General features: G+C 38.9%; 2 protein-coding genes and 1 long non-coding RNA gene across 6 annotated transcripts; 2 read left to right on the top strand and 1 right to left on the bottom strand.

Moving 5' to 3' along the window:
• Nucleotides 1-8,088: 8,088 nt before the first annotated feature.
• KIAA1328 (KIAA1328 ortholog) lies at nucleotides 8,089-176,656 on the bottom strand. The gene is given in 13 exon segments (XM_032467269.1): nucleotides 8,089-15,100; nucleotides 43,777-43,885; nucleotides 54,411-54,522; nucleotides 54,524-54,593; nucleotides 79,388-79,495; nucleotides 81,393-81,844; nucleotides 81,846-82,067; nucleotides 103,521-103,648; nucleotides 151,426-151,541; nucleotides 162,662-162,756; nucleotides 169,903-170,045; nucleotides 170,754-170,789; nucleotides 176,543-176,656. Coding segments are annotated over 13 exon segments (1,860 nt in total). The 5' UTR covers nucleotides 176,601-176,656; the 3' UTR covers nucleotides 8,089-14,889.
• Nucleotides 28,217-39,474, top strand: LOC116659565. Its single transcript, XR_004314928.1, has 3 exons — nucleotides 28,217-28,228; nucleotides 29,158-29,164; nucleotides 38,384-39,474. It is a non-coding gene; the product is annotated as an uncharacterized LOC116659565 (long non-coding RNA).
• A 62-nt stretch (nucleotides 176,657-176,718) lies between the features above and the next one.
• TPGS2 (tubulin polyglutamylase complex subunit 2) lies at nucleotides 176,719-206,687 on the top strand. Of its 4 annotated transcripts, none has more exons than XM_006183411.3 (7): nucleotides 176,719-177,087; nucleotides 182,272-182,351; nucleotides 191,764-191,851; nucleotides 193,322-193,450; nucleotides 196,425-196,538; nucleotides 198,149-198,309; nucleotides 199,529-201,550. In XM_006183411.3, exons 1-7 carry the CDS (start codon nucleotides 177,006-177,008, stop codon nucleotides 199,757-199,759), a joined length of 885 nt encoding a protein of 294 aa, XP_006183473.2. In that variant the 5' UTR covers nucleotides 176,719-177,005; the 3' UTR covers nucleotides 199,760-201,550. The 4 variants fall into 4 exon arrangements, with proteins under 4 accessions (XP_006183473.2, XP_032323162.1, XP_032323161.1 ...); XM_032467271.1 differs by lacking the exon at nucleotides 199,529-201,550 and adding an exon at nucleotides 205,611-206,687 and having other exon boundaries at nucleotides 176,742-177,087; XM_032467270.1 differs by having other exon boundaries at nucleotides 176,742-177,087; nucleotides 199,532-201,550.
• The last annotated feature ends 655 nt before the right edge of the window (nucleotides 206,688-207,342 follow it).

The following is a 207,342-nucleotide window of genomic DNA, read 5'->3' as shown; positions in this document are numbered from 1 at the left end:
GATCTCAAAGGTGAGCGAGTACAGGTGACTGACGGTGACTCCCCCTGCCTGGTGGCACTTGCTGGTGGTTGGGACAGAGGGAGCACATGGAGGGAGACAGAAAAAACCCAAAGACCCATTACATTGTATTATTAACAAGGAGAGGAAATTAAATGGAAATAAATGTAATATTTATTAACACTTTCTGCAGCTACCTGAAGTTCAGGACCCTTCTGAGCTGGGTCAGCTGTTTTCCCCAGGACGCTGAACGCTGCAGAAAGCCTCAAGCACGTTGTTCAGAGCAAAGCAAACCGGTTCTCCATCACTCAAAGTCAAGGGGAAATTTTAACCATTTGTGAAGGCCCCATACTCCACTCATTGAGGCGTGAAGCTTCCTCTTGTCCCAGAGTCTCCACACGAATCATCTTTGCCGTGGCCCCTCTCTCCCGCCCTCCTCGTGCGGCCCAGCCCTGGGAGCCGTGGGCACTGTGGTGGCAGGAAGTCTGTGCACCCAGCTGCTGTCAGTCCGTCTCCCTTCCACGCCCCGCCCGGGGCCCCATGGGGTCCACAGAGAGGCTCAGAAGAAAGGCTGCTGTGAGGCATTTTCACTCCGCACAGGCAGCCCTGGGAAGAGGGGCCCTGGGCAGACCCCATGCACCTGCCCCACTGCACGCCAGTCCTGCTCAGGACCTCGGATCCCACCATGAGGGCTTTTTCTTTGGGTCAGACTTGGGCCTCAATTAGTTCTGCATTTTTTAAATGAAAATTACGTTGGGATGGGAGTGTCTTTGTCCCCTCACCTGCTTAACCAATATTAAGAGTGCGCCTACCGAGTGCCAGCATGGAGACACAGGCTGCGTGTGGGTGATGAAGACGTAGGCACGTCGCCACCGTCTGGGCACAAGACCCGGTGTGCTCCGGGGGTGCTCTCTGATCCCGGGAGTCATCCTGCAGGGTGCTGTCAGATGAACAATCAGAGGCTTGGGGAAGGTAAGTAGCTGGCCCCAAACCACACTGCAAGTAACTTGTGGATCCCAACTTCAAAATCAGCTGCCCCGACCCCTCCTATGAGGTGCCCTGACAAACAAAAGACAGCTGCAGCGGGGCGTGGTGGAGGTGCAGGGGGCCGGCGGAGCACTGCGGAGGGAGGGCCAGTAGCCCAGGCTGGGGAGGAGGAGACACTTGGGCCTGTTGTTGAAGGGTGAGCAGGGGTTAAACAGACCCCGAGGGAGGGGAGGCTGGAGGAACAAAGGACCCTGGACCTTTTGAAGACCTGCAAGATGATTCAGGTAGATGGGGGATGTGCCGGGGAGACAAAGGGCCTTGTTTAAAAAGAATCCATTACTGATCAGTGTCCTGGCTACTTCAACACCATCCCAGTTACCCTTTCCAACAACCCTGGACTCCTTTTCACAGACGGGCTTAAGTGATGCACTGAAAGTCACATGGTTTGGCAGAGCTGGGGCTTGAGCCCCGGCCCCCAATGGCCGGGTCCAGGCTTGCAATCACTTCCAAAGCACATGCGTAAAAAGTCTTCACTCGGAAGCCTCTTACTATTTCCATCCTCAGACAGAGACACACAGCCTAACCACAGGACAGGAGAGTGGAGACAGGACTGGCCTGGAAAGGTTCCTACCTCTGGGCTTCAGTTGCCTCCTTTGCAAAGTGAGGTTTCCTGGGTCTCATGGATTTGGCCCAGCTCCCTGCTAAGTGTCGGGAAGGAGAAGAGGGAGGGCCGAGGAGGAACGCTGTGAATGCCCTCAGCCTGCCTCTCCAGACGAGAGTCACCTGGAGGCGCGAACGCAGCGGTGTTTACTCACCACTTTATTCTGCTCTTGACGGAGCAGAAGACTCTTGCTGAGGGTAGGGTGACCTGAAGAGGCCTCTGGGCTCAAGGTATCCACTTTAATCAAGGACTACTTGGGAGCATTGTGTGCTTTCAGCACTGAACTCAATGTCCCGTAGCCAGCTGGTGCTCAATGTTTGCTGAATGAAGTAGAAGGCGTGCCAGGTGGGGGGAATGCCTCCCAAGATTCCCTAGTGAAGGACCTCAGGCCCACACACTCTTATCAAGGCCTCTCTGCCCCAACTCCGACAGAGATCAGAAGAAAGCCTGGGACTCCCTCCCAGTCCCCAGGGAGCCCCTGGGATGACAGGGGCCCTCCTGGGATAAGGGTCCTACTGGGGCAGTCCCAGAGGGTTTATGGACACAGATTCCCCTGTTATGCCAAGTTTCTGACCACTCCGATTCTCCTGCCCTTAGTCCAGGGTCCCTCTGCTCCAGGGGCTCCAGGTCAAACTGAGCACCTACTTTCTGACCTCCTGCTGCCCTCAGAGCGGGGACCACGTCACCGGGCCCTAGTTCACACTGTTCTGCGTGGCTCTGAGTATGTAGCTCCCTCCTGAGCCGAAGGCCCTGAGGACAAGAATTGTCTCCTTTGCCAGCCTGTCTCCTAGCACTGGCTGGTCAAAGAGCAGTGGGAACACAGAAGACTGAGGATTTACATGAAATGTTCCAAATCGTCCTCAATGGATGCTGAAACTCAAGGGTCAGAGGTAGATGAGAAACAGTATTTACATAGTTTCAAGTAACCCCTCTCCCAACACATACATAAGAATCTTATAAATTACACGGGGGAAGGTAGTAATTTTACAGTGGAGAAACTGGCAGACATGACCTTAACCTTGTGATCAAAGTTAAAATCACCTGGAAAGAAAGACCTAGCCATCACGGGCTTCCTGGAATGATACTGAGAAGGATACAGCGTCACTCATTCTCGCTGAAAACGCACAGCTGAATTTAGTCACAAGGAAACAAACAAACCCAAACTGGGGAACATCCTGCAACATCAGTGGTTTGTTCTCATCTAAAGAGACATGACAATGAAATGCAACATATGACAGTAGATTGGGTCCTGGGCTAGATTTTATTTTTCTTTTGTTAAAAAGGATATTTGAGGAAAGGAAACTTAAAAAGAAAAGTTAAAAAGGAAATTGGGCAAAATTTAAATATGGTCTGTAGACAAGGTAATAGCCCTCTGTTAATGTTCGTTTCCTGATTCCGGTGTGTGAGGAAGGGTGAATGATAAAGATAATGAGTTAAAATGTTAACACTATGTTAACACTTGGGGACTAACAAAGACAGGAATTCTTTGTATTATTTTCAAAACTTTTCTGTAAGTCTGACTTCAAAATAAAATGGGGAAAAAAATGTGGCCAGTTTGAGCATTAGCTGGGTCAGCCTGGGGAGAGCTGCCAGCCGTTTGGACTGGGCACTGCAGGGACCAGTCCCCCCTCCACACCCACTCTGGCCTCCTCCCCCCAGGAAACATCCTGGGAATCTGAAAGGAGAAACCCCTCAATGTGAACATGAGGAGTGGGTGTCATGGGCAGCATGATGGGGCCCCCGTGGTTCCTACCTACATACCATTGAGAAAATGCTACCCTATCCTGGTTCCTGTTCCACCCCCATCCCCAGGAGCAGCCTGACTGGCAAAACAAGGAAACAACATCATTGTCAGTTCTGAAGAGAGAAGGGACAGAATTGAAAATACTAGAGGTGGCGAGTGGAGATGGGTGGAGGGGAAGGGCAGTGAGCAGCCCACCGGCGCCCCCTGGAGGCAGGCAGACCACCACTCCAGAGTCCCCACTCTGGGACAGCTCTTGACTGTCTCCTCCAGACTGTCCTCAGGGCTGGGGTCTGGAGACTCAGGGCTGTTGAGGCGGAGGTAGCCAGGACTCTGCACAGGGCATGGGGTGATGAGGGCACAGTCCCAACTCTCAGGAAGGCAGCCCAGGCTGGTGGAAGAGATGGAGGTAAACAGCTTTCTGAAACTGGGGCAGGTGTGCAAGAATGGGGCTGGGAGCACTGCCTGAGGTGGTGATGGTAGGGAGCTGGCCGGCCTAGCCTGCCTGGCTGTCATGGAATCCCCAGTTTTCCATGCTTCAGAGGGGCCCGCTGCCCTTGGCAGCCTTCAGATAAATGATGAAAGCACCTGATGTGGATAAAGTGCTTCGAAGTTGTTTACCCAGCAGATGTCTGAGCATCCTTTCGCTGTACCCCGACGAAGACTGAGAGTCAGGTGTGCACGTGTGCACTGTCTACATGTTGCAGAAAGAGGCACGGAGCTTGCACTGGTGAAGGGAATTGTGCAATGTCACGCAGCTACAGTGGCAGAGCAAGAACTTGAACTTCAGCCTCTGACGGAGCACTAGGTAGACTGGAAACTGTTGCCGAGTACTGGCATCTAAGCAGGTCTCCTCCTGCTGGGCCCTGCTGCTCCTCCGGTTTAAACACCAGGCTTGGCATTCACGACTGTCCATGAGCTCACTCACTTGGGGTCCCTGTCTCCGTGTCTTTGACACACTGTCCTCTGCTTGGAGCACCCTTCCTTCCTTCTCTGCTTTTGCATAGCAACAATATCTTATCTTCTGGGAGATTCTGATTGAAGTCCCCCTCCCAGGGGCTGCTGCTCAGGCCTCTGGCTGCACCAACCTCTAGGCGCTAATTGCAGCTCGACAGTTTCTGTGTGTGGCTGGAGGCCGGGAACCATGCCAATGGACTTTGTCTAGTACACAGTGCACAGTCCAAAGATGCTTCAGAGTTTCCTGAAGACCAGTGGTTCCCAAATTTTTTGGAATACAGATTCCTTTGAGAATCTGATGAGAGCTATGAATCCTCTGGTCCCGGTGAGCACCCAGGTGAGGAGTAAGGTGAGAAACAGGTGCTGAGAGACTGTCCACAGTTCAGCTCTCTGCCCAGACTGATGCTTTTGGAAAGGATTTCACATTGTGGGGAGAGAGAGTTTTCATTTCTGATGGAGCTCCCCTCCAACACCTGCCCCTGGCCAGGCCAGGCCAGGCCAGAAGGCCACTGGAGTCCCTGGCCGCATTTCTCTGTTCAAAGGCTCAGCTAGAAGATTTCGGTTGCACGCGCTGCCCCTCCCGTCGGGTAAGAAGCAAGCAGAGAGGCTGGGAGAAGTTCTGCTTGGGGGTCACGCTCCCAAGTCCCTTCTCAGACTCACTGCTACTCAACTTTTCCTTTTTTTTCTCCAACACAGTAAATCTCCTATTATTCTCCAAGTTGATATAGTAAGCTGTGTCATTTTGAGAAGAAATACATAATGGTGTATTAGAGGAAGCATGGAGCTCCTCATTCATGTTGAGAAAAAATTTATTACAATGTAAGAAAGTCTGAATAGCATGAATTTATTATAATGATTTAATACTTCTGCACTTGAGTTAAAAATGCCCCTCCATAAATAACTGTCCCTGGAAAACAGAGCAAATTTACACAGTTTACCGAGCCTTGGTGTTATATAAATCCTACATGCCTAAATCACTGTCAGCCGCGAGGAGAAGCCCACACGCTGGGGCTGGAGTCCATCCTATCTCAACCGGACGCAGCAAGAGGCCGGAGAGCCAACTTCCCCTTCCTCCGGCGCCCTCAGCTCAGCAGCTGAAGTGTGGGGATGAGGAGGACATAGGGAGGGAAAAGCAGAGTTTACAACTGCTGGACAGTGGTCAGGCCGGGGGCCGCGGTCTGGGTGCTGGTGCTGCCAGCTGTGGGCTGCGGAGGAGGTGGTGGGGGACGCCCTGTCCAGACATCACACCCGGCCTGGTCTTCCAGCCAGTCTCCTCTCCTCCTTCTCACTGACTCAACCCTGCTCTTTGCTCCTGGACCTTCTGGTTCCTCCTCTTCCAAGCAGCCCCCTCTCATAGCTCCCCCTCTGGCTCCACGGGACAGCCTGCCTGCCCTGCTTTCAGGACATGTTGGCCTCATCATTCTGGGTTTCCTCTGGGCTGGTTTCCAGGGCGAGGTCAGCATTCCATGGCAGCAGTGACAGCGGAGCTGGGTCTGGAAAGATACACCCCAAAGGGAAGGGCCTGGAAAAGTCACCCAGGCGGGGAAGAGCAGTGGGTCTTTGGGAGCCGGCCAGAGGCTGTGAGTGGTGAGAAGAGCGGAGAACGGAGGGAGGGGAGGGGAGGGGAGGTGGGGTCAGAGCCTGGATGTCCGCCTCAGGGGTGTGCTCCTTGCCCTGTGAGCACTGCAGAGTTCTTTGGATTTTAAAAGGGAAGTTACAATCTCAGATTTGTTTTGGAAAGAAAATGCTAGTCAGTGTGGGGATGTCGTGGAGGCGTCCGAAGCCCCACTGTGCCCTAGTCCCCTCTCCCTCGTGGGAGAGCTGCCAGCAGCCTGATTAGTGCAAAGTGTGCTAGACTTTGGAAACACAGATTTATTTCGTTTCTTCCTTCTCTGCCTCCCGTCCTCCCCTGCACCTTATCTATTCATCTATCTGATAAAACTGAGAGCCTCCAATGTGCCAGGGACCATGCTAAGTTCTGGGGAGTGAGTGATAAGACTGACATCTTAGTCTGGCCATCCTGGGGCCTAGAGTCCAGAGGAGGAATCAGATACATGGGCAATCTAGCGCGGTGAGTACTGTCATTAAGGATGTACAAAGGCCTAGAAGAGATCAGAAGAAAGTCAGGAAACACATTTCAGCGCCTTCAGGAACTAAGGGACGTTCACAGTGGTTGGAGCAGGGAAGTCAAGGGAAAGAAAGAGTGGGAAAAGGGGCTGGAGGTCTACGGACCGCAGTGGGTCAAATAACGAAGAGCCTTGTGCATGACGCTCAGAAGTCCAGCTCTCTTGTAAGGGCAATAGGAAACTAACACGCTAAGCAGGGTGTGACATGACGAGGACCCCGGGAGCTTCCTGGATAACAGTGGTATCAGGTCGCCCTTGCTGAGTGCTGCCTTGTTCTCTGCTGAGCACTCTCCATGCACTGGGTCATTTAACAATAACCCCTTGAGACAAGGTCTTTGGGGATCTCCATTTAAAGATGAGAGTGAGGCAGACGTGAAGTCACGTATTCAAGGACGAATCCAGGCCACCCAGCAGGAAGACCAATGAAGAGAGCGTTGTACCAGTGAGGCAATAGCGAAGAGAGGGAGAAGTGGGCAGGCTGAGAAGCTGGGGGACTTGGTACGACTTGGAGATTGGAGGAAGGAGAGCAGAAGTGAAAAATGACCCTCCCACCCCCCAATTTCCAAGTTTGAATTCGATTCCTTACTAGCCGATGACCTTGGTTAAGTCTTGTTAAGCCTCATTTTCATCATTGGAGCCAAAGACATCACCCTCAAATTTTAGGTGTTCACAGATCTGCACCTAGCCTCAGTCCATAAAGGATTTGAGGTCACTTATGAGAAAACCCCACATAATGAAATGACTTTTTTAAAGTATGAAATTCATAAGGATTGAATAAGACACACAGGGATCAGCCTCGGGTCTGGCGCACAGTAAGTCCTTCGGGAGTTTTTGGTGTTTTCCTGGTACCCACTGGCACATGCCTGATGTTCTGTATTTATCCCTCCCTTCCCGGTACAGCGTCTGGTTTCCATCCTTCCTTCCTGGCTCACCTGTCACTCCCGCATCATCACCCTGCAATGACGTTATTTTTGTCCCCCGTCTCAGTTGCTTCCTGTCCGTAGCTTTGTTCTCTCCTTTGCTTGTTAAGAGCAGTCCCCAGTTTTTACACCTCCAAATGGCTCTTTTGATGACAGCCCCATGCATCCCACAGTGGGGAACAATCTTCTTACTGAAATGCATGTAGAGAGTTATCTGCCCATTTTAAAACACAGATGAATGTGCTGGGCATGTAGCTGTGCCAACGAATCAGAGATGACCCCCCACAAGAGCCGAGGCTGTCACAGCTTGACGCAGTCATTCCAGTTCAACATAAAGAAGTGACACGACAGTTGGCCTGTGTGGCTTTTCTCCACAGACGTGCAAGCTTTCCATTAGTCTTTCTGAAATAATGAAAATTGCTTCTGGATTATTGGTAACACCAGTGGGGACCAGCTGGGAATTGAGGGGCTTTAGTCAAGAGGGGGACACTGACTTGGAAGAGTGCCCTGCAGCTAGCCCCAGCTTTCTCTCCCATCCACCATCCTGGTCTCTCCTTCCTTCCACAGGCACATTTCTAAGATGAGCGGTCTTGGACTCACCTTCCCCTTCCACCCAAGCCCTGTTTAGAGTCAGAGTTTTTGCTTTTGACTTTCCAGCACCCCTTGGCCAGCCAGCAACCAACCCCCACGGACACTTCATTTTTTGTAATAGCTTTATGAGATCTAATTCTCATACTGTACAATGTACCAATCTAAGGGGTCCAGTTCAGTGGTTTTTAGTATATTCGCAGTTATGCAACCATCACCGCAATCAACTTTCAGAACATTTTCATCACCCCAAAGAGAAACCCCACACTCTTTTAGCAGTCACTCTCCATTACCCCTGTTCCCCCTTGCCCTCGGCAACCACTCATAGACCTTCTGTCCCTGCAGATTTGCCTGTCTGGACATTTCATATAAATGAAATCACACTCTGTGGTTTTTGTGACTGGCTTCTTTCACTTAGCAGAATGCCTTCAAGGATCATTAATGCTGGAGAATGTACTTCACTCCTTTTTGCTGCCAAATAATATTCCATTGTGTCTGTATACCGCATTTATTTTGTCCATTAATCAGCTGATAGACATTTGGGTGGTTTCTCCTTTTGGTTATGATGAATAAGGCTGCTATGACTGTCTATGCAAAAAGTTTTGTGTGGACATGTTTTTATTTCTCTTGGGTTTATACCTAGGAGTGAAATTGCTGGTCATAAGGTAATTTTATGTTTAGCTTTTTGAGGTACTGCCAGACTGTTCTCCAAGGCAGGTGTACCATTCTACATCGTCACCAGCAGGGTACGAGGGTTCACGGACACTTCTTACTTTCCTTTCAGATCCCTCCCTTCGCTCCTGCCCTTGCCACTGCTGGGGTTCAGCACCTTATCCACTCCCCTGCCTAGTGTTTCCACGATTTCTGACTTCTTTCCCCAGCCCTTGCTCATCACTCCCTCTTGGATGCCCTGTTATTTATCTTTTCACCACGTGGCAATCTGCCTTCCTTTGGTGCCCATTCTCAGCTGAGCAAGGTGCATCTAAGTGCTACCTTTGAGGTCTCTCTTTCCCACTCAGTCCCGAGCATGTGATGTGGATCCTAGGGTGTCTGATCTGCAGCCCCCAACTCTCCTCTCGTGGGGGTCATCACAAGGTCCAGACTTGGGGGCAGGAATTAGGACGCCTGTTGGTAGCAGTGTATCGAATCCACACCCTTCTGTCCAGTCCTGTGGGTGGTGGGTGACAATCTCCCAACATCTCCCCTGGCCGGTGGCATTAACTTCATAACAATGGGTGTCTCTGCCTAAAGTGCCACCTGCCTGGGCGAGAGGAAGACTCGTACGGTAGGAAGAACGCAGCTGTGGTCTCCCAGGCCACTGACGGGCTGCACCACTCAGTGGCTGAAGCACAGCACCCAATCTCTCCAAGATGGGTTTCCCTACCTGTAACATGGGGTTACCACCACCTACGTTCTAGGGTTGCTGTGTGGATTAAATAAGGCATCTACAGACCTTGCTTAACACTTAATAGGCACTCAGGAGATGTCAGTTTCCTTCTAAGAGAGCCTGACACTCCTACATGGTAAATATTTCTAAGCAAGTAATTCCAAAATAGTTTATGGCTTTTTGTCACTGAAGGATGAAATTCCATTGCCTGACATTGAACATCCTTTACAATTTGGGCCCAGCATATTTTTCTCTGCTTATGTCCATGCCTTCTTTTCCAGTATCTCACCTGTTAGCCGTGACCTCACCATTCTTTCAAAACACATCTTGAGTATTTTTTTTTTTGCCAATGAATGCTCAACGTCTCATCCCCAAGTCTCTCCCCACTCTCCATCTATCTTAGATCCTCTTCCAAAGCCTGGGTCAAATCTGTCCTTCTTTTTCTCCTCCTCCTCCCACAAATCCTAAGGTAACTCAGCCCAGCAATTTGCTATCTGAAACCATAGGGTTTACAGCTTCCTACCAGTCACCAGGAAATGTACTGTCATGGCTCTTGTTTTATTATTGTTAACAACTTTAACGTATGAAGCTTCGTCTTCTATCTAGTCTGCGAGTTCACTGAGAAATAAATGATAGGAATGAAGGTGACCATGAGCGGAACACGTTGTGTCAGATTACTCCTCCTATGCCCTTCACGTACATTATCTCATTGAATTTCGCCCTTATGGCCATCCTAAGAGGGATGCATTACCATCCCCATTTTACAGATTAAGAAACTTAGGTTCGGTGTGGTTAATATATTGCCTAAGATTATTCCGCCAGGAAGCAGTGTAACTGAGATTGGTGCAAGGTCTCCTCAGTTCTGTGGCTTGTTAGCACTTCTGACTAACATCTACCACAATGCTGGGCCCAGGGGAGGCACTCAACTGGCCAGGAGCACTGATGAAGACAAGCCTCAGGTTTTGGCAGATCGTGGACAAGCAGCTGGTTGCCCTGCTGGCAGCATATGATACAGGTCATTCCTACTGATTTTACTAGTACACCTACCACCCCCTCCACCCAAGCGAAGGTGGGGCTCACCCCATTTTGGCCACGGTCTTTTTGGAAGAAGTCTTAACTAGGGCTATAACAGTCTTTATTATTTAGAGAAGACAGTGACATCCATCATGCTACCTGGAGAGAGTTCTCTGCTTCCAGGGAGGTTTCTGTAGACAGTCTTCCCATGGCCTCTGCACCTCTGTTCCAGACGGTGCACTCACTCTTTGAGGGTTATGGACCTAAAAACCCCCTGTAAATGGACGTGCTACGGTTTTGCTCACCTTGGCCCAAGTGGTCTGTGAGAGCTCACTTCTAAGAGATGGTGGTGGAATGTTCAGTCCTAGTTGAGATTCTTAAAAATGTTCATCTTTGAACACCAGGGCAAGGAAGGTGACGATGTACTGCAGTGGGGAGGGTACCAGCTTGGGAGCAAGACCTGGCCTGGACGGGATGGGAGCGCTCACTGATCTCTGAACTTCCTTTATCTGTAAAGTGAAAGTGATGGACCACATGGCTCTGCGGGCCGATCCAGCAACAGTGTGCCCTGGAAGGTGGCGGGGAGGAGGAGTGGAGGCAGAAAAGGCCCCGAGCATTTCCTAGGTGTGTGTGGGAGGCGGACAGGGAGGCGGAAGAGCTCTGAAGCCTGAGAGAGGAGAAGGGTCCACTCCTGAAGGGAACAATGGAACCGGAGGGGCTCAGGAACAACCCACCTCGAACGGCAACTCTGAGAAACTGGGTAACGTTACTGATTTACGAATCTGGCACTCTAGCTGCCAGGTCATTCTTCCTCTGAGGACCGGGGTGTCACTCTCACCCTACTCATCTCTAGCTCTGTTCCTAGATTCAAGGGTAATCTCATCGAGGCAAACCTTGACTTAGTTCATTTTCAGCTTGGGAGCCAGCTGAGTGATGATTTTGCTCTTGCCACCTCTGCCTCTAGGGGGCAGCAGCTGCAAAACCGCCTTGTTCAGGGGTGGGTGCCAGGCTGGCTGGGGGAGCAGTGGGCAGGATAGGGTCTCTGGCTGTTTTGGTTGCATCCACAGGTGTGATCTCAGAACTGGACATTTCAGGCCCTCAAGGCCTCACCAACATCCTCCCAGCACCTAAAGCCAACTAGGCAGGACTGTTTTTCCCGTGTCAAAGTGCCGAGATATTTCTTTGCTGAGCAGCTTTGGGAACAGGCAGGTAGGAGGGACTCAGGAATGCGCAGAGACTGAAACTTCCATTCTGGTAACTGCACAGCCTAGAGGAGGCTTGGTGTTCATGGGACGGGAGTGAGCTGGAGTCAGCCCGGAAAACCTACAGGATGTGGCAAACTGTTTCCTTTCTTTCAATGGACCACAAGCTCCTGTTGTTTTAACAAGTACTCGGAGAAATAACATTTTGATAACCCCAGGATCTGCTGGTGCTTTCAAGCTATGCTCCACTGATCTGATGAGGGATGTTCACGGAACAGTTCAACAGCAAGAGCACATGGGGAAGATAGCCATAAAGGTAACTCATTACCATACAGCCTCACATGGATACAAACATCTGCCCACATTAAAAATAACACACTGACGAGGGGATAAAGCGTGAGCTGGGGGAATCTGCCATAGCCTCGACCTCCCCCGTGATGCAGACTTCCTGCAGCTCTGCCCCTTTAAGCCTGCCCCCATCCCCAGAGTCTCTGACCAGCAAATCTCTTGTATGAACAATGGTGCCGGAAGCAGTGCCAAGTGAAGGGGGTGGCTCTGGAGCAGGAGAGAGCCCCTCCTTCCCCATGACATTTGGGGTGCCCGAGGTAAGTCCCAACCATGGAGGTCAGGTCTGGATAAACACGAGAATGCCTCCTAGAAGGATGACTGTCAGTGAAACTCTTCCTTGATTAACTTTTTTAAAATCAAGCACTGAGGGCCCTACTTAAAGAGCAGCAATGGGCACTTTGTCCTTTCCCATTTGGCAAACATTCGTTGGCTTTCCTTGCACAGAATGGTGGGAAGCCGGGCGGGCAAGGTGGTACGCTGTTGGCAGCACCCCCAGTATGTGCCCAGTCTCGCTTTGGGGAAATGGCTGGAGACGGGGTGCGCGCATCCCTGCCAGTCACGGATAGGAGTGCCTAACGGGAAGGAAAGGAAGATTCCTATGTGTGCCAGACCCTCTCCCTGGTAGGTTAGTCCGCAATTAGGTTAAGCCTCCAGGCTCTACAAGAGCCTTGAGGCTCTACAACTTCTCAAAGTGAGACACAAATTAAAATGTTAACATATCCTGTTCAATTCACAATGAAGACATTACACTAGACACAAACTCACATCCTATAGCTCTGACCCCCAGGAAATGCCTACAGGATAGAGAAAGGTGACTCACAGGGGGAACTTGGCACATGAAAAAGAGGTTGACTGATGCTCTGCTGAAAATTCATCTTTGCTCTTCCAAATTGCTCACTCAGGAGAGGCCAAGAGGCACTTAAACTCCATCCTGTGGGACTCCCCCTCCCCCAAAGCCTCTAGTTTAGATCCTGTTGATTCTTCTAAAGGCAAACAAGCTTCTTGAAGAAATTACAACCCCTTTCTGGGTCCTTCTGGCCTCCTCTTACTCCAGAGAGCAGTAAGGATGCTGGTGTCCAGAATGGGAGTATGTCTGTTATGGATGACCCAAGGAAGCTGGGTGTATTTAAGGAGGTCACGACACATGGGCCAAGGAAAGGATGGTTCTGGAAAACTAACTTTGGCTCAGGAAATAGTCAAGGGGTCTCAGTTTGTTTCCACCCATTTTTTTCCAGACCAAAGAAAGCTCTATTTTCCAAAGGCTTCTGAAATGGGATGAAACTGATTCAGTGACTCCTATAGGGGTGAACTTTAAAAGGAAATTGTAATCTGCAATGATTTTGAACTTTTCAACTGAACGATGGCAACTAGTTCGTCCTGATCTTACATTCAGCTCAGATTAAGAATAAGGCATCGGGAAGCTATATTCTCTCCTCCAAAGAACAAAGAAGACCCAAGAGAAGGAAGGTTGGGTGGAGGTGACAGGGCTTCAGCCTGAAGAGACAATGAGATTTGGATCTATCCAGACGAGGAAGCTGCTCAGAAGTGTTTGTAGGCTGAAACAATCTAGTTTTGATAAAGACTTCAGGGAAGCAGCCTGATGAAGTGCAGCCCACCCTGCGATGGTCTGACCTTGGCTACCAATAATGACTGACAGCCCTGGTCTCAGTTCGAGCCAGGGGTTGGTGAAAGGGAGAGAGAAAAAAAAGCAGCTCTCTGCATCAAATAAAGTCATGAAAGTAATACACATCTCCCCCTTGCTTCTAATGACTGGGAAGTTTAAACTCACTGGCTCTCCTGGGCTCGTCACACTGCCCATCGGCTTGAGAGGCCACTAGAGCCCACTGAAGCTGAAGGACCCATCTCAAGAGCTTTGCGGAATAGCAGAGCAGAGAGAAAACGAGATTTCAAGGGTACTTCTTCCACAAGCCTTCGCCGCGAGGCCCAGTGGGAGAGCGGGGGAGACCCAGCTTGGGGTGGTGGAACATAATCTGGGAAGTGGAGATGGTTCTCTGGGGCCACGGGATGGTGGCTTTGAGCAGAGCACAGGCAAGGCCTGGCCAACCCACAGAGTGGGAGGGGAGGCCAGCTGATGCCACCTGCCCTCTAGTGGCATCTCCCACACGAGTTCAGCCGGGTAATAAGCAGACACTGGGTCAGGGAAAAGTACTGAGAGATTGCTCTTATTTACCCTGGGAAATGGCAGGGCGGCAGGAAAAGCATTTCAGGCTTGTCCCTCCATAGGGCAGCACTCTCTTGTGTAATTTTAAGGCTGGTTTCCAAGGGTTGAGTGGGTCCCTCCAAATGGATGGGTCCCCTCCCTCTCTCCTTCTAGATCATTGAGCCCTTTGCATTACGGGGTGTGCCAGGCTGATGACTACTGAGACTGACTCACAAGTGGTCCTCAGCGTTGCCTGGGAAGGAAGGGCACTGACTCCAACTTCAGAATTAAAAGAGTACACTCAGAATGAGGTAGGTGGTAGGGAAACCGGGTGAGAGGTAAAAGGGGCTGTCTCTGAGACGGCCTGTGTGACACGGGGCTATGCTTAGATCAGAGGGCTCTTTCAGTGGAATGGCTTCCCTTGTGTAGAAAACAGAGCCAATCCTTTCCAGCAAAATACTGAGAAGGAAACAGTTCTGAGGTGAGGCTGAGTATGCCATGGCCCCTGCCAGGCAGAAAGCGTCCTATGGTCATTTTCTCCATTCTGCTTGGCATAGAAAAGATACTGCCCTCCACACCATCCCCCTTAATGTGCTGTTACCTACTGACTGGTCTGATAAGAAACACCCTGGGTTGTTAGAATGGTTTCTATATTCGATACTAAACAGGGTGGTAGTGAGACAGGCCCCTGTGAAAGGAGAGACACGATTACATTGCAGTCAAATAATTTAAAATCCTAGATCAGTATATAAAAACACCCACTCATTTCTGACGGACATTCTGCAGCGTGCACTTCAGTGTCAAATGAAAAAGATATCTTCCAGAATTTGGTTCTCCTCCAGGTCTTCAGGGGTCCTGCCTGCCCTGGGCTTGTTCCAGGTCGATTTCAGAGGACTGCGCCGGCAAGTGCTGTGATTCCAGGACCCCGCTTCTCTGGAGGGATGGGACCGAGGTTTGAGAGCAGTCTTTGGACTCAGAGATTGAACCAAATCCAACAGCGATGTTTCATACCTGTAACACATGCAACGCAGACAGAAAGTGGTCAGACCAGTAGAACCTTAGAATCCAAAAAGCCCACAGAGATGGGCTGCCCTGGGCAAGAATCAGATCCCAGATCACATCACATAAGAGGGTCATCCTTCTAGGGGAACTTCAGGGACGGCAGACACCAGAGGGGCCCTGCTGTCTGTCTGTCTGTCTGTCTGTAAGCTCTTCTCTTCTGCTGACTATTAACATTCTTTTCTAACCTGTGAGGAGAGACTGTGGAGTGGGCAACATAATCATGATAGCAGTAATAAAATGAGTAGTAACATTTATTGCAGGCTTCCTAAGTGTCAGGCTGTTCTCAATGCTTTACAGGTCTTTCTCCCTCATTGGACCCTCCACTCAACCCCACGGGGTAGGTAACCCCTCCGATGCCCGTGATACACGTGAGGAAGCCAAGGCTCGGGGAGGTAACCCGTCTAACGCGAAGTTGTCACACGGCGGAGTGAGGATTTGAACCCAGGCCATTTGCTTCCAGGGCTCCTACACAGGGCACTAAAACTGCCTCTCAAGTCTTCGCAGTGAGACAGACTTGATTTAAATCTCTCATCGTTTGCAAGCTGTGTGATCTTGGGAAAGTTACTCAGTCTCTCAGTTCAGTTTGTCATGTGTAAGGGACCAACAGAACTCCTGTCAGGATTAAAGCAATGGTTTGGTATAAATTAACATGTGATAAGTACTCAAAAACTCCTACTTTCTCTAGAATCTTGGGAAAAAGAACCCTCATCTGAATGTGACGAGTTCCCTCTAAAGAAGGACTGCCTCAATGTCCAGCATTTTTATCAAAGTGTAAGCTTGGAGTAGTTTAGAGGCCGAGAAACTAACTATGGTCAATGACACCCTCATCCAGGCCCCACTGTTCATATTTCCAGGGCGAAAGCCAAAGACATAAATACGTCTGCCTCCACATTCATTCATCCAGGGGGTCAAGTAACTTCTACTGACATGACGTGAAGCCTCAAGCAGGGCACGCGTGGGCTGCGTAGTTGCACAGGGTCCTGCGTTTGGTTTGATGCTCTATTGTTGCTGTCTTGAAATTCCTAGTGATCGTACCCTTGACCTTGCGCGTTAGAAATCAAGTCTGGGACAAAGGCGCAGGAGGAGATAACGCTGGTCATGGATGTGTGGGCTCAGGCCCTCAGGCACGGTGGGCAATGGGCAGTGTGGATGCCAAACAGCTGGCTGGCCTGCCTAGAGTGTACACACACGCCACAAGCAGTCTGGGGTGGTGCAGGGCCCCACATTCGTGATGGTGATGGTGGCAGAAGCAGCAGTGGTGGTGGCGGCAGTTGTGGGAGGCTGGCTTACTTATCTTCCCAGAGCTCAGCCCCAATGCAAAAATATTAGCTCTCTGGCCTGAGCACTGGGATAAGAACGCTAGTGTTTAGGCAATAAACATCAGTACATTATTCCAAAAGAAAAGCATACACATGGACATTGCAATAAAGCTATCAAAGAGATGCTAGAATTCTTCAAAGAGTTTAAATCTCTGCTTTTAAAAACTGCAGCATTGCAAAGCAAATATGCACAGGCTGAGAAGTAGAAATTAAATAAAAAGATTGTTAGCACAGGGAAATATATTCAGTATCTTGTAGTAGCTCACGGTGAAAAAGAACATGAAAATGAGTATATGTATGTTCATGTATGTATGTACGACTGAAGAATTGGACACAACACCAGAAATGGACACAACATTGTAAACTGACTATACCTCAATTAAAAAAAATAAAAATAAGAGAATAAATAAAAAGACTGTTGCATTTGATGGAAAAGAACACTGTTTTCATATGCAACTTCAAATGAATCAATGAGGAATACAATTTTAAAGTTAATTTTTCTTTGTAATTGAAGATATAGTAATAGAAAGCATAACAGGCATTTTGAAATATCTGCAAATCATTAAGTGACTTTTGGTTTCCTGCATGACCTCTACAAGTTACAGGACACGCCAGAGAAAGCACTGAAATGGCTTTGTACAAATTTAAGTTTATATACATACATAAGACTAATGTGTATGAAGAGTTAAATCATTTTAGTAAAGTTGTTCCATAAGAATCATCGCTCTAGATATACTAAAATTTATATTTTGAAATAATTTATCAGAAATCTATCCAAATGTTTCACAGCCTGTAAAATATTCTTAACAGTTCCAGTGTCAGTTGCAACAGCAGAAAGTTCTTTCTCAAAATTAAAAATTACCAAAATTTATGTGTGATCTTTCGTTTGCCAAGAGCAACTAATCTTTTAATTATATCACTTAAAATAAAGTTGCTAAAAGAATAAACTTTGATGATATAATAAATGAATTTGAAGAAACGTGAACCAAAAAAATCTTATGATCAACCAAGTTACCACATTAATAAAGCATTATTATTTATTGTATTATATAAAATTATGACATAAAATATATTTTTGCTATCTATAGGGTTATGATATTATTCATGTTATCACCCATTGTCTTATAAATTTCTTCTTCTTAAAGGAAAGTGTTTTGTAATTTTAGTACCTTGAACTGCATTTATTTCATCCTATCTTTTGAATAACGGATTTTCATTTTGCACTGGTCTTGTAAGTTGTGTAGCTGACCTGGCCCTTACGTCCCAGGTAAGACCAGATTACCATCTCAGGCATGGAAATGTCATGTTTTTAGTATGGCATAAAAACCTGTAAATTGAAATCCTTTTTAGCAGTTTACAGTTTTTACTCTCATAGCACCAAGCCAATATTCCAATACAGTTGTCTCTGTCATTCAAAACAATGGTTTCTGTGTTCAACCGAAACATCTTTGTTTAAAGGGTAAGCCAGCGCACCAGGTAACTGCTTTCCGAGAAAGTTCGTTTATAAGTAAGACAGAAGGAATAGGCTTTGTTTGAACTTTTCTGGGAGCACGTGGCAAACCTTGCAGTAATGCTCATCTCTCCATGTAGACCATTAAATTAAAAAAAAATCAGAAACAATGGAAAGCCTATATTTTTCTATACAATTTCAAAATTTTGCTCTATACAACATGGGGAGAGGTATTGTAAATGAAGACATTAAACCAGCCTTCCTCTCTACTAAAAAGCAGAACCAGAATAACTGGGGGTCAGGCAGTGTATCAGAAATCAGTCTTTCAGTGATGCAAGTTGAAATCCAGAGTAACAATAAGACTTTGTGCTTAAAGACTGATTTGATAATTATTAGATAATTTGAAATAATGTTGTGGGCTTCAGACTTCTTTATAGTACTTTTATTCACATACAGTATAGTAAAAATATCTTTATAATACGGAAAGAGTGACTCACAGCACCACAGAAAGTTAAATGTACTATATTAGTCAGGATAAGTTAGGCTATGCAGCAGTAACAAATTCACCTCCAAATTCCAATGGCTTACTCTAATGAACTTATCTACAAAACAGAAATAGACTCACAGACATAGTAAACAATCTTATGGTTACTGGGGGCGGGGGAAGGAGGTGGGAAGGGATAGACTGCAAGTTTGAAGTTTGCAATATTAACTAGTATATACAAAATAGATAAACAACAAGTTTCTTCTGTATAGCACAGGGAACTATAGTCAATGTCTTGTAGTAACCTATAAAGAAAAAGAATATGAAAACAAATTTATGTATATACATGAATGACTGAAACATTATGCTGTACACGAGAAATTGACACATTGTAAAGTGACTATACTTCAATTAAAAAATTTTTCCAATGGCTTAACACAACTCAAAGATATCTTGTGCTTATGCCATGTGCTCAAAGTAGGTCTTGGCAGATTGCAGCGCTACTGTCTTATGACAGCATCTCCCAGAGCCTGTGAGCTTCTCTGTTGTCTTGGCAGGGAAGACAGACTGAAGAACTGTACAAAGGTTTTCCACAGCATGGATGCAACATAACACTTCTCCTTACATCTGACTGGCCAGAACCAGTCATGCTCCAGAAGGGAGGAGAACTGGATCCTGGCGAACACCAGTAATGGCCACACCCACTGAGGAATGGGTCTTAGACAGAATTTTGGATAATTCTCTTATTTTACCAATGAAGAAGCTGAGGCCCAGAGAGCTAGAAGTGAACTGCTGGGAGTCACACAACAACTGAGTGGCAGAGCAAAGTGGTTTTTAGCCCAGGCCCCTTGACTTCCTAGACTAGTATATCTTTGATCTTTCCATCAAGATAAATAAGATGTGTAACTAGCATAAAAGTAAAAGAAGAAAATGGTTGCTGTTTCCAACTAGATTTTATTTTAAAAATATAGTATGATTAGTTGTAACTCAGTGTGAACACACCCATACTCCTATTCAACTGGTCTAACTTTTCACCAACAATTTAATCTACCCTAAAGTACAAATGCTTATCTCCATGGTTCTCCTGTTACCATAAAAAACTCCACTTCTCTTGAAGTCACCTTCAATCATGGATTACACTGTGGCAGAAGAATCAGAAAGTGTGGTAGCCAGGGACTCAGATATCAGTGGTACCTCATAGCTAATTTTGTTCAGTAAATGTTTTAACAGTTCTTTTGCTATAAGGAAAGATCAAATAATTTGGCAGATGAAAAGCAACAAAATAGCAAAGATTATTTTAAAAACCAAAGCTTGAGAAATCACCCAATTTTACAGAAGAATTATATATGCAATCAAGCAAAATAAAAAATGAATTCCCATGGCATTTTGTACTAAATACCAGCAAAGAGCAGTGTGTTTATCAAATTGTGCTCTGTGAGCAGTGGGCCTTAGTCAGCTGGGGTGACATGTGACAGAAGGCTATAAAGTTGATTAACTTGGCCTGACCCTGATGGGGATATTTGGTATTCAAATAATTTAAAGGACTATACAACTTATTTAAATTCATAAAATACCATCCCTTGAAAAACTAAGACTATATTTTAGCTAGAGGCATAAACTATGTTGGCCTTTCTTGTCTCTGCACTGCACAGAGCCAGTACTCCTGAGTTACCTAAGCACACAGGTTGACTTTAACAGCTTCATTATGGAGCAGTGATAAGCAGAAGGCTTATTTGGTCTCTTCTGCCAGTCCCATCCAGGACTCAATTTGAACTTGGCTGTACTAGCATTAATTCTGTCCTCCCAGAGCTCTCTTCCCAGTTTTGTCTGCCTCTGAGCTAGTAAGAAACTTAAGACATCCATGGGGAGGATGTAGCCTCTGAAGACTTGACTTGGCTCAATGCCATCAACTCAAGAAAGGGACAGTCTGACACGCTGTCTGAGAATATTGGCACAAGGCTGGGAAATGAATCGATTTCATGGTCCATTCCATCAGCTGCACTGGATGAAGACCTAAACATGATGCAGGAGCTTTCCCCTCCCACTCTTGTTTCCATCCTTGGTGATTTCAGTAGACCTCTTCTGATTAACTTCATCTTCTCTTACCTTTTAAATGATGGAATGACCCAGGGCTTAATTCTTGACCCTGAAGTCTTAGATGATTCCATTCATTCTCACAACTTTTAATAACATCATTTATCAATGACTCCTAAATGTATAGCTCCAATGTCAACCTTGCTGTAGAGTTCCAGACTCTTACACCCAACTGTTGTCTGATATGTCCACTGGATGTGTGATAGACACTTCAAACTACCCAAAACAGAACTCTTACTTATTTTTTCCCCCCAAATTCCACTCCTCTCCATCAACCCAACTGCTCAGACCTAACCCCTGCTGTTACGCTCGATTCCTACCTCTGGGACAGTGCATGGGTTGAATCCCTTGCTATTCTCTCAGGTCTTATTTTTTTGGTTTTGTCTTTCAATAGTTATGAGAGTAGGGTCATTACTTTGTTTACGCTAATATCTCCAGTGCCAAGAATGGTATCTGACGCAAGGTAAGGTGCTAAATATTTGTTGAAGAAAATGACTGGTCCCATGGCTTAAGTTTTAGCTCCTTCCTCCACAGGCGGCTTTTTTGATCTTTGGATCTTTTAAAAAATTACAATATATTTCAAACATTATGAAAGCATTACTCATCCATACTTCTTGTTCTCCGCTTATGAAAAAGGACAGTATACACATGGACTATGCAAATTAATTTTTCAATTAATATATTGGGAATACTTTCCTCAATTTTTTACAACATTATTTTTAATGATTTATAACATTGATTAATGATTTATAACATTATTTTTTAATGATTTCAGATTACTTTGTCTCCTGGATGCACTCTAATTTATTTAACCAATCCCCTATTGAAGAGCACTTAGGTTAGGTCCAAGGTCTTCTGAGACTAAATCAGCTATGTCTCTCATTACATTTTTTTCAATCAGTCAATGCGCAAAGGGTATTCTCTACTCCAATCCGTCATAAATTAGCAAAGTATTACTATCCCTATTATGTTATATAGTATTACTTTCTTTTCCCCCCGACTCTTTCCATGTCCCCATTGCTTCTGGAGCTTTTGCTTTATGATATATTCAGCTGTATTTTTTGTACTCTTCTTAGAGTACTTCTTACATCTCCTGTTTTAACCTGGCTCTTTCTTGAGGTCAGTGCTTCCCCTACATCCTTCTCAGGGAGAACTGTTTATACTCAACATACCTTTCGCATGTCAGGGTCAAGGTGTAGTAACTGGGATCATCATTGCTTCCATTTTTTGCTTTTTATTATTATTCTCCCAGTCTCTCATTAAACTCTTATTGCTCTGAAGATCTTGTCATCTGCTCTACCATCCTCAACCTCTCTTATCTAAATCATCTATTTACCCATTCACTCTGAATCACTGATGATGTTAACCCTTGATTCAGTCTTCTCCTTCAATTCAGCTGTTACCATCATCCCTGCTCATGTCAACATTACAGGAGTGAACGCCAGCCAACACTCTGACTTAGTTCTTTGATCTCTCAGGTCAAGACTTTCTCAGCAAGCCTTTCTCTTTATATCCTGGAACTTGTGACCAATTAAAATAATATCTCTTCTGAATTCAGTAATTCAAATATCCCACTACTTCCTCATGCCCACATCTTACCCTAAGGCTTGTTTTTTCAACTATTCCCACTATCTCTGCCTATTGGTCTCAACAGATCATTAATTCAAACAATCATTGTTCTAAGAACTGGGAATAACGTGGTGAGCAAGACAGCTAAAATCTCTGTCCAGGTGGGTCCATTAATGGCATACTTTCTTCCTAACCCTTTTATCTCTTATTAAATTTAAATTTCATGGTCCAGCATTCCAAACACTCTTTTAACAATACTCTTAAAAACACATCCTCTGTCTTTTTGTCCCCTCCTCTAAATCTGGCAAAATCACAATACTGCAGAAATCCAAATGTCTGCCTTTTCTGTGAATTATAGTTGGGACACTTACTGTAAATAGGACAAAATCAAAGAAACAAGCAAACAAACAAAGAGGAGGTCTAATATAGATTCCTAGTCACTAAACTTAAGTGGGAGCTAAACATCTTCCGACAGAGCTACTGGATTTCTCTAATCAGCTCTCCTGTTGTCCTCATTTTCCTTTCTCACAAATTATCCTAAACAGATAGCCTTGCTTCCCACTTCAGAGAAAGGAGGTCATTAAAGAGAAATTGTCTTCACTTTGTGAAGTCTACAAGTCTTTCAGCACCCATCATTTCCTCCTTTCATGTTGAAGGAAGTGGTCCTTCTCTTAGACTAGGGTGATCACTCCATTTGTGCTTCGTAGGAACCTTTCAGTATTGACTGTCCACTCTAGAACTTTCAATCTTTTCCTGTTTGCTAGATAACTAAGAGCCCTTAAGAAGTTCTTTCCTTTCCTTAATCAAACCATTTCTCTCTCTCTCTTTTTTTTTTTCCAATCTGGCTTTCATCTCCTACCACTTGACTAAAATTGAAATCACCACATTCACTAATGCCCCTCATGATGCTAAATCCAATGGACATTTTGTAGTCCCTGTTTTACGTAACGGCTCTGCAGCATTCAATGTAGCAGACTACTTCTTCATAAACTCTAAACTATTTTATTGAAGTAAAACATACATACAGAAAGGTACACCTATTTAAAGCATTTTATTTATCAATTCATCACATGATAGACATGGGGTTGTTTCTATCTTTTGGCTACTGTGAACAGTGCTGCTGTGAACACTCATGTACACGTTTTTAGCAGAGACATATGTTTTCATTTTCTTCGGGTAGATACCTAGGGGTGGGATTATAAACTCAATGTCTAACCTTTCAAGGAACTGCCAGACTGTTTTCCAAAGTGGGTGTACCACTTCATGTCAGTATTTGGAGACTATTAAGCTTCTTCAGAGAAGACTCTTCCAGTATTCTGTTTGGGAGGGAGACGTGGTCTACTTCTAGGACAGGGAAGGAGGCTGACCTTTCCATTTGTAGATTTGACTTCATCCCATTTTCAGTGCTACTCAACTCATCTCATCTTCCAAAGTATCTGATATTCCTGAGTCTTCTCTTCTCTACTGAATCTCTCCAGAGAATTCAATACCCGTCTTTTGCCAGGGACTAATATTCTACATATGGTACTGTGGCAGCAGAACTGGGTTTTTTGATTCTTGCTTCAAATGTCCCTCTCATACTATTTTCAGTTCTACCCCATATCACCACTCTTCATGGTTCACATTGCGTCTAATTCCCAAACCTTTACAAAGTTCTGTGGTATCAATCTCTTTTCGTTTGAATACCTTTCTCAGTGCTTCCAATGTGGTAGCTTTCTCTATCTTGTTTAATATTACTAATCCTCCATTCATTTTCCATTTTCCAAAAATGTATATAAATCTCTGGTATATTGATGAATCTTCTCCCATTTATTTTCATGGATTTATACCTTTAAAAACATTCATTTACTCTCATTTTACTGGTGTCTCAGGAAATAGAAGAGATAAATGTAAGTGCTCAATTAATCATCCTAGCTAGGAAATATATTTGCAGAAAGGTTCTATAAATTTCTAAGTTTATTATTAGGAATTTCTGAATTTTTTCACTGCTATTATAAATGCATCACCACCCCCTGCTATATCTTTTAAATAGCTAATGCTGGTGTCAAGATTTACACAGTAATTGAGTTTTTTACATTATCAAACTCTCTTAATTCCTTAAATTATTTTTTCAATTGATTTTTATCGGGTTTTATGGGTGGACAGTTACATTGAATACAGATAATGATAAAGTTTATGTGTTTTCCCATATTTGCATTATTTTTTCTTATATTATTGTACTGGCTAGAACTTCAAGGGCAATGCTAAAACTACAAGTTTTATAGGTACCTTTGTATAATTCTGATCTAATAGGAATTATTCTACCTTTTTTTTTTTTTACTATTTAGCATTTTTCATCTAGATATTCTTTATTATGATAAGAAGTATTTTCTCTTTCGGCTTACTAAAGTCAGGAATGAAAAATTAATTTTATCAAGTAACTTTTCAATATATACTAAGATGATAATATAATGTTTCTTTTTTGATATATTGTTAAGAAATATTCTATTTTTGACTTTCAAAATAGTAACCGCATTTAAATTCCTGGAATATATTCTACTTGGTTATATAGTATTATTCTTTACATTTATTCTTGAATTAGATTTTTATGATTATTTTAGGGTTTAAAAATCTGTATTTATAGGGGGAACATAATCTATATTTATTTAAATTTGCTTATAGTCCTTCTTACGGTTCTTTACATCCCTATATATGATTCTTACTGCAGTGGCGGAAAAGAAATGGTACCAATTCAAGAAAGAATGAATTTATAAAGGGGGCAGAAGGATAACCAATTACCACACTGGGCTAGGAGTCCTAAAACAGGTCTTCTCAAGAATCCTAGAATAGTTCCTCTCAAAAGTTCTCTACTTTTTAATTGCTAAAGCAAACTTAGGCTGGCATTTAGGTTTCTGAAAAATAGAAGATACAGCATATTTTATAAGTGCTTCACAATCATTTGTCAAACATCAGCAAAAAGGTTAGTAAGAAAAAGGAGTGGTCTCAAACCTGTGTATGAGACTGTCGACTTCACAGGAGAACTATTCACAGAGATGCAGAGAAAGTCAGATATACGAAGGCACAGGATGACCTTTCTAACTCTTGTTCTCCATTCAACAGAGGTGTTGTCACAAAAAGAGTCTGCAACTCTAACTTAACATATTTCTTCCTGAAGTGCTTATAAGCCAAAGAGTGAATACTATGCAAAGTCACTTGCACCTTGGAGGGAGGCTAAAGAATTTACCAGAAAGATAATGGGCATATGGGAGATCCTTCAATCAAAAATAATTTTAATATAACATATTACAAGGCACAAATAACAATAAAATCTCCTGGTCATGTTATTTTATTTATATTTTCCTATAATAATGAAAGCTATGGTTATTCATCATTTTATTCATCAGCAGCTACTTTGAGGAAGATATTTTAGTTTATTATGTGTTATTGAATCATTAGTGTCAATGGCAACGTTTATTTGTCCTCGTGATCTTAACCATCATCAGTTCCATGAACTTTTGATACAAGGGGTGAATATCCTGACCTGCCACACAACAGTTCAGTAGCTCCTCTCTTTTCAGTGCTGAATGATATTCCATTGTCTGCATGTATTATTCACATCATTATTTACCCATCCACATTCTGAAGGGCATCTCGGTTGCTTCTAAGTTTTCGCTATTATGAATAAAGCTGCTATAAACATCTATGTACAGGTTTTTGTGTGGATATCAGTTTTCAGCCTTTTTGGGTAAATGTCAAGGAGCATGATTACTGGATCATAGGGCAAGAATATATCTAGTCTTGTAAGAAACTGCCAAATTGTGTTCCAAATTGTGGCTGTGCTATTTTGCATTTCCACCAGCAATGAATGAGAGTTCCTGCTGCTCCACATCCGCACCAGCATTTACTGTTGTCACTGTTTCAGACTTAGGCCATTTCAGTGGTATCTCATGGTCGTTTTAATCTGCATTTCCCTGATAACTAAACATGTGGGCATCTTTTCATATGCTTATTTTCCATCGGTATATCTTCTTCACAAAGTTATCTGTTAAGATCTTTGGTCCATTTTATGATCTGATCATTAGCTTTCTTACTGTTGTGCTGTAAAGATTCTTTGTATATTTTGGACAATAGTTCTTGATCAGATGTGCGTTTTGCAAATATTTTCTCCCGGTCTGTGGCTTGCCTTCTCATTCTCTTGACATTGTCTTTTGCAGAGCAGAAGTTTTTAATTTTAGTGAAGTCCATCTTATCAATTCTCTCTTTCATGGATGGTACCTTTGGTGTGGTATTTAAGGAGAAATCATTATACCCAAGGCCATCTAGGTTTTCTCCTGTTATCTTCTAGGAGTTTTATAGTTTTGCATTTTACATTTGGAGTTCTTTTATGTGGAAGGTGGAAGGTCTGTGTTCAGACCCATCTTTTTGCACATGGATGTCTAGTTGTTTCAGGCTATCTTTGAGCATTTGTTGAAAGGTTATCTTTGCTCCACTGTATCGCCTTTGCTCCTTTATCAAGACTGGTTCATTATACTTATGTGGGCTCTCTATTCTGTCTATTCTTTCGGTAAAAGACTGTCCCTATGCAAGCAATGTACTTGATCTCAGAGATTTTGATACAGAAAGAAAATTTGGGCAAATCTGATAATTTATGCAATTATAAAAATGAAATTATTTAAGGAGAATTTCTTTTCTGTCACTGTAGTAAGAGCTACACACAGGTTAAAAAAATATACCACCCCTGCTCCCCTGTCTGTACTTTTAAGTATTGGGGAACTTGACATCTTAATTATTTTCTGGCATCTTAATCATTTTGTGAAATCATGAGGTTAGATAATGGCCATTTAATATAAAATATTCTTTTTCCTATGGAATTATAGCTTCCTAGTAATTATGAATTAAAGCCTAGTTTAATATGGCTGGAAGCCAGAATGACAAGTGAAATTTATGGACCCCAACCTTGGTTATCTTGAGAGAAAAGCACTGTTAGCTTGGAGTCAAAGAATGTTACCTGCGAGGCTCCAGTAGGAAAAGCAGTAAATTGACTTCTGGGGAACATAACACAGAAACCAAAACAGAGGGGAAAGGCTTGCTTGTAAAGTCTGCTAGGCCAAAGAGATGCCAGGTACCCTGTTTATTAGCGTACACTTAAGTTCAAGGCACATATGGACATGTATCCATTCCGTTTTATGCTACACATTATTGAAAACATTCTATGACATTAATAATTCATCAGTGCATTGTTTGAAATTTAAGATTACAAAATTAAATGGTAGTGTTTTGTTTTATGACTGTTTGTACTTTCAAAAAGAAAGACAATATGGTAGATGGACTTTATATGAACCTATTAGTGAGAACAGCCCAACAGAAAGGAAACACCCCCGCCCCTACACATACAGTTTCTCTGTGTGTGCCGCAGGCTGTTGCCTTTAGTTTAAGTAAAACCAGGTGCTCAGGGCTGCATTAGTGGGGACAGCATGAGCCAGACAGGAAGGTGTTCTGCTTGCTCTCAGTGTCAGAGCTGAAGCCGGGAGACCTGAACTGACTGTACGCAAGCTGAAACAGAAATTCTTTGGAAGAGACCTCAGATACTTGCAATTTAACATAGTAGATTATACCCTTCTACCCTGTGGTCACAGAGAAGGTGATACAGGTTGGCAGAGGGCAAAATCATGAAACAACAGAAACTGGGGATATACAGTTAAAGAGCTCACCCACTTTGCTGATGAATCCAGCAACCCCCTATGGGTTTTTCAGGATTATGGATTCACTGTTTCCCTAATTCTGGATTCAGCTGCATACAGAGGCATGTGTTGGTTAATATATGACCCCCCAACTGGTTATAGTCTGTGACATCTTGGATGAAAATTAGAGATGGGGGAACATCCAGTCTTTTGGGGTCAAAAAGAGCAACAATACACAATGCCTGTCCTGAAAGAGGCAATTGCCCAACTCCCCTGTTAAATGCAAAATGGAAAGCTGCTGGGGAAGCAGCTGATATGCTGTGAACGCAAGTCATGGTGGACTGGCATTACGGTTACCAGGATGTCCTCCTAATGAACATGCCTGACCAGGCCACGGGGAGAGATGTGACTTCAGTGCACCTAACGTTCCTCCCATGTTGCCTGGTGATGAGGAGGGGGTAGGGGGTGGGTGTGGATAAGAAATAGCGCAAGAAACCATATGTGATTTACTGTCCCAGCTTCTTTCACTGGGCTTTACTGATGCCAGGAAAATTAGAAGGGTTCAGTAGAAAGCGAGGAAAGGAAGAGGAGTCAACAGGGGAAAAAACGAGAGTAGCCAAACAGGGTGAAAATATTTCCACTGTTGTAAACACATGGAATGGAAAAAGCAGAAATTGATGGGGAAGAAACCAGAGTTTTGACAGAACATTACCAACACTGGGGAACCCACGGCTCTGGCAGTAACAAGACCCAGACAGATCAACTACCTACCCCAGTTTGGAAAAATTTAGAAAATTGGATGACAAGGAAAAGCACAAGAAATTTGATATTAAAGTAACAAGAGGTGTCAGTAAGAAAGACCGAAACTGATGAAGACTGATGGGACGGCCAGGATCTCCTGGCTCACGCCAGCTGGCACTGGGCCAGCATGGAAACTGAACCTGACATCCCTTGTTTGGGTCAAAGTTAATGATAAATGGAAGGAAGGAGGTAAAGAATAAATAAACGGAGTATGCTAAGGTGAAGGTCCAATATTATTTTGATGTCTTAAGAGAGGCTCAGAGCAAGACAATAATATTCTTTCTTAGCTCAAACTCCAGGTGCCCAGAAGATAAAGCAATATGGCTTGCCAAAGCTGCCCCTGCCCCTGAAAACTGACAAAGCAGAATGGCAAGTGGCAAATAGGACTGGGATCCTCCAGTAAGCTCCTTGGTCTTGCGCTACTCCGGACCAGGAAGATTACATTTAATTGTTTTTTTTTTTCTCCTCGACAAAGAAATTCATTCTAATTGTGTGATTTAACTTTAATACATATTTTCCTCATCTGAAAGATAGATGAAGGGGTCGTGTTTAGAATATGCCATATGCTTTATAGCAGCGATTTATACTTCTGATTAAATTTGTGTGTGGATCCAACAAAGAATAAAAAGGAGAAAAGTTTTATGGGAAACACAATCACACTGCAGCACTCCTAACATAACTTAGGAGAGAAACACAGACATTCTCATTCCAACCATCAGCCTTGCTAAGAGGTCTATCTCGGCGATTTTATTACTGCTAAATCCCATGCACCTCTTTCTTATTTATTCATGGGATAGTTAACACCAAGAAGAGTTTTTAAACTCCCAGGTATTTCACAATTTAGAAAAACGTAGCCTAAAAAAAGAGAAACATATAAGAAGTGAAGGAAAAAAAGGATAGGAAGGAAATATACTAAACACTAAAATATTACCAATGGTGTATAAAGTGGGTGGAAGGATTGTAAGTAGTTTTAAATGTCACTTTAAAAAATATAAATTACCATCACAATTGTCCCAAGTAAGCGTGAGTGCTTACTTAAGTGATTGCTGCCACATCGCTGGTGTCAGTGCCTTTAAAAACTCATTAGCAAACAGATTCTTGAATGGATCTTCCCTCGCCCCTGTGGAACAGCTCTCTAAAAAGGGCTGCAGTCAGCATTATTGGGGAGTGAATGCCAGGTGCCCATGCTGTAGCAGACTGACCTCATTCAGCAGTTAAACCTGGCTGGGACCACAGGCTGAAGGTGGTGGCAAGAAAGTAAATTTGAAATAGCTCATTATAGCCTATGCACTATCTCATAATTTTTGTAAAGGCTAAATGATCCCTTAGAAGTTAATGTTAAATAATTTATGATAATTAGCTATAATTCTAATTCTGTGATATCTTTGAGCTTAAACCTCTGGTATGGAAAACTTCCATATGTGAGCTTTTAACTTCATTTAAAAAAAAAATTCACTTAAATCAAATATCCAATTTAAATGATAAGTTCCGATTTGTTTCCACCTTGTTTGCTATTACCTTTTTTCAGACTCTTCCTTACACTGACAGCTTTCTCTACTACAATGTTTCCTTTTCTTTTGCAAATAAACAGTTGTGTAAAGGAGAAATTTTAATTTCTTTGCCAGCAATGACTGGTTAAAAAAAGATCTTGGCCCCAGTCTGATTATTTCTGATACCCAAACACTTGGAGATACCTTGTGTTTCAATCAGTAAATTCATGATAATTTGCACTAATGAAAAAGTACCAGTAACCAATGTTAACAGAGGGTTTTTTTTTCTCTCTTTTATGCCTTGAGGCCACATTCAACCATATGGAAAGCCATATTAGCTGAAAAATAATTATTTTTTTCCCCTTGATAAAAGCTTCTTGCTAACAGATTTTTATCTGTCTCTGTTTGGAGATCTCAAATGGATCAACTTTACTTTTTTTCAATCTAAAATGAATGTGACACACGGATTTGCCCTTTATGCAACAACAGGAGCAGAGAGGGCACAAAAGACTGTGAAGTCTGCAGGGCGTGAAATTAAAATGTTCACACTGATACAAAAGGCTCCTCTGAAGTAACGGTACCATGCTACAGTCCTAGTGTGAACCCTTCCGGCTTGAATAAATCAGTGCCACGCGACCTACAGTCGTACCTCAGTAGAAACATTCTGCTGTTCACAAAAATATTTATATTCAAAGGGAGAAGATAAAAGAACTGGGGCAAGCTGTGGTGAAGCAGAAACTTACTGAAGGGGACAGATCTGGAAAAGCTACCGAGCTCCAGCAGCACCTGGACGAGGAGCAAAGGGAGACTGCAGTCCTGGCAGAGGGTGGCTCCCCTATGAACCTCACAGCAGTACCGCCGACTCCTCACTCTCCTACTGTCCTGGGCGTCCTGGTTCCCAGTGGTTCCCGAGCCAGCTCCAGTCTTGGTTCAGCCACTAATTAGCCTCGGACCAAGGAAGAAACGGCCTCTCATGTGTAACAGTGATCACTCTCCCCTTGCCGGCCAAAGGCTTACATTCCAACCAAGCTTTTATTATATATTATATATTATATATAATAAATTATGTATTATAATTATAATATTTTATAATTATACATTATATATTGTTTGTGCGTATATATTATACACACAAATACATATGTAATATATATTATATAATTAGTATATTATGTATAATATAATATAATTATATATTATATTATTATATATTATGTTATATATTATATAATAATAATAAATTATATATTATAAATAATAAATTATATATAATAATATTATATATATTGTATATTTATTATATATATATACAACCAAGCTTATATTATTATAAGCAGTTAGGGACGAGTACCAAGCAACAAGATGATGAACTTCCAATCTCAGTAATCGTCTTACTTCAGTATGCCCTCATATCAGAAAGAAAATCAATGAAAGACTTGGCAAGTAAACAGGTAATGCACTGGCCAATTACTCTTGAGTTTCAAGACCAACTTGGAATCTTTCTTTCATGGGTAATGTTAGGATTTGTACAGCAAGTGGCTCATTCATATTCTCTAAAAAGGTATAGAAGACATCTTCCAGAAGTCTTAAGGGAAATGAAAATAACAATATTCATGTATTTCCCCTTTACTATTTATAAAGAACTTTTATATGTACCTGTCTCTTAATTTTTGTGGTTAAACTCACAAAAATTTCCAGATGATACAAAATGTTGAAATGAATTTCTCTGTAAGAAATAAAGAAAAGCTAGGCTGAAAGAAAAAAATAAAAAAGGACTGTCATATCTCTTTTGGTGGGGAGCTTATCTCATTAATATCAAAAGCAAATCATTTATGGGGGGAAATACATAAAGTGTTAAATATATTCAAAGTGGTGTGTGTATATATATATATATTTGAATATATAAACAGTGTATAGAAGTGTCCAGCTGAGCTGAAAAACACATTAGTCAATGACCTTTAACTACTACATTATTCTCTATCTTCTTCATTATAAGAATTCTTGTTGATAAAGTCTTTGATTTACTCAGTGGCATTCTTGGCACTCTTCTGCACGATCCTGACCATTCTTTTCCTAAGGCAAAGCATGCCGCCTATACTAATACACAGTCACCTTTTTCAATATGACTAATGACCTCAATTTGGACTTCAAGGATACTAATTTTTTTCTCTTTTTCTCCTGGTGTCCTTCCTAAAGTAAGACACAATTTCGTTTAAGCACCAAAAATGAAAAAAGCCTTCAGTAAACACATGTTCACAGAGCATAATCTCAGGGAATGTGAAGTGTACCTGGCCCTGTCGACAGGGAAGGCCAGAGACACCCACGGAACTTCTCTTCGCTGTGCTGTGAATGACGTGGTGCCAAGTCTGCTTATCTACTTAGCATTTCTAAGCTACTGGATGGAATAAAAACCAAAGATTTTAAAAAGAAGTTTGAACCATGTTACTGTGAAATCAATTATTTAATTACTTTTGAAAATATTCATCTATTAATTATTTTATCTTCAAAATGTGTAAAGTACTCTGAAATCAAGAAATAGGCACCCATGTTTTCATTTTGATTTTCTCTCTAAACAAAGGGTAAGATTCAGACATAGGATGGACGGCTGGAAAACTTGGGTCCCATGTGGTCAGGGACTGTGGTAGGGTTTTGCCCTGCTAAGCTGTAAAGGCAGGATGAATCCAAGTCTTTGCACTTTAATTCTAAAGCCCTTTCCTATAAGCCCTGCTGCCTGTCTGCATTCAAGAGTTTTAACTTGAGAAAATCCAAACAAAAAACTAGCCACAGGCCAAAGCAGAGCTTTAGAAGAAGCTCTGTGAATGGCTGAGCACAAGAAAACAGAATGGGGTATATTCTATACGCACTAAGTGAACACAATCATGAGACATTACCTAAGCAATCAAATTCCAATGCAAAGAACATGCTGACACTGGTCACCAATGAGAATCTGCTGTCCTCCAGCCTGGAAACCTCCTGAAAACCTAGACATTTCCAATTCTTATAAAATGGGAAAATCTTCCAGTAGATGAAAATGCAAAAAGTTTTAGGAAGTAAATGAAGCACAACAAACGTATAAGCTGGTACAAACCATGATTCTTTTGCAGACGTGGAGAAGAACTGAAGTAAAATAGTTGTCTCCATGAATGTATGAACTGGTCAACTTAAAAGAAAACATTTGCGGGGGAGGGTATAGCTCAAGTGGTAGAGCCCACGCTTAGCATGCATGAGGTCCCGGGTTCAATCCCCAGTATCTCCTCCAAAAATAAATAAATAAATAAACAAACCTAATTACCTGCCCTGCCCCCAACAAAAAACATTTAAAAAGAAATAAGGAAACATTTGTTTTGTGATCATGCATTCATTTTCATTCATCCAACAAATATTTATTAAATGTCTATTATGAGCCAGGCTCTGCTCTAGCACAGGGAAATAGCAATAAATAGAAATCTTTGTCCTCATGAATTTACATTCTACGTGGCATAGGACAGGGAGATGACAAATAAAACACATCAATAAACTGTATAGTACATTGGAAGGTGATAAGTACTATGAGAAAGGATAAATCAGAGAAGGAGGAAAGAGGTAGAAAACATTAGGAGTGATTTCCTTAGGAGCCTTTCTCCTGTTTGCTGAGGGTTCCCTCATAGATAGAATGATGTGTCCATAAGCATTTTATGGAAAAGGATGCCGTCAATAATATGTCTTAGGGATCAGTTTCCAATTTAAACAGTTGAGATTGATAAGTGGAATTCTTCAAGGTCTTCTTAATCATTTCTTTTTTCACTGCAGGGTTATTATTGTATTCTGATAGTCCCTTGGGGAGAGGATGACAATGGCTAAAGAAAATTGCTAATGGAAAGGAAAGGCCCTGGGGCAGGTTGAGGGCAGAAAGGAGGAAGGGAGAATGCTGGTGTGCAGGAGTTAGGTAGTGAAAAGACAGGCAGCTCCAGAGCAGGGGCTTCCAAATGTGTGTCTTTAGACCAAGTACATCAGAGCCATCGGGGAAAAAGAAATACACATTGCTGGTGCCCATTCCTGGCAATTCTGATTCAATGAATCTGGGCGAGGCCTAGAGATAGGTACTTTGACAAAGATTCCTAAGTGATTCCAGTGTGCAGACAGATTTCAGAACTCTGCTCGGAAGGGAACTAAGCCCTTTCAGAATTTTTATAAAGGGCTAATTATGGGAAGAAATCCACTATCAGTAACTTTGAAAGCAGGGTCATTCAGTTCACTTCTAGGCTACACTTCAGAGCACTGCCCCTCAGCACATTTGGTAGATGCCCCCCAAAAGTCTTGTTGCCCAGACCACAGAGAAAGAAGCTAACACTGAGTGCACGCTGCGGCCAGCACCAAGTTAAGGCTTTGCACACCTAGTTACATTTAATCCTCTGAGCAAATCTGCAAGGTAGTTAGTGATATTCTTATTTTCACACGAGGAATCAGGCTCAGGGAGATAAAGGAACAGGCGTGTTCGCAAGCACGTCTGCGTGGTGAATATTAAAAAATACAGCCCTATTGCCTTTGATATGAACTGCACCCTATTCCTAATCTTTTGTCAGGGAACTCACATAGAGCTTGGGATCACGCTGGCAAGGTTCAAACGTGAGCTTTGTTCTCATTGCCTGTCTGGCCTTGGGAAGTTCCACAGCGATAGCTATGACTTAGCCATATGCCAGGACTGTGCTTAGTGCTTTATGTAAACTGTCTTGCTTAATCATCATAAGACTGCAAGGGAGATGTTATTATCCCCATTTAATAGATTAAATTAAGTGATTAGTTCAAAACCACAGAGGCTAGCATTCAAACCTAGGCCTATAAACCTCGGTGTTACAGTGATTACCCCTGGGCTCTTCGCTGTTCTCTAATTGCCTCTCTGAGCTTTCCTTTCTCATGACTGTTTTAAGGATTACATTAGGTAACATACATAAACGAATTTTTATACAAGTGTCTAGGACGGCGAGGGACACTCAACAAATGTTTCTTAACATTGAGGTTTAGGGAATTTGATGACCTTGGACCAAGTGAACAACTCTAAAACAGCAGTTCATGAGGGGAGAAACTGTGAAATGATCGCAGGAACTGGCAATGCTGCACAGATGTCACCAATCACAGCGTTTTTCAGAGTTCAGGGTCTCCTGGAGGAGATCCACCAAGGAAGCATAATCCTCACCTATTGCTGGCTCAACAAAGAGATAACATAATTATGTCATATGTTCCAAGGGTAACCTTCGTTTTTTTGCGACTACCTGGAACTGCAGAGTGCAAACTTTTGAAATGCGTTTACTTCCAATAAATGTGTGCCCTTTGTTTTCCTTTTAAATATTTTTTTTAAAATTCTGTAATACATTATTGTTGTAGAACATCTGGAAAATGTAGGAAAGTGCGAAAAACAGCTCTTATAATCCCTTCACCTAGAATTTAGAGAGATTCCCTGACGCCAAGGACTAGAAAGTGACCAGTAAAGCTGCTGTAATGTACACCTTTCCTGTGCGGTATGTTCCTCCTGTGTCAAGGATGTCTTGACAAGTTTCTCGAGCTGAATTCACTTCTTGGAATTATACTGTGTCTTCATCATTTCTACCTGTCCTATTTATTTCAGTTTTCTTAATTTGCACACTCTATAAGCAGTGTGCGCAAGATGAATGGATGATTTTATTAATGGCTTTTAACGGTGGGAATCACAGTAACAGCCCAACATCATGGCTTAACTAAAAGCAACATCTTTTCCTCCAACACATAAGAATTGCCATGCATTCAACTGTTCTTGTTAGCAAGGCACCTGCTGGCAGGGAATTTCACTTTATCAACCCAGTTTAAATAAAACCCCTTTTGAATGGCTGGGCTTTTCGTTCTCCTGATATGGAAGACAGTTATATTTGTAACTTCATTTTTTCTTTTACATCAACCCATTGTTTTCTGAAGCTTTCATATTATCCCTTTTTATTGTCGTCATTTTATGTACAATGTTTTATTAAGTTTTGTTTTTATTTTGTTGTTTACAATATACACAAAATGGAAAAGTTATAGTAAATGCTACTTTGATTGTGTGCAGTGCGTGAACTGTTACTTGGAGGGCAGATAAAGCCAAGATGATAGTTCTTGGCCTAGGAGCCCACGTTTTTGGAAGTCATTTTGAAAAATCTAAGAGGAAAACCTATCTAATACTTCGAAACTGAGTTTTAATAGTCATTAAAGGAGCTTTACAGTGATATGTAATGTGTATGAACACACATTATGAATGGATATAGCTGAACAAGCCCAACGAATAGTAGCCAGAGTTGACCTGTATGGTCATGACTCATGGGCTCTATTGTACAGTGGCAGTGAGGTCTGCTGCTCAAACCTACCACGTGAAGCCAAGCAGTACCTGTAAGGCTCTAGTTTGAGGTTTGGGATTTTAGTTTAGTACCTTTCTCTCCATCTTGGGAAAATAACACATTATTGTGTGCTAGGCACTTGCGGAAATTTGGTTAAGTACTAAAAATATTTGTGTGAATGTATAGGTGAGAAAAAGTCTGATTTTTTTTGAAGAAAGATTTTGTTACAGTTAGGATTCTGGGCACAAGCGCAAGAAAGCATTGTAATTTGGCTGCTGTGTGTAAGGGACACAGCACTTCCCTTCTCTGTAAGACTGCGTTTCTTCATATCAAGTTATACAAACAAATTCTAACTCTTGAAGTAAGTCTGTCCAATTCCTACTGTAAACCAGAATTTTATCAGCTTAGTGCTTACACCTCAGAACCAAATCCAAGTTCCACACAGTGTGGAAGAATGAAAAAAAAACACTGAAATTTGGGATCAGAAGCACCGCATTCAGGTCTTCTCTGCTTCCTTACTGTGTGACCTTGGACAGTCACTTGGTCTCCTTCAGTTCTCATTTCCTCATTGTAAAATACTCCTACTTACCTCTTGGGGCTTGAGTGTGATTTAAATGAGACAATGCATGTTAAATTGTTCTGACAGCTCTAAGGTGCCATGCCAAGGACTGTGAACAGGTAATTATAATTTTCAGCATTATATTTTTGTTACTAGTATAATAGAAATGTTTTTCTTGTGAAGGTTTTGAATCCCCTGGCAGCTGTCAATCCAGAATTTTGCTGCCAGAGATAAAACAGATCCTTGTTATAATCAGGAACAGCATATTTACACTGATTTTCCCTTCTTTGTAATCTGAGTGGTTCCTGGCAATGTACAGTGGGAAACTAAACAATGCTTAAACTGCCCAGGGGCCAAAGCCTTCGTTTATAACCCACAGGGAAAGAAGAGGGACAAATGCAGGAAGAGTTGTCCCCCTCCCTGGCACAGCAGAGGACCAAGCTACCACCAGCTGTCCAAGCACTTTTTAAAGGCTGTACCATCACATCTAGAGCTGGAAGCAACTGGATTTTCATGTCAAGCTACTTAAGGTGAAAATAAAGATTAAAAAAACACTCATTAAAAAAATAAAAACTGTAGATATTATACAACATGATGTTTTGATATATACATATGCATAATGAAATTACTACAGTCAAGCTAATTAACATATCCATCTCTCTGTATAATTATAATTATTTTTCTATGTGTGGTAACAGCACCTGAAATCTACTCTTTTAGCAAATTTCCACTATTTTAATACAGTATTGCTAACTATAGTCACCACGCTGTACATTAGATTTCTGGACTTAATCATCCCGCATAACTGCAACTTTGTGCCCTTTGACCAACATCCCATTTCCTCCACCTTCCCACTCCCAGTAACCACCACTCTACTCTCTGCTTCTATGACTTGGCCATTTTAGATTCCACATCTAAGTGAGATCATGCAGTATTTTTGTGTCTAGCTTATTTCACTTAACAGATCTTTTTTTAAGGCTGAATAATATTCCATAGTCCATTCATATATTGATAGAGACTCAGGTTGTTTCCACACCTTGGCTACTGTGAATAATGCTGGAATGACCATGAGGGTGCAGATATCTCTCTGAGGTACTTATTTTATTTCCTCCATATATATATCCAAAAGTGGAACTGCTGGATCATATGGTAGCTCTATTTTAGTTTTTGAGGAACCTCCATATGTTTTTCATAATAGTCGTACCAATTTACATTCCCACCAACAGTATATAAGAGTTCCCTTTTCTCCACATCTTTGCCAATATTTGTTATCTTTTTGATAACAGCCATCCCAACAGGTATAAGGTGATATCTCATTGTGGTTTTGATTTGCATTTACCTGATGATTAGTAAGGCTGACCATCTTTTCTTTTCTTTTCTTTTTTTAACTTTTTTTTATTGAGTGATAGTCATTTTACAATGTTGTGTCAAAGAGCATCTTTTCATTAAGCTGTTGGAATCTGTATGTATATCTTCTTTGAAAAAGTTCAGCATCTATTCAGGATTAAAAACTCTCAATAAAATACATATAGAAGGAAATTTCCTCAATATAATAAAGCCCACTTATGAAAAGGCCACAGCTAACATCATACTCAAGGGGGAAACACTGAAATCTTTCCCTCTAGGATTTGGTACAAAGCAAGGATGCTTGTTCTTGCCACTTCCATTCAACAAAGGGAGGGAGGGAGGAAGGAAGGAAGTAAACGGTGTCTAAATAGTTAAGCAGTAAATTTATCTCTTCAAGTGGCATGTAGGAAACCCTAAAGACTCCACACACACATGCACAAAAACCTGTTAGAAGTAAGGAATGAATTCAGTAAAGTTGCAGGATAGAAAATTGAGATACAAAAATCAGCTGTCTCTTTACACCAATAATGATCTATTAGAAGAGGAAATCAAGCAAAAAATATGATAGTGTCAAAAAGAATAAAATACTTAGGAATAAATTTAATCAATGAGGTGAAATATTTGTACATTGAAGACTATACAACATTGATGAAAAGAACTGAAGAGGACACAAGGAGACAGAAAGATACCCTGTGTTTATGGATTGGAATAATTAATATTGTTAAAACGTCTACAGCACCCAAAGTGATATACAGATTCAATATAATCTCTATCAAAATTTCAATAACATTTTTCACAGAAATAGAAAAAGCAATCTTAAAATTTACATGGAACCTAAAAGGCTCTGAATAGCTAAAGCAATCTTGAGAAAGAACAAAGTTGGAGGAATCACTTCTTGATTTCAAATTATATTATAAATCTATAGTAATCAAAACAGTATGGTACTGGCATAAAAAAACACACGGACTCATGGGACAGAACCAAGAACCCCAAAACAAATCCAAGCATAAACAGTCAACTAGTTTTCAACAAGGGCGCCAACAACATGCAACAGGGAAAGGAGAGCCTCTTCAATAAATGATGCTGGGAAAACTGGACCCTCATCTTACACTACATACAAAAATTAACTCAAGATGGATTTCAGACTGAAATGTAAGACCAGAGACTGTAAAACTCCTAGAAGAAAACACAGGAGAAAAGCTCCTGACATCAACCTTTGAAATAAGTTTTTGGCTGTGGCAGCAAAAGCTCAAGCAACAAGAGCAAAAATAAACAGGTGGGACTACATCAAACGACAGAGCTTCTGCACCGCAGAGGAAACAGCTGACAAAGTGAAACAGCAACCTATGGACTGGGATAAAATATCTGCAAACTATACATCTGATAAGTACGCATAAGGAACTCTTACAGCTCATAGCAAAAAGCAAATAGTCTGTTTAAAAGATGGGCAAAGGACCTGGATAGACATTTTCCCAAAGGAAAACAGTATCTTCAAAACAGAGAGAAGTTTAAGCTCTAGATTGCAGGGTACTTGGATCCTTCCTAGCCTGGGCTTGAGAGTGTGGTTGCAAGTCTCCAATATTCTGAGCCTGGGTTCCTTGATCCCAACCTCAGTGGGCAAGGAGTCTCCATGAGCCACGTTCAAGTCAGCTGTGAGCATGACTGTGCCCCGGTAATTGTGCTGTGGGAAGTTCAGCAAGGTGTAAACTTACAGCAAAAATTTCAGAACACATTAAGTATAAGGTTTGATAGCAAAAGGACCTTTTTTCTTTAAAAAAAAAGAAACAAAGCTATTATTTTTTTAAAGTCCCCAAATAACCTATTAAGTCCTTCAAAGTACTTACACAAATTTCCATCCCCCCTCAACAAAACACAAGTTCTACAAAATTATCCCCCATGACATAACTCAAAAAACAAAACAAAGTAAAACAAAAACCTTCAACTTGGTGTTGTGATGAAAACTAATTTTTCTGAAAAAAGCTAGAGAGGTGAACAGTACTTCTTAGAAATAGGCTAACTTCAGTTCACCAAATTCACTAATTAAGCATGATTTGTTGAGATCTGCCTCTCTCTCCTCACATCTCACAGGAGACACAAGAAAGAGGCCAAGAGAACTAGTCTTAACACTTATGAGTCAGGGAAAAACAGAGAAGGGGCCATAGTAACTTTTTACTTCAAGGACTGAGTCTGTTTATCAGTTTGTTATCATGTGATTGAGAGATAGAAACTCCACTAGTATTTAAAAAAGTGACAAGATTTCTGTTTCATTAAATAATCCAGAAGATATTGTCTTCATTTTAATATAAAATGTCTCAGATCTACATACCTGAATAGAAAAAGACAGCAACATATAAAAAATACACAGCATGTAATAGACTTTTTTCCCCAGTCAAATTTGAAATAAAAGATTTGAGGATCCAAAGCTACATTAATGCAAATATCTGCCTGTTGCAAGTATACTTTTTGATTAAATTGGCATACATCAAGTACAATTAGAAAGGTTATTTATAACGAAGAACTACATAATTCTGCATCTTAATGGGGATGACAATTACAGCTGATGGTTGCTAATTAACATCACTTCTTTTGCTTTGGGTCTCAGATATTTCTTGTACGATCTTTATGCTGGCAGTGGACACAACTAATTCTGGAAGGCACAAAAGGGTTAATTTTCAGCAACATTTGTGCTCATAACAGATTCACTGGGAACTTGCCCAGCTCTGGCTTCTCACTGGAGGCCAGAGAATCAAGTAGAATCAGTAAACTCTGACTCAGTGTCACGGCAGGAAAAGTATTCGTTCAACTTTCTTTCTGAGCGAAGGTGCACCTAACCATCAGCTGTTCAGAATGACAGTCCTCTCTCCAGGTGGAATGGTCTGTGGGTGTCACCAGTTCCGGTCAAGCAGAAATGCATGGCACTGTTTAGTTCAGTGGCGCCACCCACTTGCGTCAAGATGCCCACTGTGGTTACTTTCTTGGACAGCTCAGAGGTGTGTGATCAGAGTTGGAGGCCAGAAATAAATGGGATGCAAGAAGCATTGCAGCTCTCGGAACACTATAAAGCCCTCTTAGCTTGTGCTGTAAATTACAGATTTATTTTGTTAGCATGAGATAGATGAATATTTCTACATACAAAGGTGCCCTGCTAAAATCAGGATTAAGTGATATTAATGTCCTACGGTCAGTATTATTGAACCTGGAAAGCAATAAACTTTATGCATCAATAAATATTACATTTGCAACATAGTTAACATTCCTTTACTGTCTCTAACACTTATTACACAATGTAACTGCAAGTCTACGATACAGTATTCATATTTGGGGTGTCACCAAGTGATGGATTGCTGTAGGAGAGGCTGTCCTTTAAATAAATCAACAAATAAAAATGCAAATGTTAACATTTTCAGCCACAACTTTTCCCATCTTGAATGGGGAATGAAAATTTCACATGATATTGACAGGCAGCAGAGAGAACAATTAGCAACCTACATTGTGAATGAGAAAGATGACTTTGCCACACAGGGTTGTATCACCTGCACATGGACCCATATGGGACTCTTCTAGGTGTTAGCACTGTCCAGAGAACAAAGGAAAACCTGTCTCCCACTGGCATCTGTCCCATCCCCATCCTTTTCTGCAGGTCTAGAAAAGTTTTGGGGGTTAGGGGGACAAAGAAAGGGCTCTTACTCTTGTTCTCCTCGGGACCTTCAGGGTTTTGTTGGGATGAGGAGCAACAGGTTTTTCTCTTGCATTAAGAGTTTGCGTGTAAAAATTGTCTATAAAAAATGCCTTCCTTACACTTTGAAATAAAAATAATTCAAATAATCTTGATTCTGAAATCTGGAAAGCAACCACTGTGTTTTCCTGGTAACTGATTTTCATAGTACTGAATCTGTTTTTTTGGACTCTGCACTTTGTATAATAGACCTATAATATGCCACTATGCAGTTCTAAGGATAAAATCTGGTGTGCTACACATTGTTTTATTTACCCAAATGCTCATTATTTAAGAAGCTTCTGAGAATCTGTATTTAGCTGATCTGCAGTATTAAGAACTAACAGGTAAAGAAAGCTTTTTTTAAGCTCCATAAATAGGAGCCTTCCCAGCAATTTTTTAACCTGGGCTTGTAAAACTCAACGAAGTGGATATGGTCATTTTAGAAAATGTGTGCTAAGAATGTTCTACCAAACCCTTACTGAGGAAACATTTCAGTCTTCTTTTTCATGCTGCTCTCTAAACTGAAGTGCAACCATCAAAAACACATTACAGCAGTGTGAAAGGTCTCACTGAGGATCTCAGCGTCAAAGATCTTCAACTAGTAAAAGTCACTGAGTTTGAAAATCCAGATTGTCTTTCTTCTTTACTTACAACTCCTCCAAAGAAACTCCTCCAGGTGAGCTAGGATGAATCCTCTCTGAGCACAGGCATTAAGCCACAATGTTAAGTGGTCCAAAGAGGGAGCACCATCACAGCTTCAAGAACCACAACTCACTGTAGGTCTTTGGCAAAATGCCATTAATGGCAGCATTAAAAACAGAAGGAAGGAATCATGGGCTGAGAATGTGGTAAACTAGTTAAACTTTCTTTTGATTGTGGGTGGCTTCCAAAATAGGAAGATTGTCATTGTTAACTATTATAATACTTAAGATTAAGAGCTTTGGAGTCTGAAATGCTGGGTCTACCTCTTACCAGCTGTGTGACCTTAGGCAAGTCATCAATCTCTCTGAGCCTTAGTTTCCTGATTTTCAAAATGAGGATGACGGTATTACCAACTCATAAGGCTGTGATGAAGACTAAATCAGATAAGGCATACACAGGGCTGGGCACCTAGTGAATGCTTAATGGATGATAGCAATTATTATTACCCACTATGTTAGAGACAGTGCCCAAAAGTTCTTTAAAATTAAGTCTGAAAAAATCTATATTTATCTGGTAAGTTGCTAGGAATTTAAGTGCTCAAATAATCATATCCCCAAGGAAACATAAAACAAGCCCTTTTGGTGCTGATGTTCATATATTTAGCTTAAATATATAATACAGGAGTTGACTTAGGAGAAATTTTAATAACATATTTCTTTTCCTGACTTCAGAAAAGACTGATCAAAGTATTAACTCCTCAAATGTCCCTGGTATGAGTAAATGTTGACAGTTCTTTAATTGTAGTATAAAACCCACTGTAGTTTTTAGAATCCATTAATTCAGTTAGCTAAGCTTATAGTCCAAGTGTATCACCACCCATGATACATTGGGAAGGACATGATGCTAAGCAGACTCGTTGATGAGAGGTAGAATTAGCATTGCATTTCTATGAAAATCCTTGCCAATTACCATTATCAACTAAGGCAAGACATGTACAGAGGAAAGGGCTCCATGAGTTTAGCCTGGCCAAATCTGGACACTTCCAAATAAGAGCCTCTCTCTTGAGTAAGAGACATCAAGAATTGTCAAGATTTTTCACTTCTTATTAAATAACTCAAAAAAACCCCCGCTCTTATCTGGAGTGTTAAAGCAAAAAATCCTTGACAACTTACCGGGAGGTGCCATGTTGGGCGGATGATGTGGCTGGTGTTACAAGCTCCTTTTGGCTTCCTGTTGTCATAGGAGATGTGGATGCATCTCTCCTAACTCCTGCCATCGTCCCTGCATGAACAATAAAGGAAACAATTTGGGCTTTCAGTAAAAGGAAATGGAAAGGTCTATTCTGAGTATTATATTAGAGATTATAGGCATCCCCAAGCTTTAGAAGGAAGCCATTTCCCCACCTGAAATGAAACAATGGCAGATGGAAGACTCAGTGGGTTGTTTTGGTTTTGTAAACATCAGTGATCCACAACATCATGTTTTAAAAAAGTGCATTTGTGCAATAACAGACTAACTAGGGATTTTGTTCTTAAATTTGACTGCCTATCAAAGTCCCGCTGATCTGGGCTTACTTAGAAATGCCCAAGAAGGTAGAATGCTTTATTTCATTCCTTCTAACTATCATAAGAAAAGCTCTTTCCTTTCTCTGACAACATAGAAAATCCCAGCACTTTGTACTTTCAATCCCTCCAAATTAAACTGATCCTACCCCCAGAACTTTCAGGTAGATGTAAATCTTGAATGTTGCTTTTAAAGAACTCTACATTGGGCTAAAACAAGTGCCTCACTGGTTAGATGAGCCTCTATAGGGGTCATTTGGCCTCTGTTCCTTTCTAACAAGCAGTATTTAGTTGATAATTACTATTCTTTTCCAGAGTGCTGAATAATAAGATGACATGAAAAGAAGGATTTTTTGTTGTTCTTTTCTAATCATTACTGTTTCTAATAATAATTTTCTCCTCTTCCTCCTTGGTATTATTTTCCAAACAGCACAGAACATCCCTGCCTTTCTTGTAGACTCTCATTCACAGTTTTTTTCCTGGTTCCTAGGAAACTGTTGCCCAGGGTGTTGAAAGAAGTTATTTGGGAAGAGTCACTCATTCTTTGAGGAAAGGGTGAATGTTCAAATAACATGAAGACAGCTTTGGCATGTTGGGAATACCACATGGTGGAGTCTTACATCTGTAGAGATTAGCACCAGAACGATCACCAAAATCCTTGGAATTCAAAAGCCATACTCGACACTGACTGGTCTCTATTATGTAAGATGTAAAAGACCAGTTATATAAATGCATAGTTCAGACTTCTTATACACAACCCTGCAGGACCCTCAACCCAAACCAGCACATTTTCTTACTAGACACAAACTCCATCGGCTCACACAGTGCATTCAGGAGATGTTTACCGAGGACCTAATGATGCACAAGGGCTGGTGCCGGGATTAAGCTCAGGTTTAGCTTATGGAGACGGGGAGAGATCTGTGAGCGTAGGCATTGCGATGCTCTCTGAACAGCCTGGTAAAGCATCATACATAACGCAAGGCAGGATAAGGTCATAGGAACAGCTAACAGACACAGCGATGCTTCGTATGTGCCTGGTGCTGCTCTGAGTCTTTCCCATAGACTACATATTCTATTTATTTTTAAAAACAGCTTCATTGGGGTATAATTTGAATACCATAAAATTTGTTCCTCTTAAGTATACAGTTTGATAAATAGCAGTTAACTTTATACAGCTATGAAAGCGTGGCCACAGCCCAGTTTTTAACATTTTTGTCATGGCATTTACTTATTTATCTTTGCAGTCCAGTCTTAGAATATCTCATCACTCCAGAGAGTTCCCTCGTGCTCATCTGTAGTCAGTCCCTTCTCCCGGTCTCCTCTGCTCCTATTCCCCTCCAGCTTTCTCTATATAGTTTTGTCATTTCTAGAAATTAGTTGTATTTGTCCTCATAAAAGCCCTTTGTGATAGACACTATTTTTTAATATCTAATTTACAAATCAGGAAAATAAGCCATAGGGGACTCACACGACCTGCCCAAGGTCACAAAACTAGTAAGTGACCCACATTCACATCCAGCCAATCTGACCCCAGAGTTTTTCACCACTGATGTTATTACTGCTGTAAAAAATAATATGAAAGGTCTGAGGAATTAAGAAGTGGGAGAGATCACATCTGGCTATAGGATTCAGGAAGATCTGATGCAGGAGGTGGAATTTTGAAAAAGAATAAGGAGCATGGAATTAGTAAAAGTCTTAAATTATAAAAACCTCCAGGCTAAATATTTAATGTATTCAGGAAATGTTTACTGAGTATCTCATGTCCTTGTACCTTGCTAATCACTTTAAATCACTTTACCTGCCTTATCTCGTTAATCCTTACGGCAGTCCATAAATTATATTACTGTCCTCATTTTACAGATAAGCAAGTGGAAACTGAAAAGGTCGAGCAGCACGTCCAATATCACATGGGGCTGGCTGGAACAAGGCTGGGCTTTGAATGCAGTCAAGGTCTCTTTAACTCTGTGTTGCAAACTCTTAAACGTTGTGTGAGTTGGTCTCAAACATAAAACAAAGCAGTAACAACAATGAAAAAAAAAACCTAACTGGTCTTTGGAGAGATTCTTCTTACAGCAGAAGGCAGAAGGGAGTGGAACAGGCAGACGGAAGGTAGGCAAAGCAGGCCCTACCACTACAGCCGTCGGGGTGGGATCCTGGGTGGTGGAAGGGGAAAGTTAAGTAGGTAACAGGAGGCAAAACAACAGAGAGGGAATTGCGAGTGAGGCGAGAGGGAAGACGGTATGCCCGGTAGTGATTAAACAGAAATAAATCTCTCTTATGTCACTATCACGGAACACTTGAACATTAGTCTTACTTTTTTTTTTTCCTGTTTTGACATTTCTGTTAAAAACTTAGTAAAGACAATTGATAATTTGATGGGAAAAATTTTTTAAAGAAAATTTAGCAGAGGGTGCAAGGACTTCTATGTACTTCAGGAATGTGTGAATCCCTCATAATTGCAGGCACAATAATGTATGTACATATATATATGCTCATTCATTTTCCTGGGGCCATAGTTTTCATTAAATTCTAACAGGATTTGGGACCCCAAAAAGTTAAGAATGATTGCTCTAAGGCATAGGGCAAATTTATCCCTTTTTCTTAATTCTCTAAGTTCTATTCCTTATTAAGTTTACAGAAAGCTGTATATCAGTTTTTAATTATATTTGTTCCATCTATACAATTTGATTTAATATTAAGTATACCAACAATTACATACAGTTATGCATATTCATAAAATGACAGATGTCTATATTTTCACACACACACATACACAAAGACAATATACACGTTTTAAAAATAAAAGTACTTGTAAGAATATCATCCGTTAGGCTGATAACTTTCATATATAAATGCATATGCTTATGTATGTAAATAAATGTGAATATATTTATATAAATAAACACCCAGATATATTTTTGCATACACGGATGGAATTGAACATAATGGGTCATGTCCTATTTATATAGAGCTGGGTGTATTCTGCTCATCCATCAATCAATATCTCATGATAAGAGAACTTCTTAGAGTTCAGTGTTTGAGAAAACTCTGTTTCTGAGCCCTTTGTTTTATTGTGCATTTTAAAAATAGCTGAGCTATAACATTCAGTTTAGTTTAAAGAACAAATGATGAAGAAAATATCAATGTAACCCTCTTCTAGAGTAAGAAAGTCCTGGCAGTATCGCCACCTGGAAGCATCACTGATTCTCACCCCCAATTACAATCTCTTCTCGCCTCCAAGAGCCAGCCACTGTTCTCATAATTAGCCCCTTTCTGTTCTTCATAGTTTTACCATTTATGTATGCATCGTGAAAAAGTGATGTAGTTTTGCTGCTTTTGAACATTATACAAATAGAACTATACTATATATATATTCTTTTTGAGACTTCATGTGCTCAGTATTGTGTCTGCACGATTGATCTGTGTTGATGATTTATGTAGCTGCAGTTTGCCTCCTTTGCTACGTAGTAGTCCATTGCATGCGTTTATGACTTTTTATCCATTCTGCGATTGATGGACATTTGGAGTGCTTCTGATTTGGGGTTACTACAAAGAATGCTGCTGTGAGAGATGCTGCTGATTATCCACCGAAATGCACTCGTCCCTTCTTCCTGAGTCCACGGCTAGATTATATGCCCCAGTCTCCCTTGTCATTCTGTGTGGTCAGGGAGGAAACTAGTGGACACTATATATGCCATTTCAGGCCTGTCCTGTGAAGCCCTGTCATCTGCTAATACAGTTTAACTCCTTCCTGTGCAACTTGGATATGTTTTATTTCTTTTTCTTGCCTAATTTCTTTGTCTAGAACTTCCAGTAAAATGTTGAATAGAAGTGGCAAAGTGGGAATATTTGTCTTGCTCCTGATCTTGGAGGAAAAGTCGTCAGCCTTTCACAGCTGAACAGGATGCTGGCTGTGGGTTTGTCAAATCTGCCCTTCATCACGTTGAGGAAATTTCCTTCTACTGCTGCTTTATTACTGTTTTTGTCAAATGCTTTTTCTGTGTTAAGATGATCATATTTTTTTCTTTCTATTAATATAGTATATTGCACTGATGGATTTTTCCATGTTGAACCACTGTTGAATCCCGGGCTCAATCCTATTTGGTCATGATACCTAATCCCTCTAATGTGCTGCTGCTTTCGGCTTGCTGTTGTTTTGTTGAAGACATTTTAATCTACATTCACAAGGGATTTTGGTTTGTAGCTTTCTTTTCTTTGGCTCTGGTATCAGATACATGCTGGCCTTTTAAAATGAGTGGGAAAATGTTCCTTCCTCTTCTATTTTTGGGGAAGAATTTGAGAAAGATTTGCATTAACTCTTCTTTAATATTTGGTAGAATTCACCAGTGGAGCCATCTGGTCCTGGGCTTGCCTTTGCTGGGAGTTTTTTTGATTACTGATTTAATCTCTTTACTTGTTATAGGTCTATTCAGATGTTCTGTTTTTCTTGAGTCAGTCTGGTAGTTTGTGTGCTTTTAGGAATGTGTCTGTTTTATCTAGTTTTGTTGGCTTTTGGTTATCTACTATTTGTCTCAACTGCTACTCTTTTACCCCAATCGGTAGTGGTGTGTTCACTCGGCTTTCAACATTTTCAAGGGATGTCCTATGTGTACCTGCTTCTCTGTCCTGAAAAAGTTCACAGGTAGGAAAAACAGAGGCAGTCCCCTAGTATCAGCCCTTGGGAAATCCACAGACAGTTTGAAACAGACAAACAGGACTCCTTGAGAGTAAGGTCTGCTTCCTCTGGGACCAGGTACTCACTCACACCTGGAATCAGCTGCCACTCTCAAGACTGCCATGGCGCAGAAGGGAGCGGAACAACGATAAACCAAGATTCTATAATGTTCTCCCAACATGTTTCAGTGGCCTTTTTCCCGGTTAAGCATTTGCTTAGTTTCTATACATCATTCACTATCTTTCAGAGTTCTGATAATGCTGGCTCTGGCAGACTGTGCCAGGTTTTTCAGAGTTTCTGGGGAGGAACAAGCCCATGGAAGTCCCTACTCTGCCGTTTTTGCTGACATCTTTCTGACTCATTTATGACACTAGCATAACTCTGATACCAAAACCTGACAAGGTCATTACATAAAAAAGGACATTACGTACCAACATTGTCCCATCAGTGTAATTCATCAAGTTAACAGAATAAAGAAGAAAACACATGATCATCTCAATAGGTGAAGAAAAAAGATGTGATGAAATTCAACACTCATTATGATAAAGGTTCCCAGTAAATGAGGCGGGAACCTTCTTAACCAAATAAAGGGCATTTTACAAAAACCTACTAGCTAAAATCGTACTTAATGGTGAAAGACGGCTGCCTTCCCCATGACACTGCCACCAAGGTGTGGAAGTCCACGTTTACCATTTTGTTCTACATTGTAACAGAAGTCCTAGAGAATACAACAAAATAAGAAAAAGAAATAAAAGGCATAGAAAGATTGGAAAGAGAGTAGTTGTTATGGACTGAACTGTGCCTCTCCCCCTCCCCCAGCCCTGTAATTCATATGTCGAAGTCCTCACCCCCAGTACACCTCAGGATGTGACTGTATTTGCAGGCAGGGACTTTAAAGAGGTAATTAAGTTCAAAGAAGTCACAGAAGTGGCCCCTAATCCAATACGACTCTTTGTCCTTATAAGAAAAGGGAGACACACCAAGGATGCACGTTAGCAGCAAAAAGGCCACGTGAGGACACAGCGAGAAGGCAGCCATCTGCCGACCGAGGAGAGAGGCCTCGGGGGGAATGACTGGAAAGGAACATGAGGAAGTTTTCATGAATAATGGAAATGTGCTATTTCTTAATTATGTCGGCATACACAATTGTCAAGGTTTATCAAACTATGCTCTTAAGTCCTGTGCAATTTCACTGTATATAAATTAAATCCCAATTAGAATAAAAGAAAATGAACCCCCCTCCCCCACAGTTTTCTTGGCTCTCAAACAGTGCTGGTTTTAAGACCCCACTCTACTGACACCTCTTTGACATTAGCAGTCAATCACCATATGGACTCTGAAGGCATCCAGTGCATACATTTCTTAAATCATTAAACCATTACAGGCACTGAGGTCAAGACATCTAATTGATTAGATCCTTGTTGTGGGAAAATGGGGCAAGGACACAGAAAGAAAAATCAATACATCTACAGCTGACCCTTGGACAACATGGGGGTTAATCCGAGTATCACTTATAGATGGCCCTCTGTATAGGTGGTTCCTCCATACTCTTGGATTCAATCAGTGATGGCTTGTGTAGTACTGCAGAATTTACTACTGAAAAAAACCTGCATGTAAGTAGACTCAGGCAGCGCAAACCTGATTTGTTCAAGGATCAATGGTAATGCGTTAATTCATGTAACAAATACATTATGAGCACCTATCACATGTCAAGCCCTGTTCTCGGAGACGGGGACACAGCAGTGAACATATGGAGTGCTTATGTTCTGGTGGGAGAACATGCAAGATATAAAAAATAACTAATCGGTTATACAGTATTTTAAGATCCTTCTTTCTATCGCAGAGGATAGGAAATGTAGGGCCTCTGGTTTAAATGACTATTCGACACACACCGACTTCACTCTGAATGTTAGTCTCTTGCATTTGAATTTCCTTCTTGGGTGCGCTGGGCAGGACAAATTAACCTACACATTAGGGTTTACTCGTAGCTCTGTACTATGCTTGTCTTCTGTGTGCTGATGGAAAAGGTATCAACTTTTAATAACTCTTTTAGCTCAGACTACTAGGAACTAGAAGTAATATATTGTGGTACCTTTTCTAACGATTAAACATATAATCATAATGATGATGCTAATAATAAAAGAAACATAAATAAAAGGTCCTCAGAGGCAAGATGGAAATGGTTTCTGTACTTGGGACACTTCAACTTGCTCATGTCTTTGATCACATGGTTTACATTAGTCCACGCTGGGCTACAAAGAACACTCACATCATTGCAAGCGCAGGGCCACTTAGAGGAATAATTAGGCGCCTCAGAGATTGTTGCTCACTTCCACAATAATCATCTTCCAGTGTGTCTGGGAGTCTCCCTCGGAGTCTCAACCAGTGACAGCTGCTGTGTATTACACAACCTCAAAAAAACCCCAACGACAACATGAAGGGCATGGTCAATGCCATCAGGCCAATCCACATGACACCAGGTCCAGCCTCTCTCAGACTCTTTCAAAGTGTTAAGAGGAGTCAGAGACCAGTGACAGAGGGACGAACAGGAGGCAGCTCTCACACAGTATTGGCTTTGGAGTGGCTTTGCAGCCTGACTTCAGAATGAACAGGCAGTGCCGAGCCCCGAGGTCTAACGTTTCAGTTCTGGAACATGTGCGTTCAGTGGCCTCACAGACTGCTAGCCCATCAGCATAAAAGGGAAAAAAAATTCCCCAGCTTTGAGGGCTCTTATATAAGAGAATCGGTGATTGTTCAGGAAGGGGAGGTTCCAGGCAAGCTAGGAGAGAATAAAAACACTTGCTATGTAGGGAGGAGAAAACAGGACAGAAGATTGGGTGTTTCCAGATTTATGCCTTTGGCTTAACAGGTTCTTAACTCAAGTTTAGATTTTCCTAAGTAAGGTCTTTATGTTCCACAGAGCTCAAATAAAAGCAACTAAGGTAGCTCATTCCAAGTATCAATGATTGAAAAACAATGTATATTTTAAGCATAATTCTGATAATATTGTACTGATATTTTTGCAATCACAAGGTTATTTCTTGAGACAAGAATCAGGTCTTTTTCTTTTTTTTTTATGTTTAGTATTAATAAAGTTGACAGAACAGTGTGAGGAGGCTAGGTGAGGTAAAGGAGTAAGAGACTGATAATAAAGATTAATGGTCCTGCAGTACATGTCCTGTATAGTGCTTAATGATTAAAGGACAACAAAAGTAACAAAGGATATAAAACAGAAGAATAATATATTTAAAAATGCAGACACACTAAAGAGGGGAAAGCAATTAAGGAGATGCTAAATCAAGCGGTGTAACTTAGGCAATTAGTGTCAGGTCATTGGCCTTATGCTAAACAGGGTGTCCAATGCGGCTGCAGCACACTTTGGAAAGTCTGTCTCCCACAGCAAGTGCCAATGCAATCACCTTGCCCTGTACCGTAAGCTGTGCACGCTAGGTCTGTAATGGGCAGGATGGCTCCAAGGGGCAGCTTTAGTTCCCTCAATGATCAGGGAGCCTTTGCTAAAGGCTCCATATGAGAATAAAAGAAGAGAAAACTACAAGACAGCATTTCTTATGAATAGAAAAAAAAAGTTAATAATTCCTGTGAATACCTTGAAACAAAACTCTTAAAAAAGATGAAAAATTTTCTTTTTTTTTTCAGTACAACACTACAACACGCCTCCCCTCCCCCTGCCTTTCAAAAAAGAGTTGGGGAAGGGAAAAGAAAAAAAACTGATGAAAAAATAAAACCATGAGTGAAAACTTTGCAGAATTGTAACAGCTTTCTCTTGGTTAAACTGATTGGTACAGTAACATTATAAAACGACTATTAGGATTCATTGTGCACAACAGAAAGTGCTGAAAAGTCAGCAGACTATACAGCAAAAAGTAATGGGTTCTGAACCACTGTTAGTCAAAAATGATTTTGTTTCAAATTAGAAATTGATTTTCTTTTTCGGACACAAGCCCTTTCTAGACTCCTGGCTTCTGGAGCTGGGCAGGGGAGAGATTAACCTCCAGCAGGGCCGGGGCTGGCCTGGTGATTCCCTTTTCAATGGCAGCTTTCTAATGTTGCTGCAGGCTTAACCAATAACACAAGTTATTTGTCCCTTTGCTATTACACTATATTTTCCTCATTTTGCTATTTTATTTTAGTGCTGACACAGGACAACAATTTGTTGTCAAGTTAAGAGAAGACTATGTTGAGACTTGCAGTGTAATCACCACACCAACTTTCGTTGGTTCTCCAATCTCTAAAAATGCAATGACTAAGAATAGAGGGAGTCCAAAGTAAGAGTTTCCCGTCTCTGAAGGACTACTAATAGAAAAAGTAAAGAAGATTCCATCTCGGATACTAAGTCTCCTCCATTTCATTTTTGTTTTTTGGTAGGAAAGTCTCAAAAGGCAAAAGTTGCTCTAAGTGGTCCTAAAACAACAGAGGTCTGCAGAACTTTTGCACTATGTCAAGCAAAATGCACCTTAGCTTTTGTTTCAAATAGTGGATGGTCTCCCATCCGAAGCTTGGACTAATTACCATCTCTCAGTTATCTGGGAGAGGACTAAACGATTTCTAGAGTCATCACGATTAAAGCCAAAAAACAGGACAAAGCTGGCTGCTGCTGAGGAAAGGCAGAGAGCAGCACACCTGCAAGATCTTCTCACAAAGCACGGCCCAGTTCTCAAATACACAAACGTGAGGGTGGTAGAGCGATTATGAAAAGCTGGATGATTAACACGAGAGGTGGGCAGTGCTAGCTAGCCTGCTGGAAAAATAAGTGCATAAGAAGGAAATCAGGATTAACGGTTGTGAGCTGGAAAGAAAGATGCCTAGGAAAGAGGAGTCAGCAGAAGGGGGCTGGCCCCGAGATCTTTTGGGGCCCTTTGTTTTCTGTACACTGGTCTCCTCTGACCAGTGAAGCTCAGACTTGATTCATTCTGCTCTAGAGTCCATTGTTCAATGATTCCAGGAGAGAATAAGCCAAAAGCCACTCCAGAAACAACTGGGAAATGCAATTAAATTTGACGGCATTGAAATTCACTCATTTCACACAGTTATTTATAATTGATTTCTTTTAAAAGATCTACGATATATAAAATAGGAAGATTTACTGGCACTTAAAGACTGCTAAGCAATATAGGCTTAAGACTTAAGAGGTTTTTGATTTAGTCACAATGACTTCTCCTTCACCCTCGCCATCTTTCCAGTTAACTGAGGATTAATTGTAGGTGTTGCAGTTTACTTTCCTACACAAGATTCATGTTCAATTTCTTGTCCTCTTTACTCACTTGGAGCATTATTTTGCAAGTGTGACCATACTTACAGGCCATACAAATTCTTTTTGTTTGCTGCTTTGACACAAAAAGAGCACCACATTAGATAGATTCTCATGAGTGTTCTAAGAGAAGCGTTGATGCAATTCACTGATCTGGGAGGTGCGCTACTTGTGGCCTTGCAGGCACACGTCAGTTTGTAACATTTAACAGGAAATCGTCTGGAGCTCATGGCTGGAAGCCACCAGCAACCACCTGCCCCCAGCAGCTCCTCATTTTGCTATTACTGACACTAAGCTTACCTCTTTGGGGCTGAAATGCATCTTTCTTTTGACACGTCCACAGGGCATCATCTTCCACATGTGACTGAAACCCAACTGTCTTCTTCTCCCTTCTACTCTCTCCGCTGTTAGCTAGAGCCTTGGTACTTTTTGACGGATGATGATGTTCCTAGCATCCAGTCATCACATTTTGACTTCAATAAGCTGAAAAGAATAAGCATGAATGAGCTGCAGAGAGCACAAAAGGAGTTATAGATCACACAAAGGCATATAATTTAGTATGAGTTGAAATGTAATTCACGGTAGTAAAAAGTTTTTATTTCTTTTCCTTATTTTTTTTTTTACTGAGGTTTAATTTAAATAGTTTTCTGAAGGTCTATTTTGTGTCCTGCCACAACAATTTTGGAGAAGAAACGGTCTTTATCCTCACAAAACTTATATTTGGAGTTGGGGAAATGAGACTCAGACCCATGAAACTGCTCATAAAGCTACAGAGTATAACTAAGATCCAGAATACCTGGAGAAATAAAAAGTCTGCTAAAACAAGACTTGCATAACTAAAATGTTTCTAAGTCCTAAAAATGAGTGTTAGGGATTAAAATAAATTGTTATTGGAATTAAAATAAACTGTTAATTGAATATTAGGGATTAATAAAAATTGTTATTTGTGTTCTTTTTGATGATGGTCACTGTGACAGGTGTGAGACGGTGCCTCATTGCAATTCTGATTTGCATTTCTCTGATCTGAGTGATGTTGAGCAACTTATCATGTTCCTGTTGGCCATTTGCATTTCCTTTTTTGGAAAAACGTCTGTTCAGTTCTTCTGCCCATATTTTAAATGGGTTGGTGAGTTGGTTGGTTTTTGCTTTTTAATTGAAGTACAGTTGATTTCAAATATGGTAGTTGCTTGTGTACAGCGTGGATGGGCGTGGAGGGCATTACGGTCAGTGAAATAAGTCAGACAGAGAAAGATAAATAGGGTAAGATATCACTTACAGGTGGAATCTAAAAAAATACAACAAACTAGTGAATATAACAGAAAAGAAACAGACTCACAGATACAGAGAACGAACTAGTGGTTACCAGTGGGAGAGGGAAGGGGGAGGGGCAAGATGGAGGGGGAAGATTAAGATGTACAAACTATCAGGTATAAAATAAGCCACAAGGATGTATTGTACAACGTGGGGAATACAGACAATATTTTATGATAACTATTAATGGAGTATAACCTTGAAAAATTTGTGAATCACTATACTGTACACCTGTAACATTTAATATTGTACATCAATCATTCTTCAATTTAAAAAATATGATATCGTACAATAAATAAATAAAAATAATAACATTAAACCAGTAGAAAAAAGTTACCAAAGCAACTTTTAGATATATGGAGATAATATCAAAATTAATAATTATTTTATTTCCAAAACTACATAGAACTAGGTACTAAGCATTCACTTGTCCACATATTTTGTATCACTCATTCTCTGTATGGGGCACCATAAAGTCAGAACCTAATTGTCAGATGATCAGTGCTTCTTATCATTTCATATAGTCCAGATAAAATGTGTACAAAATTCATTGAGGGGCTATGACTATACAGGACTTCGTTCATTGATATGATGACATTGTTAGAAATAATTTGCTGCTATTCTTATTAGTATCTCTTGGAGTTGTTAAAGTGATGGTAAAATGATCAAAATAATGACAGACAGCAGAAGAGGTTAAACTCATGGCATTTAGGACTGCCACACCGTGTAAGTCATTCTTAAGTTACTGAGATTTTATTGAACTCTATCTCCGAATTTTAATATTATGAAACATGAAATGGGAAACTTTGCGTAGCCTTGATTTAGGATGGAGAAGGAAAAAAAAATTTCTAGTTCTTCAAGTTCAATAAAATTCTAATCATCCAAAACTTGAACTTCTCTATTTCGCCCAAATCTCATGTCGCGATAGTCTGTCTGAGCTTGAATGGTAAAATTTAAATGTCATTTAGGACCAACTGAATACCACTTGTATTTGCATTCCTTAAAAAGTGGAAAAACATTAACCTTTTGTTTTATTGAATTAAAATGCCATGGAAATGCTGATGCAGTCTTGGGAGACTGGAATACTTTCACAAAGAAGAATAGCTGTCATTTATTAAACACAAAGAACAATTACTTGATAGGATGCCTTCTGACAAAGAGCAGATTGGTATTCTCATCATAGAAAAGGCATTATAAAAAAAAAAATCTAGCCCAGACCTCTGAGATTTGAATAATTTAAAGCTGCATTTGGTGCAATTTGAATTTTTCTTTAGGGAGGCAAAGTTAAATACCTTTAATTTGTTCTAATTATTTCAAATTTGCAAGTTAATTATGGTTGATCATTAAATAACAAAAAGGACTATCGTCTCCGTAGAGTTTTACCTCCTACCCTCTGAATTACTTAAGCTAGATTTTAGTATGCATGAATTAACTTTCTAAATAATCACACAGTTTGACTAAATGGCTCAGTAAAATGAGCTCTGATCCTCAGAATAAGCATTAATGGACCTTAGAAACGCTACTGGGACTCATGTTACTTACAATGTAAGTATTTTTAATGGGGCCTTATTTACTAATCTTTATGTACTGCTCAAGCTAGAACACCATATAGATACATTATTCTGCTTTACTGGAGGAAAAGTCCCATCTCTGAGACAATAAAAACAAATGTCCATTTAACACCAACTAAATTCATTTTAAAATTATGCAGAGATGTGATGATGGATTTAACTTGTTTTAGCTGTTCATCTCAATGAATCAATCTAGCAAAAATGGTCTGCTTGGTCTATAAATGGAATATTGTGGATCCACTAAGTGTGCTAAGTGATTTAAGTAGCAAAAGGAGGTCCAATAATCTAGTATTTAAATTCCACCTGCTACTTCCTGCATTGTGAGTTTCTGGTTACCGTTTCTGCACTTACTTGGCTATCAATGAATACGAAGTCAGATGTCACATAACCCTACTGCTTAGAACTCATAAAAATAATTTTCCTAAATGTCCCAACTAAATCTTCACATTCTCTGGAGATGGACATGTCAATGAACGAAGTATTCTGAGACCAAGAGTTTAATCAATTTTCAAAAATGAGATATTCCGTATACTGTCATATTTTCATATTTTCCATTCCAAAATCATCAATACACATTTTATTTCCATATATCTAATAAATGTTATCTGAGGGCCTACTATGTGTCAGTTCTGTGCTTGTTTTTGGGAGCACACAAAGGAGTAAGTGACTACACCTTTGAATATTTGCAGTAAACAAGAAGAGAGCTAGCTCTACAATGAATACATAACGTGTCAGGTGTTATGAAGGCAGTATAAACAAAGCGCTAGCGGGAGCTGAAAGATGTAACCAGAAGCTTGCAAGAAGGGCGTGGGGAGTCATGAAGGGGATGAAGTAAGAAGTCAGTGAAAAGAATGACAATTTACTAGCATGTACTATGCAAAAGGCACCGGCATGGTCCCTTGCTCCAAAAGATGCGGCCATCATAGTAAAAAATTTATTTACGAAAGGATGCAAAATCCTTTAGGTATGCTGGGTAGAATAATGGTCTCTGGAAGACAATAGATCATTTATAAGCAGGGAACATCTAATTTAGATGTACATGGCATAGGAAAGAGAGGCGTCTGACCCTGAGGGGTAGTTAGGGCAATGTAATAGTGTAGTGCAGTAGTTTTGGTGTGAGACAGAACTGGGTACTCCATAGACACTTATAAGCTCTGATAGATGTGACTTCTTAAGCAAGTTACTTGAAGTTACTGAGCCTCATTTCCTCACTTATAAGATGAGGTTAATAACAGTATGTAACCTATAGGAGTGTTGTGAGAATTAAATGAATTAACATACATACAATACACACAAGAGTGCCTAGCACATAAACACTACCTACATGTTAGCTTCTGTTATCACCATTTCTATTACTATTAAATGAGGCAACATTTAAAAGACTTAGAGCAACATCTAGTACATAGTAGTTGCTCAGTAAGTTACTACAGACTAACTAAATAAATGGATGGTATAATTGCTGAGAATTACAGAGAAAGAGTAGGTAGGAGCAGGGGGAGAGATAAGTAGATTGGATCTGAAAACCCTAAATTTGAGGAATCAAGTCATTTGGGATAGAGAACATTACCACGCAGTCCCAAGGACAGGTTTGGACCTCAGGAGGGAAGAGCTGAGACATGAGATAAAGATTTTAGAGTTTATCAGCATAGAGACATGATCTAAAGTCATGGGAATGAATTCACCACGGAGAGAAATCTATCGAGAAGAGGGAGGAGGGAGGGGGATGGAATTGTCACTGTCTAAACAGCAGGCAGACGCAGAGGAAGCAGCAAAGTACCACGGGGGGAAGGCAAGCAGAAGTTAACAGGGAGAGCCTCCAGCAGGGAGATGTACAGAGAAAGAAAAGAAAACAGGGAAGGAGAGAGGTAGCAGAAAGAGTAGCTGTGCTAACTAGCTGTTGAGAAGTAAGATGAAGACTGAAAAGAAGTAAAAGGATTTGGGAATCAGAAGGATACTTGTGACCATGGAGAGCACGGTTTTAGTTGAATAATACAGTCGGAGGGGAGTAAATGGAAGATGAGGATGTGGAAGGTGATATGATGCAGATCAAGAGATTTGGAAAGAAGAAAAGAAAGACAGGGCAGTGGATCAATGGCAAGGCAAGGATGAGGGTTCTTTATTTTTAAGAAGGATCTTGGAGCATACAGAAAAAGAGCCCAAAGATGCGTGAGAAGTAACAGTGCCGTGAAACTCTTGAGAAAATAGGAAGGGAATATGAATGAGGCACTGATGCGGGAGACGCGGATTTGAAATATGCTACGGGACCACGAAGCAGTAATGCCTGATGGGTGCTTTAAAATACGAACTCTAGAGAGAGGTCAGTGCTTCACACAGAGATGTGACCCTTACCACACAATTAGAAGTCAGGGCAGACCTCATTTTTAGTGAAGGTGCCACACTTTGTACTTGAAGATGTCACTAGATCTTAATTTGTTCCCTCATCAAAGGGAATGTAGCTGGGATTTCATTAATTATAACATCTTTAATTCTTCCAAGAAGGAGGGAGAGCTAAGAAAGAATGGTGATGAAGCTGTGCTAAATAAAACACTGTTGTATGCATCACCAAAGCACTAATTCAGAGTTCTCTTGCTCTGATCCTAGAAATGCCTTCAGAATTTCTCTATGACTTTCAATAAAGGAAATTAGCCCTTTAAGCTAATTAATCATACGCAGAACACGCACTATTCAACTTTTTTTAAAGCATATAAAAGAAGACTGACAGCTGGGAAATGGAAGGTCAGTTCAATACAAACTGAGAAACACAGATATGAACAAGAACATGAAGACTGTCCACTACACAATCAGTTTCCTAAGGGCAGACAGCATGCCCTACTTACTCTTCTCTGCATCCCCAGAAATGCCTTCTTTGTGGGTGTGCACAGAGGAGAGGCCCAACATATACCTACTGAAGGAATGATTATAATTTGGAAGGCATTTGTGGAATAAAAACAACAGAACTCTGAGTTAGTTAGCTGCTACCTCTTCCTTGCATTAGGGACCGTTTAGTCATTCCTAGATCTAGAATCCATATTTTAATTTCATCAAAGCATGCACTTACGAAACTTAAAAAAATCTGGTATAAGGTGAGAAGAGCATTATGAGGACATGTTTATAGTATGCCAAAAAGCATCTTGCACGTGAACTGTGAATATAATACAAAATTTTAGAATGAAGACTAATCCAGTCCATGGCACCAAAGACCTATACATTTACTGGAAATGTCAAAAAACCTTATGGTAGTCAATTAAGGACTGCGGGTGAATATACTCCTAAAGAAAACAAAGGTCGAATGGTGATTCAACACACAGCCAGAGTGCTACCGAGGATACAGGGGGAGAACCAGCCCATGTTTCTGCTCTTTCTAAAGCAGTGGTTCTCAAAGCACAGTCTGAGAATGAAAAAAAAGTTATTTTCAAAAATACTAAGATGCTGTTTGTCTTTTTCAGTTTCATTCTCCCATGAGGGTACAGTGAGGGTACATGACATGTGACATCACGACATACTGAATGCAAAACCAGATGTGAGAAAACAGCCAAACATTAAAGAGACTTGCACAAATGTAAAGCAACGATCCTGTGTTCGCTCAATTTGTTTGTTTGTTTTGGAAAAGATAATTTTCATAAAAGTGTATTATGTACATAATATGCAATGGGTTTACTATTACTTTTAAGTGAATAAACATTCAATTTCTCTGCTTTTACTTCTAATCCAGTAATAGATATAACCCACATTAAATAAATATCATGTACATAAAAGCTCTTTGGGGAACTCCATAAAATTTACGAGTGTAAAGGAGTCCTGAGGTCAGAGTATTTGAGATCTGCTGTTCTGTGTAATATGATAAATGACGAGTCCATGGAAATAATTACCAACATCCTCAGGAAATGGAAGGTGGCATCAATATGGAAGATTCCAGAGAATCAATGGCAGGAAAAAATTTTCATGCAGAAGCTTTTAATTTAAAAAGTTAGTATATAGTACAATTGACTTTGTGGGGTAAGACATAGTTCCATGAGTCTTAACACATGCGTCAATTTTTTAAACCATCACCACAAGGCAGATACAAAATCATTGCATCAGCCTAAAAAACTCCCTCTGCTATTCCTACACCTTCTTCCTAACCCTAACCTAACTCTGGCAACCACTGATAAGCTCTCCATCTCCTATAGTTTTGTCTTCTCCAGGATGCCAGGTAAATAAAATCAAACAGGAATCAGTTTTATTTTTTCCTTTTTTTTTTTTTTGCAATTGGCTTCTTTCATTCATCACAAAGTCTCTGAGATTCATCTAAGCTGTTGTGTATATCAGTATTTCATTCCTTTTTATCTCTGAGTAGTATCCTTTTGTGTGGACTTGCCACAGTTTACTCATCCATTCACCCGCTGAAGGACCGTTGTGTGGTTTCCGGGTGTTGGCTACTGTAAATAAAGTTGCTACAAAGGTTCAAGTAACTAAAGGAAGCGCCTAAATTTCAGCCAGAGGGTAAAGCAGGGAGTCTTCTGACTCTTACAACGGATGATGGTATGTATAAAAAGGAGCCCCGTTCCGGCATTCTCAACAAAAGCTTCATGACAAACCTCAAAAATACTACCTATAGTTTCCGAGATCATGCTGTATCGTTTACATTAAAAGGAATGCTTATTCTCCGTTTGTCGAAGGCAAGTAAACTCACTTTCAAATAAACACCTTGAGAATTCCTCAGGAGTTCCAATTCCAATTTGCCCTTCCCTTCTGCCCATTTAAGAAAACTCACATTAACCTTGCCTGATCAACAATCATCACAAAAATCACCCATTTTCTGGCATTTACAGCATCACGTGTGTTTGGGGTCTCACTGCTGAGTACTATCAATTAGCAACAGGCCATCAACAGGCTTTCACGTCTCCTTGGATCAAACAGAACAAAGAGTTTCCCTCTAGTGCTTTGATTATTATATGGAGGGACAACCAAACTCATAATGTGAGACTTAGGATCAATAAACTTTCTATAAAAATCCTGGGCACATCAGCATGCTACACGATCTTTAATGTTTTCATACACTCAATATGACCATAAGTATATACACACCATTCTCCACCACAGGGGTCTTAGAACTGGCTCACAGCCGTTGATAGCAGGAAGCTTTGGGTAAATGAATAGCAATTTTGAAATCCTTTTTTTTTTTTCCGGCCAGTAGGTCCTATTCATAGAACCATCACCCACTGAAGTAAATGAGAATGTAATAAATAGAAAGCTGAGCAAAAAGAAAAAAATAGCATCTTAGAGGGATTTAAAGAAAACACTTAAAAGGGCCCATAATTAGAGCAGCCAGCTCTGAGCTATAAAATTGCAGTTTTATTATGGTTTCTATGGGCCATGCCCTGGCACCCATTTGACCCAGAACCCTCCAACAGTATGAAAAGCTGCAGAGTATAAGGATAAAATGAAAGCCTTTAATTACCCCAGTGCGACTGCTTTAAAGGAAATCAATCCTGTACCTTAATGCTAATAGTTACATATAATTTACACAAAGACAGTCCTTTGCATGTTTTTCTCATATAGCGTTTGTTGCTCTCGGCTTTACTGTATAGTTACCAAATGAACCATAGTTTTAAAATTCTGCTAACATTTAAAATCGGTCTGTGTTGACTTGCGTGGTTTTGCAAAATGGCTTCTGTGCCGCGTGTTTCATCAAAAACCTCACTGCTAGGTGTCACGCTGAATTGCTTGTTAGAGAGATGTGAGAGGTAGGAGCAGGGAGTTGCTAAGTATGAATATATAATAACCACTTGGCCATGAAAAACAAATCATGACAGCTTATTATGTCTATCAAGTTCATTCATTTAGAGATGCAAGCTCCTTTTACATTGCTCAAAGCCTCTGCAAGCACCAAATCAAGGCATGAGGAACCATGGTTCAAAGGGCTGACTTCAGGTGACTCTCCTCAGCCACCTTTGGCACAGACCTGCTCTGGAGAGCAAAGGCAATGTTGAGACGACTGAATCTCCAGTGGCCGTAAAAACCCCTAAGAATTATTTGCTGAGGACAATGACAATAGAGTTATAATAAAATGTTTACTGAACATTAGTTGCATTATAGCAGGACATGTAAGAATTATAAAGTAATTCACACAAGAAGTACAACTTGCCCATAGAAAGGATTTTGTCTAGTTGGTTCCCAAATTAGACATCAGAATTTCCTGGGTGCTTTCTCAAAATACAGATTCCTGGGCGCCATCCACGGAAATTGTGACTTAATAGGTTGAGGATTAAATGTCCTTGGTTTCTTCTATTATTTCTTCTGTAACGTGGATTTCAGTTTCCATAGCTCCACGAAAGGACCAAATAGCACCTATCTATAAGATTCCCTCTTAATACCGTTTCAGCTGCATCCCACACGTTTTTATGTGGTGTACTTTCACCTTCACTCAGTTCTATATTTTCAATTTCAACTGTAGAGTTAGCTTGCTCTATAAAATCATCTACATTTTCACCAGATACGCATTTTGTCATTTTCCCTGCAGCCCTACATGCATGGGTGTTAGCACTCTTTAATTTTTGCCAATATGAAGAATGAGAAGTGACAGTTGACTGCTTTTTGCTTGATGAGTAAGAAGCCAATCATGTACGAAGCTAGGGATAAACCATTCCAGGCAGAAAAAAACTGCAAGTACAAAGGGACAGGAGTGAAAATCAGCTTAGCTATTCCTTATTTGAGGAACTGAAAAGCCACGGCGGCTGGAGTGTCCTGAGCAGAGTGACAGCCACGCACAGTGAAGTCAGAGAGGTGGGCGAGGACCACATCACGGAGGGCCTTCACCACTGTAGGGCCTTGTAGAGTCTGGATTCATATTTCAAGTTTGATTGGAAGCCATTAGAGAGTTTTAAGCAGAGGATTGATGTGATTCTGACATACATTTTAAGACTGAAAGGCTGAAGGAGTTACAAGTAGAAACAGGAATATCAGTGAGCAGGCAACTGCCATAATCTGAGTGGAAATGGTGGCGGTGGAAATAGACTAGAGTAGAAAATGGGAATGGAGGAAAGATGGCAGGAAGTGAATCCTTTCGGAAGTAGGGTTAACAGGACTTACTAATGAACTAGACACGGAGGGCGAGGGAGGAGTTGAAATAAGTCCAAGTGGTTTATGCAGTTTTTGATTTGAGCAGCAGGGCACAAATCTATTCGAGATGGGTACGAAGAAAGGTGTAGGTCTGTGTTTTCCAAGCACCTTTTCTTCATCACCTTAGCGGTATTCTGTAGGAGAGAGTGGTAACCATGTATTCGATCTGATTTCTTAGATTATAAATCATCTTAGAATTAAGAATCATTTCCAGAATTAATGTCCAGTTCACTGGCATATAATATGCAGAATCTGTTGCTTTAAAAAATATTTTTGTATGAAGTGTACCCATTGTTAGCCTCCTGGCACCTCCATGGTTTTCCACAGAGGCCCATGTTCAGCGGCCTTATCTTTAGGAATTTTTACTGCCCTGAAATGTATATAAACTGAGCTGGAGAAGTTGAATTTATATATCCCTATCCAAGTATGTATGTATATATGTACATGTACACATATACATGTTTATGTGTGTGTGTGTATATATATATATATAAAATAAACTTCTCTATCTTTTGCTTCAGTTTTCATGTACCAACAGTTCTACTCTTTCTAGATCAAAGATCATTCATCCTGAGAAGAAAAATAATTGGATAATGTTTCATTCTCTCTGCCACGTGTTAACACATCATAGGCCCTAAATAATAAGCCTATCCTTGGTTTGCCCTTAATCCTTTGAACAAAATCAAATCAACTATTTCAGTCATCCATGACATGTTTTAAAACCCTAAACCTATTTTGGGCTTTAGTATATTTGACAGTATTCTTACTGATCTTTGAAATCCTTTTTAAACCTACCCTTAGACATATCTTTTTATTTTTACGCCCATAATCTAAAGAATCGTCTCTTCGTTCCTCAACTAATTTATGTTTGCATGGTCAGAATTACAATTTTGATAGTTTCCCAGCTCTTCTGACTCATCCTTTTGAATCTCAGATCAGAAGATCATGCTTCTTTTTTCTCTGCCTTTCTTAAGTTTTGGTTACACATCTAATTATGATCAATTTTTCATTTGTCAAAAGCAGGCTGAATATGTCAACTCTGCTGGTTGCCTGCATCTCCTTTCAGGATATGAAACGCTAACAATAGGTAGTCAAGACTTCTTAGAACAGAATAAGATTTCCAGTGATCCTTCCTCTTTGATTTTACCCAATTGCTCTGCAGTATAACTACAATAAGTCAGAGTGCTTTTTCTCTTAAATCTGACCACCATCCTATGAAGTTTTCTTAAGAAAGGTTGGGGAAACAGAGGCTTAGCAAGATTAGATAATTTACCCACGTTCACACAACTTTTAAGTGGCAGAGCTGAGACTGAATCCCAGGCCTCCCTGCAGAGCTTGAGCTGTTACATCACCACACTACATTGTCTTGTGACGGTCCACTCCCACACTGACATATGTCAGTACCCAGTGTCCGGAGATCTGCCTTTCAAAAGGCAGTAAAAACAAGTATTTCTAAAACCAGCTGGCCATGCAGCGCCACCAGACATTTTTCCTGTGTTTTCTGGGTCGGCTCTCTTTTTCTCTCAAGCTCTCCACTCTTAAACCTTCAATCTTACCCTCAGTTAGCCCTGTATCTTCCTCCCTTCCCCTACAGACTCAAGCAGATCATCTCACCTCCTACTTCACAGGGAAAACTGAGAATATCACATGGGAACACCTTCAGCTACCTGCTAACTAACCTACAAATTTAAAAATACTGTTCTATCCACATTCCCTCCTGTTAGAATGGGTAAAGTCTCCCTTCTCTTGACTAAAGGTAATTCTCTCACCTGTGATTCAGATTCCAGTTCCTGTACTGCTGAGATCGCATTCCACTGATAACCCTTCTCTCCTGGACTTTCAGACTCTTCATCTTTACCACCTCCTAACCACCTACACTGGAATGTCTCTGTTTCTTACCTGGCTTAACAAAACCCTCCTTTGTCTCTGCACATTCGCTTGCAGCCAAGCTCCTTGCCTCTTTTTCCCTTCATGGCTGAGTCCCTTTCATTACCACTTCCTCACCTTTCACTCAATCCAAAGCCCAAAATCTTCCAGCCGAACCATCTCTGGGGCTCAGTCCAGTGGCTTAACCACACTTGCTCTTTCAGTAGGATTCAAAGGTCATCAATCTCTTCTTGAAACACTTTCTTCCCTTGACTTTTACCACATCATTTTCTCTTGGATTTCCACCAGTCTCTCTCACTGCTAGTCTCAGTCTCTGTTGCAGGCTCCTCTTCCTTTACCTGTTCCTAAAACATTGCTATTTGGGGATGCTGTTTTAGCCTCATGTTATAACATACAAATGCATTCAAATTTTAAATGTTTAAAAAACAGTGTGGTAACCAAACACTGTCTGCAGGCTTGATTCAGCCCGGAGGCCACCAGTTTCTGTATATATATAATGGAATACTACTCAGCCATAAAAAAGAATGAAATTTGCCATTTGCAACAACTTGGATGGACTTTGAGGGTATTAGGCTAAACGAAGTAAGTCATACAGAGAAAGACAAATACTGTATGATATCATTTGTATGTGGAATTTAAAAATACAACAAACTAGTGAATATAACAAAAAAGGAACAGACTCACAGATATAGAGAACAAATTAGTGGTTACCAGTGGGGAGAGGGAGAGAGGCAAAATAGGGGTAAGGGATTAAGAGGTACAAACTACTATGTATAAAATAAGCTACATGGATATATTGTGCAACATAGGGAATGCAGCAAATATTTTATAATAACTGTAAATGGAGCATAACCTTTAAAAATTGTGAATCACTATATTGTATACCCGTAACTTATACAATATTGTATATCAACTATGATTCAATTAAAAAAGAATAAATTTTAAAAATCCCCATGGGAAAGCCAAGATGAGACATACCAGCTATCCACTTCATGTTAAAAAAAAAGGAATATAAACATATTGCTGCCTTCCAATTCTAAAACATACAATTTAACTTTTTTAAAAAGCACAATTTCTATTGTATAAGTATGGTAGAACAGAGTTTGTTTTTCCTCTTTTATATTGTCATATTTTCCTACTTGCCACCTACATGACAGTGCTTTTCCCCTCTTAAGAAAGCTAGAAATTTCTAAAATCTATGTGCTTGCTCAGAATCTCACACTTTCAGATTCCTTTTATAGTAGCTTTTTCTTTTTTTTTCGCTAGAAACTCATCAGACTTTCTAATGAGGCGCCTTTGTTGTTCCAGGATATCCCACATGGCATTTACTCATCATGTCTCCTTAGTTTCCTTTTGCCTGTGACAGGTGATCAGTCTTTCATGACTTTACCTGATCGGTTTTGAGTAGAAATGGTCAGGTATTTTGTACAATGTTCCTCAATTTGGATTTGTCTGTTTTTTTCCCCCCATGATGAGTATGATGTTGTTAAGAGTTTGGGAAGAAAACTTCAGAAGTGAAGTTCCCTCCTGATGACAACATATCAGGGGTTACATGATATCAACAAGACTATTCACTGGTGATATCAGCTTTGATAATTTGATTAAGGTAGTGTTCACCATATTTCTCCACTGTAAAGTATGGTTTTCCCCTTTTCTAAGATATACAGGTTGTATTGTGAAGGTATTTTGTAGATGTGATTAAAATCCATAACATCTTAGGTAATCTGGATGGGCCTGAATCAATATCTTGAGAAGTCTTCAAAGCAGGATCAAAGCTTCCCCGAAAAAGAAAGGAAAAAAAAAAAAAAAAATCCCCGCTGTGGACAGCAGTTCAGCCCTTACCTGAGATTTCCAGCCTGCCCTTCCTGACAGCCTGCCTTATGAACTTCAGATTTGTCTTAGCCAATTCCTTGTAAAACATCTCACAATATATATCTCCTACTGGTTCTGTTTCTCTGGTTGACCCTGACTAATACGATGCTTCACCACGCCACGTGATACAGCAGAGAGAGACTCTCTTTCCATCACATAGCCAAGGGCTCAGATTCAAGGTTAAAAGATTCAGGCTTGCACACACTATTTACCAAAGGAGAAGATGCCAAATAGCAGAAGCAACACAGAAATCAATCCTCTTCACCACAGGAGCAATGTGCAAAACAAATGAGTTGAGTTTAGTATAAAATTTTCTCTGTAGGATTATCAAAAATTAGCACTGTTTCATATGTAATAGCTGGTTCTTCTGAGACAGACATCCACCAACAGCAAGCCACCACCGAGTAATCAAGACCACAACCATATCCTCAGACCATTTATGATCAAAATGTATGCTCAGAAACACAGTCATTATTTTTTTTCCATCTTGCCTTCAAATAACACCCCAGTTACCCTATCTACCCAGGAAGTTCCTACACACACACTTCAACAAATGAAAGAATGCACTTGTGGTTTTAAACTTTTGTGTTTATATGTGCTTGTCCTGTGTGTATTCAATTGTCCTGTATTCAATTGTCCTGAATCCAAACATCAATTTTTAAATTATACCTAGGCAGTTAGAAAAGCCAATTGAAGCTATTGTTAATTAAAAATAAAAAACTTTAATGGCATCTAAAAACTTTATAACCTTTCAGGGAGAACTCTTGGGACTTCCGAAAACAAGAATAAATAAATTGACCTAATTATCACTAGTCTTAATCTTGCTGCCTCCACTATTTTACAAGCATATAAAAGTATTATACGCCAGTGTGATGTTTTTGGTAAAATGCTTTTGGCTTCCATCCATTTTGTTTTAGCTCTTAACTCCCTCTTCCCACTGCAAAATATCTTATATGCAAATACTCCGGTTGTATAAATGAAACACAGTAGTATGTTTATAGAACCCTTTCATAGAAAAATCTTAAGTACTTGTAGAAAGAAAGAAGGAATCAAGACCGGTACATTTTTATCAGTTAGGTCATAATAGCCAGAAACAGTCCTTTGGATTCTACCAATATTTGATATGATAATTAAATCTGCAGTTGGAGGCTTCAGATTAATCTCTCTTTACTAGGGCTTACGAAAAAAATGCTAAAAATTAAATGACACTTTTAAACCAGCTGACATCTCCAACACTACTGTTTTTCTTTATCTCCTGGGAAACAGTGTTCACTATACGAGATGCCACCTCTGTTTCATGTTGTGATAAGAACTCATGTTTCAGATTGGAACAGGATAGGCAGTGACTGTCTAAAAAGAAATCAAACTGGCCTAATTCCAAATAAATCTGGGAATGGGGTTATCAAAGTAAGTTGACTCCTGAGGCAATGAAACTTCCAATTCCCCATCCCACTAATATTGTTGGATGGGGGGGAGTTACTTTCATGAAGATCTGTGTAAGTACATTAGAGTAAAGGGTGAAAACCACCACCATTTTATTCATTTGTGTGCAGCAGATAAAGCATAAATGTTTATATGATTTATTACCCAACTCTTTGTATTTAACCAGTGGTAGCAGCAATGTTCTTCAGTTAACTTTCCCTAACTTCTATAAGGGTGCTCTGTATCCTCCACACTCATGCACATATACACGAGGCCCTGGCGAAGTGCTATGCAGCCAAATAATCCAACACCCTGAACATCTGTGAACTGCCATGCTAGAAAATCTTTGTGCCACAAATTTGTTACCTACTAAGATGACAGATGTGATGAAAAAATTATCCAGAGCCAAAGACATGTAGATACCGCGCATGAAGAAGCTAATTCTAAGGATGCGCTACACTATACACAAGGGGCGGAAGTCTGTCTCTTCCTATTTGAGTGCCATCAACCTGCCGAGTAACAAAGCACGTGTAGACAATAGTGTGGGAGAACTCTAAGTAGCCTTACGTTCCAGTCTATCAGCTATTGTTCTCAGTGGGGCAGAGAGGTAGAGAAAGGAGGTTCCCTGGTATGGAAGTTAAGAAGGAAGCTTTGCTCTTAAAGGCTATGTAAGGTCATGCCTTGGCAGGGACATGCCTTGGACAGAACAGGTACCAGACTGGGGATGTGCTTCCATCTCTCTTAATGCTTAAAATTAAGAAAATGGAAAATTTCATGTAATAAATTATATATTTACCACCAATTTATCTTTTTAAAATGGTTGGTTATGTACAGCTTTTAAAAATCAAATTATTACTCCAGGACATAGGTCTCATAAATAGGATTTGAACAGTATTTGCTCCTACTTGATTTATCATTGTATCTGTTAGGAATACAGAATGAGATGTCATCTTGGAGAATTAAGTTTTAAAAAGCAATTCCCAACTAGAGGAAGGAGTGTGTGGGCAGAAAAATCTTGAGGAGGAAGAGAGAAAGGCTGGTGCACTCTGAAAGTGAGCGAAGCTTTCTGTACCATTTCTTTTGCTCTTAGTTACATTCATTTTGAATACTGAAAAATTTTTAAAGTTTTAGTGACATAAATTTATATACACCATAAAATTCACCCATTTAAATTGACTCGTAGTAAGTTTAGTAACTGCACTAGTAAGTACAACCATCACTGCAATCTAATTTTGTAACAGTTCCAATATCCCCCCAGAAAAACCTCATGCTTATTTGCAGTTGCTCCCCATTCCCACCTCCTGCACTAGGCAATCACTGATTTATATTCTTTATCTATAGACTTGCCTTTTCTGGACATTCCATATAAATGGAAAGACATAATCCATGGTTTCGTGAAGACCTTCTTTCAGTTAGTGTATTTTCAAGGTTAATTCATGTTGGAGAATGTATTAGAACCTTGTTCCTTTTTACCTCCAAATATTCCATTGTATGGCTATATGACATTTGTTTATCTATTCACCAGTTGCTGGACACTTGACTTGTTTTTTAGTTTTTGGCTATTCTGAATCATGCAGCTGTGAGCAGTCACAGAGAAATCTTTATGTGGATGTATGTTACCTGGAGTGGAATTGTTGGGTCATTTGTTATTTTCAAGAGATGATTTTTACATTTATCAAAAAGATATAGGTTTTAAAAAGATTAAAATATAGGTCTAGAAGAAAGTACTGAAAAGGAAACAGATTTTTATATCACAGCTCAAAAAAATTGAGAGGATAGGAAGATCCCCATCTAATCTCTGAAAATTTTTCTATTATCAAAGCTACATAACATTCAACTGATAGCAAACATTTTTCTCGTTTTACTTTAGTGATATTTCCCACTGTGATGTCTCTGAGCCTACTTTACAACTTTCCTGATGATGTCTAGTGTGTCTCAGATAGACAGCAGTGATCCCCACCCCCGTTAGTCAGTCATGTTGTTAACTTTGAAAAGCAAAATTGGAGAAATGTTCTCTTTTTGCCTGAGCAATTCTTCAGGCCAAAAGGTTATCTATGAGTTACAAAGAACAAGGAATGAGAAGTTAGAAGGTAGGGGAAGATGACAGGAGAGTTGCTACGCCACTTCTCACTGATAACTAAAAACAATTATAAAATGATATGCCAAATTGACCCCAAAAGAGGCTCCAGCAATTTGCACTCCTCCCAGCAGTGTATTCAAGGACCTGTTTTGCCACAGCCTTGTTAACACTGGACATTATTAAACTTTTCACTTTTGCCAATTTATTGGTTTAAAATCAATTGAAATTGATTTTAAAATGTTATCTTTTCATTGTTTTTAATTTCCATTTTCCCAGGATTAGGTGTGAGAAGACTTTACGTCTGTATTGGCTGTTTGGGTTTACTCTTCTGAGTTGACTATTTGGGGCAGCTTACCTTATCGATCTGAGGGAATTTCTATATTGCATATATTATAGATGCAAGACTTCTCATTCATCATCTTTTGGTGACTTCCTACACCTTCCCTTTCCAAGTCTCTATTCCAAGTCTCTCCATCCTCCTACCAGATTCTGTCACTGTTCTCAGTGGATGATCTCCCTTCATACTTTACTGAGAAGATCGAGATTTTAAAAAATCCATTCCACAAATATTTCATGAGCCTCTACTATATGCTGAAGATACAATCTTCATGACACATAGAAGTTGTATCATATGTAACATGATCGATGCCCTCATGAAGCTTAAGGCTGGGAGTTGGTGTATGAAACGTCAGCGCACTGGAACAGGGAGCAGTGGGAGACACGTGATTTTTACACAGGAGGGTCAGGAAAGCATCCTCGCAGAAGATGATACGTAAGGCTCTCGTCAAAAGAAGTTAATACTAGGAAGAACGGGATTAAGAGTTAAAGGCAGTGTGTTCTAGAAACTGAAAGAAGATCAAGGCCAATGTAGCAGGAACACAGGATGCAAGGATGAAAGTGCAGAGTCAAGGCAGTAAAACAAAAAGGGCCCTACAGGCCGTGGTAAGACGTTCGAATTTTAAGTAAAATGGGGGTAGGGATCACTAGATGTTTAAGACAGAGAGTGGTACGAGATGAGGTAAGCAGAAGCCAGATCACACAGAACACTCTGAGACAGCCAAGGAGTTTAGATTTTGTTCTCCTTGCATTGAGGTCTTTAAAGAGTTTAAGACAAGAAAGTAGACTGCTATTTTTGAATGATTTTTTTTTCAGTTGCTGTGGAAAACGGATTGTAGGGGTTGGGGGTAAGGACAGAAATAAAGCAGACCACTTAGGAACCCTCTGCAGAAGTCTGGGTTTGGACTGGTGTCAGGAGTGCATCCATTCTGGAGGCAGAAGAGGAGCAAAAGAATGTACTTATGGATTGTTTGGGAGGGGAGAAGGAAGGAAGGGGAGAAATCAAGAACTTCTTTTTGACTTGAGTCGCTAGTATTAATTATTGAGATGGAGAAGACTGAGATGGGGTGAATGTGGAGTGGCGGGTGGTGGAAAAAGAAAACAAGATCTCTGTTTTAGCTTTGTGATCTGTGAGATGTCTGTTAGACAGTCCAGTGAAGTCTTGTGTGGACAAGACCTGTGGGTTTAATGACTGGAGGAAAGGTCAGGCCTGCAGAGATAAATCTCGGAATCATCAGCATACGGATGATATTTACAGTCAAGGGCCTAAATAAGGTCATGCAGGGAGAATGTGTAGAAAGAAGAAGAAGGTAATGGTCCAGGGGCAGGCAGAGAAAGAGAAGCCAGCACAAATAACTAAGAAATCAGCAAGTGATTTGAATTGATCCCCAACCTCTTCTAAGACTACGCTCCAATAATTACTCAACTTCTGCAATATCTTCCTTCGCCTGCCACTTCTCCAAGATTATAAAAATGTCTGTCACTTCTATCCTTAAAATTATACTCCCTCAACCATAGTTCTTTCCAAAGTACTATTTCTGCCTTGTATCCTTTATTTTCATGACACTGCACCACCTGCTTCTTTGTCAACTTTTCAGTCACTTTTTCTTCTTTCAAATTCCTGCATTTTCTAAGGTTCTGTTCACATTTCTCTAAACTTTTTCTCAGAAATTAATATCCAGTTTCACAGATGCAACACCATTGCAGATGAGTGCCAAATCTAAATCTCTAACTTCAATTTCTCTTAGGAAATTTAGATCCAAATTTCTACTAATACACTAGATGGCTTTTCCTGGAAATTCAACCTGTTTAATAATCATGACCTGTTAGAGATGGAAGAAACTCTTAGTAAAAATCCAGTTTAACTCTCATTTACAAGCAAAGAGATAGGGGCGCAGAGCATCTTTAAAGCCACATGGCTAATTACTGGAAAGGCTAAAACCTGAAATTCTTGGGTTCTTATTCCAGTGGTCATCGAAATCAAATTAATCATCTTCACCACAAAATCAGTTCTTTTTCCTTACTTTTTTATTATTCCAATCACAAAGGTCCAAAAATGTTTCACCTGGTATTTAAACCCTTTCATAATCTAACCTAATTTATTAGTTTAATCTTTGGTTTCATTTCCCCTGACTCTTCTGGTCAAACTAAAGCATACTTACTGCTGTGCCCCACACACATTGTGTGATTTCCTTCCTTTACTCAGACTGCCTCCATGCCTTCTCCCACCAGAAATACACACACACAAACACAAACACACACACACACACATACTCCATAGACTTTCAAAATTCTATCTTATATTTTAGGACTTATCTTAAATATTCCCTCTCCCAAAAACCTTTTTCCTAATTTCTCTGTATTTCTTTTATAGCTCTTCTAGTCTTTATAGATGAAAAATATCTGTATATTTGCCTTACCTTACTACTAGAGTACTTGAAGGTAGGGGTTTCTTATATTTCCTACAGTATTTAGCAAACCAGGTGTTTTTTTTTTAAAAATAATAGATGTTTAATATAACTTTTGTTGAATTGCTCATTATTATATGAAAATACAAAAACAGTCAGATTTTTAGAAGTCTGCAGAATTACTAAACTACATTAATTCATCATAAGGGTCATCTTTGCATAGCCAAAAAACAAACAAACAAACTACAAAGCAAACCAGAGAATCTATAAGCAATCAGAATTGCTTGTGGCTTTCTAAGTCATTACCATCTTTCATGTGGCAGCTCGCTGCCAATGGTTCGGCTCAGCTGTGTTCTATTTGCTCTTATTTGTCATTAAGGCCTCACGTACTATTTATTCTCATTCTATAGCATTTATGCAGAAAGGCAGCAATGTAAGCTCCCTTGACTATGATTTTTTCTCACAGATAATAGAAAATAAATTGCAATTAGATTTTGGTAATTGTATATAATTAACTCAAAATGAGCCGTTAATTATAAAAAAATATGTTTTTCACTTCCTCATTATCTCATTTATTTTAGTTCCAAATTCTTAATGCCTCACTTGAGTAAGTTTAATATTTTAAATACACAGAGTATTTTTAATACTAAGATAATTTAAATTTTCAAATAAAGAAAATTTAGCTTAAAATTAAATTTTATCTAGGGAGTTCTACTGGCAAAATCAAAGAGCTTGCAAGGTAGAAGGAAGGTCATTTTCCGTAACAATTCTTGATTATACTTTCTAAAGTCAGCAGACACTTTCATTTAAATAATTCTACAAAGGCTGCTCAAGGCTGCACGTGCTTCTCCCTTGACTCACCTCTGCCTCTTTCTGGGGTGAGAGGAGACAACATCATTTCCACAGCCAAATGAATCAAGGAGACAAAAAAACTCATTGCCTATACTTCTTTTAATCTCACATTCGATGAAATAATTTAAGGGCTGTTGAGTGAGAATTCTTGGCTCCCCAGTGACTGTCAGACTTTGGAAGCAACTGTCAGAGTTTCTTCAAACTCTTGAACTCTACCTTAACATTTTAAAAGATCTGTGATCTTATCAAAGTTATAGTGGGAAAGAGGTTTTTGGAAGCAATGCATAGTCTTACCTGATTTTTTGGTCGTAATTATTTGAGTGTAGGACATGCATGCCCAGATTCACCTAAACTTTAAAGCACATCCAGCTCTTAGACTGGAGCACTAGTTCTCAAAGCATTCAAGACACCTCTCTGAATAGCAGTGATGAAAACTTTCATAAATTTCAAGCCAGAGTATGAATTGCTACAACCTTTTGGAAAAGTAAGTTGGCATGGACCATTACAATTTATAATTGTAATTTAGATAAAATATCCTTATGTAAAAACAGCCTTTGACCTGGCAATTTCATTTCTGGAAATTTATCAAAAAAAAAAAAAAAAATAAAAGTACCAGAACACAAGAATGTAAGTACAGTCGTGTTTACTATAGCATTCTGTGTAGTGGTAAATAACTTGAAACAATTTGAATGTCTGACAATAAGAGTGCTGAGTAAGTTATGGTGTATGTAGGAACCATGGATTACTATCCATTTATAAGAAATAAGTTAGTATTTGTATTAGCTTTCTATTGCCACTATAACAAATCAAACTGCACCAAACTTCTTAATGGTAACACCAGAAACTGGAAGATAATGGAACATAACCTTCAATCTCTTTGGAGGAAAAGTAGTTACCAACCAAGAATTCTATCTGCAGCTAAACTATATATTAAATGTGAAGATGGATGTAAGACACTTTCCAGAGGTATGAAGTCTCAAAAAATTGCTGCCTCTGTACTCCATGTCAGTGAGCTACTGAAGGACATGGTTCAGGAAGATGCATAAAAACCAAAAACAGGACATGTGATCCAGCAAAAGAGGAAGATAGCAAAGAAAAGGAAAGAAAATTGCCAGGATGATGGGTAAGGAAAATTTCAGAATGAAACTCGTAGACAGCAAGCTTAGAGAATAACCAGTTCAGACTAGAGCAGAATTATAGAGGGCTCCAAAAAGGATATTTCTTAAAAAATGAAGAGATATGATAGAGTAACTGATGTGTCTGAACATATTTAGATAGTCATACTTGCTGGGTGTGTTTGAGAATGAAAAGACATGAAAAGGTAAGTTGCATAAGGCCAAAAACTTTGGTGTTTTGTATACTGCTATATTCCCCCAAAGTCTGGTAAGCCCCTAGCACATGGCAGGAAACTTTATAAATATCTGAAAGAATTAATGAATGAATGAGTACATGTAAAATTAAGTAAGGCATTTATAAATTCAAGAGAAGACAATTTGTTATATAAAAATTAAATTTAATAACTGTACAGTACATGGCTCAGCTGTGTAAAAAATATTTACATTTCTATTGTAAACAAATTGTGATATAACTATATTGAGAGAACGGAGGACACAAGAAAGGAGAAAGCATGTGTGTGGGTGTGTATGTTAGAGAGAGAGGGAAGAGGGAGAAGGAGAGGGGAGGAGAGAAAAGGGAGAAAAAAGAGACCACATGGATAGTCATCTGTGACAGCTGTATTATCTTTCATAGCAGAAAGTCAATACTTAATGCCTACTTAAGTGTGATATTTAGAAATACAGATATAAATACTACAAGGAACAGATTTAAAAACAACTCAAACAGCCAAAACTTTTCTCTCTAAAGAGTATAAACTGGGAGCAGGAAGGAGTTGTAGTGGATGCCACTATCTTTGCATAAGACTTGTGGAACTAATTGACTTTTTAAAACTATGAATATGGTTGATATCAATAGTAATAGAGTCAAATTATTGTAAATCACAGAAAGACACATACTGTATGACTGTATTTCTGGGAGGTATATAGAGTAATCAACGTTATAGAAACAAAGTATAATGGTGGTTGCCGGGGGCTGGGGGTGAGGGGTAGTTATTAATAGGCACAGAGATTCAGTTTTGAAAGATAAAAAAACAAATTCTGGAGATTGGTCACATAGTACTGTAAATAATATTATTGAAATGTACACATTAAAAATGGTCGAGATGGTAAATTTTATCACAATAAATTATGGCAAAATTGTGCTAAAATAAGAATCTTTGAGTTCTGCTCCTGATGATGGCTGAGTAGCTCCTAAAGAACCAAATCTCCTGCAGGTAATAATCATAAACTCTGGGAGGAAAAAAATAACTCAAACGCACTGAAGAGTGATCAAAAGCAAGCAGAAACTGTAAGAGGATCAGCATTTGAAAGAAGACAGTGGCACTGGGAGAACTGGCTTTTTTTTTTTTTTTTTTTTAAATGGCTTTTAGCTGAAGGCAGGATTAAATAATCAGAGGACAGAGTCTAGGCTCACTAGAGCATCTGAAAAGTGAAAAGTCTTGAAGAGGAGAGAGAAAGAGTGAAAGCCTCAAATTCTGTGTAACAGCTCTGTGAGTTCTGGCTGACCCCTGAACTATACACATGAACAGGACAGACGCAAGCATCACAATTAAAGCGAAAATAATTCAACAGTGATTATCACTGCCCACTTACTCCAGGGAGATAGAACTTGGAATCTGAGTTCAGTTAAATTAACTGCCCACGAGCACACAAAAAATTACCATTGTTCAGAGAAATACAGGCCTAACGTGAAGACATTGTGGGTTCAGTTCCAGACCCCCACAATAAGGGGAATATTGCAAAAAAGGGAGTCACACAAATGTTTTGGTTTCCCAGTGCACATAAAAGTTATGTTTACGCTAGACTGTAGTCTATTAAGTGTGTAGTAGTGTTATGTCTAAAAGAATAAATACCTTAATTAAAAATATTTTATCACTAAAAAATGCTAACCATTATCTGCGCTTTCATCAACTCATAATATTTTTGTAAGAGTAAAATCAAAGATCACTGTCCACCTAACAAATGTGAAAGTGATGATGATGATGACGATGATGATGATACCAATAATGTTAGAAATGCTGCAAGAATTAGCAAAATGTGACAGAAACACAAAATGAGCAAATGTTTTTGGAAAAATGGTGCCAATAGACTTGCTTAATACATGGTTGCCACAAACCTTCAATATGTAAAAGACACAATTATACGTGAAGTATGATAAAGTGAAGCATAATAAAAAGGTATGCCTGTATAACTGAGTTATTCACAATGACCAGGAAATAATCCAAAATTACTAGACATACAAAGAAACAGGAGAACATGACCAATAATGAAAAGAAAACTTAATCAATAGAGATAAACCTCAAGTTAAACCAGGTGTCAGAATTAGCAGACAAGGATTTTAAAGAAAAGTAAACAGAAAATTTCAGCAGAGAAACAGATACTATAACAAAGATCCAAATGGAAAATCTAAAACCAAAAAATCCAATATCTGAAATTAAAAAAAAAAATCACTGTATGAGCTTATTAACAACAGATTGGAAATAGCAGAAAAGTTGATGACTTTGAGGACAGATCAACAGAAGTCATCCAATATAAAGAATGGAGAAAAAAGATTTTAAAGGATTAGCAGAGTGAGGGACCTAAGGGACAATAGCTAAAGATCTAATATATATGTAAACAAAGTTCCAAAAGAAGAATGAAGAGAATAGGGGAAAACATATATTTGAAAAAGTACTGGCCAAAAATCCTTTACATTTCATGAAAACAGAATTCTCAAACATTGGTTTTAGGGGGGTGTAAACTGATTTGACTTTTATGGAAAGCAACTTGGCAATTTGAATTAAAGATCTTAAAAAGATTCATATGCATTTTAAGCTAGTAATTACCCTAACAGGAATCCATACCTAGGAAATAAGTAGAGATAAAGTAAAAAATGTATTTAAAGAAATGTTTCTCAAAGAATAATTTGTAATAGTAAAACTGTATATTATCCCGTAACAGACAAATATTGAGTAATACTTGTCAAACAATAAATATTTGTTGAATGAATGAATATCAAGTTTTCATAACATAATGACATCATAAATTATAACACACTGAAAAAAGCAAAAATAAAATTCTGTATAAGCATAATTCCTATTGCAATATAGAATACATTATTATAAGAGAGAAAGGGGGAAGAGGCTCAAAGAATTGTCTCTGAATAGTAGGATTATGAATGATTTTTATCTATTTCTTTACACTTTTCTATATTTTTAAGAATTTTATAATGTGAATATATTTACTTATATGATCAGAAAACTGGATTCATCAATATGAAGCTATAAATATATACCAAGCATATCCTTAATGCCTGTGTCATACATATTTTGCTCAAGTTTACCTTGGTCCAGTGTCACTCTCATTCATATCCAGATTGAGCTCTTGGGGTTTACTAATCTCTTTATGAGCAACCGGTTCTCTTGAATTAAAAACAGCTTGAGTTCTTAACCTGCAAAAAGAAATTTAGACATAGAAATAGAACAAGTAATCCTAGAATTTATATTGTACCACAAAAGATCCCAGATAGCTAAATCTTGAGAAGGAAGAACAAAGTTGGAAGCATTACACTCTTTGATTTCAAACTATATTACAAAATTATAGTAATCAAAACAGTACCGGCATACAATTTGACACATGAAAAACAAACAACCAGATTAAAAACGTAGGCAGAGGATCTGAATAGACATTTGTTCAAAGACATACAGATGGCCAACAGGCACATGAAAAGATGCTCAATGTCACTAATCATCAAGGAAATGCAAATCAAACCACAGGGAGATACCTCACACCTGTCAGAATAGCTATTACCATAAAGACAATAAATAACAAGTGTTGGGAAGGATATGCAGAAAAGGGGACACACGTGCACTTCTGGTGGGAATGTACATTTGTGCTGCTTTTTATAATGGCCGTACCACTCTATATTCCCACCAAGGATGTACAGGGATTCCCATTGCTCCACATCCTCCCCAACACTTGTTGTTTCTTGTCTTTTTGATAAAAGTCATTCTAACAGGTCTGAGGTGATATCTCCTTGTGGTTTTGATTTACATGCTTTGTTTTTAATTACCTGATGATTAGTGGTGTTGAGCATCTTTTCAAGTACCTGTTGGCCATCTGTGTTTTCTTTGGAAAAATGTCTACCAGGATAAAAATTTAAAAAAATTAAACTTTATCAAAATTAAAAACTTTTGCTCTGTGAAGGATCCTTTTAAGAGACTGAAAAGACAAGCTATAGATGGGAAAAAATACTTGCAATCTGACAAAGGGCTTATATCTAGAGTATATAAAGAACTCTTAAAACTCAATAGTGAAACAACTCAAACAATCCAATTAGATATGGCAAAAGGTATTAAAGACACAATTTACCCGAAAGGACGGAAGGAGGGCAAACAAGCAAATGAAAAGTTATTCAATATCACTAGCGATTAGGAAAATGCAAACTAAGACCACAGTGAAATATCACTTCACATAGATTAGAGCCTGTCAAATAAAAATTTGTGACAATACCAAATGCCAGTAAGGATGTGGAGAAACGCTCTCTCATACGTTACTGGTAGAAGAGTATTTTAAACTAAATGTGGTATAAGCTAAATATGATCTTACCATATGATTTAGCAATCATGCTCCTAGCTTTCACTTGTAGAAATGAAAGCCCTTAGGCTACACAAAAACTTGCATAAAAATGTACATAGCAGCTCTGTTAGTAAAACAAACAAAACCTGAAAACAACCAAATTATCCTTTAATGGATAAATGGTTAAACAAGTCATGCTATATACATACCATGGAATACTATTCAGAAGTCAAATGGTACAAGATATGTGACAACCTAGGTGGATCTCAAGAGCATTATGCTGAATGAGAAAAGCCAATACCAAAATTTTACACACTGTATAATTCCATTCATATAACATTCTCAAAATAACAAAATTATAGAAATAGACAACAGATTGGGGTCCTCAGGGGTTAGGGGGGTAGGGGCAGAGAGTGACTCCAACCGCACTGTACAAAGGAAGTCTTGGTGGTGCTGAAATAGTTCTGTATTTTGATCGTGGTGGTGGTTACACAAATCTACACATGTGATAGAAATGGCATAGAAATACACATACACACTGCACCAACGCTAATTTACTGGCTTTGATAATGTGTTATAGTTGCATAAAATGTCACTGGGAGAAACTGGGTGAAGGGTATATGGAACCTCTCTGTACTATTTTTGCAACTCCTGTCAATCTATTATTATTTTAAAATAAAATGCTTTTAAAAATCTCTATAAATGTATGCATACATTTTTGCAAGTTCTCTAAGCTACAGACACTGCTGGAAGGAAAAGGCAGGACTCACCAATTGTAATCCAGTCGAGACTGATGAAGCTGCTGCTGTTTCAGGAGGAGTTTTGTCTCCTGCTGGGCCAGCAGATGCTGAAGGCGCTCCTTTTCAATTTCCAGCTCCATTTTCTGAAGCATAAGTTGCTGCCTTCTATCTTCTGAGAGTTGCTTTTTGATATCCGTTTCACTAGGCTGCAGCGCCCCGTGGCCACGCAACAGAGATGCCCAGGAAAGCCCACAACAACTGCATGATTCCAGATGAGTCTTGGAATGTTGAGGGGCCACGTTTGTAGGATGGCTCTCTTGAATGTGATCTGCATTGTCAGCAAGTCTGTGACCACAGCACTGACTAGACAGGGCGGCCTTAAGGTGTTGGCATTCCTTCGTCCTCAGCTCCTCTGGTGCAGTTTTCTCTGTAGGAACTGCATCTACTAGCTTTCTTCCTGGGGATCCATAACTACACGTCGTAGGTCTCTGATGGCACCTTGCCCACATCCTTTTTGGGATAATGAAGAGCTGCTGGTTTCAAAGAATTATTCCTAAACTCTGCAAGGGATTCTGAAGATAGGTCCTGATTTGCAGACTTAGGCCTTTGCTTGGTTTGATAGTAGGTTTGTGGTTTGGCTACACTCAGGTAGGAACCATCCAGTTCCATAGACGAAGACCGGAGAGCGCCTTTCCTATTGGATACCTAAAAGGAACCACAAGATCACTTGTCAAATAAGAGCACAATAGAGGGAGTTATTTCTTTTGGCTTTTCAGAAATCAGCGACATACAGTTATCCAGACAAAGCTGTGTTTTTGTCTTCTTAATTAATAAACAACAGTATTCACACAGCTAAAGAGACATGTGCCACAAAGCTAAACTCATTTCCAAATAATCTACACTTCAGTAAATCCAGGAGGATGAGAAAAAGAAAGTGTTGCCACTCGCCACTTAAGCAAGACTTCAGGAGTTGCAAATAATGGAGATTACATAACATCAACTTTGAGAAGAGGAAAAACATTAAATGCTAACATCTTAAAATGTTTAATTTTGAATACTAAGCCAAGAAATCTATTCAGCCACCTTAAATACTCTTTGATTGGCCATTACACAGCATGAGATGTGATGTAAAACATTTCACCTTATACTGAATAGGATGTTACCTACTGCTAGAAATTTGATGTTTTTATAAATGTCTTTTCAACACACATATAAAACCAAGCGCTTTCAACAAAATATGATTCTAATCAAAAGCAGTTATTTAAATACAAAACACTGAATTTCAGCTATAAACATAAGTGATTTTTCAATTAAGCTGTTCAAGTGATTACAGTCTGATAGAACTCAGGCAGAAAGGAAGCAGTTGCAAATCACCTTTGACAGGCCAATAGAATGAGCTTTCCCAGCATTTTAGCCTCAAGCCTGTTCTATGAGGGAGAGCAAAACTTAGTTTATAGCAATGATTCTCAAGCTTAAGCATGTATCAGTCACCTGGGGGCTTGTTAAATGTGAACTGCTTGGCTTAATCCCCAGAGTTTCCAATTCAGTCACCCTAGAGCAGAGTCGGGGGAGCTGCATTTTTCACAAGTCCCCCGGGTGATGCAGCTAATCTGGAACCACACTTGAGAACCACTGGTCTGTATCACAGGCCAGCTGACTCCTCCTGTGTCCCTCTTCTAAGGACCATTTTGATTACATCAGGCGTACCCAGGCAATCCTGGATAATTTCCTTTTCTCAAGATCCTTAGTCACAACTGGAAAGTCCCTTGTCAGGCAAAGTCGCTTGTGCCATATAAACTAACATTCACAGGTTCCAAGATTTAGGACATGAACGTATTAGGAGGCCATTATTCAGTCTGCCACAACTTCTTTTAAAATTAAAACTAATTCAGAAACAGTTGACATGGTTATCTATTCTAGAGATCTCTAGCAGAAGGCGAAAAATCCCACCCCAATTTACTTTGCAATATTGAAAATGATAAACTGATTGATAGAAAGTGTGAACTGTTAATAGATATATAGCAATACTATGCTTCGTATCCTATGGTAAAAAGGGCTATTACAATGACTGAAGATTTTAAGTGAGTTTCTAAAGTGAATGTTTCTAATGTTAAAGGAATTCTGTTTAAATGAGAATGAGCCACATCTGGGGAGAAGACTTGGGCCTCTCTTCAAAGAAGACATGCACTCTTGTATGCTGAGCAGATGACGAACCACTGTCTTTTTAAATTTTTTTAAAGTCCAGTAACTTAAATCAACTATTTTATATCATCATATATTTTCTAATCCATGTATCATTAATATAACAATAGCAAGGATGTATGTATTATTTTGCACTCTCATTTTTGTTCCTTACTATTTACATATATGCATTTTTAGGCAGTGACAGCTTACACTTACTTTAATAGTACTGATTGCTACATTATTCACAAATTTCAGTTATTTGGAATACTTACAAAGTTTTTTTGTAGTTAACTTTTATGCTTTTGAGATGCACTACAATTTAATGATTTGCATGCATGCTTTGCTCAAAGAGAAGAATGCTTTGCCAGTTACCTGCTGGGTGACTGTGCATGCTGGCAGGCAGAATTCTGCGGTGGTCCCCAAGATTCTCATCCTCTTGGTGTACCCACCCTGTATTATCTCCTCCCCTTGAGCGTGGGTAGAACTTGTGAATATGACCAGCTATCAAGTCTGTGATTATGTTACAGTATATGGCAAAGAGGACTTTACAGATGTAACCAAGACTCCTAATCTCCTCACTTTGAATGAATAAAAAGCGAGATTCTCTTGTGTGGGTCAGACCTAGTCACATAAGCCCTTTAATAGTGGGTCTGGTGCTCTACCCAGGGTTAGAGAGTCTCCTGCTGGCATTGAGGAAATAAGCTATCCACATTGTGGGAGGGCTAATGGAGGGGCTTACGTGGCAATGACCTCTGGAGCAGAAGGCAGTTTCCAGCCAACAGTGAGCAAGAAAACGAGCCACCTATCATACAAATGCCAGAAAATAAATCCTGCCAACAAACTTGTGAGCTTGGAAGAGGACCTAGAGCTCCCGACTGAACGCAGCCCAGCTGCCATCTTGACTGCAGCCTTCTGCGACCCTGAGCCCAGGACCCAACTAAGCTCTGCCAGACTCTTGACTCACAGAAGCTGTGACAATACACGTGTGTTGTTTTAAGCTGTGAAGTTTGTAGTAATTCGTTAAACACCAATAGAAGGCTAATATAGCATATTATTCAACTTGCCTGAGCCTCGGGTCCCTCAACAGTAAAACAGGGATTAAAACAGCACCTAAATCAAAACTGAACGTGGTGGTGAGGCAGATGGGCAGTTATCAAGGGTGCTAATGTATAAGGGTACGAATTTACAAAAAGGAAAAGCAAACCTTTTATTTACCCAAACTTCTTCGAGGAGAATATTGGGTGTGTATGTTGTGTGTGTGTGTGTGTGTGGATGGGGGTGAGACTCCCCCAAAGGCATCTTCAGTTACAACAGATCACCTCTTGAACTGTCTTAAAAAAGAAGGAGTTCAGTTATCTATCTTTATGTTGCTACTGAGAGGTTTGTAAGTTGGGCCAGAGTTGAATTGCTTGAGATAACAGAGAGGTTCTTCAACTTCCTCCTTCATACAAAGGACGTCAGTCTTCCACTAACACCTTGCACTGCCTCTTCAGGATTGTTGCGATGATTAGATGAGATCATTCATGTAAGTGCTTTGGACAGTGCTTAATACAAAGTTCTTAAAGATATTTTTAAAAAATGTTTCCTATTATTATCACTGACTTCCCTGCCGCAACAATTTCTGAAGGCAGGGGCTATATTTACTCCTCTGTATGTACTGGGGCTTGCACATAGTACATTCTCAATAACTATGAGTTGACTGTATCAGCTTAACAGAAAAATTCAAGCTGGGTTACAGGTCACAGTAGCTCGAGAAAAGAAAATTAGAATCCATGATTAGGCTGAATCATGAGCGACTAAGGAAGAAGAGAGGAGAAATAGAAAACCCCGTGTTAGAATCTGAACGTAAGAAATTATTTTATTAGTGGAGTTAAGACAAACATTGCCTCTGGGACACATGGAAGTCACAGTGGGCCTAAATGAAACAGACGTATTTTTCTTTCTGGGGCTGCTCCATGCTTTTTATATGATATTTACAAATATAACTTCTCTTAACTAAGGCTTAAACCAGCAACAAATCCCAAACTGCTGTCTCTGCCATATGGCTTTGATATGAATTTTTCAGATATAAAACATTAACTTGGATACCGTTAGATTTTTTTTTAAAATGGAGGCATACTTTATACTTTATATATAACAAAATGCACAGATCTTAAGCATACAGCTTGGTGAATTTTTACACTTGCATTTATCCACGTAGTCATCACCGAGATCAACTTACAGAACATTCCTATTACTACAGAAAGGTCCTTGCTGCCCTTTCTAGTCAATATATCTCCCCACACTTCTAGGGGTAACCATTATTCTGATTTCTATGATCACAGATTAGTGTTGCCTATGCTGAACTTCAAATAAATGAAATCAGTGTGCTACTATTTTGTACCTGGTTTCTTAAACTCAACATAATTTTTGAGTGTCGCCTATGCTGTTGTATCAATAGTTCATTCTTTTTTTATTGCTGCAAAGTACTTCATTGTATGAATATTGCAAAATATGTTTATATACTCTTATTGGCTTCAGTTGTTTCCAGTTTAGGGCTATTATAAATAAAACCGCTTTGAATATTCTCATACAAGCCTTTTTTGATACACGCATTTATTCCTCTTGGTCACAGGGTAAGTGAATATTTGACTTTCTTAGAAAACAGCTAGTAAGTTTCCCAAAGTGGTCATTCGATTTCACATCCCCATCAGCAAATTAAGAGAGTTCCAGTTGCTTTACATTCACAGTAACACTTCATAGTGTGTTTCATTTTTAGTCAATCTGGTGTGTGTGTAGTGAAATCTCACTGTGGTTTTATTCTATATTTCCCTGATATGTAATGCTATCAATGAACTTATGCTTCTTGGTTATTTGGATATCTTCTTTTATGAAGTTCTGTTGAAATCAATCTTTAAATAATTCAAAAAAAATTTAAAGGACTGAAAATGAGAAATGAAAAATGAAGGTCAGGGAATACAATTTCATGTAAATTATTTCTGATGAGAGAACTTAGCTTTAGATAGATGGTCACCTTCATTGACCACTGAAGCAGAACACACTCCCAGAACGCCCTGCCACTTTGGCTGTTCTTAACTCAGAGTTCACCACATCCTATGCTAAATGTTTTACATATTCAACGTGTATTCTTAACAACAACTCTATAAGGTAGTTACTATAATTACCATTTTACAGATGAGAACATGAAGTTCAAGGAATCAACACAACTTTCCCAAGGTCACATCAACACCATACGTGAGACATGGGACTATGTCTCACTCCAAATCTTCCATTACTTCCTGCTGTAGATCTTTTAAAAAAAATTCTTTAATATGGAATAGAATAAACATAGAAAAGCACACAAAACAATCATGATCTGCTAAGAGAATAACCACAAGGCAGTGTCCATGTAACTACCACCCAAGAAACAGAACACTGCCTGTACGCAGGGGGCCCTTGGTGGTCCTGCACAATCGCTAGTCTCTACCTTTCTTGCCAAAGGGAATGACTATCTTGACTTTAATGGGAATAACTTCTTTGCTGTAATACTTCCCTGCCTAAATATCCATTCTAGAGTTCAGTTTTACCTGCTTATTTTTAAAGTATAAACAAAATCACATGACACACATTCTTTTGTGCCTAATGTCTTTCATCCAACCTCGTATTTGTGAAGTTCATACATGGTGCTGCATGTGGCTGGAATTTGTTCATTTTCATAGCTATATAGCAGGGTCAGCAATTACTTCTGCAAAGGGTCAGACAATAAACATTTTAAACATTACAGCCCAGACAGTCTTTGTCATAACTACTCAGTTCTGCTTCCGTAGTGTGAAAGCAAGAGATAATACATAAATGAATGACTATTTTAATAAAACCTTATTTGTGGACATTGAAATTTGAATTTCATGTCATTTTCCCATTTCATGAAATATACTTTTTCTTCCAGCCATTTAAAAAGTTAAAACCATTCTTAGCTCCTGAGCCATACAAAATGATGCAGTTGGCTAGATTTGGTCTGCCACAGTTTGCCAATTGAACTTGATAATTATAGAGTGTTCTTCTAATTAAAGGAGTCTGAATATGCTAAAGATGTGCTCAAAATTCAATAAGCAAATTGAACAATATGACTTGGGATGTGCTATCTATTTACATGTTTTATGTGTGACGAAAATGAGTTGGATGGAGTGCTTAATTAGAAACCAACAGAATGATATTTAGCAGAAAAGCTACAGAAGAACACACCTAGGCAGGAAAAACACACTGCATAAACTTTTAAAGTTTAGACAGAAAATGATCTATGGATCACAACAGATAAAGAAGTTCAAAACGGTAGCATATTAGGATTTATCTTCACAATCTTGGCTACAACTTGAGACTTTAGAATGTGGCAGAAATGAAGCCAATAAAATCTTTGACAAGGCATGCTCTGGGACCCACAGCACAAAAGAAAGACCAGGAGAAAATGCAAGCAATATTATGACAGAGTAGGAGCATAATGTCTCCTAACTGGGGTAGACACAGGCTAATGACTAAATTAAAAACAATGCAAAATGTATAAGGTTTAAATAAAGTATGAAAGACTTAGCTTGGACTCAATGAAGAATTTTCTGATCCTGAAGGTTAGTAAATTTCTGAGTTGGTAGAAGGTTTTCTGAATCTTTAAGATATCTTTTTAAAATATGACAAAGGCTTTAAAAGACTTTATAGAAAATAAAGATGTCTGTATCATAAACATTTATGATATCATCCTGTATGCATGTATGCATGCACACACAGGTGTGTAAGTACATACATGGTACACGCACCCTACGGTAATCCAGGGCTTTCCTGTTCTCACATAATAAAAAAAATAACAACTGTAGTAGTGCTTTGTGAAATTCCATCAACAAGTGAACAGTGATGTTTTATAAATTTCTGCAAATCATTTTTATAAGCCTGGCCAATCTCTGCTATGAGCCATATGGAGAGAGGTGAACAAAACTGCAGTAATTATTTCTTGCAACAGGTTGTTATTTACTTTGCATAATTAGGAAGAGATTACTTACAATGCATGTATGAGTTGTTAACCACAGGATTAGTCAACAGCACCAACAGCTCTTATTGGTATTCATTTCTCTGATGGTAAATAATAATTTACTATCCTGGCAAGCACCCTATTACCAATCCTCATGTTCCCACTGATAGCCTGAGAAGAATAAAAATCTTAACGTTATAACTTCAGAACCTTCCCCCGTGCTCTTTATTTTATCGTGAAGTCAGAAATTCAAGAACTAGATAAATATCTCTAAGCCTAAACTACTGTATGTGGGGCTGGTCATTATATTACCCAGAACACTTGGAGTTGATGTGAAATAAGGCACAGAACACCACGCTGCGTTTTCAGTCGAGCTTATGCGAACCAGTTGTCAAGCTGACAGAAGCTACGGAATGCAACAGCTGCACTGTGTGGTTTGCCAAAGTCTCATCCCAAATAAATGTTCATTCTCCCCAGCGCAATTAACTCTCCTGTACTGGCAGATTTTGCTAGAAGATCATCAAGGTAGATTACCTTCTAGCGTAGTGAACTAAATACTTACAGGTGTTCTATCATCAGTTGTAACTTATAAACTTTTGCATTTAGCAAGACATCCAGGCAAATGAATCATCTAATTTATGAATTATTTATAAGAAATTCACAGCATGCTCCTGGCGTCATCCATGGCCTTTTCCAGGTCATATGACACCAATTAGAGCTGAATTTTAAATTATTCAATAACCTGAACTCTCTTGTCATTTAACATATAGATACCAATGCAGTAAACAAGTTTAACCTAATGGGCCCTTGAGGTTTAAGTTTCTGCACTGCACAGCAGCTGAAGCTGTAGGCCATCAATGGAAGAGAAAAATAACAGAATGAGGCAATCAAACACATTTGCAAGGCTCTAATAACTTATTCTAGCTCCCATAGGGATTGTGGCACGACCCAGGATTATTTAATCTAAAAGACATTAAAGTCAATAATTACAAGATTTAAAAGAATACAGGCACACCAGAACGTATAAAAGACAGAATACTAGTAACAGATACCAAATGCTGTACCAACTCTTAGGATACGTACATCATAGGCCTGCCAAAATTTTTAACATTAACTATCAGACTCAGAAAATGCTAAACCTCATATTTTTTAATCATCACTGCATTTTCTGAAAGGTGGAATGTGTTGATTTGCTATAAAAATGAACAGAGAATATGGAATAACTGACAGTATACTTGAAGTCGAAAGACCTTGATTAGAATTCCAGTCCCGTTATTTAGGAGTTCCGTTATTTTTGGCAAGTCACTTTGGATCTCTTAGGCAGTTTAGATGTTTGTAAAACAGAGGGTTGGGTTTGATGATCTCTGTAATTTATGCTGTCCTTAAGAGCTGAAAAAGCCAGGGACCGGGTTGTCGTATCCCAAGGAAATGAGACAAAAGAAAGGCACTGGATGAGAAATTATACCAATCAGTAAATGTTCACCTATCAACTCACAGATGTACTACAAAATTACTGAGTGTCCATTGACTCTATTTCCCCTAGCAAATTCCGTGTTTTAACATTACTGTCTTATATGACTTACATGTTGAAGAACTTAAAACAGCATCTTAATTTATCTCTCTGGTCACTAAGTCTGAAAGAGATACAAATGAAGATTGAATAAGACGAAAAACTAGTTGTGAGGAGAGTCCTAAATATTTTGATGGGATGGGACAACCACTGACCACAGAAATATGTAATAGTGGTCCTGATTCAAATCATTTTCACGTATATGATCATAATTGCTAAAAAAAAAAAAGCTTTACACATGATTTTCTAAATCTACAAGAGGAAACAGATGCACAAGGCTATTTTAAGTTATTTAATGAAGGTCAGAAAGAAGATAAAATAAATTTATAGAGAAAATGAGACAAAGGCAAATTAGAAGCAAAGAGGACACTCTTCATAGGTCAAAATGAAAACAAGATGTATTGAATAATAAAGCCAACTGGTCCTTGGATTCAGTTAGGGATGCAGCACAAGAAAATGATCGAGTGCTGTGAAATCATTATGAATGAGCATGGCCTAAAGACATAAAACAATGAATGGTTGGTGAACATCTGGATTGAAGGCCAAACAGCAAAATAACTGAGAACAACCTTCTTCACAAAGAGAAAGCTCTATCAATATGCGACGACCTTCAGTGTGAATCACCAAATCCTGTAGAAGTGGCTCCTCTTCATGCTCATTATGGCTGGCTTAGTGCTTTCAAATACCTCTTCATCTGTCTCGCAAAGGTACGCGGGTAGATGAGAAGTTGCAAAAGAATTTCTAGCAGTGATACAGGAATTAAAGAAGGCAACACACTGGATTAAAGTTTCAATTCTGATGAAACAGATAGATGTTATAATGGTATGCTTCAAAAGACACGTATCTCAAATGACCAAGATCGAAGGCCAAAAGATTAATTTACAGAATGTGTAGTGCCAATTTCTAATCTAGGTTCCTAAGCCACACCCTTCCACAGTTGGTAATACAACTTTCCGTCTCATTTCAGGTAACTACTTCTGCCACATCACAATAATTTACAAGCTGCACCTCTTAAAACACTCACATCAATAAGCAAACTCCAGGTCTGTTTTAAGGTGAAGGGCCATATTTATTGAATAACCCATGTATTTACTTCTAACATTTAACATTGTGTAAACCTGTGCTACTATTTTTATTAGGCTAAGTATTGCTTAAAGTTCTTGAGTGTTGTAGTCCTAATCCCATTTTTCCCATAAGCCTTGTGTTCTTTATGGTGTGGTTTTGCATAGCGTGGTTATTTTCAACATACAACTATGTCACATTCTCCTCTACCATTTTTGTGCTATCTCCAAATCCCAATAAAGGAAGGGAGACAATGGATAAAATCCAGAGTTAGTGTCCTTGAAAAAGTACCTGCATTCTCCATAAATCCAGGGACTACTATATATTTTCAAGAAGTTGAAAAGGGATACCTTGTAACTGAATAACGAGTATGTCTGAGAATTCCTCTCTTCCTCAAAAAGGGAATGCTGAACAGTTTAGGCTACTGGACTCCCAAATAGTTTTAGCTTCTTTATTCACAGAGGAGCCTAAGGTTGAGTTAGAAATGAAGTTAGAAAGCACAATGCTTGAAGTGTTATAGTGCATGACTTACGAAATTGAAGGTCAAAACTACTACCCTTGATGTTTAAGATGTCTCGAAATATGCTACTTGCTTCTTATTTTGAGAGATTCACCTTATGTATTTCTTATGTAATCTTCACCTTATGTAGTATTTCTTCACCTTTTGTAGTCAAGCATGTGGAATCAACAAAGGTGCCATTTTGCTTGCCATGGATAGCTTAATTTAAAATTCTTTTACAGTACTACGAGCTTAGAAAACAGCAATGTCTACAAGGCTCTAAAATACATCTTCCATTTGCTATTATGTAGTAATGTTACTTAGTAAATATACATACTGTGGTTCAAACTAAATATGTAGGTACTTCAGGACTTAAAAGAATTCAGGATGACAAAGTACATTACTCAGCTCAACATCTTTAAAATAACTCACTTAAACATTTACAAATGTATACAACCCAAGCACGTTTAGCGTTTAATTCTTGTCTAGCATTCTAAATCTCACCAACAATGAATATTCCTTTCATGTGTTTCTAATACAGTATTTAGCAACCTTAGGCTCCTCTGTGAATAAAGAAGCTAAAACTATTTGGAAGTCTAGTAGCCTAAACACAAACAAGCACCAAATTCTCTCCTAGGAGCCATCTCTGTAAGTTCAATGTATGTCATATGTATTTATGCACATTTTTCTACTTTATAACATTTTCATGGCTCTCAATTTACTCACAGCATGAGTGTGAGGTATTAAGGAACAGCTCTTGAAATCATATAGCAGCCTTGATTTATATCATATAGTTCTGAGTTAATATACTTACATATTTAAGAAAAATTGAAAAGTACTCACAGTATAAATAAAAAGTTGGTACAGTATACCAAGGGAAGAAAACTTCTAGAGTTAGGAAACAATATACATTAACAGTCATGAGTATTTAAACATTGTATTATAGTTAATTTCACATTTAAAAAAATCTAAGATAATTGTATTTTTCATAGGAATTAGCTGTTTTATTCTACTAACAGTCCAGAGAAGGAAGGATAGAAATATGGGCATATATAAGCATAAAGTAATATATATATGTAAAGATGTACATGGCACACATGTCTACAGATATTAATTTCAATCTAAAGTAAATTTCTTTTCTAATCTGTGAACTGTCAAACACAGAGAATTATGGAGCACAGGTGGCTTGGGTTCCCACCCCCCATTCCGTTCCTCCTGTAAAGATGCTGTGATCCTTCTAGAAAAAGGTAGAAGACAAAAGATTGTATTTTCTGGAAGATATAATTATTTAAGGAATCTATCCAAGTGCCAACAAAAGGAAACTTATTTGTATATAACTTTCAATGCTTAGCTTACTGCAATAAGACTCCTATAGACTGAATAAAATATAATTTTTTAAAAAAACCAAATATATTTGGTGGTTTAACTATAATTAAACTGCATTATAGCATTAAGAAAAATAGCCACATTATAGTATCAGCAAACTAATTTGGTCTAAAAATGATACTTTAGTGATACAATAACTTCCTGTCCCCTTCTGTTTTACACTAACTGTAACGGTTCTGGATAGTTCTACTTATGTAAGTCCCTAGCACAAACATCTAGCTCCTGATGTAATCAAAAGCAGAAAAACTGAATGTGGGAATTCTGGGGTGGCAGAGTGAGAAGCTCAATAAAGCTTCTTTCCCTTCTAAAATCATACTAAATTATGAAAAAAATCCCATTCTATTACCGTGGGAATTAAACAAAGGCATACAACGAATTAAGAAGCACTTATTCAAGCTAAACCTTGGGTAAGAATAGGGAGAGAGTGCAGCATTTTAGACTGGGGCTGTGCTCCCGTGTCCGCTCCCCGCTAGATAGGAAAGGTAGATGCAGAGGGTAGGGCAAGTCTTGAAAACTCGCAGTGTAACTCAAGGAGCCTGACTTGATTTGCAGTGAAGTGTGGAAAACTGCCACACCCCTGAGAGTTGTAGAAACAACAGTGACCTTTGTGACAATTAGGATAACCGATGTTGCAGCTAGCCTGAGGATGGATTCCTGGAGGAGCAAGCAATTGATTGGTAGAGCAGTTAGAAATTTAACAGGGAGACTAAGGAATGAGACAGCAGCAAAGAGCCTTGATAAGATCCCAGTAAACTGGATGATATGGAAGGTAGTATGATGTGTGCACACTCAGCAGAGTCTAGACAGGGCTTTACCTATTTACCTGTCTCTGAGTGTGAGATCTTATGCACATGTAGAGAAGATGAAAAGACATGGCAGAAAGTAAATATATTCCCCAACTCACAAACAGATCCATTGGCAAAGGGTGGAAGTCATCCCGACTCAAAGTATTTGATCACAGCCTACCACCAATCATTACCTATTTGCTAATTAACTGTCTCTAAAGGCACTTTGCTATCTAAACAGAACACAGCAGCAGAAACAACCCGCCAGTCTCTGGGTGGTGAAGGTCTCCTAAGACTGCAATACCGTCCTGGGACTTCAGCCACCTCTGATTTTAAAGCCATCATTTTAAAATCTGAATAGGGAGTATAGTGGGTCATTGAGGGTCTAAATCGGGGCTCACTCCTAGTAAATTCTCATTATTTATGAATTTTGAAACATTAAAATCTATATCCCCTATCTATACTCCATTAAGGAAAGTGTCTATTTACACTCCATTAAGAATTTAACCAGAAATGCTGTAAGACAAGAAGAGAAATTGGCAGTTCTTATATTCCTGTCAACAGCAGCTCTGCCTTTCTTAAAATCCTCCCTGACCTCAATTTCATTGGGGCACACACCTGAGTGGGTCCCTGCCAGGTCAAGTGCCAACCAAACTCTTCAATTTGAAAAAAAAAAAAAAAAAGCATTTAAGGAACATTCATGCTGTAACTGATGCAAGGTAGCTTTCAGGAAACCCTCTTCTTAACACCGAAACAAACAAACACTAAGAAATCCTACCAAACAATTTTTAGAAGCTGGGAAATGCCTTCTGTAGAGTCAGAAGTTGGTAGTTGTGTTAAGGACATTTTTCCTTCTTAAAAAGAAAAGTTTCTTATACAATAGGTTTCATTACAGGAATGTATTGATTGAAACTAGTTTCATTGCCACTAATGTTCTGCTTAATTTTAAAGATAACATAATATTGAACAGAATAATGTGTTCTATTAATGTTTTATTGAAACAGTAAACTGATTTATTGCATTTGTTTGTCCAAATAAGCACGCAGATCATTTGCCATAAATCTTCTTGAGTCTAAACAGAAGGCTGAGATGCAACTGGATAAAAATAAAAAGTTATCATAAAACATAATGAAAAATCCAATTTGAAAATTAAGCAGTGCACTGCCCAGCTTCCTGCTTTGTTTAGAGTCTGAAGCTTGCAATAAAGATGAAAGAGCTGCTCTAGTTTGCTTTAAACGGCTATTGTGAGTCTTCATTTGAGGGAAAAAAAACTATACAAATAATTAAAATCTGTTACAGGAAGTCTGGTTATTTAGCTTCTGAGGCAATTCACTCTAATCTCATTGCTTGCACACTTTAAAATAAAATAGCTTATTTTTTATCTAAAAATACTTTTTGATTTGAACTTCATTTTGTGGGGGCAAGGGAGGGCAGAACTTCACAGATTTGTGTTCGCAAACTAAAATACTTGTCCCCGAGCTTTAAGTTTCCAGTGAGCCTACTCAAATCCTTCCTCTGTGTATGTATTTCACACAGGGGCCGGCACGTACACCAGGTGATACGTGAGAGGACGCCACGAGGGCACTCCTCTAAGAACAGTGATCCGCACGCCCCTTGGAAGAGCCAGGGGATAAGGCTATGTTCTACTGCATATTTGCCACTGATTCTGTGTAAGCTTAGTCCTTCATCTGCAGCTGATTCCCCTCAGGTGGAAAGCTGCTGAAGACCTCGTCTACATTATTTCCTATTTTGAAAAATTCTTGTTTTCTAAATTTATGTATGGCATTCTAGATGTTAGGAAGCCTAACTTGTCTTGTAATCCTTTAAATTAACTTTGAAAAAGAGAAGGTATTTAACTCTTTTCAAGAAATAGCAATGTTTGCAGCACTAATTTAATAGCAGTATTATAGAAACTGAAATATACTGACTTCGGGATTGCTGGATTTAAGAGTTCAACGTTTAAATCACCAGAATTTATTAAGCAACACTCAAGAGTGCAATTATACTCCAGCTTACAGAATCCCCGCCACCTGGGAAAATTCTTCGTCTACTGTGTAACATACCATAACTCACTGAACAGTCCCTTACTGATGGAAGCAGATACTGCGCTGACCATTGAGGCATGTCCTACTCCACCCTCCATTTAATTGTAAAAAGTGGGAGGCTACAAATCACATATTCCAGACTCCCGTCCAGCCAGAGCCCTGGAAGTCAAACAGGTTCTGCTTATTTCACATGATCTTGGAGGTCTTCTTTCATTTGTCTCTTCCAGCAAGGACAATGGTGAAAACGTTAGAATTCCCTCCAGCCATGCCAAAACAGGGGGACATTTTTCAGTGTTTCGGGTAAGAAGCAGCAGTGAGGCAGCAGCAGAAGCACCAGTGACTTGTTGACTCGGCTTCCCAATGCCTTGGTCTTACTGGTGGGAGTCTATTCTGCGGTTTCCTGGGTGTTCAGAGATCATTATGGCAGCATTAGATGCATTGTTCCTGGTTCCAGTATAGCTCCAGTGAGGCTCTCAGAGCATTATGCCCCAAGTATATTAGTTCTATATCGTCTGAAGTCACCACTGGAAGTCCAACATAAAACCCGCTGCTTAAGCCCTTTCAAAGATTGTATTCTTAGTATAAACTTCCTTCGTGCTTAAAATATCTTGAGTGGTTTGTTTCCCACATGACTGTAATACTGATTGCCATAAAATTTTATTTTACAATGATTCACTCATTCGTGAAGAGGCTAGGCTCCCATGAAGCAATCATTCTGCCACTTGTTCATTAACAATGCATGAACTGTTATACCTGTAAATAAGCATGAATTTCTTTCCCACATTATCTTTTCATTTTGATGTCCAGTGTTAGTCTGTAAAACATCTACAGTGGTTTGTATCACATAAGACAATATTGATACAGGCAGTGAGAGACAGCCGATTCATCCTGTACACAGATGACATAAACTACGGTACTGATAAATATCGTACTGTAGCTGTATTTTCTCTTCTTTGTGATCTTGTTAATAATATTTTCTTTTCTCTAGCTTACTTTATTGTAAGAATATGATATATAGTTACACATAACATACAAAATACATGTTATTCGACTGTTTATGTTATCAGTAAGAGGCAACAGTGGGCTCCTATAGCAGTTAAGTTTTAGGGGAGCCAAAAGTTACATACAGATTTTCAGCTGCGTGGGGGGTTAGGAAACCCGTAATCCCCACGTTGTTCAAGGCTCAACTCTATTCAAATACCAGAGAAATCAAGTGCTTAAGACAACAAAAATAAAGATGTAAATTTCTCTAAAGCAAAACAGAATCCTAACTATTTAGAGAAACAGGTCCTAAGACTTTAACTAATTTCCAAATACTCAAATACCACTGTGGCATACAATTTGCTTAACTTCTCCATCTGTGGCAGGCAGCTATTCAGATGGCCCCAGTGATCACAGCCTGTCTCCTGGTACTTGCGCCTCTGTGTGTGAACATCTCCTGCATGTAGGCAGGACATGACTTGCTTCTAATACAGCAGAGGTGATGAAATGTCACTCCCCAGTTAGGTTACATAAAACAGCACCTTCTGTCTTGCCAGTAGACTACTGCCTTCTTGGCTTACCTGTTTTGATGAAATAAGCAGCCACACTGGAGAGGTCTAGATGACAAGGAACTAAGGTTGGCCTCCAGCCAATAGCCTGGTGGGAACTGAGGCCAGCATCCCAAAAGCCCACAAGGAACTGATTCTTCCCAACTACCTGTGAGCATGGAAATAGATCCTCACCCAGTCAAGTCTTCAGATGAGACTCCAGCCTCTGTCAACACGTTTGTCATAGCCTATGGGAGACCCTGAAGCACAGGAACCAGCCAAGATTTGACTGGATTCCTGACCCACAGAACTGTGGGATAATAAGTGTCTTTGAAGCTGCTACCTTTTGTAGCAATCTGTCACAGAGAATAGATAACTAATACACCATCTAAGAATATCTCATAGTCTTATTGTATTAATTAGATGACATATTAAATATGCAAAACTAAATTACTTACAATACAGATACTAGCTGGTTAGTTCTGCTCATGCTCTAGTTAAGTAACTTGTGGCGTTCCAGCCAACAGCTGGGAGGACGTAGTTTGTTTAGAATATAAAACAAATTTTTGTAGCAAAGAATTTTAGAGTAGCTTATATCCTGTACTTTAGTTTCATTATATTTTTTAAATTAACAGATATTTTAAGAGCAGTTTTAGATTTAAACATTGAGCAGTCAGAATTTGACACAACATTGTAGAACGACTATAACTCAATAAAAAAGATGTTTAAAAAAAATTAAGCAGTTAGTTCGCATATACTCCCTCTCCCCCCTTCATGGTTTCCCTGATTGTTAACATCTTCCATTAGAGTAGTAAATTTGTAACAACCGATTAACCAATATTGATGCATTATTACCTAAACTACCTAAAATCCAGGCTACATTAGGGTTCACCCTGTGTCTTTGTGTTATGTAGTTCTATGGGTCTTGACAAGTGTTTATTCATCCCTCGTGCCCTCTCCTTGAGCCCTGTCTGCATAGTTTCTCCTCTACCACACATTTTGGGGTGTGATCTCCCACATAATACAGCTTACTCTTTCCAGACCAGATAGCACAGTGAGTCAGCCAGGAAATGAGACTAAGTCCTCATGCTTCTCATGCTCTTCATTAGAGTCATTCTCATTTTCTTTATTATAGTTGTCCTTATTTACATTTCGGCTAGTTCTTCTGCATTTTGATAAAGCGTTGCCTTCTTTGCTCGGTCTCTCTTGATGGACATTTAGGTGGCTTCCATGTCTTGGTTATTGTAAGTAGTGCTGCCATGAACACTGGGGTGCATGTATCTTTTTGAATTAGAGTTTTCTCAGGATATATGCCCAGGAGTGGGATTGCTGGATCATATGGTAACTCTTATTTTAAGTTTTTTAAGGAATCTCCATACTGTTTTCCATAGTGGCTGCACCAAGTTACATTCCCACCAACAGTGTAGAAGGGTTCTCTTTCCTCCATACCCTCTCTAGCATTTATTTATAGATTTTTTAATGATGGCCATTCTGACCAGTGTGATGTCATATCTCACTATAGTTTTGATTTGCATTTCTCTGATAATTAAGAGATATTGAGCATCTTTCCTTGTGCCTATTATAAGCCATTTGTATGTCTTCACTAGAGAAATGCCTGTTTAGGTCTTCAGCCCATTTTGTGATTGGGTTGTTTGTTTTTTTCCTATTGAGCTATATGAACTATTTCTATATTCTGGAAATTAAACCGTTGTCAGTTCCATCACTTGCAAATATTTTCTCTGAGTCTGTAGGTTGTCTTTTCTTTTTGTTTATGGTTTCTTTCACTGTGCAAAAACTTGTAAGTTTAACTAGGTCCCATTTGTTTATTTTTTTATAAATAAGCTTTTATTTTTATAAAAAAGCTTTTTTTTTCTATTGCCTTAGTAGACTGACCTAGGAAAACATTGCTATGATTTATGTCAGAGAATGCTTTACCTATGTTCTCGGAGATTTATGGTCTCCTGTCTGTGTCTAAGTCTTTAAAGTCTTTTTCTTTTCTTATGAAGGATTTCATGTATCATAAAAGTAATACTCTGTTCTCTTAATTAAAGGCAATACTTGTGATTACTATTAATTACATAAGACTAGATGGTATGTTGTGATCAGCGTTCAAGCTCAGGTGGTCACTGCAGTATGTGTAAAAAACACTGCACCTGAAGGAGATCAAAACCTGGTACTGATGATAACCAATATATGAAGTTAGGTTTCAAAAAAGGTGTTCTAAATGTTGGAATAATATTAAAGTTACTTTTTGTGCATGGCGTGAAGGGTCTAAATCGATCTTTTCTGCACATCTCCAACTGTCCTATCAATGCTTGTTGAAAAGATTATTCTTTCCCCATTGAATTGCCTTTGCATCTTTGTTGAAAATCAATTGACCATAATTGCTAGAGTTTATTTCTGAATTCACAGTTCTGTTTCATTGATCTATATGTCCATCATTAGCTTTCTATTTCTGTATAACAAATTACCACAAACGTAGTGGTTTACAGTAACACAAATTTATTACCTCGCATTTCTGTAGGTCTGGAGCTCAGGCAGGCTTGGCTAGAATCTTTGCTTAGTGTCTCACAAGACTGAAATCAGGATTATCAGCTCGGCAGGTCTCTAATTGGAAATATCTGAGGAAGAACCTGCTTGCAAGTTCATTCAGGTTGTTGACAGAATACAGTTCCATGTGGTTGTAAGACTTAAATTATATTTTCTTGCTGTTGGTCAGAGACCATTCTTGGCTTCCTAACCCCTTCCACCTCTAAAGCCAGCAATGGTATTTGAATCCTTCTTATGCTTCAAATCTCTCTTTCCCTTTTGCTCCCACCTGGGGAAAACGCTCCACTTTTCTCATGTAATTAGGTTAGGCACATCAAAATAATCTTTTTACTATACAACATAACATAGTCATGGGAGTAAAACCATTTCACCAGGAGTCAAAAGTCATACAAGTCAGGTTATAATTCTATCTCTGTACCTTTAGTGTAAACATTAAAATTAGAAAGAGTGATCTTACACTTTACTGTTCTCTCTCAAATTGTTTTTGACTATTATTGTTCCTTTGCAGGATCATCTTACCAATTTTTGCAAAAAAGAAAATGTCAAACTCTGCTGGAAATCTGATAGAGATTGCAACAAACCTATAGACTAATTTAGGAAAAATTGTCATTTTAACAACATTGAGTCTTGCAATCCATGAACATGGAATAATTTCTTAGATCTTTAATTTCTCTCAGCAATGTTTTGTTATTTTCAGTGTTTTTATTGTGCTGCTTTTATTAAATATATCCGTTTTTGAATTGTTCATCGGTAGCACATAGAAATGACTTTTGCATACTAATCTGTATCCTGCAACCTTGCTGAACTTGTTTGTTAATTCTATCAGTTTTTTAGGGGGATTCCTTAAGAATTTCTACATACAGGATCATGTTGTCTATGGATAAAGACAGTTTTATTCCAGCAATACATAAGAAATTTGCTCCAATAGAGCTCCCTCTGTCCCCTCCATTTGTGCAAATACACATACACATACGCACGTACAACATCTTTATATCTTATGAGCTCAACAACAATACAGTTTTATAATTATTGTTTTATTCGGGTGTCTTTTAAGTTATTTAAGAAAAGAGAGACACATAACTACTTTTACCAGCGATCGACTTCTTTGTGTGACTTTGAGTTACTGTTTTATGTCATTTTCTTTCATCTGAACATACTTACATTAGCATTTATTTTAAGGCAGGTAAGCTAGCAATGAATTTTCTGTCTATTTATTTAGGAATGTCTTTATGTCACTTTCATCTCTGAAGGACAGTTTTGCTTGACTGCTGGTTTTTGGTTTTTTTTTTCAGCGTTTTGAAATATGCCATCCCACTGCCTCTTTCCTCTACTGTTTCTGATGAGAAGTCGGCTGTTAATCACATTGTTCTATCTACAAACCTTTTACGGGGCGAGGAGCTTGGGAGTACACTGAGTCAGACATTATACTACAGATACCCAAAGAGGATAACACCTTTGATTTGGTTTCTTTGTCACTTAGTGAGCACATAAAGAAGACATCTAACTTTACCACATCCTTCTTCAGGCTCAAGTGTTCATAGTGATGCCCTTCCTAACAGGAAGTGGGCTTGTCGACCAAAATCACCCAGTTCCCATGAGGGTGAGTGAGATGGTGCTTATCTCTGCGCAGCTAAGAGAAGCCCATCAGAAAGAACAAATCAGACAGCACAGGAGACAAGGTGACAATCTTCATTTGGCATTCAAAAAGAAACTTATTTTCCCTCTTTAGGTTCAAAGAGGCCTATAGGTGGCCTCAATTTCATTTTCATTGTATATAAGACACGATCTAAAGTCTGACCACCAGACACATTCTGAAAACATGGTTTTATAAATTTTCTTATGATTAAGTCAAAATGAAAATTCAAAAGTATCTCCTTTTGAGAGCATACTTTCTCCATACCTTTGATCAACAATTTCTTTCTAGTATTTGTGATTTTTTTTTTCAGGTTTCCTTCTCAAGGTTTAGCTTAGGAGAGGCAGTGTTAACTATGATTGGTCTCTAGGGAAACCTCCAAGAATCACTAGCTTAAATATTAAACACTAATATTTGAGAAAGTTTTATTTTTCACCAATTTCAGAAATAGATAGAAAAAGGGTTAGGCCTCCTTATCTGGTTGTCCTTAGATTCCCCTTAATGACTATTTCTTAACTCTCAGTCTATGTCCTTAACTACTGCCAACTGAAAAATCCCCCCCTCTCGCCTCCAACATGCTTGCCAAGTGGGCCGCCCTTCATTTCTGTGCCCTTGCACACATCTCTGTCATGGAGAGGGAGGGGCTAGCAAAAGCAAAACCAAAGGGCATCAATCTGATCTTCATGCTACAATTTTCTGTAGTCCACCCATGAGAGCACCAGGCAAGGGCCACCCTCACGACTCCCTGCCCTTTTCCCCTGTGGCAGGAGAGATCCAGACAAACAACTAAGATTAACCAGTCATTTTCTTCTGTCCCATTTTATAGCCTAGGTTTTCAGAAAACAGAACAAAAGAAAATATTTCAAGTTAAAATACAAATAAACCATTCATAGTATGACCATTTCCTATAAATGTTATGACTTCAGAAAAAAAGGGGGGGGGGATCTGTTAAAAGTCTAAGCTATACCATATTCCAGTGAAATTCTTCTTCTTTCTTTTTTCTTTCTACTCTTCCATATGTCCAAACTTGAGGATCAAAATTGGAATTTTCTTGGCCAAAATTCTTAGCTCTTTTGAGACAGCTGTCTCTAGGTTGAACAAAACAGTTCAACCATAGAAAGTTTACAGAAAACCATTCAGGACATGTTACTATTCAAAGGGAGAGGATACATTTTAACTGGTACAGTATCCATGTTTTAATACTAATATGAATGACTGACCCTACTATATAGTTTTTTTCTACAATGTTTTAATACAAAGGCTATTCTCATCCATTTGAAGATTTACATTCACTTGGACATGAAAAGGACATCCAGTATCACTTGCTAGAGGGCAAGAAGTAAGTCCTCAGAGCTTGTTTCACATCACAGCTGGCAGGGTTCTGAACATTCAGTTAATTGTATAATATACACTATTTGATGATATGTATATAAATGTTAATATGCAAAACACTCTTATATATACTGATGTGATTAATACATACATACAAACACAAAATCATGCACAATATTCCAGTTTTCTCCAATTAAAGCTTTTACAAGTCACCAAAGCACTTTTTATTATTCTAAAACACTAAATATGACTTAGAAGAGGCTTATGAGTAACAAACAGCCCAGCTGATCTTCATTAAGTAACAGAGTGGTGGGTTTTCTTTACCACTCCTGCTGGGCTTTCATACAGCCAGGAGCTTCCCCACTGACCCTGAGCCTACTTCAAGCAATCAGTCCTGTCCTCTGGGCTGCAGGAACAGGAGAGGGAAAGGCAAGACAGAAGTAAATGACACCAACTCGATCACATGCTGTACTTGCACATCTTAAGACAATATTATACACTGTGAGACAATTACAGTAAAAGGCAAATGACTCTTCTGACATCTTGTGGATCCATTAAAGACAAGAAAAGGTAAGAAAAAAGATGCTTACCTGTTGTTCCTGCATTTTAGCAGCACCAAGTTCTGAGAGAGACATAGTGAGCTTCTCTTGCTGTTCTGACAGATATTTCTGATAGAGGCTTAGAAGTTCTTGGCACTCTCTATACTGTAGTTGAAGAGGTGAGATAGCAAATTAAGGGGAAAAAGCCAATAAATGGATTTAAACTGCATCCACGAGTGTTGTTTCTCAGATTCTCACAAACAAAACAGGGACAGAAATGCAGCCATACTTGGTAAGAATGTAGGTAAGTGTAATCTTCAGATGAACACAGTACATAAATCCCCCTCAAAATCATGAAACAATAATTCATAGAGTAGTAATGTTCATTCCATTTAATGAGAAAATTTTCTCAAATCTTTAAATCTCAATAAATAAATAAATACAAACATATGCAAAAGAATGAAGTTGGACCCCTACCTCCCACTGTATAGAAAACTAACTGAAAACTGGATCAACTGACCTAAATGTAATAGCTAAAACTATAAAGCAAATCTTTGTGACCTTGGATTAGGCAACGGTCCTCTAAAAGCACAGCTCGCAAAGACTAAATAAATAAACTGGACTTCAAATTTTAAAACTCTGTGCTTCAAAGGACACTATTGAGAAAAGAAAAGACAACCTCCAGAATGAGAAAAAATAATTGCAAGTCATATGTATGATAAAGGCCTGGATCTATACATATAAAGACCTTATATAACTCAACAATAAAAAAGCTATTAATCTAAAAAAATGAGCAAAGGTCTTGAATTTTCCAAAAGAAAATATACAGATAGCCAAGCAGCACAAGAAAAGATGCTTCACATCATTAGCCATTAGGGAAATGCAAATCAGAACCACAATGAGATGCCAATTTGCATTTATTAGGATGGCTATAGTCAAAAAGACTGACAATAACAAGCATTGGGATATGGAGAAATCAGAACCCTCCTACATAGCTGACAGGAATGTAAAATGTTGCTGCTTTGGAAAATAATTTAGCAGTGCCTCAAAAAGTCAGATACAGAGTTATCATATGACCCAACAACTGCAGTCCAATTGTCCAAGATAATTGAAACTATACATTCACATCAAAACTTGTACATGTGTACTCAGAGCAACATTATTCATAATAGTGCAAAAGTAAAAATAACCCAAATGTCTACCAAATGATGAATGGATAAACAAAATGTGGTACACCTATTCAGTGGAATATTATTCAGCCATAAAAAGGAACAAGGTATTGTTACATGCTACGATATAAATGAACCTTGAATACATTAAACACTAAAAAAGCCAGACACAAAAGTCTACATATTCTACATGCGGTGGTGTTGTTGAAAGCACACTGCGCTTATAATCAGGAAAAATAAAACAAGAAGGAATTATAGACAAAAAAAAAAGGAGGGGGGAGAATACTTGTCTAAGTATACTAGTTCACAAGTAAGAGTTACATTCATTCATATTCACTTTCTATCTTCTCCTATTTTCTGAAGTACCTATTATAATGAGAAAAGTTAAAGGAAAAAGAAAAAAAAAGCAAAAAATCCAGAATAGGAAAACCCACAGACACAAAGTACATTAGTGGTCGCTGTAAGATGGGGGAGGGAAATAGGGAGCAACTGCTAACGGGTATGAGTTTTGTGGAGGAGGTCGTGAACATGCTCTGGAATTGACAGTCGTCTTTGCACAGCTTTGGGAATATACTCAAAACCACTGCATCGTATACTTTGAAAGGGTCATTTTCACTGCATGTGAATTATGTCTCAATAAACCTGTTACCAAAAACTGCAGCATAGAAGTGATGACATTGCTCTGGTGAAAGTAATTACTGCCTAATTTACATAGAAAGTCTAACTATGTTAAACACAACAGGATTATAAGTAGATTTTTGCCCTATTGGTTTGGTTTTGCATAATGTCAGTTAAGTCAATGTTTCATTAATAAAAGCAGCATCAGGAAATTTCCTGCCCATGTACCTCCCTACATGTTTTATAGTCCATTATAAAGAACATAGCAACCTAACCTGGGGTGCCCTCCCACTGCTCCTCAAACTTGCAAAGTGCTCAAGACGAAGACACTAAATTGGAAAGGTCACCTAACTACACAGATCAGGAGTCTGGGAGACGTGAGAGAGTTCTGTTACTTCTCATCGTGGTATTTCTTCCCCAGGCCCATTTTTCTCTCATATCATTTCTGAAATCTCCCTCAACACTTAATTATGTATGCTGTTGGCATGAAAATTACTGTCCAATGAGATTATTCTGTATAAATACTTTTACAACAGGTCATCATGATTAAGGGTGGGAATAATATTTCTTAAATGTCAAAAATGGTGACTGGCTTCAGTGTTCTTAACATTTTCATAACCTAATCATTGCTTCTGGGCAGATTCCTGTTCTAATAACTTTTGCCAATCATGACTGCATAAATAACCAATTACTTCATTATTCTCATTATTAACCTTTAACAAAAAAGGAGCCAGAGATGGCTTACAGAAGAGGAGCTGGCTCGTAATGAAAGGGTAGGTTTCTACGCTTGAAGAATACATTAAATAGAAGAGCTTGTTTAATACTCTGTACCTTAAAAACAACAATGATAAAACAATGAACAGTGGTCTAAATAAGCTAATGTGTTTTTCAAAGTCAATCTATATCAGACCGGGTTAGTTTTACATTTCCACGCTTTTTCTCAGCAAGCTCCAAAAGACAAGAATGATTTGTGACGGTCCCAAGAGTCTCTGCCAGCTATGATGTACATAAAAAGAATTTCTTATTCTAGCTGTTACCATAGGCAGTAATGTTTATAGTGGGTGAACATATTAGCCTGGACACAGAATATGAATTTTATTCTTGAAAAAGCCAGCACAATTATACAGCCTAAGAGTTAAATGTCAGCATTTGAAGACAAATTATAGGCAAATTCATTAAACACATGCTATGTGGCAGAATATAAAAACAGGCCGTCCTATCTTTATCAATTTTTTATATCTGTATTGATTCACCAGATTTTGAAATGCCCTCCCCTTTCCTGTAAAATCCAAAATATATGTACATGCAAAACAGTAATTTTCCTTCCTTCCTAGCACAATGAGACTTCAAACCTCCATCTGGAGAGAGAGATTTATGTTAGGAAAATGTGGTTAAAATGCCTTCTTAATGGATTTAGGGGAGGGAGTACAGTGAGGAAGGAGACATATTTAACTCGGTCCTGGCCAACTGACAGAAAAGAACGCAACAGCTGTAGGAGGCTGAACCTCAGGGAAGGTGTGCACCAGCCATGCTGGGACCTTAGCACACGGCCGGCCTGCCCAAGCACCGTTCCAGAACTGGGAGAAACAGTGGCCATCACGACCCCATCAAAGGAAGCTTCAGAAGGTAACGTAAGTATAAATTAATATTAAGCACGATCATATCAAAACCTAAACATCAAATTAGTTATCCGAAATGGGCTGCTGGAAATGGTCATTTTCAAAGCTTAAAGCCTTAACTCCAAAATGCATTATATAGAAAAATAAAACTAAAGCTGGAAGCAGAATGAATAGGGAGAAGAAAGAAAACTGTGTGAGGGAAACATCAGGGGTGGGAGGAGAAGGATCAGGAGACAGGATATACTGTTGGTGAGCTACTCAAGCACTAAGTGATTGTCTTAAACTGGAAGGATTCCTCTGGTGGAGCAGAGACCACTCCCATCACCTCATCCCACCCTTGCCTCGGGTATCTGGGGTACTTAGATCTGGTAGTTCACTAAGTAAATCCTGATCTAATACAGGATGAAATGAAGAAAGGTCTCCACGAGAGAAGAAAAGGGGAGAATAATTAATTTTTTAAAGAACATGGTTTTTTTGGAACCAAGAAAACGGCTGATTCCCATTCTGGGGTAGGGAAGTACAATGTGACCTTGAAACTTGTTATTTTAAGGCAAGAAAGTGTTTAAAGGCAGAGAGATGAGGGCTTGTCAAAAGGAATAGGAGCAACTCTGCAGGGGACTCTCAGCCAAATTTGGGGCAATCTGCGCATCAAAAAGAATGACTCTAATTAATAGCAAATTAAATAAATAAAAATCCAGAGGTTCATAGTGATACTTCAAAAGAAGAGTGAAAGGAGAAAAAATTGAAGTCCTTTTTTATGGAAGAATGCTAATTATTTAGAAGGAATGGTCAAATTTTAAAAATGACCATTTAATAATCCCCAATGTAATAACTAATTCAGGCAAAGATCATTGATATTAAAACCAATAAAATATAAAAAAGCAAGATATTCATAAGGTGCCAAGACTACTTATTTTCAGCAAAGAAGAAAATATACCTTTAAATGGTAAAATCTGGTAGTCATCATCTAAACAAAGTAAATCAGGATTACTAAGAGTGCAAAAACAGAAATTAAGTACCTCCTAATGTCTGAAGTAGCCAACATCATCTAAGAAATATTCTTCCCAAGTACGTTTTACCTGAATCTAATCAAATCTGTAAATCTATTTCACAAGAATTAGAAGAAATAAAGGAACAAGTCAAATTATACCACAAGGAAACAATCTAACAAATTCACAATATAGGAAATTTTGCAAAGCACTTGATCTGACCTCTTCAAAAAGTCAAGGCATGAGGGAAAAGAGTGGGGAGCTCTATTCTAGATGAAGAGATCAAAGACACAGCCAAACGCAGCCCAGGAATCAGACTGGATCCTGGCTCGGGGGAAAAATTAGCTCTAAAAGACAATCTTGGGACAATTAGGGAAACTGGAATACAGACCTGATAACAGTTGATATTATTGCTTATTTTCTTAGGTATCATAATGTGGTTTATGAAGACAAATGTTCTTATTCTTATGAAATGAGTGTGAAGTATTTAGAGGTAACATATGACACCTGCCACTTTAAAGTGGTGGAAAAAATAAGCAAAATAAATGTTATGTTAAGTAAATAAATTTATTTACATAAATTTAGAATATAAATAAAACAAAAATGTACATAGATTTATATATAATTACATGAGGAGGCAAAGCAAATCACATAATGTCAACAACTGTGGACTCGAGGTAGCAGGTATATGATAGTTCACTGCACGACTCTGTCCACTTTTCTACATACTTAAAAACTGTCATAATAAAAAATCACAAAAAAACTTTTTTTGTTTGTGCTTTTTATCGTGTCCTTTGTGTTTCCTTCCCTCTACTGTTATTCAGTCTCTTTTTGTCTTCCTATTCCTACTGTAAGCTACCACGGTAAAAGCAGAGACCTAAGTATCAGGTCAGACTCCTAAGAGCTTTCTACAATACCACGTATCCATGGTCATTAAGTCCGGTGACAAACTGCTAGTATGATCTGATGACACACTAGCTGGAACCTGTCTTCTGAGCCAAGAATAGGCACATCCAGGAGAGCAAAAGGCCATCATATAAAAACAGCCTGCCACGGTGCCTTCCGGTCATTTAGCAGAGGCAGTAACGCAGAGTTAAGTAAAAGCGCGGACTTAGGTGTCATCCATCCTTGGCTGACATCTTAATTCTGGTACTTAGTAATGATGTAACTTGGACGAGAAACTTCTCCTCTGACACCCTCATCTGGGAATAATAGTATCTACCTCACTTCACAAGGAACTGTGAATGTGAATGAAGTAACAAATGGAAAGAATTCAGTACAGTGCAGAGCACAAGGCACACATTCAATAGATTTTTTACATCAAGGGGACAAGCGAGAACAGGTGCTGGAGAGGATGTGGAGGAAAGGGAAGCCTTATAAACTGTTGGTGGGAATGTAAATTGGTGCAGCCACTGGGAAAATAGTATGGAGGTTCCTCAAAAAATTAAAAATATAATCCAGCAACTCCACTTCCGGGTATATATCCAAAGGAAGCGAAGTCACTGTCTTGAAGAGCTATCTACACCCTCATGTTCACTGTAGCATTGTCTACAACAGCCAAGACACGGAAACAACCTAAATGTCTGTCAACAGATGGATTTTTTTAAACATTATATATATATATATATATATATATATATATATATATATATATACACACACACACACACACACACACATTTATGTATATACAATGCTATATTATTCAGTCTTAAAAAAGAAGGAAATCTTCCCATTTTCAGTAACATGGATGAAAATTTGAGGGCATTAAGCTAAGTGAAATAAATCAGACAGGGAAAGACAAATACTGCATGATCTCACTTTTATGTGGAATCTAAAAAAACTGAACTCACAGAAACAGAGTAGACTGGTGGTTGTCAATGGCTGCGGAGAGTAGGGGAACTGGGTGAGGGTGGTCAAAGTACACAAACACCCAGTTTTAAGATGAATAAGCTTTGGGGAATGTAATGTACAACATGGTGACTAGAGCTAACAACACTGTATTGCACAGTGGGAAGTTGCTAAGAAAGTATATCTTAAATGTTCTCAACACACACACGCGCGCGCGCACTGTATGAGGTATTAGATATGTTAACTAACCTTATCATGGCAATCATTTCACAATATATACATATTTCAAATCATCACGTGTACACCTACACCATGTTATACTGCCAAATACATCTAAATAAAGCTAAGATAAAAAAGACATCATGGGCTTAGAGAAAAAGATTTAAACAAATAAGGATCATATGTTCCAGGAGAGACATTTAAAAAGTAGAATCGAGATTTTTTTTAAATGAGGGAAAGCGGTCACTTTGACCACATTAAGGAGAAGTTAGAAAAGGCTTCAGAGAAGATGTGACCTGGAAATGAATTCTGGAAGAGGAGTTTACAGATGCACAGGGTAGGAAGGGTGGGGAGTAGCCTTGGCTGAAAGGTCGTCAGGAGCAAAGGCGTGGAGAAGTGAAACCCATGAGCACATAAAGGAACTGCCAATAGGACAGCATGGATGGTCAACAGGTCTTGAGCAGAGAGGGTGAGTGGAGAGGCTGCAGAGACAAGCAGGGGCCAGATTTTGAATGTTACACTAAGTTGTCTGGATTTTATTTCTATGTAACCCATTGATGTCTTACAGTCAATTTGCATTTTATAAAGATACCCTTGGTAGGAATGTGAAGCATGGATTCAAGGGCTTAAAGATAGAATGAAAGCAAATGTCTAAACAGTCTAGATCAAGAGGTGAGAGGGGCCTGAACTGAAGTAATAGTGGTAAGAATTAGGGGGTGACTGGGTTGAAGAGGGAAATTTAAGACGACATCAACTTATGAATTGAGTGGCAAGATATATGACCTGTTGTATGATGCACAGTTTCAGTTACCAAGACAGGGAATGCAGAATGAAAGTTAGACACACTGAGTTGGAGATGCTTGGGGAACACCTAATTGAGATGGCCAATTGGGACACCTGGATCCCTGAGCCTGGAGTTCAGAGAAGAAGTCTAAGCAGAAATAGAGCTTTGGGAGTTAATCACTTCACATGCAGTGGATGAAGACCTGAGAGTGTGTAATGCTGTCCAGGGAAGTGTTTAGTTTTGTTCGTTTGTTCATTCTTTCATTCACTCAACAGATTAGCTCCACGTGGACAGGAATATTTGTTTTGTTTACTGCTGAATTCTTAAGCCTACATAATAGGTGTTCAACATATATTTATTGAAAAATATTTATTGAGTAGGTTAACACCCAAGACTATGCTGGATGCTAGACATACAATGATGAACGAGACCAACATTGCCTCCTGCAGGGAGCTTACCGTCCAGCAGGGAGGGCAGGTAATCGAACATGTACGTAAGGTAACAAATGATGAAAATACTGGCAAGAACATTAATGTAGTCCTCAGAACAGTCATGCTCTCCTAAGAGGCCCCAAATAACTGAGGAACCAGGGAAAGCCTCTTGGAAAAAGAAATGTTCAAACTGAGAGAAGGCCGGTGTGACAATGACATGTAAAGGGCAGGCAGAGAAGAGGAATCAATAAAAAGATGTAGTCAACTGTGCCCAGTGCTGCAGAGGCCATGCCAGCTGAAGACTGAGTTGAGGGGGCTGTGGTGACCTTTGCTGGAACACAGGTTTGACATTATTTAGCTGCTCACCATTCCCCCCACGGTTTTGATAGATGAAAGTTAAGCTATTTTCACATCAAAGAGAAGCTCATGCACATGAAAGAGCAGTTTTACTCAGGGCCACCCTGAGGTAAAAACAGCTCACTATGTGGCCCTCACTCCAGTGCAATCCATTAGTCACAAGACTCCCAGGGGGACATAAAACTCCAAGATTTTTTTTTACTATGGCAGGTACCCCCTTCACTCTGAACACCTACATACCATTTAATATATAAAGACAGCATACGCCGTGTATTCTACTTAAAATGTTTTGCATTTGCTCCCAGTCCTACAAAATTCCTAACTTATCCTTTCAAACGTAGCTTTTATGCCATCTCTTCCTCTTAACTTTGACCTCCAGGCAGAGTTAAGCACCCTTATTATAGTAAATAGCATATAGTTAACATTATTTGATCATATACTACTATCATCTGAAGTAGCCAGTGTGTTTCCAAAATCACAGAAGATTAATCTTGGTATCTCTCTACTATACAACAGACATTTTAAAAATGTTAGAGGGATGAATAACGGAATGAGAGAAAAAGGACTGCCTACTGAACTTCAAGTTAGCTTTGGGTTTGGAATTGAAACAAACCAAAGACAGGCTATGTGGTCTTTAGCCAAGACGACACCTAAAAATATCAATTCATTAAAAATTTTAAATTGCTCTAACCTCACAAGATTTTCCTCTCTTGAAGCAAATCTGGTTTCTGGCCATGTTATATTTCTTATCACACAATCATTTCCTTTTTTCCCCTTTTTTGAAAAAAAAAAGTATGTATTTTCTGAGATAAACACTGAGGTCCAAATTATACATCTAGTTTGGCACTCAGTGACAATATATGCAGTTGAAAATGGATTGTTGGAAAAGAAAAACTGATACCAAGATGAATTGATTAGCAGAGCTAGACAAGAACTTCATATGAATATTTACACCCTCTTATTAAGTTGTGATCTCTGCTGGAGTACAACTCACTGATACAAGTCTGAAATTTTCCATTTAATTAAGAGAAATTTATGGCAAATGCAGTGCAAGGCCACAGTGTTTTCCAATTTTCTGATGATAGTAACCTGTTAGGGAGGGGAACAAATATCCAAGTCAAATGGGAAAACTCAATGCTCTGGACAGTTATAAACGCACAGAAGAGTCAAATGCTTGCCCACTTTCTTCTGGACCCTACTCATTCCGTCTGAACAACAGCAGCAAATACATGAGCCATGGCAAGATCTCTAACTAGAGTACTTCACTAGCTTTGTTAGAGTTTTCAAAGCATTATAGTTTCTATTTTATGTCTTGCAGAGTCACAGAACAAGATGGGGCAGAAAGACTCTGAACTGAGGTGCTTTACATTTGCTCAGCTCATTGGACCCTGAAGTTTTTCAGCAAACCAGCTACACAGTAGAGACCCAAAGTTCACCTCTCCAGCTTTAAAGGTAAGGACACTCATTTAAAAGCTCACATGCAGATATCCTAAAAAGCAGGCTATCAATGTTCCAAGTTGAGGATAACTTTGATTTCTTTATGTTAGTTTCCTTTCTACATAACACTCTAAGGACAGACATTTTGAAGCATTCATGGTAGATGTTAAAGACAAGGCTGCCAAAGCATTTCTAACGAAAGTCGTGCATTTTCGCTTGCTTCTAACTTGCTTAAAAATGTACCTTTTGTGTAAAGGTTCCCTGCTTCAACTAGATCCAAAGGAGAAGTATTTTCTCCATTTAGAAGGCTGCTTTAAATCAATACAGCCTTTTCTGAGTTACAGGAACTCGCCTAGAATTGTAGAAGAAAAGGCTGTTATCACACCCTTCCCCTTAACAGAAGTTACTTTAAAAGGCGAACTGCAGTAAATAACCATGATTAACTCTTGAAAATTTCAAATTTCAAAAAGGGTAAAGTCCTAACAATGCAGACCACTGACAGTGATCTGCACACTGAGCTCTCTAGATTCTGAAAGGCCAGTGAGCTATGTGTATAATGCTTTGTGAAGCAGAGCTAGGGCCTTCTAGCTCCAGCCACGAGGAGCAGGCTAAAAGCTCCTGTGAAAGAAGTCATCTCATTCTGCTCCCTGTCTTCAAGAAGAAGCTTTGTTCTTGCCATTAAATCAAAAGCCTTCATGACCTATCAGTATCAGCATATACGATGTCTCACTCCCTTCACGTGCTTCTCCTTGTCTACTTGAAGTGTCTATGCTATGTAAGACCATCCATTTCTGAGTGGAAATGTAAAATGAGTGTAAGAGGCCCCTTAATCATTTCTCTTCCAGACTGAGTACTCCAGGGGCATTACGCTTTCGTCATAGACTTCATCTTGCAGCTCTTATCAGTTTTGTGCTGTCATCTCTCCCATCTTCAGTTCCCCATTACAGTTCTTTCATAAGAGCCAGATACTACCATCAGCCACTGAATAATTAAATGCTCATCACCAGGAATAGGTACCTGAATTATGGTATCTGAAGACGGCTCAGTATAACCTCTACTTGAGGGTGGGGCACTTCTAAGTGCTTTAAAGATACTATCATATTTAACTCTCATCAAAAGAAAAAAAATGAAGTATAATTATTAGTATAATTTATATTAATTATAATTACTGTAAAATTATTAGTCCTTTTACAAATATATTTACAGCAGAGAATGGTTAACAACTTATGGAAGGTTAGTTAATCTGCCAGTAAGCTGGGGTTTGGAATCAAGTCCTAGAAAGTACTGTACACAGCAGTCACCCGTGAATCCGGTTAGACAGCAGACACCGATTCACTAGCTCTGAGGCAGGGCCTAAGAGTCTACGTTTCTAACAAGCTTCTGAGCAACACTGATTGCTGGTCCAGGGACCACACTTTGAGTGTGCACATCATCTCTGAAGCCTGCCCCTCCTCCGTATCAGCGGAAGCCCATCCTCCCCCTTTATGCTGAACTTTAATACATTATTGGATGCCTATGCTTCCTCCCTGTAATCCATCCTAACAACATGACACTGTTTCTTCTCCCTTTCAGTCGACTCTTTGTTTTGGAAAGAAGCATACGGCAAATAAAATGTGAGATGCGAAATAACCCATTTTCTTCTTCAGAAGAAAGGAGCACTCTACATTTTCAGAGCAGTATAACATTTCTGTTGTGGCTGATTACCGGAGGCCTAACAATTAGCCAGTATTACCTGTGGGGCTTGAAAATTTATATTGGGGAAGAGTCCACAGGAAAAAATAAACAACCAAATTTTCTCTCTTCTACTTTCAAGTAGATATCCATCCTCTACCTTGCCCAAGCACACTTTTTAAGCCTAAGTTTACAGTATAATTTCCAAATTCAGTTCAACGCTGCAGACCATTAGCTATGGCCTTGGGAAACCACATTCTCACCAGAGTTGCATGCACTTTTTAATGTAGTATGAAAATATGATCAATGTAATAATTCTAAGCAAAAAAATCAAACAGTTTCCATAAAAGTGTTCATAACTAGAGTGAAAAAGGAGAATTCTCATAGAATGGAATCACATCTAACATTTTAAGGTTAAATTGTAAAAAGTAGTAGGAATCTCATTTCTTCCCTCTTTGAAAATGACTAAGCTACTGCTCACAAATGTTAATTATTGCAAAGAGAAAAATTAAGTAACGTCTACGTGCAGGTTTATTATTTAAACTCAGCAAATGCTGCAAAGGCTGAAGGTAATAAAACAAATTATGAACAACTTCATTTCACTGGTTCCTTAAATATAAGTGAGCTTATGTGGCCTGTTTAGCAGAATTGGTATTTTAAAAACTGGTAAAGAACCAGATTATTTGCTTGACCATCCACTCAGTAAAAATTATAGATAAATAGCCCAAAATACACAAGGAGAAAAGTTTTACAGCATCATTAAAATCAAGGAGTTAGGTTTTGCCTTACTATTTTTTAACAAAATTGACCACTAAATAAATTAATTCAAGAGGCCACATTTAAAAGGACAATTCCTGAGACCTAGGTTTTTAATCTGTATATGCTTAACAATAGAGAACCGAATCTACAATAAAATTCAAAAGTAATGAACAGATTGGCCAATGATTTCTATGCTCCTCTTAGACTGCTTTAAGCAATTCAACTAGAAGGCAGAAACTTTATATATATAGACTCTGTCTAGTGGTGATTTTTTGTTTTTTAAAAATCATTCTTAGCTAAATCAATTCACCCATTCTGCACTGGGAGGGAAAATATCTGATGGACTAAGGTAACACATTTAAATATAACAGGATATATACAGAAAATTGAATCAATGTTAGTAGAAAGAAAAAAAAAATTCAAGAAAAAAGTAAAATAAGTACAATGGGATTTCTGGTTCCAGACAAGATGGAACAAATATAATTTTCCCTATTCCTCTCACTAAGGACAGTTAAAAGCCCCAGACATCATCCACAAAACAAACATAGGAAGACTCTAAAAGATGGAGAGAAGGTGGCAAGTCTCAGCAAAAAAAAACCAAAAAAACAAAAAAACAAAAAAAACCAAAAACAAACAAACAAAAAAAAACAGGAAGTATAAAGAACAATCAAATGGAAATTTAAGAACTGAAAAATACAATCACCAGAATAAAAAGCTTACTGAATGGGCCTAACAATAGAATGGAGAGGACACAGGAGAAAATTAAGTGAAGCTGAAGATGAAACAATACACATTATCCAATATGAACATCACAGAGAAAACAAACTGAAAAAGAAAATGAGCAGAGCCTCAGGAACCTATGGGACTATAATAGAAGATCTAGCACTCATGTCACTGGAGTCCCAGAAAGAGAGCAGAAAGAAGGTGGAATTGGAAAAATGTATGAAGAACTAGCACCTGAAAATTCCCCAAAGTGGGCAAGAAACATAAACCTATAGTCAAGAAGCTGAGTGAAACCCAAACAGGATAAATGTAAAGAAATCCATGCCAAGATACCTTATAAATCAAACTTCTGAAAATTAAAGATGAAGAAAAATCTTAAAAGCAACAGAGAAGTAATACCTTATTTAAAGAAGGAAAAAGCTGAATGACAATGGATTTTCATCACAATACAGGAAGGTTGGAAGGAAACAGCACATTGTTCAAGTGCTGAAAGAAAAGAACTATCAACTCTAGAATTCTAATATCCAGCAAAAATATCCTTCAGAAATGCAGGAGAAATCAATAAATTCTCAGGTGAGGGACAACTAAGAGTTTTCTATCTGTTCTAAAAGAATGGCTAAAGATTCTCTAAATAGGAAGGAAATGATAAAGGAAGGAAGAAGGAACAGAAAGAATACAAATATGGATGAGCAGACTTTACTTCCCCTCTTAAATTTTCTAAATTATGTTTGGCAGTTGAAACATACAAATTATAACAATGTCTGATGTGGATTTAAAAAGATTTAAAATGGAATGGAAATATCTTTAGCAAATGCATCTGGAAGCAAAAAATTTATGCATTTTTAAGCACATCCTATTTCACTGAAAAAAGCAATGGCCAGCATGACCTTGTTAAATATCCCCAACTTCCGTTTCAACATATCGTTCCCGCAGGTCTTGTCATTCAATAAATGTTAGTGAATGAGTAAGTGAATGAATGAATGTTTTCTAAGACAAACTTCTCCATCTGTGCTCCTGACTTCACCCTCTTATTTACCATTCAGATAATGTCCTATGAATTATTCTATCTTTCCCATGATCTCAGCCTTCAACTAAGTGTATCCTAAGAAACATTCTCCTCAAATAATACCTTGTTCTTGAGCAGCCAACATCTCTCCCTCCTCTCCATTGTTACCAAAACTCTGTAAAATTAATCTATATTCATTATCTCTATTTCTCATGTCCAATTTAATTTTTGACCCAAAATAATGTTTTCCTGTCCTGTCACTTTATTTACACTGTATTCTTGACAAATATCCTCTAATCTATTAATTGTTAAATTTAACAACCTGATTTTATCCTCCTTGCTGGACACTTTCTCCCTCTTCAAAGGATCTCCTTTTCTGGTTTCTGAGTTACTGGTCCATCCTGCTTTTTTCTTACTTATTGCTCCTTTGTTGTATGTTGAATCATGTTGAACTGTTGCTGAGTTATGTCATTTTATTATAAAGCACTAATACATATCAGTTTCATTTGAAAGAAACATGAAATTTACTTTACTAGAGAAAAATACTGCATGATCAGTTCCTGACTTGATTACCCTTTGAAGTGAATCCAAAATGACATATGCTGTAATACAAATGAATTAGGTTAAGATGCCTATATACAACAAAAGAAGTCACACTGAATAAAATTAAGGACTATGTTATCCATCAAAATAAAATTTCTCCTTTGTCTCCAACTGGCATCAATTAGATTACAGTAGTATTCAGTTTTCCAATCCCCAGATGAATTGTTTTCTAGTTTCATCTATACCACTTGTGCAACAATTGTTTTAAAATGACTTGAAAGCAATGAAAAATGCTAAAAAACTTCTCACCCTGGTAAAATCACTAATATGACCTATTTGTACTAATGGAACAAAGATTCCATGCACTACATTACTTCATTGAATTTAAGATTTTCAATGATCAAGCAGGTTGTATGTATCTACCCCTCAGTTCAGGTCATGACTCTGAATATGGAGACCACATAGAAATGACAGACTGTTTTAAGATACGGTGATCACCATATGGGTATCGACAGGTATTAATGCTGAGCAAGCCAAGGAAATGCCTAAAGAAGACTTAATAACAAAAGTTGTATACTTAAATAAATGCTATGAACAAAATGTGCCTTTACTCAAGGCAAATCTATTACTTTACAGTAGAGATGTGTTCAGAAATGGATTACAGTGACCTTCACACAAGTATTAGGTACCAATTATCTGACACTCCCTTTGAATAGACAAGTCTCAAACAAACAAGGTAGGCACTGTGCACATTTTTTCCCTGGCCCATTCCTTCATTTCAAAAACAGGTTTTATTTATAGATGCCAATGGGCCATGATGCCTGTAACCAGTGAGCACTCTACATAATGCTATACCAAATTCTAATAGGGCTCAGGGAAGTAAATTTGCTTTGGCATCATTTCTAGGGATGCCTTCGGGAATAAAATCTGGGAATGTTCTATGTTTCTAGGAAATGGTAGAGGATTTTTTGAATTTATGTATCTTTCAATCCAATTGCCAGCAAAATCTCCCTTTTAATAAGTAGTAAGTGTCATGATAATGTAGCTAAAAACATTCACTCCCCAGAATAACCCAGGATAACCTCTCAGCTGTATGTTTCACTATCACACACAAGAGATCAACTAAAAATGAAATGCTAGCTCCACTGGGTGGCACACAGCTAAGCCACAGGCAGGGTTACTCCTACAACTAAAAATCATTCTGCCTTTTGTTTCCTCATTAAAATATATATATTTAGATTACAAAATTAAAACAAATAAAAGTAACACTGCACAATTTAGCTGTCATTTTCTACCAAATTGCTTATAACTGTAACCGTAAAATGATAATAATCTACCATATGTGCAGCTGCAAAACTGAGAACAGCACTGGTCAGTGCCGCTGTGAAATGTGAACCTACTACTCCCCCTGGTGCCTGTGCAGCTGAATTGCAATAAAATAAAAAGTCATTTCTCCAGGAGAGTGAAATTTTATACACTGTCAGTTTTGAAAACACAGATTTGTTTCAGTGCATTTGATGTATTTGAAAATAATCTGAGCACAACGGGAGTCTCACCCATGAGAAACATTCAGTGCATGCAGAAAATGACACTCAGCTGACCCAAACCCAGTAGGAACACACAAAAGCACATCTACATGCCTCACACCTCAAATATCTACCAGCTAAGGTGGTTCACCCTGTGTTGCACGCCACAACCACCTACATCTGGTGTGAAAACTTTCCATCCAATCTCAGTAACTCGTCTACCACAAACAACTCACAAGCTGCAACCCTTTCAATGTCCATCACCAGCATATTTCAGGTATTTCCAAGGTAAAGTATCATATTTATTGTAGTATTTATGCATTTAATTATTTAATATGTGTAAAACTACACTATCATTTTTATTAGATTCTTTTTGAAAACATGCTTCACTGATGAGATTTTTGAATGTTGTGCCACTAAACCCGTTTTTCCCGTAAGTGAAGTGGGCTTTTGGGGACATGATTTTGCATACTGTGAGTTTTATGAACACATATGTCTCCTTATAGCAGAACTAACTGTACAATAAATAGTAAAAATGTCTGTCTTTACTGTATTTGTGTATATGACAATAGTATTAATAAATTACCTAAATTTTGTAAGCTTAAAAAAATGTGTTTTATGTGTTCATTTTCTATCTCCTTTTAGAAAGGCTCTCTCCTCAGTTATGGACGTTTATAAGAATTAAAGAGGGAAAAATATATATACATAATACAAAATTATATACATGTATATACACACACTACCACTTTTTCCCATTCAAGCTGTCAATCGTATCAAATGATTTGTGCCTCTGCTGTGATTTAACAACCAAATACTTTCCAGAAGAAGTCCGAGGTGAGAACAGGTCCAACTGACTCAAAAAACAGTCAGCATTACTACCTGTTTTATGTTCATATGTCACTCAAAACCTGAATTAGCCAAAAAGCTGCATAAGAAAAATGAGCAATCCATGAAGGAGAGAGACTGGGGTTCAAGGGAACATGAGTCCACAGAGCTGTTCTCGCCAATCAATGATAAAGGCAGTTTCTTAAAGGTTTTCCATTTTTCTGAAAAATACCAGTATTGCATTCAGATACAAGGGAAGTCAGTAAAACCTCCAGGAATTCATAGTTCTTCACTTAGTTACTATTCTGGCTTATACCTAATGCTTCACAATGACAGCAAGCTTTGTCAACTGCATACCTTCCTGATCAGGGCATACTTTAACATTAGCAGTTTGTCTACAATGGGTTTAACCTTCCGCATTATCAACCTGCTATAAATAAAGAAAAACTTACTGTCTAGTAGGAAAGTCTAAGTGTAGGCCATCAACAACAGCACTGGTATCACCTGGGAGCTTCTAAGAAATGCAAAATCCTAGGGCCCTCCCCGGACAGGGGTCAGTCTGCATTTTCTCCAGCTGTGCAGGGGACTGCTGGAGCCTGAGAAGCACTGGGCTAAACTGCTAAGACGAAGTCCCAGGCTTCATCTCTGCCTATTTTGCACTTCTGTAGAGTTAAGAAAAGCCACCAAAGTATAGCTCTTTTACAGTGAATTAACTGGAATGCTTATTTACAAAAAAATGTGCTGCCACTTTGTTCCTCTGTCTAACCTCGTTAGAACACAGTCCGCATGGATCACAATGGATAAGAATGGATAGAAAAGCCATGAAAGATGTCTGGGATAAAAGTGATTAAATATGACTAAATATTAATTCCTAAAAAGGCAGGGTTTCAAATTTAAGTATATACAAAATATAAAACATGCTTTTTCACTTATACATGCAAAACAGCAGACAAATGGGTAATAAAAACCCTAGCAACTCATGCTTATGTAGTATCTAGGACATATTTCATTAATTGGACAATAAACAAACATAAATAAAATAAACGTATTTATTAACTAGATAAACATTCTAAAAAACCACAAAGAGTTAATGCTTCTTCCCCAATTGTATATAAAAGCACTAAACCAAGTGTCCTGGTTACAATGAATTAAAACCTACAGAAGAAAAGGTTTAGTAATGGTCCCTTTATAAGATTTGGTGTGATAGGACCATTTATCACAGATTCTTACTGAAAACCGGCGTAAAGTTCATTAATACATACACATTGCCATATAATTTTAAGTGCCAAGTTCCCAGCAATTCTCTGGTAAAATGTCCCCTGTTCTCAGACGTTATCTTCCCTAACCTCCAAAAAGGCACACACAGAGTATACACTTGACACAGCCTAGCCTGGCTGCTTCAGTAGGACGAGGAGCTGCAAGGTGCTGAGGGATACAGCCTTCTCTCTCCCTATTTTGTGCGTGTGTATGTTTTTTTTTAAAATCAAATATATTTGATATATTACACTGTATAAGTGTAAGGTGTACAAAAACATGTTAATTTGATACATTTATATATTGCAATATGATTGCACTGTAGATAGTTAGTGCCTCTATCATGTCACATAATTATCATATCTTTTTTGTGATGGGAATAATTAAGATCTATTCTCTCAGCAAGTTTGATAATTATAATACAATATTGTTGTCTATATTCACCATACCGTGCATTAGAGCTCCAGCACTTATTAATCTCCTAGTTGCAAGTTTTCTTCTCTCCTTGATCTGTTCTTTACAAGTTCATAACAAAACCAAACCAAAACCAAAATCCCAACTAACCAACTACGTGGCTCCAGATAACATAGGCATCAGATGGTCATATGCTATCAGGGATGGCAAAGATGGAATTATCTGGGCAGCTGTTCACAAGTGGGGAGATGCTCTTTTCCTTAAGATATAAACTGAAAGGCTTACACCAAAGGAACTCCAAATCTGCTTCAGGTCTGGGGGAGTGGAGAAAGGGAAAAGGGAATAGGAAAACAGAATAAAGAAAAACGCAGTGAGGAAGAAAGTATGTATGCTCAGGCAAACAGAATGACCAATAAATGTTAAAAACAAACAAAAGTGTACAAGTAAAACAAAAAAATAAATAAATTTCTTCCTAATTCACTGGTAGAACGACAATGTTTTGCTTTCCTCAGAAAGATAAGGCTACAAATTCCTGAACTGAAATGCTGGAATTCTGGATATAAGTAGTGTTAAAGATCAGAATCGGCAAGAGAGGAAAAACAAAATAAACAACTGTGCTGGGTAATAAAAGTACAACAAGAGAGACTAAGACAGAAAAGGGAGACCTGTTTGGACCTAGAGATCTTACTTAGGGTGGATTTCCACCCAACCTTTGGCAAACTTTTCCTAAAAGTCCAGATAGTATTTTACATTTTGCGGACCACATGGTCTCCCGCAACTGAACAACTCTGCCTTGTGGTGCAAAAGCAGCCATAGACAATGCATAACCAAGTAAGCATGTTTCAAAAAAGCCTAATTTACAAAACGAGGCAGTAGCCTGGATATGACCTACGGGCTCTAGTTTCAAGCCCTGCAATAGCCTAGCTGATAACTAGAAAAACTATGGCTGCAGCTTCCCAGGGGTTTTGTAAGAAACAGTTGGAAGAAATGATGAGTGAGAATCACTTGACCTCCAGCAAGAAGTGGTCAATAAGATCACTGTTTTTGAGAGCGATTAGCCCTTTGAAAACTAACTTGGACTAATATTTAAATAAAAGCACACAGTTACTACAGATCTTATTTTATCATATTGCAATGACATATAGTTTTAGTTTCCCCAAGCTTTACCCTTGTTACTTTCACCGATTTATTAAATAAAAAAATTTGTTTCCACTAGAAGTGCTAGCCAGAACAATTAGGCAAGAAAAATACAATTGGCCTTCTATTATCCATGGGTTCTGTATCTGAGGACACAGGGTTGACTTTATTATACCATTTTATATAAGGGACTTGAGCATCCATGGTATCCGTAGTGGTTCTGGAACCAATCTCCCATGGATAACAGGAGCTGACTGTAAAAGGCATCCAAATCAGAAAGGAAGAAATAAAATTCTCTATTTGCAGATGACATGATATCATATATAGAAAAGCCTGAAGACTCCACCAAAAAACTCTAAGAACTAATAAACAAATTCAATAAAAATCAATGTACAAAAATCAATTCTATTTATTTCTATACATCACAAACAATCAAAAAAAAAAGAAATTAAAGGAGTTTGAGATGAGTATATATAAAACAGATAAACAAGTCATCCTGCATAGCACAGGGAACTATATTCGATATCTTATAACAACTTACAATGAAAAAGAATATATATGTGTGTGCATATCTGAATCACTATGCCATACACCAGAAATCAACACAGCATTGTAAATCAACTACATTTTGATTAAAAAAGAGAAATTAAGAAAAATAACTGCATTTACCATAGTATTAATAAGAATAAAATGCTTAAGAAATAATTTTAATGAAGGTGGGGACAAATCTGTACACTGAAAATTATAAGACACTGAAAAAAATGAAGACACAAATAAATGGAAAGTATTCCATTTCATGGATTGGAAGAATTAATATTGTTAAAATGTCCATACTATCCAAAGTGATCTACAGATTCAGTGCAAGTCCTATTCAACTTCCAATGCCATCGTATACAGTACTAGAATAACTACAGAAGACCCCAAATAGCCAAAACAACCTTGAGAAAGAAGAGCAAAGCTGGAGAAGAATCATGCGCCCTGATTCCAAACTATATTACAAAGGTGTAACAATCAATACAGTATGGTACTGGCATTAAAACAGACACATCGATCAATGGAACAGAATAGAGCTCCCAGAAATTAGCCCGTGCATTTATGGTCAATTAATTTATGACAAAGGAGCCAAGAATATACCCCAAGAAAAGGATAGTCTCTTCCATAAATAGTGTTGGGAAAACTGGACAGCCACATGTGAAAGAGTCAGACTGGACCACTATCTTACACCATATTCAAAAAGCAACTCAAAATGGATTAAAGACTTGAATGTAAGGCCTGAAACCATAAAAATCCAAGAAGGAAATACAAGCATAAGCTTCCTGGCATTGGTCTTAGCAATGAGTTCTGAATTTGACACCAAAAGCAAAGGCAACAAAAGCAAAAACAAAAATATGAGACCACAACAAACTAAAAAGCTTCTGCACAGCAAAGGAAACCATCAACAAAATGAAAAGGCAGTCTGTGAGGTGGGAGAAAATATTTGCAAACCACGTATCTGATATAGGGTTAATATCCAAAATACACAAGAACTCGTGCAATATTACTATTGAGTAATAGAAAAAACCCAAATAACCCAATTAAAAAATGGCAAAGAACCTAAACAGATCTTCTTACAAAGAAGACATACAAATGGCAAACAGGCACACAAAGAGGTGCTCAACATCACTAATCATCATGGTAGTGGAATGATCTCTTACTTCCGGGAAGAAACATGACTATCAGTGGCAGAGAAGGGTAAAATTGGGACTCCAATCAAAAGTGCTATCAAACTGAATGACTGAAACACAGAGATTAGGAAAATCTTGCAAAGACTCAAAAAACAAAGAAAAGACCCAATTTATCTTTAACCTAATTTCCCCTCTAGAAAATTAACAAAACTGGCCAAGAAACTCTGCTTTGTTTTTCTTTCTTATTCTTGTACCCTCAATTTTTGACTGAGTTTCTGCCCTACATTGAAGTCTAGAAGTCTGTCCTTCTGAGGTAAAAAGATTTATGAAAAGGCATAAAAACACCTAGTGCAGACATAAACATATATACCAGAGTGCTGAAAATCTAAGAGTGAACACACTTTCATCATTTTTATGCACTAATTAAAAAGCAGAATTTGAAACCAGTCCCAAAATCATTAACACTTTTAAGCTTTCTGCAAGCAAAAAGCATACAAGATGGAGCACCTCAGTTTTGTTCCTTTGCTTCTCACCTCAGAATAAACGCCTCCAAATATGCCAAGGAGCTGCTTTTCCACACTTACTAATTTCCCTTTCAGGGTTTTAGGTAATTACAGTAAATGAAATACTTAAATGAAATCTCAAACTTCTTCTAATGTAAATCGAAAGATTGACTCTTGCAGACGTTTGTGGTCACTGAGATGTCGAATATGGCCTGTGCCATAGAAACAAGGAGCATCATCAGAAGCTTACTTTCAATAAAACTTCCTTCTTTGGTTCATATTACATGTATTTTCCTCTATGCTCCCTTGAAGATGTAAAATAAACTGACAGACTAAGTTATATCACAAACAGAAAGTAGGGAAAGGGCCACTACATTTAAGCGCGTATGGTTTAAATCTTTTATAACTGATTTTCTTAAATTATACATCACACTTTCTGTGTAATATAATATGCAAGGTGAAATTCTAATGAACAAAGAACCATTCTTCTAGAATATATAAGTATGAGTAAACTGTTACATGTTAAAACTAATCAAGGTAAAATTAAAAGAAAGAAAATAATTACGCTTGGTCATGTTCAAAATTTGACATCATAGCATAGATTCCCTAAAGCAAAGAACAGCAAAAAACACTGCAAAATAGCAAATAACTGTTTATTTCTAGTTTAAAATAAAACCTAGAGAATAAACGAATATTTCACAATTCTGAAAGTCAGAGAAAAACAAATCTTCAAATATGTGGTCAGGCTAAGCTACACCTCAAGAGTGAGGCCAACTAGAACCAGAAGTCCTGTTACTACCTGCAAGGATGCAAAGAGAAAGGTCAGGATGCCTTGAACTGTCTTTATAAATCCAAGTCCTAGCCAAAGACTTCATCATGAGGTTTTAGCCTGATTGTGGTTTTTTTTTTTTTTTTTCTTTCTCACTGGACTCATGTTGGGCAAAAGGGAGAAAAATCCACATGACAGTCTTAGTGACTGCCTTGATTTTGGAGTATATGCAACCAATGGGGAAATGTACTGAAGGACATAAAGAAATTATGAGGTAGCAAAAACTGGTAACTGTGGCAAAGTGTAGGGCCCTAACTTTGGAAAGAAAAGCTTTGTACATTTGATACTTGCAATTATTGTGAGTTGCTATGGAGTTACGTAGAATTGTTACAGCACTGAAGCTATACCATAGTATTTCAGATTAATTTCAAATGGCATACTTTTTATTCATTCTCTGTTTAAGCTAGAAGAATAATTAAGGTAAAAATGAGCAGCCATTGCTTTGATCTGATTTAATCCATAGAAGACAAATTATAAAGTGGATTCCATAACTGAGTTCAGAGTATAGTAGGAGGTTCATTCTTCTAACACCACAGAATCAAAGCATCCTGATGTACAACTAATTTTGTTACACAGCACACGAACATCTCTCAGTGGTACTCAAAATGCCTATTAAACAATACGCGCCTACCCACTCATTTCAGCATTGCTATTATTCTAAAACCTACTACTACTAGTAGATTCAAAGTTAAGAAAAGGCCGTTCTGTATGTGAAGTATTTCTTCTTAGAACTATTTAACTTTTGTACAAAAGGTATACCATGATTAGAAGGGAGGTCCACTCTGCTTAGAATGTAGAAAGTCTCAAAAGAAGGCTGCTCCCACACTAACAAGGAGAAACAGCCAGATAACCTGCAGAAATTTGGGGGACCCATCAGAGTTCAGGTCACAAAACAATCAGGTGAACTGAATTCCAAAGGGTGACAAGCCTCTAAGGAGACAGGACACAGAACTCAGAGGAACAGTGGTCATCATAAAAGGCAGATAAGAAAAAACACCTGAAAAATTATAACAAAATTTAATAAAGGCTGAGTGTGGGCTAATGTGACAGCGTACACTTCCTAGGGAGCACCAGACACAAGAGTCTATACATCCACTCTCCACATCTTTCTCACTTCGCACAAGGAAGCAGCAGCCCGCCACAAGAGAAACTTCAAGTCTGGTGCACCGAGGAGAACTACAGAAACAAGGAAGTATGAGTCCAATTCAACAATTGACGGGAATGACCCAAACTGCATGTTAACTACCTGCCTATAGAGGAGACAGGTGCCATTTCTGAGCATAAATACTATTTACTTCAGCCTCTGCTGTTCTTTAACACACAATGTCAGATACTAAATAAAAAATAAAGAATTCCTTTGATGGCTTAATCAGCAGACTGGATACAGCACAGGAAACATTCAACTTGGAAGTCAGGCAGCAGAAATTTATCCAAAATGAAACACAAAGAAGATAAAAAGAACAGAGCATCCTTAGTACTATATCAAACATGTATAACTAGAACCCCAGAAAGAGGAGAGAGAAGAGGATGGAAGGAATGTCTGGAGAGAGAATGAATGGCCAAGAACTTGCAAATTTAATGAAACACAACAAACCACAGACAAAGGAAGCTCAAAGAACTCCAAGCAGGATAAACACACACACAAACACATACATACTCACCTCTCCCCAGACACATCATAGTCAAACTGCTGAAAATAAAAGCCACAGGGAAAATTTTGAAGACAGTAGGTAAAAAAAAAACATTTCAAAGCATTGAAAAAAAGCATATCACAATAGCAGCATTATTTCACACTTGTGACTTGATAATTACAAATAAGACAACAGGAATAACTAACACTGAACACTTATTACATGTCAGAAACTGTTCTAAATGTCACAAAAACCCTGTGATGTACATTTATTATCTTATTGTACAGATGAAGAAGCTGAGATACAAAGAAGTTAATTAAGCAAATTGCTCAGGATCACAGTTAGAATCTCTGTGGAATCAGGGTTCAAGTCCCAGCAGCGTGACACCAGGGCCCATACTCTTAATCATTATACCATTCATTCTGTTTTGGTCAAGATCTTGATCTCCACGCCATTAAGTTACCATAAACAACAATAACCAACACACCCTGACTACTACCACCAAAATTCTTTCTAAATGAGATAGATACTTCTGGGCAACAGAAAATCTGGACTTTAAATGTACTGTATGAATATGTCTGGGTGCTGAATTGCACATACTTGTTCTTACAAGGACACTCCCATTCGAAACCACTTCTCTCCCTTAAAGGACAGTGAACATAATAATATCAAGGAAAAAGTTATCACTAGTTCTAAATCGTCTCGGTTCACAGCAGGCATAGTCTTCAGACAACAATTCTCTCACAGTGAGAGATTATGATTAATTCATTTTAATAAGTTTTTCATTTTAGAATAATTTTGGATTTACAGAAAAATTGCCAAGATACAGAGAGTTCCCATACACCTCTCACACAGTTTCCCCTATTTTTGATATCTTGTATTATCACAGTGTATTTGTCACACCGAAGAATCCAACCTTGTTACATTACTGTTAACTAAACTCCAGATTTTATTCAGATCTCACTAATTTTTCCCTTAATGTCCTTTTTCCGTCCCACAGTCCTATTTAGGGTACATAGAGTTATCACATCTCTTCGGTTTCCTGTAGTCTGTGACAATTTCTCAGTCTTCCCTTGTCTTCTGTGACCTTGATGATTTTGAGGAATACTGGCCAGTCTCCAATTTGAGCTTATCTGATGTTTTCCTCATGGTTAGAGTCGGGTTATCGAAAAGAATACCACAGAGACGAAGTACTATTCTCATCACGTCACACGGGGTATCTGACATCCACAAGATGCTGGTGATACTAACCCAGGGCACCTGGTTAAGGCAGTGTCTGCTGGGCTTCTCCACTGTAAGGCTATTACTTTCCCCTTCATATTCTATTCTTTGAGCACAAGTAAGTGATCATACCTCAGGAGTAGAGGTTGGAAATTAAGCTCCACCTTCTGAAAGGGAGGGCATCTACATTTATTATTTGAAATTCTTCTATAAGAGATGTTTCTTCTCCCCCATTTGACTAATTTATACTTAAGCTATTGTTTAATATGGGGTGAATATAAAATGGTCAGATAAGCACCTGTTTTTAGCTGAGATTTCACTCTCTTAAGGACAAAGAACCTCTGGCCCACTTTTCAGCCAAATTCTACTAAAAAAAAACCATACACACACACACACTTAAAGTGTCACAGCTGAGTAAACAATTCAGCCCAGCATCCAAATAAAGTTAACTTTAGGAAAGAAGCCAAGATGATCCGGGGTATGCTTTGATTGGAGGAACGTGGACCAGGACTTGGTATCTCATCACTGTGCAACTAGAGTCCGTCTGTCTGTCTCCCTGTCTCCCTCCTTCTCCCTTCAGGGTAAAGGGTGAGTAGGACGGAAAGAAGAAAAGGAAAAGAGTGAAACTGGTGTTCCTCTTTCCTGTCAATAACAGCTGCCTCGTGCTGCCACCTGCTAGATGCCGCCAGAATTTACATCTCTAGAGGCCAAAGCAAGCATGATAACCAGATAAGTTAAAATAAGAATTTCAAATTATTCTTGGTTAGGCTATAACTAATTTCTCATTTCCCAGATAATCTGTCCTTCATCCAATCAGTTAGCCCCCCGAGAAACTGAACCCCCGAGCACGGAGTTCACCTTAAGATAAAATGAATGTGACAATGCCTAGGAAACCCCACACCCAGAAGACCTGCACTCAAGAGCTACAAAAGCTGAGAGTTTCAGACAACAATTAAAACAACAGTGAGAGATAAAAGGTTCAGGGAACTCTTAAAGGAAGAAGAAATCAAAGGGGTGAAGACAGAGGAGAAGAAAACCAGATGAAATGAATATGACGTTCAAAACTAACCATTTCAAAGAAATCATTTGTAAGAAGTATATCAGAATCCATTTCTTTTCAAGCAGGCTCAATTGTAACTCATGTAACTAGGAACACATCTAAGGAAGAGTGATCTGTTTGCACGGAATTAAAAAGGCTCCAAGCTTGTTTAGTGTATTCTAGATCTGCCCAGGAAGAAGGTATTCAACCAAATGGTCTGGTAAACACAAATATTCCATTCCTCTTCCTCGCTCAGCCCAGCTCTACTCTTTCTTGGCTCATACCTCCACTGTTCATACAATTCCAATTGGTCCCTTAGAGTCTCAAATATTCTACCAAGACATGTCTTTGTGTCTCCTGGCTTTCCCTCTCCCATTTTCTTAATACAGATTTCACCTAAAAGTAATCATAGTTCTGTAAACCTAAAAAAAAGAAACTATAGAGTTTACAAAATACTTTCTCTTACTCCCTCACTTGATCTTTATAATAATAAAAATTGCATGGTGCATTATCATCTTACAGATGAAGTGAGGGTAATTTACATGACTTGAGTTCTGTCACTCCCAACGACCCTTTACAAATACACCTCAGAAGAAGATCTGAATTCACTGGGTAGTTCAGCATACTAAGTTCCTAAAGGTCCCCAGTGACTGCTTGTTCAACAAATCCAACATATACTTCATGGTCCTCTCATGTGACTTCTCAGGGTAAGTAACTCACCTGAAGTGCTACCTTCCTTCAGCTCCTTTTGACACAACTCTTCATTAACACCATTCCTTTGTCTCTAGCTGTTCCTTCTCATTCTTTCTAAGACCCTATCTTTTCACACCTAATACATGTTAGGATCTGCCTATGGCTTTTGCCCCTCTTCATGCTACATATTCTTCCTGGGCAATCTCGTCCAAACTCAAAGCTTCAAAAGTCAATTATACTCTGACTCCCAGAAGTACTATCTGGTCTGAATTTTATTCTCAACTCCAGACTCTTATCTTAATTAGATTGAGCCTATCTTCAAAGCTAATGTGGTCAAAATGAAAGTTACAACCTTTTTCTCTTTTTAAAACCTGCTTTTCCCCTTGTGTGTCCTATCCCATCTATGTATATGCCCGATCGAGAAATCAGAGTCATCTAGATTCTGTTAGCTCCACAACAAATCATTATACCTATTCTATCTCTGAATAGCTGTCCGTCTGTCTCCCCCTTTCTATCCTCATGACCTCTGATTTAGCTCAGGCTTTAGCATCTCTCCCACCTGGACTACTGCTCTATTACATAGTAAGCTTCTGAACACTAACTCTACCCTTTCCATCTGTCTTTTGTCTCGCTGCCACAAAGATTCTTTTAAAACACCAACCAGATCAATTCAGCAGGGCCTATCTTCAATATCAAAATCAAACACCCCTCAACCCCGCCCCCAGATGATATCTCACAGGGTAAGTTCAATACCTTTGCCAGTGGTTTGGACTAAGCTTACCCTTCCAGCATCATTTCCTTCCACACTGCCTTTGCAACTTCCGTCTCACTACTGCAGCCTGTACTTTCAGTAAATCAAACTCCTGACGTCTCCCAAACGCATTATGACAGCACTGTCCAGTAGAACTTTCAGTGATGACGTAAATGTTCTATATCCGTTCTGCACGGTACCAGTCACACGTGGGCAACTGCGAACTTAAAATATGACGTGGTGACTAAGGAACTGAGTTTTTTATTTTATTCAATTATAACTTAGATTTAAAGTGTCACATGTAGCTAGTGGCTACCATATTAAACGGGGCAGCTCTAGGCTCTCTACATCTCTATATCTTGGCATATATCCCTCTGTCCAGAATGTTCTTTTCTTTATCCCTTACTTACCTGCTGGCATGATAATTTTCTATTCATCTTTCAAGCCCCAACTCTATGATTATTTTATACAAAGTCTTCCTTGTCCTATCAACTCCCACAACCGCTTATGCCCCTTCTCCCCCCAAAAGTACTATTTATCATATTGTGGTCATTCTTTTAAGAAATATTTACTCAGGATCTGTTATGTATTAAACACTGCAAGGCACTGATGCCACAAAAAGAATAAGTAAACACTTTGTAGTAAGAAATGTATTGCTCATTAGGACAAACAACTGCAAAGCTGGTTAAGAGGTGTGATACTGGAAGTATCTGCCGATACTGTCCTCTGAATGATGCGATGCTGCTTTATATCTTGATGCTTTTTCACATGCTTTTCCTTTAGTCTGACATTCTCTCCTTGGCCTCCTCTACCTGATTCGTTCCTCTGTGCTTTAAGATTCAGAACAAGAGTCAATTCCTCTGAAAAGTCTTCCTTAATCCCTAGCCTCTCCTCTGCTCTCAGAAATCTCATTCTGCAAATATCTCTATCATAGCCTTAATAATACCACATTACAAGTATCTTGTTTGTTTCCTCCACACAATGCATCAGACAGTGCCTAGTACATAGCTGGCACTTGAAAACTGTTTGCAAAATATATGTCTACATACTAAATAAGAGAGAGAAGAGAGAGATCAATTAAGATTATTCTTATTTTCACTTCTGCCAATGATATACATACGACTCTGACTTTTCACATGAGCCTTACAGGCACACTTCTATTTACTACTTTGGTAAATGGACATGTTCTGAAAGACCTACGTGCAAGTCAAACTAAACACATCCAAAACTTATTTAACTTCTCCAAAAACTACCTGGGTCTTCTCCTGGGTCCTTGTCTCTCCAAGGTACCAGTATGTACAAGGGGAAAAAAGAGATTAGAAGCATTCTGAAACCAAGTACAATAAATGTTAAATATGTTTCACTTTTACTCCAACACTACAATCACCTATCACTATTTTAATCTTGCACCACCTCTCCTCCTAAATCAAACTAAACAACTTAAGAATTATGAAATGACCACTTTATGATTTTGGTTACACACGGTCACAGTGTGACAGTGGGGGTCACCGACAGATACTAGTAGTAATTCTTCCTTATGTGCTTGGCAACATTCACCAGTAAAGCCATCTGGGCTTGAAATTTTCTTTATGACAAGTTTTATTTCCCCCTTAATTAATAGACTTTATCTTTTAGAGCAATTTTAAGTTAACAGAAAAATTGAGCAGAAAGAACAGAGTTCCTATATAGCACCCCTGGAAAGCTTCCCCTATTATTAACACATTGCATTAGTGTGATACACTTGTTACATTTGATTAATAAATCTTGATATGAAATTTCTAACTAAAATTAATAGTTTACATGAGGGTTTACTCTTGGTGTTGTACAGTTATATGGGATTTGACAACTGTATAATGTCATGTATCCACTATTGCAATATCATACAGAGTAGTTTCACTGCCCTAAAAATCCCCTGTGCTCCAACTATTCATCCTTCTTTCCCTTCCCCCACCCCGAGTCCCTGGCCGCTACTATAGTTTTGTCTTAGAACTCATATATTTGAAATATACAAAATGTAGCCTTTTCAGATTGACTTCTATCACTGAGCAATATGTATTTAAAGTTCCTCCATGTCTTTTTGTGGCCTGCTAACTCATTTCTTATATCACTGAATAATATTCCATTGAATGGATATACCACAATTTGTTTATTCATTCACCTATTGAAGAACATCTTGTTGCTTTCAAGTTTTGGCAATTATGAATAAAGCTGCTATAAAAATCTGTGTGTAGGTTTTGTGGATGTAAGTTTTCATTTGGAGAAATAGCAAAGAGTATGACTGTTGAATCATATTTTAAGACTATCTTTAGCTTTGTAAGAAACTGACAAATTTTCTTCCAAGGTGGCTGTACCACTTTGCAATCCCACCAGCAGAACAAGAGTTCCTGTTGCTCCACATCCTCATCAGCATTTGCTGTTGTCAGTGTTTTAAATTTTAGCCATTCTAATAGGTGTGCAGTAGTAACTCCTTATTGTTTAAACTTGGAGTTCCCTCATGACATATAACACTGAGCACCTTTTTACATGCTTATTTGCCAACACGTCTCCTTTGGTGAGGTGTCTGTTCCTATCCTTTGCCCATATTTAAAATTGGGTTGTTAGTTTTCTTACTATTGAGTTTTAAGAGTTCTTTGTACATTCTGGATTTAAGTCCTTTATCAGATAATGTGTTTTGCAATGATTTTCTCCCAGTCTATGGCTTGTCTTTTCATTCTCTTGACAATGTCTTTTCACAGAGAAGTTTTTAATTGTAACAGATTCCCACTTATTAATTTTTCTTTCATGGATTGTGCTTTTGGTGTTCTATCTTAAAATTTATCACCAAACCCATGGTTACATAGATTTTCTCCTATCTTTTAGAAGTTCTGTTGTTTTGCATTTTATATTTAAGTCTGCAACCCATTTGCAGCTAATTTTCATGAAAGATGTAGTCTGTATCTAGATTCATTTCTTTGCATGTGGATGGCTAATTGTTTCAGCACCATTTGTTGAAAAAAATCTTTTCCCCAGTGAATTTTCTTTGCTCCTTCATCAAAGATCAGCTCACTATATTAGTGTGGGTCTATTTCTGGGTTGTCTTTTCAGTTTCATCGATCTATTTGTCTATTGCCAACACCACATTCTCTTCACTGCCACACTCTGATAGTAAGTCTTGAAGGTCGGTAGCATCAGCCTTTCAACTTTGTTCTTCTTCGATATTGTGTTTGCTTTTCCAGGTCTTTGTACCTTTTCGTATGAATGCTAGAATCAGTTTGTCAATATCCACAAAATCACCTGCTGGGGTTTTGACTGAGATTACATTGACTCTATAGATCAAGTTGGGAAGAACTGACATCTTCAAAATGTTAAGCCTTCATATCCAAACATAGACTCTCTCTCTACTTATTTAATTCTTCTTTGTTTTTGCTCATCAGAGTTGTACAGTTTTTCTCATACAGATCTTGTACATATTTTGTTAGACTTATACCTAGGAATGTATTTCTGTCTCTCTCTCCCTTGCCCTCCTTGGCTGTGAATGTAAATGATGTTATGTTTTTAATTTCAAATTCAATTGTTCATTGCTGCTGTACAGGAAAGCAACAGGCTTTTGTACATTAATCTTGTATTTTGCAACCTTGCTAATAATTGCTTATTAGGATCCAGGAGTTATTTTAGTTGATCCTTTAGAATTTCAGACAGAGATAATCATGTCATCTGTGAACAAAGACAGCTTTATTTCTTCTTTCTCAATATGTATACCCTTTATTTCCTTTTCTTGTCTTATTTAATTAATAGGATTTTAGAAGGATGTTCTATAAGAGTTTTAAACTATAAATTGGTTTTTAAAAATAGATATAGAACTATTCATTATCTGTTTCTTACAGAGTGAGCTTTGGTAGTCTGTTTAAGAAGTCTCTCACTCATGTAAGCTGTCAAATTTATATGCATAAAGTTGTTCATAAAAATCCCTTATTATTAGAGTTGAAATGATTCCCAATTCATTCTTTAAGGCCAGTATTACCCTGATACAAAACCATATAATGACATTACAAGAAAAGAAAATCATAGACCAGTATCTCTCATCAAGTGAAAATCTTTAACAAAATACTAATAAAATCTAGCAATATATAAAACTATAATACATCAGACAAAGTGGGGTTCAGCCCAAGAATGCAAAGCTGGTTCAACACTTAAAAGTCAACCATTGTAACTCACCATATTAATATGGTAAATAAGCAAAATTATATGATCACATCAACTGATACAAAAAGCTTTTGACAAAATTCAACATTTATTTGTGATAAGAACTATCAGCAAACTAGCAATAGAAGTAAACTTCTTTAACCTAATAAAAGATATCCATGTAAAACCTACAGTTAAAAATCATAATTAATGGTGAGAAACTAAATGCCTTCCCATTAAGATCTAGAACAGGGCAATAATGTCCTTTAGCACCACTTTTATTTGAAATCATATTGGAAGTTCTACTTAGTGCAATAAGATAAGAAAAAGAAATAAAAAGCATAGAGGTTAGATAGGAAGAACTAAAACTGTCTACTTTCAGACAACATGATCACTCAAGTAAAAAAATTTCAAAGAATTCTACAACAAACTTCAAAAAACTAATAAGTAAGTTTAGCAGTCACAGGACAGAAGATCAGCACATTTAAAGTCAACTTTGTTCCTTTATATCAGCAATGAAAAATTAAAATCTGAAATTTTTAAAAAAGTTAACACCAACTAATATTTTTAAATTACTTAGGTAAAGGTTAACAAAATACGTGAAAATCTGTAAGTGGAAAACTAGAAAACACTCACAGAAGAAATAAAAAAGATCTAAATGAATTGAAAGATGTACCATGTTCATGAATTAGAAGATTCAATACTGTTAAGATGCAGATTGTCTCCGTTTGATACATTCATTCAACTCAACCCCAATCAAAACTCCAATAAGCTTTTTGTAGACATCAACAAGCTGATTCTAAACTGATATTGATAAAAAAGGAATCAGAATAGCCAAAAACGATTCTGAAAAGGAAGAGCACAGTTGGAGGACTTGTATTATAGGATTTAAATACTTACTGTAAAGCTACAGTGATCAAGACAGAGTGAATTGGTTTAAGAATAGACACATAAATCAATAGAACAGAAAGAGAGCTTAGAAACAGACTGACACAAATATAGTTGACTAATTTTTTACAAAGGGACAAAGGTAATTCATGAATAAGAAGACAGTCTCCTTAACAAATGGTTCTGGAAAAAGTGAATAAAAAACTCAACCAAGACAGAGATTTCACACCTTACAAAAGCAACTCAAAATTGATTACAGACCTAAGTGTAAAATACAACATGATAAAACTTTTTAAAGAACATATAGAGAGAAAATGGGCATAACCTTGGGTTTGGTGACAAGCTTTTAGATACAACATCAAGAATATGATTGATAAAAGAAAAAAATGATAAAACTGGATTTTGTCAAAATTAAAAACTTTTGCGCTGCTAAAGACACTGTGAAGGGAATGGAAAAACAAGTCAAAGACTGAGAGAAAATATTTGCAAATCAGAAACCTGGTAAGAGTCTTGTATCCAGAAAGTATATAAAATTCTTAAAACTCAACAATAACAAAACAAACAATCCAACTTAAAAGCAGGCAAAAGATACTAACAAACACCTCACCAAAGAACATAGGCAGGTGGCCAGTTAGCATATGAAGAGATGATCAAAATCAAATGTCATTAAGGAAAGGCAAATTAAAAACCACACTGAGCTATCACGGCATACCTATTTGAATGGCTTAGGTCCAAAACACTGAAAATAACAACTGCTGGTGAGAATGCAGAGCAACAGGAACTCCAATTCATTGCTGGTGGGAAAGCAAAATGGTGCAGCCATTTTGAGAGAGAATTTGTTAGTATCTTATAAATCTAAACACAGTTTACCAGTCAACCCAGCAATCATTCTCTTAGGTATTACATAATGGATCCGAGAACTTATGTCCACACAAAAACTTGAATGTGAATGTTTATAACAGCTTTATTCAGAATTGCCAAAAAAACAGAAGCAACTAAGATATCCTTTAATAAATGAGTAGATTAACAAACAGTGGCACATCCATACAATGAAGTACTATCAACTGATAAAAAGTAATGAAGTATCAGGCCCCCAAAAAACACAGATGAGTGCTTATCAGCAATGGTAAGATATTACACAGTAGTTTGCAGATCAGGGAGACAGTGAATGAACTGTGCCTGGAGGCAAAAAGGAAGGTGGTCAGTAAGACAAAGGGTAACCACTGCTCATTGGTAGAAATGACAGTTGAGCAACATTTTTAAAGAACTGAAGGGAAAACACTTCAAAATGAAGGAAAAATAAAGACTTTTTCATACATTCAAAGACAAAGAATTCATACTAACAATAATTGTTAATGGAAGTCTGTCGGACGGAAGGACGTGGTAAGAGACGTATGGACTACATGAAGAACACTTGCAGAGGTAGCTACACGGGTAAATACATATGAGGTTTTTCTTACTATTTAAACTTCTTTAAAGATAACTGATTGTTCAGCAAAGATAATAATAAGGTATTGATATAACATTAAAATTTATCTTGACAACTGCACAAAGATCAGGGAGTGAGAAATGGTATTACAGTATTGTAAGGTAGCCAAAGTGGTACAATCCATTACTGGAAGGAAGGTTGACTGTTACTAGTTAGGTGAATATGAATACCTTACAGCAACCGTTAGATACCAAAAAGAACAAAGTGATCACTAATAAGCCAACAAAGCAGATTTTCAAAAATTTTAAGTCAATCCAAAAGAAGCCAGAAAAAAGGAAAACAAGGAACAAAGATCAAGTGAGACAAATTGCAAAATGATAAACTCAAAACCAACTTATCAAGAATCACAAAATGTAAATGGTCTAAATATCATAATAAAAGGTATAGATGTCATATTGGATTAAAAAGCAAGACTCACCTACATGCTGGCTATGAATCATGTGCTTTAAATATAAAGACACAAATAGGTTAAAAGCTAAAGGATACAAAAATACATACCATGATAACATTAATCAAAAGAAGGCCAATAAATATTAGCCAGTGTAGATTTAAGAGCAAAGAATATTACCAGGAATAAAGAAGATCATTTCATAATGATACAGGGACCAATTCATCAGGAGGAGGCAGCAATCTTAAACTTCTGTGCACCTGAAAACAGGTCTTCAAAATACGTGAAGCAAAATCTGACATTTCAAAGAGAAAGAGATAAATCCACAGCTATACTCAGAGATTTCTATCTCCCTTTCTCAGTAACTGATAAAACAAGTAGATGGAAAGTCAATATGCATAAAGAAGCCTCATGGCACACATCTGATACCTGTAGAATAAACACCTAACAGCAGCAGACTACATGCTAATAGATACACTCCTCTCACGTACACATCCCTTCACTACCCAAAGCCCAAAAATCGGGAAGGGAGAACTTAGAAAAGAGAGTAATTATATTTCTCCACTGCTCAGATCTCTTACACTCAAAATTCCTTACTGCAAGAAATTAGTACAAACATTGCTTTACTGTACAAGGATCTTGTTAAAATGCAGATTCTAAAAAAATAAAATCTGGCATGAGTTCTAAGATTCTACATTTCTAACAAGCTCCCAGGTATTGCTGGTGATGCTGACATTACAAATCCACGGAGTGCGCCTGGAGTCGCAAGGGACTAGATGACAGGAAAGTGAGGAAAGCAAGCCAGAGTCACTTTAGCTTTGCCTGCTTCTGGGAAGTCAATGACAGACAAAAATAACTTTTTTTTCCTCTTTTTTTAGTGATTCTAATGTGGTTACAAAGCATTTAACGTGAATTATTTCAGTTAATCCTCAGAACAACTCTTCAAAGTAAATGCTATTATTATCCTAATATTTCAGAAAAGGAATCTGAAGTTTAAAGAGTTACTTACACCCATTACAGAGCTGTATTTAACTACCTGGCTTAGCAAAGCACAGGTGTTCTGAGCACTAAATAAGCTCCATGGAAATTTTCTTTTCCCAGCATTTCCCTTAAAATCACATCAATTTCAGATTTCTCATTCTTTTGGGTCCTCCTCGCCACCTAGACATAACCGTAAAACTGAGCTGCAAACTTCCGCAAATACACAATTGAACTGGCAAGTATTCTATAAACATATACCATTAAACATCTTCTGGCTGACTTTTCTGTTGAGTTTAAAACAGATGTTTAATAGTTTATCTTAAATAAAATATAATTGAAAATATAAATAAAATATAATAAAAGAAAATTAAAGGCAAGAGATCTGAATTTCATTGTAATGTCAAATTGGACCTGCTTGCTTCCATCTAGCTACTCAAGTGATGAATAAATGAACTAGGAAAATATGAATGTGCCACATACTGATGATTTCAAGAATGAAATATTCCATAATATGCATGTATTATTTTTTAAATCAGGAAAAAATTAATTAAAATGTTTTAATTAAATAAAGTATTAATTATCAAGTATTCCCTAGGCTCCTCCTATGTCCTCAAATACTAGCACTAATCATATAGCTGACAAAAGAGTAATAGATATACATTTGTAAATATCTCAGGCTACAGAATTCTAAGACGAATTACTTCCTAGCTAATGATGGAAAAATAAATAAAATATATGCATTGAAAAATCAAGTACCCTACATTAAAGTTGCTTAAACAGCTGCAACACAGTGGATGCCAAAGAGTCCCTGCAGCTTTGCAGAACAGGTGTCACTCAGGCACCTCTCAGTGCTTGACATTTATTTCTAAGTACTCTCACCACCTCTAAAAGGGTGGTGGTAATTGTCTTCCCTCAGTCATAAAAGAGAAAATACATAAACCATACCCCACCAAAAAAAGTTGTTTGCTGAAGAATGCAAGCACAAATAGCTTTACAGAGAGCTGAAAACACTGCCTTGCTTATAATAAGTAAGGCTAGATTTTAAGAACTTTCTAAAATTTTTCACATACAATGTCTACCTGGCAACAGTGAAGGCTACATTTTCCATAGACAGAGGGGCATGACCAGTTTTCAATACCAGAGTTCAGAGGATCCCATCCTTGTGAGAAGTACTAATCTCAGGCTATCTTAAGAGACAATACAGAAAACTCATGAAAAAGTTGGGGTAAAATGAATAGCTACCTCTATAGCAGTTTCTTCACAACTCTTATCATATTTCTTCTCTGGAAATTCCCCAAAGAACAGAAGTCCTTGCAAAAATTTCAGTGCTTTCTGACCTGTAAAGCCCAACAACATTTCTATGCAAATAATCCTTTTATGCTGCATCAATTTTATGCTCTATCAGTTCTAAAATATTTTTAGCAAGTAATTTGGGGCAAGAACTCTTAAAGCTGTTTCTTTAGCCTATCTTGCCAGAATGCCAACCTTGCATTTCGAACTTTGCAGAGTCAGCTCTGGTACTGCAGGTCCACTAAGAGTCAACAGTAAAATGTTGCTCTGCCCTGTAAGAACACATGAAAAAAAGGGGACGAAAATGAACAAAAAGTGGTAGTCCCAAGAATCAATCCTCCAAACAATTCTTTAGTTGGTTGCTCTTGTTTAAAAATTTCCAGCCATCTGACCAACAGCATTCACCAAAGCATCCACAATGTCTGAGAAACAAAAGTTGACAGTACACACAGATGTCCAAAAGGCAAGGAGTTTTTCCATAAAACCTGTCCTTCCGTATTAGTTCTGCTCCCTCACTGACATGCTCTTGGCATCCCATCCTGCACCCTTCCCCCACCAGTGACTCATTTTTTTTCACACTGAACATTTTCGAAGAGCACACAAAAAGCTTAGATCCCAAGAGCATTAACATAACAGCTTCCACCGTGAGATATTACAATCCAGGTTAAGAAACTAAAGGAACAAATATATAGGGAATACTTTGAAAACTAACACTGTGGCCTGAGATATTCAAAGGCACTAAAAATCGTGCATCTCAAGATCAGCATTTCAGAAGCATAATTCTAAATATTCATAAGCAACAAGATCTTTACTAAGATTCATCTCCTCATTTAAGACAACAAAACTAACCTTAGTCAGGTAAATAGCTATTCATAATGAAGTATTCTGAAGAGAAAACCAGATTATGACATTTAACCCTGAAAGTTTTATTTCGTAAACCTATTTACATGGAGACAGACTCTGTATCTAAAAGTGCAGATTTTAAAAACTTCCTTTGCCATTTGGGGGATGGAAAAGCATCCCTGATTTGTATATTAAAGCACAAGCATCTGTCCTACTGATGATATTCTAGGGAAGCACATTAGCATAAAATTTAACGATGTCAAATAAGTGGATGTGAAATAGGGACTGCGTAAAGACACTATTTCCAAGGCTGACAGAAACATCACTGTTTAGAAATGCAAATGAAACCATTATGTTCAATAATTATATGAAAATATGAACAGTTCAGCATGTTTTCCAGCCCTGATGGCGGTTAATGGGATGTACGCTTATGTAAATAACTACTATTAAAGCTAATGCTGAAAAAAACTAATAAATTCATACTAAAGCAACTGATTTAGTATGCTTTTAAACCCCAGCAGTGCTCACTTATTAGAAAAGAGTGCATTATTATGTTTAGAACTCATTACTGCTACAAGTCACTGCAACTCCATCAATTACCATGCATTAATGAAAATGGGACACATACAAAAAAAATTATTGCCTCTCAGCAGTTTTCTTTAACGACAAAATCTAGGGGTATTACCATCATGGGGCCTTGTAGGAAACTTACCCACACTATAATCTTTATCACTGAAACAGTACTCCCAATACTATTGCCCTGGGGTATTTTGATCATAGGAAGGGCTAACCTTTATGTAAAAATATCAAAATTTTACAAGATTGATCATGTAACACCTATAAGAAATCTTTAATATTTGAATTGCATTTAAAAAAATTTATTAACATACACATGGCACATGGTCCTTTTCTTTTTAGAGGGAGGCTAAGAAATGAAAACATGCCGTGGTAATCACACCAGTATAGAGGATAGTTTCATTCCAAGATGATGCCAGATAAAACAGATAAATTCCACTCAGTTCTGCATTTATGTCTCAGTGAATTCTGTAGAACTAAGGGGTTGGAAATTTAAGAACAAAATTCAAATTTCCTTTTTGACCAAAAGATGGACTTTCTTGTAATGTATTAACTATTTAGTGCAAGAACTTAAGAAGTTGGAAAATCCCTGTTGTTTAACATTCAAGTTTAGTTAGCACGTAACAGCAAGGAAATGCTGACAGAGAAGAAATGCAAACAGAGAAATACCTTGCTACCACTCTACTTCTGTGAACTTTCACAATTTATTCTGTTTCTTTAATGTATGCAATTAAGCCACTCCTTCATCCTTTTCTAGCATCTAGGAAAAGAGAAAACATTTCAGCACCTACCAAATGTGAAAAAATTTGCTAAATCTCAGGACACAGTCTTGTTATATATAATGATTATATGTTTATTTTGAAATTACAGTGGTCATGTAAACACTCATGCAAAAAGATATCTACACCCCCATGATCATTTCAGTATTATCTACAATAGCGAGGATATGGAAACAACTTAAGTAACCATCGACAGATGAATGGATAAAGTGTATGCATGTGCGTGTGTCTGTGTGTATATGCTATGGAATACTACAGAGTCATAACAAAGGATGAAATACTGCTATTTGCAGTAACATGGACAGACCCTGAGGGTATTACATTAAGTGAAATAAGTCAGAAAATAAAAAGACAAATACCATACTCATGTGTGTATGGAACATAAAAAAACCTAATAAACAAAAAATAAAATAAATGAACAAACCGAAACAAACAAAAACAGATATGTAGATACAGAGAAGAGTAGTGGTTACCGGAGAGCAGTTTGGGGGGTGGGGGTTATCAGGGGTGAGGGCAAAATGGGTAAAGAGGATCAACTGTATGATGACGGATGGAAAATAAATTTTTGGTGGTGAGCACATGTGGGGTATACAGGAGCAGAAATACAATGTTTTACACATGAAACTTATATAATGTTATAAATCAATGTTGCCTCAATAAAAAATAAAATAAACTATAAAATAAAATATACCACAACTTAAGAAAGAACTGTAATAGCATTTGCTTTTGTACAAAAAGAGGGTAATTTAAATTCACAGCATGCTTGAAATGATAACATTTTAAATGTGCTAGGGAATATTATAAAGACTGAAGAATAAAAACAAAGAGATTTATCAACTACATCTTCGTATCTATTTGTATGCTGTAAACTTTTTCAGGGCAAGGAAATATTTTTGTAGACCTTAAGTTTTTATAGGGCTTTATAGTTTTAATCACCTTATATGGTACATAGTTCAGATATTATTAACATATTAAATAAATATAATGAAAATAAGACTTGCAGAGATTAATTTATCCAAGGTCATACAGCTAGTTTAAAGGCAAAACTAAGTCAAGATTTCAAGTTTATGATTGTGGTGCTCTTTCCAAAATATTACTGTGTTTTTGTTATATCACACACTGAGGTAAGTTATATTTGTGACACTCAATTTCTAATCAACTAAAAGTTTATATAATGGACTTTTCACATAGTTTTTTTCACTTAATAAAAATTAAAAAGCTGCCTTAGCAGCATAAAGCACTTCTCTGTCATCTCAAATTACTACATAATGCTATACAAAGAATATACTTATAAATGATGTAGTATCTCTAAATGGTTAGACCTACCGTCATACTAAAACCTGCTCTCACTCCCTTGCCACTAGACTGCTAAACTAGTCCTTGTGCTTTTAGCCCGGCACACTGATTGATGCCTTGGGGTTATATGAGACAGAGGTAGCTATCTGGCAACTTTTCCCTGCACTTACCTTATAACAATTCTCTTCCATCACCACATCATAGGCTCTTTTCCCCACTGTCAAACTTTCTCTAGTACAAATTTCTCACTAGAGCAATTATTATTCTTAATCTTCTGTTCCGTTATTTTCATCTTTTTCATATGTTCTCCTTACCCTGTTGCCACTTTTCCTGTTAATGAGCCTTTTTGGTAAAGGTCTTTTAAGGGTACGACCAAAAATGAAGCACACACATTATAACAACTATTTGAAAAACTGGCCAAGTGGAACACCAACTGGAAGATAAACAAGTATTATCTTTAGATATTTGAATTTTCTAGGTCGTATTTATTTAGAAGTTCAATGACTGTGTAAGATTTTTTGATGGGAAGAACTCTTTCCCCATTTTTCACCAGTCTGAGGATTCCAGGAAAATAGCTGAATAGTCTGGGATTTCTGTATTAACAAAAGATAATAAAATTGGGAGAGGGTGACAATCTTTACCATCTTATCTAAAGGGAGATCCATTTCAGATATTCAGTTAATTTCTGATCATTACATGACTATACCATTATTAAATTTACTACTTCTGAAAAATTATAGAGCTTGGAGATGCCAAATCTTGAGCGTAACTATAAAAAAAAAAAAGGAAATGTTACTGTGTAAGTTTCTAACCAAAGTGATAATGTTGACATCTGAATCATTTAACTATTCATAAGTAAAGGCCATACTAAGGCTAGGAACACAAGACAGATTTGCTACTGGTTAATAATAAGGTCATTCATTATAATCTTCCAATCTAAAGCAATTATAAGCTGTGGTATGGCAAATAGATTTAGCTGGAGAGATTACGTCAGAACAGCCCTTTAAAGAACATCAGTAATGTAAAAGGCTAAATGAAATAATAAACTCGCCTACATAATAATTATTATGGGATTGATTTATCAAAAGTATTTCTTATTGCCAGAACTGTTGAACTTTCCAAAGTAATTTTAAATTATGCTAAACAGATTTAATACTATTTCTCCAGTGCAGAACTATCACTGAAAAAACATTTTTAATTAAACAGAGATATGGAAAATCAATTTTTTTGAATTTCAGTCTGCTTAGCTTATTTACATGTGGATATCAAAAACCAGTGAAAACCTTAGCCACGAGAGCCTTTTTAGAAGCCCCAAGCCATATCTATTTGAATTCCAGTGTCACTCACTGTAAAGCAACACAGAAACTGCTCTCTGGGGGTGCTCAGGCTCCACATTTACAGGCTTCAGCAAGTCAAAGAAATCAAAACACTATCAAAACCAAACCTGGAAAGCAAAGGTCTCTGTTTTATCATAAGATGGTACACTGCAGATATTAAAAGGATCTCAAACAATGAGGCAGGAAGATCTCTAAAAGGAAACCTCATGAAAAAAATTCAAAATAATATTTTAAAAATCACTGTTCAAAGTGCATTAATACCCAACCAGGAGAATAAAGATAAGGGAAAATGATCAGAGAATGTCACCTGAAAACACACTATTTGGAAATTTAGAAACCCTACCCTTCTACAGATACACTGAAAGGCCCTTTCAGTTAATACATAGGATGAAAATATCAAAGAACTGAGTACATATTAAATGCTGTCTAAACCTGCTCAGGCTGTCATGACAAAACATCACAGACTGGGTGAATTTATTTTCTCATAGTGTGAGAGGCTGGGAAGTCCAACATCAGGGCCCCACGGGATTTTTGGTTTCTGGTGAGCACTCTCTTCCTGGCTTTCAGATGGCCCCCTTCTTGCTGTGTCCTCACATGCAGGGAGAGGGGAAAGGGAAAGGGGTCTGCCTTCTTCTCCTTACAAGGCCACAGCCCTACTGGATTAGGGTCCCACCCATACGACCTCATTCAAGCTTAATTATCCCCTAGAAACCCTTCTCCAGATAACCACACTGAGGGGTTATGGATTAAACATACAAATTTTGGAGGGACACAATTCAGCTCATAGCAAATACTAAAATAAAAAATACATGCATACGTAAATAAATGAACCTTGCTAAGCCCAGAACGGAGGGCAAAGTGGTTGAAAAGCATAATCTTGTATCTCAATTCTCCAAAGCATGTAAGTTTAACAGATAAATTTATCAAGATTTCTTCAAGACTTGTTGCATTTGCACAGAAGAAAAACTAAAAATCGGAAAAGGTACTATGAGTTGGAAAGCAGATCTTACTCATTTCCTAGAACATTTGTTTCCACATATGAATATACTCAAAATTTTTTCCAGTCTTAACACAATCTAAAAAGCATTTCTTCAAATATAGATATCCCTTTGGCTAGACAATATCTCCTTTTTGTCACAGCCTTCCCTTTCTCATCCCCACTCAAGTCTAAAGGCACTGCAAATTTGCTTATTCTTCTAAAATGCCATTGAAATGCTCCCACAATGACTTGTGTAAAGTCACAAAGGTATAAGTACCTGATCTAAGACCAACTAAAAATTTCTTATTCAAAATCCAGTACAGTTGAAAGAATACTAACCACAGCTGCCCAAGGAACCATAAGGTGCATAAGTTAGGGCAGCTGATACAGGTATGAATGCTTGAGGAGTTCTAAGAGACAAATGTCCTAAATGAAAATGTCCTCAAGTGTCAAAGAAAACTAGTAAAAGAAATAATTACAAAGAAATAGGAAAAATACGTAATAAGTAGGAAAAACTTACTGGTTTTTCCAATGCTTATACCCAGTATGTAAGTGCCACACAAGGGAGTAATAAAAATGAAGGTCAAGTATGTTACATGGTGTCAGTAACAGAGGGCTTGAATGACAAAATTAAGAACATGCATTTGATACTTTAGGCCATAAGAAGCCAAGGAAAGTTATTAAAAAGCCAAGTAATGTAATAAAAGCAGTCTTTAAGAAAGATTAATCTGGCAGTAGTGATAAAATGAAGTCAGTCAAAGGGCAGTTGGGAGACAACGGAGATGGGGCAAAAGGACACTTGCCACACAGGAAAGCAGTGAAGTCTCAGTGACAACAGGAAAGGACAATGGGTTCAGAATAAGATTTCAGAGGGAAAATGATAAAGACTTGACTGGGTAGAAAAGCCAAAATACAAGAGAATCTCAGGAACATTCTACATACCTGGATTCCTGGATAATTAGGTTACACTCTATTGAGCATCCCCCGCCAAATTTTTTTAATCAACTTTGGATAAAAAGTACTGTAAAATATATCACAATTTTTTATAAAATTGTGCTTTAACTATAAAGCAGACTAGAAAAGTAAGGCTGATTGATATTTGTATCATTCGCTGCAGAAATAATTTGGTGTAATGTAAAGACATTTGGTGTTGAAAGATTTCGCTCTTAATTTGGCAATGGGCTCTTCCAGTTACCTCTCCAGACCTGTATCTTTATCTGTAAAATCAGGATAAGAGTATCTGCCTCACCTAACTTAATTAGGTTGCTGTGAATATTAAAAAGTACAAGAGAAAGTGCTCTGTAAATAGAAAACCAACACGCAAATGTAAGATGTCTTACTAATAGAAGTATTAGAAGTACTAAAAAAAAAGGTAACAGGATAAAAATAATTTAGCATTATTTTGATGCCTCAGAATCATCATTATGAATGTTAAATTAAGTACTGCACTGCTTTTGATATATGATGGCCTCGAGATATCTAGGTGGTTAGACGTTCTAGACTGTTGGGCATTTTCAGTTCTTACGTGGTTTTTAATAGTCTTCCTGTCAACTTCAGTACTCTCACTGTAGCTCCTTTCTCCACTTCTAAATTGTCTGCTTCTAATCTGCAGCGGACTTACAAACTAGATACCAGATAATGAGTTTATCATTATACGCATGACAGCCTCAGGAACTCTCATATGAGAAGGTGCACATATGGGGACCAGAGCAGGTGAGGAGTACTTCTCTTTATTCTTATTCTTGGATGAGTTCCAGAAAAGTAAAGTGTAAATGTAACTCACTACCACAGAGTAACTTAACCTCTAAAGGCTTACTGAAATGAAATTAAGTATATGGATAAAATTTTTATATATTCTTTTACTTTCTGCAAATATTTATCATCAATTTCTCCCTTCAGTTAGCATTAACATCTAAGTACTTTTTTTTTCTTTCTTTCTTTTTTTTTTCTAAGTACTTTTTAAGAGAACAAAATAACCTTTAAGAACAGTTTAGGCAACAACAATACTAGTAATAACCAGTTCTCATCTTAAGCCTGGTTATTTTTTTGTAATACAAATGTCAAGAGTTATTTAATCTATTATGATTTAAACTGACATTCCAGGATAATGTAAAGAAATAATGGTCCAAAACCTGCTAAAGTTATACAGCATCACAGAGCAAATAAAATGGCCTCCTAAAGTACAACTTCTATTGTATTAGAGATCGCTATTAGATTAGTAAAACAATAGTGTCTAGGGCTTGTTAAATGGAATAAACTGACTTTATCCAAGTACACAGAAGTTACACTATCACCGTAAAATTCAACTTGTAAACATAAAAAAAAACCCAAATTCAATATTTATTCAAAACAAAAAGGCCAAGATTCATCAAAGCTGATAAGGTGTTGCTATATTCATATACCGCACTGCAAGACACCAAAACACCCTCTCCTCTGGTCTTCACTAAGTTTAGATTTTTAATTCTCCCCAAAACTATTTCCAAGACTAGAGAATCTCCTGCCTTTTTTTTATGAAGGGTCAGAAAGATTAATTAGAAAGGGGATACTTACCCTTTCTTTTGAAATTTATTTCCTTTCTCATGAAACATATTTCTACTGCCTTTCCCTGCCCTGCCTACCCACCCAACACCATCCCACCCAGATCTAAGACAGAGAGTCCTGCAGTATGGTTCCGATTCCTGACAAAAGTCTATAACAGATCACACTAGTCTGGCTCCTGTAGCAGAGATGCATAAACAGAAAGCCTTGAATACCTCTAAAGTATTACTGTTATTTGAACCAACGATTTCTTTTTACATAATTAGATAAAACCCTTGTGAATTTTCACTAGTCTATTTTCAGCACTTACCTTTGGCTCATTCTAAAACATTCTTCAAAAAGGTTTAGGTTGATTCCTTTAAAATTCTTTCCTCCTAGGTCAAGGTTTCTAAAGTGACCTCTGATGCAATGGGCTCAAGGATCTGAGCTATAAGTACATCTAAACCCTTTAATTTACTAAGTCCCAATCAGAGAGGTAATGGAAACAGATCAGAAGGAGAAAAAAAGCCCAACAATTCTGTCAGTCTGGTTTCTGGGAGAGGAAAGTAAGACCTAGTTTGTTCTCAGTGAGCACACAACAGGTATTAATTGATATAGAAAGGTTTTCTCTTTCGTAGAAATTAGAAGATAAAGCAGAAAACAGATCAATTTCACTCTCCTATTGGGCCTTTAAGCAACCTAAGCACTTGCTTAATCTAAAGAAAACCATCAAAACCCCATTGAAAAAAGGCACAGAAGTGAGAAACAGAGGAGCTAGCCACCTCATCCCTCATCCATACTAACAGCAATAATAATGAGAATGCCATCTTTCTTCCAGTGCCCCGAAGAAACACTGCTAGATTCTTTACACACATAATGTAAAGAATTTACCAAATTTCAACAAGCCTGCCAAAAAGGCATTGTTAGCTACCCACATAGTATAGATGAAAAAAGAGACTCAGAAAAGTTCAGTAGCTTTCCCAAGGTTAGACAGCTAGTCAGGGCTAAAACAGGACTTTTTGACAAGGCCACTACGCTTTCTTCTCTGTCACTTCCCTTGCTCTGTCAGTTAAAACAGTGAAGTCAGCAAACATCAGACCTTACTTTCCTTCTGCAAGCTTCTGATACCATCCTGACCTGAGACATACGTTCTGGAAATACAATTAGCTCATATATTAATCACCTTTTCTAGTGGCCACATCCTTTGTGTCTTATACTATTACATGCTAATATGTTTCAGAATTATTACTATCGGATATATTTCTCTCTACATTTCAGATTTCTTTCTCCTTTCATACTCATTTAACTAGGCAAAATCTACTAGGTTCATCAGACTGCTTGACTTTGTAAATGTCATATTCATTTACATAGTTAAGTTCTCAGAAAATAAGCTTTCTTTCTTCAGACTGAAAATTACCAGGAATTTTTATATTTTAGTAATAAATTCCCTATTTAATATAAAAACAAATCCTTTAAAAGCCTGATCCAAACACAAACATGTAAAATATCTTTTCTTTTTTGTTGCTACGGGGTGATCTGTGCTTGTATTGTCAATCAATAAGTCCAGTTATTAGAACTTTCAAAACAAAACACCCATAAATTAGTATAATATACCTTTAAAATGCCAAAAATCAGAATCAATATAGTTCCTCATACAGAAACAAACTTTAAAATAATTTAAAGTTATCTGATTCCATGTATATATGTCTGAATCATTCTTATATGATAGGTAGATGTATTTGTAGTTAGAATTACACTGTTTTGAATTATATCCCTGCTTTATGTTTCTAAGTTTTATAGAGTTTTATGTACTGTAAAATCATCTGTATCAACCTTTGTGAGGTTTATGCTGGTAAAGGAGATTTTGTACCTGAGCAATCTACTTGGAATAAAAACCATGGATGTCACTGTTTTTTGATCATATCTTCCTTTCTTTTTTCTTTGACAAGGTCCACAAAAACCATTTATCTTCGGTGATTTAAAAAATCTTAAACCAATCACACTAACTAAACCATTTCAATGTTTGAAAATGGTCTAACATTTACTCCAATCTTCACTCACAATAACAATAATAAATACTCAAGTCAAATCCTTTTACACCAAATGCAAAATAGGTCTGTGACACATGTCCAAGTCTTTGACCTTATCTACATGCCTTTCCCTTTTCTCTTTAGCTTATAAGGTAGATTCAGAGGTAAGCAAACTCTTCCGTCCAGGGCTGGCTAGTAAATATTCTAGGCTATGCATCTGGCTCTCTAATTCTAAACCCAAGAGTCTTCTCTTCCATGAGAATACTTTGGTGGTATTATGTTGCACTATAAATATTTATCAATTACATCATCTATAAATAACAACTGATTTTTTTTTTTTTAATGATTTCAGAGTAGAATTCCTTCGAACTGTCAAAGCTCTAGCTGGAAAGAATGCCAAAGACAAAGAGGTTTCAGGCTCAATTACAGAAGTGGAACAGAATTTAATAAAGTTCCAACACTACATTTTAATGCCCAAAATTCTTATTGTCTCTTCTAGTTGACAAATATGTGCTCCACAATGTAACAGCAGCCGCAGACCAGCTGGATGGCTGTATCAAGCACAAAGGAAGCACCAGCACATGCTGTTAAGTGTCGTTCTGATTGCCTAGAAATGGCAGCCCATGCAGATTTATTCCCTGTTATAAATTAGAACAATTATTTCTCTGAAGTTTACATTTTCTTCATAAAAGAGTCAAACTTTCTGCACGTTAAAAAAGAGGACTTTCAAAAAGGATATCTTCCCTTTCTTTGATGATCAGTTCATTCTGTTCTTCCAACTGCCTGATCTTCCTCTCAAATGATTCCTGCTCAGCTTTGAGTCTTTCTTCTGTTACTTCCTTTTCCTCACTTACTCTGAAAGAAATACATAAATGAAAAGAAAATGCCTATGAGAATAAAACAAAATATGTGTCTACAGCTGTGGTTTACCAAAACTAGATTTCTTCCAGGGGCATGCTGTTTTTTTCAGGGATACCTTATGTTTTCAAAATGTTTTAAATTAACTTTTCATAAGGCAGATTTCCATACCTTTGTAATAAAATATGTATGTGATTTTTACATCAAGAATGTTTCCAATATTCAGAATTATCTTAAAACATGAAAAGTCCTACACTTTATAGGCTCCCAATTATTATCCAGGACAGAAAAATAACCAATTTTTAAAACAAAGGTTTTATTTCTTTATTAGTAAAATAGGCACAATTTATTTCGACTTAGGTCTTTTTCATACTTCTGTTTAAATCCTGTCAAAAAAATAAACAACATATATATGTCTTAAATATTTCAGTAAATATACATGGGCAATTTTACTGTTTCCTGGTACAAATACCCTGCACTCCTCAGTAGCACTTAAATACTGAACTGGAATTGTAAAATGGAATTAATAAAAAAAAAAAATCTGCACATTTATTCTTAGTTCAAAAAGAATTATAAAGTTAAAAACAATGACCAAAAATATGGATCTTTAATGCTTAACTCTGAAAAGTACTCCAACTCAAATCAATCAAAAAGGGGTAGTTTCTGACAAGAGCACAGAGGGGAAAAATATTAAAAAAAAAAAACAAAAAACCTACACAACAAAATTAAAACTTACCTTAAAACGACAATCCTAATTTTCACGTTACTTTGTGAACAAAGATGCTAGCCTTGAATTTCTGTTACTGGTGCTTAATTCTCCAAGGAGAGTACAACACATTTATTCTATAAGATCACACAGGGTGAATGAAATCCACAGGAAATCCAAGTGTTTTCTTTGAGCTCCTAAATTTTACTTCCTTCCACACCCATGCTCTACCAGAGCAATTTCTGAATAACATGAACTCCACAGCCTTTCCTTTGTTGCTAGCCTTCTAGTGGAGAAATTAAAGTCAACGAGATAACAGAATGAGAATTAGAATTCTGAATGTTCAAGACTTGACTGCATCTTGGTCTTTGAAATACTTTGTGTGAAAGTGCATGGCATACAGTAGTTTCAAAAAAAGCTTCACTTTTTGCTTATCATGACATTCAAATCATTTCCTCAACTCCTATTATTTGTTTAGTATGCCACAAGGCTCATGACTGGGACTCAGGCGCATCTTTCTAAGAGGATAATCTCCAACACTGATACAATTACAAGGAGTCCACACAACTAAACAAAGAACAAACACACACATATGTAGAGGATTCACACCGTGGTCTCAGGTTATCCTGCCTCCCTTGTTACCATCTCTTTACAATGCCTTCCCTTCTCTTGTCAGAACTCTCAAGCACACTTGCACTAACATCTTTCACAATAATTCCCCATTGCCTCTAAGTTTTTTGCAAAACTGTCAACCATTTGAACCATTATTTATTTCTATCATCCAGATCTATCAGCCAGCTTCTATAACACCTTTGCTAAGAAACTGTTTCAGATCAAGTAAACTCCCAAACTGTAAATCAGAAAACCATGTACAAATGGTGACTGTGGCAAAGTGCGCCTATTTCTCTGGGCATCACTACTCCCACTTGTAAACAAAAAAGGCCAGACTAGACAATTTTTAAAATTCTTTCCAGCTTAAGTTCAATTAATTTCCACTATATGATATATATACCACTACTGTATCTATGTCCTTTAAAAATACAGAATATTTGTAAAGAAAGAAGCTATCAAGCATTTTCTCAGGGTACAAGGCATACAATACTGCAATCTAGGCAAAAGCTAGAGCCGTGGGATGAAAGAGGAAGTGGATGACAAATGGCTGAATCTGTAGGATTATGCATAAAATAAAGATGAAATAGGTGATGTTATATACTGTACGGAGAGAATAAATCAGTGCTGTCAAGGTGAGAAAATATGTGGCAAAATCTCTCCCTGTTTAGACTGGTAAAATCTTAAAGACAAGACTGAAGAGGAAAATCCTTAAGTGGTAAGAGAACATTTATTTTCATTTACTTAATAAGAAAACGTTTACCAAATGCCTACTATAGGAAAAAATAACCACAGTAACTTTATTCTGTTTGGGATATCCAGAGGGAACCTAACAACAATGGCCCCTAGTCATTTCAATCCCTTTCATAAGAGACATATAAATATGAGGAATGGCCCAAAGATTTGCTTCTTCAACGAGCAAAGCTTCCAGAGTCTGAAAAACAGTAACAAAAAAAGTATACTGCCACGCTTATGTTAACATTGAAGTAAGTGCAGAAAGTATGTCTGGAGCCTGCCAGGTCAGAACATACACCCCAGCATTTACTTACTCCCTTTGTGGGACCTGAAGATAATCCAGGGAAGCTGTAGGGACCATTGAGGGCAAAAATGCTTGTGCATATATTCCACAATGCTAGAGGCTGTGATGAGCTTTTCCCAAAACTTAAAGTGCTCTATCTAGAAAAATCACTCTCGTCTTAATTTAGTTTCTGCAGTATGTTTGAAAATTTTTGTTGCTACACTATTGAAACAGGGCTTTAAAAAATCCTTTGTTATGTTGCTATGATTGGACTACACTTTAGAATTCATTATGCCCTGCAAGGCTGTAAAATTAACAAGCTGTGTTAAGCACAAAGAGTAACACTTCTCTCAGCCTATCTCAAGATATGCATGGCTTCTCTAGTGGCCTATTAGCATAGTTAATATGAGCAAGTATATTAATATAGCCTTTAAATGCAGAGGACTTGCCAATAAAACAACCTCAAGATCTGATAGCTACTCAGAAATCTGTCTTCTTATTTATGTTCAATATTTCCCACGAAGCACACGTATGAGAAAATATCTGGTATCAAGATCTACATTTTTTATCAAAGCATTCTCAGACTACAAAGTAAGAAAAAAAGACCTAATCCTCTATCTCATTTAAAGCATAGCAATAAGCTAATTAACAAAATGAGACTCTCAATACAGGAAATGGAAGTATTGGACTAATAGGACAGAAAAGTTAAAACTCTGGACAAGAGGATATTCCCGCTGGTGGCTTGCTAATTATTTACAAGGAGGACAACAGTCTGTTCTTAACGTAAGAAATCACCAATGTCAGCATTTATTTAACACCTGAGAGTATTTCTGAAAAAGTCCACAAAATGCACTTTTATCTAACAAGAGAATTCATACACTTAGAGCTGGGTGGTTGGGCTGAAACCTGTGCCAAAAGTACTGAATTTCTCTGAAGGCTTATGTTTCAGCTTAAACATTCCCAGTGGTCAACCAGATAAATTTCTTCCCCTGATTAATATCTCACATTTGGGAGCAGGGAATGCTGGTCGCATTTTATAAATTCTGAATATTAACTTAGTGGGTAAGATTCAGAGAAGGAAGGAACAGATTTCACAAGACATCTAGCAGACAGGAATGGATATTGTTTTCAAGCAAATGTAAATGCACGGTGAAAAAGAAATATTTCATCAGTAAAAAATATATCAGTGAAATTATCTTAGTGCTCTCTACAGATTTTAACACTTCACTGTTATTTAAAAGGTACTGTCTAAAGGAACACAGTGCTTTAAGAAATCATAGGGACACAGCAATCCATGTCAAAAGGGTTCTAAGAACTACAAAACAATAGCAAATGAATGTAGATGCAAAAATCCTCAACAAAATACCAGCAAGCATAATGCAGGAACATTAAAAAAAAAAGAAAAAAGAAAAAAAGGATCATACATATGCCTAATTGGGATTTAGCCCAGGAATAAAAAGTTGTTTTAACACTCAAGCGTCAATTAACATAATACAACATAAAAATAAAATAAAGAACAAAAATCACATGATCCTTCTAAATAGATACAGGAAGGTGTTTGAAAACATCCAACAATGACTCATGATTCAAAAAAAACTCATTAAATAGGAAGAAAAGTAAACTTCCTCAACCTGAAAAAGGCCATCTATGAAAAACCCACATCTAATACCACATTTAATGGTAAAAGATTGAATGCTTTCCCACTATGACCACAAACAAGCCAAGGATGTCTGCTCTCGCCACTTCAACTTTGTACTGGAGATTACAGACACAGGAAAAGATAGATTGCTCAGGAAAAGAAATAAAATGCAAATTGGTGTAGCCTCTATGGAAAACAGTGTGGAAGTTTCTCAAGAAACTAAAAATAAAGCTACCATATGAACTATCAATTCCATGCCTGGGTATATCTGAAAAAAACAAAAACACTAATTCAAAAAGATGCATGCACCTCAATGGTCATCAAAGCACTGTTTACAGTAGCCAACACAGGGAATCAACTTAAACATCCATCAACAGATGAATGGATAAGGAAGATGTGGTAAATACACCATGGAATACTACTTAACCATAAAAAAGAATAAAAGTTTGCCATTTGCAACAACATGGATGGACTTGGAGGATAGTATGATAAGTGAAATAAGACAGAGAAAGACAAATACTGTATGGTATTACATATATGTAGAATCTAAAAAATAAAACAAGCTAGAGAATATAACAAAAAAGAAACAGACTCACAGATATAGAGAACAAACTAGTTGTTACCAGTGGGGAGAGTAAAGGGGCAAACTAAGTGTAAGGGATTAAGAGGTACAAACTACTATGTATAAAATAAATACGTTACAAAGATATACTGTGCAACACAGGGAATACAGCAAATATTTCATAACTATAAATGGAATATAACCATTAAAAATTGTGAATCACTATGTTGAACAGCTGAAACTTATATAATACTGTATATCAACTGTACCTCAATAAAAAAAATTGAAAAAATAAAAAAGATCTTAAAAAATGGAGCTGTATACTGTATTCCTATTAAGAAATGACTTTCTTTCCCTTTAAGTAAATTATAAGTGGTTAAAGACTCTAGGTAAAACAAGAAATCTGAGATGAAAGGTGGAATGCATGGTGTACTCTAAAATTAATATAGTAACGAAGATACCAAAAATGGAAATGACAAAAATAAATTTGAATACAGGAAGAGAGATTAGGTATAGAGAAAACTGATAAAAATACATGTTGTTTTAAAAGCCCTAAGAATAAAACACATTTTCCAAGGAACAAAGCATAAGAGACAGTATGATATGTAACACTTAAATCCGTAAGATATCTGATCATTTAAATTCATGTTTAAACTTGAACCACAAAAGTTAACATTTCAATATTCACTGGTTATTTCTTTCAAGAATATACACATTTTATGAAACAGCCATAATCTTAGTACTAAGGACTTATAAACAAAAAGTACAGTCCAATCTATCTAATAAATAAAGCTGAAAAATTCTAAAAAACAAATCCAGAGTTACAAAAACAAAATACATCCAAGTTCAGTTTAGCCCAGGAAGGCAAGATTTATTTAAGAGTTGCAAATTAATTGATGTAATTCACCAGGGTAATAGAATAAAGGAGAAATCTTACATAATCATCTCTAAATGCAGAAAAGGCATTTGTCAAAGTTCACCCTATTCACAATAAAAACTCTCTACACTCTAGTACTGAAGGAACTACTTCATTCTAATAAACAGCATCTATAAAATACCTACAGTATCACATCTGTAAGGATGAAAAAAGAAAACTTTGTCCCCTTCCTTGTACTTCAGGAATAATGGAAGAGTGTCAACTATTATACCAGCTCTCTATTCAATAATGACTGGTGGTTCTAGCCAGTGCAATAAAGCAAGAAAATAAATAAGATACATAGAAATTGCAAAGAAAGAAGTAAAATTTTATGTGCAGATGATATGATTGTGTATGTAGAAAATATTGAGGAATCTACAGAAAATATATTAGAACAAGTAAATTTAGGAAAATCACAAAGTTATTGTGGCAGCCAGCCTCTAAAATGGGTCCCAGTGGCCCATGTCTCTTGGTATACATGTCCTTGTTTAATTCCCTACCCTTGTATATAGGATAGATGTAGTGACTATCAAAACTGACTGAATGTAACTTCTGAAGTTAGGTTACCAAAAGATAGTGACTTTTGTCTTGATTACTCTTGCTCACTCTGATGAGAGCCAGTTGTCAAGTTGCAGGCAACCATACAGAAAGGCCCTTGAAATAAGAAACAGGGGGGGGGGGGGGTCTCCTGCCGATGGTCAGCAAAGGAACTGAGAAACTCGGCTGAAACATTACTGAAGACATTATTGGAAACTTGTAGGAAGGGGAAGTATGGCATATGATGGCAGAAAGTTTACCAACACTATCATTTTTAGTAATGTGGAAAGGAGGAAATGTGCCTAATCAACTGGGTAACTAATCTAAGGAGATTTCCAAGTAAAGTGTTGAAAGAACTGGCTGGTTTCTTCCTGGTACTCATAGTAAATTGGGAGAAGAGAGACACAAATTGAAGGAAAGACTATTAAACCAAAATGAGACAGGATTTTCAGAAATTCCCAGATAGCAAAACTGCTAAAATTAAGAAATGTCTTCTGAGCAGGTCTCAAAACAGGATACTGCCAGGAAAAACATGCTCTGGAGATAAAGCCAAGGTAATAACTTCTGTTTAAGACCTCAGAAACATCAAAGTTGACTCAAGAGAGTCAGACAAAAGAGATTAATGTTGGGCCTCACAAATCCTCTCAAATAATGGGGCTTCTAGGAAGCTTACTAGGATTTTAAACTGCTAAAATTCTGTGATAATGTTAGGCAGCCACAGATAACTAACACAGTTTTTAACATATTAATCAATTATTTTAAATTCCTCATCAGATCATTCCACCTGCATCTGCTTCTGCTGCTTTATCTCTTTCCAATATGTTGTGTTCTCTTGCCTTCCATATACCTGTATCTGGATATCTTAGGCAGGACAGTAGAGACTGAGGCAAATCATTCCCACACTTGGTAACTGGGCAGACCTTTCCTTTGGCTAGGTTTTTAGTGCAGGGGCTTTGTTTATGTAATCACATGTTAGGCAGGTTTCAGGTTTACTGTTGCTATGGTTACCCTCAGTACACCACAGACTTCAAATTCCTCTAGGGATAAACTCCCTTCAGGTGGACCAGATGTTTTCCTCAATGTAGGCTCCACCCTCAGCTTTAGGTCTTCCCTCCTGGAGGGTCTGTTTCTTCTGAGGTTCTCATTAGTATTCAACTGTTACTTTTACTAGGTACTTATTAGCCCGATGGTAGGGGGTCTGGGTTGGAGTGGTGCTCTCTATTATTCTAATTAGGTTGTGCTAAGCAGACTTTGTATGCCTGGGTCTTAGAAATGCTCCAGTCTCTCTTCTATAGTTCTGTGACCAGCATGTAACCCTGCCCTCCCCCTAAGTTATTTTCTGCCTACCTCCAGCTTCAGTGGCTTTCACCAGTGCTATATATGAGCTATATTTTATGGAAGCCCTCTTCCTAAACTTATTGGGTTTGCTACACAGAAAAGTTACAGGAGAAGGATCCAGGAAAGATTTTGTGCTCCTTCCATTACAACTGCTGTTCCTCCTCCCGTGCCTGCGTGAAGAGGGGTGTTTTATCAGGCCTCTCAACAGGTTGGGCCTATAGAGAAAAAGCCTGCAATAGAGTTGAAGCTGCTCTATACTTGCTGCCCTAGGGAGCTTCCTATTCTTACCTGTCCACATCTGGCCTCCACCAATTTGTTACCTACTGCAGTGAAATGTTCTTACCCATTTCTAGCTGTGTCTGCCCCACGTAAGCTAGCGCTGACATCTCAGCTTTCCCTGTAGGGACATCTCTTCTGAGATTTCGGGTTAGTTGGTTGCTCTGCATGTGAACTGAGCTCTCTGTTTCAAGAAACATCCAGAGCTTGCAGTTTGTTCCATCACCCCTTTTTTTTTTCAAAGGACAATATTTTTGTGTCTGTTGATCTTCCACAAATGCTTTGAAAAAGTACATCATCATGTAGCAAATATTCAATAATTGTTTTTTGATCAAAACCAGATAATTAATATGGTAAGAATAACCATCTTCAGTTATAAAGTACTAACTTAATAATACTCAAATCTCAATGTCATAATTCAAGCTATAGTTCCAATTTTGAGAAAGCAACCTAAATAATCTTGTAAGAATTTCTAGTAACCTCTGCTCTTCACTCTTCCCTGAGCTCAATGATTCTTCCTTTCTCCTATTGATTTCAGATCTAAGAAATCTGAATCCATCACAACAGGCACATACAAATAAAACATGAAAGAGAATAACCAGTATACATAAAGCCCATGTGTAAAAAAAAAAAAAAAGAAAACTACCTGAGAAAAGACTGAAAAGTTACTACATATACTTGCATGTCGCATATACCGACAACTGTGGTCTTTCAACTTTTCATAACCCAAATGTGGCCCAACCATAACCGAGTAGATCAAACAGCTGTAAGTCTGAGTAGATGCAGCAAGGTCAGAGGAGGCTATCCACGTTCATGTGGCACTGCACAGGCTTCCAGAGGCCATGCAGAAGGGGCAAAAAATGCTACAGAAAAATTAACCTCTTCTTGGAAGTAGTACCTGGTCAGATCTAAGAAAAAGATTGTTGAGCACACGCTAGTCACTCAAAAAGTATTCTCTCAATCGTAGTGCTCAGAATCAGCAATCTGAGAATGAAATTCGGTAAACTAACTGTTCTACAGGGTCAAGATACATAAAGTTCAGAGAATGCCTTTCTACCTAAAGCAATTTAAAATTTCCTTATCCTCTCTTGAAATTTACTTTGTAACCTATTATAAATTGTTTATCAACCCCCTCCAAATTCATAAAGACCCCAAATGGGAAGACAAAAAACTAAGTCACTAAAAAATTAAAGCCTAATTTTCTTATTGTACTGCAATGCACATTTAATTATGACCCAAAAAGTTATGATTAGTTTAATAAAATAAAAGGCCAGAATAAATATAAAATAATGATGATCTACTCATTTTGCAATGGGAAACTAATGGTGCTACATTTTCTATTTTTCTTCTGAGAAATGTCAAGTTGAAATAGCAAACTGTCCTCTGGGAAAAATCAGAGTATCTGAGCCTAAAAAAGAACTCTGTCCTCGAATGAGTTAGTACACAAGTATTCACTGGGGAACCATGCATTATTTCACAGTGTGGGCTTAGGACATGAAATAGTGCAGGTTTTTTTAGGCTTCTTAGAATATGGCTCATATACAACAAAAACTGCAATTGTGGCCAAGATTATTTAAACATTTTTTTCCTTTAAGGAATAAGCTATGATGCAGTCTGTGCATTAGTCTATGGTGCCCCTCCCCATCTTAAAAGATCTCAGTAAAAAGATGCAAGTGCATAAATAAAGAACTGTCACCATCTTTCAGCACAAACTACAATATTTTGCAGAGCCATTCATTTTTCAAGTCCCCATAAATGACACTACTTTCTCATCCACGCAAACAATTCATTAATTTTACTGTAAAAGACTTTTTGAGGTCACTTCATTCAACAATCTTGAACAAAAAGAATTTTCTCTATCCTAATACCTCTTAGAAAGATTAATCAATATTCCACTTATCCTTCTGCAAATGTAAATCAATGCTGGACACCTCAGGGAAGTCCCCTCAGTTACTTGAAACCCATATATCAAGTCATCTCTTAATACTCTCTTCTACAAACTAAATAATTCATAATATTCCTAATTTACCTTTTAGTATCTGTTATCCATTAACCTGTAAATTTTGATTTGTGTATGTATTCTATTATTTTATAAGTGTAGTTAACACAGTGAAAAAGCTTTCTGATCATATTATTAAGGAGACACCAAAAGATTAAAAACTCGTATTAGGCGTTTTTATCTGTTTTCTTGCCAAATAGCATAAAATATTGCTTGCTCATGTTCAAGTTAAATTTAACTATAAACCACGCTTTTTTTTTTTTTTAATGGACTGGGCCTAACCAGTAAGCGTTTCCCTAAAATGAATTTCTAATTTATTTTTATCCTAGGCATATAATAACCTGTCCGTGTCACTACTCTCTTTTATCCTGTTTGAATGAAACCATTTCCCAACCTCTTATGCCAAGTCTGAATTTTATTTATATCTTCTATTAACATTTATTCTTATTTAGAAACAGCAATAAATCTTGCAGGCATCTTTTTTATTCTCTCACAGAGAGCACCAATAAAGACACTGACTAAAGAGGATCTCACAGCTAGGTTCTCAATGGATGCCTCCAAGATATAGGTAAGCCAGTCTTGGAATTTGGACACATACGGTTTTCCCACTTACACTGCTAAAGTCAAGGCCATGTTTTTATGGGAAAAAAAAAAAGCTGTGCTTTTGAAAGAATGCTTTACACTTGTGCATAGTAGTTGAAATTCTTAAGTATGCTATACTTGAATATGACGTAGGAATACATGAGATTTTTTAAGTCTTCTGACATTTTCTCCATTTGGTTTGGCCTTTATCACAACTAAAACAATCTCCATTCTTTATATCTAATTTTTACTGAAAAGACATGAATGAAAACAACTTTCAAAACTTCAGCCTCCTAATAATCCTCTATTAATACTTTTTCATTATTCTCTATTTATTGAAAAGTGTTATTAGTTTAAAAAGAAAACAAGGATACATTATTCCCATATACCTATATGTTAACAGTAAATATAGTAATAATGGGGTTTTTTAGCAGTCAAATTTGTACTAATATCAATCTTAGTATGTACTAACACATTGACCCTTTACCAAGAATCTAGCACTTTGCTAGAAAGCAGAAGTTGATTGAAACGAAATCAATATGCTCTAATATTTCAGGTATGTTCTAAGCCTGGCAGCTGAAATTATATCACTCAGGACAGCAATGGCAATGCAGGACCATTACTAACTATATGGAGTCAAACTAATTGTAATAGCTTTAGGGACATCTACAGCCATCTACGTGGTTAAAAAGTGTTGTGAGATGATCATAAATTAAGTGTTTAACAATTAAATGATCTCCCAATACAAAAAATAATATTTGAGATAATGAAAACTCTACTTGGCACCACAGAATAGCTTTTTTTTTTTTTTGAAAAAAATCTTTGTTCCCGTAAGATCCATGACACAAGGACATCAGAACATATTTGCAATTTTCTATTTTCAAAAAGCTGTTCTTTCTCGTACAGTAATGCATTTCATATAAAGTTTGTCTCACCTGGCCAGTTCTTTAATTAAGTTTGCAATGCGTCTTTTGTCTTCAAGACATAAATCTTTCAATGATGCACTCTTCATTCCTCTCCTGCAGAAATTCTAAAACAAATAAAAAAAATCCTTCAGATTAACTTTTACTAACAACAATTATTAAGACTTGTCGAGAAAGCTCTTAAAATAAGCACAGGAGGTAAAATTTCTTAGATCTCTTTTATCTGGTAGAACACCATTTACCTGTTTCATTTAAACCTACTGTGAACTCAAAACAGGCTAAGGAACTATCTGTCCACCAGGGGACATCATGAATTTACACTGAAAAGCACATGGAAAGAACTCAAAGGCAGAAATATGCCTGCTAAAATATGAGGGAGTATTAAGAAAACAACCTTCCCTTTGTGAATGTCACAGAAACAAACACCTAATGGAAGATTCTGAGAGTCTGTCCTACACTATAGCCTCCAGGCTGCTTAAAGGCAGACTAAGGTTGGCAGCAGAGGCACCAGTTTCTAAGCTCTCAATATATCCAAAGGTTCATTTCAAAGAGTATTAGAACACAGAGTAATAATAATGGCTAACATTATATCTAGTGTTATTAGGGCTATCCTAAGTATTTTACACTTAATCCATTTCGTTTTCACAACAATGCTATGAGGTAGGTATTATTCCTATTCTACAGTGAGGGTACATATCTTGCCTAGAATTATAGCAACTAAGTAGCAGAATCAAGACTCGAGCATTGGTTCCAAAGTCTGTATTCTTACCTACTGTACTATCCTATCTTTTGTGCTATAAAAGGTTCTCCCGGTACTTGAATATCTTTAAGAGGGGTAAAGACCATGAAGCCCAGGGATTCACAAGGGAACTGGAGATAACATGTAAAAGGGAAAACATGTTTCTCTAAAAAAAAAAAAAAAAAACCACCTTGGCATTTGTGTAACTGCAAAGTAGGTTAGTCCAACTACTTCAGGTAGCTAGGAATAATCCAAGACCCCTAAAGTGAATCCTGGAATTACTGATAGCCAAAGATGGAAAAGACAGGGGAGAAAAAGGAGATGGACAAAAGGAGATGGTAAAAAAAAAATCAAATAGATTTGATTGTAGATTTTTGGTATGGTCAATTTAAGATGCCAGGAGGACATTCACATAGAAGTGCTTAGGTAAGAAGGCAGAAATGTGGGTCTGACTCTCAAGTCAGAGAAAAACACAAAGATTTAAAATGTTATTGTTGATGTTAAGATTTTTATTATTTTCTTTAGACTTTTCTATGTTTTAAAGTTTCTTTAAAGTTAAAAAATAATAGTTTTTAAAAATCATCTACTAATCCAAGCAAATAAATTAAAATTGGTATTTGAAAAGACAAGAGAAGAATCAGAAGCATACAACATTGTGGGAGAAAAAAGTTTTAAGAAGAATGTGGGGTAAATAGTGCTAATGATCAAAAAAGTTAAACAGAATATAAAAAGAAGTCACTGGATTTGACAATGGTTAAAGTTGCTGAAAACCTGTTAAAAGAAATTTTACTAGTGGTGTAGTGAATGAACAAGAGAAACCCTTGCACATAGGCAAGAATTTCAGCAGCATTGTGTTTAGGCAAAAACCTGAGAACACAAATGTTTGTCAATCAGAGAGCAGTTGAACTGTGGTGTATTTATACAGTGGAAGTCTGCAGCTACTGGTTGTCACCTACGGACATTCTTCTTCAATCCCACCCTTCCAGGCTCTGCTCTGTGATGCTCAGGCTGAGGTTCTGGAAACCTCTCTTCTCCTTCATGGCTCTCTGTTAAACTCTGCCAACAGGAAGAACTAGACATTTTTAGAGGACGAAAGGACAGACTCTGTCCTACTTACTTCCTGTTTCTGTCTGTGTCACTCCGGTCAGAGATCTTCACCCTGGCAAGAACGGCTGATTCCAGTTTGTAATTTTTCCAGCCCTGGCAGAACCAGCCTTTAGAGTGTCTCCCTCAGGGAGAGCAGGGCCAGTCAGGCTGACTCCCCATCAGAGGTCCAAGTTCCAGCTCTAAGCGGCTCCTCTTCCAAGCTTCTAGGTTTTAATAATTACAACTTGTTCTGTCTGTTTTCCCAGCCCAAGGATGGTGGTTTTTTCTTGCAGTTATTATCTACAAGAGAACTGAGTGTGCCTTTTTGCTTTCCAGTTCTCTAGCAGCAATTTAACAAGTCTTTACACTGAACAGTCTCAGGTAAAACAACTAACTAAACCCTGACTGAAATATCAGTGAAAAGAAATGAAATATAACTATGTGCAAAATAAATTAATCCTGTGAATATAATGTTGAATAAAAAAGCAAATTACACAATATGAGGTCATTTATATAAAGTTCAAAATATATAAAACAAAATATTGTTTAAAAAATAAATACATGTTTAGACTATATAGGATAGGGGTTGCCAGCCAAATCTGGCCCAAAGCCTGGTTTTGTTTAAAAAAAAAAGTTTATTAAAACACAGACATGCACATTCATTTACATATTGACATATACATGGCTCGTTCCGCACTACAGTAGTAGAGCTGAGTAACTGAGACAGAGACCATGTGTCTCACAAAGGCTAAATATTTACTATCTGGCCCTTAACAGAAAAAGGCTTGTCAGCCCCTGATACAGAAAAACAAAAGAATGATAAACACAACATTCAGGATAGAGATTACCAAAGAAGATGAAATAGTAAGGGAAGGACACAGCTGTACAGTCATCTGATTTACAAGTACAGCACTGCAATTCAATGGGGGAAAGAACAGTCTTCTCAATAAATTGTACTGGACCAATAAGACTATCAGCATGGAAAAAGGAACCATGACCCTAGCTTTAGACCAAACAGATATTAATTTCTGATGAATAATGGGTTTAATTGTGAAAAGCAAGACAATGCGGTTTCGAAAAGAGAGAGAGAACTTGCTGCAAAGAGTGTAGTTGGCTAACAGCCTCACACAACCACTGCCACAGCTTCAGGATCCAATGCACTGTTTATGCCAAGGCCAATGACTGGCAACAGCAGAGATACAGGAACTGGGCCATTTCTGCTTGACATGGCATCCTAAAAGAACAATATTTTGCTCTGGGAGTCCCCATTAACCAGACAGGCAAAAGACCTCAACTGAATTTCTAGAGATTAAAAACTACACTGTCTTACACGAAAAATATACTGGATAAGATTAGTAGCAAAAGATGAATGCAGAAGATAATTTTCAAACACAGCAATACAAACTATCCACAGACAAGCACAAAACAACAACAAAAAACTGAAAAAAAAAAAAATAGAGGATCAGAGAGCTGTGGTATAACTTCAAGTGGTCTAATATGTGTATAATTGGAATCCTCCAAAGAGAGGAGAGAGAGGGAGACACAAATTATCTGAAGACATCGTGGCTCAAAAATTTCCCAATTTAATGAAAACCAGAAACTCACAGATCCAAAATGCTTAACAAACTCCAATCCAAAGGAAATTTAGAAAACTAGTCCAAAGCATAATATAATCAAACTGCTAAACACTAGTGATAAAAAGAGAATCTTAAAAGTAGCTAGAGTTAAACCTCACGCATACTAAATGCAGGGGAATAAAAATAAGGATGACAACAGACTTCCCAAAAACATCGCAGGTGAGGCAACAGCACAGCACTGTCATTAAGCCCTGACAGAAAAAAACTAACAGCTCAGAATTTTATAACTAGTAAAAAAATCTTTCAGAAGTGAAAATGAAATAAAGACTTTTTCAGGCATACAAAAATCAAAGAAAAAAAATCATTCCCAACATACCTGTACTATAGTAATGTTAAAGGAAGTCCTTTAAGCAATGGAAAATATCAATGATATCAAATGGGAAACACCAGAAATGGTAACTCTGTGGCTAAATCTGAAAGTCTTTTGTTGCATTTTTAAATCTCTTGAAAAGACAAACTGAAATAAAAGGAAAAAAACTGAAAAGGGAGATGTAAAGCTATCTCTATTCACAGATGGCATGACCTTATCTTTAGAAAATTATAAGGAATTTGCCCAAAACTACTAGATTAAAACTAATAAATAAATTAAGAAAGGTTGCAGGACACAAAATCAACTGTTTCCATATACTAGCAGTGAAAAATTCAAAAATGAAATTAAGAAAACTATTCCATTAATAGTAGCATCAAAAAGTATAAAATACTTAATACTTAGAAATAAACTTAACAAAAGGAATATAAGGTATATACACCAAAAACTACAAAATATTGCTGAAAGAAATGAAAGGATATGTAAATAAACAGAAATACATTTCACACACCATATTCAAGGACTGGAAGACTTAATATTAAATTGAGAGTATTCTCCAAATTGATCTGAAGATTCAACACTATAGAGGGAGAGGGAAATACAAACTACTGGCTGTAAGATAGGCTCAAGGATGTATTGTACAAAATGTGAAATACAGCCAATATTTTGTAATAACTGTAAATGGAAAGTAACCTTTAAAAACTGTGTATTTTTTAAAGATTCAACACAATTGCTATCAAAATTCAACCTGACTTTTGTGCCAAAATTGACAAGCTGATTCCATAATTTCTATGCAAAACCAAAAGACCCAGAATAGCCAAAACAATCTTGAAAAAGAAAACAAACTTGGAGAACTTATACTTCCTGATTCCAAGACATACTACAAATCTATAATTAAAACAGTGTGGTATTAATATTAAAATAGAATATACATCAATAGAACAGAATTGAGTTTCCAGAAATAAATGCTTACATTTATTTAACACATTTTCAACAAGGGTGTCAAGACAATCAAGTAAGAAAGAACAGTCTTTGCAATAAACAATGCTGGGACAAGTGGAAAGCCATATGCGAAAGAAAGAATGAAGTTGAGTCATGACCACACTATATACAGAAATTAAATCAAAATGGATCAAAGCCTAAAGGTAATATCTAAAGTTATAAAACTCTTAGATGTTGGTATAAATCTTTGGGACCTAGGCAATGATTTCTTAGATATGACAACAAAGCCCAGGCAACAAAAGAAAAACATTGGTAAGTTGGACCTCATCAAAATTAAAAACTTTCATGCTTCAAAAGGACACCAATAAGAAACCAAAAAGACAATGCACAGAATGGGAGAAAACATTTGCAAATCATGTATCTGACAACAGACTTGGAGGTGGAATTTATAAAGAACTCTTACAACTCATCAATAAGAAAACAAATAACCCAATTGAAAAGGATCTGAATAGACATTTCTCTAAAGAACATATACAAATGGCCAAGAAGCACACAAAAAGATGACCATTACTGGCCATTAGGAAAATACAAATCAAAACCACAACAAGATACCACTTCATACTCACTAGGACAATTATAAATAAAAAAGATGGATATAAAGTGTTGGTAAGAATGTGGAAAATCTGGAATCCTTATACATTCCTGGTGGAATGTGAAGTGGTACAGCCATTGTGGCAATTCACCAAAAGGTTAAATACAGAATTATTACGTGACCCAGTAATTGTACTTCTACGTGTATACCCAAGAAAACTGCAAACATACATCCACACAAAAACTTGTATACGAATGTTCATAGTAACATCATTCATACTAGCCAAAAAGTGTAACAACCCAAATGTCCTTCGGCTAGTATGTATTCAGCCATAAAAAGGAAGGAAGGAATGACCTACAACACAGACGAACTTTGAAATCACTATGCTAAGTGAAAGAAGCCAGTCACAACAGGTCACACATTAGATGATTCCATTTATGTGAAATGTCCAGAAAAGACATATAGAGACTAAAAGCAGATTTGTGGTTGCTAGGAGCTGACACAAATGAGGAATAGCTTCTGTTCACTATTAAACACACAAACCATTATATGAAAAAGTACTTTCAATTTTTGAAAAGAACTTGCAAATTCAACTATTCAGATCCTACTATGAAGTGGATACACTGGGGATGTAAGTAACACAAACAGGACTTTTGAGCTAATCACAGTTAAATCCTGTAGACAATTAAACATAATACAGTTGACCCTTGAACAATATGGGTTTGAACTGTGCAGGTCCACTTACAAGCAGATTTTTTTCAACAAATATATTGGAAAACTTTTTGGAGATTTACAACAATTTGAAGAAGCTCGCAGACGGACAACATAGCCTAGAAATACCAAAAAAATTAAGGAAAAGGTGTATCATAAATGCATAAAATATGTAGATATACATAGAACATTCAAAATACATGTTAAGTGACCATTTATGTTACTAGTAAGGCTTTCATTCAACAGCAGGCTGTTATTAAAGTTTTGGGGAGTCAGAAGTTTATGCAGATTTTCAACTGCACAGAAATCAATGAATGCCCCTTAATGCCCACTGTTGTTCAAGAGTCAACTGTAATTAGAAACAAACCAGATATTGGAAATATCATAAACTCAAGAACATAAACCAAGGATTTAAAAAAAAATTTTTTAAGGGGTCGATAGTAAATGATTTTGACTTTGTGGGCACATGTCTTTATAGCGACTCTACCATTGTAATACAAAAGCAGCAACAAAGATACTAAAAGAATGAGCATGGCTGTTTTCCAGTAACACTTCATTTACAAAACAGGCAGAAGAGGGTTTGGCCTAGACGGTCATAGACTGCCAAACCCTGATTTAAACTCTGGTTGGGGAAACAAAATATAACAAAAAGTAAAATAAACCAATTAGATAGGGCATGTGCCAAAGGAATGCACAGACACCATTTCAGAGGCAAAGACAAGAGACAAACCAATGACCGAGCTATAAAGAGTCTTTATGATATTATTTGCCAAGTGAAGGAAATAATAATAATACTGCAGGCTAATTTTGTTTTAGTAAAGCAGTTTTCTTGTATACAAAGGTTTATTCATCATCAATTAACAAATTCAGATGAACGAAAGTCATAAAAGGTGCCTAATAAAAGAAAAAATTATCAATATGACTTATTAACTCCACACAGATTAGGATGTAAATAATAAGACATAATAAGACAATAAGTGTTTTTTAACTAACGCTGAAAGCAAGCCTAGACATTTTGGAACAAAACCTTTGAGTAATATACACACTCTATACTCATACTAAACAAAGCGTCTTAGAGTCCTTTGTATCTTTTAAAAATGCTTGTAGATCAAATAATGTTCAAGGGCTCTTATACCTTTATCTATCAGTTAGTGTCAGCACAGAAAAATAACTTATTGGTCACCATCTATAAAGATTGGAAAATAAGAAAAAAGAAAAAGAAAAAAAGAAATTACTGACCTGTCCATCTACAGAATCTCCTGCACCTCTTAAGGACTCCGTGGAGACTGAAGCAGCAGTCACCCTGGGAGTCTTAAGTTTAACATCAGCTTTTGGATTCACCATCTTCTGTCTTGATCTGATGTTTCCTTCTGCAGAAATTCCTAAAAATTTCCATAAAACAAGATTTCAAAATTTTATCTTTTCATTCTCTTAAACCTTACCTCCACCAGCCTCTTCCTTGACATATTCTACATTATGGGACTTGACGGGGAAAATTCTTACTCTATAAGCTTTATTTTAAAGCTCTTGTAATAAATAACGAACTGTGAAAAGATTATTTTTTGACTAAAGATTCAACTGAAATATTTTTAAAAGGGGATGTGAATATTTGTAAGTTATACTAAAACCAATCAGCTACAACATGCCATACATACCTTAACTTACTGGAAATTAAAAATCTGATTTTTCACATAATTAGGATGTCTCTAACGGTTTAGTTTTACTACTTATCTTGTAACAACCAGTAAACTTTAAAGTCTACTTCATAAACCCTATAACAAGTTTTCACATTTATCTTTGAAAGATAAAATTTAGACTATTATTTGTAATATGAAAAATAAGAGAAGCATCCCTTGCTTTTTAATATGTGAATGAAGAAGTTTATAGATTCATCAAAAGCTGACTTGCCCAGCCAGCCTTTGAGGCAAGTATTTCAAACCTTAGTAGAGTCATACCAAATATTAAAATAAATTAGGTTATGATGAACCGTTCTGAATTTATTTATGCTTACAAAGTTTTCCAAATGTTTTATTTTCTCCTATCTCTTAAGCAGCAAAGGAAGCCTACCAAATTAATACAGAAAATCATACCTGGAACATATACTACTGATTGCTCTTCATCAGAAACTGTGAAGGAAGGCATGAAGGAAAATGCTGGGAAAGAGTAACCAATATCCAAATGCTGCTGCTCTGTATTTCTATTATAATTTGTAATTTCTTTTGACCTGGAAATTTATAACTATCTTTCAAAAACAAAACCAGAAGGCAACATAATTAAAATAAATGTAGCAAAATTAATAATCTTTTAAAGCTCATCTTTATATATTCACAACTATCTGTTTCATAAAAATTTTGGGAGGTCTAGTTCCATAAAACTTTACCCATGCTTATTCCCAAGTGAGATATCCAACAATATAAATTCTACAGTTAGATTCATTTTCTTTCTTTTTGTAAACAAGGAGTTAAGTGCTCCTTTTTGCTCATTATTGGAGACCTGACAAGTTATTTTAGGCATAAGTAAGTAATTTCAAAACGAGCATTAGCTTTGAAGAACAAGCACTCTGAGGGCAAGTCAATCATGTGAACACAAAAACATTTTTTGTTCTCCTGCAGCACATTCATGAAATGTTCCAAGAAGCCCTACTCTTTAACAAGTGGAAGAAATTTAAGACAAAAAGAATTATTTCAAATTTCAAAAGGAGAAATTTAGAAAGGCTAAGATCAGTACACTGCTATAGAAAGAGAACCAATATAATAAGACAGTTTACTTTCCAGAAACAAAATATTATTCAGAACTAAATCTAAATCCAGAAATGTTCACAATTTGATAGCCTTCTATTACACTTCCAGGAAGGAAGTGTCTAAACAAATTTTTCCAAATGATGTAGAAAATTCCAAAGTTTTCTGTTACTTTATAAAACATTTTATTTTCCAAGATCTGTAGACAAATCTAATATTAACTATTTCCTTCCAGGAAAAGGCTGGAGTAAAATAGTGGAGTTATAACATATTCAAAAAGTCAATACATTTTAAGTCCAGGATCAATCTTAGTAATGGAAGCTTTTCAAGGAATATTGAATGGAAATGCCTAGAATCCCTAAAGGAATTTAGGAACACAAAGGTGGTGCTATCTGAGCCGCCAGGTGGCTTCTAACAGCTCTCTGCAGGAGTACATGTGCTATCACAGCTTCAAGATTTTGGCTGAAAACTGGTATCTTTAAAAACTTTAAATTCCCTCAGACAGCACGGATGGAGCTTAGAAATTTTTAAGAGGCACATAAGACAAGCAAAGAAACAAAAAACTAGATCCCACTAGGAAGGAAACTGATAGCAACTTAACACTGGAGCAGAGAGAATTTCTAAATTCACTGACTCCCAATCTAAGAAAAAAAAAAAAAAAGCCTTAGAAAATGAAATTGTGCAGGCTCTTTAACAGCAGATTAATTTTTTATATCCCTTGGGACTGCATACACTGCAGGTATTCAATAAATGTTTAATTATTTGCTGTTGGAAATGCACACATGGGAAAAAGCACCCGGGGGAAAAACTTCAAGATGACTCAGGACATGCTCCACATGGCAGGTGTCTTCAATTGGAGTATGCAGTAGTGATGAATGTGCAGAATATTTTCCATCTCCAAGGATGACCTATGGAAAGGCTAACGTTACTGAGTCCTGGAAAACATATACACTTCCCTAGAACGTTCACAAAGGAGCCTGCTCACAGCTGGATGTCACTGAGGACCCCACTCAGCTAAATCTTGATTTGGAAGCTTATCAAGTATTTTATATTTTCTCCTCTCTTCTCAAATCTGATACGACTTCCCTCCATCCTTACTCTAACCTAATAACTTTGCTTCCTATTTCTTTAAGAAAAACAAACTGTAGAAGCCTTCTACAAGCTTCTACTTGCAGATGACATGATATTACATATAAAAAACCCTAAAGACACCACCAAAAAACTGTTAGAACTAGTAGAAAAAAATCCAGTAAAGTTACAGGATACAAAATCAATATACAAAAATCTATTGCATTTCTATACAAGAACCACCAACTATAAAGACAAATTAGGAAACCAATCCAATTTACAGTTGCATCAAAAAAGAGTAAAATATCTAGGAATAAATTTAACCAAGGAGGTGAAAAATATGATACTGATGAAAGAAACTGTAAGAAGATGCAAATAGAAAGATAGTCCACAATCACGAACTGAAAGAATATTGTTAAAATGTCCATAAAGCAACCTACAGGTTCAATGCAATCCCTATCAAAATTCCAATGCCATTTTCCATAGAAATAGAACAGACAATCCTAAAACTTGTATGGAGCCACAGAGGACCCCAGTTGGACAAAGTAATCTTGAGAAAGAAGAACAAAGTTGGAAGTATTACACGTTCTGATTTCAAACTATATTACAAAGCTACAGTAATCAAAACAGAATAGTATTGGCATAAAAACCCATGAGAGCTACCCTTTTCCTACTTTATTTTTCTCCACAGCACCTACAATCATTGGACAGACAATATATTTTACTTATTCACAAACTCATCTCATTTCACTAAAATGTAAGCACCAAGCAGGTGAAGATTTGCATTGTTTTGATCAATGTTGTGTCTCCTAAGGCCAAAGAATGCCTGGCTCATAGTAAACCATCTACAGACAATTGAAATTGGTATTTACCTAATCCTATGAGGCACTGTCTAACAACTCAGTGTTTTCTTTCTCTCTTTGTCCCACTCAAAATATGCATGCAAAACCCATTAGCTACATCTATGCTAAATTCCTTTTCAAATATAAAATGCTAAATAACTGACCTTGACAAAAGTTTTTAAAAATAAGAACAAGAATATTTGAAATTGCCTCCATCCAACCTATCCTATATAATCATCTGTAATCTATCTTCATCTCATTATTTTAGGAATCCAAATATTTACCTTCTTCAAATACAAAGATTCCCAACAAACGTATATTTTATAGGAAAGTCAAAGAGACACAATATACAGCAAATGTATATTAAACCTCTTACTAGGCTCTGTGTGCTACCTTAATTCATTTGGAAGTGCCTCAAAAAGACATGTACAGCAAGTTATAAAGCACATTTAATGCTGGTACCAATCTATCCAAATCCCCAGAATTAAAGTAGGAATTAGAAACCCAAGGCAGAGTGGTAGAGAGGAAGAAGTGTACCCATCCTAGATCACCAGGAGCTGAAGAAAATACATTTAATACTGCCCACACTTCCCTACCCTCATGAGTTTGAATCACCTACCAGCAACATGTGTAATACTATTGACCAAGATGATTTTCCTGGGTAGTATATTAACATCAATGTAAAGTCTCTATTTTTAATTGAAAACTCAGGATGGCAGAGATTACAGCTGCTGCAATGTTTTGACCAGGTCCTTTACAGTTCATATTTGTTAATATCAAGTTAACCATACTGTTAATGATAATACACTTGAGTGCATCTGAAGCAATCAAATTTAGATACTGCAGAAACACTAACTTCTTCTGATATTACCAAGACCTATAATGAAGGAGGAAAGCAGTTTATGACCAAAGGGGCATATTTTATTTGCAGATTTAGGCCTTAAAATGACAACATGGTATATTCATTGTCTATACACTGGATATAAAGACACACCTTGTGCAAAACAGTACTGCTGACTCATACTGTGCAGGAGATGCAGAACTCATAAGAACAACCGTATGAAGAAGGTGACATTCAGTCATAGATGATCTGTTCTCACTTGATGGAAACATCTAGGACTGGGAAATGTCTTGATTACATTTCTCTAACTGTTTAGGCAAAGCACTGAAAATCTTTCAATAGTGTGAAAAGAATACCAGATTACAGGATTTACTTTTTGGTCTTTTCTATTCAAAGTACTAACTATAAAGGCTTTGGGGTGGTCTAGGAAGTCATCAATGTGAGAGGAAAAAGAGATCAAAGACACTAAACCAAATGACTCATAATTATCCTTATACTTTTTAGCAAAGATTCAGTAACAAATTTATATCTGACACTGTTTTTATATGCTATAGAGATTTACAATGAAAATATCTGAGGCTGTATATTACTTGGCCATTATGTGGAACTGGGAGGGGAAACAGGTGATACTGATAACCTTGCAATTCCTTTAAAATATCTGAATGTCTACAGAATATAATCACTACCATTTTCCCAATATAATTTCAACTCCTCACTGTCAATGGGAAGATGAGTATTCTACATTAATTTTTAGAGTAAGGGAGAAGGTAAAAGGAAAGGGAGGATATATGACTGCTATGTGAAATAGGGAGTAATAAGACTACATGAATACATGAGAGTACAGAGCTGCTAACACTAAGAGCTTACATTCAGTTTACATACCTACTAACTTAATCAGTCTCTCCACCCTACACTCCACACACATTCTATATCAGAACAACATTCTGATATATTCTGTATCAGCACAACAGCATTGGTTACACAGAAAGTTAGGGAATAATAATCGAAATCACATAGGTGGTTATGAAAACAATTACACTACAGAAGCACATTATAAGCTAATAATCTTCAAATATCTCCTCCATCACAAAATTCTAACATTGCAGAGGCAATGTTTCATGAGAAAATCAGACTCATCCTAATTTCCTGACTTTCTAAGTCAGTCCAGCTGCTCCCGATGCACATACTCTTCTGATAGGTAAAGAAAAAAAATATTTAATTTGCACAGTGCACTAATGTACTTTTATCCACAGTGAATGGACACGCCTTCACTTGATTCTCACCAACCTATAAGACACAAGTGGTAATTATGTTTAGAAAGTGCTTAACACTAAACACTGAGTGGCAAGAAATGAAAAATACCTCTCTCTTCACGGCATGACACTTGAATCCTAGTAACTCAACAAGGAGAACTGATGATATTTTGTAAGTTCTACTGAGAGCTAAGTAGAATGCACAAAGAATAATTCTGCCAAAGTTAACAGCAATGCCTCCAACAATGCCATCACCAATACTAGCAAACAGCAAAAAGACTTGCCTCTGCAGACGTCCTACCGTGAAAGCCCTCCTTTCATGTAACGCTCCTCTAACAAAAATGAGTATATTATCAGGACCAAAGATAAGGCTGGAACAGTCTTCCTAACCCAGGAAAAGAACCAGTTTTGTCACACATTTCATCATAGATACTGAACTGGGAATACCACCCCAAGGGGAAAAGCACCACAGGTTCTCCATCGCAAAACAATCTAGGAACTTCAGTCCAGCTAGGGGTGACCCGCAATCTACATGCAAATCTACGCTACTTCCTGGCCCCATGTTCTGCATGGCATCTTATTCCGTAATCAGTGCCACCAGATCACGTCCCCGTGAAACCAAGACGCACGCTTCTCCGAAGACCCCAGTACGAAAATAAAATCACTGACAGGCCTTCGAAGTCCGACAAGGTCCTGACTTGCTCCTAACAGCGCTGACCAAGGATACCCCTAAACCAAGACAAAAAACTCTCTCGGACCAGCCAACACCGCCCCTGCTTCCATAAGCCCACTCCCCACAGGCTCTGCCGGCCGGAGGTCACCACGGGCAGAGGGACCCTCCCAGCCCCAGGATGGGCCAAGCCTCTAGGCCATCTTTCCAGAGCTCACCGCCAAGGAGGGCTGGGAAACATCTGAGCTGGGTCCCCACGCCTGGAACTCCAGCCTGGAGGCAGTGCAGGCTCTGTGCCACCGAGTCCCCAAGCAAGCGGGGCAGCCCGGCACCTGGACGGAGGCCGGACGGGACGGCCCCGCCCCCGGGGCCCGCACCGAGCTCCCCCCCTCCACGCAGAGTCCCGCGCGACCGGCCCCCGCCCGGGGGAGGGCGCCGGCGCCCCCTGCCCGGCGGGCAAAGGATACAGTCCCGGCTCCAGAACGCTGCGGCGCCCGGGCGGGAGGGGCCCGCCACGTCCGCCATCTTGAAACAACCGCCACTCGGGGCGTCGCTCCGGGGCCGCCCCGCCCCGGCCTCCAGGCCCGGTCCCGATTGGCCGCACGGCGCAGAGGCCCGCCCCCGCTTGCGTGGCCGGCCCCGGCGGGGCGGGAGGGTCCAGACAGAGGAGTCGCTGTGTCCCGGCGGCGTGGTGTGGAGCGCCCGCCGGGGCCGCGGGAGCAGGCGCCCCGCGGAACTACTACTCCCGGACCAGCCCGGGCTCCGCATCTCCGCCCCGCCGCGCTCTCAGGCGCCGAGCACTACAACTCCCGGCATGCCGTGAACTTGACGGCCTCACCTCCGAGGCGGCGTCCGGCCCTCTGGCCCGCCCCGCTCCCCCGCCCGGTCCCCGCCGCTGCTCCGGCCGCGCGCGGAGCGGGGACGCGAGCCATGGAGGAGACACCGCCCCCGCTGCTGGGCAGCAGCAAGCCGCACCTGGAGAAGCTGACCCTGGGGGTCACCCGCATCCTAGGTGAGTGGGGCGGGGGCCCTTGGGGCGACTGCGGGACGAGCGGTGTGCAGAGAAAGCACGGACGGGCGGCTGGACGCCGGTCCCTGTATGCCAGGGGGCATCGCGGCTGTGACTTCCGTTGTTAAGGAGAAAAGAGGGTGAGCCAGGTGCGTGACTAAGCCGGGAAGCGTTTGCCAGGATTGTGGATGCAGAGCTGGGAAGCCCGAAGATGCTTCCACCCGAAGTCCATCACAGGGCCCAAGAAGGACGAGCAGAGACGTGCAAAGGGGAGACAGCAGGTACCTGACGGTTGGGAGGCTGGGTCTCCCGAGAGGCCTTCTTGGCCAAGGGAGTGTCCAAGCCCTTCCTCTGGAAGTAGAGCGCTCGGGTAATGAATACTGCAGCCAACCTCCCAGGGCCACAACTCCCGTGCACCTCCCGGGGTGTGGCACCTGATGTGGTCCTGAGGAGTCAAGACTTGCACCACTGAATGGGTGGTTTTCTTTATGGAATCTCTACCTAATGCCATCACTTTGCTAGTTTCTGGGGCTACAAAAAAATGAAATGAAATGAAATTAAACACACACACAGTTCAGTAATCCCTTACTGCTTAGACACAGGAGAACCATTATATATGCATCTACAAACTATATGAACAGCAAAAATTGACAGAATTGAAAGAAGTAGGCAATTCAACAACAGTAGTTTGAGACCTAAATACCCTGCTTACAACAATGCGTATACACCTAAGCAGAAAATCAACAAGGAAATAGTAGGCTTAAGCAACACTGTAAATCGACTTTACCTAAATAGACGTCTATAGAACATGTTAACCCAACAGCAGTAGAATAAAAATTCTTCTCAGGTATATATGGAGTAACCTCAAGAACAGACTATATGTTAGACCATTAAAGAAGCCAAGATAAATTTTAAAGGATTGCTATCATACAAAGTGTGTTCTCTGATGATATAACACCAAAACTGATGGGATGGGGTGAAAGCATGGAACAGAAATCAAACTTTCTCAACCTGATAAAGGGCATCTATGAAAAACCCACAGCTAACATTATGCTTAATGGTGAAAAACTGGATACTTTCCCATTAAGATCAGGAACCAGACAAATGTTCGTGAGATCCCCAACACCACACTAGGTTTGATGATTCACTAGGAGGATTACAGGATCTGGGAGACAGTCATGCTATGATTTATTCTGGCAGAAGCAAAGGGAAAGATACAGTGTGGGGAAGTCAAGGAAACCAAACAATTTTCAAGAGTCCTCTCAGTGGATTCACGTGGGACACAATTACTCCAGCAACACGTGATAATACATCTGAAATCTTGTCTACTATGGAAGCTCATTTGAGACTGGGAGCTCATTTGGAAGTCCATCGTTTAGACACACTCTACCTAGTGTATATCAAATTCAAGACTCCCAGAGGAATGCAGGTATTCAGCATAAACCATATCGTTTGCACTAACAGATGCAGTGAGCCATTCTTACCAGGGAATGGTGGGAACCCTCCTGAATTCCAAGTTCCCAGATGCCACCCAGGGGCCAACCTTATAAGCAGACCTTTCTAAAAATTGCAGTCTCAGGCCTGCTGTTTCACTCTTTTCTGCACAATGAGAACTCCCCTCTTACCACTGCTATTCAACATTGTACTGGAAATTCTAGTCCGAGCAATTAGGCAAGAAAATGAAATAAAGACATAAAAATTGGGGAAAAAAAAGAACTAAAGAGTTATTTGCAGATGACATGCTCTTGTATATTAAAAAAAAGTCAGAAGGAATCCACAAAAAGAAAAAAAAAACCCTACACATTAGCAATGAACAATCCAAAAATAAAATTACAAAACAATTCAATTTACAATCATGTCAAAAGAATAAAATACTTTAGTATAAAAATTAGCAGAAGTAAGGCGTGAACAAGTAAATTAACAGAAGTGCATGATTTGTACACTGAAAACCACAACATACTACGAAAAGAAATTAAAGGAGACCTAGATAAATTTGAAGACATCTGATATTTATGATTTGGAAGGCTTAGTACTGTTAGAATCCAATTCTCCCCAAATTGATCTAAAAATCTACAATTCTATCAAAATGTCATTTGCCTCTTTTGCAGAAGTTGACAAGCCAATCTAGTCCTAAAATTAAAATGAGAATGAAGGTGCCCACAATAGCCAAAACAATCTTGGGAAAGAGGAACAAAGTTAGAGGGCTTAAACTTCACTATTTGAAAATTTACTACATTTGGGATAATGGAAAAGTTTTGCAGATGAATAGTGGTAATGGTTGCAAAATAGTGTGTGTGAGTGTACTTAACTGTATACCTCAAAATGGTTAAAGTGGCAAATTTTGTATGTGTATTTTACTGCAATAAAAAAAATTTGCTGCAAAGCTTCAGTAGTCTTCACTGTGGCACTGGCGTGAAGATAGAAATATAGATCAATAGAATAAGATTGAGACTCTAAAACCAAACCATCACATATACGGTTCCATGATTTTCAACAAGGGTGTCTGTACAATTCATTGGGAGAAAAAGTCTTTTTAACAAATTGTTCTGTGACAACTGGGTAGCCACATGTGAAACAATGAAGTTGAGCCCTTACCTCAATTCACATACAAAAATTAACTCAAAATGGATCTTACATGTAAATGTAAGGTGCTGAAACTATGATAGTCTTAGAAGAAAACATAGGCCTTAGTTTTTGAATGACTTTGATCTGAGGCTTGTGAAACTGATGAGATATAACACCTGTGATTTGTTGTGTGAAGTGGCAAAAGGGAGATTATACAGGTGAGCCTAGTCTAATCACATGAGCCCTTTAAAACAGGCTGTTAACAGGGGAAGCCACTGCGATTATTACCAGCCCTTTCTAGGGGAGCCCCAACAGGGGTCCTGCCACCCGGTGTCATTGGAGCCAACAGAAGGAACCCAAGTTTGGTTTGGAAGCAAAGGAAAGTTTTATTCTTTGATCAAAGAATGGAGAGGTGTGAGGACATGCTCTCCTCGAGATCGGAGGGGCTGCTGCTTCATAGGGATCTCGTGAGCAGGGGAAGGGGCTGGGTTCTTGCCGAGCAGGCGCAGCTGCGCTGCTCAGGCTCCGGATCCCTGTGCCGGGCGCAGCGTCTCTGCACACGGCCCGCCGCTGCCATCGTGAATTGCAGTGTTGAGCGCAGCACTGCGCACACGGGCCGCTGAGCATCTTCACAGCCATTTCGCTTGAGGAACCAGGTGAGAGGCCTCTGCATGTGGCATCCTATGAGCAAGTGTAACTAAACTATGCCTGAAAAGGTTAGACTTTATTTTATTACCCAGATTCTATATTTAATACCCGGGAATTGTTAATGGGCTTTGCGGGTGACCAGTCCCTCTTCTGCCTTTTGTCCTGCTCCTGATTCTCATGGGGGGGCCGAGGGGCCCAGGTGCGTCTTCTGTAACCTCTTCTTGCTGATTTGGGGGTGTCATCATTGCCCCGGGTGGAGGGGCAGAACTTCCCCCAGCTGCCTTTAGATCGTGTGACGGTCACCAGGCCTTGGTCCTAACCCTAACCCTGAGTGACCATTTGTTGAACCTTTTGGAAACAAAGAACATCAGACAATTTAAGATAAACAGCCCAAGAGAATAATGGTTATATGTCAACATTTTTCTAAAAATGAGGGTATTTAGTTCTTTGGCGTGTGCCCTGCATATTCCTGCTCACACTTCGGTTGTTTTTTGGAAGAGAAGCTTCAGGTCAGAGTAAGTTCCCACAAGTAGTCAAGGAGGTCAGTTGCCTCAGGTTGTCTCTGCGAAGGTTGGGGCTTGGGGGCCTCTTCCCTCGAGTGTCAGGTCCCCTCGGAGTGACCCCCTGCAACTTAAGAGCAGGGCGTGTCGTTAGGGTCACCATACGGGGTCCATTCCACTTAGGAGTGAGCTAGTCTTGCAGGCTGCTGACTTTCCGTGGTTTTAGGTGCATGCAGTCTCCTGGCCAGGAGGGGAGCAGGGCCAGGTGGGGGAGTGTGGGGAGCGCCTGGTGACTGTCTTCAGTGAGGGCGTTCATGGTTCCTCCTGCCTGGAGGGCATACTCGAGTTGTTCCATTCCAAGGGGGTTAAGATGTTCCTTCTCTCAGGCTTGGGGAATGAATCTACCACACCTGAGTTCAGATGCACTTTAACTTTATCCCTTGGGGCTAACCGCATGCAGAGCTGGACAATCAGAAGCAACTTAATCCAGTTTTCTTGAGTTTCCTGGCATAGTTTGGCTAAGGCTCGTTTCAAGGTCTGATTGAACCTGTCTCCTCTGGGGTCTCCAGGCTTAGTGCAGGGCCCTTTTTATGCCCAGGGCAGTAACTTGAAACAAATGCTGGAGCATCAGTTGCTTTGTAGGGGTCCTGGGAGCCCAAACGGGGGGGGGGGTTGTATCTTTCAGTAATGCCTTAGCCACTTCAGCTACTATCCCAGTTGTAGCAGGGAATGCTTCTGTCTGCCCAGAATATGTGCCTGCTAGCACTAAGAGACACCTGGAATCGGCTGACACCCTCTCCCTATCTTATCTTCTGTGAAATAGTGCCAAGTGGGACCACCCCTGAAGGGACAAGATAGTGTCTTCCATCCTAGCCAATCAGAGGCATAGAAGGGACTCACCCTTGAATGACTTGAAGCTCACAGTGCTTTTCTACCACAGTACCATGCTTCCCAATACCTTAGAAAGAACACTGAACAGAAGGCAGAAGAAGAATGGTGCAACTGGTACTTTATGCTTTTCCAAAGCACCTTCATTTCTGTTTCCTCTGCTTTCCTTATCAAGGAAAGTAGTATTATAATTCTTGTCAAATGCAAAGGTAAGTGAATACTCATCTAAGGTCACAACTAATGAATGCATAAAGCAAGACTAGGCTAGGTGGAGTCCAGAATTCTTAGCTCACATATTGGGTGCTATTGCTGCAAGCTAAAATTTGAGCCTTCTGAGAACTCGAAGGAAACTTTATGATGAATGGAAGGTGTACTGACATAGTTATTGCCAGGAAGACTGCATGGTCCTCGGTTATGGGACTGAGTGCCTTTGAGGGACCAGCTGCTTTTATCACAGGGGTAATAAATGCTCCTCAGAGGGATCTGATATTCCCAGAGCAGTCATCAACAGCTAGTCAACCTCTAGTTAGAAGTGTGTGAGAATGAGCCAGTTGCAACTCTTCAAGACTCTGGTTTTTTCTTCCAGAATCATCCCCAGGTGTGACAGAGGTGACTATCATAGAAAAGGCGCCTGCTGAACGTCATATGATTTCTTCATGGGAACAAGTAAGTGGTGCCCTGTTGAATCCTTACCTCCCAAGAAAGAGAGGTCAACCTAAATGCCCCTGAGAAGGAAAGATTGGGCAGTAAAACCTCTTCCTGTCTTAGGCCACAGCTGCCTTCAACGTAGAGTTCACCCTTCTCTCTGTTCCTCTTCAGGTCACTTAACACTGCCTTGCACTCCATGCCATCTCCCCAGCATGGAGCATCTCTGAGCCTGTCCTATGGAGGCAGTGGAACATTTGAAGTTGTATACATACAACAAAGCTAAAAATCCAGCAAGGAATGGAAAAAGTAAATATTAACAAGCTCGCCGGGCAGAACGTGGTTAAGTGTTGCAGAGAAGTACTAACCAGATTAATAGCTAGTACTTCCCAACCCTCCTCTGAATTTTCATTCCTTCATTTATCCAATAAAAGTTTTAAGCTCCTAAAATGGGCCAGGCATTATGGTTGATGTTGAATCCTTGGGGATTCAGTGATAATCAAAAAAGGGCACACAGTTTCTTACCTCTTGATCTTACTCTCTAAGACATAGCATAAATCATTCCAAGTATAATTACAGAGCAGAGCAAGCTCTGTGAACGGGAGGTAAAGGGAGCATTGTCAGGAGGCCTGACCGAGTCTGGAGGTTGAGAAACATTTTTCCCAAAGAAGTTATGAGAAGTTGTTAACCAGATAAATGAGATCTGGGAAGAAGGGGCTTTCAGCCCGTGTGAGGGCTTCGAGACGGAAAGGATTACATTTTCCAAGCGCATGAAGAAGGTACATGTTGCTGGAGCAGAGAAGAGCAAGGGAGAGAGGTTGACAAGGACCAGGATGTGTGGGCTTCTTAGATCATCAGGATTTTGGTCTTTGTCTTGAGAGCAAAGGAGAGCCATTGAAATGTTTTAAGTAGAGAAGTTGGATTCCTGCTTTGGAAAAATCACTGTGGCTGAGTAGCAGCAAATGGATTTGACAAGGAAGCAAAAAATTATCCTGCCATTTAGTGAACGCTGCTAACACATATCAGATAAGTTATTTAATTTAATCCTCATAATAACCCTGCAAGATAGGTATTGATATTTCTGTGTTCTAGATGAAGAAACTGAGGGTCAGAGAGGTCACCAAGAATTGTCCTGGGCCACATAGCTACCATGCGGCAAAGCCTGAATTTGAACCCAGAGTTGTCTGACTCTAGGCACATATCCTTTCTGCTCTGCCAGACTGCCCCTCTAGCAATGGGCCCTGGGCAGCCAGACGGTCCACAGGTATGTGTACATGTTCAGTCCCTGCCAGCAGCGCTCACCCTCCCTGAGCTAAGCTGGCAGCAGTTTCTACCTCCATGACCTCTGGTCAGCAGCACCCCAACTTTATCATGGGCTCTCTCAGCCCCCACTGCCATTTCCGTCCACAGCCCATCAGAGAAGAGGGAATTCCAGAGCAGTGTCTGTCTGTTGAACTCTGCTGCTGGTCAGTCCTGGTGTGGCTGTGTGTGCTTTCTGCCAGTCTTCTCCCTTCCTCTTCTTTTTTCATCCCCTCCTCCAAAATAGAGACTGATCCTGAATCTGGCAGGAGAAGCCCTCTGAAGTGGGCAGCTTACTACCCACAGAAGAGCAAAAAATGAAAATGACGGTAACTCTGAGTCGCTGGCCAGGGCATAGGAGCCACCTAAGTGAAACCCTGAAAGCTGCACTCAGAAGGAAGGGCTGGAAGCACTGTAGGAGCCCCACTGTCCGGGCGGCCAGGCGGTGAGGTCTTCAGCAAGGAGGCAGTGCAGCCGGGGCCACAGTGATGTACATGGAAGTGACAGTGCAGGCTTAATGGTTTTTATGACCTTGGTTTACTTGATGTTTTGTATGTTTATGTTAGTATTTGAAATGTATTAAAAATTTGATTTCATTCTTTTTTTTTCTATTTTTATGAATTCTGAATAATTTTTTAAAATACTGGTATAAAACAATACCAAAATTTCTTTTTTGAGTGAAATCAATACCATAATAAAAGTTGTAATCACTGCTATTGGAACACTCTAGCCTGACTTAAAGGTGAACAGTGCCACCAGCTCATCTCAGCTCAGATCTCATGGAAGGAACTGGGTTAAGACTTATAGACAGTAGTTTCCTTGTCTCCAGCACTAGATGGCACTAGTGACCAAAATCTGATACTGGATGCTGGCCTTTGGGGATGACAGAGGAGCAGGAACTTTGTCAGAACATTAATAACTATAGGCTTCCTGTGTTAGGGTCCCAGGGTTGAGAGATGGGCTTTCTGTGCGCACACTTTCCTTTTGGAAAGCACAGAGAAGGTGCCATACAGGAGGCATTAGGAGCAAGCCCTAAACTCCAAATAACTTACTAAGTAGAAAAATAAATGTTTAGCCCAAGGAGTCTGAGAACCCTTTAGGTTACACATTTGTGAAATTGAGAACTAGATGGTGAAGAGAGAAAAAAACAAAGTCTGATCAGAATGCATATTTTAGTTCTTAGATCAAGAAAATGAAAAACCTGTTTCATTAAAATGGCAGCTATTGTCTATTTAATAATATAAAAACATCACTTAAAATTACCAGTAAACTTGAAGCTTTCTTCTCACCATAGTTCTTAAGATGTTATGCCCTAAAATCATAATAATTACACCAATTACCTCACCTTCCCTCTTCCTGCCAAGCTCACAGTTCCTTCCGCCTCCAGTGTTTTGCAGACTTAGTCTTAGAGATTATTCTGAACCTGGATTCAGAGTGACTCAGGGTCACTCAGGGGCAAAACTGGGAAGTAAATTCAGATTGTCCTGCTCCAGTCTTAACCCCCTCACACATTGGGCACCTGGAACTGACTGACGGTGTGACCTAAAGCAAACTTGATATGAGCGGTGTTCAGTATCACACCTCAAAAGTGTCCAGTAAGGAAAAGGTTGGGACAGAGTTACTAACATATTGCCCCCCCTGAAGTCAGACATCGGAGAACGCATCCTTTTGTGTTCTCCAGGGGTTTGACGGGCTAGAGAAGGCTGCCAGGCACGTGCACAGATGTGAGCTACTTAGAATTTAAGGCACGCTCCTACCTAGTACCTCCTGAAAGGATACTAAGCTATTCCTTTGTTCTTCCCGCACCAGTTTGGATGATTTGCTGTTCGTATGAAATATTTGTTTATATCCCATTGTGCTTCTTTCTAAGAAATTCCAGAACTGTTAGGTTCAGTGCATTAACTGCTGTCAAAGTATATACTTTTCACTTTTAAGATGTTCTCACTGATCCAGTAATTTCTGAAAATAATTTATGAGCTTGGGTCTGAAATTTGTAGCAGTAATTGCTTTGCTCCAACATCATCGAGACTTTGCCTAGGATCTCATGTCGCACCATGTTCCTGTAGGTCTCCTCCTCCTTGATCCCCTTTCTCCAGCTAGCTCCCCAGTCAGGCATTTCCATGGCAGCACAGACACCTCCTCTGCCTTATCGGGCGAGGCAAAAAAGAGATCAAACTGGTGGCTCTGCTGTGCAGACCCAGTGCCTCTCAAATAGAGGTTTTTGTTGTTTTTATTCTTCATTGCAATATAATTGACATATAACATTGTATTACTTTTGTGTCTACAACATAATGATTTAATATGTGTATATATTGTGAAGTTACAAGTGTAGTTAACATCTATCACAAGAGTTACAATTTTTTTTTTTTTGTATTGGGAACTTTTAAGATTTACTCTTAGCAACATTGAAATATACAACAAAGTATTAGCTATGGTCACCCTGCTGTACATTACATCCCCAGGACATACTTATCTTATAGCTGCAAGTTTGCACCTCTTGACCACCTTCTCCCATTTTGCTCACCTACACTCCCCACCTGTGGCAGCCTAGTCTCTGTATCTGTGAGTTCAGTTTTCTTTTAGATTCCATATATAAGTGAGATTATACAATATTTTTCTTTCTCTGACTTATTTCACTTAGCATAATGCCTTCAAGGTTCATACATGTTGCCACAAATGGCAGGATTTGCCTTTTTATGGCTGAGTAATATTTGGTTTTGTGTGTGTGTATGTGTTTGTATATATCATATTTTATCCATTCACCCAGCAATGGACACTTAGGTGGTTGTAAAGAAAACTGCAGTGAACATGGTGGTACAGACGTCTTTTCAAGATAGTGATTTTATTCCCTTCAGATTAAAAACCCAGGAGTGGAATTGCTGGATCATATGGTAGTTCTATTTTTAATTTCTCAGGAACCTTCATACTTTTTCCCACAGTGGTTGCATGAATTCACATTCCACTGGTGAGTGACCCAGTGTTCCCCTTCCTCCACATCTTCACCAACACTTATTATTTGTTGTCTTTTTGGTAATAGCCATTCTGACAGGTGTGAAGTTACATGGTTTTGATTGTCATTTTCCTGAATTAGTGATACTGAGCATCTTTCATGTACCTGTTGGCCATTTGTATGACTTTGGGAAAATGTCTATTCAGTTTCTCTATCCATTTTTTAATTGGGTTGTTTGGTTTTTTTTCTATTGAGTTGTATGAATTCTTTGTATGTTTTGGATATTAATCTTTTATCAGATATATGATTTTTGAATATTTTCACCTATTCTCTAGGTTGTCTTTTCATTTTGTTGATGGTTTCCTTTGCTGTGCAGAAGTGTTTTAGTTTGACGTAGTCCCACTTGTTTATTTTTGCTTTTGTTGCTTTTGCTTTTGGTGTCAAATCCAAAACTTCATTGCCAAGACCAATGTCAGGGAGCTTGTCCCTGTGTTTTCTTCTAGGAATGTTATGGTTTCATGTCTAACATTCAACTTTTTACTTGATTTTGAGTTGATTTCTGTATATGGTGTAAGACAGGGGCCCAGTTTCATTCTTTGGCATGTGGCTGTCCAGTTTCCCCAACACTTTATTGGAGAGACTGTCCTTTCCCCACTGTATATTTTTGGCATCTGTCACAAGTTAATTGACTAAATGTGTCTGGGTTTGTTTCTGGGTCTCTATTATGTTCTATTGATCTATGTGTCCTTCTATGCCAGTATTGTACTGTTTTGATTACTGTACTTTGTAATCCAGTTTGAAATGAGGCAGCATGATTCCTTCAGCTTTCTTCTTCTTTCTCAAGATTGTTTTGGCTATTTGGGATCTTTTGTGGTTCCTGCAGATTTTGTGACTGTTCTATTTCTGTGAAAAATGCCATTGGAAGTCTGATAGGAATTGCACTGAATTTGTAGATTGCTTTAGGTAGTATGTACATAACAGTGTTAATTCTTCCAGTCCATGAACGTGGAAGGTCTATCCATGTATTCGTGTTTTCTTCCATTCCTTTCATCAGTGTCTTACAGGTTTCAGTGTGTAGGTCTTTCACCTTCTTGATTAAACTTGTTCCTAAGTATTTTATTCTTTTCGATGCATTGTAAACAGTATTGTTTTCTTAATTTCTCTTTCTGATAGTTGGTTATTCTTGTATAGAAAAGCAACAGATTTTTGTATATTGACTTTGTATTCTGCAACTTTTCCGAATTCATTTATTCATTCTAAAAGTTTCTTGGTGGAGTCTTTTATGATTTTCTCTATATAATATCATGTCATCTGCAAATAGTGACAGTTTTACTTCTTCCTTTCCTATTTAGAGGCCTTCTATTTCTTTCATTGCCTAATTGCTCTGTTTAGGACTTTCAATACTATGTTGAATAAAATTGGCAAGAATGGGCATCCTTGTCTGCCTGATCTTAAAAGAAAAGTTTTTGGCTTTTAACCCTTCAATATGATGTTACCCGTGGACTTGTTATATGTGGCCTTTATTATGTTGAGTTATGTTCCCTCTATACCTGCTTGTTGAGAGCTGTTACCCTAAGTGAATGTTGAGTTTTGTGAAATGCTTTTTCTGCATCTATTGAGATGATCATATCATTATTATCCTTATTTTGTTAAGTGTTGTATTGATTGATTGTATGTTATGTTGATTGATTTGCAGTTGTTGAACCATCCTTGCATCCTTGGAATAACTTCCACTTGGTCATGGACTACACGTACATTAGTATACAGAGTCAGAGCTCATATCATGTTAGCAATTTTTAATCTTTAGAACTGAAAGGAGATTCTCAAGCAAATGAGTAGCCAAACCTGGGCTCTGCCGCTTAGCATTTAGGTCTGCACTGTCCAATATGGTAGCCACACACCAGCTGTGGCTGCTGAAACATGAAGTGTGGCCAGTTTGAATGGAGATGAGCTGTAAGTGTAAAATACACATTGGATTGTGAAGCATTAGCATGAAAAAATGCAAATTATCTCAATAATTTAAAAAACTCAATTATATCATAATATTTTGTATATATGGAGCTAAGTAAAATACATTATTAAAGTTAATTTTGGTTTTTATATGCTTTCTAAGATGGTTACTAGAAAATTTTAAATTACATACTTGGCTTACATCATATTTCTGTCGGACAGCACTTACTTAGAGGCTCTGATGCATAGCCGATGTGCTACCCATAGCAGGTGTCAATCTGTCACATTTAGCATTCCTTCCTACAAACGTACTAAAGGGAGGTGTGACTGAAGTTTTGAAAGGAGCATCCTGCGGACAGCCAGGTGAAAATTCAAAACCAGACAGAGGAAACTTATGGCCACGTGTTCTTCATCTCCAATGACTGACCTGACTTTGTGACATGGAAGTCCCTTAAAATGGACAGGGGATCTGACGTGATACCTTGATGCAGCCATCTCTACCAGTAGGGATTGAGACTTGAATCCAGTCCTGCATGAAATCTGGGTGGTGTTTGTGACATGAATGTCAAAGAAACAGCCTAGAATTAAGTAACAAACATGCATTTGATTTACTAGAGAGAGGTCTGGCTTCTGATACGCAGGTGTAATCACAATGTGGTAAAACAGACACATGTATGACCCAGGTAAAGGCCTGACAGAAAGATGAGTAATTTTAAAAGGGCTGAGTAGCTTCTAGAATGTTGGAAGAGGAAATACTAGGACCTGAGGGGTAAGTGCTGTTTGTTATAAACCAGGAAGGTAGTCTTTGTAGCGGTCATCTGGCGCTCTCTTGGCTTAAAGTCTATTTTGAATGTATAGCCATCCCAGCTTTCTTTGGTTTCCATTTACAAGAAGTGTCTTTCCATCCCTTCACTTCTAGTCTGTGTATTATTACATAATCTGAAGATGTTATTACATCCTTGTAGGCAACATAGTTTGCCTCATTTCTTATCCATTCAGTCACTCTTTGTCTTTTGACTGGAGAATTTAGTTCATTTACATTTAAAGTAACTGTTGATAGGTAGTGCACTTAATGCCATTTTGTTCATTGATTTCTGGCTGTTCTGTAATCCCTTTGTTCCTTTCTTCTTTTGCTTTCTTTGATGGTTTTCTGTAATGGGTTCTTAGACTCCTTTCTTTTTATCTTTTCTGTATCTGCTATAGATTTTTCCTTTGTGGTCAACATGAGGCTTACATTTATAACAGTCTATTTTAAGCTATAAAAGCTTGTTTGAACACATTCTAAAGCTTTATATTTTTACTCTCCTTGCTACACATATAAAAAGATGTGACAACTTACATCCTTTTATTTTATGTATCCATTAACAAATCATTGTAGTTATTTGTTTTTACTTCTAAAACACAGTATATTTTACTGTTTTCACTATAGTTAGTTTACTACTTTGTCTTTTAATCTTCATACTAGATCTGTAAGTGATTAATCCACCACCAGGACATTATTCTGAATTTAACTATATATTTACTTTTGCCTGTGAGATTTATACTGTCATTTTTTTTCCCTGTTACTAATTAGCCCCCTTTTGTTTCAGCTTAAAGAAGTCCCTTTAATATTTGTTGTAAGGCTGGTCTAGTGGTGGTGAGCTCCTTCAGCTCTTTCTTCTCTGGAAAACTATATTTCTCCTTAAATTATTAATGGAGGTACTGGGGATTGAACCCAGGACCTTGTGCATGCTAATCACACTCTACCACTGAGCTATACCTCCCCCCTCTCCTTTAAATAACTTTTGACAATTTAATTATAATGTCTCTTTGGATTCTTCTTTTTTGGAACTCTCTGGGATTCTTGGATCTATTTCCAGATAGTCTGTTTCCTTCCCCAGGTTAAGGAAATTTTCAGCCATTATTTCTTCAGATAATCTTTCTGCCCCTTTCTCTCCTTCTTCTGACGCCCCTGTAAGTGTGAATATTGATCTGCTTGATGTTGTCCCCTAAGTCCCTTAAGCTGTATTCACTCCTTCTCAATCTTTCTCTGTGCTGATCTGGTTGGATGAATTCTAATACTGTCTCCTAGTTCACTGACTCTTTCTTTCACTTACCCAGTCTGCTCTTGAACACCTTTACTGAATTTTTCAGGTCATTTGTTGGACTCTTCGCCTCTGTGATTTGTTTAATACTTCCTTGTATTTTCTTTTTGTTGAAATTCTCACTTTGTTCATGTGCGGCTCTCCTGACTTCAGTGAGCATCTCTGTGCCACTGTTTGAGCTCTTTAAAGGTAAAATTACTTATCTTCATTTCATTTAGGTCTTTTCCTGGGGTTTTATCTAATTCTTTCAATTGAAACATATTCCTCTGTTTCTTCATTTTTCTTGACTCTCTCTGTTGGTTTCTGTGCATCAGGTACAAACCACCTCTCCCAGTCTTCAAGGAGTGGCCTCGTGTAAGAGATGAACCTTATGATTCAATCCTGCCCTGGCCCGTGGTTGTCTTTTACACCTTTGGGAATGTTCAGCCTGCTTTGTTGTTAATGGCTCCCAGTAGGTGAGGGTATGCCAAGATCTGTCGGTGTCCTAAAGGCGAGGATCTCAGCACCTAGATGCAAGCAGATTGGAAACCGGACACTCAGGCAGTAGCTTTTAAAGGAGGCAGGCATACCTCTTTCAGGGAGGACTGAGAGATGCGCGTTCTCTCTCCTCCCTCCATACTGAGCCCTGGGAGGAGAGCCAGTTCTTCACTGTTTCTTTATTTTCTGCCATCCCATTGCACCCATGAGTACAAACCCCGCTGCTCATCAGAGGACGAGCATGTGTCCTCTGGGCGGCAGCCACAAAAGCTGGGGCACCAGATGTAGGGTCCAGACCCTTTGCTCCTCCCAGTTGTCACCCTGCCACGAGGGGTTTTAGGACAAGATTTTGACCAACCCCTCCTGCCCGTTTCAGTGTGTCTTCTTGCTTGCCTGATGCGTAGAAGTTACTCAGCCGGTTTCTGGATTCCTTTCAGAGGGAATTGTTCATTATGTAGCTGTGGGTGGAGGGGTCTGTGGGACGAGGTGAGCTCAGGAGCTGCTGTGTTGCCATCTCAACCCAGAACTCTCCAGTAGACTTTTATAGATAACTACCAGTGTCTTCCTGTTTGGGCATCCGACACAGTAAATAGCATCCCCTGTTGCTTTGAGGCATAGCCCTGCGCCCTCCTTCCCAGCCCTGACCTAACATTCTGCTGCTTTATGATTCTAGAAGAATAACTGTGTGCTGCCTGAGGATCTGAAGAACTTTTACCTGATGACCAATGGCTTCCACATGACGTGGAGTGTGAAGCTGGATGGTGAGTCAGCCTCCTTGTTTGGGGAACATCTCCCTGGCCAAGAGGTTAGATGAAACAACTCTGGGGGCTGTTACAACTTATGAGCCTTTGAATCTGAACAGTTGTCATGGCTTCTCCTGAAGTACGGTGTCCAGACGCTGTGACTGTGTCCCAGAGCCAGTGTATGCCATCCCTGCTTCACCCACCGCCCCTGAGCCCCTGGGCCGAGTCCATCCAGCACTTAGCTGGAAGCTCAGTTTAGAGGCCTCCTGCTGCAGTGAGGTGGAGGGGATAATTAGCCGGCACACGAAGTCCTGAGCCACCTCAAAACCCTCTGAGGACTCTGCTTTGGAGCAGTCTCCTCAGGCGAGCTGTGGTGACAGTCTCTGGTGGCCATAGGAGGGGCTCCTCCTTCATTCCCGGCATGCTGGACACCTCAGGGCGCCGACCCTCTGCCCAGAGCCTTTCCTGCCCTCCCTCACCTCTCCTCAGCCTGAGTCATCAACCGCTTCAGTTCATAGGCTGTCATCCTTGGAATTAAATGTGTCCAGATAAATGTTTGTGTTGTGGATGTGGAAGCTCACAAGTTGGTACACGTCAGAAACTCAGGTACTGAGCAGGTGTGAAAGGTGAAAGTCAGGGCTGCACATTTAGGTGAAGACTCTGGTAATATTTCATAGGCTACGAAATCCTGATCTGGCCACTGGGCTCCAGCTCATTCCTTCGCAGACTTCCCTGTCCTCAAGAGGCCTTTATTGCCTTCAGACTCCAGCCACATCCCCAAATCTGCGCTGGTCCCTGGGAAACATCCTGCACCTCTTCACGCTGTCACTAAGAATGCAGGGCCTTCCAGGCACTTGCAAATCTGCAGAACTGCCTCCTCCCCTTCATTGCCCCTACCTCCTAAGTTTCCTTTTCTAGTGACTCCCAAAACTTTCCTCTTTCTCTCTTGCAGCTGACCAGAGGCACATTTTACAGCTTACTACTGAGCATTTAACATGAACTGTTAGCTTAGAATCATTTCCTCCACTGGTCTAGAAACCATTCTTGTCCCCAGCATCAGAATCCCTCATGGCTCTGGCCTTTGGAGACTGGAGCAACAGAGACAGTGGAAAATTCTAGAGTGACCGCCCACATGATGGAGACGGGCCAGCCCCTTCACAAGCCTGCTTTAGAAAGGAAACAGTTCTTGAAGGCCTGCCCTAGAATTCCCAATTATTTTGAGCATCGCCTTGTAAATTTTTCTTTGGTCGTCCACACGTGGCCCCAGCTACGTGTGTGTGTGTGTGTGTGTGTGTGTGTGTGTGTGTGTGTTCGTGCATGTGTGTGTGCGTGTGTAAAAGGCTGGTGCTTTGGAGCATGTAGTAGTGCACTGATTCTCTTCTTTCCAATTTCCATTCGCTTCCTCTGCCCTGAGATCAAACTGATGACTGTGGTAACTAGCTTATTGCTCCCTGTAATTCTTTTTTTTTTTTTTTAATTTTCCCATAGAGCATACCATTCCATTGGGCAGCATGGCAATTAACAGCATTTCAAAACTGACTCAACTCAACCAGTCTGCCATGTACTCACTCCCTAATGCACCGACTCTGGCAGACCTAGAGGACGAGACACAAGAAGGTAACTAGAACTTCTGCTTTGTTAGAAATCAGCCTGCTTGTTTCCTGTTTATAATGTTGAAGATCGTAGGAAGACACTGTGGCATTGTAACGTGTTCCCCTGAACCCAAAGCCTTCCCATTCCTGGCTTCTCAGGACCATGGGAGCAACGTGAAAAAAAACAACCTGTACCAAGAAAGGAAGTTTTCGTGAAGAAAATGTCAGGGTTGGGATCTTTGTGTTGTTCCCAGCACCCCTTCAGTCCCTGGCACGTAGTAGGCAGTTAATGAATACTTGGTCAGTGAATGGATGTTACAGATTAAACTGCACATTTCAGTGTCGTGCGGTTTCCGGGACCAATACAGGCTAAATGCGGCTCCCTTCCTCCTCCAGGCTCTTCGCCACTTCTGATTGAAATGGCATATAATTCAAATGGCTGCCAACGTTATGATCAGTTGTGAGTAAGTGAGGACTTCTTCAGTCAGAACTGCGTTTGTCTGCATATAACAGGCCCCCATTACAATGTTTAAACTAGTTTATTTTTCTTATAACAAGAAATCTGGAACTAGGCTGGGGTAGCTGCTTGAGAAACAATGATAAAATCTCCCTCTGAATTCCTAGTGCAGCAGCCTTTGGGTGTGGTTTTCATCCTCATGGTTGAAGCATCTGGACTCTACCCTAAGCTTCAAACCTATGTTCCAGGCAGGAAAAAGAAGAGTAAAGGGCAAGATAACTCTCTCTTGGCAAATATTTCCCTTTTTATCAGGAAAGTAATAACTTTCTCAAAGCACCTCCCAATAGCCATTGGCCAGAACTGAGTCGGAAGGTTAGCCACAGCTGCGAGGGAATTTGAGGCGGTGAGTACTTTCAGCTGCGCAGTATGGCCTCGTCGGACAGAACTGGGGTTTAGAGAAGGGAGAATGAATGCATGTTCAGTAGGCAACCAGCACCTCCAATACTAGAGCCTTGGAGTGATGGGAGTTCTGGCAGAGAGCGCTGATGCAGGGCTCCTCCATCTGGACAAGCAGTTGGACTTCAGGACAGTGACCATCAGGCAGGGAAGGACGGTGAGCTCTGAATGACGGGAACCAGGTGAGATGAACCCTGGCTTGTTACCTGAGAGCTTCCTGTTGACGGCGTGGAGAGGGGAACCCAAGGAGCACCTCTCGCACTCTGCTAACTGCGAAGACGGAGCTAAGAGCCCCGCTGGATGAAGACAGCTAGCGTTTACAGGACTGAGTACGGAGGAGGGATGGGCTGCATGGAGGGGAACCACAGAGACCTGCAGAGGCTCGTCCTCAGTCAGGGGTTCCGCAAAGAACTGATCAGCACGTACATTTGAAGACACTGCCCAAGGCCAGGGACAGAACCACCCAGGATGACTAGAAGGAGCAACGCCTGGGTGCTCACACAGGCCCACAAACAGTGCCTGTTCCTACCGGCCAGGCTGAAGCACCTCGTGGTTTACACAGAATTAGGTAGAGTGCTCAGGAGGGTCCTGTCTCAGTGGTGGGGGGAAATTAGCCCTTGGTTAAATGCTGCCTTGGTCTTGCCTGACAAGTACCAAGCACAGGACCTAAAAGTATCTGTTTCCAAGTACTTTGTGCCACAGAACAAAGCTCAACAATATTTATAGGAATATGAAAATATCAAGCATTCAACAATGCAAAATTAACAATTTCTGGTATCCAATCAAAGATTACCAGGCATGCAAAAAAGCAGGGAAAATGACCATGATGAGAAAAATTGATTAATTGAAACCAATCCAGAATTGACACACAGTTTAGAACTAGCAAATATAGGCATTAAAACAGTCATTATATTACTGAATTCTGTACGTGCAAAACTTCGTACGGACATGGAGATAGGAAAAAAAAAATCCAAATGTAAGTTTTAGAGATGAAACAAGTGTCTGAGATGAAATATACACTGGATGGGACTAACAATAGCTTAGACATTGCCAAAGAAAAGACTGGAGAACTTGAGGACATAACAGTAGAGTAACTGAAATAACACAGAAAAAAATAAATTCTTTTAGTGAAAAGAGCACCAGTGAACTGAGGGACGACAGGTGGTGTAATGTGTGTGTAACTGGAGTCTGTAAAAAGAGGGATGTAGGCCAGAAAACATTTCAAGAAGTAGTGGCTTAAAACTTTACCAATTTCATGGAAACTTAAACCGTATCTAAGGAGCTTCACAAGCCAGGAATAAAGAACATGAAGAAACAATACTGAGAAACACAGACTGTTCAAAAATCAGGGATAAAGAGAAAATCTTAAAAGCAGTCAAGGGGAAAATGAAATTCCATACCAAGGAACATTTATATTTATATGTATGGATAGATGTATAAATCAAAAACATTATTTTTATATACTTTTTTTTTCCAGTCTATCCCAGGGTTATAAACCCTCCACCCTAGTCACTGATACTAATTTTTATTGTGTAATTGCTGTAATGAAAGAAGCAGGAGCAAAGGTTTCCGAGGCGTGCATGTCTAAGAATTTATCTTTTTTCTGTCACACCGTGGTATGTGGTTGCTAGGCAGGTATTTCAGAGCCAGACTTAGAATTGTAAGATTATAATTAAATACCGGAAATATACATTTGAGACTAGGAAAAAGGATTCTAATCAAAAGATCATGAAGTGCTGTAAGTGTTAATCTGGGGGAGAAGAAAAACGTTGTGCAGATTATTCTGACTTCACGTAGCCCTACTCCCAAGAAGTTCAGTTTGTTGTCTTCATGTCACCTTTGCCCAGATTCTGCGACACTGTCTATCGGTGATAGGGAGCCCAGACAGAAGACTTACACCATGAATAAGACCCCACGGCATGTAGAATATAGAATATATTTGGTCCACGTTTGAAAAAAAATAGTTAAGAATATGTCTGCAATAAGGCTTTTTTCCCTTCGGTTTTTTTCATCCTAGCAAAGCTGGATGAATCAGTATGTTTGAGCTGAGTGTGTCTGAACATTACCATTAACTTTGCGTTTGCAGCCAGTGAGGGCCGGCCGGAGAAGCCCCACTTTGATTCCCGCAGTGTGATATTTGAGCTGGACCCTTGCGGTGGGAATGGGAAGGTTTGCCTCGTCTACAAAAAAGGGAAACCAGGTAAGAATCTTGACAGGCGTGGTCCTGTAGCTTGAAAATGGCCTTGACTGACCTTGCTCTCCAGCCATCACACAAAAGGCACACTTCTCCTTGACCTCCTGAGGTGCTTCTGGGTCTCCTGGAGACACCAAGGCGCAGAAAGCCCCTTTGGTCCTCTCTGAGCATCCCCTCCAGGCCAGTTACTTGTATTTTTAAGCTGTTGTCATTTGTGTTATTTGTGAGTTACTGCAGAGTAATAAGATTAGGATAGTAAGTGAATAAAAACTGAGAAAAATTGTCATTCTGTTTATAAGTCCTCCCTGCATGCTCATGCAGGCAAAACATTGTTACTTACACTTCTTTATGTAGGCCAATTAACAGCAATAAAAACCCAAATTACTAGATCCCAATCTAAGATCCCAGATGGGAAATCAAGAGAAAAAGGCTCTGGCCTCTTGAGCAGTGGCCACCGCCTGGGCCCCCAACAGCAGTTCAGGCCGTGGCCTGGGGATGTCGGGCTGCAGGACTGGACAAAGTCCAGCCCTCTTGAGGTAGCTCTCTGCCTGGAAGGGGTGACAAGACACACCAGGATTTACCTCTGGGGGAAGGAGAGACCGTCTCCAGCTGAGGCGTCTTTGTGAAGTAGCCTTTGAACTGCATCTTGAATGCAGCTGTATCTATGGGTCAGAATGAGACATGGGGTGGGATGTGAGATTTTGTGGGGGAGCATAAAGGGGCAAACACATAAAGAGATGTGGGTAAAAGCCATGTCGTGGGAGAGTGCAACCGATTTGGATGGAATGACAAATAATTCCAGATCATTGGGCCACGTGGTTCTTGTAGTGAGGAGATGACACCACAGGCCCACTTGTCCCCTTCACGTGGAGTTTTGGAAGCCAGATGAAGGAGTTTGGACATTTTTTGGAAGACAGTGGGGACTCAAGGTTTTAAGCAGCAGAATGGCAGGTTTCAAATGAAAATGTATGTGACCACGAGCACAAGTGGAAGAGGAGGGTACTGGAGGGAGGAGGGGGCGTTGGCCGCCACCAGACAGGAGATGAACGAAGAGAGGCCCCGCAGCAGTGAGAGCGCAAGGTCAGAAGCAGCATGAGGCAGGAGCGGGCAGCACGGAGAGCGCCTGCTTGAGCTCAGCCAGCACATCACCCGGCAGCGCCGGCAGGAGCCCCAGGAGGCAGCTGGTCTGGGCTCCTCCGTGGTGGCTTCTCACAGCACTTCCAGTTCCAGACAGAGACCTCCGAAAACCAGAGCCATGCAGAGCTGCTCCCCATCGGGAAGGCTGAGACCACAGTACGCACCTGTTGGGGAGGGCGGAGTGTTACGTCCACGTAAGAAAGCAGTGCTGATGAGCTGATGAAAGCACAGATGGCCAGAGCCCAGCAGACAGAGCGGCGGACTGACTGACCCGAGAGCCTGTGAAGGAGCACCAGAGAGCCAGTCACAGTGGCCCCTGGAGAGTGGAACTGGGAGGTTGGAAGGGAAAAAAAGTTACTATATTTTACATCCCTTCTACCACTGAAGCTTTTTTTAAACTATGAGTAGATGTCGACTTTCTAGATAAAAGGAAAAAAGTGTTCAGCCATCCTCTCATTTATTTCCTTTGTCTGTTTCAGCATCAGCACAGGACGCTGAGATCTGGTTCCTGGACAGAGCGCTGTACTGGCATTTTCTCACAGACACCTTTACGGCCTATTACCGCCTGCTCATCACCCACCTGGGGCTGCCCCAGTGGCAGTACGCCTTCACCGGCTATGGCATTAGCCCGCAGGCCAAGGTAAGGGGGGACCGCCTGTCACCTCAGACTGTGGAAGGTGTCAGAATCCTCTGAGGAAAGGCTTACATTGTAGATGTCCAGCTTCTCATCTGACTCAGGTGATCTGGGGTGGAGCTCAGGAACCTGTATTTTCAATCAGCAGGGCAGGTACTTCCAATATAGGTGGACAGTCTCCCTTTATACTAGTTAAGTGGTTCCCAAACGTGGCTGACCCTCAGAATCACCTGGGGAGTTTTTATTTCTAATGAAATTTTTTGCTGGCTTAGGTTTAATTGTTGGTTTTAGCCAGGCAGGACATGCACACAGGAACAGTGACAAATCCGTCTCTTATCCTCTGCCTCCAGCCACTTGCCCACAGGCAGCCACTGTTAATTTGTCGTGTGCCCTCACTGAGATCCTCTATTGGATAGAAAGCATCTATGCATCCAGTTTTGGGTTCCTTTTTTCTAAATCACAAGTGCAATGTACTGTTCACATTGCGCTGCACCTTTTCACTTAACTCCATGTTGGAGCACATTTTCTATCAGTATATGTAGAGCTGTCCTTTTCAATGATAGAGAATATTCCAGAGTCTGGCTGTGCCTCATTTACATAACAGACATAGACACCATGCAGATGTCAGGTCATGTTGATGCCCAGCCTGGTATGAGAACACAAGGTGTGTCTAGAAGAACTTTAGGTGGCAAAATATGAGGGACTGAGCTCCATGTATTTATTCATTGAGTGGACCTCACCTTCCTCAAATGTCACATGACAGTGACATCCATCCAGTCAACAGATGGGTGGTGATGAGCAATGAAAGTTAACCAATTTAGATGCTCTATGCCCTCGGCTGCCCAGAAAGCCCACAGGGAAGAGAGCGGGCAGCTTCCCCCAGCAGAGGGAAGGACGCGACCGCAGCCAGTGGCTGGTGTGAGGGCAGAACGGTTGGAAAGGCACTGTTCCCCGATGATGTGGGGCCTTGCCCCCCAGGCTCGGGGCTCACTAGGGCAGAAGGATGGATTTTTTCTCAGACGCTTGGTCCTCATGCTGCACTGTTTACAGGTCACAATGCAACGAGTGTCTTCCCTTTAGATTTTAGAGGCAGTTTTTCATGAAAAATGTTTAACTCTCCTCTACCTCACCTTCCCAGCTTTCTACCCTGTATCTCTAGTAAAGAGCAGAAACACACGCATTTGTCCTGGGAACTGTGACCCTCTCCCCCAATTGTGCCTTACAGCAGTGGTTCAACATGTATAAACCCATCACCTACAACACAGACCTACTCACGGAAGAGACCGACTCCTTCGTGAACAAGCTGGATCCCAGCAAGGTGTTCAAGAGCAAGAGCAAGACCTTAATCCCCAAAAAGAAAGGGCCTGTTCAGCCTGCAGGTGGCCAGAAAGGGTCCTCAGGTTCTCCTTGCTCCTCTAAGCCCTCCTCTGGCTCCGGAAACCCTGTCAGGAAGTGAGTCCACCTCCAGCCCCCCCCTCCCCAGCCCCACTGCGGTGATTTCCAGGCACGGCCCAAGCCTCGGCTTGTGTGTGTGGACCCATAGTCCTCTTCCCATCCGAGTGACCAAAATCCTAGGCCTTTTACTCGCATTGGCATTAGCCAGGAGTTGGAGGGGCGTTCTCAGGTCTCCCCGAGAACCTTCCCTCGGACCCCTCACAGCAGGTTGTGCCACCTGCTGCCTGGGAAGCGGGAGAACGTAAGGTCTTGTGTAAGTGACCTGAGGGATCTGCTAAGAGCTTTTTCTTCTCTTTCTACTACCAGCTACCCAACTACCCCTCACCGGTAATTAGAGAAGTCCCTCAAAGAAACTACTGGTTTTGACCTTCGAGGCATTAGAACTGTGCTGTTCAGTTGGTAGCCACTTCTTCAAGTGGCGAAATTTAAGCTGTATTAAAAACTCAGTTCCTCAGTTGGCCACACTGTGGGTATTCACGTGGCTAGTGGATTCTGTATGAGAGAGCACAGAGATGGTGAAACATTGCCATCATCACAGAGAGCTCCAGTGGACAGCGCGGCATTAGAATATTTTTGCATCACTGCTTCCTCAGATCAGTTAGTTTTTGTTAGAGAATGCTGATACCTTAATTTGATGGGTTGTAATGTTCCATGAAAACTCTTAAAGATACATTTGTATGTTGTTTCTGTCCTTTGTCACAAGCAAATCTTGCTTTACTCATTTTCAGTTTCCTCTAAAGTTTCTCATTTCCAGTTTTGTGATGTGGTATTTGCACATTTGCCAAAATTATCTTTTTTTTTTTTTTTAAAGAAGAGGTGATTGTACTGTACTGTTAAAAAACCACCACCAAAACCTCCCAAGCATTCCTTTGTAGGACTGTTCACTTTGAGGCAATCAGTCACTGTTGGCAAGGGCTTTCCACCTGCTCTGCCTACTCACAGCTGCTCGACAACTCATAGAGTGGCAGAAAAGGATAGAGAGGAACCAAGTCGTCAAGGATAATAGCTGAAGTTTAGTCTTCCGGAAGCATTTTTCTGCCAAAGCTGATCAAATCAAAGGGAGAACCTGCAGTGTCAGCTAAGAGCTGCCAGCATTTGCCTGCTCCCCCAAGTCCAGGGTAGAAGGGGATTGAGAAGTTGTGTCATCTTCCTCTGCTACTTGTGGGGCCGCTGAATTACTTGTCGTCAGTCAGTCCTGGTCCAGTTCTAGAGTTCACAAGCCACAAGAGCAATGACGCCCTTCAAATCAGTGACAATCAATCAGTTGGAGTCCCCAAAGGGCTGTAGACCGGAGGGGGTTCCTATAAGGAAAGGCTTGAGACGTGCCTCAGGAGTTGCAGAGCAGCCCAGGGCAGGGCTGGCTGCCAGCGTGCAGGACCCAGTGCAGAATGAAGCTGTGGCACCTCTTGTCCAAAAAAATGAGGAAAATAATACCATTAAAAGTACTAAAATGTTTTTCCTTTCTTCTGTGGTCTCTTGCACAACTTGTTATGGTGGGGTTTTTTTGTTTGCATAAATTATTAGCATTAATTTTATCATTCATCTTTATATTCTGCAATTCTAGTTTTCAATGCAACTATAAGAACATTTAACTCATATAGAATCACCAAGACTACACAGTTTGTATTACCTCTTGTATGCATGTATGTTTTGTTCTTAACCAGAACAGTGGAAACAATGTGCAAAACTAGCTCAACTGTTATTTCGTGTCTTGATATGTTCATATTCTAGCAACATTCTCAACTTACGGATGAGTAAGGAAGGACTGAAAGAAAAATTATGAGCTGCCCTATGTTTTCCTTTTCTTCCGTGTCATCATTTCCAGCATACGCGGTTGGCATTAATACAAGAAAGTAACATGAGTAAGAAAGGGTATGTTTAGGTTCCCTGGTCATTCATGCTCCTTACAATGCCAGTGCCTCCTTTATGCAGATCAAGTCTGGTTCAAAAAGAAAGCATGACCTCTTGGGGCGCCTGTGTTCCCCACTTACTCAGCTGTAGACACACCGCGCTAGCCGCGTGCTTATTCTGAACCTCTCGGGCTGCTCACTGTATGGTGGGCCCACCGGAATGCCAAGCTCACGAGTATCCCAAAGGCTGTAAGTGACGGGGTAGAAAGGCACAGTGGACACATTGCATGTGTCTCCTCTGCTCATGTCGATGCTCCTTTGTCTCATCAGGCTTGACTTACAAAACATACTTCAAAGATAAAACTAAGAACTTCAAGGCAGTGACAGGAGAGCATTAAACCCAGCATGAGGCTTTCTGAGTGTGGGGCCCTGCGTGATTGCACAGATCCTCGCCCACGAAGCTGGCCCTGGTGAGACTTCAGACAGTATGTAGGTTGAGTGGGTTACATGGGGGGAAACTCACCAGGATAGTAATGTTTTGAAACTAAAGTGATTGATTAAAATGGCATTAGACTCTATATAACTCAGCTGCCCAAGAAAGAGGCACTGCTGGAATTACAGAACAAGAATAAATGGCAGAAAGCCTCATGACGCAAGGCTGTAGCTGAGATTGTGCCCCGTCATCCTGCTGCTCATCCTGCAGCAGCGGGGCACCCAAATCGAGGGGCAGCCTGTGTGCTGATCCACAGACAATCCCTTCAAGTGGTGCTTCCCAAACCTGAACGTATGTCAATGTCGCTGGAGTGCGTAGAAAATAAGATACGCAGATCTCAGCCCAGATCTCCTAAATCAAAATTGCAAGGGAAGATTCCAGGCATCGGGACTTTCAGTCAACCACAATGATGACGACAATGTTCACTGAGTCTCAGACTTCCTACTTCTTGGGGCTGGGTGGTTTTGCTCTCACTGCGTGGAGAAGAGCTCAAAACCTGTTTCTACTCCCGTGAAGCATGTACAATGACTGCAGCAAAAGAACCAAGGGACATTTTTAGTTTCTGCCTGAATACATCTATTTTTAAAACCTTTTTATTACGGAGAATTTTAAACATTCGGGAAGACAGTACAATGAATCCCCATGTATCTGTCGCCCAGTTTCAACAGTGACCAACTTAGGACCAGTCATATTTTATCCCTACACCTATTCTTTACCCCTCTAATTTTAATTCTTAAATACTTCCATTTTAACTTATCTATTGGTTTTTAAGTTATACTTATTTGCATTATATTTTAGCAGTTGCTCTAGGGATTATAATATATATTCTTAACTTTCTTCTGTTCAAATGCAGTCGCCACTTACATACATGAGGCCCCTGGCAGCTGCATTTGTGTCCTGCAGCTCTGCCTCCTTGACTGCAGCTGGCTGTGCACTGGCTGAGTGCACAGTCCAAACTGGGATCTTGGGATGGATTTCCCCTTGGCTTAAGCCAACCCAGACCAGATTCTGTTTCTCCTGCCAAGCATTCTCTGGTGAACAAAACAGCTGAGTTACTGTGATCCATTAAATACTTAAGTGAGACTCAAAAGCTGGTCCCTTCTTTTTCCCTTCTTTATAATATGACTGCAGCCTTTCTTCACAGCCATTAGCTTTCTACATGAGCCATCTGATCCACTCACCTTTCCTAACAAAATACCAGTGTGGTTTTCCTGTGCCATCTTACCTATAGCTTCCTACCTGCCAATGCTGGCCAGCTGTCCCACGTCTTCTCCCCAAGGTCCGGCTTCCAGTGGGCCTCCACCTCAGAGCTCTCCGAGAAGTGAGTCCACGAGGAGAGCCCTCTGTGGGACACTGCCTCACGCCAGTACCACTCACCTTTTGGTCATCTTGCCTTGCTTCTTCTGTGTCCTCCCTCAGTGGTTGAGATGGAGGCTTTGTGTTACTCCGGCAAGCCATGCTGCTTAGTGTGGAACCACATGAAATATTAGTAGATTAAACTTAAAATCAATTAATTGTCATCCTAAGTGAAGTAAGCCAGAAACAAAGAAAAATACCATACGATATCATTTATGTGGAATCTAAAAAAGACAAACTTATTTACAAAACAGAAACAGACTCAGAAAAACTTACGGTTAGCAGGGGTGAAGGGGATGGGAAGGGAAAAATTGGGAGTTCCAGATTTGCAGATACTAGTACACATAAAAAGATAAACAAGTTTATACTGTACAGCACAGGGAACTATATTCAATATCTTGTAGTGACTATGGTGAAAAAGAACACGAACGTGAATATATGTATGTTCCCGTATGAAGCACTGTGCTGTGCACCAGGGATTGACACAACATTGTAAACTGACTATACTTCAATAAAAATAAAATTAATTCACAATTTTGTGCTAAATCAGGAGCTGCCTCATACTTAAGTCCAGGATAGGCCAATAGAACAGACAACGAAGTAATGAAAAAGGTTGTGAAAATGCTGTTTAAATGTTTATGCAAATTCTCAGGACATCTTAGTTCAGCTCAGAGACCACCTCTCTCAGAAGGCCCTGTTCAAGTGAACTATGTTGCTGATATTCTAATGTTTTGGCATCCAAACAGCCTCTCAGACTCCCTCCTGCCACTCACTGGCTGTGACTCAAATCTTTTAGCAGACAATGCCCCTCTAGTTGTGGTTTGAGAAATGAGGCCTCTGTGGTTACACATCCTTGTGTTTCTTACAGCATGTAGCGCCCAGGCCTTACCCAGTACCCACCTTGGTAAATGCAGCACTTGGGATGAGTGCAAGCTTCTAACTGCATGTCTGTCAACATCCAAACAATTCGTCTCATGTGGATAAAATCTGTTGAGCGCAGGCCTCCCAGATGATGAGAGTGAAATGCAGTAGTGAGGACCATGGTAAAAAAACACAAGAACCGAAGTGGTGCTCTGTACGATCTTTATTACAAGGTGGATTTAGCTGTCGGAGGGGTGTGCTCCCCATGGCGTGCATCCCCGGTCATGCACACAGGCTTGATGTGGACTGCTGAAGAGAACGCGCATCTTCTCTGTGGGATGCGCTGGGAGAGAAGGGTGCCTACTTCATGGCAGGGAACAGATTTCTCCACTGAGGATAAGAATTGCCAAGGCTCAGAACACAGTGTGGGCAGGCAGTGGACACAGCTTCTTAGATACTGTCTTTAAGTTCTTGACAGAATGGCAGTCCAACGCAGTTCTATGCACAACTGAATTTCACACAAAAACCTCCTTCGTGTTTTCACACAAAAACAGCAACAAAGTACATACCGAGTGTTCTCTCAGCCCTGTAATACCCAGTACAGTAGTGACTAACACAGGTAGCCATTAAACTGAAGTAAAAATTCTCCGTCTCTAGTCACATTTCAAGTGTTCCATCATCATGTGTCTAGTGACTGACCATATCGAAGAGGGCATGTATAGGACATTTCCATCATCCCAGAACGTCCTATTGGGCAGCCCTGTCTTAGACCACACATGCTTGTTTTTACAATTCTCAGAATAACTCTGCTGCAAAGCCCTTTTATAACATGCTATGTACTCAACAAAGAACAGGGACGTTTATCCAATTTAAATACTTTTCTAAGACATAGAATTCTTCCATATTTTAAATATTCTTTGTACAACCCCAGGTTCACAGGGAAAGCCAGGGATGAGTCAGGATGCCATCACCTACCTTAGAAAAGGAAGGGCCCGTTGTCCTGGCTGCAGCGTGGGGCTCCCTGGCTTCTGGGCTTTGCCCCACATTGCACCCAGAGGCCCCGGAGCAGCTCGGCCCCTAGGCTTCTGCACAGTCTCCCAAGTGGAAAGCTGAGAGAAACAGAGGAGCAGGTTTTCTGCATCTGAAAGCAGTTCATCTTCTCTGCCCTCCCAGGAAGCAGGTGGGCCTGGCTATGAGAACAGCTCCTGAGCTCACAAGTAATCACTCATGAAGTGACGTTTCTCAAAGCACCTGCTCCTCTGGCACTCAGTTACCTTTTTCTTCCTTCACAGCATGAAGACTGGCAAAGAATACCATGGACAGCAACCAGGGACACAAACCACCCTCAGAATCGTTCAGCTCCAACACTGGGAGAGTCCTTATCCCTCAACCAAAAGCTGCAAAGTGAGGGACAGACTATTAAGGACAAGATTAAACCTCTGGAAAAACAGCTGACCTTTACCAAGGATCCAGTTCCCAGTTTTATACCTTTAAACTTTATTTTTAAATAAGGTCAGCCCCTTGGGATAGAGCTGGAGATAAGATTGCACTTGAGGATCTGTGTTTCAGTGCCTGGTGGTTCCAGGTGGCGCTAGACCCTGGCCACACGGGTTCTAGACAGAGTGTTGGGATTCCAGAATACAGAAAACTATTTTCCTTCAAACATTTGGTTCTAAAACAGACTGCTGTGGCCTCAATTACTATCTTCATAAATCATGTTTTAGGTCATTTTAAAAAAATGGGAAATCACTTTCAGTATTATAATATCACTAGAAGGAAGAATTCAGTCAAGCACAAGATCAACTGAAAAATGAATCTGACAACTTTTTTTTTTTAATAAACACAAGCTTGTAAAGTTTAACCCAAAGGTGAACTTCTATCTACACATGCTGATTTAGGAAATTGTTTGGATTACGACAGCCTTTACGAATTTCAGGACAAGTTTTTCTTCCAAAGAGAGACAAGTTTTTTTTTCACACCACTTCCAGATGGACTGCGATGCTAGAACCCATTTCCTTCCATTGAGACTGCACTTCTCAGTATGGGTTGTGCTGGGAACAGATTCCTTTATTCCCTCGTCACTTCCAGTCTGAATGTCCCATCTTCTGAGCCAAGAAGCGCACTGATGTTGACTGCATGGCTCTAATTCTGTAGCCAGGTCTACCACCAGCTGCTGTGTGCCAAGTTCCAGTCAAAATGACCTTGTCTCAATCAGCATACCACAAGGACACTTTTTTTTTTTTCCCAGGGACTGGATGGAGCAGCTACAAAGCTCCCCCAGGCAACCATCTCTTTCTGTATAGCTACATCTTAAATCCTTACTTGAAACTTGGGGTTTAAAAAAATAAGTTATTCCATTGGCTACCCTATGCAAATGTGTATTTGGAAAGGATGACTGCTTCCATTTCCTTGCCCACTGCCCTGCCCAGAAGTATCTGGCCATCCCCCAGTGGAACCCCCTCCCAGAGAGCAGTGCAAGGTTAAAAGCATTTCTAAACAGATGCCATTATGGGCAAGGGTTGCCTCTGAAGGAAAATGAGCTTTCTGGTTTATGTTCTGAAAGAGTAAAAGCCAAAGCCTCTGCTTAGCTAAGCCAGCTGAATCGTCCAAGTACTGCAGGGACCTCTCACAGTCCAAGGAAACCCGCTGCTGACACCGAGGAACAGAAGGTGCTCTGCTGACCTGGCGGTGGATTTACTGCCCTGTCTCTAACATGCTGTGCTGGCTGGCTGTGGAGTATCTTTTATTTTTCTTCCAGGTTTATTGAGATATAGTCGACATACAGCCCTGTATATTTACATTTCAGGTGTACAGCCTAATGATCTGACTTAAATACATCATGGAATGATGACCACAATAGGTTTAGCAAACATCTATCATCTCATATAGATGGAAAATTAGAGAACTAGAAAAAAGTTTTGTTTTCTTGTGATGAGAACTCTCAAGATTTACTCTTTTAACAACTTTCATGGAAAACAAACAGAAAGTGCTCATTTATTCTGTACGTCCCTACTAATTTATCAT

The sequence above is a fragment of the Camelus ferus genome, chromosome 24 (genome assembly GCF_009834535.1).
Source record: "Camelus ferus isolate YT-003-E chromosome 24, BCGSAC_Cfer_1.0, whole genome shotgun sequence".
NCBI lineage: Eukaryota > Metazoa > Chordata > Mammalia > Artiodactyla > Camelidae > Camelus > Camelus ferus.
Note: the sequence above shows the minus strand (reverse complement) of the source record. Positions and strands in the feature narration are given on the sequence as shown.

What these genes read in the sequence shown, in the direction of transcription:
- TPGS2 (XM_006183411.3), top strand. Translation starts at nt 177,006, where the DNA reads ATGGAGGAGACACCGCCCCCGCTGCTGGGCAGCAGCAAGCCGCACCTG. An exon ending in CTACAAAAAAGGGAAACCAG is followed by an intron (nt 196,539 to 198,148) that starts GTAAGAATCTTG and finishes TGTCTGTTTCAG; the next exon opens with CATCAGCACAGGACGCTGAG. An exon ending in GCATTAGCCCGCAGGCCAAG is followed by an intron (nt 198,310 to 199,528) that starts GTAAGGGGGGAC and finishes TGTGCCTTACAG; the next exon opens with CAGTGGTTCAACATGTATAA.